The following is a 288358-nucleotide window of genomic DNA, read 5'->3' on the forward strand; positions in this document are numbered from 1 at the left end:
CGGCCTGCGTCGCCAAGCGACGCGACGCCGCAGAGCCTCTCGCACGTTTAAGGCCACGTGATGTCCTCCCAGTTTTCAGAGACTGGGTACCCAGGCCCATTGGCGTCCTTGCCTGATGGAGAAGGCAGGGGAAGTCGCGCAGTTTGGCCCTTTCATTCTGCTGCCTGATGCCCTCCACGCACACCTGTCCCCTACCCGCTCCATCCTGACAGAGCACTGGAATGGGGCCTCCTTATCTAGGGTCCTTGGAGGCAGTCCTAGGGGTACCTATGTGTGAGTAGTTTCAAGGAAACCCTTCGCTTTGTCCCCAGTTATACTCTGAGAAGGTGCCTGTGGACAAGGTTTGGCCTCACGGTGTCCTTATTGTTTACAGAAAAAACCACCCTGGACTCTTGGGGAAACCTGCCGTGGAACCAAGCTAAGAACAGTTGTGAAAACAGGTGGGGGCGTGGAGAGCTAATGGCGCTGATACACGCAAGACACATCCAAGGTGAGTGTTCACAATTCTTTGCTCTTGTGAAAGTTGAAGGAGGCTCTAATGGAGGTGTTGCTGATAGATCATTGAAAATATTTTGAATAGTATTTTACTAAACAAGTTTTGGCATGTAACCAACAAGGACTTAAAGGATTTGAGTGAGATTGTTATAACAAAATTTAAATGCCCATCTACTTTATGTGGGAAAGGTTTCGCAAGGATTAAATCACCTTAAAAAAATAAAAAAAATAACAGAATTGATGGTATACTACGTCATTATAGCAAGAAGTAATATCCTTTCACAAATGCATGGGCTAATTGGGAGGAAAAAACAGCCTCATTTCTTTCATTAAGCAATGTTCAGTAAAAGCAGCAAATTTTTTTTTTAGTGGTTGTCAGAATGTGTTGATTGTGGTGCTTTGATGAAGTGCTCATTAATAATTGTAATGATAACTCAGTCTAGGTTTATATTTTCTTTAACATTCAGAAACTTTTGCTTACAGGAGATTAAAAAGTTTTAATGTAGACAAGAAGTGTGCTAAGAGTGGAGAATAGAACTTCTAAGTACAAAAATATATAGTTACATTAGGACCAAATTTGAGAAGGGGCACAGAACAGAAATAGAAGCTGAATAAGTAAAAGGAATGTTAAAAATTACTCTTAAAGGTAAAGCATATATATGTAATGTTTTATTTTCAAACAATTTTAGATTTACAGAAGAATTGTAAAGATAGAGTTCCTCTATCCTCTTCCATCCAGTTTCCCCTAGTGTTACCATCTTACACAGGGTAGTACAGTTATCAAAACTAAGAAATTAACATTGGTACAATACTACTAACTCTAGTATATACTTTATTCGGGTTTCACCACTTTTTTAACTAACATCTAGACTCAATCCAGGATACCACATTGCGCTTAGAAGTCATGTCTCCTTAGTCTTCTGTGGTCTATGATAGTTTTTCAGTCTTCACTTGTTTTTCATTACTTTGATCCTTTTGAAGAGTACTAATTGCAAATTTTGTAGAATGGTCCTCAGTTAACGTTTGCCTGATGTTTTCTCATAGTTAAACAAGAATTAAGGATATTTGATAAGACTGCTGTGGGAGGTGAAGTGCACATCTTGTGGCATATCAAGGCGTGCATGATACTAACAACTGTTAGTGGTTATGTTAACCTTGATGACTTGGTTAAGGTTGTGTCTGTCAGGTTTCTCCACTATGAAGTTACTATTTTCCCTTTTCTATACTCTGTTAGAAGGAAATCCAGTATACACATGACAGGAGGGAAATAGAGATCCACCTCCTGGAGAGAGGAGTACCACAGAGTTTGTGGACATATGTTAAAACCACCATATTAATAAATATTTTGAGGGAGATAATTTGAGGCTCTGCTAGTATCCTGTTTCACCCTGGAGTTTGACTCACTAATTTTCATTTTGCCTAAAGCAGTTATTACTGTGATATTCTTTTTTTAGATATGTTTTCTCAGTTATATTTCTTCTTTTTTATTAAAATGTAATTGACACATAACATTATGTTAGTTTCAGGGGTAAAACATATGATTTGGTATATGTATATATTGCAGATTGATCATTGATCACCACAACAAGTCTAGTTAACATCACCACATAGTTATAAATGTTTTTTCTTGTGATAAGAACTTTTTAAGATCTACTTTCTTAGCAAATATTGTGCATAACATCCCCAGGACTTATTTATTTTATAACTGGAAGTTTGTACCTTTTGACATCCCCATTCCTTCCTTGCCTCTGGCAACCACTAGTCTGTTCTCTGTATCTATGACTTCATTTTTTAAAAATTTCATATGTAAGAGAGATATACAGTAATTGTATTTCTATCTTATTTCACTTAGCATAATGCCCTCAAGGTTGATCCATGTTATTGCAAATGGCAAGATTTCCTTCTTTCCATGGGTGGATAATATTCAATTGTATATATATCCCACATCTTTATCCATTCTTCCATTGATGGACAGGTAGGTTGTTCCATGTCTTGGCTATTGTAAATAATGCTGCAGTGAACATCAGAGTGCAGGTGTTTTTTCCAGTTAGTGGTTTCATTTCCCTAAGATAAATACCCAGTGATGGAAATGCTGGATCATATGGTAGTTTTATATTTAATTTTTTGTGAAGCCTCCATACCATTTTCAATTGCCACTGAACGAATTTACATTCCCACCAACAATGTATGAGTTCCCTTTTTCTTCACATCCTCACCAACACTTGCTGTTACTTGTCTTTTAGATAATAGCCGTTCTATCAGATGTGAAGTAATATCTCATTGTGGTTTTGATTTGCATTTCCTTGATGATTATGGAGCACCTTTTCATGTACCTGTTGGCCATCTGTATACCTTATTTGGGAAAAATGTGTATTCAAATCTTCTCCCCATTTGTAAAACCAGATTATTTGGGTTTTTGGTATTGGATTTTATGAGCTGTTTATATATTTTGGATATTAACCCCTTATCAGATATACATACAGTTTGCAAATATTTTCTCCATTCCATAGGTTGCTTTTTCATTTTGTTAATGATTTCTTTTCCTATGCAGAAGCTTTGTAGTTTGATATAGTCCGACTTTATTTTTGCTTTTGCTACCTTTGCTCTTGGTGTCAAATTCAAAAAACTATTGACAAGACAAAAGTCAGGGAGCTTATGTTTTCTACTAGGAGTTTTATGGTTTCAGGTCTTCTGTTCAAGTGTTCAATCCATCTTGAGTTTTGTGTGTGTGTGTGTGTGTGTGCGTATGGTGTGAGAGAGTGGTCTAATTTTATTTTTTTTGCATGTGGCTGTCCAGTTTTATTGGAGAGACTAACCATTGTATAATCTTGGCTCCTTTGTTGTAAATTAATTGACCATATATGTGTGGGTTTATTTCTGGGCTCTCTGCTCTATTCCATTGATCTATGTGTCTGTTTTGTGCCAGTACCATACTGTTTTGACTACTGTAGTTTATAGTATAGTTTCAAATCAGGAAGTGTGATGCTTTGTTCTTTCTCAAGATTGCTTTGTCTGTTTGGGATGTTTTGTTATTGCATACAAATTTTAGTATTATTTGCTCTATTTCTTTGAAAAATGCCATTGGACATTTGAGAGGGATTGCACTGAATCTGTAGATTGCTTTGAATAGTTTGGACATATTAACAATATTAATTTTTCCAGTCCATGAGAATGGGATATTTTCCCATTTATTTGTGTCATCTTCAGTTTCTTTCATCAGTGTCTTATAGTTTTCAGTGTACAAGTTTTTCACATTCTTGGATAATTTCTTCCCAGGTATTTTATTCTTTTTTGATGCAATTGTAAATGGAATAGTTTTCTTAATTTCTCTTTCTGATAGTTCTTTATTAGTGTATACAAATGCACAAGACTTTTGTATACTGATTTTGTATTCTGCAACTTTACTGAATGTGTAAATTAGTTTTTATAGTCTTTAGGATTTTCTGTGTGTAATATGTCATTTGCAAATAGAGATAGTTTTAATTCTTTCATTCCAACTTGGATGCCTTTCATTTATTTTCCTTGCCTCTAGCTAGGACTTCCAATACTGTGTTGAATAAAAGTGGTAAGAGTGGGCATCCTTGTCTTAATCTTAGAGGAAAACCATTGAGCTTTTCACCACTGAGTATCATTTATCTGTGGGCTTGTCTTACATGACCTTTATTATCTTGAGGTATGTTCCCTTTATACCCAATTTGTTGAGAGTTTTTATCATTTATGTTGAATTCTGCATCTATTGGGACAATCATATTGACATTTATCCTTCATTTTGTTAATTTAATATATCATGTTGATTGATTTGCAGATGTTGAATCATCCTTGCATCCCTGCAGTAAATCCCACCTAATCATGGTGCGTGATCCATTTTTAATGTAATGTTGAATTTGATTTGCTAATATTTTGTTTAGGGTTTTTACATCTATGTTAATCATGAATATTGGCCTAATATTTTCTTGTGCTGTCCTTGTCTGGTATTGGTGTCAGGGTAGTGCTGGCCTCATAAAATGAGTTTTGGGATTTTGGGGAAGAGTTTGAGAAGGGTTGATATTAATTCTTTTTAAATGTTTGTTAGAATTCCCCAATGGAGCCATCTGGTCCTGGACTTTTGTTTGTTGGGAGGTATTGATTATTTTTTTAAAGCTCTTTATTGGAATATAATTGCTTTACACCTGTGCCCGTTTTTGAGGTACACCAAAGTGAATCAGCTGTATTTATACATATATCCCCATATCCCCTCCCTCCCACAACTCCCTCCCACCCTCCTTATCCTGGCCCTCTAAGTTATCACCCATCATCGAGTTTGTCTCCCTATGTTATGCAGCAACTTCCCACTAGCTATCTGTTTTAATTTGGTAGTGTATATATATCAATGCTACTTTCTCACTTCATCCCAGCTTCCCCTTCCCCCCCCCCACCCCGTGTCCTCAAGTCCATTCTCTACATCTGCATCTTTATTCTTGTCTTATCACTGAGTTGATCAGTACCACTTTTTTAGATTCCATATATATATGAGTTAGCATACAGTGTTTGTTTTTCTCTTTCTGTCTTACTTCGCTCTGTATGACAGTCTCTAGGTCTATCCACCTCATTATAAATAACTCAATTTCATTCTTTTTTATGGCTGAGTAGTATTCCATTGTATATATGTGCCACATCTTCTTTATCCATTCATCTGTTGATGGACATTTAGGTTGCTTCCATGTCCTGGCTACTGTAAATAGTGCTGCAATGAACATTGTGGTAATGTTTCTTTTTGGATTATGGTTTTCTCTGGGTATATGCCCAGGGTTTTTGATTATTGATTCATTCTTCTTACTAGTAATTTATTCATATTTTCTGTTTCTTCCTGATTCAATCTTGGTAGGTATGTTTCTAGGAATTTATTTCTTCTAAGTTGTTCAATTTGTTGGTGTATAACTCTTCATAGTAGTGTCTTAGGACCCTTTATATTTCTGTGGTATCAGTTGTAATGTCTGCTCTTTCATTTATGATTTTATTTGAGTTTTCTCTTTTTCCCTTGTTGACTCTTTTCAGGTTTGTGTATCCTTTCAAAGAACCAGCTTAATTTCATTGATCCTTTCTATTGTCTTTTTTTCCTCTTCCAGTTTTATTGAGATATAATTGTTGTGCAGCACTGCATAAGTTTAAGGTATACAGCATAATGATCTGACTTACATACATCATGAAAGGATTATCCCTATAAGTTTAGTGAACATCCATCATCTCATATAGATATAAAATTAAAGACATAGGAAAAAATATTTTTCTTGTGATGAGAACTCTTAGAATTTACTCTCTTCACAACTTTCATACATAACATATAGCAGTGTTGACTATATTTATCATGTTGTGCATTACATCCCTAGTACTTATTTATTTTGTAACTGGAGGTTTCTACCTTTTGACTGCCTTCATCCAATACCCCCTCCTCCCAGTCCCCACTTCTGGTAGCTGTGAGTCTGGTCTCTTTTTCTACAAGCTTGTTGTTTTTGAAGTATAATTGACCTACAGCACTATGTTAGTTCCTGTTACACAACATAGTGATTTGATATTTCTACACATTTCAAAATGATCCCCACAATAAAATCTATTTATTGTATGTCACCATATAAAGATATTACAGACTTACTGACTATATTCTCACACTATACATTTCATACCTGTAACTCATTTATTTTACAATTGGAAGTTTGTACTTCTTAATCTCTCTCATGTATTTATTTCCACCCTCCAGCCCCCTTCCCTCTGGCAACCAGCTGTTTGTTCTCTGTATCTGTAACTCTAGATTGAGCTGCATCCCACAAGCCTTGTAACTCCCCAGCCTCAAGACTGAAGAAAGAGCCCAGAGACAGCAGTAGAGACATCAGTGGTTTATTGGATAGGGGATCTTACACATCCAAAGCAAGAAGGTCCTGGAGCAACACTCCACCGTGTATGGGAGATGGCAGGCAGGTCACAGCAGCTGTCTTTGCTCCTAGGGGAAGAGGAAGGTTATCAGTTATAGGCGGCATTGACATCAGGTTGGCTCATTGGTTACCAGGGAAACCAGCAAGAGGAGCATATCCCTTAAGAACCCCTTTGATAAACTAGCAGGGTGGAACATTTCTGATCTAAAGATTAGAACAATCACTATCTGAGGCTGCAGGCAAGCCTGTAGGCAGTTACTGATTAGGCTTTATGATTAAGAGAGAAGGTTAGTCACTTGAGTAGCTTTTAGGTAAAGCAGGTACTGGTCGAGCAAGGGATGTATAGAGAGCATGAGAACCGCCATCTTGAGTGGATTGATCATATGTTCTGTTTTTGTTTTTATGTTTATTCATTTGTTTTGTTTCACTTATATATATTCCACATATAAGTGAAATCATATATTATTTTCTTTCTCTACCTGACTTATTTCGCTTAGCATAATACCCTCTTGATCTATTCATGTCACAGATGGCAAGATTTTATTCTTTTTTAAGGCTGAGTAATATTCCAATGTGTGTGTGTGTGTGTGTGTGTGTGTGTGTGTGTGTGTACATATACATACACATATATATGTACCACATCTTTAGCCATTCATGTATTGGTGGACACTTAGGTTTCTTCTGTATCTTAGCTATTGTAAGTAATGCTGCTCTGAACATGTATCTTTTCTAATTAATGTTTTATTTTCTTTGGATAAATACCCAGGAGTGGAATTGCTGGATCATATGGTGGTTCTGTTTTTAATTTTTCGAGGAATCTCCATACTGTTTTGTAGTGGCTATACCAGTTTACATTCCCACCAATAGTGTATGAAGGTTCCCTTTTCCACATTCTTGCCAGTATTTATTTGTTGTCTTTTTCATGATAGCCATTGTGACAAGTATGAGGTGGTATATCATGATTTTGATTTGCATTTCTTTAATGATTAGTGATGTTGAACAGCTTATCATTTGCCTATTGGCCATTTGTATGTCTTGTTTGGAAAAAATGTCTATTCAGATCCTCTGCCCATTTTTAATAGGGTTTTTTTTTTTGATCTTGAATTATATGAGTTCTTTTATATTTTGGATCTTAACCCCATGTCAGATATGCCATTTGCAAATATCTTTCTCCCATTGAGTATGTGGCTGTTCATTTTGTTGATAGTTCCTTGTGCTGTGCAAAAGCTTTTTAGTTTGATGTAGTCCCATTTGTTTATTTTTGCTTCTGTTTCCTTTGCCTGAGACATATCCAAAGGAATATTACTAAGATTGATGTCAGAGAGCTTACTGTGTTTACTTTTAGAAGTTTTATGGTGTCTAATCTTACATTTAAGTCTTTAATCCATTTAAAATTTATTTTTGTGCATGGTGTGAGAGAGTCCAGTTTGATTGTTTGGCATATAGCTGTCTAGTTTTCCCAAGACCATTTGTCGAAGAAGCTGTCTTTTGCCTATTGTATGTTCTTGTCTCCTTTGTGGTAGATTAATTGCCCATAGAAGTGTGGGTTCATTTCTAGGTTCTCTAGTCTGTTCTGTTGATCTATGAGTCTGTCTATGTGCCAATACCAGACTGCTTTTGATGACTATTTGTAGTATAGTTTGAAATGAGGGAGCATGATAGCTCCAGGTTTGTTCTTCTTTCTTAAGATTATTTTGGCTATTCAAGACTTTTTTGTTTCCATACAAATTTTGGAATTATTTGTTCTAGTTCTGTGAAAAATGCCATTGGTATAGGGATTGCCTTGAATCTGTAGATTGGCTTGGGTCTCATGGTCATTTCAGCAATATTAATTCTTCCAATCCATGTACATGGTGTCTCTTTCCATCTGTTTGTGTCTGTTGTGTCTATTAATTTGTTACACTAGAGTCTTATAGTTTTCTGAATATAGGTATTTTACTTTGTTAGATTTATTCATAAATATTTTATTCTTTTTGATGTAGTTGTAAATGGCATTGTTTTCTTAATTTCTCTTCCTGATAGTTCGTTATTAGTGTCTAGTCTCTGTATTAATTTTGTATCATGCAGCTTTATCAAATTCATCGATGTGTTCTAGTTATTTTTTGGTGCCGTCTTGAGGATTTTCTGTGTATAGTATTATACCATCTGCAAACAGTGACTTCTTCCTTTTCAGTTTGAAGTCCTTTTATTTATCTTCCTTGTCTGATTGGGCTAGGACTTCCAGTAAAATGTTGAAAAAAAGTGATGAGAGCTGTCATCTTTGTTTCATTCCTGATCTTAGAGAAAATGCTTTTAACTTTTCACCATTGAGTATAATGTTAGTTGTGGGCTTGTCATATATGGCCTTTATTGTGTTGAGGTATGTTCTCTCTACACCCATTTTGTTGAGAGGTATTTTTTTGTTTTGTTTTTTAATCATAAACAGATGTTGAATTTTGCCAAAACTTTTTTTGCAGGTATTAAGATGATCATATGATTTTTATTCTTCAGTTTATTAATGTGGCATATCACATTGATTGATTTGCAGATATTGAACTATCCTTGCTTCCCTGGTAAAATCCCACTTTATTGTAGTATATGATCCTTTTAATGAATTGTTGAATTAGATCTGCTAATATTCTTTTGAGGATTTTTGCATCTCAGTTCATCAGGCTTGTCTGTAGTTTCTTTTTGTGTGTGTGTGTGATATCTTTGGTTTTGGTATCAGGGGATGCTCACCTCATACAGTGAGTTTGGAAGCATTCCTTCCTCTGCAATTTCTTGAAATAGTTTGAGAAGTATAGATGTTATTTCTTCTCTAAATTTTTGGTAGAATTCACCTGTGAAACCATCTGGTCCTGGACTTATTTTTGTTGGGAGCTTTTAAATTACTGATTCAATTTCACATTACTGGTAATTGGTCTATTCATATTTTCAGCTTCTTCCTGGTTCATTCTTGGGAGATCATACATTTCCAAGTTTTTTGCCCCTTTCTCTTTCTGTTCTCCTTCTGGAACTCCTGTGATGCAAATCTGGTCCACTTGATGTTGTCTTGTAAGTCCCATAAACCATCTTCACTCTTTTTCATTCTTTTTTCTTTCTGCTGCTCTAATTGGGTGAATTCCACTGCTGTTTTATCAAGTACAGTGATTTTTTTTTTCTGCTTCTTCATGTGGTCTGATGAACCCCGCTCTTGTATTTTTCAGTTTGGTTATTATATTTTTAGCTCTGTGATATCTATTTGGTATTTTCTTATGTTTTCTATCTCTGTGTTAAAATTCTCACATTTTTTTTATCCATTCTTCTCCTGAGCTTGGTGATCATATTTATTACTGTTATTTTTATCAGGTACATCACTTATCTTCGTTTTATGAAGGACTTTTTCTGTGGTTTTATTTTGTTCTTTCATTGAAAACATATTACTTTGTTTTTTTCATTTTTATTGATTCTCTGGTTAATTTCTATGCATTAGGTGAAACAGCCACCTCTCCCAGTCTTCCTCTTGGCCTCATGTAGGAGATGAAACTTACTGTTCAACCCTGCCCTAGCTGTTGGTTCTCTCTCACATCTTTGTGGTTGTCAAAGTAGTCTACTTTGTTCTTAGTGCCTCTCTGCAGTTGAGGGTGTGCAGAGATCTTTCAGTGTCCCAAAGGGGAGTCGTTACCTAGATCCAGACTTGCTGAAAGCTGGACCCTCAGGCAGCAGCTTTTCAAGTATGAAGACTTTCAGGGGAAAGGTCAGCAATGGGCTTTTCTGTTTCAGGAGAAGACTCAGCATTGGGCTTTTCTGTTTGCTCCCTCTGCAGTGAGTTCTAGGATGATAGCAAGTTAAGAACTTTTTCTTTGTTTGCTGCCATCCCATTTAACCCATGAACCCAACCCCTACTAGCCACCAGAGCCAGGCTGTGAAGAGCTGTATCCTCTGGGTGGCAGTTACAAAAGCTGGGGTGCCAGACATGTGCACAGACTCCTTTCTCACAAGCTCTCAGAAAGGAGAGCTCCTTTCTCCTTTCACCAGAGGGACACTGTGACCTGGCTTGGGGCCAAGGGAAGGCAAGAAGGTGGCACCCACCAGCCTCTCTGACCTCTGGAGAGGTTTTCAGTGGTCCTTTACATATATGTTTAAGTAGAAGCCTGCCCGTTTCACACAAAGGCTGGGCGTTTCAATCTGCTGATTCTCCAGTATGTCCTGGGGGAATAGCCAGTTAAGAGCTCTGTTCTTACAAGAACTCTGTTTTTTACAGTCTTGTGGGACCTATGAACATGAGCATTTCTGTCCACCAGAGCCAGGCAATCAACGGGTGACCCCTGGGTGGTATGTACAAAAACTAGGGTACCAGACATGTGCACTCACTCCTTTCTGAGAGATACTGCGGCCTGGAGTTAGACAGAGGGAGAGCACAAAGGTGGACTCTGATCTTTGAAGAATATTTCAGTAGGCCCCTAGATGTGTGTTACATTAGATGCCTGCCCCTTAGACCAAAGCTTTAAGATAAGCAAATGGACCTCTTTTACAGAAAGACTGGGTGTTTCAACTCCCTCAGCGCTGGGCCCAAGATGTCCTCAGAACTGTTTCTCAGTTCATTATAGCCTTATGTGTTTTGTGGATGCAAGTCATTTTGGCTTTCATTGCTAGATGTTTTAGAGGCTCATGTCTCAGGTGCAACTGTTAGAGGTTGCCAGACGTGGAGTTCAGACCCTTTGCTTCTCAGGGAGAAGCTTGGAGTTGTGAGTTTCCTACAGATTGTGGGTCACCATGCTAGGGGTGGGGTTTTCAGCAAGATTGTGCCTCAGCCTCTCCTACCTGTTTCGATGTGGGGTTTTTTGGTCGCCCATTGCGTAGGAGTCTCTCAGCTAGTTTTGTGGTTTCTTTCAGAGGAAATTGTTCTATGTGTAGCTGTACATTCGGTGTGTCTGTGGGAGGAGGCGAGTTCAGGATCTTCCTACTTCACCATCTTGAACCAGAACTTCTACTATGGTGTTCTAGTGGTGATTTTCTGTTTCTCTCATTCTTCTTATATTTGTTGTTTGGAATTCTTTTTAAGAAAAATTTGTCCCCTTCCCTTACATACCAGTGTGGAGTCACAATGTTTATTTTATTATTTGGGTATAACCCAATACTGTCATTTTTTTGTTGCTCAAATTATTCCAGCTTTGGGAGCCCTTTCATTGTTGCCTCCTGTGCCCTTTTGACATCTTCCCATTTTTAAAAAAGTATTTCCTTATTTTCTGGAACTGTAAGATGTGCTTGTATTTTCCATGCCCTAGACCTAAGATTGGCCATTTCTACAGGAAACACTGGTTATTTTTACTAGGTAATGGTAATGAGAAACTAAGATCTTGGAGCTAGTTGTACTTGTTGCTTTAGAAGTGTCATTGCTTCCATGCTTGCACAAGAGAACAGAGCTAGTAAATATATTTATGTATGCTAACTCACATATGCATATTTGTATTTTGCTATCTGTACATAAGGATGAGTTTGTACTTACACCTTTGTCTGTAATCCAGTGCCACAACATTCATTCTAGCTTTCCTCCTTCCCCATGTGTCATTTCTTTCTCTGACAGTGAGATGTATGGCTATGCCTACAATTTATCTGTTGAGCATGTAAAGTAGTTGCAGATTTGTTAACCTGTATCACTGTGAGAAACAGATTTACCAACTGAAGCACAGTGCTTCTCCCTTCCTTCCTTCCTTCCTTCCTTCCTTCCTTCCTTCCTTCCTTCCTTCCTTCCTTTCTTTTCTTTCTTTCTTTCTTTCTTTCTTTCTTTCTTTCTTTCTTTCTTTCTTTCTTTCTTTCTTTCTTTCTTTCTTTCTTTCTTTCTTTTTCTTTCTTTCTTTTTCTTTAGTCTTACATTATCTGGTCAAAACACTGTTTTCCAGAGTAATTTAAGTCAGTTATTTGTTTCCCACCCCCTTTGTGAGACTGTCAGAATTTTATAACACAGTTGTGTTCATTTGTCATAGTCTGCAGTTCATTCTGGCATCCCTGTTGGTCTTTTAAATTTGCATACAATTAAGCTTACTTTTGTCAAGTACAGTTCTGTGGGTCTTAACAAATACATAGACCACCTCAGTTCCGCACAGAATGGTTCCATTATCCTAAAATTTCCACATGTGGCTCACCCTGCTTCCTTCCCTTTATTGCTGGCAATCACTGGTCTGTTTTCCATATAGTTTTTTTTTTTTTTTCTTTTCTATAATGTCATACAAATAGAATAATACAATATGTAACCTTTTGGATCTGGCTTCTTGCACTTAGTAAAACACATTTAAGATTTATCCATGTTGTTAGGTAAACAAATAGCTTATTCCTTTTTTGTTGCAGAGTAGTATCCCATTATATGGGTATAACACTATTTATCTGTTCACCTGTTGAAGGACATTTTGGTTGTTTCCAATTTGGGGAAATTATGAATATAGCTACTTATCCTAAGTGGGATCGCAGTAAGCATCCTAGTCTATTTGGGCTGCTATAACAAAAATACCGTAGACTGGGTGGCTTAACTAACAAATATTTCTCATAGTTCTGCAGGGCTGCAAGTCCAGGGTCAAGATGCTGGTAGATTCTGTGTGTGATGAGAGAGCCTGCTTCCTGGTTCATAGATGGCCATCTTCTTGCTGTGTCCTCACATGGCAGAAGGGACAAGAGAGCAGTCTGGAGTCTCTTTTATAAGGGCACTAATCCCATTCATAAGGGTTCATGATCGTGATTAGATCACATTGGGAGTTAGGTGTCAAGATATGAATTTTAGGGAGACACAAACATTCAGTCCATACCAGTAAACATATACTTAAACTTATAAAAAAATGCCAAAATTTTCCAGAGTGACTATAACATTTTTGAAATCCCATGAAAAACAAATAATTCCTATTGCTCTGCATTCTTACCAGCATTTGGTATTGCTAGTTTTTTTAACTTTTATTTTAGCCATTATAATAGGTGTGTAGTGGTATCTAATTGTGGTTTTAATATGCATTCCCCTAATGACTGATGGTGTTGAGTATCTTTTCGTATATCTTTGCCATTCCTTAGTTAAGTGTCTGTTCAACTCTTCTGCCCATTTTCTAATTGGAAATTTTCTCTTCTTATTAAGTTTGAAAAGTATTTGTATATTCTTTATACAGATGCTTCATTGGATATGTGGTTTGCAAATACGTTCTCCCAGTCTGTGGCTTGAGTTTTTGTTCTCTTAACACTGTCTTTGTAGACCGAAAGTTTTCAATTTTGATAAAGTCCAATTTAAGGCATACCTCGGAGATATTATAGGTTCTGTTCCAGACCACTGAAATAAAGTGAGTATCACAGTAAAGCAAGTTACACAAATTTTTTTGTTTACAGTGCATATGAAAGATATGTTTACCCTGTACTGTAGCCTATTAAGTGTGCAATAAAATTATGTCTAGAAAAACAATGTACATACCTTAATTTCAAAATACTTTATTGGTGAAAAATTCTAAACATCATCTGACAATACAGGGTTGCCAAACTTTCATTTTGTAAAAGAAAAATGCAATATCTGTGAAACGCAGTAAAGCAAAGCTCAATAAAATGAGGTATGCCTGTATGAATTTTTTGTGTTATGGGTCATGCTGTTGATATTGTATCTAGAAACTCATCGGCAAACCCAGGGTCACATATTTCCCCTATGTTTACTTATAAGCAATTTTATCATTTTAAGTTAGGTGTATGATATCTTTTTCCATTTTGAGTGAATTTTTTGTATAAGGTGTTAGGATTATGTTGAGCTTCTTCTTTTTTTTTTTTTTTTTTTTTTTTTTTTGCCTATGGACATCTAATTATTCCAGCACCATTTGAGACTGTTTTTTCTCTATTGATTGCACCTTTGTCAAAAAACAGTTTGGCATATTTATGTGAAGACTGCTTTTCCTTAAGACACTGGGTAGAACTTCCAGTATGATGATGTATAGGAGCAGTGAAACATTGCCTTGTTTTGGATTTTAAAGGGAAAGAATTCATTCTCTCACCATTAACTATGCTGTTAGCTCAAGGTTTTTCATAGAAATCCTTTATTAAGCTTAGAAAATTCTCTTATGTTCCTAATTTTTTTAAATTTTATTTATTTATTAATTTTTTGGGGGGTACACCAAGTTCAATCATCTGTTTTTATACACGTATCCCCTTATTCCCTCCCTCCATCGACTCCCCCCCACCCTCCCTGTCCCAGTCCTCTAAGGCATCATCCATCCTCGAGTTGAACTCCCTTTGTTATACAGCAACTTCCCACTGGCTATTTCTTTTACAGTTGGTAGTATATATATGTCTATGCTACTCTCGCACTTCGTCTCAGCTTCCCCTTCACCCCCCGCCCCCCCAAACCTCGAGTTCTCCAGTCCATTCTCTGCATCTGCGTCCTTGTTCTTGTCTTGTCCCTGAGTTCATCAGTACCATTTTTAGATTCCGTATGTGTGAGTTAGCATACAATATTTGTCTTTCTCTTTCTGACTTACTTCACTCTGTATGACAGACTCTAGGTCTATCCACCTCATGACATATATAGCTCCATCTCATCCCTTTTTATAGCTGAGTAATATTCCATTGTATATATATGCCACATCTTCTTTATCTATTCATTTGTTGATGGGCATTTAGGTTGCTTCCATGTCCTGGCTATTGTAAATAGTGCTGCAATAAATATTACGGTACATGTTTCTTTTGGGATTATGGTTTTCTTTGGGTATATGTCAAGTAGTGGGATTACTGGATCATATGGTAGTTCTATTTTTAGCTTTTTAAGGAACCTCCAAACTGTTTTCCATAGTGGCTGTACCAACTTACAGTCCCACCAACAGTGCAGTTCCCTTTTCTCCACACCCTCTCCAAGATTTATTGTTTCTAGATTTTTTGATGATGGCCATTCTGACTGGAGTGAGGTGATACCTCATTGTGGCTTTGACTTGCATTTCTCTGATGATTAGTGATGTTGAGCATCCTTTCATGTGTTTGTTGGCCATCTGTATGTCTTCTTTGAAGAAATGTCTATTTAGGTCTCCTGCCCATTTGTGAATTGGGTTATTTACTTTTTTGGTATTAAGCTGCTTGTATATTTTGGAGGTTAATCCTTTGTCCGTTGTTTCATAGGCAACTATTTTTTCCCATTCTGAGGGTTGCCTTCTAGTCTTGTTTATGGTTTCTTTCGCTGTGCAAAAGCTTTTACGTTTCATGAGGTCCCATTTGTTTATTCTTGATTTTATTTCCATTATTCTAGGAGGTGGGTCAAAAAGGATCTTGCTTTGATGGATATCATAGAGTGTTCTGCCTATGTTTTCCTCTAGGAGTTTTATACTGTCTGGCCTTCCATGTAGGTCTTTAATCCATTTGGAGTTTATTTTTGTGTATGGTGTTAGGAAGTGTTCTAATTTCATTCTTTTACATGTTGCTGTCCAATTTTCCCAGCACCACTTATTGAAGAGGCTGTCTTTTTTTCCATTGTATATTTGTGCCTCCTTTGTCAAGGATAAGGTGCCCATGTGTGTTTGGGCTTACTTCTGAGTTCTCTATTCTGTTCCATTGATCTTTCTTTCTCTTTTCATGCCAGTACCATACTGTCTTGATCACTATGGCCTTGTAGTATAGTTTGAAGTCAGGAAGCCTGATTCCACCAACTCCATTTTTCCTTCTCAAGATTTCTTTGGCTATTCAGGGTCTTTTGCATTTCCATACCAATCATAAGATTTCTTGGTCTAGTTCTGTGAAAAATGCCATTGGTAATTTGATCGGGATTGCATTGAATCTGTAAATTGCTTTGGGTAGTACAGTCATTTTCACTATGTTGATTCTTCCAATCCAGGAACATGGTATGTCCCTCCATCTGTTTGTGTCGTCTTTGATTTCTTTCATCAGTGTCTTAAAGTTTTCTGCATATAGATCTTTTGCCTCCTTAGGCAGGTTTATTCCTAGGTATTTTATTCTTTTTGTTGCAATGGTAAATGGGAGAGTTTCCTTAATTTCTCTTTCTGCTCTTTCGTTGTTAGTGTATAGGAATGCAAGAGATTTCTGTGCATTAATTTTGTATCCTGCTACTTGACTAAACTCATCAATTAGTGCTAGCAGTTTTCTGGTAGAGTCTTTAGGGTTTCCTATACATAATAGCATGTCATCTGCAAAGAGTGACAATTTTGCTTCTTTTCCAATTTGGATTCCTTTTATTTCTTTTTCTTCTCTGATTCCTGTGGCTAAAACTTCCAAAACTATGTTGAATAATAATGGTGAGAGTGGACACCCTTGTCTTGTTCCTGTTCTTAGAGGGAATTCTTTCACTTTTTCCCCATTTAGAATGATGTTGCCTTTTGGTTTCTCATATATGGCTTTTATTATGTTGAAGTAATTTCCTTCTATGCCCATTTTCTGGAGAGCTTTTATCATAAATTGCTGTTGAACTTTGTCAAAAGCTTTTTCTGCATCTATTGAGATTATCATAATATGGTTTTTATCCTTCAATTTGTTGATATGATATATCACGTTGATTGATTTGTGTATATTGAAGAATCCTTGCATCCCAGGGATAAACCCCACTTGATCATGGTGTATGATTTTTTTAATGTGCTATTGGATTCTGTTAGCTAGTATTTTGTTGAGGATTTTTGCATCTATATTCATCAGTGATATTGGTCTGTAATTTTCTTTTTTTGTGACATCTTTGCCTGGTGTTGGTATCAGGATGATGGTGGCCTCGTAGAATGAGTTTGGGGAGTGTTCCTCCTTCTGCAATATTTGGAAGAGTTTGAGAAGGATAGGTGTTAGCTCTTCTTGAAATGTTTGATAGAATTCGCCCGTGAATCCATCTGGCCCTGGGCTTTTGTTTGTTGGGAGATTTTTAATCACTGCCTCAATTTCCATACTTGTGATTGATCTGTTCATAGTTTCTATTTCTTCCTGGTTCAGTCTTGGAAGATTGTATTTTTCTAAGAATGTATCCATGTCTTCCAGGTTATCCAATTGATTGGCATATAGTTGCTTGTAGTAGTCTCTCATGATCTTATGTATTTCTGTGGTGTCCGTTGTTACTTCTCCTTTTCATTTCTGATTCTGTTGATTTGCATCTTCTCCCTTTTTTTCTTGATGAATCTGGCTAATGGTTTATCAATTTTGTTAATCTTCTCAAAGAACCAGCTTTTAGTTTTATTATTTTTTGCTGTTGCTTCCTTCCTTTCTTTTTCATTTATTTTTGCTCTGATCTTTATGATTTCTTTCCTTCTGCTCACTTTGGGGTTTCTTTGTTCTTCTTTTTCTAATTGTTTTAGGTGTAAGATTAGGTTGTTTATTCGATCATTTTCTTGTTTCTTAAGGTAGGACTGTATTGCTATAAACTTCACTCTTAGAACTGCTTTTGCTGCATTCCATGGGTTTTGGGTTATTGTGTTTTCATTGTCATTTGTTTCTAGATATTTTTTGATTTCCTCTTTGATTTCTTTAGTGACTTCTTGGTTGTTTAATAGTGAATGGTTTAGCCTCCATGTGTTTGTATTTTTTTGCAGTTTTTTTCCTGTAATTGATATCTAGTCTCATGGCATTGTGGTCTGAGAAGATGCTTGATATGATTTCAGTTTTCTTGAATTTGCCGAGGTTTGATTTGTGACCCAAGATGTGATCTATCCTGGAAACTGTTCCCTGTGCCCTTGAGAAGAAAGTGTATTCTGTGGTTTTTGGATGGAATGTCCTATAAATATCACTTAACTCAAGATGGTCTAATGTGTCATTTAAAGCTTGTGTGTCTTTATTGATTTTCTGTTTGGATGATCTGTCCATTGATGTAAGTGGGGTGTTCAAGACTCCCACTATTATTGTGTTACTGTCGATGTCCCCTTTTATGGCTGTTAGCATTTGCCTTATGTATTGAGGTGCTCCTATGTTGGGGCATAGATATTTACCATTGTGATATGTTCTTCTTGGATGGATCCCTTGATCATTATGTAGTGTCCTTCCTTGTCTCTTGTAATAGTCTTTAAAGTCTAATTTGTCTGATATGAGTATTGCTACTCCAGCATTCTTTTGAATTCCATTTGCATGGAATATCTTTTTCCCTCCCTTTACTTTCAGACTATATGTATCCCTTGGTCTGAAGTGGGTTTCTTGTAGGCAGCATATGTAAGGGTCTTGTTTTTGTATCCATTCAGCCAGTCTGTGTCTTTTGGTTGGAGCATTTAATCCATCTACATTTAAGGTGGTTATTGACATGTGTGTTTCTATTACCATTTTCTGAATTGTTTTGGGTTTGTATTTATAGGTGTTTTCCTTTTCTTGTGTTTCCTACTTAGAGAAGTTCCTTTAGCAATTGTTGTAAGGCTGGTTTGGTGGTGCTGAATTCTCTTTAACTTTTGCTTGTCTGTAAAGCTTTTGATTTCTCCATCAAATCTGAATGAGATTTTTGCTGGATAGAGTATTCTTGGCTGTAGGTTTCTCTCTTTCAGGACTTTCAGTATATCCTGCCATTCCCTTCTGGCCTGCAGAGTTTCTGTAGAAAGGTCAGCTGTTATCCTTATGGGTTTTCCCTAATATGTTATTTGTTTCTTTTCTCTTGCTGCTTTTAATATTTTTTCTTTGTGTTTAATTGTTGTTAGCTTGATTAATATGTGCCTTGGTGTATTTCTCCTTGGGTTTATTCTGTATGGGACTCTCTGTGCTTCTTGGACTTGGTTAATTATTTCTTTTTCCATGTTGGGGAAGTTTTCCACTATAACCTCTTCAAATATTTTCTCAGACCCTTTCTTTTTTTCTTCTTCTTCTGGGATGCCTATAATTCGAATGTTGGTACACTTAATGTTATCACTGAGATCTCTGAGACTGTCTTCTATTCTTTTTATTCTTTTTTCTTTTTCCTACTCTGTGGCAGTTATTTCCCCCATTCTGTCTTCCAACTCACTTATTCATTCTTCTGCCTCAGTCGTTCTGCTGGTTATAGCATCTAGAGTATTTTTAATTTCAGTTATTTTGTTATCCATTGCTGTTTGTTTTTCTGAGTCCTTATTAACTGTTTCTTGTATTTTCTGTATTTTGTTATCAAGATTTTGGATCATCTTTACTATCATTACTCTGAATTCTTTTTCAGGCATTTTTCCTATTTTCTCCTCATTTATTTGATCTTGTGGGTTTTTTTCCTGCTCCTTTGCCTGCATGGTATTTCTTTGTTTCCTCATGGTTGTCCAAACTTTTGGGGTTGCTTGTCCTGGCGATAGAGGTGTTTATAGAAGACTGTCCAAGCGTAATGTCCGAATGTTGGGTTAAACAAATACTAAGTCTAGGAAACACATACATGTATAAGACACACAATTACTGAATCCATTAGGACATAAGGCTCTGGAAGGACCTGACAGTAGAACCCCAGTATGCTATCAGATATTCAAAGAGAAACCCAACAGAAATTGACACCTGAAACAGAACAAATCATAAACAAAAGCAAAAACAAACAAACAAACAAATAGCACCTTACACATACAAATACTAAACCAGGGAGATTTTGTAAGCTAAGATCAAATATAAAAAAGAGCTAGAGTACCACCAGACAGAATGGAGATTCTCAGAATGAAATTAGACAATTGTACTGAGAACTAAGATAAAGACAAAAACCTAATATTAAATACCAAGGCAGTGTGTCACCTGGAGAATAGAGCAAGGAGTCTGAGAAGATCGATAGTGTTGCTTATAAGTATGTTAAGATAAAATAAACTAAAAATGGATGGAAGACAGGGGAACAGAAGAGCATAGTGTGATTGGAAATATGCAAATAAAAAGAAAGGAATAGAAATGTATAAAAGATAGGGATGAAAGGAAAGTATGAGAGATATATTGTCCGTACTACTGAAAACTTAGCTAGAAATAGAAGTATATAAAAAGGCAAAAAAATAAAAATAGAATAAAAAATAGAATTAGAAAAATGTTATAAAACCTGTAGATCCCTTAGGACTAAGATCATAATTAATAAAGGAAAAAAAAAATCCAGAACTGATCCCAGAATGGACCAGTTCAATAGGAATTGATACTAATATTTCTGTTTCCTTAGAGTCTCAGCTATAAGTGTCCTTCTACTCGCCTTGGGTTTTTTTGTATTACTCTGTGACCAGCAGAGCTTCCTTTATTGTTGGTCTGTAAGCGTTGGTGTGTGGGGATGGAGAGAGTACAATAGTGGCTCCTTTCTCTGGGAGTGAGTGAGCAGTGGCGCACAGTTGTTTCAGTTGGGCTTGGAGGTGCCTGTTGCAGAGGGACGCCGGTTGCTCAGGTGTAAACAGAAAGTCTCAGAATTGGGCCTCTCCTGGGGTTTGTTTTTCTTTTTTCTTGGCAGCCTCCCTGCTGCCGGAGTTCCAAGGGGTTTTAATCTAGCCCCGCCCAAAGGCCTGAGGGTACTTGTTATCCCTGAGTGCCTTAGGTGGCCCACAGGGAGTCCCTCCACTGCCCGCTGCAGGCACCAAAAGAGAGAGAGAGAGGCTATGCCCTTGGCTCCTCCCCCCTGCCCGTGAGCCTGCAGCATCCAGCTGCCATCACGGCCGGGCAGTTCTCAGGGGCAGGCACTCCTCGCAGTGTACCTCTTCCCTCCTGTCCTCTCGGTCCGTCACCTTTCTGGCAACAATTTTTCTCATCCTGGACCAGCTCTCCAGTTCCCACGCTCACGCTCCCAGACCCACTGTTCATCTGTGAATCGACTTCTCAGTCTGGGAACGCTGAGCTGTGGTGCGGACCCTCCGTGTGTTTCTCACTCCCTCCCGTCTGCCACAGCTCTGCTGCTTCACCCTCTTTGAGCCATCATAGATGCCTTCCTACTGGTTATATCGGGATCCTTGCGGTCCTTTCTGGTGTCCGAGGTCGTCTGCTGGTGTTCAGTTGGTTCTCTGTGGGAATTATTGAGTCTTTTGGTGCATTCCCAATGCATCTGTGGAGAGAGATGCATTCCACGTCCCTCTACTTCGCCACCATCTTTTTCTCCCTTGTTCCTAATTTGATGAAGATTTTTTTTTTTTAAATCGTTAATGGATGTTGAATTTTCTTGAATGCTTTTTTGTATCTTTTGAGATTTTATTTTTTCTCTTCAGGAAGCATTTTTGCTCCAAGTTTAAGAATTTTCACTGAGAAAATCAGCTTTTAGAAAATCTCTGCATTGCTCTGTTCAGCTTCTGAATCTTGGTTTTTGCAGTCATTCAAAATATTTCTCTCTAAAATGGACAGTCATTCCACCGATGATTGTCGATCACTTTTAACTTCCAATTTCAATGCTTGGCCTTTACTTAGTAAGCTTTTCAGGACTGTTTTTAATTCAGTAAAAGTGGCTTCATGTAAGGTAGATGCAGCAGTATCTGTGCAAGGTACTTCTCCACAGTGGACACTCATCATGGTAGAAAGGGCAGAAATGGCTCCAGTGGTAATGTTCAAGCAACCATTTTCAGCAAGCAGATCGATCAGTTTGGACATGAGGGGAGGAAACCTCTTTTTTGTTGTCGTGTCATTTAGGCTTTTCGCTTTAATTGAATGCTTTTTTTGCATAGGGAATCATAATAGAAGCATCCATTTTGGGTTCCTTCAAGATTTGTGCTATTCGTTTTCTACTTGTTCCAGTTTATTCTGTTTAGATGCAGGAGAATAAAGACCAGTGGCATAGTGACCTTTGATACCATATATCTGAATAGGTGGCCTCATCACAAGCTTAGCAAATGGCGTTACCACAGATATACTGAAGCTCTCTCCTGCAGGGAGAGCCCAGACACTGCTGGGGTGGCCATCTTGTTCTGTGCAGCTGTAGGTCAGAGATCTTTCTTTTAAAATTTAGTTTGTTAATATAGTGAATTATATTGATTGATTTTTTCAAATGTTGAACCATCCTTGGATTTCTGGGATGAACTTCACTTGGTTGTTATGTATTACCCTTTCAATATATTGGTGTGTTCAATTAGCTACTGTTTTGTTGAGGATTTTTACATCTGTGTTCATGAGGAATATGGGGCTATATGTGTTCCTTTCTTGTAATGTTGTTGGTTTTAGTATTAGGATAATTTGGCCTCATAGAGTCAGTTGGGAAGTGTTCAGTATTATTCTACTTCTGAGAAAGATTTGGTAGAATTGGTATTATTTCTTCCTTGAATGTTTTGTATTTTACTGTAAATTTTTCAGAATTTTCAGAATTTTTTCAGTAAAACCATCTGGGCTGGAGTATTTTTTTGGGTGGGGGAAGGGGGGTTAAACTACAAATTCAATTTCTTTAATCAATATAGAAATATTTATGTTATCTATTTCTTAGGTAAGTTTTGGTATCTTGTACCTCTTAAGGGATTAGCCTGTTACATCTAAGGTTTGCATAAATGTGTCAAATACATGGCTATATAATTTTTTTTATTATTATCTTAATGTCTGTGAAATAAGTAGTGATATCACCTCCTTTATTCCTAATATTGGTATTGGTGTCTTCTTCAGCTAGGCTAGAGGTTGGTCAATTTTATTGATATTTTCAGATGCCGATTTTTGCTTTATTGATTTTTTCCTGTTATTTTTCTGTTTAAATTTTACTAATTTCTGTTCTAATTTTAATTATGCCCTTCCTTCTTCTTGCTTTGGATTTGTTATTCTTCCTCTCTAATTTCTTTAGTTTCAAGCATAGTTTACTAATTTCAGCTCTTTTCTAATATGAATATTTAATTCTGTAAATTTCCCTCTAAGCACTGCTCTAGCCGTATCCCACAAATTTTGATGCATTTTCATTTGCATTTAGCTTAAAATATTTTAAAATTTCCCTTGTGACTTCCTCTCTGACTCATGACTTACTTAGAAGTGTGTTGTTTTATTTCTAAATATTTCAGGATTTTTTCCAGATGTCTAGTTTAATTCTATTGTGGTTTAAGACATACTATCTTTGTATTATTTCTATTTTATATTTGTTAAGGTTTGTCTTAGGGCTGAGTACGGTCTGTTTTGTGAATGTTCTGTTTGAATTTGGGAAGAATCTGTATTCTGCTGTTATTGGGTAGAGTATTTTATAAATACCAATTAAGTCAAGTTGACTTTCAGTGTTGTCCAGGTCATCTATATTATTACTGATTTTCCTTCTGCTTGTTCTATCAGTTACCAAGAGAGGCATTTTTATATCTCTAGCTATAATTGTGGATATGTCTGTCTTTTCATTTCTATCAGTTTTTAGTTTTTGCCTCATGTATTTTGAAGTGTAGATGTATACACATGTAGAATTATTATGTCATCCTGGATAATTGACCACTTTATGTCATATCCCTCTTTGTTCTGATAACATTCCTTGTTGTGAAGTTTATTTTTTATTAAGTTATTATATCTACTCCAGCTTTCTTTTTTAAAAAAACAATATCAGATACTTTCTTTTTTAAAACACTAATTTAATTTAGTTTATTTAATTTTTGGTTGTGTCGGGTCTTTGTTGCAGTATGCAAGATCTTTGTTGAGGCATGCGGGATCTTTCATTGCTGCGAGCAGGCTCTTTGCTGTGGTGTGTGGGCTTCTCTCTGGTTGTAGCGTGTGGGTTTTTTCTCTTCTCTAGTTGTGGCATGTGGGCTCCAGGGCACATGGGCTCTGTAGTTGTGGTGCATGGGTTCCAGAGCACGTGGGCTCTGTAGTTTGTGGCACACGGGCTCTTTAGTTGAGGCGCATGGGCTTAGTTGCCCCACGGCATATGGGATCTTAGTTCCCAGACCAGGGATTGAACCTGTGTCCCTTGCATTGCAGGATAGATTCTTCACCAGGGAAGTCCCTCCAGCTTTCTTTTAATTAGTATTTTCATGATATGTATCCTTTTATTTTAAACCTATCTGTATCTTTATATATAAAGTAAATTTATTGTGAACAGTATATATTTAGGTCTTGTTTTTTAATCCAATCCAATAATCTCTTTTTTTTTCTACTGATATGTTAGGCAGTTCACATTTAAAGTGATTATTATTGTGGTTGGATTAAGATCTTTACTCTTAAGGCTAGGTGTTTTCTGTTTGTTCCATTTTATTTTTCCTGACTTCTCTGGATTTAATTGTACATTTTTTTTTATGATTCCATTTTATCTCCTCTGTTAACTTAATATGTCTTTAAGAACTTTTTTAGTGGTTACTGTGGAATTTACAGTAATATTTTAAAATAGTCTGAGTCAACCATCAAACAATATTATAGCACTCAATGTGTGTATATTAACCTTATAACAGTGTATTCCCAATTCTTCCCTTATATGCTGTAAACACAATATATTGTTAGTTCTTTTGCCTTACATAGTTAATCTTTTACAGCAATTAAAAACAAAGATATTTTTGTTACCCGCATTTACTTTGAACACTTTACGTCTTTATATAGATCCAAGTTTCTGACTCTATCATATTCATTCAGAAGTGTTCCTGCCCCCTTTTGAGATGTAATATTGGGGCTATATGCCTTGGTTTGGGTCTTCTTTGGCCTGAAGGACAAATGTTCTTTCTAATTTCCAATCTAATCAACATAATTTTCTTGGCCATGGCCAGAAACTATCAACTCCTTTCTTTCCCTCAAGCCTTATTCCATAGTTGGCTCTTTTGGTGCTGTCTCCATAACATGCCCTGAATGAGTTTATTTCCTACCACTTCCACTACTGCCACCCCAGTCCAAGCAACTGTTGTTATCTCTTTCTGGGATTTTGTAGTACCTTCTGACAGGTCTTCCTGCTTCCAACTTTTGTCCCTTTAACCCACCAGTAAGCCGTTTGCCATTTTATTTTCAAGAGTCTTTTAAAAATAAAAAATATATTATTTAGACGTGAGAAAAACATGAGTGAAAATAAACATGTATGAGAGAGGCATTGTTAGGTAACGGTTAAGTAATTGGGTTTTTGGAGTTAGCACAGTGTTTTAATTTAGACTTTGCTGATCATTTTTTTTGTCCATTTACTAATGTAGCTAACAAATATGGTGAGTGTCTACCATGTGCCACTGTTTTAGGCCCTGGGGATACAACAGTGAACAAAACAGGAAAAGCAAAGCACAACCCCCCCCCCCCGCCCCACCCCAAACCCTGGCCTTCATGGAGCTCACATCCTAGTGTGAGATACAGACAATGAAAACACACGTAAGTAAAATTATATATACAATGTTAGTGAAAAGTGCTAAAAAGAAATGATAAAGCAGAGAAGGGATACATTTATAGAGAACGGAGTTAAAATTTCAGATAGGATATTTAAGGAATATCTTTTTGAGAGGACTACTGTTAAAAACCTGAAGAAAATTAACCTTAGTCAAGTTACCTGGCCCTCTGAGTCTGTTTCTTCCTTTGCAAAATAAGCAGATCATCCACTTTATACAGTTGTTGGGAGGAATCTATTAATTGATAGATATAAACAGCTTAGCACTATACCTCTTACCCAGTAAATGCTTGGCATTATTTTATTTCATATATGAATAAGTACTGAAGTTTTAAAGGTACTTTTAAATGTTTGTCACAGAATTTAACACACAGAACTTCCATGACAGAAGTTAAACAGGTGGTAGAACCCTCATTTCAGCTGGTCCTAAGGTGGTTAGAATTTATCATTTATTTCTTGTACCACACATTCCATGTCAGTTGCCTCAGTCAGTGTCTCAGGTGATTGCGGCTCCTTATTCAGTGGAATAATCTGTCAAGATCTATGAAGGATTTGAGATTTTACTGTACTTGAAAACTTTAAAGTTAACCTGCCCCAGTTTCATGGATGCTGGCAGAACACATAAGCCTCGTGAGTCAGTGACAAAGAACTTTATTATTCACAGGGTGGGCATCAGCATGTCTGAATGGTTCTACTTGTTCTCAAGTCCCATGGAAGCAGCATGTATAGGTCTGGATAAATGCTGCACACACAGTGGCACTGTGTTACAGGAGAAGAACCTTTGAACTTAAGAGAACTCTAATCTTTTATAATGGGTGGAAGGAAACACTGTATTTTCTAAGGCTGTAGGTTAAATCTACCCTTGGCTCTGGTGGTAGGTACTATCTCTCTTTTCCGGGGTTGTTTGCTGTACAAATATCCTTGAAAATACAGTCCTGAACAAAGGGCGGTTAGAGTCTTGCTTGCAAGATGTTGGAATATAGGAGACCCTTTGAGAATATCTGCCAAAACATCCTAATCTTTGTTTCTGAAAGATCTGATCCCTAATGGACATGCATATGGTTGCTAAACTCTGCCACTCGTTTAGAGGCACTAAGAGACTTCTTCAGGGTTCACCTTGGAGCCATCTTTGTTGCCTCCATTGTAGTAGCAACCCTATTTCCTTGCAATTAATAGAATCAGTCCTTTTATTCGGTACCTTTTACTAGTTCAACCGCTTGGCATCTGGAAACCCAGATAACTAGGTGGCAGCCTCAGATTCTAATTTAATGAGACCATTGTGTGTTCCTAGTGGAAACATTCCTCCTTTGGATACTGAGAGCTCTTTTCAGTGGAATTGGACAAAAGGTATATATTTTGAAGGCACTTGTTAGGTATAATAGTGAAAGAAGATACTTTTATCTTTCAACTCAGTTATTTTGTTTATGAGAGATACATCAGTATGAGATACTGATCACTAGTTGAAAACATCTACTACATTATATAGGGCAGCACCCTAGCTATATATATCTTTCTTAGTTTGAGGAATCACTGAATCTTTAGTAGGCTAGTCTGCCATTATAAGTTCAGCTGCATATGCGTAATGATAAAACTAGTGAAACCCATGGGCATCAACTTTCGCTCAGTGTAAGTTAGGTAAGTTTTTATTCTATTAAACAATGAATAAACCTGTTAACAGGAAACGGTAATAATAAAGTAATAGTAACAATAATACTAGTAAAGTATTTAAGCAGAAAAACTACTGATGTTTGATGCTGAAGCTCAATAAATATTTGCTTCCTCCTGTCCAAAGGTGGGAATTCATTGAGACACATATCAGAGATACGGGTGTTAAAAAAAAAAAAGTCAGCTTTATTGCCTAATGAATCTAAATTGGAAAATGTGCTCAGCCGTCTGGCCAAATGTGGTCGCTGTCACTCTAAATACACAAACTTCCTCATTCTATCAATGCAAGCTGGACAAATCCAGCTGGCCCTTTACGACATGTACAAGGGAAGAAATCAGAATTGCATCCTTGTTGTCTGCAGGCTGGCTTCAAAAGATGAAATGAGAAGAGTAGGGTTGCTCATTTTCTTTTCTCTAGAGCACCAAACGGATTAAGTCACTTCTGGGGAGGAGTGAACAACAGATGGGGAAAGAAACTGGGTTATTATTCTGGTGGAAGGCGCTCATAGTGGAAACATGAAGCCAGGGAAAGGAGCTTATCAAAGAAAATTAGTTTAGCAAATTGTCTATCCTGTACCATTTCACTTGGCAGTTGACTTGACCTGCCCAGTCAACCTGTATTTATTCTGAGAGCTTAAGCTGTGTTGTTACGTCCTAATATCATTCCCCATATCTAGACCACTGGGTATACCCTAACGACCAGGGTCTACTTGCCATCACTCGTGACAGCATTTGCTCTCTTTTCGGCACTTTTTAATAGCATCTTACTCCAGAAACACCTCCCAACATCTTACCAAAAAATGACATAACAAAAATGTCATAACTTAAAAAAAGACATAACATAAAAAAATGACATAACATAAAAAAAAATGACATCTGAGAACTTTCCTAGGGTTTGTCACATATCATTGCCTGAACAAACTGTTTGAACTTGAGTTCAGAGCCTTTCCTGGCCTTCAGTTTCTCAACTCTGACCTACATAGGTAAAGCAGACAAAATTCACAAAACCAGAACTTACCGAGTCTTGCCCAATTGAGGACTGTCTATCCATTTAACACTTCTGGTTAAGGATACTCTATAATTGAGGTCCCAAATGGGAACAACAGCAACAACAGAATTCTCCAGTGACTTTAAAATATATGCTAATGACAAAGGAAGATGGGTAACTAGCTTTCACTGTGTGGAGCGTGCAAGCATTCTGAGTCTGGCTCTACCGGTTGCATAGAAAATGACAATTCCACGCAGGCAATCAGGTTTATTCCATTTAACTTTAGAAGACATTATTCCATAGTGAAAATAGAGAAGGTTCTAGAGCAGTTCTGTTTAGTGTAGTCCATGGACTGAGGCTACTCCATAAATTATTAATGTTCTATAAGAAGTATAGAAATAGAGAGTGGGCATTTAGAAGTTCTTACAGCAACTGACAGAACACAATACTTGAATCTAATAAAATTAAATCTAAATATTAAAAATTTGAGCTTGTATTTTATATGTTCTTGAGTTTTTTTTAAATGTTTTCATTTTGAATAATTGATCTTTACTGTATTTTACAAGTGTTGCTTTGGCAGTTTAGATTGGTACTGCAGATTTATATTTAGTGCTTCAAATAGGTAATTTTTAAAAAGTGATTCTTCATTACAGATAGTTTGTGAATCCCAGGTCTAAAGGGGGCCAGGAATTATCTTTACAGGAGAAAATCCTTTAGATTTTGTTACATCGTTGGAATGTTACAGAAAATCTGGATGTATGATTTACTAGAATAGGATAAGATACATGATACTCAAAATATAATTTTAGCCCACTGCCTGGAAACTGTTATCTACACAGGGCTGTATCTTTTTTCATTCAAGAATAAATAGAGATCATCCTTGTTCTTTTTTTTTTTTTACGCTTTGCATACTATTCCATGGGTCTGTCATATTTCATTTAACCTGTCTTCTATTGATGGACATTTGAATTGTTTCCAACCACTTATTATGAAGAATACTGCAATAAATATCCTTACACAGTTATTTCACACATATGCAGGTATATCCAGTAGTGAGACTTCAATAAGAGATTATATGCCTTTGTAATTTTAACAGCTCTTGCCTAACTGTCCTCCATGGGGGTTGTGCCAGTTTACATTCCTACCAGCAATCCACAAATATAGTTTTCTCAAAGCTTTGTCCAGTAGAGCCACAGAAATTTTGAAGAGTTACAGATTTATTTTAAATTGCCCTTTTCTTTTTATAACGTTACCACAGTAAGTGCCAGAAATAGAGTTTATACTTACGTCATTTTTTTGTAATCTCATATATCAATAATATTGAAAGCCATAGGAAATTTTTAACATTTAGAACTTACTACCAGCACACTATTTCTTTGAAGCAGAAAATTAATACCTGAATTACAACTCAAGGAAGTAATTTTTAAAATTTTTACTTATTTTGTTTTATGAAGTAACTGTCTTAGATACTTCTCTGGTAAGCTTGACCAACAAAAATGTTGTACCTATAGCTCCAGTTGTAAGGCTGCCAAGGGGAAACAGAGGTCAGGCAGATGATGAATAAGATGGTCTAGCAGAATACAAAATTATGACTCTAGAATTAAGGTTTTAGTTTTAGTTGTGCTGCTGAATTGCTGTGTGACCTTAGATAGCAATTCTTTATTCCCCTGCCAACACTTACACAATACATACATATCTAATACATACCTATACACACACACACCCTTGGTTAAGTGTCTTGACTCTTGAGTTTTTAATATGTCAGAGAAAAGAAATGCAGAAGTTTGCACCAGAGGCTTTCTTGAGGTGTTTTCTAGCTCATGGTTCTTCAGTTCCACTGTTTACCCAACCTTTAAACTGTATTGACTTGGCTAGATTTCAAACCTCAGTTGTGATTAACAGTATTATAGCTACCTTTGAATATTATTTAGATTTTGCTATTCTTTAAAATTTATTATACTTACATGTATAATATTATACATATTCATAAATACAAAGGATACATTTAAATATATAAAGAATATAGTATAATAAAACAAATAGCTGTGTACTCATCAGTAGCTTAAGAAATAGAACAATACCTAATATTTCTGAAGCCTCTGCTGTACCTTTCCCTGAGCTAATTTTTATAAGAATTTTCTATGAAAACAGTAACTGACACAGGATGGGCATCTATTAATTATAAAAATAAGCTATAAAAGGAAGAAAAGTCTCAAACAATGACAGACTGAAATGAATTATTGTGACTTTATTACAATAGTTACAAACAATACTTTCATGGTATTCATATCACAATTACTCAAACTATATACAAATAGGTATTTATACAAGTCTATAGTTTAAAAAAAAGAAAAAGCAATTAATGTCCAAAAAAAAAATCACATTATCAACAAGATTTCTTTCTAAAAGTTATGGCCAGTAACAAAGGAAATTCACAGTTATTCTGAAAATATTTTAAAGATGCAGGAATCATATTGCACATAATACGATTACAAACCTTACTGAGCAGATTTATATATTTTAATCTAGTTCTTCAGAAAATTTACATTATCATGCAATACTTCACTGTATACAGAATGCTGGAACTAGAATAAACCAGGTTAACTTACAAACTTTTAATATAATGGCCACAAAATTAGAATTTTTTTTAAGTGATATTTAAAATAATTTTACTATACAAACAAAACAAAACAAAAAAACCCAACACTCCAGTGTAATAAAGTTTAACGGACAGAATCAGTATTTGTTCACAGATCAAGTTACTTTTTTAGTGTTCTTCTTTATCTTTTCCTTTCTTTTCCTTTTCATCCTGTAGTGCAGTGCCGAGTTTTTTAATAAGAACTGACAAAACCTTGTCCAGTGGATCCATGACTCCTCTTTGAAGCCACTTAGGAATAGTAGTCCTGGCATGATGAAAGCCCAGTTTTTGAAGAATATAATCAACGCCTACTGGATCAATTTTTCTTCCAGTCCAAGAAATTAATCTAAAATAATTTAAAATTATTATTATTAAGGAGTACAGTGCCCCAGCACAGTCCTGAAGGTAGGTTCAAGACAAATGCTTTCAGTAGATGCAACTAATTATCTAACCTACAGTTCCTGGATTCACTGTAATAGCACTCAAAAAGTGTGTGAGCCTACAAAGCAGTGGAGTTTAGTGAATTTCATTGTGATTAATTTATTTTAGGCCTCAAGTTACATGATCATCTTAAACCTTTAAAGGACATCTGGCTCATTCTAAAAGATGGTAATTAACTTGATGAGGGGAATCCTTTCATGATGTACACGTATATCAAATCATGATGTTGTACACTTAAAATATCCGTTTTGTCAATTATACTTCAATAAAGCTGGGGTAAAAAGGCTAACATTTACTAAGTGTTTGCTATGTGCTAAACATGTTTGAAGGAAGAACCATTTTCTCCCTATTCCTTCTATTTTCTTCCATATATAAGAATATCAGTAAAACACTCCTGGTCTTTCTCTGCCTCCTTATTGATGATTTGTCTGATTGGCAAATTAACAGAGGAACTGAGTAGTGTGGTTCAGTACCTTTCCTCCCTACCTGCTCTTTAGGAGCCACTCATTTTGAACTGTTCATCCAAGCCATAGGTTTTTCAAGGTCAGGCCCCTAAGTAGTTAGCCCAAGACTGTTCATGGCTGCCTGTAGCTTGGTGAGTACACAGGGCTGCTAACTGCACAACTCTAGCATCCCTCTGCCTGCCACCTCCACTTGAGTTCTGCATCATTGAGACCCTGTAGGTAAGTCCAAATCTGGACTTTGGAATAGAAAGACACTGTTGCCTGACACGAAACCACACTCTCTGTTATCAGCTTTAACAGTATTAAAGCTGTAATTTTGATTTCCAGCTGCCTCTTGCTCTTTCAGTTGATCCTGAACTTAGGCAGAGAAAGGAGGGTATTAAGCATTGGTCTGCTAAAACTCTAACAGTTATAAGTATTTTGCATTAACTCATGTAACCATTGTAACAACCCCAGAAGATAGGTAATACCATGTTCCAGATTTTTCATATGAGGCACCTGAGGCAGTTAGATCCTTTGGCCAAGGGCACTCAGCCACTATGCTATATAGCTGGGCTTAGAACCAGAGCTCTTAACCATGTTCTCCACCTCTATATAGTATTACTTAACTAGTCTCTTGATAGTTTTCTAAAAAAAAAAAAAATTATATATATATACATACACACACGTTTATGGCAAATTTAACTGTTTTTATTCTTATTTTAAATTAAAAGATAGTCAATTTCATTGCATTTATTGAGATTTATATATACTAGTTTTCTGCATTAGAACCTTTGCAGTGTTTTAATATTGCTCCTGAGTATTGACACTGGTAAGATTTCTTATAAGTCTATGTACCAAATATATTAAGTATTAATACCAAAGTGTTTTGTTGATTTGGTTACAACAAATTTTATTAAATACAGATTACTAACACAAAGTCACTACTTTCTGCTTATATAGGAGTTCACTGAATAATGAAGATCTTACTAGTTTGGAATGATTTTGTGGCATAAATATATCTGAATAATAATGTTATCTAAATGAAACATGTATCATTCTGCAGAATGTTGTGCTGGACTTTTTTTTTTTGATACTGGTATTGCATGATTTTGGACAGTTATAATTTGATTAATAAAACAGATGAGAGGAAAGAGGAAAATAATAGGGAGGTTGTGTTAAATCACACACAGGGACATACAAAGTAAGTACCACTAATTATGGCAGGAATTTAATGGAATTAAAACTAGAAAATACTTTAGTAATGTGGTTATGAAAACAGTGTGATGTAGCTGGGATTGTGATTGTAGTAGAACATGACACAGTAAAGGAACCTGAATCTGACAAAATTAAATCTAACATTTCAGGATGGTTTTATATTGCTTAGTATGCAGACAGAAAAACCTTGTTGTAACACTATAGGTTCTATTTCATTGTCATATGTGAGAAATTGTAAGGTTCCTTAATGATGATGTATGATTTCTGCATCATACAAAACAGTTTATTGTAGCTACCTCAAACACCTGAAAATAACATCCTGCTGAGATGGTGAAAAAATAATAGCAACTGTGAAAGTGAACTTACTCTCATTTTTTACTGATTAACTGACAGAGGATAGCTAATCAGCACTGAGCTATTCTCCGTTGCTTGTGCTTCTTTTGCCTTGCTTAGAAGCACTTACAAAAGCAAAAAGGAGCAGCAAAAATATCAGAAGCTGTAGAGGTTATAAGTGACTAACATAAAAATATTTTTTGGTAAACCATATTTAACCTGCTGCGTTATTTATAACCTTTATCTCATAATAATTTCATAGGAAATAGGTAAATACTTACCTAAGAGTGGGTTCTAGATGCCATGTATTGCACATAAAATCTCTCCAGTCCACAGTAGTGTAAGTGATGCTATCTTCTCTGTCTTTGTCAGAGGAATTTTCGTCATGAATAATAATTGGACTTTTCTGTCCTGGTCGAGTAGATAAAATCCGAGGTGGAAAAATGGCTATAAGGAAAATGATATATTAATATTGCAAATACATATCTTATAAATTTATTTTAAATCACTATATGAACAAAGTAATTGGCTCCATTTATTTTTATTTATAAAATGGCCAAAGCCTCAATTACATTTCTTAAAAATATTTTGAAATAAGCCATACATAAGTGCCAATTATTGGTATTTCTTGGAGAAAGACAATATCAAAGTTATTTTATTCTCTTATAAGAATTAGAAATAACATGTCATTTATTTTTGAGTAACAGCACGTTTTACATATATTTGTGTGCCTAAAACTTATGGTAAAGAATGCTGAGATTTATCTGATAGCAGACATAGGGCAGTGAAATGGACAGTTGCAGGGCTCCTAAAAACATGCCTGTAGGTAGATGACTTTTTAACAGCTTTATTGAGATACAGTTCACTCATTTAAAGTATACAACTCAATGGTTTTTTAATGTTAATGGCTATATATATATTAGAACAGTTGTACTAACTTAGTTTTTTAGGTAAGCGGTCTTTTCACTCTTCATAGTTGAGTGAAATAAAATAAATGTTTCATTAAAAATGAAGTATGTAAAATTGGAAATCATAAATGATATATTTAAAATTGAGTCTAAGACAAAAGTAGCTTTCATCTGATCTTTAATAAATACAGCATTTCTATAGGGCACAGGTTTTCAAGACACAAATTAGGCATAAAAGAATGATTAATATGAAATACGGTACTGTATTATGCAGCTCTGGTTGTAACTGTTAATTAGCAGTGGGATAGCATATTGATTGGGAAGGAACGTAGGAATGAAGCTGTACTGTCACACCACATCAGAACACAGGCGTCTTCAGTTACTGCCTGCTCTGTTGCTCTGCTTTATTATTGATGGTGGTTACAGTACTACAGTTTATCTTGATGTTCTAAAAATATGTTGATTCTGCTCTAGTCTTACATGCTGTTAAGAATTTTCTGAGGCATATTTATATTTGTTTTGCCCCAAACTACTTGCTTTCAGTTTTTAAAAACAAAATATACTTAGTTATTAAAGTATTTTTATAATTAAAATCCCCATAGGTAATAATTTTGTTATCGGAAGTCTGATAATCAAGTCCCTATTTCCTGTTTTCCCACTGAAATAATATCTTACAACATTTCTATAAAAAATAATTTTTAAAAGAAATATACACAGTTCATGGCAGACCAACACAGTACTTCATAAAATGACAAAGGTTCCACATAATTCTTGAGGGAAGAAAGCCTGGCTGGCATTCATATCTAGTAGACTAGAAAAGAATTCTGAACTTCACAGCTTTATCTAGAATCTGTGTTTCTCCACGGCAGAGAGGAAAACAAGAGAATTAACAGTGATGGTGTATGTTGTTGCTCTATGTGAAGACTGGATCTATGAATATTATACATAGTATTTCCTATTATATGCTTGCAATCATTTTATTTGCATGTCTCATAGATTTCTCCCAGCCATCATTATTGCTTTCACTCTCACTGAATTTTTGGCACATCTACATTGAATAGTAATGGAAGAGCAATTCAATTTATGTATGCTACTTTTACACTCTTTCTACATGGTCTTTTGATAATCTCTTTGTTTTCTTCAGATATTCATCATGAAGCTATTTTGAAATATCTACGAGATAAATTTTGTATTTCTTTCTTCTTGGAAAAAATGAAGCAGTATTATAGTGTGATCTGAACAAATTTCATCTATTCCAAGCAATTTTCTTTAAAAGCACACCTGTTGTTTTTACCATGGCATATTCATACAGTTGTACAATAAATATTTATTGAGTGAATAAAGACTATATATTCAGAGAGCATTCCACATCATGACATTTTAAATTGTCTCATTCTTTCAAATAGCCACAGAGTATTCATTGTATGGACACACCATAATATATTCAAACAACTCCATATGGATATTAGAGTCACCATATGTTTCTTAGTGGGCCAACATTTGTTTCCAGTGAGTAAACCAATGTTAGCTAGCTCATAAAAACAAGGTACCACTACTGAGGTCTAAAAATTTATTTATAAAGAGAATATTCTGTGCATTCCAAACAGATTTATCTTCTTATTTAATTCAGTTTCCCCAATTATGTACATAACTGTTTCTAACTTTATTATGTAGTTGTTTCTCTAGTCATTTCAGTTTGACTAGCAGTTATTTCCTCAAAAAGGTTTTCTCTTCTGTTTCAACTTTGTGAGAATACCTTACTAGACCTGATAACATACATAACATATATGAAAACATTTCGTAAAGTATAAAACACCATTCAATTTGACATATGGTTAGGAAAAAATGCCACGTACCTAGCAGATGCTCAGAAAGTCTACCACATAGTGTTACTAACATATATTTATTGACACTTGTAACTCATAGAGGAAGGAGACACATTCCACCCGTTTTTTCACTACACCATACAAATCCATATAAATGGTAGTGAGGACTGCCTTTCCTGAAGCTTGAAAGAAAACAAAAACAAAAACGTTACCCACCTTTTTCTTTTTCTTTAAGATAAGCTGACACTAAATCATGGAGAAACATGATGAGCTCAGCATCCATCGTCACACAGATGTGGTCGGTGAACTCTGTCACCACACTGCATTCTACCTTTGGCTTCAGGCTGGCATCTGCAATAGCAAAGTTCTTTTGTAGTAAAAAATTCATTGAAATAAGTCCTTTCCTCTTCCCGTAAGCAAGGGATTTACATGGGTCCGTGTAAATGCCTCCACTTAAATGCAACTATAGAGAAATGAGTAGTTTCTGTATGTGATTTACAGAATGATGATAGTTTACTAAGCACTTTCCAAGTATATGCCATTTATTCCTCATAAAAACCTGATGAAGTCCTATTAGCCCCATTTGAGGAGAAAGAGGCACAAATGGAGTAAATCATTTGCAAGAGGTCATATAGCTAGTAAGAATTTCAATCAATTTGAACCAGAAAATCAATTTCATTAGATTACAAAAATAACCTCCAGGGGAAAAAAGAATTTTGAAGATCATTTAGAATTTTCTTAGTTAACTTTAGAAACCAAAGATTGTTTTTCCACATACCCTGTAATGAAGGTTCTTGTGGTTCCTGAACATGAATGGATTTAAAGTCAAGCTGCATCCTTGGTAATGCAAAGATAGTCTCTGTTTCATGATTGTAGCTAGAACCTCCTCTGAATCCACTCAGCAGACTAGAATTCTTCACTGTAGTGCTATTCTCAGTGTTATTAGCATCAACATTACGAAGCAGGTTTAGCTCTACAAGTGTAATAAGACAATAAGAATCAAATTAAACCAACAGGCATCGATAAGCATACAGCTTTGATACTGATGCACAGAACTTTTATTTCAAAAAGCTGGAAAAGGAAGACATTAAAAAAAAAAGAGCCATGTTTCAGCTTTGATTTTGAGACTAGTTATATACCTACATAGATATAAAAATGGACATATTTATATATACATACATATATAAATACATATCCCGTTTTCAGTATTGAAGCTTATAACATAATTTTGGATAAATCCAGTACATTGTATTTTTTTATTTCTTAAATTTTGAATACTATTCTCAATTGAAATCATAATCTGAATTTATGGAGTTTTATTAAACTCAAAGCTTTTCATAGACTGAATACTTCACTTTCATAGAATATGATTAAGAAGTAGAAGTCCTGATTTTCCCCAGTGTGTGTGCTATGGTCACATTAGAGTTATCTTATAAAAATTAGCATTTTCCTAGGTATACAGCTAACAGCCCCTCCACAGTATCCCAGCCAAAAAGAACTCCCTCCCTCAAAGTTTCTATTTGGAAGGTAGAATAGTCAACACATTACAAAATTTCCTAATTTACTTCCTTATCCTCCTTTGTTATCAGAACATTTTTAACAGTTTCTGATTCCTGGAGTTGCCTATGCATAACAACTATTTTCCATGAGGCCCAAGCCATCTATCTTCTTTTCCATTCTGAAAGGAGGTCATTTTTAAGTAAAACATTCAAGTCGTGACATGTCTCAGTCTCATCAGCTTTTTAATACAGATGAAATGACTGGTAAAAGCAGTACTTTAACAAAAAAACCACAGAATAAGAATTTTCATGACTGAATTACTACAAGGCCAGTGAATCTAATCAAATTTTAAAATTCATCAAAAGCACTCTTTAAACTTAGGACTTCACAGGAATACTAATACTTAGTTTCATTTTATTCCAGCCATCCTGAACCTTCATTTTTGGTATTCTATTACTTAGTTGTGTAATAACTTTCCCAAACCTCCAATGTGAACATTACTATAAAACTATTTTTCAAATTATAATACAGTACACTTAATTTCATGTATTTAAGCCAATTTTATTTTGAATGTTATCAATTACATCTAAAAGAATTGTAGTCCATGAGATGCTGCACTACTAGGGTGGTGAGTCATGTGCTAATATTGCTACTTATGGCAGCTGGAATACAATAAAACTTGTTTAAAGAAATGTAAATTCTCCCTCCACTTAAATTCTAAACACAGTCAACAGAGCCCAGAATAGAGAAAACTAAGCAAAATAAATCTCTCCAAAGAATCAAACTTTTAACCTTCATTCCTTGTGGCTGTAACATAATTGAACCATTCTTTCACACTTGCTACTCCATGGGGTGGGTTTTCATGGCGACGCCTTGTTATCTTGGTTATTGTTGCCATTGGACTTTCCAAAGCACCACATGGTTTGGTAACCATGGTATTATGGCCCAGATGAAAATCCAGTGTTTGTACAATATATGTCGAATGATCACTAGAGCCTGGAGGGGGGAAAAGTTTCTCAATGTAACAAACTACATTTAGATTCAAGAAGAGAGTTGTGGCCCTAGAGCCATAGATTTAGCTAAGGAAGTCATACACAGATAGAGAAGGTTGTAAAACTAAGGAGTACATAAGTGAGAAAAAAAAAATCACAAATACTTTTTGTTTTAGTTATAACTGGATCTATCCCCAACAAGATGAAGAACATCAACCATTTTTTCCTTCATCAAGAAACCAGAGTAGAAAATTAAAGCTAAAAGAAACCGTAAACAGAGTGTAAAAGCACAGCCTGCTCACAGAAGCTGTGTAAAATAGTCTCGACTGGAAGGTAGTTCCCTTGCACTACCACTGTGTGTCTTCTCTTCATGTCTTTATAAGAAATATTTACAGTAGCTATTATTATGACTGTAGCCAGCCACAGCAACAGAAACTTTAATTGCCTAAGTAAGAAACAGAGTAAGACAGTAAGTTCAGAAATAAGTCCTTTAACACATCCCAGACTTCACAGATATTGACTCATTGGCAGTAAACTCCTTGAAATGTCAGATACATGATAATAAACAGAGATGGACTTCAGAAATACCATAAGAAAAACAGATAAAAGATATGAGAAAAGAAAATTACTTTGTCATATATAAGCATATAAGAATATGGGGAAAAGTGAAAGCTGAAAATGTCAGTTTACCATCTTCCCAGATTTTCTGAGCTTCAGTCCAAAACGCAATATTTGGTTCCTCTAAGTGAAAAAGGGCCCATGATTTTGAACGGAAATTTGGACCATGAAAACAAGCTAGTGTCATGTGATTTCCATGTAAGCTCATTGATCCTCCAAACTGCATTCCATCTTCTGGTAATGGAATCTGAAATAAGGATATGTGGCATCCTGATACCACCTTCAGTACTCCAGGCCAATGTCGATGATGAGCAGCATCGAGCACTGCAACAGAACGAAAAACCACTTATCCTGCAGCATGGCATGAACATCCTGACTGCTGGGTAGGAAGGCAGCAGGTGGCTAGTTGCTACAGCTGAAGTGACTCAGATAAGGGATAAAAACAACAGTTCAGTCCCTGCTTAACGTTAAGCAGAAGCTAATAAAGATACAATCTGGGAAAAGATGTTGTGTAAGGATGGATAGAACTAAGGAAAGTAGCAACTTGCTAATAATAATTACAACTAATGCTTCTGTAATGATTAATGATTTACAAAGTGCCTGCATGAAATTTTATCCAGTTCTCCCAGTAACTGTGTAAAGTAGGTATTTCATCTATACTCTTCAAGTGAAATAGAAAAGGGGTTAAGTGAACCAGTGATTAGAAGACCTAGAAATTAAAGGCAGATCCCTGATTTTAAGCACTTTAAAAGAAGTCTTTTTTTATACCCTTGTGACTCCAGAGTGAGGTCTGAGGACCAGCAGCAGCAGCATCACCTGGGAGCTTGTTAGAAATTCACTCTTATGTCCACCCCATATCTGCTGTAGCAGAATCTGCATTTTAATAAGCTCTCCAGGTGTTTCAGGTGCACGTTAAAGTTCAAGAAGAACGAATCAGATACACATCTGACCACTGAACAAGGTGGGGGTTAGGGGCACCGACCCTCCTCTGCATAGTCGAAAATCCACATATAATTTATAGTTGGCCCTCCGAATCCACACTTCCTCAGGATTCAACCAACCATAGATTGTGCAGCACCATAGTATTCATTACGATTGAAAAAAATGTGTGTGTGTGGGCCTGTGCAGTTCAATCGTGTGTTTCTCAAGGGTTAACTGCACATATTTATATTCCCCACTTATTCCAGTAATATCCTTTTGGCTGTTTTTCACAGTTCTCATTCTGGGTCTAACCAAGGATCATGCATCGTGATCAGGCAAGGATCATGCATTAGTTGGCATCTCTTTAGTTTCCTTTAACCTGAGACAATTCCTTAAGGTCGTCTGTTTGTTTCCCATGACGAAGACTTTTTGGAAGAATCCAGGGCATGCCTTTTTGGGAACATCTCTCTATCTCTATATGTCTGATACCAATTCTAGTTTAAAGGAAATGCAGAGACTAGGGGGAACAAGATAATGAAACCACAAGAAAGTAACTGAAAAAGACCCAGAAAGTAGGATATTCTGCAGGACAACTGGCCAAGTCTCTTCAGCAAGTCAGGTCACTGAGAAAATGACTATACTGAATTTAAAAAGAGCAAAGGAATGTAACCAACTTTTTAACCTGATCTTGAATTGGATATACTGGTTTGGACAAACAAATTGTAAAGATAATTTCAGGTCAGTTGTGGACTGTGGTGAGGTGACTAGAGGAGGTAATTAGCACAATGGAAAGTTCGAGACTGTTGACTGAAAAAGGTTACAAAACAATATGAATAATGTTTTAGTGAAAAGTACATATATATGTATGTGTATATATATATGCAGAGAAAAGTCTCTGAAAGTATATACTCTGAAGTGTTCACAGTGATGATTTCTGGGTGGAATGTGGTGTTTTTATTTTTTGCTTGTATATGCTTTCTCATTTGTTTTCCCAGTGCACCCGCACTGCCTCTGTGATAATAAAGCATTAAAAATTACCCTGCTTCTGACTGCTCTGTGCTGTCTCTGCTATCACTCTAGTTAAAGCCACTGTAGTCTGTTGCCTGGAGTCTCAGAAAATCCTCCTCATAATGGTAATGTATGTCTGTAGCAACAGAAATGGTAATCATTATAGTGATTTCCTAGCTTTCATTCTTAACCACCTTGGTCTGTTCCCCTAGACAGCAGCCAGAGTGATGCTTTGAAAAGGATTATTTTTTAAGAAGTTAATCAAATAATATCAAATCTGTTCAAAACTCTCCAGTAGCTACCCATCATGTTAAGGATCTTATCTTTGGCCTCTCTGAATTCACGTCCAGTATTTTCCTGCTTGCTCAGCTCACTCTGATCCACCACAGTGGGCCACCTTAATGATCCTCAGACAAGCAAGTTTCTTCCCGACTGTAGGAGCTTTGCACCTTTCAGTAGCCCACTTTCTTCCCCAGATCTTAGCCTAGCTCTATCCTCACAGACTGTCATTCTCTATATCCTTCCCCTGCTTTGTTCTTTTTCTCAGCATTTCTCTCTACCTGAAATTATCTTACATACTTACTTAGTAAATTTCTTATGGTCTGTCTCTCCCATTAAAATGTAAGCTCCATGAGGTTGGGAACTTTTTCCACTAGTAGATCTCCTAGGCCTAAAACAGTGCTTAACAACACAGTTGATATATAATAAAAATGTGAATTACTGAATGAAAATAATAATCTGCCTAATGTGACACAGCTAATAAATCCAAACTCAGACATTCTGATTCCACAGCCCATGCTCTAAACCAGAACATGGTATTGTCAGAATTAGTATTCAAGAGCATGGAGTATAGTTGTATGTATTAAACAGTCAAATGAATATAAGTAATGTGATAAATACAAGGTAAGCTATTCGGAATAAAAGAAAATATATCTAATCATTAGTTGTAACTTGTAATTACATAATAAAGTAATAATTAACTTGTAATGTAGTGATGTAATTTATAATAATGGTATGATTGTAGATGAGTTGTGGCCGGGGGAGGAGATAATGAATGAATGACTTCCCAAATGATGGCCTCTAATTCCACTGGCGGGTAGGAAATTGGGTATTTTGCTGAGTGAGTAGGATAAAAAGCATATGGACCACTTTGTAAGTATGGTATACGGATACTATTTTAAATTAGATATTATTTTAAATTAACATATATTTAGTGAAAGATAAAGCATATATAAAGTCTTAGTCTTCTGACTCTTACATTGTTCTTGTGAACTTTTCTCTAGGTTATTAGTCATTGTCTTAGGTGGAAGATAAGGAACTGGTCCCCAGGTAGACAGAGCTCGTTTGCTGGTGTCAAACTGTTGAGTGAAAAATTCCTGGAGCTTCATTCCTATTTTTATCAGGTCTGGTGTAGTTGATCTTGATATCATTACTTGGAAAATATCCCACTTCAGATCTCCATGGACAAAAATCTCACTAGAGCATAAAACAGAATCTTTTATCATATGTATTACAGAAGACAGTTTAAAAGCACAAGAAAAAGTCTCTTCCCCACCAGCTTTTCATTCATATTAATTGTACGATATAAAATCACTTTGCAGGAAAAATGGTTTTGTGTTTTCTCACTGGATGATAGGAAATATGTTAAGACCAGTCATGTAAAGTACTGAAAAAGTAATATTTTACTAAATACCTTTTATCGGTCATGCTTGAATCCAGTGTATTATACAGATTTACTTTCCATTCATCCTGAAGCTTGAGATCAGCATTACTGAAGATTCCCATGAGAATACTTGAGCCCATGTAATCAACACGAGCTTCAGTAGAACCCATAGTAACCTGAATTTTGTGACTGGGTTGCTGATTTGGATGTTCAGAAATATGAGCTAAAAGAGAAACAACAGTTACTTTTCACAGAAATGCCTAATGGGAAAAACTCATCGAAAACAATTTTCAAATACTTTTTTTCAATATATTTTTCAGTTGTAAAATTTCAACATACCAACCATCTCCAAAGCATTGACATCTATAGTTCCTCCAACTACTCCTCCTTTAGAATCTAACTGTGATCTTCCCAGACCAACAGACATGCTTATCTCTCGATCTCGATTACTTCCTACTGACAGACGGCCCTGGCTCTTCAAACCACTAGTTGTCCAACTATAAAAAAGAAAAATGTTATTAATTAGACATATGGCTTCCAATGTTATGAATTAAAACACAAGTTAGATGATTTCAAAAAAACTGGACAATGAAACAATACATTTCTTATAAAAACTATGGTAAACGTTTGAATATTAACATTAATGATGAAGCTTTCTTCTTAACTAGAAAATTATGCTGTTTTCCTTATCATTTTCAGTATCTTTTTAGGGCACATTTCGTGCTGTTTTTATGTTACAATATTTTTAGGATTAAACCATTTTCAGAATAAAGCAATGTATAATCTTTTATCTACTGTCTTTACTGTCTCAAACATTTCAGCATTAAAAAAGGTTTTGAATTGCCTTACTACAATTAGAAAAATTACAACTAATGATTAAATGTATTTTCTTTGTATCTGAATAGCTTACGTTGTATTTCCCATTACATTACTCATGTTCATTTGAACGTTTAATTGCTTCAGGTTGATAGCAAACACGACAAGTGTTTCCCATGGGGTCCCTTGTTGGCTTGCTGCTTTGTTTGATTTGTTAAAAGGAGTTGATGTTTTTGAAAGTGAATCTAAAAACAGAAAATCAAATATACATTCATCTACATGGATGCTCAGCCAATTACAAAGCAAAAACTCTTATCACTATAATGCAGAAGGTAAACTTATGATATTCTTGTGTTAAAACCTAACATTTACTAGCTGTCATACTGCCTCTCAAATAATAGTCAGCATTTACTGAATGTTCAGTAACGGTTGCCAGCCTTACTTCTTGAAAGCTCATAAAGTTCTGTATGACCTCCATTTTATATGCATGGGATATAGCAGCACGGAACATTTATCATCCTAGGCTTTTCTTAACAAAGAAGAAAATAGTAAGCTGCTGCTGTCAAAAAGAGAACTCGGAAGGCAGGTACCATTCTGAAATGCAGAGGCCGGTGGGGGTGCCTGTCTTCTGTGTTCTTATGGACTCCGTATATATCTTGAGTCCTGTTGCTCATTATACTCTAATCAGTTTGTGACATGAACTACATCATTTTATATACTTAGGCACAAGTAGAATGTTCAGCAGATAAGAGAGTTAAAAAATATCAGCTGGATAAAAGAATGACTGAATGAATGCAAAGATGAACTTTTTCAATATCAAGTATCTTTTACAACATTGTAGGTCTGTTTTACTTCTAATAATAACTGTACCATATGGAACGTGCTAACAATATACTCATTCCTCTCTCCCCTATCCCTTTTCAAAGCGACTGGCTGTCCAGTTGCCTCTTCTGCTAGCAAATACTGTGAAGTGTTTGTTGTTTGCTTTGGGGTCCCTCCCTCTGCCCACGTCTTCCATAAAAACCTGCAAGAGAACAACTTCCTGCAGTTGGGGCAGAAGTCTGGGAGTAACTAATTAAGATTTTTTATCTTGGGGCACTTGAGGACTACTGATAACAGAGAGCAGTGTTACCTCTTCGGGGAACTGAAGAATCAGACACACTCCTTGACCTTACGGAAGCTGGGGACTTTAGGCTCTGTGCTGCTGTCCCTGGTGACATGGTACTGTTTGTCATATGCTCATTAAACACATTAGGTGACTGAGGCATGTGGGTGAAGGAGGCTGACTGACTAGGCTGCTCCCAGGTCCTGCAGTAAGCTTTTCTTGATGATTCAGGGGAAAGGTGTTGGCTTATACCTTCAATGGAATCAGGTGTCCCTGGGCCAGATGCTAATAGAAAAGTAGATAACAAAAACAAAATTAACAAGATAATATTACCATGTTATAAAATAAGAAATTTCACGACTCCAGCATTTCTAATCACATTTTATATTCCTTCCAGTTCTCTGACAACTGTACAATGTACAGTTTGCAAAGTACATTCCAGCATATTATTTTATTTAATCTCACAGAAACTCCATGAGATGGGTAGGACAGGCACTCTGTCCCATATTACAGATGAGGAAACAGACCCAGACCCAGATTTCTCATATTTTCTACTGTATCATGCTAACTCTGCCTTTCACTTACACAGTGTAATACTACAACAATATCTAAGTCCAAGAGAAAAAATGCAGTATGGTAGCATGTCCCCAATATTTTATATTTTCCATGTTTAACTAACCACGATTAACTTGGTTAAATGTAATTTTGCATTTCCAGATTTTACAAAGATTATAGGGTAGTCATCACAGAATAAAAATTAGCTGAACCTAATCCCTGAGAGAGCAAGTATTTTGTGACCTCCAATGCTAGTGCATCCCCAGTGGTTATTAGCACATTAAAGGGGCTCCATGGACATTTGTTGAACGAGTGAAAGAACTGTAGGGTACAACCTACCAAGTAAGACAGAAGTTTGTGCTATCAATCATGGATCTTGTTACTACTGTAATCAAAATGAAAGGCAGCCTAAGTCTAATTTATAATTTTATAAACAAGCTTACTTGGCAAATTTATAGTTTGGTCTCCGAGGAATAGGCGTCGTGCAATACTCCTCCTATACCAAGCTCTTGGAAATGCCAGAATTTCACTGAGGCGGCGCATATCATATTTAAAGGAAGCAGACCCTATATCACAAACAGCTGATACATAAACAAAGTTTGTTAGAACACACTTCCAAAACCTTTAACATTTTCACATGGTAGGTATAATATGGCATGATATTACACAACGGAATTATAATTCTGTTACAATTCATGAAATACCAAAATAAGTTACCTAGTATGATTAGTAAGTGATAATGTGTTCCTTCCACAAAGGATAAAAATAGCACATCCTGCACTATTAGTTCCATTTCCATTTTTGAGGTGAGGGCAAACTGGAATTCTTTTATCACTTATTATTATGAAATTCTCAGAGAGGATCTAAAGATTGGTCTTATACACAGCTTCCAGCTTTAACACAAAGCTTTTCTAGAGCTCTTCTCCAATATGCGAAATGAATCATCAGGATGAGCTAGAATACAAATTTCCTCAAAAGTAGCTGCAAACCAAATAACTGTATGGCAAAAACTACTATTTTCCTTTCAGACAAAAAGCAGCAACTTGTCAATCTGAAAGCATTCTGATGGCCGTCTCCCAGGGTTCTGCTCTGAGCACACTGCTGCTTCTGCTTCATGTGCTCTTCTATTCCTCCACCATAGCTTCTGTTGCATTTATACGCCAACATCTCCCAAACCTGTTTCAGCTTGAGCCCATATCCACACAGCCCATTAGCCAATTGCCTACCGGACCCTTCCACCTCAATGTTGTAGAGGTGTTTCCTTCTTTATTTTCTATCTAAGTTAATGACCTCACTGTCCCTTCAGTCACCTAAGCTAAAAGTTTGAGGCATCCTTGTCTCCTTTACTGCTCCTCATATACTTGTCCTTAAGCTTGTGGATTCTCATATTTCTCTTGAACATTCCCTCCTCTTTTTTTACTATCACAATTCAGGCCCTCATCCCCTATTGCTTAGTCTATATCAACAGCTTCCTCAAGCATCTCTCCCCTTTACCACCTCTTTTGATTCTACCATCAACTCTCTTCCTAAAACATCGATCTGAAGCATCATTCCTTTTCTTTTTTTAATGTAAACAGATTATTTGATAATACATATATAATATTGGTTGCTTTTGTGGTAAGAACACTTAACATAAAATCTACCCACAACAGTATTGCCATCTTTAGGGACGATGTTGTCATACCATTTCTTAAAAACTGCTAATGGCTTCTCCCTGCCTGAAGGATCAGAACCCTATTTTTTGGCCTGGCATATGAGACCCCTCCACCCCCAATCATGTCCTGGGCTATTTTACCAGCTTTACCTCTAGCCAACTCCTCTCTCCCTCTGGCCCCACCTAGTTTGTACAGCTAACCTAAATGTTCAGTTATACCTATGCTTCAGCCTCAGTGAATCAAAGTATGATACAAAAGCATACTTTTTGATGCTTCTGTACCATTAAATACCATGTTGCTACAGCCAAGAATATTCCTACATAATTTTGAAGACCTGGCCGAAACATCTCCTTTGTGAAGCCTTCTCTGATCTCTGATATAAAACAGAATTTGTTTCCTCCTCTTTAAGTAAACCTCCACTATAGGATTTATCACACTGCACTGTAATTTGTCTACTCATAAGACCTTCCCTTCTTTATGCCTGCACCTTCAAGCATCTAGTAGAGTGCCTGGCACAAGTTCACTGTAAAATAAAGGCTCAATATATGTTTGTTGAATGACCAAATATATATGGTGTTGAGTGGGTTAAGGGTACTTACTATATTTGATTAATAATTTTTAAAATTTTCACTCATGTAGTACTCTGAATGCTTCAAAATGTTCTACATACATTTAATTTTAAATTCTTAAATCACAATGTAAAGAAAATGAACAAGTGATTTGTCCACAGTTATGTAACTAGTTATAAAGCTAGCAACATATATGCATACAACTCAAGATCTAATGACACCAAGTAAAAAATTTTCATCTCATCCCTCCTTAGTGTTTTAAGAATTTATAATTAAAAAATTAAACAAAAAGTCATAAATTTTTACCAATTCATGGTAAAGAAGTGAAGAAGCAGTTTCCAGTGATTTAATTAGGCATATTTTGGCCCTTGGGTGATATTTCTAGCAGTGTTTATCTAGCAATCATATTTATCTAGCAATCATATTTCTAACATTGATTACCTGGACTGAGATAGTGCTTGGCTAGATAGTCTCCTTTAAATCAATTTATCACTAAATGCTTAATATTAAATGTATTTAATATTTAAACACTTAAAAAGGAGGCCCTTATTTAATTCTGGAAGAACAATGTTTTTTTAAAAAAAACTATAAAATTGAATACCAGATATATTTATTAGTGTAGTGTCCATTTTGCTTGCAGACTTGCTTACAGACTGACTTTCAAAAAATGAGGCACCTCCTGAACGCCTTATCCGAGACAAACTCACTTTTACAAACTCGAGATTTATACTGAGTGAGTCTTTTCGACCAGTGACTGAAGTGGGTTCTTCATCCACATTCCCTTAAAAAAAACCCAAAAACAAAAACACATACACATGAACACACACATATATACATATATGTATACACACACAACTATCTAGTTACATGACATTATCCAATAGGCTAGAATATGCCATCAATTAAAATCACTTAAGTGAGGTAAAAATTTAAACAGAATGACCTAATGAGCATTAGGCATTTCTAGCAATAATTTTATAGGTTCGAGTCCATAAACATAATTGATGATTTTTACAGCGTCTCTCCAGCAAAAACTAGAATTGACACAGAGCGAATCTTTATTATTTGTCTAAATAAGTCAAGAGACATTCACTAATATCAACATCCTATGCGTTTTTAGTGGTAAATCTGCATTTTAAAATGCCAACTAAACAACTAGTAATAATAGTCTCATTTTAAATTAACAAATGTAAAAATTTACTATTTATACAATGTAGTTTTTTATACAAATAGTGATTTGATGAAACATTTAAACATTTAACACAAGTAACCTCATATCTGAAGAGACTGCACAATGTATATCACTTGTAAAATATTTTGAATTTTAAAATTCTTATATAATTGATTTACCTACATTTCTTATTTCATATTTCTACTTATTATGTAGAGACAGGATAGATATTATCAAGAAGAAAAATAAAGTTTCTGATCTCATTTTATATCCATTATTAAAGATAATATTTCTAAAAGATCAAAGCTTGAAAAGATGTGATAAATTTGAGAAAGATGCAGACATGCTAAGTATACCTAATCCTCCTGATCCAGATGTCAGGCCAGAAACAGCAGTTTTTTGTTTCCCTGCTCCATATGGATGAAACACATAAAGGGAAAAGTCAGACATGCATGCAGTGAAGCTCAACCCAGATGAACTGCTGCTGGAACTCGTCAGATCTGACTGACTACTACTATGTCGACTTCTGCCAAGAGGACTGCCTAATCCTGACGAACCTACAGGGAACACAAGAAAACCAAAATATTTATAAGCCACAGAAGATTTTAAAAATCTGTCACTAATATAGTCTCAAGAAATGAACATGACTTGAAAATAAAATGAAAATAGTCAAACATTAACTGATCAAGGGTTAAATCCTTGAAATTAAAATGAGGATTTAGATGTATTTTCCAATTAATTTACCCTATAAACCAGGGTTAAGTATTCTGTTCATCTTTGAAATAATTATTTATACATATGACTGGCCAACTCCATGGTTTCCTGTTTTTTTTTCTCCTTTGTCTACTGGAAGTGGGCAGGGAAAGAGGTACAAAATAGCTGGGTTTTAAGCAATGGAGGAGGAGCATGAACTGTAAAAAATCCAAACCATACAGCTAGAGTCCACATTTCCCAGAAACAGTGGAAATAGAGTAAGGTACACAAATGGAGAAAGTTGAAGATCTTCTCTTTTTCAGCTGTGTGTCCTCATTGGCAATATCTACCATGGGTGGACAGGCTAAATTCAATTATGCTTTAAACGTAAAAAATATGAGACAGTCTGAATGGAGCTTTATATGATTTGCCAGTGATTCTAAAATGCATATCTCCAGACCACACTTGCTTTGGATTCACATACTGCAGCTGGTTACTTGACATCCTACTAGAATGGATCACAGATGTTTAAAGCTTACCATGTCCAAAACTGAACCCGATCTTTTCCCCTAATCTGCTTTTCTTCCAGTATTTCCCATCTCCGTAAGTAACACTTCTATGAAAACAGCTCCACCAGGAACCTGGGAGTTATCTGTCATCCTTCCCACTTCCAACTTTCTATCATGCCATTTATCGTCATATCATTTCTATGTCTAACAACATACATCAAGTCTGTCCATTTCCTTCCATCTTACTAATGCTGTTCTAGCCTAAACAGTGATCGATTCTGGGCTGCTGAAGTGGCCCACTGCTCCCCCTGCTTCCTTCCACTCTTCTCCTCCAAGCAACTGCCACACTGCAGCTGGACTGGTGTTCTAGAAGTGGAAATCACGTCCGCTTCCCTGCTTAACCTCTCAGCGGCTTCCCCACGTGCACTGGCTCTTTCCTGTCTATCTAAATCTTGCTCCTGCCAGTATACTCTTTGCTCCCATGCTCCACTTATACTAATTTTATTCTTTTCATTTTTCAAAGTTGTCAGTCTCTTTCCTACTTCGTGGATTTTGTATTTTGTACCTGGAGTGTTTATTCTAACTCTCTGCTTGGCTAACTCATACTTACCTACTTCCTGTTTCCACTTAAAATGTGCTGGTTTGCTTATTATCTGTTTCTCCAAATTCAGTTTAAGTTCCAGAATTAGCAGGCACTGTGTCTGTTAGCTAAGTTCACTACAGTATATCTAACCGCTAGTACTGACCCAAAATTCAGTAAAGTTCAATAAAGATCCTTTAAAAGAATGGGTATTGTCATAACCTACATTTGTTATACATTTATTCATCATTCCTTGCATGTTTTATGATGATAAAATAAGGGGTGCTGTTTCATTTTTTAATTTTCTAAAATAAATGTGGACATTAAAAAATAGCTGCTCATTTTATATTCCTAGACTATATTATATATCTAGCATAGCATATATATACTGCTATAATAATTTGTGTTAATAATTTGTGACATTTTGTCATTAAGAAAAAAGTGAATATCCCAAAAGAGAACTGGGCATGGGCATATTTATCCCCCTTCCTCAAACAGCCAACAGAGTAACAACATAGATTACATAATAAAATCCCATTTTAGTCCATCATATTAACGATGATTGAAAATAAATTTAAAGCAAAGTGTTAAGAAGAATACAGTGAACTTGGTGTCCAAACACATTGTGGTGAAGGTGCAGAAATGTTATAGTCTTACTAGAGAGTAAAATACATCAAACACCTTAAAATGTTCACACTCAGGAATTTGACTTTTAAGAATTAATCCTATGAGTGTTTAAAAATATTTATATACAAAGATATTCATCTCAATATTATTTACAAAATAAAAACAAAAAACCCAGGGAGTTTCAAATATACGATCAAAATGATGGAATATCATGCAGTTGTTAAAGTTACTTTAGAGATAAATATTTAATAATTTGGGAAAACCTATATTTAAAACTTCTGAAAGTTACAAGAGACCATATTTCACTTTTGCCTAGGAAAAAGATTATATCTTCACAAAAATGCTAGAGTAGGTAGGAACTGATAAAAGGATATTATTTTCATTTTTGGTACTTTTCTGTTTTCTGTAGTTTCTATAATGAACAATGAGTTAATTTTATAATAAAAAAAAAGTTCTCAAAAACCAACACTACCACTCCAACATGCTGTTGAAAACAGTACAATTCCAGCAACAATATTTTGGAGCTAAGTGCAAGATAGTGGGTGATGGCATTAGCAAAAATTTTACTTCTAAAATATCAACTTTTTGTTTTCCTATTTTGTTGTGAAAACTTTCAGAGATTTACACAGCAAAGTAAACGTTTTGCTTTAGCCATTTCTCCACATTGTGGAACATGCCCTGGGGGCAGAATCACTGTTTTAACATTAGTTCTCTTATCAGTTCTCTCATCAGTTTTCATTCATTCTAGTCTCTCTTTTAAAAAATGTCTAATAAATCTTTATTTTTTGCATTTGTGATCTCTAAATGAGTTTTAGGGCAAAAATGACACAGTTTTAATACAGTGAAGAGTGACTATCTCATCAGGAAATCATCAGTTCTGCTTTAAAAACTAAACCTTTCATGAAACAAACATTTGAGTTAGGTAACAAAATTCACCATTAAAATTTTTTTTTATACACACACACACACAATGTGATATACTTTTAATTCAGTGTGATAATCCTTGAAGGATAATACATCTCTTATTTACCAGCTGCAACACTGATTACTTGTAATTTTAAAGCTGCAACACTGATTACCTGTAATCTAAAAATATAGCATAAAATAAAACATTCAAAAGTACCTGAATACATTATCATTCATACCTCATAATGCATGCAATATGTATATGAAGCCAACAACAAAACGCTATCCAACTGCCCGTTCCTTTGTAATAAAATACACTCAAAACTTTGACCTACTATAGACTTTTTCCTATAAATACTCATTCTCAAATATTCCCCTTTTCCAAATTTATTTGGAAATACTGTATATATATTAATTACTGTTAAAGTAGTACTTGGCTTTATGCCAATTGAATAAAAGAATGTTTCCATACCTGGTATTCCAGTTTTGCTTGCAGAGGTCTTTGTTCCACCCTGAGAAGCATTACCTCCAGGGGATGAAGTCTCTGCAGGATACGTAGCCCCTAAAGTCTCCAGTTCTCCTCGGTTTGAAGAAAACACCAAGTCCAGGGATGGCAGCTTTAGCATGCATTCTACTCTTGACACTGGTAAACAGCTAAACTTGATCTGTGAGGGCTAAAAAGTGCAGAAAGTCAAAAAAAAATTTTTTTTCTAGGAATTAGATGATTAAAAAATTTCCTACTGGACTCCAAAAATTATATTCAATTTCCATTTCAGTCTACATATACCAAATTTATTATTTGACACTTTAAAGAATTTTGTGTTTAATGTCCTACCTTTTTCAAACAGACACATGATGCATTAACCAAAATATATTAACAAAATGGTATCATTTTTAAAACTCTAAATACTTGAGGAACTATCTCTAAGCAGTAAATATGTAGACACATAATTCAGAACATTAAAGATGTTTATGTTCATATTGTTCATAATCAAGTATTTTAAAGGTAGTAATTTCCTTTATACTAAAATTTTAAAAGACTATGGCATTAATAACTTGAGTTTTATGAATTCTCAAGCCCTCACTCATTACATTTTTTCATCAGCTCTTCAAAAAAGCTAATGCAAAATTCCAGAAGATCAGACTGAAGTTCTTTTGGCCAAATTGCTATTGTAGAAATTAATCTGAACTGATAATCATTAGTGTTTCTTTTATTCTTGAGATCACAAAATTTTAATTGAGAGTAAACTAAACCTTGAAGTTTGGATACAAATCAAGTCCTCTTTAATAAATGGACTTGACTGGATGCTAATATAACAACTTGTTTTATTGTGCTTTGCAGATGTTGAAGGTTCATGGCCACCACAGCTTGAGCAAGTCTAATGGTAACATTTTTCCAACAGTATTATTTTTTAATTAAGGCAGTTACATTTTTTTAGATATAATACTATTGTACACTTAATAAACTACAGTATAGTGTAAACATAACTTTTATATGCACTGGGAGATCAAAAAATTCATGTGACTTGCTTCATTGCAATATTTGCTTTATTGCAATGGTGGTCTGGAATTGAACCCACAATATCTCTGAGATACACCTATACTCCTAAAGGCCTACAGCTAGACTGAATTTTAAAATAAAATATTAAATATATATAACTCTTAGAAAAATCTAACAAAGGTACTACTGCAACTTTATATCTCAATTTCACTTTATATCTTAGCCCAAATGACCATAATGACAAGGAATACAGGTGCCATAATAAAAAAGGCATAGAGTGCTAAAAAAGGGTTTTAACTTACATATTTTTACCTTTGCCACAAAAGTTTGAGATCTCAGTTTTAAAAACTCAAAGATATGAACTTCCTCAGGAGACAAGTAAATACACACATAAAATAGTACATATACTTCCCAGAGGTTCAGGCAACCTCTAAGCCATCATAGACATACTAAAGGTCTATGAAGCTTAAGAAAACATTAAAGGGTAGTAATATTGTAAATGTTCAAATAAACTTAAGAAAAAAATTTTCCTTTAAAACAAAAAAGAATAAATGAAGTATATCACCTGAACTCGTACATAAACCACAACATCTACAGGGAAGGAAGAGTAAGCAGATGTTGAAGACGATACTAGTGATGTTGTTGATTCTTCCATAGGATCTGGTATTTCAAAATGTCCCATATCTTCATCTTGTGAGCTGACAGCTGTTAAAATATTTAATTTTAAGTGTTACTGTTAGGGCAAGGGAAAACTATTTATTAAAAGATCTTTTTCTTTTATGCTAGTACTGAGATCAGGGGTATGAATGAGCAGAAACATTGGCTTCTGTAGCCCATCATTCTATACATCTTCCCTATTCAGACCTCTTACTCATTCCTGCACATTCTGATTCCCTGCTGCTATACCAAACAACATACAAAGAAAACAGTAATTATGTCTTTGCCCTCAAGGAGTTTCCAGTCCAAGAGACACACTAACACAGTACCTGAGAATGTTAATGTTGTCATATCTGTGGCCGTGGAAGAATCATAAAACCCCACCAGGACTAGATGGTCTCTCAAGTTGTTCTTCAGTTCCATAATTCCTTTATATTTATCACTGAATATATAATAGCATTAAGAAATCCTTCTAAGTAACAGAACCCCAAAATACATGTGATGGGCAAATAAGTATATAAAGAGGACACTCACTTGTATAGTTCCTTTCAATTGGTGTAATTGGGATAGTTTCCAGGGCCTTTTCCAGAAAGTCTAATAGGCATGGACTAATAACCATTTCTTCTGGCAGTGACTGAAGTGCTACCCAGGCATATAACTTGGCTGTTTTTACTCCTCCACTTCCTTTTCCTTTGGCTAGAACATTTACAGATGTGAAGAGAATTTAACAAATAGTTTCCATAAAACATACAGTAATTTTGTAAGAAATCAGAATTATATGACAGTTTAATCAGATGAAGCACCTTATACTTAAAACCATACAAGAATGCAATAAAAATAGGTTGAAAGAGATCATAAATTATTGTTATAAGACAGAGATGACCAATGATGTATATAAACACAACAGTTATTCCTATTTGCTCTAGGTCACAAATTTTGGTTCAATTTTTCAAGTTTATACTTTGCTAACTCTCTATTATTTTAGCATTTAATCTCTCATTTAGTATTATTTTGTCCACTTAAGTAGATGTAGAGAATTTTGACTAATGATATTTTGTGGCAAGTTGAGGAAGAACATCATTGTTTTTAGGCTTTCCTATGTTCTTGCTGTTCTTACCCTGTATGTATTTATAATGCCTCCTTTACATGGGCAGCATCTCGCTTTCCTTCTACCTGACTAAATATTTCCACATCAGTAGAATAATTATAATAGCTAACTAATATTTAGCTAACTTTGGCTTAGGTTTCCAGCTCTAGCATGTATTAGTTTGTAAACCTAGGAAAGAAATCCAACTTCTATGAGCTCTGACTTTCTTCATATATAAAATGGAGATAATATTGATGATATCTGCCCTGTACTTAATGGACATACATGTGTCTTGTCAATTTAAAAGTGACCTAAAAATGTTAGGCATTATTATCATGATTACTGGCTACTTCAAAAGATTTATCAAGTTCCATCTCCCAAATAAGCTTTTACAAATAATTCTTGTCCAGCCCAATATTCCCTTTTTCGAAAATTCTCTTCTACACATGTAAGGTATTATTCATGTGGTATAGTAGCCAGATTCCAAAATAACTTCCAATAGTCCTTTCCTCCTGGTATTCACGCCCTTGTGTAGTTCCCACCCACACTGAATAAGGCTCACCTGTATGATAAATAAGATATTGTGGAAGTGATGTTATGTGACTTCTGAGACTAAGCCATAAAATACATTGCAGCTTCAGCCACGTTCCCTCTTGGATCACTCCTTTTGAGGGTACGTCAGTGGCCACGTCCTGAGAACACTCAGGCAGCCCAGTGGAGAGATCCATGTTGGGAGAAACTAAAGCACCAGCTTGCCAGCCATGTGAATGGGATATGATGGAAGCAGATTTCCAGACCTAGTCAGGCATCTAGGTGACTGTAGCCCTAGGCAACATCCTAACTACAGCTTCATAAAAGACTGTGAAGTTAGATTCACCATGACAAACTGCTCCTCAATTTCTGATTCACAGGAACTGTGTTTGAGATTATAAGCCACTAAGTTTGGGATAATTTTTTATGCAATAATAGATAATTAATAAATGTGGTTAAGTCCAGTGTACTCTGTCTTAAATATATGTTTGATGTTTCCATCTAGATCATAAGATCCCAAATTTGAACTACATTAAGACTTTTTCTAAATATACATAGATCTAAAAAATTAAGTAAACTATTAAGTATATTAAGTTTATTTTAACAACTGATATTCTAAGGTGTTATCAGTTTGAGAACTAGGCAAAAGTAGTTGGCCCCACTTCCATATATGAATTTTGTACAGTCATTATTGTTAAGTCTAAGTCCTTTCTTCTTAAACATGTGAATTTGAAACCGTCTCAAAAGAGCAAGTAGGTTATGACTAAAAATTAATTTATGAAAAAAAAATTAAAGTATATTTTCCTTAAATACCTGAGGGAATAGGTGGGGGTTGGGGAGGAAGTAAGGTGTTAGTCTTGCTCTGGACAGTGCAAGGTAAAGGAGGAGAAGGAGGAGATGTTGCACTATCTTTCATACCATACAGCTTGGACTCTTTAGAGAGTGTTCTTGGCAAGGAAGATCCTCTGGAGGCATTAGGTGATTCGGTCTTTAGAGTCTTGGAATTGTAATGCAACTGTATTGAAACAAATAAACTTTCGAAATTAAAATTGTGCAGATGAGGGAAACCAAGAAATGTACAAAAATGTGGTAGAAAGAACACTGGTTCAGGAACCAGAAGATTTTACAAGTTAGCTTTGTGATCCCAGCAGTTCCTTATTAGCGTTTTTTCATTGTTAAAGTTAAAAAGGTCATCATCCCAGATAATATTTTAAGTTCTTTCTAGCTTAACATTCTAGGATGGTATAATTCTAGAATCTAAAAAAGTTGCACTAAGCAAGGTTTAGCAAATACGTGACGAATATCAGTGTTTAAAAAAGAAAATTAACTTTTCTGTCAAAATTTCATGGAAAAAGAGGCAACCTGCAATTTAAAATGTCTCATGTTCAGAATGTGGCTATATTAGAGAAAAACTTTGGACAGTCTCATTTTAGTATAATTGGGGAAGGAAGGATATATATGATAGAAAATAAACATGGCAACTAACAAGCTAATCCCTTATCCCAGGCATTTAAGTTTTTACCTTTACATCAACTCCAGGAATGTAAAATACCGTTGTTTCTAAGTCACTAGGCTTTGTTTGTAGAGATGATGGCACTTTCTTGCCAGTCACTAAATGGGTGGTGGAAGCATAATTAGTTTGAAACTTCTTCTTTTTTGAAGGAGAATCTTGATCTAAACTCCTGGAACTTCTATCATAACTCCTATAAATAGAAAAATGTTTTATCTTTTTGAAAGACATTTATCTCCTTTTATTTTGTTTAAAAGCAAACTTCTATTTATATAGTAAGTGAAATGTAATCCTTCATTAATAAAGTTGAAAAAGTGAAGCTCATCAGCATCTCTGGCTAAACTGGTTAATCCTTGCATGGATGAGGTTTATGTTGTATGTTCCACAACCACACAGGGCAGTTATCCTTTCCTGAGATCAAAACTGTTTCACGTGAACACATAAGGCCGAACCAAATGGAACAGCCCTTTACATAGGTAAATATAGCTGAGTACCAGCAATTTATTTTGGTTTATTGCAGTTCAACCAAAAATAAATTAAGTCATTTTCTTATCATCACTATTACATTTGTAAGAATTTAACTGTTTAGAGTGCCTTTTTATCGTCTCATTTTATAAAAAGCTTCATTAGACAAAGAGACATTTAAAAATCTTTTATTATAGAAAATTTCAAACATACAAAAAGTAAATGGAATCGTAGAATGAACCCCATGGGTCCATCTCCCAGCTTCAACAGTTGTCAGCATTCTGCCTACTCGTTTTATCTACATTTCCACTCACTCCTTACTCATCCACTCAATTATTAATATTTTTATTTTCTTATAATTCTTTTTTAGATTAAGAAGGAAAAGCAAAACAGAAATTCAAAGAAAAAATAATCTAACCTTAAGCCTGTTTATACCATTGTTTCTTCAATGATAGAAACAAATGGTAAAGCTGTACTTACAGCCTGAACAACATTCCAGTTTACTGAAAAGCCTCTTTGTGCAATTGTTTTCCAATCTTTCTTAATTCTTTATGAATTCATCAAACTCTCAATAACAAGATATATTTGAGTATTGCACTGTTCTTTGAAATAGAAATGTGCACAATTAGGACAGAGACTGAAAAAATTCATGCTTATTTAAAGGAGAATTCCAAGGAAATAACTATTTTAATTAACAAATTTGCTAGAATCTAAATCAGACATCCATTTCTAATTAGAAGATCTAACCAGAAAATATTATACACTTATTTAAAGAAACAGTATGTTATACATATAAACACTCATACATTCCAATTATGATTAAATATTTATACTCTTTAAATCTGCATTTTGGGATGTGGCAGGAAATGTTTGTTATGATTAGTGATATATAAACAGTATTTCAAACAAATGAAGTTACATGTATGCCTTTCTGACCAATATCTTACCTTCTCAAGCTTATATCATCATGTTCTTGTAGAAGGGTGGTTGGGTGGAGCACACATTTTCCACTATCAATTTCAACTCGTATATCAAGTTCAAAGTCAATATTTCTCTCTGTAGCTGTGCCACTAAGACTTCTGTTGGCTGGGGCTGTTGGCCAGCGTTCTGTAAACAGCTGATGGACAGCAGCAAAGCCTGTTGCTTTTTTACGAGATGTATGTCTAGAGAAAGAACAACTGGTCATTACACTGTAGTAAAATCTAAGAGTTTTCAACAAACTATTTTCCAACACGTTATATGAGCAATGGTCTGTAAATAAATTTTACTATTTATTTTATAAATTCACACAAATTACCCAACTAGCTCCTACTAATTGAAATTTTCCCTAAATTTAATGGAGTCACATTTTATTCAACAACTATGTACTGAGTAACCATTATGTGCCAGGCAATGTGCTGAATATACACTCGGGACACAGGCACAATCACTGCTATTAAGGGGTCTGAGTAACAGTGTATATAACCTACATTCTACATTTTAGAGGAGATTTCATTTTTGCAAATTGTAAAGTTTAAATGCTACTCTCTAGATTTTACTAAAAGACAAAGGACAGGGAAAGAAAAAAATAATGCCATATGGGCCTAAATTTTATTAGTAAACCATGGAAATGTCTCTCAGTCTCACTCTGGCTAGGCACATTAAGAATTTTTTTTTCTGTAAAAATTAACAGTTATATATAATGCTTTAAGGTCAGTTCTAGATTTTAAAATACTGCCTAAGGATCTTAAAACAAAAAGGCTACTCACGAGGGTTTCCTGTAAATATAAAACCTTTCCCTCTCATGGTCTTCATCCTTTTCATCCTTCTCAGAATCTTCACTGGTAGAAGACAAACTGTCATCCCTTCGGCCCTCTTCAGGTTGGAAAGAAATGCCTGATGAAAAGCCTCCTGGAGTTTTGGGAGAACTGAACATGGAATACGATCCTTCACTATTTGAAGAGTAATGGGATGGACCTTCAATGGTTACTGACAAAAGGTCCAGTTCTGTCTCCTCCGGAAACTGAATGTAAAGAGAAAAAACGGGAATCAAGTTCACATTACAAACCTCTTTTTGGTTAAAAAAAGAAAAAGAAAAAAATACATGCTTAAGCATTTAAAATTTCTCTCAAAATTGAATTTCCTCACTCTGAACTGAAAGATCAGCTTTATGAACATATGAAATGGCACACCAAGCAGAAGTTCATGCCAGAAAGTCATACCACTGACACACTAAAAATCAGAGTGAAATTTTACTTTATATAAGTATATATCATCATGTTAATTAGCACATATTGTAATTCTTTAAAGCATAGGTTAATCATGCTGTGGAGACAAAAGAAACAATGTGATCAACTTTAAATCAGCAGGGCAAGAGAGGAGTTAGTGATGGAAGAGCATGCAAGTGTCAGTAGGGATGTACTTTGTGCTTCTAGAATCCTTTTTGTGGATACACCTTTTTAAAATGGGCCCCTAATGAGCTGAAGAAAGATGTGTAAACAGTTACATAATTAAGCATATCAATCAATCAGACTTAAGAATTCTATATCTTAAGGTGAATAGTTCATATAGATACAATGTCACTCACTGAGGATTGTACCAGGAGGCCACTACATTTAAGTAGGTCAAAAAAACAAACAAAAAAAACAAAAAACAAAAAACAACAAAACTTCTATGACCTAATTTCGATTCCCAGTTTTGAGAGTTGCTTGCATGTCCTTTGAGAATGTGATAAGCCTTTGTAAAATGTAATGTGCAAGATAAATTTATTGATACTACTATTAGTAAATACATAGTGAAATCTGATAATCAAAATTTCAAACATTTGCAGAATCTAGATTTTCTTCACTTTTTATAAAATGACATATCATTTAGTAAAGTATACATTTTATAAAGTAACAATTTATAACATCATAGGTTAAGTCAGATTTTATCAGAAAATCTTCAATTTTTAAAGCTGTGGTAAGAGTTTATGTAGATAAATATCTCTTTGTTTTATATTTATTTTCCATTTAACCATGCCTTAATGATCTATTTTGCAATTTATGATTTTTACACGCTATTTTTTTATAAACAGCATACACTGCTATTTAAAAATAGGACTTGAATCAATTCAAATATTAATGCCTTTAAGACAACTCAATCCTTTCACAGGATATACATATATCAAATAATTATGTTGTACACATGAAAATAATGTTATATGTCAACTATCTCAATATCAAAAATATTGGACAGGAAAAAAATGATTAGTAGAATCCATTCAATTCACTGTAAAGGGTATTTCAAAGTTCATTTTTAGAAAAAAGGACATGTCTGTCAAGCTCACCCTATTAGAATCTAATAGTTCTAAAACAAAATTTGGCTTGACTAAATTCAATGTAACTATGGGATGTATATTGAGACTATCTTAAAAGAGTGGGAGATGGGAAACAAATGTAGAATAAGTTCCAGCTTTTACATGTAACTTGATAGAAAACTTCTAGACAAGGATTTATATACCTACTATACAGATACAATTTTAAAATTAAATTTTACTTTTATAACATATTTAGGGAAAATACGTAGCTTTTAAAGGTGTTAATTCAAGTTATAAGTGATTGTGTAGCACATTTTCCACACTGTTTTGAACGTAATTTTTTAACAGATTGCTTTTATACATACTCTTTTATACCAGTGACTCAAAATAAATAACATTCAATGATTGACATGCTGTTCTGAGAAAGGTTTGATTCTAGTTTGAATTAGGTAACATATTTTTCTGAAAGAAAAAATTCATTTTGCAGTTGAGTGCAGAGAAAAAGAGACTCAGGGATTAGCAAATAACATATTGCAGTTTTTGGTTTATGATTTCGTTAATTTGATGCTGATTTAGTCCTTTAATTTTGGAGATTAATTACTATTAAATTATAAGTAAGTATAGAACTAAAATATATGCATGCAAGAGCTTATGAAATATAGATGATGAAAAAGAATTCAAACAATCTTAAACCTTTATGTAAAATATCTTCAAGGTCTGAGTTTAGTATGAAATGAGAGAAAGACATTTTGAAAGCAGATTTTCAGAGTGGTTAATTAGTTTTAAAGCAAAATTTATGTTGTTCTTAAAAAGTACCTGAAAATACCCTTCCCCTGGACAGCTGGATTGTGGTGTACTTCCCCATACTGTTTTTTTCAACTTAATTAAAATAAGAAAATTTATAAAAATTCACGAAAAATAAAAAAAACAATGCTTTAAAAGTAAACAAAAAACATTTTAACATAAATTTTAACATACTATAAAATAGAATACAACTTTGAAGCTGACCTTTTTACTAGTTTCTGATATTATCTCTATATATATTCTGAACAAAAATAAATAAATAATAAAATACATTAAGTAAAAACATTCCATATTTACATCTGTGTAAAATACCCAGTTTAATGTAGAGTCGAACTTGAAAGAAAAATTATTCAACAAAAGGTTTCTACCTACAAGCAAGGAGTATGGAGTCTTTATTCTACATGCAAAATACCAACACCTGCAGCATGGCTCTCAAATGAGGGCACGGGGCAGTGCCCTGCTATTTGGTCGTGTACAGACACCTCAACCATCAGTCCACACTTCCACTGTTAGGAGGAACTAGAATTGCTAAACTGTGTAACTACTATAATTTTGTATAATTTTGTACTATCTCTAACAAATAATATCTCTCTTACTGTATCTTGGATATTGAAAGTGACTCTGGGTCCAGGAGATGCTGCATCCACACGGATTTCTGGGAGCTCCTCAGTTTCTCCTACTCTAGAACTATAAGAAAAATACAAAGTTATAAAACATTAATCATCTTGTTGAAAAAAATTCCCCGGACTTTATAAAAGTCTGATTAATGACATTAACACTTTATTTCTAAATATTTACCTTATCCAAGGATTGAACTTTTGTTATTCCATTTCTTAACCTTTACCATCCCATAAAAAAGAAATTCATTGCTTTAATACAAGATTTTCTAAAACAAAATCTTATAAAAAAGAATTTATACCTACTTTATAGTGTTCATTTACTAGTAAAACTGTTTTTCTTCAATAATATGTAAAATTTCCCTTATGTCAATGTGTGTGTAATCACACCTCTTCTAAATGTCATATGTCAAATGTGTGTATAATCACACCTTTTCTTTTCCAAAATGCCTTTTCTAAAATGACAAATTTAAAGCTGTAGCTACTAATATGCAAATATTCATTTCTTCGGATAGTCTAAGTTTATGCATAAACTTGTTAAACAGCAATGTACTTCATTACTAAAAAGCACCCAATGACTTATAAAAGTATAGTATAAATGAGATAAAGGAATTCCTCAAACTTCTTAGTTTGACAGTGTCCACTATTACTAGTTTTACTCATAAGGTCCATTTGCTACCTTAATTTTGTAATTTCCCCAATTAGAACACAATAAATAAGCAGTGAACTTTGGCAAAAGAGTCAGCAATTTTATTACTTGTTTTCTTGGTTGAAATATATTACCTTGCCCTTTCCATTCTCTTAAGAGGCGGTCTTCCAGAAGCTGAAATGCTTTTTGATCGGCTGTAACTTGGTTTGTAACCCAAACCCCACTTATCCTTTAGGGAAGCAGCCTAATGAAAGGGGAGAGAAAAAGGGTGACTTTAGGCAGTTGTTGATGGTCATAATATCCGACTTCAGTTAAAATATTCTACTATTAAACAAGTGAGTTTGTCTCCCCCAGGTCAGTAACAAGTTATCTTAAATTGCAACTTTAAATGTCACTTAACAACATAGATGGATCAAAGTACAGCAGGAATCAGCTATTCTTTAGGCCTAAAGTCAACATGAGCCACCAGCTGGCCTGAGAGAAAAGATTGGGAGTGGGGATGAGAGGTACAGAAATAAGGGGAGGAATAAGGAAACAATAAGAAAGGAAAGAAAAGAGAAAGAAAATGAGAATTAAAAGGAAAGATTCTGGGAGAAAGGTGAGTGGATGGGGGAGAAGAGGAGATAAGGGGAGAGGAGGAGGGGGAGGGAGCGAGTGACCACCAAGCATCTCAGGTACCACCCCAAGGGCACCCCCCCCCCAACAACAGAACTCTTTATTACAGAAAAGGAAAGGAACTGGTGACTGGAACACCCGCCTTGTCTCCAAATCCCTCTTCTTCAAATTTGTAGTTTGGGGGGGCTAGATATTAAAAAGATTCTAATACAATGGAAACTTAGAGAACTAAAAGGGAATTGAGGGGGAAATGCCAAATGAGAGAAATGTTAAGAACAAGGATGTAATTTCAATAATTTTCCTAATCCTCTTACCTCGTTTTATTTTTAACAGTTAATTGCCAAGTATTAACTAGCTTATAAACAGTATGCAAGCAATATTTTCAGTATGTTGCATGACTGTGAAGTACATGGCAAAAATGTGAAACAGTTATGCATTACAGATCATCACTGTCCATTTAGTACTGTCAGGTGCCAGTGATGAATAACTAAAACTGCATTTTATTCCTAATGTAAATAATTTAGAACAGTATTCAAATGAGGTTGTCTAGGACTTTGGTGGTGATCAAGCAAAGCAAGTTCAATGAACTCTGGATCCCTGCAAACTGCCCCCCTCCTCTAACCTCAACAGCTCTGATTTAATCAGTTTTTATGTATTAGGGCTGCACCCAAAAATCTTATTCTGGTAAAAAAAAAATGGAGGGTTCTTCTGACTATATTTTAAAAATTAGTTTTTCTACTAACAAGACCACCCTGACCCAAAGCAACCTACCTCCATTTGAATAAGTTTTAGAATTATTTTCTACTATATTTTTCTAGTATATCTATCTATATATTTATAATTGTTCAGCAATTGGACTAAATCCCAGAATGTGGTAGGTAGTAAGGTCAAAGATAAATAACTTGTCCTTTAAGAGACTCAAACACTAGTAAGGACAACTAAATACGCAAATAATAAAGGTAAGAATAAAGTGCTGAGAGTATGTAGCAGCTAAGAGTAAAGTCAGCTGTGGAAAATGGGATGGGGTAGAATGGACATCTCAAAAGTTTTCACATTTAAGTTAGAGACAAAAAAGAAAGCATGACTTCATGAAAGGCAGACAAAACATAGTCACTAAGGGCACGGACTTTAGAATCCCACTGTTTGGGTTTGACTCTTGGCTCCACTGGGATTACTGGCTGTATAAGCTTGGTCAAATTACTTGACCTCTCTGTGCCTCAGTTTCCTCATCTTTAAAATGGGGAAAATAATACAAGCTACTACATAGGGCTGCTGTAAAGATTTAATGGGTTGTTAAATGTAAAGCGCTTTAAAAAGTGCCTGGTATATAGTAGACATGAGATATATAAATGAAGCGTTATCACCAGCAATGGAGGAAGAAAGAGAACAACATAAGTATCATCATAAAATTTCATAAAATAAAAAAAATTTTAAATAGTCTACTTTAATAGAATTCTCCTTAAATGTTTACTCACTCGCATACTGGACCTCCGTAATTTTTTACGAACATCTCTTCTAATATCATTCACAGCAACAGATTCTAATTGTTGATAACGTTGAATTTCCTGGTTTATGGTTCCTTCACTTGCACCTAATTTTCTGGAAGTAAAACAAATATGGCAGTTAGTGTAAAAAGGTAACAAAGTAAGAGTGATTTTTACTTGCTCCTTTTTAATTCTTTAACTTATCAGAATATCAAAGATTATGTATGGACAGGCCAAAATCCTCCATAAAGTTAATACTCATATCTGGCAAACTGTAAAAAAAAAAAAAAAAAAAAAAAAACTAATGTTTTAGGAATGTTTTAGGTTCTTGTCCATTTCTACATCAAGAGTCTCTCTGATAATCTCAGGAAAGCTATGGAACCATTCAGCAGAATAAGATCTGTGTGTAATATTCTACATATAATTTAACCCTCAGGTAAGATTTTAGGGAAGTATATTTTGCTTCAAGTCATTTTTTCCCCCTGATAACAAAACTCAAACTGTAATGTAAGTCAACAGGAAAATGTGAATCACTGTATCATAACTGATTTTACAGACAAGTTTTTAGGCAAATACCTTTCACTGTACAATGCATACATTTCTGTAAAATCCTTGAATGCAAAAAAAAACAAAGATACAGGTGTACGAAGATTAGAAAAGATGAAGTATGATTACCACCTTTGGGGAAAACAAAAATTTCAGTTTGGCAAAAAGAAAATGTAGTCTAAAAGAGCAAGTATTACCTAGTCAGTACTATCTAGCAGGCTACAGATAAAAAAAATATGGCTACCACCTATTCCCTGCTCTTGACTCACCCTATCCTCACCTCAGTTCTAGTGAACAGCTGATACAGGCAAGCAAAAAAGCATGAAGTTTGAATTCAAACAAACACAAGTTCAAATTCCAATTCTTTAATCTCTCAAAGCCAGGTTTCTCATCTATAATGTTTGGATAATGCCATCTAATCTCACAGAAGTGTTGTGAAGATTAAATTGAGACATGTCAGAATCCCAATAGGCACTTAATAAATTCTAAATTTTCTTCCTCAAAAATTTGCATTCCAAAAATACTGTTAGCAAAAAACTCATACATATATTTATATACATATGTGAAGATACATGTATATACACATAGAGATGCATATATGTGACATACAGTCAGTCATAAACTTCTCAGAAATGGGGAGCTGTGATGAGCACTAGAACTAACATTTCTAACTTTATCGCTAATGAATGTATGATCTCAGACAAATCACCAATGCCCAATCCAGTTTCCTTCACATTTAAAATCTATTCTATTATTAAGGAATACTAAACTAAATTAAAAAATAATTATACATACTTAAGATCATCTATTACTTTGGCCTGTTCATTCAGTTCTCTGATATCCACTATACGCTTCATAATTTTTCTTCCTCTAAGTTCTCCTGGCTGGCTACAAGATGCTCCTCCTGGTCTTCGATAATCTACAGCTTCCTGAAAAATCAAAAGCACGTCTGTCAGTAACACCCTCAGGTCACAAAGCAAATCTATCCTATCAAAGAAATAACACCTTAAATCAAAGGAAGCATGCAAGAATCAAAGTCATCTATATTAAGTAAGATGATTGGAATTCTCCACTGATTCAAACCCCTTCATTTTCATAAGGAATCTATTTAGTTGCTACCTACGTTTCCCCATGAGTGAGCTCTGCATGCTTTCAAGTGGGACTGGCTAGACTGGGGGGAGGCCCACATCTCTGGGTCACACAGATACTCTGCAGGAACAGAATAGCGCTGATGTGGGGGCCTCAGGCCTAGGAGGTGATTTACAAGTCGTTGCCCAAAGGTGAGCTTGTGGCCATCTCCACTTACTGAACTTCCATCTGAACTCTAAATGATAAACAGTCACGTTAATTCTTTAAAAATTTCTTTCCAAGAACAAAACTATTTCATGATACAGTAGTTTAAAGATGTTTCAAAATTTTTTAAATTGATAATAGAATGAAAGCAGAGAGAAACTTTCTTTTTAACTAATAAGTATAATAACTAATCAATCTGATACTATAGAATATGTACAGTATAGATGGAAATACACATTTTTTCAATGTATACTTTAATTTGTGTGTATGTACTTTGCTTTTGTCTTTCATTTTTTAACATTATTGAGATATAATTCACATGCCATAAAACTCACCCACTTAAAATGTATAATGCAGTGTTTTTTAGTATGTTCACAAAGTTGTGCAACCATCATCAGAATCTATTTAGAATATTTTCACCGCCTCCCAAACAAAACCTTGTAACATTAGCAGTCTCTTCCCATCCGCTCTCCCAACCCCCTCAACTCTCCCAGCCCTAGGCAACCACTAATCTACTTTCCAACTCTATAGATTTGCTTGCACTTTGCCTTTACTGTGAATATGTTACCTGTAGGTTAAGGCACAAGCTGGTTGACAACCATTATGAAACAAGGAATTCAATTAAAAGACAATATTATGGAATTAAAAAAACAATATTATATAAATGCAGACACGGAGAACCACTACTCCCTTCCTGCTTCCACAATTAGCAACTGCAATAAGCAACACTGACAATAATGTCCCTTTCTCAGAGTAAAAGTCAGGCCTGAAAAAGTCTAACAGTGAGTTTACTTACAGTATGGATAGTGGGAGACATAGTGTCCACTTCATCCTCATCTGACAGGTCAGCTATGTTCACTGAATTTAGATCAGCAATGTCATCTATGTCCTCCTCTCCTGTCAGTGTTGTAAGGGTATTGCCCAGAGCGTTAAGTCTTTTGCCAATGTTAGGATCCATGTGGACATCAATCCCGCACATTTTCCACAATACATTCAGCGTCCAGGTGCCAGCACTGCTACTTTCTGTTTAAATAAAGAAGTGACATTTTTGGTAAGTCTTGAGAATAGAAATTTAAATAATTCTACATTCAAGGAAAAAAGTGGATGACGGCCCTGTGCAGTCTAATGTCTCCCACAGCTAGATCTGTCAGAAACACGGGATGGGAGGGATTTCCCTATTGCATAGTGTGTACCTCCTGTTTCCTCTGTGCAGCACTCCTCCTCCCCAGGTGACCTATGAATTCCTTCCTCCCCAGCCCCCAAGCTGATCTGCCTTCCCACGTCTGTAGTAGGAGCATTGGCACGGCCCTCCCTCATTAGCCAGAATTAATTAGATAATTAGTCTGAGTAAGGGTCAAAGTTGGAAAACCAAGAATCTTTCCCTGGGCTTGAGAAAAGATTGGTCCTTCTCTGCTGACTGAGGGTGGGGAAATGAGGCTCATGAGTTGTTGGCAGCCATGTTTCCTGCCATGTTTCAGGAGGTCAGCAGTAAGAAAAAATGAAGCAGCCAGAGAGAAGCAACGACAAGAGTTGGAAAGACCCCTGGTGACAGTTGGAACCTTGTTTCCAGTAGTTCCTGAGGGCCCCTGAAGTGACCTGGTTCCTCCACTTCACTGAGATAGCCATTCCTAAGTTTAATTGTGATCTGCAAATATTCTTTTAACAAGTTCCTTCTTTTGGTTAAGCCAGTTTGAGTGTGTTGTTGTCACTTCTAAACAAGAGTTCTGACAAAGATGTTTATGTGACCTTCCTCCCAGTATATATGTTTACCTCAGTTATTACTTTTTCCTTTTAACATTACTGCTGGAAATTTCCTAACCTTTTAAGTTCTCTCTCAGTGGGAACTGCAGGCCTTGCTATTTTCTGAGACAATTTACTTAGGATGAGCACTGAGACTAGGTTTGGGAGGATAAGAAGGAATAGTAAAGAGAAATGGAAATCTACTCATCTTAATCAGCTTCTACCCCTCTCAACATTTTAAGAGCTCTTAAATAAATATCTCCCTTTATCTTACCCTAATTTTATACCAGGAAAAATAATAAAAATTTACACTATGCTGTCATCTTAGTCAAGACAGATTATGACTTCTATAGTTCTCTCCTAACCAGTTTCCTAGATTTTTCTCCTCTCTAACCCTTGAAAGTGTCCCTTTGATACTGTCACATCTGCTTTCTTACTCAAAAAAATTCGATGGCTTTCTCACTGTCCATCAAATCAAGTCCAAACTGCTTCATTTGGGATTTAAGATTTTTCTCATCTTATTTTCACATAACTCTATTCCAGCCAATTTGGACAACTCTAACTAGACACTGTTTTGACATCATGATGGTTATTCTTCTCTCTGCCTGAATTTTCTCTATTCATATTTTACAGTTTTTGCTTAAGAAACAATTTTATCCATCTTTTAAGTCCTTGTTTAAATGCTTGTTCCTCCATAAAACTTTCTCATTCTGGTATCCTCCAAAATTTAGAAATTTTATTTCCCTCCTGTAAATTTCAGTAGCAATTGGAATTTTATATTTTATTGAACTTAAACTTATTACAGTTTAGTTATGCCTGCAGAGCCATAAATACATTATTAGAATTTAAACTTACAGAGCGTAGAAAGTATATCTTATTCATCTTTGTCTTTCCCAAAACATTTTGTAGTGTATCTTGTACACTGATGGTGTCTAATTGTTAAATAAATAAAAATATACTAATGTTATTGCAAAATAGTTTTTAAAAATTAGGGAATACCAGAATGAGTTTAGTTAAAAGATCCTCTAATATAACGGCAGGAAAAACAGATAAAAAAGCAGAATTCTACCTAATATATACAGCAAAGGTAACAAATACCAAATGTGAACTTACCAGCTGCTGCTTGTCCTGTAGTCCTGGAACATACTTCATAGGTGCCATCTGGAACTACACCTGCACACAAATCAGCCCCAAAGTAAGTTTCAATAAAATTATGCTTGTGATTAAATATTATACTGCAATTTTTCTCCCAAAGATGATTATCTAAATATAAGTAGGATTACTAGCCTCTCTAGGTTTCATTTTCTAATCTGGAGAATAAAAGGGCTACCTTCGATGACTTGTGGTATCTATTCATATCTCACAATATTTTATTCTTATCGATTTTAAGAACTAAACTGCATATACCTGAAACTAATATATTATAAATCAACCATACTTCAATAAAGAAAAAAAGACTTAACTGCAGTTTTATCTTTATATTCCGCATGTGATTTCCTTATCTGAGTGACAATACTTGGCCCACTCTGAAACTCTAGTTTCCAGATGCTATGACAGTTTGTGCTACCATGAGTGAATGGCACTGTGAGAATGCAAATAATTTAAAAATGATTTTTTGATAACTAACAACTGCCATATTAGGTCACAGACATGATTCATCAGCTTTGTCTTCTGATCATTTTATGAGAAAAAAAAATGATTGCCTACCATGCTGTCAGTCTCATAGGGTCATGGACCTGTCCCCAGAACATATCTAACTTTAACTTTGAAACATTTACTACCACTTAGCTTTAATCAGATAACTTCAGCGTTTTTCTTTTAAGAGGTTAATTAAATCAACAATTTTAAATAGTAAAACAGAATTAAGACCCTTTCTCAGTAATCCTTAATGGAAACCAAATTTCAAACTAAACCTGACAGTATATATACCTTAAATGAAATGTCCTTTTGCAGTTCACTCCAAATTCTAAACTGGTATTCAAATGTTACTCAAATATGAGTTGTAGAAATACTGCAATTTAGGGACTTCCCTGGTGGTCCAGTGGTTAAGACTCCACGCTCCCAATGCAGAAGGCCTGGGTTCAATCCCTGGTCAGAGAACTAGATCCCGCATGATGCAACTAAAGATCCTGCATGCTGCAACTAAGACCCAGTGCAGCCAAATAAATAAATAAATAATAGTATAATTTATTTTGGGAGAAAGGGTCTATTAAATGACAATTTCTATTATGTATTTTTTAAGATTGTGCCAATAACTTTAAAATCTAAATTTATTTTTGAACCATATGGTACTTGTGCCTCACATACAAATTACAAAAATGAATTAGACTTTGGGGGTAAAAGATTGCCTAATATACCTTTAATGTCACAGTTATAAATCAGAGCAAAAAAAAACCTAGACCACCCTTTCAAATCTAAGAATGCTAGAATGAAAAGAAAACCCTTTGAAACTGGAGTAATATAACAGGGCAAGTGAAAGTAAGAAACAGTAAATTTAAAAAGGGTAGAAAACACTGGGGACTTCCAATCCCAAGAAGTGCTAGAGAATTTTTGAAAATTAAGTTAAAAATTATATAAATACATAGAATACAGAGCCATGATGAATTAATAAGGAACATTAAAATTCTTAGGAGTAGATCTGAATCCTGAAAGTGAGGAACAGGAAACCAACTGGGCTCTTTCCCCATTGTACCTGTCATCTATAAGTTGGACCAATCAGAATCCAGGATGGCAGTATTTTTGCTGTGACAACCAAATGCTGCTACCCAGATGTTAGCAGAAAGCTTGGAATTTTTCAAACTTCTAATGGTTTAGTTTTTCTAAATACATGTTAATGAAAAGGGTCTAATCTTCACTATGTAAATGGTCCCTGGAACCCTTCCTACAGATTGTCCTTTCTAATTTTTACTGTTCCCCCCAAAATATTACCACTTAGCAAATTACACTGGGCCATTTTTTTTTTGGGCCATGGCTTGTGGGTCATGGAATTTTAGTTCCCCAGCCAGGGACTGAACCTGAGCCCCAGCAGTGAGTGAAAGCGCCAGAGTCCTAACCGCTGGACCTCCAGGGAATTCCCAACCCTGGGCCATGTTTTTCCTAAGGCATGATTTTTAAATGATCTGTGAAAAAAAAATCCTAAGGCATAATCCTACTTTTGCTTATTTCTCTGCCCTAAACTCTTTTAAAAAAAGAATTGTCAGTTATATCCAAGTATACTTACTACTAATAAAAACTACAAAATAGTAAACTAATCAGTGAATCTGTAATTTGGTATTCTTTTTTGTCAACAAAACAACTACTGTACTCATCTCCGTTGCCACCCCCCAAAACACCAAACAATAAGCATGTTACAAAAATAAGCCATTTGACACCCTCCAAAACGCAAAATAAATTATGATTATCACAATTATCAGCATGTTAGTGTTCTACTTTGTTGGTATATATCCACTGAAGTGCTGAGTTATTGTTTATATTTTTTAATATGCGTTTTTGACTTTGAGTCAGAGGCATATTTCTTATGCATTTTCCTTTGTTTACACTATTAAGGAAATGGTATCCTTACTCCCTTCCAAATATATTCTATCCAATATGACTATAATGGTAGCAAAATGTCATCTTAATAAAAATCAATAGGTTTAAATATATTTTAAGGAAAAAAACCACGCAAACAAAAGACAGTTATGGTGACTTTTTAAAACATATATAACAACCATGTAAAATGATTACTTGTAAAAATTTCTGATGAAGGCTATTTTTGGTCTTTTGGGTATTAGGCATGAGTACTTTGATATCAAGTCTTCTTAGCAACCAGAAGTATTTCAAAGAAATCTTACTATTTTACCTATGAATTATCTAAATTTAAAGCATTCAAAACCAAAAATTTCACCTAAAATTTTAGCCAACATTAAATGCTAAAACTTCAATTTTTTATATAAAAACACTGGAAAGTTTCCCCAATACTCAAAGAAAACCCAGAAGTGGAAATAAGATTTTCTTCCAGTGGAGAGAGGAAAAAATTGCTAAATAATGGCATACCAGCTTATGAAAAGTAATTCAGTATTAATTCTGGTTTACAGATCAGCTGAGGAATTTTAGTTCACAACCTTTAATTCCTCTAATATGATTTTTCTTCATTATTAAGATTAATGACAACACAACATTGTAAAGCAACTATACTCCTATAAAAATTAATTTAAAAGATTAATGATGCTTTTCAGACTCCCTGACTTCAGACTATACTACAAAGCTACAGTAGTCAAGACAGTATGGTACTGGAACAAAAACAGAAATATAGATCAATGGAGCAGGATAGAAAGCCCAGAGATAAACTATGGTCAACTAACCTATGACAAAGGAGGCAAGGATATACAATGGAGAAAAGACAGCCTCTTCAATAAGTGGTGCTGGGAAAACTGGACAGCTACATGGAAAAGAATGAAATTAGAACACTCCTTAACACCATCATGCACAAAAATAAACTCAGAATGGATTAAAGACCTAAATGTAAGGCCAGACACTATAAAACGCCTAGAAGAAAACACAGGAGGAACACTCTTTGACATAAATCACAGCAAGATCTTTTTTGACCCATCTCCTAGAGTAATGGAAATAAAAACAAAAAAAAAACAAGTGGGACCTAATGAAACTTCAAAGTTTCTGCACAGCAAAGGAAACTATAAGCAAGAAGACAACCCTCAGAATGGGAGAAAATATTTGCAAATGAATCAACAGACAAAGGTTTAATCTCCAAAATATATAAACAGTTCATGCAGCTTAATATCAAAAAACAAACAACCCAATCAAAAAATGGGCAGTAGACCTAAACAGGCATTTCTCCAAATAAGACATACGGATGGCCAAGAGGCACATGAAAAGCTGTTCAACATCACTAATTACAAGAGAAATGCAAATCAAAACTACAATGAGGTATCACTTCACACCATTTAGACTGGGCATCATCAGAAAATCTACACATAGTAAATGCTGGAGGAAAGGGAACACTCTTGCATTGCTGGTGGGAATGTCAATCCATACAGCCACTATGGAGAACAGTATGGAGGTTCTTTGCCAAACTAAAAATAGAATTACCATATGACCCAGCAATCCCACTGCTGGGCATATACCCAGAGAACACCATAATTCAAAAAGACACATGCACTCCAATGTTCATTGCAGCACTATTTACAACAGCCAGGACATGGAAGCAACCTAAATGTCCATCAACAGATGAATGGATAAAGAAGATGTGGTACATATATACAATGGAATATTACTCAGCCGTAAAAAGGAACGAAAGTGGGACATTTTTAGAGACATGGATGGACCTAGAGACCCTCATACAGAGTGAAGTGAGTCAGAAAGAGAAAGACAGATTATTGTATATTAACACATATATGTGGAATATAGAAAAATGGTTACAAATCAACCAGTTTGCAAGGCAGAAATAGAGACACAGATGTAGAGAACAAACATATGGGGGAAAAGGGGGGGTGGGGGTGGGGGGTGGAATAAATTGGGAGATTGGGATTGCCATATATACATTACTAATAAGAAAAAAATATCAAATTGTACATGTTAAATATATGCAGTTTATTGTATGTCAATTGTATCTCTAAAAGTTTTTTTAAAAAAGATTAATGATGCTTTATCAAATCTGCTGTAGTACTTATAATAGTAAAATAACCCCTTGTACCTTTAAAACAGCATATAAACACAGCTTTAATTATTCCTAACCTTGAGCATAATGGAATCAGAAGAATTCACACAAATTATACTCTGTGTACTACATATTTGGACATGTGGATCTATTTATGGCTGGAGTTCCTGCTCCTGGTTATCCTGTATTATGTTATAGGATGAATTGGATCTTATACATTTATCACTTTCTTCCAAGATCCCCACAGAACAAAGACACTTTACCTGGTCATTCATGAATCAATTACAGGAAGAATCAGGGAGTGAGCAAACCTTCAAATGTTATACCATCAAAAAGAATACCTAGTTGGTTTATTTACCCAAACTACTGAAAACTGCAGTTTTTCACAAATATGTTCTGATTATTTAATCAGAAAGAATATTTAGTTCACAAAGTCCAAAAATATTCCTATATATGTACATCCTTTAATTTTAGTAATGAAGATACTAAGGTTATTTTTTAATTTTAAAAAATTCTAAACCTCATACAGAAAATAAAAGACACTCACAGGCATTCATCACTAGGTCCCCACGAATTTCTGGTTTCCAGTCATCCCATGATGTCTCAAAGCCATCAGCAAAACGGATACAAAAGTTTTTGAAATGTCCTTTACTAACTAGTGATTCTGAAGAACAAGCAGTGATGAGAGTACTTTCAATGGTCAGTACTAAAGCAGAACCAGTGTCAAGGTCTCCAGTGTGATTAGACTGCAAAATATATTAAAGAAACAAAAGGTAACAACTTCTAAAATTTGGAAATCTCATAGGATTCATAAGATCAAACATCTAGAAAGGATCAACCGTAGAGAGCTTCATTAAAAAGCAGCTTAGAAAGATGCCTACTTTTAAAAATTAAATTGCTTATGTGAAATGCATTTGCCATGTGCATTTTTTTTTAAACTAAACTTGTAAAAGGCTAATTATCTATTCTTTTTTTTAATCTCCTGCCTCTGTTTTAGTTCTGGGGAATATTTTCATTTTGACAACCATCCCCGGTGTGTATGGCCTTCCTGAGCTCTGTCCATCATGCCATTAAAATATTATCATTTTTCAACCCCTGAAACACACGCTGCCAACCCTCACCCAAGTTTTTTGTAACACTGTCTTGACAAATAAAATAGTAAAAGATAAATTCATTCAACAACTGGTTGCAGATCAAGGTAAATTATAGCAGTAAAATACGGACCTCTGTATTTGCTACCACTGTAACTTCTTAGCCTAGCAGGGGCTCATCGCTTTCCACTCACACACGTGCGTACACATATGTATTCCTGAGAACTGGTCCTAAACCACAATGAGTACATTTTTTCTTTATCCAGTACACATAACTTGGAAGTTTTGTTACCATTAAATATTACAGTTTAAAAGAATTTTGAAATTCCCTACCTTGTTTTAGATAGTTGTTAAACATTATTATGTAGTATTCTTAAATATTCTTTGTTTCTATTTTATTAACAAGTAAATGCCAAAGATGTCTTTGCTAAATACAAAACAAAAAATTTTGAAAACTAAGCTGCTTATTTTCTAAGGTAAAAATGAAGATTTATTAGATGGGTGTCACTCTCACTACTATTACGAGGCATACCAGAACGCTTCAGAGAAAAGTCTCATGAGGTTCATACTTCATACTCTGTGGATGAATAATGGCTGAAGCAGTTCAATCTTAACTTGCTATTTACTAAACTCAAGTTATAAACGGTTACCCAGAAAAGCTTACTGTTATACTCTATACCCATAAAAATAGTTAGTACAAATGTCTGGCTCCTAATCTTGGACTATGATTCGATTTTCATACCTGTGCAGTATTTGTGATAGGCAGGCAAATTCCCAGATCATTCACAGTGAGCTGGAGGAAGAGAGTCCCAAACGCCTGGGCTGACGTTTGCTGGATACCAGGCAACATATCTACCACTTCCTTTGTAGCCATATGAATATCTTTATGTAAAGCCATTCGTTGTTCATTCCAATTGTCATAGGCAGCCTTATAATTCAGCCAAAACAGCACAGCTTTTGATAATTAAGACAGGTCAGAAGGAAAATTACAATCAAAACTGTAAAGCTATACGGCAGGTAAACCTCTATAGCTGCAAAATCCTGTTGATTAATAAAAATTACTCCCAGAAAACTGTAGCATTAGAATTAGAAAGAATCTAAGAGTATACAGTCAACTTGACAAATGAAAAAAGCAGAAAGCAGGCAACTGCAAAATGGCAAAAGGAAGGAGAAAATCCAGGTCCATTCATTCATTCAACAAACTACTTGTGAAATGCCAACCATATGCTAGGCATTGGAATGGCATAACAAACGAAAACAGACCTGGTCCCTGACCTTATAGAGCTTTCTGTTACAACTGTTAAAAATTCTTGAAGGAGAGGTACGTAATACTAGGAGTGTACATTAAAAAAGTGTGATTTGGAGAGCGAAGTCAGACATTTGACTTTGTAACAAGAATGAAACTTAAGGTAAACCATCATTTAATGTAGTATACAGAAAGAGGAGTCTAAAGACTGATAAAGATGAAGGGGCCAGAGAAGCAGGAGGAAAAGCAAGTGTTATGTCATGGACACAAAGAGTAGAAAGTACTTTACGGAGTTGTTGAAAGCTGATCAAAGGTTGGAAGATGAGAAATGGAAAAAAAAAAATATGCACCAGATTTAGCAAAATAAAATATTACGGGCGGTTTTCTAACAAACTGATCTTATCACCAGCCTATGCCCACTACCGATTTAAATCTTTTATGGCTTCATCAATGGTTCTTCATTACTTCTAAAATACAATTCCTATTTGCCCAAGACACAATAATTAGATCCTATCTTTTGTTCAGCCTTATTTCCCATTATTTTATGAAAGTGGCTGCTGTATTTTCTAAGACCCCTGTGCTCATATATATTCATTCATGTTCTTTCTCACTTAGCAAATATTTATTTAGTTCTTAACGACATGCCTGGGACTGTTCTAGGCCTTCAGATACAGAGGTAAATAGGACAAGCTTTCATTTCCTATCTCCCTGGTGAACTTCTAACTCCAAGTTGAATCTGAAAAATTAGTTTCTCCTCTGAGAAGCACAGAGAAAGTTAGAGACTCCCTCAGATATTAGGGGGAAAAATATATATATGTATATGTGTGTGTGTGTATATATATCCACTCTGTAGTCTACTCTGCTCTCTTTCCCACTGAACTGAGAGTTCCTTGAGGGCAAAGATCCTGTTTTCCATATTTGTATTCCACTTCTAGACAGTAAACAATGAATGTTTGTAGAATAAATGAATAAAGACAGTGCCAAGACAATCAGATGCAATAGTCATCCAAACCAAAAAACTTAGCATTAAAATAAAATTTTGAGTCAGACACTCCTGCAGATTCCTGTAAAAAGCAAATAACTTTAAAAAGTAAAGTAACTTCAAAAACTGACAGTAAAAAGCAAGAAACTTTTTTTGGATGCTTACATTTCAAATTTAAGAGACATTTCGCTGTCAAGCATTTACACTGGCAAACTACAGATGATTTTTTCTAGCACCACTAAAACATTTCTAAATCCAGCAAGATAGTATTGATAGACTTCATCTTACCTCTATCAAAGGCCACAGGTTGTGCATAAACAATTGGTCTATTCAGGGTAATAAGCACAGCTTCCCTATCTGAAGAACCACTGATCTCTTCTCTCAGGGCATTTCTTAACCCAATTCTAGTTTTAAAATAGGCAACTTGATGAAAATCAGAACCAGCTTCCTCATAAACCTAAAATAAAATTAAAAGCGCAATAAAATCAAGTAATGGAAAATGTTTTAACTTAAAAAATTAAAACTTAACACCATTAATGGTACTGTCCACCAGAAGAACTACAGTACATTTTTCTCTCTTTCATTTGTCGATGATAAATTCCTGGTACTCTGTAGCATAAACACTTGAAATTAATATACAATATGAATGGGTATATAAGAAATAAATAGGAAGTCATACATAAAATTCATACAAAACCTCGATGGCAATGGATTAAATGTTTCAAGATAATTAGATCCTATCTCCTCAAACTGTGTTTCTATTAGAAAAAAGTACTGTTTTTCCAGAGATGATGTGAAATTTTTATTTATTCCCCCAAATAATCTTTAATACAGCCACTCAGTTTTGAAAGTGTGACTGTATATGCAGAGAATGGACTGGAGAACTCGAGATTTGGGGGGGGCGGGGGGTGAAGGGGAAGCTGAGATGAAGCGAGAGAGTAGCACAGACATATATATACTACCAACTGTAAAATAGATAGCCAGTGGGAAGTTGTTATATAACAAAGGGAGTTCAACTAGAGGATGGAAGATGCCTTAGAGGACTAGGACGAGGAGGGTGGGGGGGGACTCGAGGGAGGGTGGGGGGGGAGTCAAGGGAGGGAGGGAATACGGGGATATGTGTATAAAAACAGATGATTGAACTTGGTGTACCCCCCAAAAAATAATAAATAAATAAATAAAATTAAAAATAAAATAAAATAAAATAAAATAAAATAAAATAAAATAAAAAGAAAGTGTGACTGGTATTCTTTTAATCTTCAAATTAAAGAAGGAAAAAGGTTAAATACATAATAATTTTTAGCAGAAAAAAAAATTCCCTGATGAGCTATGAAACTTAATTTTTATAAAACAGAATCTGATTTACTGTTTTATTATATATAATACGTATATATACACATATATACACACACATTTTTCTTTACATGTTTAATATTACAGCATACAAAAATTGCCATTATCAAACAGGAAAGCTAAGGAACTTAGCAATATTTTAAGGACTGACCAATGTTAGTACAGAGTGTTGAGATAAAAAATAATGTTTAACAAAATCAAGAGAAATTATAAACAAATATTTATGAAGATACTAGATTAAGTTTCATATGACTGCATTTGCATTGAACAATATACTGCCAAAATACTCAATGAAATGCCAAGGTAAAATTATAAGGACCTTCTTAAATGATTTTTCATTAGAATGCACAAACAAATTTTAGGAACTTAAACTAAATACTTTTTAAAGTATATTAATACTTAAAGTAGTTTAAATTGATGTGCAAAGTTTAAAAGCCTCAGTTTTAATATCAACATATTCAGCACTCACCTGATGTTTAACAATTTGTCCTAATGCCAGATTTAAATCCACTTGGCATTTACCAAACAGTTTTAGGTAGCTGCTACTTCCTGGTGAAGCTTTGGTTTGCAGTCGGTTCGAAAGTTCCAGTTCAATCAATCCAGTTTCAAATCTCACAGCTCTCATTGACGGAGTTGTGGCTGTTACTTGAATACCCTAGTAGATTATACGTTTGGAGGAAAAAAAAGAATCTTAAATCAACAATGTACACCCACTCAAATGAAATCTTCAATATATGATAAATAAAACAGCCATGTTTTAAAACACATATAGGATGCCTAATGAGCTGATAAAATTAGCAACATCCTTTACTTTCTCATGTTAGTAGGAACTCTTTTAGCTTTTAAATATCATTTCAGTATTCTGTATTTAAAATAGAGACTGTTCACAGGTTAAATACAAGTAAATAACGTATTTAACTGCAAGTAAATAACTATTTGGTAAGAATGATTTTTATTTTTAAGAATACTAATATAAACATTGAAAATAATAAGGTTTTTACTAAGGTATTGTTTTAATTGGACAAGTGTACAAAATATTTATTACAGAGTAATTTATAACAGCAATAATTAGAAACAAATCAAAATGTGCATCAGAAAGTAGTATTTAAATTGTTATAACTGAATAATATATAGCACAACTGTTCAAAAAAGTGGATTTAAATGTTCTGACATGGAAAGGTATTCAAAGTTTTTAAAAATGCAGAAATATATGCATATATAAAAATACAAATAGGAAAACATCCTAAAGGATATTCAATTGTTAAAGTGTCTTCTCTGAGTGGACAGGGTGATACTTCAGTTTTATTTTCTATCTGGCATACTCATGTATCATATGAATTTTCTATAATTATACATTAAGTAGAAAAATACTTCTTAAAGAATCATTATTACATTATTATTTATGTTACCTTAAACTGCAAGTTCAGGGAATAGAGTAGAATTTTAGGCTTATCTCCATCTGCTGTTCCATCATGTTCATTCCAAAGAGGAATAGGTTGTTCCCCACCTGAAAGAGGTTAAATAATTGAAAGTTTAAAGCAGTTTCTTTAAAAGGAAATAACTACTTTGTGTGCTTAAAAACACACTCATACACACAACATTTTCTTTTTACTAATTATTAACACAATCTTTAACAAGGAAATTTAGCCATGTCGCATTTCACTGAGACAGATGTCCTAAGGATAGTACTGCATATATAGATATTAAGAACATTTTATAAGGACGTGGGACTTCCCTGATGGTCCAGTGGTTAAGACTCTGTGCTTCCACTGCAGGGGGCACAGGTTCAATCCCTTGTCTGGGAATTAAGATTCCGCATGCCGCGCAGGGCAGCCAAAAAAAAAATTTTTGTAAGATTAAATCAAAACATTATACATATAATTACACCAAACATGATTATTTGAGGGAAAAAAGTAAAATGAAATAATTTCTTCAGTTATGTGTCATAATAAAAAAAATGAAAGAAAAAATAAAGGTGGAGAAATGAAAAAGTAATAGATTTTAATAATAAAGAGTATGACAATAGAGGTTTGGCCTATACATTTAAAAAAAAAAATGGGGGCAGAGGACCCTGGAGATAAAGTTCCTATGAATAGATCATTTGTTGCCCAGGCCATGTAGTATTCAGGAAATAATGTTCTAATACTTTTAAATCCAACTTCTGCTTCCACTTCTCTTTTCCTTATTGTGAAAACTTTTCTGCATGCTTATTTTTCAAATACTCTATCTTAAAATGATTCATATTTTTCCATGTATACTGAGTTTAGCAAACAGGTGGGATGGGAAGTTTTTTCCTAGTAGGTAATCAATTAATGTAATTCATCATATCAACAAGCTAAAGAAAAAAATCACATTATCATATTACGAGATGCAGAAAAAGCATTTGACAACATCCAACACCTATTGATAATAAAGACTCTCAGTAAACTAGGAGCAGAAGAGAACTTCCTCAACTTGATAGCAAATATCTACTAAAAACCTACAGCTAATATCAAGCTTAATGGTGAAAAGCTCTTAGTTTTCTCACTAAGATAAGGTACAAACCAAGGATGTACCCTCTTACCACTCCTTTTCAACATCATACAAGAAGTCCTAGCTAATCCAATAAGACAAGAAAAGGAAATAAAAGATACAGATTGGGAAGGAAGAAATAAAAATGTCTTTGTTCACAAATGACCTGATCATCTATGCAGAAATTCCTGGAACCAGTACGTGATTATAGCAAGACAGCAGGATACAAGGTTACTAATATACAAAGGTCAGTCACTTTTCTATATAATCAGCAATAAACAGTGGGATGTGAAATTAAAAACACAATACCATTTACATTAGCACCACAAAAAAATGATACTTAAGTATAAATTAACAATGTATGTACAAGATCTACATGAGAAAAACTACAAAAATCTGGTAATAGATGTCAGTTCTTCCCAATTTGCTCTTTAGATTCAATGCAATCCCAATCAAAATCCTACCAAGTTATTTTGTAGATATCGACAAACTCATTCTAAGGTATACGTGAAGAGACAAAATACCCAGGATAGCCAATAAAATATTGAAGGAGAAGAACAAAACTAGAATATTGAAACTACCTGACTTCAAGACTACAAGCTACAGTAATCAAGACAGTTTACTGGTGAAATAACAAACAAAAAGATCAATGGAACAGAAGGGAGAGCCCAAAAAAAGATCCACATAAATAGTCAACTAATCTTTGACAGAGAAGCAAAAGGCAATTCAATGGAGCAAAGATACAGTCTTTTCAGTTTACGCTGCTAGAATAACTGGACATCCACATGCAAAAAAATACATCTAGATATAGACCTTAAACCTATCACAAAAATTAATGCATAATGGATCACAAGCCTAAATGTAAAACACAAAACTGCAAAAATCATAGAAGATAACATAGGAGAAAACCTAAATAACCTTCTGTATGACAATGACTTTTTAGATACAACACCAAAGGCATGATCCATGAAAGAAAGAATTGATAAACTAGACTTTTTAAAAAATTATTGTTATTATTATTATTCTGGCTGTACTGCACAGAATGCAGTATCTTAGTGCCCGGACTAGGGATCAACCCACGCCCCCTGCAGTGGAAGCACGGAGTCTTAACCAGTAGACCACCAGGAAAGTCCCAAGCTAGACTTTATTAAAATTAAAAACTTGTGCTCTGAGAAGACAGTGTTGAGAGAATAACAGGAAGAGCCACAACTGGGAGAAAATATTTCCAAAAGATACATTTGTAAAGAACTATTATCCAAAATATGCAAAGAACTCAAACTCAACAATAAGAAAACAACCTGATTAAAAATGGGCTAAAGATTTTAATAAACACCTCACCAAAGAAGATATACAGATGGCAAATAAGCACATGAAAAGGTGCTTGACCTCATGTCATCAGGGAAATGCAAATTAAAACAACCATAAGATACCACTATACACCCATCAGAATGTCCAAAATCTAGAACAGTGACAAATAACACCAAATGCTGGGGGGGTGTGGAGCAAAAGGAACTCTCATTCATTTCTGGTGGGAATGCAAAGTGGTACAGTCACTTTGCTTCCAAAGACAGTTTGGCAGTTTCCTACAAAACTAAACATACTTTCATATGCTCCATAGGATCTAGCAATCATACTCCTTGGTAGTTACCAAAAGGAGATGAAAACTTATGTCCACACAGAAACCTGCATATGGATGTTTACAGCAGCTTAATTCATAATGGCCAAAACCTGGAAGCAACCAAGGGAGGAATGAAGAGGCACAGCACAGAGGATCTTTACGAACTACTCTGTAGGATACTATAATGATGGATACATGCCATTTGTTCAGACCTACAAAATGTACAATGTCAAGAGTGAATCCTAATGTAAACTATGGGCTTTCTGTGATAATTGTGTGTCAGTGTAGGTTTACCAGTTGTAACAAACGCACCACTTTAATGGGGAATGTTGACAATGGGGGAGGCTATGCATGACTGAAGGCAGAGGGTGTCTGGGAAACCTCTGTACCTTCCCCTCAATTTTGCCATGAACCTAAAAATGCTCTAAAAAATAAAGTCTACTTTTTAAAAAGGCTATTTGTTTTGTTCACCTATCAATATCCTGAATATCTTTTATATAGTTTCATAAAAAAAATTTTAATTTAAAAGACAAGCTCTGCCTCTTACAAAATGTATTACATAATACTTTTAGTTTATAGAAATACCAGAGACACGGTTAGTCACATTAACTCCACAGTTTTTTACCTTGTTATGAATTAAATATAGACCTGGTCCAATTGTAAGAAGGTAACTTCACTATAAATAAAAAATTTCTCATTACATATAAATAAATGGCTGTACAAACTCAAAAAAAGATCTCTTCTCTTTTCTAGGTCAGTGCTTACCTAACACCTTTCTGAAACCCAACCAATCCATGGGCAATAAAATTATAAGACTTGATTCTTCAAAAAAGAATTTTCCTAACACACTTGATATTGGTTGTGAACATGAGTATTCCTGTGCAATAGAAAGTGTCCTAAAGCTAAACGTAACACGAAGGAAAAGCATAAGGAAAAAGTTTAAGAAACAAATAAGGAAAATAATCATGAAGATTTGGGAGAGTAGGAAAGCAATACAGGGATCAGAATACTAAGAAATTTGGCTACATGGATTCAAAGTGTTCCCTCTCAATAATGTTACATTCTCTGGTTTTGAAAAAGATAAGGGACCATCTGTGCTCCATGAGGCCCTGGGCCAGCTGGATGACAGGTGACTTATGTTTCAGCTATTTTCCTAGGGTTCATGCTGTTTCTACAATCAGGAAGGAATGGTTCAGGGAGCAGATCTAGCCACTAAATGATTTTGGCATCATTATCTGATCTCTCTATTCTTCACAGTGATTAGCAAGTCTTCATGGTTACAACATTAATTTCCAGTTTTCTTTTCCAGTTCATTTTTCATAGACCTAGGCATATACTTTACTTATAACTCCTAACTGAATGTAATTCAAAGGTTAAGAAAAGCCTTTCTTTTTTGTCAAAACCACTTTGACAGCTTACAGTACCAGACTAACACTAGGGACTCTATAATCCTAGCTTTTTACCTTAAGAGATATGATTAGTTAATGGAAGAATCTATTTGTTTTTTAATTATACATATTCAGCAATAGCAGTCTTGAATATACTCTATAAAACTCATAAAAATTTACCAACTTGAAATATTCTTCACTTTCACAGACAGTGTTCTAATGTGATGTTAACCAGGTAAATGGGCCCCATCAAAACTTCTATATGGTCCCCAAGTAGAGACACCTTCAGTGGCAGAAGGGGCTTCTGCTATACGTGCATCCCTCCCTTAATGGTTTGTATTCAACCATTTTTAGAAAAATTCCAAGACTACCAATCAATCTGATTTTTATACTTAATTTGTAAAATTCTGTAGCTCTGCTAGGCCTCTTCAATGTGATGACTAAGTAGCTTCCTGACCTCAGATACAACCAGAATCAACCCATGAGAACCAGGAAAATCTCTTGCTCACACAGCTGCTACATAATTTAATTCCCTAAACCATGGCCTGTCCTCCTTCAGGGCCTTATCAAATACTGGTCCATAAGCTCTCCCTGAATCTTCTCCACTTCTCCTTTCTTGCCAAATAAGACTTCACTTGTGAGATTTTGAATATGATTTCCTCTGTGAAGCCTTTTCTGATTCCTTAGACTATGTTAGTTTCTCCTTTGACACAGACACAGCACCCTCTTCTTGTCATTCAGAGAACTCATCACAATTACAACTGACTATCTGGATACTTGATAAATTTGTAAAATGAATGAATTTATCCATCAACACGGAGTCTCCTCTTGATGCCAATTTATAAATGAAGCTTAACTATTATTTTAACATGATTATATTCATACTGGAAATATTCAGCCTCAAGAATTGTTATACAGTCAACTTGTTTTCCACCCTAATTCCTCTTAATATTTTGTCTTGTGAATTAAAAATCAATTAAACACTGTTTAAATCAAATATGTTATTTCCTGTTAAAATGTAAAATAGTGATTAAGAAGCTCACTTGTAATCTGCTATGGAGGAATAGCAAAAACATAGTAAGTGTTGCTGTAGACAATTTGCTGTATAGCCAGCATACAGTCACCATCTGATATAGATTAAAATCGAAATCTTAATACGGATCTAAATTTTGTTCCCAAATAATTAGGATTAGTTTAGTTAACAGACACACACACTAAGCTTTTTTTTTTTTTTTGGAAGGGAAGCATAAGCGACCTTTGTTTAATTCATAAATTGTACATGCATATATTACACATGACAAAAGTAATAAGCAAAAGAATCTGTAGGTGAGAAAGCCATAAAAGGAATGTAGAATTTTTAGGGCGTTACTCAACAATTTTATCTAGTACACTGGTACATGGACCGTCATATAGCCAATGAGAATAAAAACCTGCTGTATGTCCTGTATTATAAGGTACCAAATCATCTTACCAGAAACTTTTTGTATTACTTCATTAACTTCCTTCATGAACACTTTCTGTACAAATACCAAGTGGTTTAGAAGATCAGTTGTAAGATTATGTTCAAAGGAACCAACCTGCCAAACAAAATCAGAATATTAGATTAACATACTGACTATATTAAGTTTTAAATACATCTCACATAAGACATCCCAAACTCTGAGAAAAACAATTATCTACATGCTATTTGAAGTTAATATACTGAAGAAGGGTTAAAAATACTCAGATTCCTCAATACTCTACTGGCCTGACATTGTTATGAGCCATTCCCCCATTTTTTAAAATAACAGTAGCCAATAAGGTATGAGAAATCCTTTGAAAATGAATGAAAATTATACTTTAATCATGTAACCTCCTAGTTTCAAAATTGAAATTTTATGTAGAGTAATATTTATTTTTAATGACCACTGTTGTAGTGTTAAAACTATGGACCAGTATAAGTGAAAGTAAATGTATTTACTCATTCAAATATTTATTGGCCATCTACTCTGTGTACTGCATTAGGTGCTAAGGATACAGCTGTGAATAAAAACAAAATTATGGCTCTTGTGAAGCTTACATTTGAGTGAATTAGCAAATCAGATATACTAAAATCAGCTTTACTATAATACATGTCCCATGATTAGTATAAAGTCTAAATTTTCTGACAAGAATTAGTTAAAAAACAGATTAAATAGGAAGCTGGCCCTAACTGGAGTCGAGTTTTATAGTAACAATGGACTGAAACATCCTTATGAGTAAGGCAAATGCATAAATGTTTGTCACTTTGATAGTGTCCATATTTTGATCTGAAGTTAAGAGCAAAATAGATGTAGCAGTCTTAAGTGAGAAGTCACATAAAATCTAAGCTTCACTGGGCACTTTTATTTTGTATCAAGTAGTATCAAATGGGCAAAGATGATTTTCATATGTGTCTATTTCAGGTCATACCAGAATGGACAACTCTCAGAGAGACCCAACTTCAGATTCTTTCTCATGTTTGTAATTAACTGCATTCTCAGTAAATCTGGGATGGTGTTCTGCCCCAGTTACAAACTTTATACCTTTATAATAACTAATATTAGTAAGGAATTATGCAATATGCTGCATTAGATTTGTTTTATTTCTGTTAAATGAAGCATAAATAATAATATTACTAAATTAGAGCCTGGGACACTTATTTTTCAGTGTAGAAAGCACAAATGAAATATGACTTATAATCTACCTTTTAGTAAATAAATATTTGACTTCTAGCATCTTGTATACAAGAAGTTCTAGGACAAGCAGTGTCTAAAGAAGGTAAACCAGAGTTAAATATATTCTATTTAGCTATAATATTTCTAGAAAGAAGCCAAAGAGCATTCTTATAGATGCTTTGGATTCTAGAGAATAAAATTTATAAAATAAATAGTTGGCAAATTGATTTTTGATAAGATTGCAATTGTTTCTGACAAACTGACAAAGTAAGCTGAGGGACAAGCACACTGTGTGACTCCTGCATCTCTCACTTGACAGTTGCGAGACTTAGGGAAATTTACTTAATCTCTCTAAATTCAATTTTCTACCATAACAAATTAGGATAATAACAATGACCTGCTTACCACAAATCAAATGAAAAACATATCCAAATGCTTTTTAAACTTGTGATAATTGTACAGACATAAAGGAAAAAAATGATAGAATCAGATATGATGGCTTTCAACTTCCCTTAGTAAAGAAATTAGCCTGTGAATCTGCTTGTAATGATTTTATCTCTCTGTATGACCTTTATATTGTTAATAAGTATGTATACCTGGGTGACTCATGTAACCTCTCTAAAGGCTTCAGTTTCTTTACTTATAAAATGAGAATAAAATATCTACCTCAAAGGATTGATTTAAGGACTGTACAAGTCACTGTATATGAAGCACCTGACAAATGTTAAGATGCTATTAGCTTTTTTATAATCAAATGAATCATGAAAATATTGCAGAGATGCATGTGAAACCCAATGTAATAAATATGAATTCAAAGATGACTAAAATAAGAAAAAAAAAGCATGTTTAAATAAAACTCTAAGGAGAGAGAAACACATGCACACGTGTATGTGCACATATACACACACACACACCAGATACAGTGCAAAATTCTGTGGGAATAAATGGTTTGTTGATTTGTCTCAAAAATTTGGATCACTGCATATTTTGGTACACCTAAAGCTTGAAGGCTTCTAAATTACAAAGGGTAAGAAAATTAAAAAGTGAACTTACTTCTGCTACACAACGTAGATAATTTCCCTGTAAATAGTACCCTTGTTTAGAAGGCAGTTCATCTATACTCCACACCTGGTCTGAATAACTATCATGCTCTTCCATTATATATTTCCCTGACATAGTAACAGGAGGAAGGTTAAGACTGGCAGAAGGAGGAATGGTTGACATATCTGTGGCAGAAACTTTTGAAGTAAAACGCAATCTGTGATTTGGCAGCTCAAATGTAAACCTGGTCTGTGCACCTGTAAGAAATAAAAAAAAAGTTATTGTTTGTTGTTCAGGTGCTCATTCACTCATTCATTCCTGACTTTGTTCAATAAATGGTGTCTATAAAAAAATGAATGCATTTCCCAAAACCTATGTTGAAAGATATGAGGATATTTTAAGTTTGCTTATTAAAATATTTCCCATCTTTAAATATATGTATGGTTACTATAAAGTGTCAGCCAGTATTATCAAGCCAGCAAATATCATTTATTAAGCCTACTAGGTACCCAGCATTGTGTTAGGTGCTAGAGAAACACCTACCAATGTTCTCTTTATTTCACATAAGACAGAAAAGAAATTGCCCTTTTTACAAAAAGAGTTAAAATAAGAGAAATTAGAGTGCAAGACAACAACAACAACAGAAAACAATAATCCACACAGTGTTTTATTCACAGAGAACAGTTTGCAGTTGATAACATGCCTCCTGATCCTGACTCAGTATGGAAGGAAGCAGTGAAATGGTCAAATCAACTAATTATACTCAATAAAAACATTCATCAAGTATAAAATTTTACAAACACATGTATCTTTGACCTTAACAATAATTAACAATGGGACCATATCCCAAATAAGAATATGGTATGAGTTTTAGTTTACTGTTGGTTCTAAAGACTTAAATCAACAGTTTGGCATGCAGTTGTTCAAACAGTCATAAATACACAATCTGTACTATTACTCAGGCCATATTTCTCCAACTATTTATGGAGGGCATTAAGGAGTAGCAGAAACCTTATTAGAATCAAGATCTATTATTGCCCATTACATACACTGTCTAATGTATTATGTGCATGTTCCTTTCCAGCCAGTCAAATCTACTGATACTGTTCTGTACATAAGCAATTCTCTCCAAACATCATTAAATAGCCTATTTTGCCTACATTTATAATTTATTATATATTCCTAGTATTCTCGATTGCGCCAGAAATAATTCTTTCTTCAAAATACTAACTAAACATCACCTCCTATATGTCACATTCACTACATTCACTCTCTATACCATAACTTTTATACTTGGAATGAGTTATCCATAAACAGAAACACACTCTCTCACCAACTGGTGCCACTGTGAAAGGCCAGACAGGTCAGGTCACAACTGCTCTGATCTCCGTTCACTCACCACTCCAGCCAAGCAGAGGCACTGACTGTGGCTTGCAGGCTGCAAGGGGGTGGGGCTGCCCTCCACAGTCGCTACCACTACTATTACTACCACTGGCATCATCAAATAAGAACACAAGACTGAAGTAATACCAGGCCTCAGGTCATGCCTTATCACTAGTACACCCACTTTTTTTTTTTTTTTTAAATACTGTTTTTGTCCCTTTGCTTCACTGCAAGAAGAATTATGGGTTGTTATTTGTCTGGATATTTGACAATATGTTTTCTTTGCTCCTAAATATTTATATCTTCCTAGTTCTCAACTGACTATTCGGCTTTTGACTTGCTGCTTCTGTTGACTCTTTTATTTCATGGATGCCCTGAATAAATGGCCAAGAAGATTCTAACTTCTTGTTAGTCCAATACCTGAAGGCCCAACACTTCTGACTCTGCCAAATATGGAAATTCACTTAGTGCTTCTGTTTCTGGTAAAAAAAAAAAGATATTTAGAAAAATCCCTCTCAATAAAGAAAGCCTAAAATGCTAAAGGGCAGAAATAAATGTATGTATGTATTCACATATATGTAAATGTGTTTTTTAATTGTTAATGTAATTTATCATGTTGATAAAGAAGAAAAAATATTTTAATTTTAACAGACGCAGAAAGAAGTATCCAATAATAAGTATTCACCAATGATTCATAGAAACTCTTAGCACATTAGGAATAAAAGTAAATTTTCTTAAGCTGATAAAAATAACCCAGCAAAAACCTATAACAAACATCCTATTTACTGGTGAAATATTAATTTCCTTAAAAAATGAAAGTAAAACAAAGATGTCAACAACACCCCTTTTACTGAACTTGGTAGTAGAGACACAGTAAGATAAGAAAAAGAAATAAAAAGGCGTAAATACTGGAAAAGAAGAAACAAAAGTGTTATTTGCACATGGTATGAATATCTGCTTAGGAAACTCCACAGAATCTTATTAGCAATAATTAAATAGTTTAATATGGTTGCTGAGTATAAGATTAACATAAACAGATCAAGTACATTTGTACATACCACCAATAGTTTAAAATGCCCTTTTATAAAGCATACCCTTTGTAATAGCATAAAGTGACTAGGTATCTAAGTAAATAAACATATCTTGCAACAGATACACAAAAACCTTAAGTTGAAAAAATTTTAAACTTTATAGAAAAACACTGAAAAAGACCTAAAGAAACAAGAGACAGACATGTGCAGGAATAAGAAGGTTAAATACTTATATCAGTTCTCAGTATCAATCAATATTTTTAATTTCCCCCAAGTAAATCTATAGATTCAATTAAATTTCTATAAAAATCCAAACAGGCTTTTCAGGGAACTTGGCAAATTGATTCTAAAATGTACGAGGGTGAGTCAAAAATTATCCACAATCTGGCTGTAGTTTTAACAGAAGTTTTAAGAGTGCAGATAATTTTTGACTCACCCTCGTATATGAAGGAGCATAAACAAAAATAACCAGTACAACTTCTAAAGAAGGAAAAGTCAGGTATCAGTATGACACTGGTGCAAACAGGCCCCTGAGGCACAAAAGAGATCTCTGAAATAGACCCCCTTATACATAAACACTTCATAGATGACAAAGTTGGATTACTATCACTGAAAAAAAGAACACATCAGTCAATAAATGATGCTGAGATAATTGGTTATGCATACTACTCCATACCAAGTTAAAGAAAAAACAGTCAGTTCCTTACAGATTAGAAACTCAAATGTGAAAAGCACAACTTCAAAATGTTTAACAGTAAATATAAGAGAATCTTTTCATGATCCTGGGAACAGAAGGATATAAAAATTTGTATTTTTATGTCTTCTACAAGACACAAAAATACACAATAAAACAAGAAAATATTGGTTCAATTACATTAAAATTAAGAGTGTCTATTGATCAAAAGACCAAAAAGTGAAATAAGCCTCTGACTGGGTGACAGTGTATGTTGAACATATAGCATCAAAGGTTTAACATACAAAACATACAAAGAATTCCTGTAAGCCAAGAAAAATACAAATGACTCAATGGTAAAATGGGCAAAAAACAAACAAGAACCATCAACAGGTGTTTCATACAAGAAAACATATAAGGACCTCTTAATCATATTTAAAAACTCAGCTCCATTAATAATTACAGAAACAAATTACAATGAGATACCATTCCACACTTACCAGACAAGCAATAATTTTGAAGTCAGATAATACCCAAGTGTTGACAAGGATGTGGAACAGTGGGAACTCTCATCTAACACTAGAGGGAGGGTAAGTACTGGTGGACACAAGCACTATGGAAAACAGTTTTGCGTTTCCTAGTAAAACTGAAGATGCATTTACCCTATAATCTAGCTGTATCACTCCTAAGTAAATACCCTTGAGAAACTCTCACACATGTGTACCAGAAGCTGCGTATGAGAACAAAGGTAATAGCACAAAAACCCAAAATGAGCCAAAGGTCCATCAGTAGCAGAACGAATAAATAAATTGTGATATAATCATTTAAAGGACTACTATATTCACTGAAAAATGAATGAACCAAAGATACATAAATGAATATAAATAAATCTTAAACAAAATGTACAACAAAAAAATTCCAAGTTAAAAAATACATTAGTGGGACTTCATATGAATAAAGTTTAAAACAGGCAACAACAAACAAACTCATTTATGAGTATATGTCTATGTAGTCAAAGTATAAAGAAAAGCAAAGGAATGGTAACACAAAATTCATGATAGTGGTTCTCTGTCAAGCAGTCATGGGGAATACTATCTGGTAGCAATAGTATTCCTTGAAGGAGCCTTCAAAGTACTGGTAATGTTTTAATTCTTAGGATGTGTAATGGGTTGGTGAGTTTACAGTTCTTTAAACTGTGTGACTGTAACTGACATTCTTTTGTATACATGCTACCTTTCAGAATAAAAATACAACAGCAAAGTGCTTTTAGAGAAGATATATAAGGATCACAAAACCTCATAAAAGTAGCTATTTTGAAGAAGTCTAATAACCTCTGATTTAAGCTAAATGTACTCAATGTGAAAACAAACCAAGCTATTCAGGCTCTAAGAACTAACAGATGTAGAAATGTATTCAACTTAAGTTTAAGTTGAAAATGGTCTCTAAGTGGTGGATAACTCTAAAATGTTCAAATAAAAGCAGGGTCCATGCTGGTCATTCAAAGAAATATATTGCTATTTTTACCTGACTGAATAACGAATATCGTTAATGACATTTAAAAGTGTTTTGATTAAAATTACTTAAATTCTCATATGAAATCTATAAAACCAAATTTACATCTCACCAAAATATCACTAATTTCTCAAACCAGTCATAAATGTTAAGGATGAATTCAAACTTCAGTGCTACCTGTCATTCCATGGCTTCTCATTCTTCCCATCTTGTATTCTGCTTTCAGAGATGGTAAAAGTGCTGCTCCAATGGCTATACCATCTAACATGGCACTGAATTTAAGGACAATAGGCTTTTTCTCTAAACCTTCTGGTAGCTGAGGAAATTCGTTTGTTTCAATAGGAGTCTGATTAACACTTGTTGGGGTTTTTTCAGAAGGTAGGGGGGTTGCAATATCTTCTTTTACAGGCTGTGGACTATAAAGCAAAAAAAAAAAAAGTTTAAAAAAGATACAGTTAGAACGGCTACTAATAAAATTTAAATTGTATAAAAAATAAAAATTGTATACAATTGGTATTCTCAATGAAAAACAGCAAAAATAAACTGTGAAGAGATGTTTTCTTTCCAATGTTAGATCACATTAAGAATTCCTCAGAACAGCCATTGAAAAATGATCATCTCGAACAGTAAACAAGATGACGTAATAACAATATAAACTAAATGTTACACTGCCAAGGCCATTCATATCATCAATGTGAAACTTGAAGTCTGTCTGATTCCAAATCCCATGACTTAACTTTTAAGCACTCTACTGTTGCTTGTAATACTATTAATACGATTACTGCTATTGCCACTACCATTGCTGACACTGATAATCACACCAGCACTAATAATAACAATAACTGAGTGCTTACTATGCGCCAGGTACTATTCTTAGTGCTTTCTGCGTTTCATATCATTTATTCATCTCACAAAACCCTCTGAGTAGGTACTATTATCTCCATTTTACAAATAGGGAAGTATAGCTAGAAAGTGGTGAAATCGCTTTTGAACTCCGTCAATCTGACTCGAGTCTTTTTTTTTTTTTAACTACTCCACTCTACTGCCAGTACATTCTAATAAGGAAAAATTCCTTAGAGTATTTTATAACTAAGGCTCTTGTACACATTCTGGATTCCATATTCCACTGACAGGAGAAACATATTTAAATTATTACTTCTTAGTCAACTAGACATGAATTAATGTTACATCAGAATTAGAGATCTAGATAGGACAACTGGAAAAATCACTGCTTTAAGACATCGTCAAAACACACACTAATGTTTTTCTACCTTATAGGTTAGGAAAAAGGAAACATAACAAGACAAATTTTTACCTTTTACTTATACGTTTATTAGTTATTCATTAGCTATAGCTTTGGAGACCAGGAGGAAAAGCTCAGCAATGCAGACCCAGGAAATAAAGGTTACTGTGCAAATATTTAAGTGGAGTGACTTCCATGGTGGTGCAGTGGTTAAGAATCTGCCTGCCAATGCAGGGGACACAGGTTCCGTCCCTGGTCCGGGAAGATCCCACATGCTGCAAAGCAACTAAGCTTCTGCGCCACAACTACTGAGCCCATATGCCTAGAGCCTGTGCTCCTCAACAAGAGAAGCCACTGCAATGAGAAGCCTGCACACTGCAATGAAGAGTATCCCCTGCTTGCCGCAACTAGAGAAAGCCCGTACGCAGTGGAGACCCAACACAGCCAATTAATTAATTAATTAAAAAATAATAAAATAAAATACTTAAACTGTATAATCAAATCTGCCTTGAACCATCTCATACAGAAGACAGCACAAAACCACGCATGGGACACAAATGGCCATTGCAACTTTATAAATCTATGCACTCACAAATTTCAACCAGTTCAAAGTAAATAAAGATTGCTACAGTCCTAGAATTTGTCACTTTGCCTCATATTAGTACCACTTTATAATGTCTACTAATCTCTAGAGTCTCTTAAGCTTTACTGATGCAGCGTGAAAGACTGACAACTGCATTTGTGACATAGTACTTTAATAATATCCAGTATGATCCTCCCATAATCATGTTCAGCTACTTTGCACCCGTCCCAGTATCCATAATAGTCACTAGTTAAATGTAACCTTCTGTCCTTCTGTCTTCCTCCAACTATTGTTAACATAGCAAAGAACGACTGAAATACTGTACAGAATCAGAGAACCTGAATAAATAACTTACGCTGCAGAAGGCTGTCTGATGAGATCTGAGATCTGCTTAGATAGCTGGTGAGAACTTCGAACCATCATGCTGTGCAAGGTGGCAGGGTGCTGGGGAATGTTGATGCTGATAGCTCCTACTTTGAACACGGCGGCATTGTTAGTCTTCAGCCCCCGCTGGGCACTGTAGAGGGCCTGGGACTTGGCAATACTACATTTCACTACAGTTCTATTAATAGAGAAGGAGGATCATTAAACGAAGACGAAAGAGAAATTTTGAAAAAGTATTTTGAGAGCAAATGTTTTTAAATTTAAATGTTTTTAAATTATAAGATTTTTCATGTATTTAATCATACTGAAGAAATAATGTTTTCTACAAATACTGACATACATTTTATACTGTTTGTACTGGATATTATTCTATTTCTTTAATAAGGAGTTTACAGAAGAATATATGTATGTGCTTACATGGAAGAGAATACACTGACATATGACACATATATAACATACAAAATTCCATTTTGATTTTTTTTACCCATTCAGAACTCCTTTTTTCTTCGACTTATTTTAGGCACCTGTACAACCACTAAGAAAATATAAACGGTGAAAATTTAAAAAAAAAAACCCTCACTATACTTCTTAAAATTTAATCAGCCAAAGAAATTAATCTAACAATCATCTAATATGTTAAAAGAAATTAATGGGAAGGAAGAAATTTAACTTGCATCTTCCATTGTTTTATTTTTAGTGAGTGGTAAAGAAATGACAGAGCTCCAATTCATAATGAGTAACTACACTTAATTAAAAATTGGTAAGCTTTACTGGTACAGATATAAAATAGAAATACTGTCTTTGATTTCTTGTTCTTCCTTTCCAATGCCTAGAACAGTGCTTTGAACATGGTGGACACTTGCTGAATTTTGTGAAATGAATGAGCAGGAAGAAGTATAGCAGACGAATGCCTAAACACTGCAACTGTGGAATTCCACAGATAGCATGTGACAGATCATGTATGTAAAAGCCATGATGAAGCAGTCTTAACACATACAGTGGAAAGGTTCATATCAATGAACTGCACCACTAAAGGCCCAGTAGTAAAAGGAAAGCTTTTAACATAAATGTTATCTTTCAAATTGGCAAAGGATGCTTAACAACAGCTTTAGCAAAACACAAAAAATGCAAATTTCATATTAACTACATGTCAGTTCACATACATTTATCTCTACTTAGGCTACAGAGGATTCACTGAGAATTTATTTACAGTCTCAAGCATCTAAGTGATCAATTCATTTACATTTAACTTCTATTAAAATAAACCTCGAGAAGCGTTAACAGTGGTTCTATTAGAAGTTTTGATTATTTACAGATAGTGAAATCCAGGTATTATACAAAACTAAAAAATGAGTACTAGAGAACTATATTTGCTTTCTTCTTCAAAGGAAACTATTTCTCAAAGACTATCACTGACTAGAAAAAGAAAAAAGTAATCTCTGAAATTGTTCTAGACAGCATAAGGGTAGATTTGAGGATGATGACTAGTTACCGAATTTTGAATCTTAACTATTTTAATAAATAAAGCTACTATTTATCATCAATGAGATTCCATTTTAAATTCAATTTCAACATGAGCCAGAACACTCAGATGGGGCTAAAATGCAAAGGGTTTTCTAGCTGCGAACAGTATTCACCTTTTGAATGAAACTAAGCATACAGTTACAAAGTCTTCTTATCATGACAGTCAAGAAATTCTACACCTATCTTTATAATCTATAGAAGTCTGCTCGAATATTACTTTCGATTATATAAGCATATAAACAACCCTTGATTTTCAATTATACACCAAATGTCAGAAAAGAAAACTATGGGGCTTGGAGTCATGAGGTATAAAGGAATGCTCTGTACTTTCCACTCATTTTCTGTGAACCTAAACTGTTCTATAAAATAAAGTCTATTTAAAAAAAAACAAAGCACCATTAAAAGAAAGCAAGAAAGCTATAGGGCTGACTGCTCTCCTACTGTAGATCCTGCTGTGGTATTACTAGTGGAAATTCTGATGTTAAGGACTTGAGGGGCTCTGTGTTGCCCAACACCAGAGGCACCATCACACTGCAGGCTGTGTAAATGATGCCATGACTACAGCGTGAGTGATGTTCCTTGGAGCTAGACAACAGGACAGTCCTACACTGAGCCAGACACTGTAGAGGATGTCTGATTAACTCTTGTCCAACTGTACATGTTAAAGATGTAAGAAGACCCAGAATGAGGAATTAAACAATTTGCAAGCTGCCCATATGAATTATCTATTCATAATTTTATTTTAATCCTTAAAAGAGCTGTCGCTTAATCTAGAACATAAAACATGTAGTATACATAAGACTTTTACAAAGGAAAGAAGTGGTTGAAGTCTTTTTAAAGAGAAGACTATAAAAACGTGTAGCATGCCAGACATGCCTCATATATGTAAATAGTTCATGGCAAGTGACCAAGAAGCCTGGCTCAAGAATTCACTGACAGTGGTGGTCTAGTAGATCCACTATGAGCCTGTTATAATGACCACAGTGCTTAATCAGGCAAGGACTCTTCTTTTCCTTCCTGTGCCCAGGCAACAGGGCCTTAAAGGTAAGCCAGCCATCCTTGTACGTGCAGTTTGAGAGTTTGAGGATTTACTTTGCGGCCTCATTATCTCTACTATCTCCACCTCCACACCCCACTTCCTTGATCATGCAGGCTCAATAAAGGCAGGAAAAGAAAGTAAACTAATTCACGTATCCCAACCCATGCTGCCTGCCTCAGTTCAATTTTGCCTGAAAATCTCTACACTGTGGCCAGAGAGTGTTGTGATCACGTTATTTAGTTAACTATTAAAAATCACTGGAACTTTCTTTCCTATTTGGCAACTTACATGTTAACTGTCTCAGAAGGAAGGCCTAAAAAAGGAGGGAGTGGGCCTATAAGTGATATTATGATAGGAACTACCTCTCATTTGCTTACTGTTGCATCTCTGAAACCTAACACAGTGTGCAGGCCATAATATGCAACCTAATAACTTAATTAGTTGAGTGGATGAAGATGTGATCTTCAGCCATTAAAAAGCATCCTCTCTAAAGTCATACAGTACTGATTTTTTTGTTGTTATACATCCAGAGAACTCAGTGATAAAAAAGAGAGAAACAATAAATCTCCTCTAGCTACTATGACTACTAAAGTGGAATAAGCTATTTTTTTCTATACCTATTAAGATGATACTAATATGGAAGGGTGGCTTCCAAAAACAATCAATTTTCTAATTTAGTATTAGTGCATTTATTCTTTTTTTAGTACTTCTAGTTGGCTGATAAAGTGACATAGGTCACAGATAATCCCAATAAAGGGTTACTGACTGATGACATTTTGTCTATGGCCTATTATCAATACACAGTGAAACAAATCTCACCAGGTATTGATAATCGTACCAGCCTGGAACTGGTTAGTCAGCATACTCAAATTTTATAGACAGCATTCAAAGAAATAATCAGTGCTAAGTGACATCCTAAATTGTCATGGTGGTAAGACTCAAGTGACAAATATTTAAATATAACACCTGGAATAGCTCACTACCACAAAATATCACATATACATAGGTCAAATCAAGCCAGTCAAATATAAAAGGATATACAGTAAAAGCCATACATAAATGCTGACAATAGAGCAGTTAGCTCTCTCCATCTTAAAGACAGAATTATTATAAGGTTGAACAATGTAGATATTTTCATATATTAGTGTTTTAATAATTAGTTTTGCAAATTTGTGGAAACTCTTTTCCAAAGTTAAAAATTTTAGCTTCTGTTATCACATCAAACATGAACAAGTGTTTGTAACAGGTCTTAAAAAAGCACAAAGCAACACATAACTACAGTGTTACAGTCTTTCAATAATAAAACAAGGTATGAATTACCAAAAAGGTAGTCCTTACCAGTGTGTTTTCCTTGAAAATCAGTAAGCTTTAATCTATAAAAGGATCTATATTAAAGCTACAAAATAATAACTAACTACATACATTCACAGCCATGCAGATAATCTAAATATTTTATCTCTAAAACTATTCAATTCTCTGTTAATCACAAAGTCTATGAAAAAGAATAATAATGACATACAGAAACTCTTGTTTGGCTGTGCTTGTAGGAGATGTAGGAAAATCCTCCAGTCTACAGATGAAGATTCAAGAGAAAGCAGGAAAACAAAAAGGAAGCAAACATTCGTGCAAAAATTAGTTATAATACAAGCAATTATATGGAAAGCTTTTATTTCCCATTTTAAAAATTTTCACTCAAAGAACCTTTTCAACTATTTTTTAAAAGTTCTGTTTCCTTTTAATTGAAACTGGAAATGAAAAGCCAAAGAATAAATCCAGAAAGTCTTAACACCACTAGAGTTTGGCAGTGTGTAACTAATACCCTTTTTTTTTAATAAAAAAGTTAAGGGATGTTGGCTTGAGATTTTTTTAAAGGCAAGAAATATTACCTAATACTTTTTTTTTTTTTTCTCTTCAATTCTATTTTTTTTTTTTCAGGTTTCCCTTTTTTTGTTGTTGTTTTTCTTTTGTTTTTTTTTATTATTTTTTGGGGGGTACACCAAGTTCAATCATCTGTTTTTATACACATATCCCCGTATTCCCTCCCTTCCTTGACTCCCCCCCCCACCCCGAGTCCCCCCCACCCTCCCCGCCCCAGTCCTCTAAGGCATTTTCCATCCTCGAGTTGGACTCCCTTTGTTATACAACAACTTCCCACTGACTAGCTATTTTACAGTTGGTAGTATATATATGTCTGTGCTACTCTCTCGCTTCGTCTCAGCTTCCCCTTCACCGCCCGCCTCCCCCAAACCTCGAGTTCTCCAGTCATTTCTCTGCATCTCTCTGCTCACCTAATACTTTTTTAAAAATCTATTTTATAAATATGTTTTGCAAATTTAGAGACTATTTGAAGTCCTTTCTTAAGAAATAATAGATAATGGAGATAAAGAGGTTTAAGAAGATAGAGTAAATAAAACACAAGACATCTAAAGAAATGTGTTGTACTTCTGAATAGGTTAAAGGAACCACGATACTTTACATTTAGAGTGAACAGAGGAATCATGAAACCCAAGGTCTGTGGTGACTTTCTGCAGAAGCATCATAGTGAGACAGAAGGTGCAGAGGTTCAAGCATCTCTTCTTACTGACTGCATGACTTTAAGCATTTTAGGAAAACACTGATCTTTCTGAATCTCAATTTATTGTTTTGTACAGTGGGGATAAAACCACCCCAGTTAACAGGATTGTGGTGAGGATTATATAAAATAATGTATATGAGGCTCCTGGTCCACAGTAGGTACTCCTTTAGATTGTAATTATTACATAATAATACCCCTCCTCCCATACTGAATGATCAGAAAAGATCTTGTCTCACAACTACTGGAATTTCCTGGTCTTTAGAAAGACTGCTTAGGAAATGTGATCTGGACCATTCAGGCAGCTATAATGGAATATACTCTTTGGTTCTAGATATACAGGTCCAAACTGGCCCAGCAAGACTTAGACATCCATTTCAGGAAATGTTCCCCAAGACAGTCATCACATTACCCATGTTTGAAATGTTATGAATAGACCTGCAATGAGTCAATTTACAACTAATATTTAATTTTTATAACATTGAACCAGATCCTCTATTTAGTCAGTATTTAGCATGATAGATGATCAAAATCTGATCTAAATTATCAAAATACATTTTATAGTTATAACATAAAACTGCTCCACTGAAGGGAAGTTAGGAGTGAAGGTATATACTCCCAAGTATATGAGCAAAGTAAATGGTTAAATGTATTGACAACCAATTAGTGATCTAAATATCATGTATAAAGGTAATCATTATCAGAACAATATTGGACAGATCCACAAATAGAACCTATAAAGAAAAGGTGAGAGCAGAATCAAAAGAAAAGCAATGTGGAATGGTATACTCACTACAGAAAGCTTACCTATACTATTAGAAGGGTCTCATAGGATTTATTGTTAAATTCTTTAAATGAAAAAATGGCAAGATAAAGTTCTGAAACCCAGCATGAATATGGGTAATGATTAGATAGAATAAAATCAAGACACAGCCTATATTCTCTGACTATAATTTTGTTTTAAATACTTATCTATTTGAATTATGTGAGCTTTTACATCTTATATGTTTAACCGAAATTTGCACTGCAATCATTTTTCCTGTTACACAATCTTAAAATGTACTTGGAGTCAGTTTTTTAGGGTGGCGGGGTGGTAGTAATCCAATTTTAGAAAGGGAATAAATAATCTTTGTGAAAACATTTCATTTGTGGTATTCTTAGTGATAGACTCACAGTATCTGGCAACATTACGTATATAAATCTCAAAACTTAGCAGGTACAGAATTCATCCAATGAATTTTAAGTTTCCTATAAAACTATAACAAGTTTAAGAGAATAATAAAAAAAGCACACTTACTGTATATTTGGTGTAATCCCTTCAAGCAGCACAATATTAACCCCACCAATATGAGCAGTGGCACATGTCTCAGTCATCTTTTGATGTAAAACATCTTACAATGTAAAAAAAAATAAGTATATGAATCCTAGAAATATAGTTGAACTTCATATTAAAATTTCATTTTATTCATAATATGTTCAGTGACAAAAGATCATTTTAAAGATACAGTGAAATTTAAACTATTTTGGAACTACTTTTTAAAAAATTTCCTTGAAGATTTTTACTTCTATGCATTCATATATACATGTGTATTATACGTCAAAACTGGAATAGTGCTAAATATGTAGTATAACATGCCATTCATGCATTAAAGAGCCTAATGACATTAAATAGCCTAATGACATTTTAAATCTCAGAAGTAAAATTTGGTGCAGAATACTTAGAAAACTTTTTAAAATGTTAAGAATAAGAAAAAGAAACTATATACACTAGCACTCGACGCATATAGATGGGAAGTTTCATTTTCTGAAGAACAATTGCAAAGTAGGAATTTGTGAGACATGGCATTGGCTTTCTTCAGCAAAGTGGCGCTCCAGTGTTAGAATGTCATCATACCTTTCATTTTTTCCTTAAGTGTAAAACTACCGTGGATCCTCTTCAGTTCTGATTCCATTGTTAGCCCACCAATGTCTGCCTCCAGGTGTGTACGGTTCACCATGCCAATCCCAAACACTATCAGAGTAACATGCTGAGGTTCAGCAGTCACCAAGCTACGTTTCCTCTGCGTCTTAGTCAAACTGTTATTGTCTTGTTCATTCTCAAATACAACTTTACACGTTGGCTCTGTAGGGCTCCGAACTCCTTTAAGTAAACAGAAATAAATGAGTTTAGATATGAAAACTGCAAAAGGGAAGGACATCATCTTACCTTTGTTTCCTTCACACTCCAAAGTAGCCCTCTTTTCCTCTTCCCCACCAAAATGATTTTTTAACTTTTTCAACATTTTTCCATGGTCATATTTGAAAATAGAGTCAGGTGTCTGAAAGCAGGTCTGTCTGAATTCCTTAAGAGCATACAGTGTAAGCTTAGGAAGGATGGGAAAAGGGGTAGCAGAATATCTGACCACTATCACTATTTTCTCTCCTTGGGTGACTGCCAATTTCTTTTCATTTCAATTATCCAATTATAATATTAAGAAAACATGATGAATAAGCTTGTCCCTTTTTTTTAGTATTATTGCTATTCTACACAGGACATTTTTTAAATATAAAATATCCATTACCTGCTGGTCCAAATGTTTCTGAAGATTTTTCCAATATTCCTGTTGGATCAGAGATAAGTGAATAGAAGTTAAGCAATTTATACATATTCTGCCAGCACTCAGCTGAAGGCTCGCTTTGTTCTGACACTGTAATTGAGTCAGAGTCATCCATATGGATAGTCATATGATCCACCACATCTTTTGAACCTTTCCTAGACACTTTTGAAGTTCTTCTTTCAGATCTTCCTAGTGAATTTTTGTTTCGAGATTCCTTTTTGTTATTCTCATTGTTGGTGCGTTTGTTCTTTGCGTTATTTACTCTATTGCCACCATTAAGACTTCCTCTGGAACTGCGGCTGAAGTCCGATGAGCGAAAATCCCGATGTTTCCTGGTTTTGAAGGTAGGCGTTGGGGAAGCTGATCCAGCTGTATATCTGCTAAGTTTAATGTCAGTCTGAGTCGCTTTGATGTCATCTATCATCGTACTAAATTGATGAATAAGACGAACTAAAGCCATATCTACATGCTGGCTTATCGACTGACAGGAAATCGTAAAGTTGCAGTGAAAGGTATTGTAATAACGCTTGTTGAGATCATGAAACGAAAGAGCACTGGTAGAGTTCTGAGGGGTGCAGACAGACTTTTCCATTACAACAGCGCTAATGCTAAAGGTTTCCAACATCAATGCTGGTTTGAACTCAAGTGGAGGAAGATTCACATGGCCTTGCCTAAAAATGTGGAAAAAAAGAAAATGACAAGGTTTTATTTCTTTCTTTCCCAGAACCACACAATCTTTATTAACTTGTTAGCAAACTAATCTCCAAGGTGAAGTGTGTTATAAGCCATTTAAATAATTTTAAGTAAGAGATAAAGTAGAATACACTTTTTCCTAAGTTGGAAACTGGGACTTAAGTCTTCCTTCTTGATCTCACTCTATGACTAGTCAAAATCAGACTTACAGTAATGATTTCAGTGAAATGATAAAATAATTTTTCTTGCCATCTGATGGCACACCCCAATGTATTAGAATTTAAAGTCAATAATAGGTCAATTAGAACATCTTCCTTAACCATCCTCTACTCTTCTGTTAAATACATGGTTTATATATTTAATTTCATCACATTTAATACAATTTGATTTGCTATTTGAAACGAAACCCTGCTGGCATATTTTGCCAAGCTGGAAGTGCTGAGAAAAGCAACTGAAACAAAAATGAGAAATGCACACAAAAAACTTAAAACCTCTATAAAAGTTATTTTGGCAAATCCCCTGCTTATCTAAAAATTTTCAGATAGAAGTATTATAAATAATTTTAATATTAAAAAGTCAAAATGTCTCAGATTTTCATAAATCAACTACTAATTACAATAAACCTCAAGCAGCAAAATTTTAAAAAGGTATTTTCCCCCTCTTTTTCCATGTAAAATATGAATGTGTAGTCATATAGGTCAAATTAAATATAGGATTTTTTTCTATTGGACAAAAAAAAAGCCCTCAAAGCTTCTTTGATATTTTCAATTTAACTTAAAGAATTTATAATTAGAGACTAATAGTTCCTTAATGAATACCAGTATTTATTTAAGAAAAATTCCACTTTGTAGTATAATTCAAGAAAATATACAAGCCTAGAGTAAGCCTATAATCAATGCTAAGTGTGCAATCAGAGAAGAAAAAGTTAGATTTTGAGAATCAGAACATATAGAAGAGAGACTCAAAAGAGATTAAGATAATCCACAACTGCAAAAATAAGAACTGAAAACATGTAAGGGAGGCAAGAATGTCTTAAAGAGAGGAGATTCAAGTAAAAGGGGGAAGAAATCTAGGTACATAATGAAGCAGTCATTTAAGGCAAAAGCAGTCACACAGGTAAAGTTAAAATTAAAATTAAATATTTATTGTCCTTAATATGTCCAACTATCTTGATTAGAGACAGCAAAGATATAAGGAAACCAATATTTATGAGGACATACTACATGCCAGCACCTACGCTAAATGATTTAATAACTATTCTGACTTTATGGTCTAGGAGAGTTACACATGTTTATATAAGAAACTATAACCCAATAGTAAGGTACAATAATTAGCAGAATGAACAATGTGCTATAATAAAAGCCCAGACAAGACAAAAATTAATGACCAGGAAAAGTGTGCTATGACAAAAGTCCCCTAATAAATAAGATTTAAGGTAAAGTTACAGGGAGATCTGAGAAATAAAAGCTAACCATGGTCTAGTAATAAGAATGTAGAGTACTCAGAGGTGGTGTGATAGTAGAAAAATTAAAAGGAATGTTAGGTTCAGCTAGACCAAAGACAGTAAGTTCAAAGTCATTCAAACAATTTCTCTGGAAACATAAGAAGGGAAGTGTGGTCAGATGAAGGTCTAGTCTGTGGCAGTACTACTGGGTTGCCCAAAAAGTTTGTTTGGGTTTTTCCAAAACATCTTATGGAAAAACCCGAATGAACATTTTGACCAACCCAATATATGGCATTTAGCAGGCCAATAAGTAGGCTGTAAATATAATCTAATATATATAATCATATTATATATAATTATGTATAACCTAATTATATCTATGATGATACATATACTATATATGTGTATATATACCATTTTATGTATTTTTATATATTAATATATACTTATATTCATGTATATATTTACATGAAAGTAGGCTATTGCAAATAGAAATACAAACTTAACTCAGGACTTTAAATTCTCATCAAGGAATGTAAGCAGGTATTAATGTTTTGGTGTCTGGATTTGATAATTCCAATGTGAATGGATGCAGTTACCATAGTTCATAGTTAAATAACACCAGACCCCAACAACATGGTTCAAATTTTAACTAAAATTTACTGCATAAAGTATAAACTTGCTGCTAGCTCTTCAGTCCACAAATCAAGAAAACAACCCCATTTACAATCAAAACAAAAAGAATAAAATACCTTGGAATACATTTAACCTAGGAGGTAAAAGACCTGTGTACCAAAAACCATGAAGACACTGTCTGAAAGAAACTGAAGAAGACACAAACAAACAGAAAGATATTCTGTGCTCATGGACTAGAAGAATTAACATTGTTAAAATGCCCATATTACCTAAAGCAATCTATGGATTGAACGTCATCCTTATCAAAATCACTAGGACATTTTTCATAGAAAGAGAACAAAAAACGTATATGGAACTACAGAAGACCCTGAATAGCCAAAGCAATCCTGAAAAAAAAAGAACAAAGCTGCAGGTATCACACTCCCTAATTCTGAACTATATTATAAGTTATATTAATCAAAACAGCATGGTATTGGCAGAAAAATATACACATAGGTCAATGGAACAGAAGTGAAAGCCCAGAAATAAACCCACATATATGTGAACAATTAATTTATGACAAAGGAGAAAAGAACAAACAATGGAGAAGGATAGTCTTTTCAATAAATGGTGTTGGGAAACTGGACAGTCACATGCAAAAAAAAAGAAAGAAAGAAACTAGACCACTATCTCACACCACACACAAAAATCAACTCAAAATGGATTAAAGATTTGAATGTAAGACCTGAAATCAGAAAACTCCTAAAAGAAAACTTAAGCAGTGTGCTCTCTGACATTGGTCTTTGCAAGATTTTTCTGACATGCCTCCTCAGGCAAGGGAAACAAAAGTTAAACAAATGGAAGTACATCAAAATAAAAAGCTTCTGCCCAGCAAATGAAACCATCAGCAAAATGAAAAGATGATCTACTGAATGGGAGAAGATATTTGCAAATGGTATGTCTGATAAGGGGTTAATATCCAAAAAATACATAAAGAGCTCATACAAGTCAATAATTTAAAAAATGATTAAAAAATGGGCAGAGTAACTAAATAGATATTTTTCTAAAGATGACATATAGTGGCCAACAGGCACATGAAAAGATTTTCAACATCACTAATGATTAGAGAAATACAAATCAAAACCACAATGAGATATCACCTAGCATGTGTTAGAATAGCTACCATCAAAAAGGTGAGAAATAACAAGTGTTGGCGAGGATGTAGAGAAAAGGAATCCTCACACACTGTTGGTGAGAATATAAATTGGTGTATCACTATATAATACAGTATAGAAATTCCTCCAAAAATTAAGATTATAACTACCATATGACCCAGCTTTCCTACTTCTGGGTATTTATCCAAATAATACAAAAACAGAAATTCTAAAAGATATATGCACCCCTATATTCATGATGGCATTATTTACAATAGCCAAGATATGGAAGCAACCTAAGTGCCCATCAATGGATGAATGGATGAAGAAGATATGGTGTGTGTACACACACACACACACACACACACACACACAGAATACTACTCAGCATAAAAAAAAGATGAAATCTTGCCATCTGCAGCAACATGGTTGGAACTTGGGGGCATTATGCTAAGTGAAATAAGTCAAATAGGCATACCGTATGTTTCACTTACATGTGAAATAAAAAAAACAAAAAACAAATAATAAACCAAACCAAACAAAAACAAACACACAGATACAGAGAACAGAGTAGTGGTTACCAGAGGGGAAGGGAATGAGGTAAGGAAGGGGAGAGTAAAATGGGTAAAAGGGCCCAAGTGTATGGTGACTAAAGGAAACTAAACTTTTAGTAGAGAGCACACTAGAAATATAATGTTGTACACATGAAACTTATATAATGTTATAAATCAGTTACCTCAATAAAAAATAAATTTTAAAAAAGTAAATGGAGTTATAGAAGAAAACATCTGAGTATGAAAATGTTGACACTTCTACTGTTCTAGAAACTCGAGATATGCAGCTCGAGGAACTCAGAGAAGGCAAACTTAATGTTTATTGCAGCACTATTTACAATAGCCAGGACATGGAAGCAACCTAAATGCCCATCAACAAATGAATGGATAAAGAATATGTGGCGTATATATACAATGGAATATTACTCAGCTATAAAAAGGGATGAGATGGAGCTATATGTCATGAGGTGGATAGACCTAGAGTCTGTCATACAGAGTGAAGTAAGTCAGAAAGAGAAAGACAAGTATTGTATGCTAACTCACATATACGGAATCTAAAAACGGTACTGATGAACTCAGTGACAAGAATAAGGACACAGATGCAGAGAATAGACTGGAGAACTCGAGGTTTGGGGGGGGCGTGGGGTGAAGGGGAAGCTGAGATGAAGTGCGAGAGTAGCATAGACATATATATATTACCAACTGTAAAACAGATAGCCAGTGGGAAGTTGCTGTATAACAAAGGGAGTTCAACTCAAGGATGGATGATGCCTTAGAGAACTGGGACGGGGAGGGTGGGGGAGAGTCGAGGGAGGGAGGGAATACGGGGATATGTGTATAAAAACAGATGATTGAACTTGGTGTACCCCCCAAAAATAAGAAGTAAATAAATAAAATTAAAAAAAAAAAAAAGAACTAGTGAAGATACTTCATGACACTGAAAGTGCAAAGGTAAAATGTTGGAAACTGCTGCGAATGGAGTATGACATCTGCCAAGGCACAGAAAAGATGCTCATTCTGTGTTGTAAGTAGGATAAGCAGGTAAGGACTATACAAACTACCCTTTGATGAGTTTTTAAGAAAGAAATAAAACACTTTAATTCCCAATGTTTCTAATGTTTTAAATTGTATGTACAAAATATTAGTTTTACTACATTTTTCATTTTCCTATACACTTAAAATAAATAAGAGACTTTTTAATATTTTGATAAACATTTTTCAAGGTCACAAAACAAAGGTAATTCTCCCCGTTAATCTTAACAATCCTTAAGGTCACTTCTGCAGTGTTTCAGTTTGCATGGTCAATGTATGGTACCACACTATTGTGAAAAGCAAGTTTAGACTCTCAGCATGACTTCTACTCTGTTCCTAACAGAAAATACTACCTGCTACAAGTCAAGTCAACTCAGAAAGGAGGTTAGGAATAAATTCTAAGAATAACATATAAAATTTCAGTCTATACGATCATAAAAATTAAACTACTGCAACAGTAAATAAAGTGTATGTATCAACATATGTGTTTTGGCTGACCCTCATACATGTAATAACATCTTACAAAAATATGCCTAAAAAGAGGGCTCATAACCTATTAATGAAATCAACAGGTTATTAAGGAAATGTGGCTACTATTTCTGTTAAATGGAAGCTATCTTGTCACTAGGCTATTAAAATTACTTCTGCACCAGCACTGGAAGAAAGGAAAGTTAAAAAACAGCTATTATAACTTTTGTACAAAATTTTACATAAAAACAATAATAATGCAAGACACCTTCTTGCTCTTTTGCCTTTTCTCTCTTTGGCTGTGTCTGAATCCACAATATCTGCTCGAAGGCAGTCCAACGTCCCTGAAAATGAAAGATGTTCTCCGAAGTACATTCGGTAGCAGAGTGGCATTGCATCCTGTGACTGGATCCCTGTATGACTCAGAAGAGGTTTGAAAACAACCTAAAAGACATAATACATTTATATTACCTCAACTTACAATTCATCATTTACGGTGGCTTTCTTCTTACACTCTGTCTCAGTACATATTATTACTATAGTGTGAAGGGGGGCGGAAAGGCCTTGTATAATAAATACAGCTCTAATTTTACTTAAAACTTAACAGTATTTTTGAGCACCTACTACGTGCCACTAATCTTCAAATTAATCACAAGGACAAAGATTCCTTCATCCTGCTTAAGTGAAAGTACAAGGTAAGTAAAACTGTGAATTAGTTTAAGTCATTCTACTTCCTGCTTTTAAAAAAGGCTTGACTGTGTGCTGTGTTTCCAGAAAAATCTGCTATAAAAGGTTCACAGAAGAGTTTTTCAATTTCCGGTGTTAATATAAAAACATTTTGTATGATATTTTTAATATCGGATCTATTTTTAATTGGTATCACTTGGTGGCAAAAGTCATTTAACATTTTCTGACAGAGAAATTTCTTAACATCTCAAGTATCATATATGCTATGGAAATATTAATACATCATCTGGTTAAATCTCTAGTTACCTGAACTGCATAGTCACTAAGCGCTAACCCAAACAGAAGCAACTGTATGTGTTCAACAGTAGATCTCTATAATCATTCTGACTATTCATTCTCTGCTGCATGTTTCCTTTTCCTCCTTCCACATCCTAAATATAGGTGCTATCTATCCAGTGCTTTCCTTGACCCCCTTCTAACTCTCCACACATGCTCACTAAGTGATCTCTTCCTGAAGCTTAAAAAATCTGTCAAAATGGAAAAGTGCCATTTCTGCAATGAAACTCAAGTCTACATTTTCACTTGTCTCTACGTCATCTCATTTGTTTGTGCTTGGGAAGACAGGCTACTCTTGTGGAGGCCTGAAGGCCTAGAATGAAAGAATTCAAACAATTCACTCTACACTGGAAACTTAGGGAAGATTTTTCTCTCCCTTGTATATTTGTTTGGCATACGCTTTCTTGGGTTTACACTTTCTTAGATTTGCTCTTTCATCCTACTGGAAACACTCTTCCCTCTTCAACGTTCAAACCATCCTCCACCTTTCCTAATCTTTGTTATCTATTTATTCCCCTCAGTTAATCTTGGAAACCCACCAGGCATTTTGGTTCTTTTCTTTTCCACCCAGTTTATCATCCCGAATGGCTGCTTTGGCCATGCAGATAACTCATCCAATGCTTTAGTTCCAAAGATATGTGACTTCCTCCCCCCCCCCCCCCCCCCATAATCCTGCCTTAAATTCCTTTTCAGCAACTTTGAAGACTGTAAATTACATCTCATCACCTCATTTTTCTTGCTACATCTGCTTTGGATCAATCCTCTTCTACTTCTATAACTGAGCTGCTAAGGACATAAGAGGTTCTAAACAATTAGACCCTCAGTACTATCTGGCAATCCTTCTGGGGGTCTGTGATGAGCTCTCTTTGACATTCACTCCAACCTTTACATACATTTAAATCACCTTACACAGTTTTTTATTGTGTTACTTAAAGTCTCTGACAGATTTCAGAGTCATATATAAGATAGTATACGTGTCTCTAAAATTGTGTATTGGATGCTAATAAATACAAGGAATGTATACACAGGCCAAAACAGACATAAAAAAGAAAAATTTCTTCTCTCTCTTTTAAAAAAAGGTGAAAGAATCCCTAAAAACTACTCCAATGTATTAGAGACGTAAACCTCAAGAAAGTTTAACAGTGCCTGACACATTTCTTAACATAAATCACCTCCTACTGTGAGAGAAAATCGAGGCTATCAATTTGCAAACTTTACCTGTACAGTTATGAACTGTCCTTACTGCCTTCCCAAACATTCTCAGAGGAAAAAGTACTTTTCATGTCAAAGTATCTCTCTATAAACGACTCTAAATTCCAACACTTCTCATCCCTCTCTGAATCTTTATCAGTTTCCCCTCCCCCCCCCTTTTTTTTTTCGATCAGTACCTTCCTAATTCCTCCTAAGTAAAAAATATGCCCAAGTCTCTTTCATCCTGAAAAAAATAACACCTCTTAATACCCAAGTCCCACTCTCTCACTTGCCTTCTGGTCACTCAAACTAAAAAGTACATTTCAAAGGATTTTGTTCTCCACTCCCTACACTTAGTCAATTAAATAAGACCTCCACAATATTTCTCCTTTACCTTATCAAAGCCATAACCATCTAAGCTAAGAGCCTCATTACCACTTATACGAACTATTTCATTAACTCATCTTTTCACCTCTCGTTTCTCTACTTCAATCCATTTAACACACTGCTACCCATGTAACATTTCCACACGTACAGTTCCAGGCACTTTATTCCTCTACTCTAAAACCGTCAATGCCTCCCCACTGCTCACTCAGGTCTTCACACAGCACTAAAGACTATAGGAAATGATTAAATTTAAGTTTCTAGTCATGTTACTTAGCCAACCTCTATCTCCAAATAACAAAAATGTTGCTATATGAGACAACTAACTATATGCCACTCTTCAGTTTAATGAATATCCACAGATGCTTAATTTTTATCTATAATTAACCCATGTACTTTTTAAATGCTCCTCCTTTTTTCATGAAGGCTTTAGGCAGACAGGCAAGGAAAAAGATTTGCACTAGACTTCCATGGTGCACATGCTTGATGATTCCAGCTGCTAAGTACTGCCCAATACAAGGTCACTATAATTAGGGAAAAACAGACTGGCTCACCTGAGCATCAGCAAGCTGTACAGCAGGAAACCCTTGGTTGGCCTCTTCTACACCTGCCACATCATCCTGACTAGTGCTATGCTGAGAATGTGTCCCATCCAAAGTATTCTGGTCACTAGACAAGACAGTATTGAAATCTGAGGCTGAGGGTATTGTAGGAAGATTGGGTGCAACACCTAAAAAAGCAAGTGTTCAAAAATAAAATCTGAATTACTGGGAAATGAAAACAACAAAGGGGCACAACAAAGCAAACTTATGAAACCTGTATTATAATCATATTACCAGACCATTTCAATTGAGAAGGGAAAAAATACCATTTTCAGGTTATTTTACAGACATGATTTATTAATAAAAAATGAAATTAAACTATATTTTCAGAATATATCACTCATCCTCATACATGAAGTATGTATTAGAGCCAGTCACTCCAAAATATAAAACTTTAAGGCTGGGAGATCTTTGAATAGCATGTGATATTCCATCAGCTTTACACTGAAGAACAAAATTACAGACAGTAGCATGGCCACAAAAAGCAGCTGCAGCAGGGTAAAAGCCATTGGTGCCACAGAATCCCACATATAAATTTCTTCCCAACTAGGCTTTCCCAAGGCAGAACAAAAATGAAATGGCACTATTTCTTTCTTCTGTTCTCCCTTTATCCTTTAACTTGTCAGGCAAAGGACCTGTGATAGAGAGGAAATGTTCCTGTCTGGTTCTCTTGAAATTTAAACTCTATGCAGTAGTGAGACTAGCTCTAGAAAAGTGCTGAGAGCTGGTCAAAGCATCGTCCTTCTATCTTCTTCAACCAAGGGCTGATACTAAGAATTAGCATGTCTTAGCGCTCTTAGAGTCAGAATTAGGATCAGTTCCAGATTCAAGAGTGGTCCACGCACCAGCAAAAAAAAAAAAAAAAAGGACTAAGCAGTAATATAGCAACTACTTTTCATAATTTTTGTCTGAACAGAATTTACAAGTGATCCAAATAGCTGTTACACAGATTAATTTCAGCTGTCCTCAGTAACTAGGATCAAAGGCTACTTCACATATTCTTTTTGAAAATATATACACATTTTTACAATAAAATAATACATGCATCTAGTAAATCTGGAAAAATTAAAAAAAAAATAGAAAAGGATAGGAAAGAAAGAGTGGCTCCATTTATGTCACTGGAAATAGCCACCAATATTTCTTTGTGAATTTGTTGCCTGTTTTCCTGCTACTTATAAATACTCCTTTAAAATTAATAAATTTTCCTCACTTGTTTCCCTCCTTGAGGGCAAGAATCTTACTTTATTCTTTTTAGTACTCCTTTAGATTTAGTTAAATATTTAAGTAACTATAAAGAGTATATAAATGCTTATTATGCCTCAGAGGACTCTGGAAAAGCTGAAAATATTTTCTGTATTGTAGGTACATGATGTTGTAATTACACTTTGCATTTTTTCATTTACCTCCTTTTGGTGTTTTGAAAATTAAAAGACACAATAAATGGAAGTTTTAAACTCTTTAAATTATATATATTCTCACATTTGACATATTTGTCTTTCCACAAGAACACTGAGCGAATGCTTACAACTCTCTCAACTGCAGTATTATCAAAGGCATTTCATAAATGGGCCAATTTCAACTAAACAGTACTTAAACATTGGAGATTTTTTTAACCATCCTCTGAAAAACAGAATTTTAATGTAACTTTACATGTGCCCCCTTAGATAGTTAACTAAAATAACATGATAGCTCAATACCTGTTGGGAGACTATTGTGTCCTGATTTTGTAACAGGAGATTCTTGTACCACACTTCCTCGATTACCCACAGCATTTGACATCCAATTATAGAAACTCACAGATGATGGCTCAGATAACAAGGGGTGTTCAGATAACATATCCGTGGCCATTGTGTTTCCTGAAAATAAAGTTTTACTGAGTATAGTATTACTTATTTGCTAAGGAGCAGAAAATGTGATTTATGTAATGATTTTTGAAAAGTCAGGTTAAATTACCTGCCTTTTGCACATCTTTAAACTCCCTGCACAATGTTGGTATTTGGACATGAATAAATAATTAATTTATTGGATATTAATAAATAATTTATTGTTATTATAATGGGAACAAATTCACTGCTGGCTGGCCTCGACAGCATGCCACACCATGCCTAGGCTGACAGTAATAGCAAATGCTGCAATTTTAAAATGCAAGCCAAGGGCACGAGATACCAACAAGTTATAAGCAGAACAGTTTCCCAGAATACTTTTAAGGTATAATACAAAAGACTAGGTATGCAACCAGAGTTTACATCTAAATAAACTTAAGTCCTGTTTTTGTTTTTTTTAATCTCAGTGAAATAAACGTGTAATTATCAAAACTAAGGCTATACCTGTTCTCGTTAGGGAGCTACTTTTCACCGCTGTACTACTTCTTTGAGGGGTCCCTTCCAGGAGGTTGTGCAAGCTTGGGAAGCTTCCAGTCAGGTAGCTGAGCAGGCTCTCCTTCCTTGGACTCTCCTTAACTGGCCCTCCTGCACGTCCCACGTGCACTGGAGAATCTGTGGCAGTGTCGCCACTGGTATAGCTCAGAGAATGATACGGATGAATGCCCTGCAGAAGAAACAACACAGGGCTCTTTGTTACGCACATAAAAACGACTGCTGATAACCACAGCTACTCATTGTTTTTATTACTAGTTATTGTTCACATTAAAACCACTGTGTCTATCTGAACAGTTTGTGTCTACTACAATTGTGGTGGATCTCAAATGTATGTAATAATGTTTTGTAACTCTACAGTACAATACAAAGGACAGCATTTATTATCAGTCACTTAATTTTAACAATGATTAACACCCTTGAAAATCTGAAGAGGAAGCCTGTTGGCAAGATGTCTATTCCAAAATTCTTCATGCTATACTACCCTTCTTGGTACTCTGACAATAAATTTCTGTGTTAATACTTGATTCTCTGTAAACCTCTAATATGCCAAAAAGAATTTCCAGCAATTCTCTGAAGAAAAACAAAAAAATCAAAAATTACACAATTGTCCAATCTCTATCTGTTCTGTCACATCTAGGACTAGAATTCCAGATCAGTTCAAAACATTACAAAGAAAGATCATGCAGACAGAAAGATCCTGAAAAGCAGAGATCTGAAACAAAGCACTTTTAATTTCAATTCTTTGGACTTTTGTAATTCATAAACAAAGGAATATTCAAAAAAATTTCTGAGAGAGAACAGCATTAATAGCAAACACCTAAATATGATCAGAGCATCTGGAAAAACTGTAAACCAGGAAAAATTCTGAGACAGATTAAGGGGTTGGGAATTTAAAGTGTCCCAGCCTTATAACTATACTGCAGAAACAGAATAAGCCTTATAGCCCAAACTTAAAAATGTATATCAAAGTAAATGTTTTAATTAAAAGAGCAATACTTACACAAAATAAAACTTTCAAAAGCACAAAAGACTAGTCAATAAAAAGTATCTCCTGAGCTCCAGTCTACTAGATCCCTTCCCTGAGAAGTCCTCTTAACCATTTCTTATCTATCCTTCTATAAATAATTTGACTATATAAACATATATATATATATTTATCCTTTTTAACACAGAGATACATATTGTCCTATACTTTATTTTTACTTGAATCAGTGCACTCTGGTGATCATTCCACATCCACTTCTTTTTATTTATTTATTTACTTATTTATTTATTTATTTGTTTATTTATTTAATTGGCTGTGTTCGGTCTCCTTTTGCTGTGCGCGGGCTTTCTTTAGTTGCAGCGAGTGGGGTCTACTCTTCGTTGTGGTGCACGGGCTTCTCATTGCCGTGGCTTCTCTTGTTGTGGAGCACAGGCTCTAGGTGCATGGGCTTCAGTAGTTGCAGCACATGGGCTCAATAGTTGTGGCTCACGGGCTCTAAAACGCAGGCTCAATAGTTGTGGCACATGGGCTTAGCTGCTCCGCGGCATGTGGGATCTTTCTGGAGCAGGGATCAAACCCGTGTCCCTTGCATTGGCAGGCAGATTCTTAACCATTGCGCCACCTAGGAAGCCCCTCCACAGCCACTTCTGAGGTCTACTTTATCTTTCTGAAGTCTTCATAGTAGGCATCCACATGAGGGTGCACTAACTGACTGTTAGTCCTCAAATAGTCACTGATGTTGTTTCCATTATATTCCTACTATAAATGGTGCTGTAAAGCATGTTCTTGGAAATGCGTCCTTGAGCATTTAATTTCTTTAGAATCAATTCCTGGACATGGGTTAAAAGGCACTACATTTAAAATTTTACACTTAAAAATTGACAACTTGTTCTTCAAAGAGGTTATGCTAATTTACACTCCCACCCAGTGCTGTATGAAAGTGTCTGTTTTCTTACATCTTTACCAACATATACTATTAAACTTTCATATTTTTGAATCTGACAGGTGGAAATGGAATATCATTTTATTTTACATTTACATTTCTTTAATTATAAGAGAACACATTTTCATACTTGTATATGAATTTCTCTGTGAACTGCCTTTAACTATTTTCTGTTTGGTTGTGTCTTTTTAGTGATTAGGAAGAGATCTCTACATATTAGGAAATTAGCCCTTTGTTATATGTCTATTTTATTTACAATACTTTTTTTTCTGTGTAGAAATTTTATATTTTAATATAGTGAAAAATACAATTTACTTAATGGGTCCTTGGTATTAAGATTATACCCAGACTATCAAAGAAAGTTAAAATATTAACTATCTGCTGTTTTCAGTGCTCAGAAAAGGAAACTATCAAAAAAATAACTCACAACAACAACAACAAAGTTATTAAGTGCTTACTATGAGCCAGGTATTGTTCTAAGCATCTTTCATGTATCAACTCAATTATTTCTCACAGCAACCTTCTGAAGGAGGCTACTATTATAATCTCCATCTTTAACATATGAGGAAACTGACACAGTGCAGTTAAAAACATGCAGATGGCTAACAAACACATGAAAAGATGCTCAACATCACTAATCATTAGAGAAATGCAAGTCAAAGCCACAGTGAGGTAACACCTCACACCAGTCAGAATGGCCATCATCAAAAAATCTAGAAACAACAAATGCTGGAGAGGGCATGGAGAAAAGGGAACCCTCCTGCACTGTTGGTGGGAATGTAAATTAGTACAGCCACTACAGAAAACAGTATGGAGGTTCCTTAAAAAACTAAAGATAGAACTACCATATGACCCAGCAATCCCACTGCTGGGCATATACCCTGAGAAAACCATAATCCAAAAAGAAACATGTACCACAATGTTCACTGCAGCACTATTTACAATAGCCAGGACATGGAAGCAACCTAAATGCCCATCAACAGATGAATGGATAAAGATGTGGCACATATATACAATGGACTATTACTCAGGCATAAAAAGGAATGAAATTGAGTTATTTGTAGTGAGGTAGATGGACCTAGAGTCTGTCATACAGAGCAAAGTAAGACAGAAAGAGAAAAACAAATACCGTATGCTAACTCATATGTATGGAATCTAAAAAAATGGTACTGATGAACCCAGTGACAGGGCAAGAATAAAGATGCAGATGTAGAGAATGGACTTGAGGACATGCGGTGGGGGGTGAAGGGGAAACTGGGACAAAGTGAGGGTAGCGCTGACATATATACACTACCAAATGTAAAATAGGTAGCTAGTGGGAAGCTGCTGCATAACACAGGGAGATCAACTTTATGACTGGTGATGACTTAGAGGGCTGGGATAGGGAGAGTGGGAAGGAGTTGCAGGAGGGAGGGGATATGGGGATATATGTATAAATACAGCTGATTCACTTTGTTGTAAGCAGAAACTGGCACAACTGTGTAAAGCAATTATACTCCAATAAAGAGCTTAAAAAAAAAAAACTTATTTAGTCATAAAGCAACTAAGTGACAGGGGCAGGACTGAAACCAAGGCAGTCTAATTCCTGAGGTGGTAGTCAACCACTCTACAATCCATATTATCAAGCATTGGTTAAATTTCTTAAAAAAAATGTAAGTAAAATCATAAACTAGCCTAACTCAAACTGTATATTGATTATGCACTACCTATAAGATGTCTCATTAAAACTAATAACTATAAGCTGATCAACATTTCAACATTTTTTATTGAATAAAATATCCAAGAAATTGAAAAGAGAGCCCTAAGGCTTGGTAGTTAAAGTAGTGCTCGTTCAATCTTACTTACTGTTGATATAATTTTCAAAGAAATGTGTAAACTAAAAGTTACTAATCATGTTAATTTCAACATAAAAACACTACTTGAATATTTAGGGCAAATACCTACTATTTACATTTGAGATAAAAAAGCTTCTGTAAGTCTAAGTAACTCTAACCAAAGACAGCAATAATGTACCTTTATTTTTAATGCAGAGTCACTATGGGTATGAGTCTTAGAAAGTTTCCTCATTATCTCAGCTCCAGTTACAGGTCCAGAGCTACCAGGTGGAGGCCGGTTGGCTGTTCCCTCCAGCAGCATTGTGTGTTCACTGACTGTGGCTGAAACAGTTCAAAAGAATAAGTGGGCTATAGATTACCATATAATCTTAAAACATCAACTCAAATGTTCCTGGTGGTACAACTAAACTCAACTTTTCATATTTCTTGAAAAGTTAATTGTAGACTCTGCTATAATACTCACTCTTCTTTCTTTCATTCTTCAAACCCCAGTCTTCTTTAATGCTTTGAAAAAGCATTAAAGTATGCACGTATTTTTCTGAAATGCATTATCTACTGCCTGTGTTCTGGCACAGTCATTATAATGACAGAATTGTGGGCTGAATACATACCTCTAAATATTTTAGAAATTCAGAATCAAAACAGGCACCAGGTAAAATTCAAATCTTTAAAAGACTGGCATAGGAAGCATGATAAATAGACAAATACAAATATAAATCTCAAAAAGAAATTCACGTCACTCAAAACATTCTAGCCATACAAGGATGTCTATTGATTGTACTGGATAAATCAGGAGAAGAAATCTACTGTATTTCACAAAATTAAACTTAGAAGTCAAGTCTGTATAAAGATTCCAACATTATTACCATTTACTTGGACCAATACAAATCCTACTTGTATAATTAAGCCATGACATTTTCAAATTTGGGACAAAAATTATTAAAATTATCACAAGTATTAGGCTACCAAGTACATAATATCTAGCAAAAATATTTACAAAATTACCTGCATCGAATTCAAACTCTGCTCCATCAGCACTGGTATCACTTTGAAGACCTCCTCCACTGTCCAGCCCAAGCCCATCTTCATGTTCATGGTTCACAGCTGATTGAGGTTTCAGGGGCTGAGCTGGCCGATGTAAACGCACTCCTTTAAAGGCTGGTGTCACCACAATAAACTTCATCCACTGCCTTGCCAATGCAACTAAACCTTTCTTTAAAGTTACCAGAGCAGGAAGGCCATCACTCTGTAACGGCAATGATATGGTTAGGAGTCCTCTTACTATAACAACAATAGTCACTATTTAAGTGTTCTGCACACAATTATTATTCATTTAAATCTCATAACTCCCATTCAGAGATAAGGAAACTAGAATTTATATGTTGAGTAATTTGTCCAAGTTTACCCAAGAGAGTCACTGTTTCAAGCTGACTACAGAATGCAGTCTCGAAACACCATGTTGCATCTTTCTATCATAAACAACACAGCAGTACCAGGTAAATAAGAGACCAATCATGGGGTATAAAAGGGGGGTTCTCCTTAAGAAGCACTCAGTGCACTTTACCTGTTTTGATCAACTGAAGAATTAAATGTATTTTGTGTTACCTGGAATATTCATTAAGCAAAGAGGAAATGAAATTATTTCCTTCAAAGATTAGGTAACACCTCTATTTTAACATTAAAAACATAATAAATTACTATAGTTAAATGACAGACAGAAGGATTTGTAACTGCTTTGAAACAAATATATGATCAGTAACAATTACTAATTTAGAATACATTTTATTCCACATGGTGATGATTTTAAGCAAGAAAATTTGCCTACTGGAGGCTTAGCCTTAGGAGAAAATATCCAATTCCTCTCCCTCCCCTTTCCTGGAATTCCTTGTGTTAGCAGTAATGGCTTTGCCTGAAGAGAGCCATTTACTAGATGGCAGAATCACCGCGTTTACTTTCTGAGGAACATCAGGTCCCTTAGCCTGTCCTTTATCTTGTGTTTCTTCCTCTTACATGGAAACCATACCCTGGCAGAGCATCCATCCATGGGAAATGCCTGCCACTCTCTCTGTTCTAGTTTCTCTGCCTATGACTAGATGGGCAAGTTAAACTTGCACTGTGGACTTCCCAGTCTTCAATTCATGGGTGGGAGTAGAAGGCACTATATCAGCCTCAGGTCTAAGTACCTTTATGAAATCCATAATTTACTCCAGATTCTTTCATTAGAGATTATCAGGAGCTTGACTGGCCATTAATAATACTGATACAATGATTACTAATTTGGCTAAAGATTCCTGTGTATTCTCTATTGACCAGAAGCTTGGAGAGGAGAGGGAGATTCTCAAGCTCTAAGCCTCTAATCATGATGCGTTACCTTTCATAGTGCTTTTCTAATGCAGAGATAAATTGTATTTATTTGCACAGTTACATATTTCCACCTCAAAAATTAATTAGTCCTTATTTTTTTAAACATTTTTGTGAAATTTGACTCTAATGATTACTCTCTTGCTTAAAATTCTTTATAACTTTGGTTTCTAAAACTTTCTTTCCTTTCCTCCTACCTCTCCCTTTCCCTCCTCAGCACTCTGTGTACCTCTCTGCACCCTCTCCATGCACTTTAATTTTGGTATTCATCAGGGATCTATCCCTGGCCAGTTTCTCACTCAACATATCATCCCTAAAAGGCTCATCTATATCCACAGCTTCTAACACCTTCATGCTGGCAACTCCCAAACCATTCACCTGAGCCCAGTTTTGTCTGTAAGGCTGGATTTCTAACCACATTTCTCCTTCGGACTTCCCATACTCATCTCAAACCTTGTGGGTCAATGGCTACTCAACAGAACAGAGGCTTTTTAAACCTAACATATGATTCCAGTAACTTACCATTGTAGCATCATCAATGATGGAGTAATTTGCCTGGTGCAGGTAGTGATGTAGTATATTACACAGTAAACATGAAGGATTTTCTTGGAGAAAGCGGGCAACTTTTGTAAGTCTGTTGTATTTACTTCTTAAGGGAAAATGTACACTTTTATTCTGAAAAAAAGCAAAACAGATTCAGAATGATATAGCAAAGATACAACAAACAAACGATACCTAGAAATTTACAACTTGCAGGTCTGATGTTTTCCAACAATGATAAAAAGGGATCATTTTCAATAATAAACTTTGTATGATACCTCTAATGCTTCTGTCATTATGCATCCCATAACAGCACAAATTCTCAAGGTTCCCTCGGTTTCTAATTTGTTTAAGGATGACTTGAGTTGATCAATAGGAACAAGCCATGCACCAACAGCTGGAGTTGCAGTGCTTAAAAGGTTCAGCTGCCTTTTAAAATTAAAAAAAAAAAATTATAAAAACAAGTGTTAAGATTATAGCACAGGGAAATCAACTCGATGCTTGGTGATGACCTAGAGGGGTGGAATAGGGAGGGTTGGAGGGACGCTCAAGAGGGAGGGGATATGGGAATATATGTATAAATATAGCTGATTTACTTTTTGTGCGCAGAAACTAACACGACATTGTAAAGCAATTATACTCCAAATAAAGATCTGAAGGAAAAAAAAAAAAAAAAGATTTGTATTTCAAACAATCACCCATACCTACTGTACTTAGTGGCTATTTTATTTAGGCAAAATTACTTTTCCTTTTGACCACCAGATAAATTCTGAAATATAAGTAGGAAATGCAAAGAATAGATAATAGAAAAGAAAGAAAAATATAAAAGTCTGTTAGACAGTAAATGCTGGAGAGGGTTGGAGAAAAGGGAACACTCTTGCACTGCTGGTGGGAATGTAAATTGATACAGCCACTATGGAGAACAGGATGGAGGTTCCTTGCAAAACTAAAAATAGAACTACCATATGACCCAGCAATCCCACTGCTGGGCATATACCCAGAGAACACCATAATTCAAAAAGACACATGCACTCCAATGTTCACTGCAGCACTATTTACAACAGCCAGGACAGGGAAGCAACCTAAATGTCCATCAACAGAGGAATGGATAAAGAAGATGTGGTACATATATACAATGGAATATTACTCAGCTGTAAAAAGCAATGAAACTGGGACGTTTGTAGAGACATGGATGGACCCAGAGACTGTCATACAGAGTGAAGTGAGTCAGAAAGAGAAAAACAAATATCGTATATTAACACATATATGTGGACTATAGAAAAATGGTGCAAATCAACTGGTTTGCAAGGCTGAAGATGTAGAGACACAGATGCAGAGAACAAACATATGGACACCAAGTGGGGAAAGTGGGGAGGGTTGGGGGAGAATGAACTGGGAGATTGGGATACCAAATAGTACACTCTAAATATATGCAGTTTATTGTATGTTAACTGTATCTCAATAAAAGTTCTTAAAAAAAAAAGTCTGTTAGAGGTGAAAAGAGTCATGGCAGGGTGACATATAAAAATAAAACTAAAACCCTAGGAAAGGAAAAAGGTCAAACAAGCTGGGAGTAATGTCTACAGAAAGTATGAAGTACGAAAGATAGAAAAAAGTGGCAACTCTAATACTAGATATATCAGAAAAACAATTCAAAAAATACATGAAACAGAACTGTATGTTATTTAAAATAAAGAACCATCAAGAGATAGTAATGTATTTTTAAAACTTTTTACCTAGAAAATGCATGGGCAGGAGATCTCACATTGGTGGGAGCTGCAAAACTAAACCAGATTTCCTTGATGGTCAGCTTCATGCTACATGAATCTGGAGGTGGAGGCATTAGAGGTAGATCTTTTTTCAAATCATCAGATTCAACTCCTTCATCCTATATAAATAGAGTGCCAAAAACTTGTTAATGTATATTCCCTTATAACCACTAGCACAGTGTGTTTTAAGCACAAAACCTTTAAAGTTCTACAGATAACAACACCGTGATATAAAACAGGTAACATAAACCTTGCTCAACCTAACCCTTCTTCTGAGAAATACCTATGGGTCCTTGAAACTCCAAGGAGCATAGTCTGAAAAACACTGCTTTATAACAAACTATAAATCAGAGTTCTTAGAACTAAAGCATTTCTCTCAATCACTTCATTCAATCACATTTGCTTAGGGATACTGTTTTTTTTCCTAGATGAAGAGATTGAGATAAAGTTTTATGACTTGCCAGAGGTCATACAACTATTAAGTTGAAGAATGAGTGACAACATTAAGGTCTTCTGCTTCCTACTGCAATTTATTTTCCATTCTATTTTAACAGAATATTTCAAACTTCCAAATAAAGTGCCATAAGAAATACTGGGTTGGCCAAAAAGTTCATTCGGATTTTTCTGTCCCATCTTACGGAAAACCCAAACAAACTTTTTGCCAATACTATTCTAGCCCATGTTCAAATAAATAACACTCTACAATAAAAAAATTCTCAGTTATTTTGTATGCTAGTAATCTGAATCTGTATTGAGAAATAGGAATAATATTTTTTAAACATGTAATCACCACTCTTCAGAATGCAGGGAGGTAAGAAGCATAATATTAAAGAAAAAAAAAAGTCCATTGCCTGTTACATCTGTTTATAGGATTGTAATTCACTTTTAGATATTATTGGTCAAAAAAAAGAAAAAATTGGCATTTTCTTGTGTGATAATTAAGGAATGAAGAGGATCCACAAAATAGCTTTAAATTCTAAATGTTACAAGACAATGTGAACCACAGACCCTAGCAGTTTTAAAGTCAGCAGGCATTAAATATAAATCCACATTCCCTTATCTGCAATTCCAAAATCCACAACATTCTGAAAATCTAAATCTGTTTTTGTGCCATCAAAATCTGATATGAACTTAAAGGAGACTATCCCACTTGGTGTCTTTATTAATGTCATACTGCAGACATATTCAAATATTTCAAGATGTAGTGCTAGCTCAGATTCCGCTAGGAGTTTATGTAGCTTATGATACACACAACATATTACCTTTCTTTTATTTTTTATATTTTATTTTTTTATTGAAGTATAGTTGATGTATGATATTATACGTTACAGGTGTATAATACAGTGACTCAATTTTTAAAGGTTATATTCCATTTACAGTTATTATAAAATATTGACCATATTCCCTATGTTGTATACTGTATCCTTCTAGCTTATTTTATACATAATAGTTCGTACCTCTTAATCACTTATATGTGGAATCTAAAAAATCTAAAAAATACAACAAACCAGTGAATATAACAAAAATGAAGCAGACAAACAGATACCAGTGGGGAGAGGGGCAATATAAGGCTATGGCATATTACCTTTCTTCTAAAGAAAAAAAATCTGAATTCTCAAATACATCTAGCCCATGGTTTCAGACTGTGTGCTAGGCAGCTGAGTATATACAAATATACAGAAGACAGTCTAGAGGAACTTGAACTTTAAAAAAGGGAATCAGCAAGTAATTATAACATGTGAGGCAGAGTAATAATAACCTTGGTTTTAGACTGACTGAATTTTTGGTGTCTAGGGAACATCTAAATGAAGATATCTAAAAGGCCACTGGATACAGTCCTGAAGCTCAGGTAAAGGGTTGGTGCTGAAGGCATAACCGACGGGAAAGAGCAGTGTCATCAAATTATGGAGCTGGACTAGGAAATGAAACAAGTGAGAGAGTGGACAAACAGCAAGAAGAGTGGCCAAGAAAAGAATGTGGGGAGAACACCCACATTTTATGAAGGACAATGAACTGCATAAGGAAATGGACCAAGAGAAGTCAGAGAACCAAAAGAAAGCAATGTTACAAAATTCAAGGGCTTTCAGCAAGGAGAAAAGGATCAGAGATCAAGGAAGACACCTGAGTTTCTGTCAAGTATTTTAGTAGGTGAAGAAAGAAAGAACAGGTAGGTTCTTCAGAGCTCTTTGTTCAGTGAGCAGCTGCTATATATTTTAATTTCCTTAACTGAAGTGCTAATCCCCATCCACCTCTCAAATACTTCAGAGACCTCACAAGAACACTGAGATTAAAACTCCTTACTACGCATCAAACCAAAATAAATGTTTCAAAAATAAATTCACCCAAAAAACAAAACAAAACAAAAATAAATTCCCAGTAACGTGGGGTTCAGAAGTGATTGTACCAATGCATACTGGATAACCATGACACATTTCTTAGTTAAAAGGTGGTTTCTTTCTTCTTCAAATCAATCTAATTTTCAAATGATCAGAAGTGTATGTGTGTTTAAGAACATTTACCACATTCTTACTATGCTCTAGACACTGAGTTAAGTCTTTCACATGTACTGCCTCCTTCAGTCTTCACAACTCTAGGTCAATATCATTTCAGTACTCCTATTTCAGAAACATAGGAGATGGTAAACAAACAAACAAAAAAACCAACATGCCCAAGGTCACCAACATGGTAGTGATACAACTATTCTGTAGTCTAGAATTTTGAATATTTTCATTATTGCTGTTACTAAGTTCATAACCATGAAATTATACCATAAGAAAAATAATACATGAGTTGCATATAAGGTATTCTTCAGGCTTTCAGATGAAATAGGTAGATATTGACAAAATATTTAAACTTATGTGAAACACTGCCAGTCACAAAACTGTTTAAAGAATGAATTCTGCTAAAATCCTTCAAGTGAGATAAAAAACAAAGCCTGCTTTTCTGAAATTCTGTGACTTCAACAAATATAATTAAGTACTTAACATAAGCAAAGTATTATGCTAGGTACTATGACAGATATAAATATATCCATAATATGGCACCTACATTTCAGCAATTACACTCTAATAGAATATAATCATCAAAATGCCTTGGCTATCACTTAAGCAAAACCCACAACATGGAAAGACAAGCAAATACACTCCACAAATTAAACGTGAATTGGATATGTAGTTTTCTACTTCATTTTCCCAAAGCATTGTTATTATTAGAAATTCACCAACTTGTTCATCAGAAACAGAATTTCCATTTAAGTCTGAAGAAGGGCTTGTTCGGTCACAAGGAAGATTATCATCAGAGACATCAGTATTATAGCCGCTGCCAGTTGGAGAATCAGAAGAATTATTGGATGTCAGCACTCCACCTCTTTCTGTGACATTAGCTTTACCCATAATTCCAAAAGTATTATATAAAACAGCACCAGACTGTCTTCCTCCTATACAAATGAAAAAAATTTATTTATTAAAAACACTGAGTGTCTCAATGCTGTACTCTACAATATCCACAAAGATAAAAATAAAAAATAAAAATCTCATAAAGATTTTTTTTCTCACCAAAACTTGACCCTTATCTATAAAAGTGATATAACAGTAAATTATCAGGTAAGGAATTGTAGGCATATACACTACTATTATATATGATTAAACCTAAAAGTCTTATACACAATTCAGCCTTCCTATTTTAATGTATCAGTCAGTAATGTAAAAAAAAATAAATATATCCGTGTCGCTGAATAAAGGATTTACAGTATTTTCCTCCTATATGGCAAGACTCTACTGATCAAAGATCCAGTTTCCAAAGATGCAAACTTCCAAAAGTTAAGAGGCTTTATATTTTATTCAAGATTTTTTTCTGAGCTATGCACTGCTTTGCTCAGGCATTGAGGTTCTATACATCTAGATGCTCTGCTAGTTTTGAATCACACAATAATTCCATCAAGTTCCACTTATGCAATTAGGATAGGGCATCCACTCCTAATAAATAATCCCAGATGCCACACTTTCTGCTTGAATATGCTGATTCAGGTTATTGAAAGTCATGATTGTTCAAAATATTTCAGCAATATGTGGCCAATCTGTCCCCCATTAAAGCAGAAATCAAAAAAAAAAAAAAAAGGCTTACCTTTTATGGTTAAACTTTCAAGTCCACATTCAAACATTATCCATCCCCATTTCTCTTGGCTGGGACCTATTCGAGTTACATCTGGGACAGCTTGCTGATCAGTTTCATCCACAAAAGCAAACTCATCCAACTCTTCAAGAGTAAATAAAACTTTAGACTTCTCAAAGGGAATAGCAGTGATGGCACAGGTACCAATATCTATTATCAAAAGAGAACAAAACGACCGTTATTAAAGACAGAGGTTTGTATATTTTAAAAAAAACAACAAATAATGTAAACATTTAGCACAGTAGATGTCTTACAGAGGTTTGTGTATTTTTTTTAAAAACAAATAATGTAAGTATTTGGCATGGTGGTTGTCTTTGATATCTTAACATTCTGACAAAAAGAAAAATAAACAATGAACCAACCAATTTCTAAAATAACACTGCCTAATGTTATACTACTTAAAAAGTGCCAGAATCATGTTGCAGTAAGAGGGAGAAAAAAAAGATTCCATAATTAACAGATAATTGCTCAGAAATAGGATAAATTCATTTCTGAAAGATTATAGCGTACTCTAAAAATCTAAACTTAAAAAGTTCCTGAATAATTCAGCTTCATAGAAAACTACTTTTAAATACTTTCTCATCATTTTACAAAACAGAAAATTATTTGAATTACTTAGCCTTAGGAAAAACATTATTTTCCAGGAAATCTACAGCTTTTACTCAAAGATTGCTTTATGCTAACATATTTTATATAACAATTCACCACAGATATTGCCATAATTCCATTTCTTTCAATATGCAGTATGGAAACTAATATCCTGAGTGCCTGGCAGAGGTTTTTAACTTTATCTTACTTTTTTTTAAAGTTTCTTTCTTTAATTACAGTGAATGAATACAGAAAAGCAAAAAGAAGATAAAAAACACATGTAAATTTACCATCCAGAGATAACTTGTCTACATTTGAACTAAGTTTCCTTCTAGCTCTTTAGAGGTCATTTTACAAACTCAGCTTCTGTTCCCACTTTTCATGTAGCAGTCAACCATGATAATCTCCTCAGTTCATTAAAGATTTTTTAAAGACACTATTTTAAGAAGCACAGCCATGTCTATCATTCTTATTGATGCCATATTTTACAGATTTGACTATCTGCTTTTGATACCACAATTAACTCTTTTTAACGAAGCTGTGCCAACAGAATGATTTTAAAAAGAAAGAAAGACTACAAAGCTCACACTCTCTCTGTTCTATAATCAGCAAACAGATGCCAGGAAGAAAACAGATGGGAGATAGAAGCAGTTCCTAATTTGGGGCCATACCACTCACCTCCCTACCAAAGTATACCTTCCATCCTGTGTAGAACGTGCGTAATGAATATTTAAGTACTATGTGTTCAATATATACAGAAATACCTTTCTCTTTCTTATATTGATAAAACATTCAAATTGTAGCAATAGTCAAAGGAAAAAAATTGTTTCCTTTTGCAAAATCCTCTTACATTTGTATGTTTCAAAAAAAAAAAAAAAATATGTTGTAGACTCCTACCGGTTGTATCAAGACCCCTCAGTTGGCCATGAACTCGATGAATGTTTAACTTGGCAGCAATCTCTTTGCCCTTTTCTGCTCCAGCATTTGATCTGAGAGATCCAGATGACTGAGGCTGCATCTTAGTGGCACTGACATACCTATCAAAATTTGACATTCTACCAGGGTCTGCACTGTTTGAAGTCTCTTCAACCACACCTCTTTATGAAAAAAGAAAGAGTATGATGGTAACATTTAAATAATATAGTTCAGTAAAAACATTTAACTAGTGTTTTAAAAAAAATCCACTATTTTAATTAAACCAATATAAACAACAAATTCTTTGGTGTTTACTGAAAGATAGTATGAATAAAAACAGTACAAACTTTTTAAAATCTACTTTGCTAATCTTAAAGTGAGATTTGAAATTCCAATACCAGTTTTGAGTTTTAACATTAGAATTTTCCGAAATGCATTAAAAAAGATGGTTAAGGCTTGCTTTTACATCCAGCAAGATAGTCATGGCTCAAATTAATAAACTCTCTTTTACCTGTTCATTCGAACTTGTGTAGCAATTCTGTCAAAACACAGTGCTACTAAGGAAACATGAGTCACGCTTCTACTAGGAGCTGTACTCGGAGATTCTTCCACTGAGGCTTGTAACAAACATAAGTTCACCTAACACACAAAATGTCACATATTTCAGAGTAGAAAAGTACAAAGTTATCACTTAAACATAAGATATACAGGAAAATGAAAAACTACTGTTAGGAATGGCATATCTATGTGTATGACAGTAATGAAGGCAAAGCTTATAAACTCATAAAATAATAATTAAATTCTTACTGGATAGGTGTGAATTATTTTAATAAATATTCCCAAACATTCTCCTTAAGTAAACTATTTACATTACATTAATTCTTACATTAGATCATCAAGGAAATAAAATACATATTTTTCATATTACAATCTATTCTACCATCATTCAGTTTAGTAAATACAAAGGATAAAAATCACCAAAATATTCTCTTTCAGGGAAATTTTTTTAAATATTAAAGTTTTACCTTTGGTATGCTAACATTAGCCTGAAGACCTTTAATTGTTACATTATCTTGCTTCATGGTAAGATTTGTCTGTGCTTGTCCTTGGTTAGTCATTCCTATGGTAGAGTGTTCAGTCTTTGTTCCTCTAACATCTTGTTTGGAAGATAGCTAAAAACATTGGAAGTAGAATTATTATTTCACAGACTTTTCATCATTTCTACATCATCTACAACAGCAACTTGTTATTCACTGTGCTCCTTTATACGCAGCTATGTACCAACTGCCACCTGGTTTAGCATCCCCAGTCCCAAAGTCCAAACCTTAGAAAGGCTAGGAAATAGACTGGCAACCCCAGGCTGGAGAGAAGTGATACACAGTAAAGTGAAATCAGCCTACACAAAAACAGACAGAAAAAATGATAATAATAGGTATGTTTTAGGATCACTAAATTCTACATACTTGAGAACATATTTGGTTTCTGATAATTAGCTCCTTGTTGGCTGGGAATATTTTCAAATTTCTTTTGATTTGTACTCCTCTTAGCCAAACTACCTATCACATGAAATGCCAATATATTTTGAGTAACTAGATCACTAAAAACAGTCAGCTTTACTTTCACCTTGCCTCTGGTCCCCAGTCCAAATATGACTCAGATAAATTTGAAAGTCAAGGGGCCAATCACTAGATGAGCACCAGGATATGACTGCTAAGACACTGGCTTTGTGACTAGGACCACAGTGTAAGTAAAATATCACACACCAGAAGACAGTAACTTGATTCACCAAGGTAAACAAAAAAAACCTCAAAAATATTAAGATACAAGTTATCTAATCACAGAGGAAAGGCAAAATAATATGCAGATTTGCTTTCTTAGAAAATGAACATACCAGTCCTAAACAATGCTCATTCACTTAGGATCAAAGCTCTTTAGGAAAGGCTTAGAATTAAACTACTTCCAAAATAAAAGAAAAAATAATGCTACATTTTAATAAATATTTACTCCTATTTAATACATAGTATAGTTATATATGCTATTTCTTATGGAGCCAATGACATACAAAGATTATTTTAAAATGTTCACATATTCCAATTTAAATGACTAATAAAATTTTAGTATACGCAAATTTTTTCAAGTTTGGATATTATGTACATGTGAAGAGCACTCAATTCACCACACTCACTGAACAAAAAGTTCTTACATTTTCTGAGAAGGTAGTCTTGCTGTTTTGGACAGCTTCCCTAAGGACTTTGACGTGTAGATCATCCACGATTGCAGCTGGATGCCGAGTACTAGCACAATGAACCATGGCTTCAATATACCTGAGGGAAGAAAAACAGTACATGAAACATTTTAATATCACTTAATACTATGCTCTAGTTTATCTAATATACCCCATTGTGTTCCATTCTAGATTGCATTCATCTTAGTTTTGTCTCCCTGGATAGACTATAATCTCCTTGTATGACAAAGAATAGATTATTTCCTCTTTATCCCTTCATTAACTAGACAGTAGTAAGAATATTAAGCTTAATAATTAGTTCCTGGGTATTTGATCATTTTTATGTTCATGAGCCCAAAAGCAAAAACTAGAAAATACAATGCAATTATTATAATATTGCAATATACAATTATTTATGCTGAAAAAGTAACAAATGATAACTGCAACGTCCTTTTTAAATATATTCTCATTTTCATCCAATCAAAATAGCCATCATCCTTTTTCATGAAAATATTATATCACATATACTAATCATATCAGATATATTTATTATTTTATAAAATAATAGTTGTAGTTTTAGACAAAATTAATACCTGTCTAAAGCTTCAGCCACTAGGGGAGTCAGAACAATATCAACGGTTCCTTTGACTTCAACTATGGCTGTTGTCCTGGTCTGAGAGACTGGCTGATCCAAGGTCCACTCTTCTGTTAATGTTTCATCATCTGTGTTATCAACAGCTTTCTTTTCCAGAGGAGTATATGGTGTACTACACAATTTAACAAGCAAAGTATATATTAAAAAAATAGAAGTTGGAGCTTCCTTAAGATGACTGACCCTTAAACTTATTTCAACTAAAAATTTCATGAAACTGGATGAGATACTATATGTTCCAAATACTCTTCAAGGACAAGACAAATGAGGCACTAAAATACAAATTGATCAAAGATGGTTAATACATCAAATGATAAAAAAAATTTTTGATATATTTATTTGATGGGACTTTTCCAAAATATGAAAACTATAATACTGAATTCTTGTTAGTTTTCAATTTTGATCTGCCACGTTATGGTTTGCATGGTATGTCTAAAAGAAATGCTACTGACTATACATGTAAACAAAGCCATGAAAGACAATAGAGTTGAATTATTTGGGTCAATTTATTCAGAAAATAAAGACTACAGTCAAGTAAAGAGTAGTTATTCCTCAGAATAAACTCTATATATCTCACAATCAACACAGGCTGACTTTAAACTTCAAAAGTATGTAATTTTTACTTACTTTGAAGTTGATCCTGAAAGCTGCATTCCTCTGTCTAGTAAAGAGTTAGCTGTGAGCCCCTGTTTGATAACCTAGAATAATATAATACATTACTTATAGACTAGAATTTTAATATTAATTATTCTCTAATTTTACGCTGTCAACTGATTTTGCATATATCCAAATTACCTTGTTAATGTGATTTTGATATGTATGATATAAACATTTAACAAATTGAAAACATCGCAGAAAATATTCAACTGGCAATTTCATTTGCTGATCATTCAGACAAATGATGGAGTAGGGCTGTGAGAGTTTGGCAATGAGAACAGGCTACACAACTAAAGCTTAAAAGCTAGTGCTTCAAATGTCTTTCTCCATAGTTCCTCTTTAAATTGGGCTTTCCTCAGAAAAAGCTAATTTTAGAGTCTTATAGCACAATCAACTTTTAAGTGGGAAAGAATCCCAACATAACATTAAATTATAGGAAAAGCTAGACTGTATTTTATATCCATGAAACATGACAAATAAAATAACTAATGCACTTGAGCAACCAAATTAAAGCTCTTTAAATGCTAGCCTCTTATTTAGATTTAATGAAGAAAAATAACTTCCTTATGTTCTATTTTTGAAGTTGTCTAATAGTTATGTTCTAGGGACTTCCCTGGTGGTGCAGTGGTTAAGAATCTGCCTGTCAATGCAGGAGATGCGGGTTTGATCCCTGGTCCGGGAAGATCCCACATGCCACAGAGCAACTAAGCCTGTGTGCCATTACTAAGCTTGTGCTCTAGAGCCCGTGAGCCACAACTACTGAGCCCACATGCCACAACTACCGAGCCCATGTGCCACAACTACTGAAGCCCGCACGCATAGAGCCTGTGCTCCACAACGAGAGAAGCCACCGCACTGAGAAGCCTGCCCACTGCAACGAAGAGTAGCACCAGCTCGCTACAACTAAAGAAAACCCACATGCAGCAATGAGGACCCAATGCAGCCAAAAATAAAATATTTTTAAAAAATAGTTATGTTCTATTTTTGACTTCTTTTTCCAGAGATTTGACTGCCTAATCAAACTAGATTTATTGAAACTACTAAAATAATTCTAACCTCTAACAGCAATTCTAACCTCTATTCTTCACAGCAAGTGCCATTCAGTTTTACACTGGAACATTCATTTACCAACATATTTTCACGCAGAATAAAGAGAACATTTTAAAATACTGGCATGGACAACTTACCTTAAGCAAGATAAGAAATAGGCACAACTTTAAAATCAAAATTTTGTGACTGTCACTATGTTTCTTCTTCCTTCAATACATATTACTCAAATGTATATATCTGTAAGGATATTTCCCTCCATTTATCACATTTCCATCACTATTAAAGTCCAAGCCCATCATGTCTTGCACAGGCTGCTGTGACAGCCTCCTAGGTAATCACCCCAATTCCTCCTTGCATGACAATTCAATTCCACTTAGTAACCAAAGTACATGAGATCACATCACATTTCCTTAAAGCTCTCATGAACTTCCCAGTAAAGTTAAACTAAAATTCTAACTACTGATACCCTGGACTATAGGTCCTTAATGATCTGGTCTCTGTTTAGGTCTCTAACCTCACCATGTGCAAGGCTCTCTGGTAATCCGCTATGTCCCATGCACACTGACTTCTTTCCCACTTTAAAACTTCAGTAAGGCTGATGCCTGTGCCGTGAATATAGCACCCCTAAGTCTTCCCTTCCTCAATTCCTCCTCATCCTTTAAGTTTCAGTTTAAATATTACCTCCTGTGATAGACAGTTCATGTCAATACAATCTAGACAGCCCCATCCCCCATTATTCTCTATCTCAGCACCCTTTATGTTCATAAGACTTCTCAATTTATAATCATATACTATACTTATCCATTTATTTACTGCCCGTCTCCTATCCTAAACTATAAGCCCCATGTCTGTTTCCCTCATTACTGACTATCAAATGATCGACACACATAGTATATAATAAGTAACTGAATTAAAAATGAGAATATTAACATTTAGATGCTTTAAATAAGTACCTATGTACATATAAGTATACACCACATAAGATTCTTGAATTGTTGATCAGTTCCATAAGATTTTATATGCTCAATTTTGGTCTTCAAAATCATAAAAAGTTCTCTTATAAATTTATAATTCTATAAAAATGTTTTCATATTGGCTATTATCACTAAATTTATTTTGACCTATTTTTAGCTTTCCTAAAAACAAAACAGTGATTTTCAGAATACATTACAGAAATGGGCAATGATCAATTAATACTAAATTATATAAGACCTCAAATATGAAGTGTGCAGAATTGGATTTGCATAGAAGCAATTATGGATCAACAGAACACCAACTATTAAGAACAATTTCAAGATTTTACTTTTAAGACACAGAAAATATGAATTCACAGAGACCTGATCCTAATCTTAGAATATAATGTAGGCACAAACTATACGTTAATTGTTAATATTTTGACAATCAAGTCTGACACTATTCCTTAATTTTATATGCTTAAATTTATAATATTCATCAATAAACCTGAGGCCTACTGCCATATGTGAAGCCATGACTTCAGCAATTTTATCTTTCAGAAAGGTAGCTAAAAGACTGAGAGAGTAACTTTTTAAACATCTTAAAAATCAATTTTCCTAAATAAATTTATCAGTGGAAATTAATGATTTGGCTTATACCTTAAAAGTTGGAACAGAAAGCTGTTCAAGTGATGACGAACTCTCTTCACTGGTTGGTGTATCCAGATCGAGGGGGCGATGCAATGAGGACTTAGAGGTTCTTTTGTTGGTTGGATGCTTCACTGACCAATTAATTACTTGGAATTGTGTAAGGTAAGTCTGATAGCAATTCATCACAGGTTGTTGAGAAGTAATCTGTTCGCTCTCTACTGTTTTCTCACTTTCTACAACATACAGATGATCTATAACATCATCCTCTCCACCTAATGCAGAAACAAAGGAAGCTTGGGAAGGATGAGTTTTGAATGGGAGAGTCCGGGGATCCTGAATGCTTTCTCCGTGGCCAGTAAGTGGTCCTTCTATACTGTGATAGATGGAACCTCTACTGTAGTCAATCTGCTGGGCTTGCTTTTTCTTCTTTTTTCTACCTGGATAAGTTCCAGGGCCTTCGTCACTGCTAATGGGCTCAAATTCTTCAGCCGCAGAAAAGTAGGCTTCACTATCAGCCATTGACATGCTGGAATCCATTGATCGATACTGATGAAATGAATTAGAGTCTGCTGACGGTGTGTATGGAAATGAACCGAAACTTCTTCTCTGCTTTGGTGAGTCTAGCACATTCTCATCACTTCGGGAGACATCACTACTAAACTGGACACCGACTGTAACAGGCTGCTTGTCCCCATAAAAAGCAGCAGTAAGGCTCTTGGTACTTCCCAGTCGGGTGGAACATACAGAGGCTTGTCGTTTCAAGGGAGATCTCAGAGGAGACTGACCTACTGACTTATCCTGAGTATTAGGAGACACAGGACTATTTCCTGGAATTTCTGTAGGAATGCTAAAACAGAAAGAAAAACTATTAACATTTACTGCACATCATGTAATTTAAGTACAAACAGAAGTACTTATAAAATCCTTTCTGTAATATTAATCACTTATTGTACAAATAAAGATGTAAACTTTTACAATAAAGTATCCATACGAAGTAGCAAAATGGTATAATACATGTTCCTGCCCCCTACAGTTCCAACAAAAAAAAAAAAACTGGGGCAACTTAAACACAATAAAAATGTAAAGAAACCCAGAGTATAATCGTCTATCCATAAGCCATGGACACTAATGCATTTATAAGCTTTTTTTTTCCCCACATACTTTAAAAGTTTATCCAACAAAATATACCAGGGGCTTTTGATTAAATGAGAGGAAATAAAGGAGAAAAAGAAGTCATAGATCACCCCAGTATTTTTTACTTCAGCAACTCATGTACTAGTGCCATTTACTGAGGCAGAACAAGTTGAGCATGATAGGCACAAGCTTATTTTTTAATATGTTGAGTTTGAGCCCTCCATGAAGCATCCAAGTGGAAACATCAAGAAGGTAGCTAGGTTCATAAGGACAAAAGTTTTAGATGGAGTTTTTATATTTAGAAGATGTTAGCTACAGGTCATAATTGAAGCCAAACAGTTAGTAAGATTGCCTAGGGAAACAGTATAGAGCGAGTGGAGAAAAGGGTACGCAACAGAGTCCTACGGGATAGCGACATTTAAAAATGGCTGGCTGTAAGAGGAAGAGCAAGAAGAAGGGAAGGGAAAAAAAAATGGAGGACTTGGAAATAGAGACCGAGAAGGAATAGCCAATGGGAGGAAAATCTGAAATGTGCTATCAAGTTGAGAGGAAAGTGTACTTCAAGAAGCAAGTACTCAAGGAGGGGCCAAAAGGAAGACCAAAAAATATTCACCACACGAGAAGGATAATATCCAAACATTAACTATGGTTCACTCTCAGTGGTGGGATAACAAGAAATATTCATTTTTGTTATACTTTTCTGTATTTTCCTAATATCTGGAACGAATATATATGTATTACTTTTGTAATCAGAAAAACAACAGCAAGTGGACATTTGAAAATAAGTTCAGGAGGAGAAAAAATTTTCTACAACAGGTGCGCTGAGAGGGGAGAAGTTCTTCTTGCCACAGTTTTAAGCACTTATAATCCTACAATCAGGCTTCTAAATCTCATCGAATACTGACCTTACTTGGCCATCATCTCTTTTCGTACCATGCAAGAACTCTTTGTGAGCCAAGTGGTCATCGGCCACAGAAGAGGGACTTTCCTTTTCACCAGCCAGTAGAGGCTGTGCGGCACTAGAACTGCTGTTCTCTTCTGAGGAAGAGGATGAGCTATGCGATCGTAATGGTACTTGAAGACTAAGGTGCTGAGTTTTTCTCTCTACTTCTATTCCCACTGATTTGTTTTCCCATTCTTTCCTCTTCATGCCATTCACATTACCTAAACAAACAAAAAAGTAGGTTACATAAACATAATAATTTCAAAAGCAATTTATGAAAAATGTGATTACAATCCAATTCCCTGTTTTTAAGTATATAATCATTTTTAAAAAGCATAAGTAACTAATTTCACATAGCAATATGCTAAACACTTACAGAAAGATATCAACATACATATGAATCCAGAGTCCATAGACAGTGAATTTTTTCTTCTTTTTTTTAAAACTATTTATATGAAAATTTTCCAACTTAGAAAACTTTCAAGAGTGGTACCAAGCCATCAAAGATATTTTACTCAAAATTACCTATTTTAAACACTTTGCCCCCATTTGCTCTATTTTTATAAATAGACATAATATTTTTGGAACCATCTGAGAGTAATCTGCAGATGTCATGGCCTTTTAGCCTAAATACTTAAAGGTTTATTTCCTAATAATAATACAAAAGCACAGTATAATTATCAACTTGGTATATTTGGCATTTATACCATACTGTTATCTAGTCTAGCATGTGCTTTCCAATATTCTTAAATGACCCAATAATGTCCTTTAAAGCACTTCTGCCCTCTCCAGTGAAGGATCCAATCTAGGGTTGTATATTATTGCATTCAGTTGTCATGTTTTCTTTAATCTGGACCATTTTCTCAGCCTTTTATAAGAGTTCGGTGATGTGTTACATAAACTGGGGTTGGAGAGAGATAAAAGGATAATTCTACAGCTGCTTAGTTCCAAAAAATAACTATTGCTCTACTTCCTCTCTCCTTCAGCCATCCTTGTGCCACTCAAGAAAAAGGAACATACTAGTAGGAGAAAACATCTCCCCAAGCAGAAGGCATTTCCAGATGGAACTTAAGTGGTAAGAAGACTTAAGAACTTACAATATAAGTAACATTATTTGCTTCTACCCCCACAAATGTAAATATCACAACAAAAGTAAAAAAAAAAAAAAAAAATGGGTTTGAGTCACTTCTAAGTGATAGGAAACTAGTGTCCACTGACCTTTCAAAGAAATTCTTTAGTCCTATCAATATGCCCTCCTTGATTCTATCCTGACACTGTACATCTACACGTGGCTCCTGGAAAACACAAATACTCACGTAGGGACTAATTCTAATCTTCCCTGCACAAGAAACTTAGGGCAATTTACCAATTACAACTCATTCCTGAGAAAAATCACTAGGAGACACAGACACTCCCTATTATATATCATAAGAACTAAAATGAGGTTTCTTTTGTTCACTGTTAGAAAAATTGTTATTTTCTCCCTCTTATACTATATGTAAGTTCCCTGTAGATTTTCTTCCTTGAGTTTTCCATGGTTAAATTTTGGTCTGCAGATTAGAAAATCAAGCAAAATCTTTATAAATAGTGCCAGGTGTAGTATGGTGGAAAGAACTACAGTGGTTTCGATGACTCTGATTCTAGTTTCTGCCCAGCCATATACATGACTGTATAACTTCGTGCAACTCAGTCTCAGTGATGAACCTCAGTTACCTCACCATAAACAGGGAAAATAAAGAACTCACATGGTAGCTTTGGGATGAAATAAGAAATGGCCTGTGAAAACCTTTAAAAACAAACATCATTCAAGAGTAAGAAAGTAATATTATAAGACAGCTAAGTAAATTTTATTTCCTATCTTTCTTGTCCTTTAAATGTCAAGAAGTTTTGGTGTTTCCTGATTTTATAAGATAATCTGCTCTTATTCTAGTAAAACTGAAGTCAAATAATTTTAAAATAACATGTACAAATTTATTAATATTCAGTGAAATATCATTTAAATAAGAATTTGGCATAAGTAGTAGTCTAGTTCTTTCCTCTAAGAGCTCCTTATACATGGAAATTCAATAAATTCTTAAAGTTAAAACTACTTTTTTCTATCTTTGCCAACTGACAAAAGGCAGAGCTAAGTTAATGTTTTTGAATGAATCAAGGGAAAAAGGCTAAATACTGGTGAAATATCAAGACTTTACATTTCACTTCTTGACAGCATGGCAACTTAAACAGTAAATATTGTACTTAATTGTAGGAATACACAACTAAGAAACATGAAAGGAAAATGCATTTCTGAAGTCTTTGGAGAAGATATACTAGCTAAATATAAATCCAGTATGCCTAAAGCCACCATTCACTGTTCATATCAAACTCACGTATTTGCAAAGTTATCCTACGAGCTCTGAGACCAAATTTCCCTTCTTGACATGTACAATTTTAGTAAGAAGCATATTTTGCAAAAGCAGTGGATAAAATGAGGGACATTAGTATAAATATTGCTATTTATAAGTTTTTCCTATAAAAGTAAGCTGGTAAAACAATCATTACCTCGAAGCACAGCTATTCCTAAGTGTATTTCTGGAATCTGGGTTGTAGGGAAATAATGATATATAAGGAAATATTTAGAATAAGTTGGGCTAGGAAAAATCACCCACGTTAACAGATCTAAATAGTAGATACTTTTGCCTTGGGCAATTCTGAAAAACTCACTAGTCTTATCTTTCTATAGATAAATCACCTGCAAAACAAAGACAGGTTATACTAAACCCTACCTGTAAGACTGCTCAAAAAACTGAGTTGAAGAAAGTAACACTGAACTTCTCTCAGAACAGCACAGGGATGAAGATAATAAAAGATTAACACAAGTGACAACACATTACCATCTACAATTTTGGGAACTTCTTTAGTAATAATCCATTCTCCAGGCTGCAGCAGAGACTGTCCATAATACATGTCAGACTCTGCACTCGTGCTTGAAAATGCAGAGCTACTGGAGGGTGTCAACTCTTCAAGTTTGAAGAAATCTAGGCCAGTTACTGTGCCACCAAAGAATTTACAGCCACCAAGACAACCACACTTGTTCCTACACCTCTTATTCTTCAGGGTATCATCTGGCCACAAAAACCACAACCTAAGCAGAACCCAAAATGAAACAAACAAAAGAACAACATAATAAAAATTCATTAAGAAGTCAGAAACTTTTGAGCAGATAATAAGTTAACTGTTAATATTTTTAAAAGACAAGTTAAACACAAAGGTTTGTTTTTACTGTGGACTACCTTTTTAATTATTTTGTCTTTCTTTAAAAAAAGGAAAAAACAATAGTCTCATCATAGTAAGATGAAAATAAGTAGGAAAAATAAAGAGAAATAGAGCAGACATTAAAAAAAAAACCAAAGAGATAAAAAAAGAAGCATATATAAAAATTAGACAGAATAGGATTTCATTTTCATTTTACATTCATTCATTTATATTTCTTGAACATATCTACTATGGACCTTGTATCATGCTAGGTAAAACTGACATAGCCTTATCCATATGAGGTGTTCTCAAATTAGCACAAGAAATTACAAAAGGGAAAGGTTAACATATTTGAATACATAAAAATTAAAATCTGTTTAACATAAGAATAAAAAAATAAAAGAAACTGCAAAATATTAGCAACAGGGATCAAAAAGGGGCAATAATCTATAAAGAACTCTTAAAAATTGGTAACAAATATACAAGATCCCAGTATATAAATGTATGCAGAATACTAGCATGCAAGTCACAAATGAGGAAATAAAAATAGCCAATAAACACTTGAAAAAAGTATTAATCTCAAAATAAAGAAATGCAAAATAAAACAGATACCATCTTTCAGTTATTATAAAACATTCAAAGGGTAGCAAAGGTGCAGTAAGACAGAGACTCTCCAAAAAAGCCACTGGGAATATAAACTTAAATAATCTTTCTAGGAAGTAATTTGGGAACCCACGTGAAAAGCTCAGTTTTTAACACAGTCATACACCCTTCTAAGGAAACTATTTAAAGGAAATACCCAGAAATTGTGGGAAAAGCTTTGATGTATAATGAGAAACTTAGAAACAATCTACATATTTAATGTAAGGGCAATGGCTAAGTAAAGCACAAGTATCTTTTTGATGGGTGTATTACCATTTATCACTCTACAGCTTACAGACCCCTGCCTCCTGACCCAGCAAAAACAAGCTGCCCAAGGGCTGCAGCCAATGAAGAACCACCACGGCCCTCCCAATCTCCTCCTTTCCTCTATAAAAGCAAGGCCCCTCCTCTGTTCTCCAGACTTGCCTATGGTTCGCCACAGTTTGCTTGTCTTGAATTGTAATTCTTTGCTATTCCCCAAAAAACTCATTTTGCTGGTAAAAACAAACAAAAACCCGGGGTCATTTGTTTTTTTTTTTAAAAGGGTAACATTAGAGACATGCAGAATTTTAAAATGTAAATACAAGATGATTTCAAGTATGAGAAAAATATGCTAAAAATACTGGAAAGAAATGTAACAAATTCAGTGTATTAGGGTTATGATAATTATTTTCCTTTATTTCTTAATAGTTTTCTCTGTTTTTAAAATAAGCTTTATTAGAAGGGAAGAAATGGGATGGAAAAAGTCAAGACTATCATCTTAAACAGATGTAATTCAGTAAGAAGCTTTGGCAACTTTTTAAAAAGCAGATATAATCATTTCTTAAGGTTTAGGTACTTTGTGCCTTGTCTGCAGTTGTGAAGGCCTACAAAAGAAGTTTTGTAGAATAAATGGTGATTAGTAATGGTGCCTTCTAGGAATGACATAGTGGAAGTGGAGAGCTGTGGTGAGAGAGAATGGAGTATAGTGCTTTAACGAAATGTTATTTGGGGGCCAGTAATTTATATTTGTTTCACTGTTGACATACACTGCTTGGGCTTAGAAACATATCCGAAAATAATGTTTTTCCCCGGAAACCACATCATCATCAGATGATATATACAATGTGATTACTTAAATATCAGATCCTTAATTATTCACTGAGGTGTACCCAGCACCATCACATTCGGTCTTCATTTAAGACATTCTTATTCCATTCCTAACAGTAGAATTTCCTCTATAATTATCGGGTAGTCTTCATCTGAATTTGAGATTATGACCATTCCTAAATTTCACTTACCTCTTAGTTCTGGTATCATGAGTTTCTAAGAAATGTCTCTGCGCCTCATGTTTAGAATGATGGTCAGCAGCTAACGCAATATCCACAGTAACAAGTCCTAAGTTGGCTGACCCAGCTTCAAGCCAATAGGCCCTCCGTAGTATTGCAGGCTGAAGTCCAACTCTGGAACTATTCAATTGTTCAATGTACTGTCTCACTTGAAAATCCTGAATTGCAGCACTTATTCCTTCCCCAACCGACTGATTGTGGAGATTACAGTTTGCAACCCGAACTGCACCCATCTAAAGTTGAAGGAAGAAAATGAAACTGTACTTTCTGTATTTTTAAGCAACTTATAGTAAACTATGCAATAAGCAATTATCTCAAATTGCATGAAAAATGGAAGAAGAAAGGGAAAGGAAAAGAGAGAAAGGGGAAATAGAAAAGATAAATGCAACAGAAGAAAAACAAACATTCAATTTAAAAAAGAGAATAAAACAAAAAGAACATAGTTTCAAAGGAAAATGAGAGGAGGAGGAAAGAAAAGTTAGAAGCATAGTAAGCAACGAAATCACATAATCTTAGCAAGGCTTGATTTTAAACAGTAACCCTTACAGCAGAGGTGACAAACAAATGTGTCCAGGAGCCAGGCAGGAAATACAATTGAGTAAAACCTTAAGGCATTAGAAATTAAATCTTTTAAAAACATTACCAATTTATGTTCCTGCCATATAAGGACCCTACTAGCTTAAATCCCTGCCATAAAGCAAGGTTATAATAATTCAGTTAGAGTTAAAAAGCAGTGGAAGTATGCCTTTAAAAAAAAATTAAGACTGGAAGAGAACACAGGTGAGTAAAAAATAGAAAGCTATCTCCTAAAATTTTGTAGTATTCTAGGAGACGGCAAACTATAAACACTTGTTTTATTTCAAGAAATGGAGGTCTTGTTTGGCAAAAAGGAAGACGAATTACACTGGCCAAGAAATAGATAAATGTGTACCTTTATATTCGTAGCACAGCCATGTTCCACAATATAGATATCAGCCCCATCTACTGCTAAGCGAGTCATAGTATACTTCAAGTCATCTGAAGTCGGACAAGGCCCAGGAATACAACTCAACTAAAATGAAATGGATTGAACACAGTTCTTCACCATCAATTCATTATTTTGATACATAAATCTGCTTATGTAAATAAACAACATTCTGGTTACATGCGTATTTTAAAATATCAATTAAATTTCACTTTTTTATAATGATAAATTATGTATTTATAATTATATATATATATTTACGAATGAAATAATCAGCAAAGTCTTGCTAACTAGAAAACTAATCATTAGTAACCATGTGTCACTTTCATTCAAAAGTGGCGTGTGGCAATACTAAACTGACAGAATACATATAAAACTTATTATTGAAACTCAAAAAGAACAGCCAAAGTAAACTGATAAACAATGTCACAGGTTTATAAGAACTGTATAGGAGTTTAAAGTTCTAAGATTTTCTTAAGAGTATTTCTTATTCCATACACATGCACATTTTTTACACACATCCACAAATATATGAACTGCAAACATTATGATGATATCTAAGAAAACCCACACAAATTTATTTTTGTTTTACTCCTAAAACAAAGATCTGGTCATGATTAGGCTGGCAGATAACATACACATCACCAACTTCAATGAACTTCTTGGGGAAATGGCAGCCCTGGTTAATTACCAGCCCAACAGCATGTGCTCTGCTCATTAGTGGCAGAGCCAGGACTAGAAGGCAGGTGTCTTGCATGATAGTCTGTGCTCTATACTAATATATTTCCTCCACATGAAACAGACCTTAAAAAAATCTGATCTAAAATGACAAAGAATATCAGTGGCTACATGGAACACAAAGGAATTTCCTAAGGTGACAGAAATGTGCTAGATTTTCACTGGTGGTAATGCTTACACCAGTATATATAATATCTCTCAAAACTCAAACTTAGGGTTTCCTACATGGCGCAGTGGTTGAGAATCCGCCTGCCAATGCAGGGGACATGGGTTCAATCCCTGCTCCAGGAAGATCCCACAGGGATCAACTAAGCCCATGCGTCACAACTACTGAGCCTGCGCTTTAGAGCCCGTGAGCCACAACTACTGAGCCCATGTACTGAAACTACTGAAGCCCACGTGCCTAGAGCCCGTGCTCCATAACAAGAGAAGCCACGGCAATGAGGAGCCCGTGCACCACAACGAAGAGTAGCCCCCACTCACCGCAACTAAAAAGAAAGCCCGCGCACAGCAAAAAAGACCCAACACAGCCAATAAAATAAATAAATAAATTTATTTTTAAAAAAACTCAAACTTTAAAAGGATGAATTTATTGTATGTAAATTATGCCTCAATGAAGTTGATTTTTTAAATTACAATACAACCTAAAAGCTTTGAGTATTAAAAAAAAAAAAAAGAGGAAGGAGATACCTACAAACATGTACAAATTATCCATAAGAAACTAATGACTAAGGAAACAATCCCCTAGAGCCTGGCATTCTGTTTATAACCAAAAATAATAATAATTTTATCACCAATTACAGCTGTTTATTGACGGTAAATTAGCAGGGGTTACAGATTTTTTTGGACATAAAATTAAAAGCAGAATTCCAATTCACAGTAATATAATAGCAAACATACAGTTTGTATAATAAAAGAAAAAAGAAAGGAAAGACACAGAAAAGAAACTAGAAAGAAAAACTAAACTGTTAGCAATGGCTATCTCCATATTGTAGAATTAGGGTAAGTTGTTTTTCTTTTTTGAAACTGCAATGTTTTCCAGGTTTTCTCAAATGAGCATACTTAAAAAAAAAATTTTCCCCACCCCAAATTCATAAGGAACAGGGTTTCCTATGAAATAACACTGTGCATCTCTCTGCCACTGTACATGATTTTAGGAATTATCTACTATTTACAACTCTCTTGATGGTACTGTAATGACCCTTAGTTAGGGTAGTGCAATTCAGTAGAAAGAGTGTAAGATTTGGAGTCAAGAAACTTGGCAAATGCCCAACATTGCTAATCACATTACAGAAGAACATGTATGTTCCAGAAGGGTTTGCAAACAATGTCACATGAGGAATTTAACCTCCTTCCTCCAATTTCTAAATCTTCTACATAAACACACAGCCATATCCCAAAGCATTAGTGTAATAATGCAATAAGAGATGAATGTTAACAGTAAAAATGTAAGAGCTAAGACATAATTTTATATCTCCATTTATTTGTGAATGTATGCTTTAATAATTACGTCATATTTTAGATATTTACAACTAAATAACAAGTGGCTATAAATTTGCAAAATAATTTTATTAACTGAAAAAACTGACTTTGGTGTTTATTTGATGCTATTATGTGCATTTGATTTAAAGCTGGTGCCTCTATCTTTCATTTTAAAAAAACCCATAAATGTTTATAAAACTGCTGACATATTTGTTAACATACCTTGGATTCACAGAACCGACGATCAATTCCATGCTGACATACTATTACTGACTTTGGTCTTTCCAGTTCATACTCCCGACATACCACATGAAAAACAAATGTCTGTCCCCACTCCAAGAGACAAGCCAGCTACAAATAAGCCATGACAGGTGGACAACACTGTTAGCATTCCAAACAAGTGTTCAGAGTTCAAAAGCTTATCAAGAATATTAATATAGCTTGAAAGAATCCAAACAGTGCCTTATACCTGCTACATAATCTACTTATTAGCCAATATCATTTTTCTACCTTGACATCATTTATAAGCTTGTGTTACTTTTCATTTGTGAATGACAAAATACACTGCCAAAATGAAAACTCATTTCAACTGAAAAATTCAACTTCAGCAACCTATAAAGCAAGTATTTTTCTTCAAGGTTATATCTTTCTTCTTATATGACTAATGGGAATCCTCTGCACAGAAAAGCACCTACAATTCTCTATCTAATAATAAACCAAGCTTTGAAGTGAAATTCATATCTATTAAGCTACAATTTTGGAAAATCACGTATTCTGAAGATTAAAGAATTTTTATGAATAGAAGTTTAAGTAAGTATATATAAATTTTTCATCAAACCTTGAGTTAAAAAAAAAAACCCTTAATTTTATAATTGATTAGTCTACAATAAACACTGAGGCATGGGTATACATGGTATTATCCACCACCCCCCAAGTACATAATTTAAACTCTCAGAAAATATGAATTTCACTTTTAAAACGTACAAAGAATGGAATAAACACTAAAAAGCACCTATGGATTCATGAACCTTGCAGGAAACAGTGATACCATGATTCTAGTGCAGAAGAAAGAGAAATGTTTCATCTTCCAATAAAGGCAACTTATACGAGAGAGTCTAGCAATCTTTAGATTAAAGGACTTGTGTCCAGTCTTGGAAGCCAGCACAGCTTCACTGCATGCTTGCTACAGGAACAAACTACTTTGTTATATGCTTCAGTTTTTAGTTGTATATTTAGAGACAGAAAATGGCAGATAACAAGAAAATAGTTCTGAGGCTACTGAGCGCTCAATATTTGTTTTCACCCATTATTATATATTTCTTCCCATTCATTTTTATATAAAATACCCCTTTTCAATTCCATTCATTACCCTACTTTTTCTAGAATCTTAATTTTTGCGGCCCTCCAACAACTTCATTCAGCTATACACGTTATCCAGTCTTTATTCACCTGCTTGTTGCCACTACCTACCTCTAAATTACACATATTTCACACTCATTCTGTCACTCTTTATTAAAAATTAAGTATGTACATTTCTACCACATTTCAACTTTTTGAAATGCCAATTATGAAATGCACATTATAAAAATAGGCATACCTCAGAGATACTGCAACTATTTCAATAAAGTGAGCCACAAATTTTTGGGCTTCCCAGTGCATGTAAAAGTTATGTTTACAAGTAACTACCAGTCTATCAAGTACACAGCAGCATTATGTCTAAAAAAACAAGGTACACGCCTTGATTAAAAGACACTTTATTGCTAAGAAATGCTAACCTTGGGCCTTCAATGAGTCATAACCCTTCTGTAATAGTAGCTAACATCACACATCACCATAAAAAATGTAATAATAATGAAAAAGTTTGAAACAGTGCAAGAATTACCAAAATGTGACACAGACATATAAACTGAGAAAATGCTGTTAGAAAAAATGGTGCTGATAGACTTGCTTGATGTAGTATTGCCACAAACCTTCAATTAAAAAAAGAAAAGAAAAAAGCAGAATCTGTGAAGCACAATAAAATAAGGTATGTCTGTACATGGCTCAACAGGTGAAATACTGCAACAATACAGACATTCGACTAAATTTCAATGGTCCATTTCTAGAACTAAATACAGTCAGCCCTCTGTATCCTTAGGCTTCACATCTGCAGTTGGTTGAATCCATGGTTGGTTGAACCCACTGATGCAGAAGCTGTGGATAGGGAGGGCTGACTGTAATCCTTTAGGCCTCTGAGGCTCCTAAAAACTAAGTGGGACAGTGAGGGGGAAGGAGAATTTACCCAAAAGGATCACAACTAGCACTCTATGCAGATTTTCTTACCAATAAATTCATTTTTACTTTTCTAAACCAGTATGCATATCACCAAGTGCAGGTTCAAATGATTTTATCTTGCTTTAGGACATGACAAGAATTATGCTACCTTAATAGTATAAATGCTGTTTTCAAATCCTACTTAAGAAATATATAAGAAGGTAAAATTCTTAGAAAATTATTCTACATACTGGGAAAACAAGATTGTTCCAACAGTGGAGAGCCAAGTAATATAATTTTAATAATATATAACTTGATTTCCAGAAATTTCTCATCCTGAGTTCTTCTCAAAGAAAGTATTAAATTCTTGAAAGTATTACATAGAGATATAAAACATTACACCCATCAATTTTATGTGGCCTGGAAAAGTGAAACTTGTCTCTGATTCATCTACTACTAAGAAAATTCTGAATGGCAAGTGGAAATAAAATGAACATTCAAATGAGCATATAAGTTATTCTTGGGGAGGTGGGTGAGCAAAGGAAAAAAAAATAAGTCAGGAGACAGCGCTCTGAGAACTAAGAACATACCTGTGGTGCTGTGACCTTAGCTGTGAGGCTTCCAGCCTGCACATCAATTAGCCACGCATATTCTAAGGAATCACTTCCTAAAGGAAGACCTTCTGCTGAGAACATAGCATGTGCTCTCAGTTGGAGACCTGACAAATTGATGTGACCTTCTCTGAGCACTTCATCCACAGGGGGTCGCTGCTGAGAACAATAATAAAACTGTAAGAAGCAGAAGAAAAATCAGCATTATAATTGCTAATTGCTTTTCTTCCCCAGAGACAAATGGTAAAAACATGCTATTTGGAAAATAAGACTTTGGGATCCACAAGCTCCTAACACAACCTTGTACCCATAAAAGTAGTCTGAGTTAAGCTTCTTTAGTGAGATTGTCCATAAGAGCCCAACAGCAAAGCGAGACAGCAAAGTCCTAAAAAAATGCAGGTCTCTGACTGGTAACTGCCTCAATGAGTAAAAAGAAACAAGTACTGTGTCTGACAGGGAATGTAAGAGGCCAATCTTTTGTGACAGGACAGGAATCATGAGATTAAAGTATTAAAAAGAAGAAAACAATATGGAAGAACAAAGACCATTAAGACCATAAAATGAGGAACTAGCAAAGAAAGCCATCTTCCATAAAAATTTTGAGAATTACGTAAATATTAAAAAGATAGATTCATCTTAAAGAGAATAATTATATACTCACAACTAAAAAGCAGCAACATTTCAAAGAGAAAATTTCTAAGACTTACTCAGAAAGCTGAAAGATATGTCCTAAAGCAAGGTATTCCGTGGAACACTGGTCTCACAGATTGTTATTAGGAACACAGAATCAAGTATGTTTGGTAATGCCCTACCCGTCAGTCACCAATTTCTATAGAATCTATCTCCCAATCTCTCACAAATGCACTGAGTTTCTTCTAGCTTCATGGCTATCATCCTGGTCCAAATAATACAACCTCTTGCCAGGATCTCCCAGCATTAACTTTTACATATCTCTGCTCCATACTCTACAAAATCACCACAGAGATCTTTTATAAAGGCAAGTTTTATCATGTTCTTATCTCAAGACCATTACATGCTACCAAAGTACCTCATTCCTCTCCTTGCAGCACTTTTTTACACTTGAAATTATTTATCTTAATTTTACCATGAGAGTCTTTTGTGTGTGTGTGTGCAGGCCATCTTACAGGGTTAATGTTCCTTCTTTCAACACAAATTTTGGGAACTGCATTCATAAAAAAGTGTTTTTAAGGATAGGGCTAAAGCTAATTCATACGGAATTCTTAAAAGGTCATTTCAAATTGTGACTATAATAATAGCTCTAGAAACTCTGATAACATTTTTTTATTTTATTTCGTCTGAGCTGTGTGACAGTACATAAAATCACCTAACTTCTCCAGGCATCAGTTCCCTTCTGTTTTATCTGAGGTAGCTGGGGAGGATGGTCAATAAAGGTCACTTTTGGCACTGAGATTAATAAGCCTCCGTATAAAGTTTTTGATAGCTTTTTTTGAGCTCAAAAATACATGTGGGTCTTGGCTTGGAAGAATCAATATTGTTAAAATGTCCACACTACCCAAAGCAATCTATGGATTCAATGCAATACCTATCAAAATTCTAATGGCATCTTTCAAAAAATAGAACAAATAATCCTAAAATTTGTATAGAATCACAAAAAATCCCAAATACCCAAAGTAATCTTGAAAAAGAACAAAGCTGGAGGCATCATGTTTCCATATCTCAAACTCTACCACAAAGCTGTAATAATCAAAACAGTATGGTATTAGCATAAAAACAGACACATAAATCAATGGAACAGAATAGAGAGCCCAGGAATAAACACACATATATATGGTCAATTAATTACGACAAAGGATCCTAGAATATACAATGAGGAAATGAGAGTCTCTTCAATAAATAGTGCTGGGAAAACTGGGTACCACATACTAAAAGAATGAAATTCAATCACTATCTTATACCATATACAAAAAGCAGCTCAAAATGAATTAGAGACATGAATGTAAGATCTAAAACCATAAAACTCCTAGAAAAAAAATATTGGCAGTAGACTCTCTGACATGGGCTTGGCGATTATTTTTTTAATCTAACACCAAAGGCAAAGCAACAAAAGCAAAAATAAACAAGTGGGACTACATAAAACTAAAAAGTTTCTTCAGCAAAGGAAACTATCAGCAAAATGAAAAGGCAACCTGCAGAAGAAAAGAAAATACCAAACAATCCAATTTTTAAAAATGGGCAGAGGATCTGAATAGACATTTTTTCCAAAGAAGACATGCAGACAGTCAACAGACACATGAAAAGATGCTCAAAATCACTAAGCATCAGGGAAATGTAAATCAAAATCACAGTGAGATATCACTTCACACCTGTCAGAATGGCTCTCATCAAAAAGGACACAAATAACAAATGTGGAGAAAAGAGAACCCTTGTGCACTGTTGGTGGGAATTTAAATTGGTGCATCCACAATGGAAAATAATGGTGGTTCCTCAAAAAATTAAAAACAAAACTGCCATATGATTCAGCAATTCCACTTCTGGGTAGTTACCCAAAGGAAATGAAAACACTAATTCAAAGAGATACATGCATCCCCATGTTCACTGCAGTATTATTTACAATAGCCAAGATATGGAAACAACATAAATGTCTATCAATGGATGAATCAATAAAGAAACTATAGTGAATATATATATATGTATATATATACAGAGGGATATCAGTCATAAAAAAAGAAGGAAATCTTGCCATTTGCAACAACATGGCTGAACCTTGAGGGCAACATGCTAAGTGAAATAAGTCAGACAGATAAAGACAAATACTGTATAATCCCTCTTATGTGTATAATCTTAAAAAAAGCTCGTAGGATACAGAAAACAGATTGGTGGTTGCCAAAGGTGAAGAGTAGGGGGTGGGAGAAATGGGTGAAAGGGGTCACAAGGCAAAAGAAAATGAAATGCATTTGGCCTTAAAACTAATGGGATGCAGGGAGAAAGATGGGACGGGGGGTGTTGAGGGCATGATGCCTTTATCCATCACTGCCACCCAGCTCGTCTATTTTTATTATTTTTAGCCACATAGATTATCACAGGGACCATCCAAAAGTATTTTGCAAGAATGTTGAGGGCCCACACATGCATCTGTTGTTAGTATATTAGAGTATCGTCAGAAAGTCAACTATTTATGACTTTTGAATGCCACTGTACCTACACAGACACTTAGGTGAGTTTATCTCAGTTATTTCACAAAGACAATGCAGTTCATTCTTTGGAAAATACTAGAAAATGAATGTTGATCTCCTGGTACTTCAAATTCAACATGCCCAGGAACACATAATCCTCCGCTGTAAACCAGTTCCTCCTCCCATATTCTTTATCTCCCCCTGGCTCGGTTAATTGCCCAACCTGAAAACCAGGCATCATCCTGGATTCTATCCTCTCTCTCACCATCCCCTGACAAAAAAAACAAAAACATAAACAAACATGTGGGTCTTGGCTTGTCCTAAAGGTAAAGCCTACCTGGTACACCAATAAAGATTATATTCTAAATTTTATTATGGCTTGCATCATTTTGTGGGTTGAATTGCATCCCCAAAAAGACATGTTCAATTCCTAAGCTCAGGTACCTGTGAATGTGATCTTATTTGGAAATAGGGTCTTGGCAAATGCAATCAAGTTAGAATGGGGTTACACTGGCTTACAGTGGGCCCTAATCCAATGAACAGTGTCCTTGTAAGGGGAAACCTTAGACACACAGATTCCTGGAGAGACTGCCATGTGAAGATGGAGGCAGAGATTTGAGTGATACAACTACAAAACAAGAAATTCCAAGGATTGTTAGCAACCACCAAAAGCTAGGAAAAGACAAGGAAGGATCCTCTCCTACAGCCTTGAAAGAGAGTACCGCCCAGCCAAACACACTGGTTTCAGACCATTAGGCTCCAGAACCGTGAAAGAATAAGCTTCTGTTGTTTTAAGCCACCCACTGTGGGGCACTTTGCTTTGGCCGCCCTAGAAAACTAATATACATCATAAGATGATCAAGTAAAAAGTGTGTGGTTTCATAAGTCAGACACAATAATCAACCCATCACATTAAATTCTTAACCTTGAAGCTCAGCACTAAGACTAATGCTACCAGAAATGAGCAGCTACAGGTGAGTGACCCAGAACTGAGTCTTGAGGGTAGTCACAGTGCGAAGCTTCCCACCGTGAAAGAGCATTAGATAGCATAGAGACAAAAGAAGAAAATATTTCTTAGGAATGCCAGCACTACAAAATGTAAGCAAATTAAGTAGATAAGCAAATTCTAAGAGAATATGTATAGACTATGCTTGTCTTCGGGGTGAAGTATGAAGTGTTAACCATCCAGGAAACAAAACATGACTAGTACTTCTACTACTGCCTTGATATCGCCACTCCATGAATTCCTTTTCTTATCACCAAATAAATCACACTTTTCAGTTTCAGTACAAGTTTGCCAGTAATTCTATAATTAGGGTTAACATGAACTCTCATGATAAAGTCAATAAAATATTTTTTATATCTACTAAAGTCTTTTGAGAATGCAATGATTAAAACAGAACTTAGGGGTTTCCTAGGTGGCGCAGTGGTTAAGAATCCGCCTGCCAATGCAGAGGTCATGGGTTCGATCCCAGCTCCAGGAAGATCCCACATGCCACGGAGCAACTAAGCCCGTGTGCCAAAAAAAAAAACAGAACTTGAAGTATCACCAGGTACTCATTAGAAACCAGAGATACTCACCTAAGATTCTCAGAATTCAGCCATAAGAAGATATTTCCCTTTTACCTTAATTTCCTCAACAGATTGAAAAAAGGAGACAGCCTTCCTCTCTATACACTTGCCTCTCAAAATAAAAAAAACAACTAATTCTAATGACCCACTAATTAGAGAGAAGACAAGAGTTATTTTTAAGATTTCACATGACAAGTTAAAATAAAAGTGTTACACAAGTGAGATCTTTGTGATGATAGAATAGTTCTGTATTTTGATTTTGGTGGCAGTTACACAAACGTACATGTGATAAAGTGACACAGAACTATGCACACACACTGTACCAATGTCAATCTCCTGGTTTTGATACTATACCATAATTATGTAACAAATCAACATGGAGGAACCACAGAAACTCTCCGTACTACCTTTGTAACCTCCTGTAAATCCATAATTCTTTTGAAATAAAAGTTTAAAAATAAAATGTGGCAAAAACTAGCATACATGAAGTGTTAAGTTTTAGCTACTACAATAGAAAAATATAGTCAGTATGGTAAAAGAGTGAAAAGGGATATGCTCTTTAAAATAAGATGATCAGTTACTATATAGAATCCATAGTGAATTACCATTCATTGATTATTCACTGTCAGAGTCATCCTCCTGTTTATAATTTTACTTTGCCTTGTATTAAAATCCATCATAGTTCTAAAGCACTCAACTTGAATAAAAGTAGGAAAGAGCCTTAAAGTAGTGGTAGATGCCAAGAGGAGCCACTGGCATTAAAAAATAATAATAATATAAAGAGTAATAATCTACCCAGGAATGTAAAATATTCCCATTTGATGAATGTCACTGGTTCTCTTCCAAAAGAGCCTCAGGGATATCTTGAAGGAATTAACAAAATATCCTGTAGGTATGTTAGAGGAAAAGAATAAATCATTGACCATGCAGGTATGCATGTTTTCAAAATTTACAGTACTGGTTAATATTAACACTTAGGTTGCAATTTTCAACACAATCTACCAACATTTTATACAATTAGTTTTTCCCTTTCATAAACATATGAGAAAGTTAGAAAGTATTTCTTTCCATTTCTAAAAACAACATATAAAATATAATTGTTTGGGATCACATAAATAAGGAAGAGCAGGGGAAAACAAAAAGGAAAACTAAGATTCTTGAAACAATTCTCATATACATATATACACACAATACAAAACTGCTTAGCATAGTTAAACTAAAGGTCCCTAATTTTAAAGAGCTATATATTCCACACAGAGACGTTAACACATTGTTTTGACCCCATAAATAGTAATAATAAATCTCTAAGTCTCTACCATAACTTAGTTTCACATTACCTGATAGTTATCACTGACAAACACATTCAGGGGTGACAGGACAAGCTGCAGCATGGTCTCCCTAAATCCTTTTTTCATTTCAAAACACAGTCTTTCCAAAAAAGCTGTAGGACACTCAGGACCATCTGTAGTTCCATGCTTAAATCAAGCAAAATATCATAATCAAGATATAGAAAAAAAAAAAGACCAAGGAAGCACAGAAGAATAAAAATTACATTTATACAATTAAAAGACTTTGATATTTTAAAAGGAGAAACAGTGCTTACTGACAAAAATAACTATTCTGTACCCCAGCAAAAGACCACTAAGCACCAGCTGTGATTTCTGTGCAACCCTAGGAACATGCATGGACCCAGTATGCAGCACAATGCTCTAGGGCCACCCCCTCCCTGTCTGGCCTGGCTGCAATGGCCATGGGTTCTTTGGGCAATATAATCTCTTTTCAAGTCAGCCCCAAGAGACCCAAGGGTCATCCTTTAGAGTAAACCAGCATAATGTGCTGAATCCAAACCTCTGACACAACTCAACCTCCAGGGTCAAGCCTGACTTTGTAATAGGTCTACCATAAGGTCCCAAACTGGTCTGGAGTTAGAGGTAAAAGCTAAAAACATGTGAAGCCCTAGGATATCCATCAGGCTAACTATAAACCTAGCAACTCAACAGTATGGCAAAATGTTCTAAATTTATATAGAACAGCAAAGGAGTTAAAGTGAAAGAAGAAAAACAGAAAATTATCAATGATCAAGTAATATTACAAAGAAAACTAGCTTTATAAAAAAAAAAGGACAAATTTAGAAGTCCTTTTGAATCTGAATTTTTTTATATAAAAGTGTGTGCACACACATACATAGTTTCCTATGCTGGGTGGATTTCATAATAAACTCCAGACTATTTTGATATGTAAACACTTACAACAGGAAGACGCCCATGGACTTTATACAAATTAACAAGTACAGTAATATCCCAAGGACGCAAGGTAAGTGGATGAATTGACTTGGCTGAACTTTCGTTTTCCTTTTTGTCATTTTCCATCCCAACAGCAGTCCACCCAGAGCTGGATGATGTTGACAGTGACAGAACAGGACTTGAAATAACCTCTTCAAAATCCATATACATGTCATCTTCCCCAAAGTAATTTTCCTACAAATATTAAGAATAAATTGCCATCAAAAGATGTAACAATAACTTTTCATCTTAGAGCCCAAAATTTGTGAACTAAGCATTTCCTCAATCGATTTTAAAACATCAGTCTATTTCCCTAAAATGAAAACAATACACATATATTTAAGGCATACACTTACTTGGCTGCTTAGCAAATAAATATTCTGTAGCAAAAAAAGACATAAAAAGTTACAGAAGTTTTTATTAAAAACTTCATAACACCACCTCCAACTATAGCAAAAACTTGCAATTCAGGTTCTAAAAAAAACCTATGAAGATTTGTAAGGTTCAGTGGTTTTCAACATGTTCTTCTCAGAGTTCTGAGGCAATAATACTCAGAGATATCCCCTGAGGGAAGCAAATCAATTCACTAAAAAATAAATTTGGCTAAATCCAATTAGCTAAATCTGTAATTAACACATTCCAGTTGGAATATTTATCAGGCATGTTTTAACAGCTTTAATAATTGGTTACTCATGGCAAAAACATGTTATAAACAGTTACCAAAACTTCCTTTCACATAGTTCATCCTGGTTTCTTAAGCATCAGAATTTCAGAAGTGTTTCAACTATTAACATTCTAGTTTCTTTTGCATCAGAATTTACATTTCTTTTTAACTGAAATTCTTTTTACTTCCTACTGATTCTGAATTTAAATTCTGCATATTTCATGGGTCAGTAGTAGTCAAAAGTTGTTAAAATATTCCAATTAACAGTGTTAACTATATTTGCTCAATAAAAACCAAGTCAGTATTTTGGTAAATTCTGCATTTTGGTCATTGACATATTTATTTTCTGGCTAGGGTTCCAGACATCAGGCAAATTAATATCCTTTCATAGGAAAGGATATTGAAGGGCTTAAGGTCATTCAGTAATTAGCAGCAGGGCAAATAAAATCCTAAATCTACTGGCTTGTAGAACTGGGGCTTTTCCCTCTATTCTCTATTGTTATCTGCCTTTAAATAATACAGGTCCTACTTAGAACCTGCTTGATTTAATTGTGCTCATATAACTCTGAAGCATGGACAAATTCAAGCACAAACAGAAAGGTAAAGAAATATTAGTTTTTATCCTGAATTCCAACATTAAATTTTTAAAACTAAAAATAAATATCTAACTGATTTCAACCAACATTAAAAAACCTAGAGGTATTTGGAGCAGCAGTTCTCCCTCAGATCTGAGAAGCCTTTTCAAAACATATATGCTGTCCTAGTCCTGGAGATGGGTTCATTAGGCTTGCAGTGGCTATGGAGTCCAGTGACAGGTGGAAAACGGAAGTTCCTTTGGTGATTTTACCCGCAAATGACCTCCAGACCTAATGATCTCTGCCCCACCTTCCACACAACTTATCTAAGGAGTCAATGTATACCATTCTTGTTTATTAGCTTTCAACATACTAAGAGTTACCAACAAATCATTAGAAATAAGTTATACTTATTTTAGCTAATTTTTATTAATACTAGCCTAATAACTTTTATTTTTAAAAGATTCTCTTGTAGTCTCTTACAATTTTTAATCTTAAAAAAAAATTCCTATAGATTACTACAATCAAAAGAAAGATTCTCTTTGGCATAATGTTGAGTTTGCTACTAAACCAATCTCCACTTAATTATCTGAAACAGAAATAACTCATATCAGATTCTTCAGGGAACACTGAATCACCAACGTAACAGAAGACATTTGCTAAGTTTTATTAAATGTGTCAATAACTGCTTTTGAAGAGTTATAAAATGCTAGGGGTCTTTTATGAGTTAACACATTTGTACCTATTGAATATCATCAACAAAATGTACTTCTTAAATTGTAACAATTTAAAAGTTAGCCTAATGTTAAATGTTTAATGTTGGTGTCTGACTTAAGTTTTGTGTGGTTTTTTTAATATGCGAGTTCCATCTGTAAAAGTTAATTTCTTAAGGATTCACTAAAAAAATTACCAAAAGGTTGCCGGAAGTATCTGGCAAGCAGTAATATATTATGGCAAACTTTTATGATATTTTAACATTAGTAAATGTACACAAATATTTACAAATACAAATTATGAATACAAATAAAAATTTGATTTCCTTTTTAAACAACCCTAGAAAAAAATCATTGGCTTACAGAATTGGGACGATGTGTTCTTTTATGAAGTTTGCAGCATATATGACTTTAAGAATGATAAAATAAGCTACATTTTCAATTTACTTAAGAGTCCTCTGAAATTTTATTTTCACAGAGATATTTTATCACGAGTATCAAATAACCTACTTCAAGTAAGAGGAGACTGCCATTGTTTTCCCCAGCTAAAAATTCATACTTATCTAATGATACTCATTCCAAAAAAAAAAAAGAATTATCAACAATAGTTAAAAGACAGCTAATAAAACCATTTAACCTACAAGTACTGTGTTTCTAATATCGTTTTTTTAAATTTTTTTTTATGTGGACCATTTTTAAAATCTTTATTGAATTTGCTACAATATTACTTCTGTTTTATGTTTTGTTTTGGTTTGGTCTGGTTTGGTTTTTTGTCCCTAAGGCATGTGAGATCCTAGCTCCCTGACCAGGGATCAAACCCACAAGCCCTGCAATGGAAGGTGAGGTCTTAACCACTGGACTGCCAGGGAAGTCCCCAATACTGTTTTCTTAAATGGAAACTTGATAGCTAGTCTTCTTTTTTTTTTTTTTTAAACTTTTATCATTTTCTTCACACTTTTTTTTGAAATTTATTTATTTATTTATTTTATTGGCTGTGTTGGGTCTTCTTCGCTGTGCACGGGCTTTCTTTAGTTGCAGTGAGTGGGGGCTGCTCTCCCTTGTAGTGCGCGGGCTCCTCATTGCTGTGGCTTTTCTTGTTGCAGAGCACGGGCTCTAGGCGTGTGGGCTTCAGTAGTTGCAGCACATGGGCTCAATACTTGTGGCTCACGGGCCCTAAAGTGCAGGCTCAACAGTTGTGGCGCACGGGCTTAGTTGCTCCGTGGCATGTGGGATCTTCCTAGAGCAGGGACTGAACCTGTGTCTCCTGCATTGACAGGCGGATTCTTAACCACTGTGCCACCTAGGAAGCCCAATAGTCAGTCTTCTGTTCAAGACCATTAAAATTATTTTTTAATACTCTTTATTTTTTATACAATTTTTAAAGGTTATACTCCATTTGTAGCTATTGCAAACTAATGGCTATACTCTCTGGGGAAATTATTTTTTAATAAGGAAAACATATATGCCATATATACCCTTAATCCATGGTTACTATTTGCCACCACTGATATGCTATCACTATTTAGATTCAGATTTCCTTCTTCCATTAAGAAAAAATGTAATAAGACTAAGAGAAGTCACTTCATAAAAGTAATATAAGTGGTACTGTTATTCAACCCTAAGCCCACAACATGAGAAATGACATGAAGTTTTTAATATTATTGAAACAACTTTGGGCTGATACTTAGAGTTCCTATGTAGTCTACATCTTCAGAAGACCTCTCATTTCCATAAAACATCCTCATAAATTATAATGCCCATTCACTATATACTCTTCTTAGAATTCTTTGTAATAACAATGCCAGGCCTATTTCTATTGTGGATTTTGTGGAAGTCAGTTTTACATGGCAATTTTCTTTTTTTCTAGTAACATATGCTTTAGAATTTCTTGATGTTTAATTTTGATAAGAAAAAATATAGTCTCAGTTACATGAGTTTTCATAGTCTTTCACATTCTCTTTGCTTTCTTTTATATATACTTATATTACACACGTGTCAAACTTAATTTCCATAAAGTTTTAAAGTTCTAACACTGATACTAAGCAGGACAGAAGTTATACATTAAAACTAATGGGAAAAAAAAAAGAGACATTTAAGATAGGGTAACATCTCCAGGTCAGCATGACACTATGCCAAAAACAAACAAACTTAGAGTTACACATTACATATATTCCTAATAAAAGGAAGAAGAGAGTTCATTGGGTTAGAAATTATTTTATAAAATGTCAAAACTTTAAAATTTTAAATTTGTTTCAGTAGACTTCATACAAGTTCTGAATTAACTTGAGTACAAATATTAATATCTACTGCAACAAACTTTTGACACTACTAAAAAGTTGTTATAAAATCTGTAATGCACAGTCTGCATCAAAACGTAATAAACTACCAACATGGGGAACATATGTGGAATAGAGTTTATAAAGAAGTCTAAAATAAAGGTATATCTTTCTTTCTCTGTGTTCTTTGTTTTATTTTCGTTTACATATTACTATGGAATTTTTTTAGTTAATATCTAAATTCAGTGTACATGTAATGCAAAAACAGAGTTAATACTTTTCTAGTAGTATTCAAAACTGGGACATCTGTAGATATGGATGGACCTAGAGACTGTAATACAGAGTGAAGTAAGTCAGAAAGAGAAAAACAAATATCGTATATAAACACATATGTGGAATCTAGAAAAATGGTACAGATCAACCAGTTTGCAAGGCAGAAACAGAGACACAGATGTAGAGAACAAACATATGGACACCAAGAGGGGAAAGCAGGGGGTGTTGGGGGGGGGGTGATGTATTGGGAGACGGGGATTGCCATATATACATTACTATAAGGAAAAAAAATCAAATTGTATACTTTATATATATGCAGTTTATTGTACGTCAATTATATCTCAATAAAAGTCCTTAAAAAAAACTTTTTTTATATTATATCAATATAACCACCTACATCTGATAAGTAAATCATTGCTTATATTTAAACTAAAATATAATTCAGCCTCTCCAGGGAGACTATAGCTTGAAAATTCAATTTTAAATTCTTTACAGTTACTCACTTGCAATCCAAAGAAAATAAGATATTGGGAGAAATATCTGAAGAATATTTTAGGCCATGTCATGAGAGAACAAAATGCGGGTGTGTGTGTGTGTGTGTGTGTGTGTGTGTTTCCTCCCTTTGAATCTCTTTAGTTTACTCCTTCAAGAATCTCTAAAACCCTAGGGGAAGAAAAGGTAAAAGCAAACAGAAACTATAGGCTTCCACAAATACTAAACACATTTTCCCTTGCATGTTTTACCTTAAATTAGATCATCTGATGCCATATGGTAGTTTTTAGTAAATATAATACAGTAACTCAAATATTGAGATTTTACAAAACTTCACAATTTATTCAGCTAGCACTTCTCCCAGAGAGCCTTTGCTAACAAACCTTGATCATCCTAGACTATTTCCAGAATTAATTATTCCACTTACTGTACATTAAGGGATTCCTTGTTAGCTAAGCATTAAATATCCAAACCTCTGCAATTGTGAAATTACAAAAGGAAGCAAATAAGTAAGCACTGATAAAATTAGATTCACACAAACATCCACACCACAACTAACTCTAATGCTCATGATTGGTAATGCTTGGACAATTAGTCTCTCTTTATCAGATGTAGTAAATATCCAACAGTACAATGAAAATCTAAAGCAAAGTGAATTTTCAAAATCCTGGAAAAATGCAAATTTTCATAAAGTAGCGGAACGTGATGTTGGATAACTGCTCAAATCACAGGTAAAACTATCAGTGATAAGTGAAAATCTGGAAGGCTTAGAGAAGTTACCTATAAGAAAAGAGTAAATCAACAAGAATTAGTAATGACTTGCTGGGGACTTGTTAAAAGCATGATTTGAGCATCAAAAGAATAAAAGCAGTATCTAGAAAACTGAAAGTGTTCAAATCTTTTCCTTAAAATTGCCTCTCTTCATAATCATGCTACAGACAGCAACCTTACAGTGCTATCATACTATGCAATCACACAATTTGAGTGGAAAAATTAAACCAAAATGAATCAACACGTGATTTGGTCTTTGCTCACAGAAGTAGTGCATATTTCTTCAGAGTCTAAATTTGTCATACTCTGAAATGAATTCACTTTCACATATTTGCTCCAATTTTCAAGACAGCACTCTAAACAAATCTTTGCTTATTATTTACCATGAAATAAAGTTGTCAGTTTTTAATGGACTCACTTGAAGTAGCCTTTTCCTGGTACAATTTTTCTCAGATAACAAAGTTCTTTTATACTTCTACTGCCACATTAATTACGTGTTAAAATTGTCCATATATATGTCTATCCTGCTATATCTCTCTAGCTTATCTTAAGGACAGATGCTATATTATCTCTATCTCTAGCAACTAGGACAACTTCTAGAACACACTAACTGCTCAAAAGAAAAGAAATGGTAAACTGAGGAGTACACTATTTTTAATAAATAATTTTATAATTGAATCTAACACCACAAGTCCAGTCAACATATAAAATATATCCTAAATACTTTAAATCATATAATTGGCCATTTCAAATGGTCTCAATTTCAACTACATGTTAACTGTTTTTCCTATATTTAAAAATATGGAGGTTCTTTTAAAATTCTTACCTTTATACATAGAAAGGCATTTAATAGAGGTCCATAGAGAGTTATCTGAGAATCTGGAGAAAGTTCCATTTCTACATGAAGTTTATCGGGTGGAAGTTCTGAGGGATCAATAGGTGGACGTGAAGAAGTAGAGGGAGAAGAAACAGCTCTGTCTGTTTTCTGGGACGGCCTTAATACAGATAGCATTGTTTCTTCCATTTCTGACACTGGAATAAATTGAGGGAAAAGAAAAGAATGTTTGAGGGGTAAGAGGGGAAAGCACCTTTTAAAAGTTCTTCAAGGAACTAGTCACTAAGAAATTCTACTTTGCAAATATGACAGCAACTAATACTGATAAAGTATCTGTAGTATATAATGAAAACAAACCTGAAAGTCTAATAATTAAGAGTATAATAGAGAATAGACTTCATTGAAATATGTATAAAAATACACAAATCAAACTACAAAGAACCAATGAAAAGTTCCCATTCTCATCAAGCTCTGGCAATATACTGTAAATCTGGGTCACAATTAGGCTTTAACTATACTAAGGCATTAAACTATAAAGTTATTTTCACATCAACAGCAATTCAAATGCAGTGTGACCTTATCAAGATCTATATATAAGAAAGTTATGAAAACTATTCTTTAAAACTTAACTCACTGGAAAAATACAAAGAAAATATCACTTGACTCTAATTCCACTTTGGATCCAAATAAAGGCGGCACTTAAGCCTCAGGGAAACTATAAATGATATGACAGTTGCCAAAATGCATTAAAGAAACTAACATTTCACAAAATCAAGCCCTTTAAATATATAGATTTACATATACCTAATTTCATACTCCAGCTCTGCTGCTTCTAGCTCAGCAGACCTTTAGAAAATTATTTACTTTCTCTGAGCATATTTCCTCAACTCTACAATGACAATAATAATTATAACATCTATCTCACTGAGTTGCTTTAAGGATTAAATAAGATAAAGTAAACCAGGAAACAGCTTGGCCTAGTATTTGATATATAGTAAATGCTCAATGAAAGTAAGCTATAATTATACCAAAATCCTTAAAAGATTTTAAATATATAAAATTGTCAAAAAGAATAGATGCATTTCCAAAAATTTTTGATTTCTCCTTGTATCTTTTATGTTTATTGAGTATAACACTAGATATTTCAAGGTACAAATTATATAAAAACACTTACATGACTGTTTTAGCTGTTCATCTGCTTTTTGTGGATAAATTGGATGCCAGGTATAATCAATTGTAAGCATGACGCTTGGGACAGTCCAGCATTCAACCCAACCAGCCCTTTGAAGCGTAAAAAATAGTTTCTAGTCACGTACTTATTCCTTTAATTGTATATAGGCACCAGTTACAGATAATCAAATTTTACTGTTATTCTTTGAAAGAATTAGAAGAGTAATTTCTCTCCACATAAACACAAAATACTTGGATCGCTAACATCATGTACTTACTTTTCTTGAGTAACGTTCCGCCATTTTGGTTTAACTGTTTTCTGGCTACTTTGGCATTCAGCAGGAATACCAGTCTCATGAGTCATTTTATTTGGGTGGCAATTCTTTACCAGCATAAATAATGAATATTTACTAGGGTGGCAATCTGGTAGAAACAAATGAAGATCAACATCTTCTCCCTAAAAAATAATTTACAATAACCCAAAGTAATAAAATAGGTACATAAATTTGTTAGGTTACTTTTTACAGGCAAGCTTATCTATAATATTCTTGAGAATAAATTCAACAGAAAAGAAACAAATTTGAAATGGCAGAGTTTACACTGAAGAGTCAGGTAAGTAAGGTTTACACTGACTGAAATAAGATTTTACATTGACTGAAACTAAATTTTGCTTAGAAAGTCAAGAAAAAAAAATCAGAGAAATAAACAGCATAGTTTCTAGAAAACAGTAAAAAAAAGGATTACTTTCCATGGGTTTCCTTGAATATTTCACATGTAACTCAGTTTTAAAAAAAATTTTAAATCATCTAATATAAGCTCATGTGGACTATGTTCCATATTTTTATTAATTTTTAAAATATGATTGTCTAATTTGATTCTAGTAAGTCTTGGTTCCTCAACTGGCTTTTAAGAATTACATCAAAGGATCTTCACTTGGGTTTCACTTTTTTCCTTATAGGTCCCCTAATCATCTTGATGTCTGGTTTCTTAACAGACAGCACAATGGAGTGGTTAAAAGAGTGGAGCCCTAAGCTATCTTGCCTGGGTTCGAATTCCAACTTGGCCACTCACTAGCTACGTGAAAGTTACATAAACTTGCCTCCTCAGCTTCACAGTAACAACAGCTACTTCAAGATGGTTGTTCTGAGAATTAAATGAGTTACTACACATAAAGCACTTGGAGTAGTGTCTGGCGCAAAGAAGATGGTAACAGGTGCTGGCTGCTCTTGTTGCTATTTTTTACCATCATAACCTCCATTAATACTACAACTACTAATGACTATATATACCTTAAAATTAGGTGTACCATGAATTTTGAACTCCTAAGAACTGGCTTTTGTCTTAAAGGAAGAAAGGTACTTGTGGTTTCGTCCTTGAATTCATGGTTACAATTAGGAATGAAATACAGCTGACCCTTGAACAACTCGGGTTTGAACTGCACAGGTCCACTTACACACAGATTTTTTTTCAACAGTGAATGCTACAGTCCTGTACAATCTGTGGTTGGTTGAATCTTCAGATGCTGAACCTCAGATACAGAGGAACCAAGGATATGGAGGACATAAGGAGAACTGACTCTAAGTTGCACAGGAATTTTTTTTTAAATAAATTTATTTGTTTGTTTGTTTGTTTGTTTATTTTATTGGCTGTGTTGGGTCTTTGTTGCTGCACATGAGCTTTCCCTAGTTGTGGCGAGCAGGGGCTACTCTTCATCATGGTGTGTGGGCTCCTCATTGCGGTGGCCTCTCTTGTTGCAGAGCAGGGGCTCTAGGCGCGTGGGCTTCACTAGTTGTGGCACATGGGCTCAACAGTTGTGGCTCACGGGCTCTAGAGCGCAGGCTCAGTAGTTGTGGCGCACGGGCTTAGTTGCTCTGCGGCATGTGGCACCTTCCTGGGGCAGGGATCAAACCCGCGTCCCCTGCATTGGCAGGCGGATTCTTACACACTGCGCCACCTAGGAAGTCCCTGCACAGGAATTTTTGACGGCAGGGAGGGTCAGCGTCCCTAACCCCCACATTGTTCAAGCGTCAACTGTACAGAGAGATATAAAATCTAGTTCACAGACGTAATAAACATTAGAGCTACAGTAAGTTCTTGACTGAACATATAGATTAGTCACAGAGGTTAGAAAGGAGCTCTAACAAAATAATCGACTCAAGGAATTTTTTTTTATTGCCCAGCTCTTTTTTAACTGACATACAGTTGACTTACAATATTACATTCATTTCAGTTGCATAACACAGTGATTCAATGTTTTTATGGATCACACATTATAATATCAATACAAAGTTATTATAAAATATTGACTATATTCCCTGTGCTGTACATTCTATCCCTGTGACTTATTTATTTTATAACTGATAGTTTATACCGCCTAATCTCCTTCACCTATTTCACCCCTCCCTCTCCCCCCTCCTCTCTAGTAACTACTGGTTTGTTTTCTGTTTTTTGAAGTCTATTTCTGTTTTATTTGTTCATTTGTTTTGTTTTTTAGATTCCAAATATAAGTGAAAACATAGTATTTGTCTTTCTCAGTTTGACTTATTTCACTAAGCATAATGGCAGGTCATTATGTCACAAATGGAAACATCCCATTCTTTTTATGGCTGAGTAATACTCCAGTCAGTGTGTGTGTGTGTGTATATATATATATATATATATATATAAAATTCTTCTCTATCCATTCATCTGTCAATGGGCACTGACCTTGCTTCCATATCTTGGCTAATGTAAATAATGCTGCTATGAACACTGGAGTACACATATCTTTTCAAATTATTGCCCCGCTTCTCAGGGGAACTTGTGGGAATGGTAAAACATTACAGTTAACAACAAAAAAAAAAAAAAAAAAAACAGGAGCAATTCTGTGACACCGAAGTTAGTGAACAATGGAGGAAAGCCAAAATACTTCAGGTGGCAACAGGATGACCAGGAGAGAATAAAGATAAGCACTGGGAAATCAAACTTACTAACAAGGCTTGTGGAATAAACAATGCATCCAACTATACGTACTCTTAAAGAGAACTTGGTATTACACGTAGCCGGTACAAAGTCCGTAAAAGGCAAAGAGAAATCAATGTTTAGTGTTTCCCCACAGGCTGCCAGGTACACTGTAAAAAAAAAAGGAAAAGAAATTTACTTTTAATTTCAAAAAAAATTTAAATAAAAACTGCCTTAAATACACACCTAAACAAAATTACATTTAATATAATATGCTTAGTCTAACACAAATTCTGAAATAGTTTTCTGAGAGTCTCACAAGACAATGGAAAAAAAGCTCAATTCTAGTATCTATTAAAACTACAAAATCAATACCAGTTTTTTTTGGTGGTATTTGTCTTAATGAACAGAATACTTCACCTAATTTTTAAAAAGTACTTACCATTTTCCTGTTGTTTAGTGGAACAGTCAATCCAATTGTGCTGATTAGCTGCCCAAATCATTTCAAATTGATGAAACATGATTTTAAAATTCCATGTATACGGAACAAATGAAAAAATGTCCGGAGCACTATCGCTTGACCAGTCTTGAATTAAATCTAAAATTATTGGGGTAGGTGACAGAATGTAAGACTAACTGAAATTCAGAAAACAAAGTAAAAATATTCAAACACCAAAAATGAAATTTCCTATTGTAACTAGAAAGAAGTTTTATACAAAATATTAAAAAGTGATTAAAATGTAGCTAAATGATTTAACAGTAAAAAATGCTTACTAATCACAATTTCAAATAAGAAAAATTTTATGCATTTCATATACCTACTATGTTTTTAAAGAAACTTTAGAAGATAAAAGAGAAAAAAAATCACCTGATATTCTGCTACCAAAATAACTAACGTGGATATATCTCACACTAGCTTTTTTTTTTCCTATGTAGATTTTTACACTATCCTAGATGCACATTATACTCCTTTTTTTCATTGAACTCAAAATTTTTCCATGTTATTTCATACACATTAACAAAAATTTTAATAATAGTTCATTAAAAAGATTTACAAAGATATACTTAATCATTTAGACTTTCTTCAAATTTTTGTTATATATGTTATCATGTATATTTTCATGCAAGTTATTTTATACACTCAGGGTTATTTTGTCAGGATAGATTTAAAAACTGGATTTGCTAGATCAAAGTTCATGAATTTTTTTAAGGCTATTATAAATTACAAAACTACTTTCCAAGAGTAGTGGATCCATTTATGCTCCTATTAGAAATGTATGGTCAACTATCTATTTCACTGTACCTGCTCCTGTATTATATTTCTTTCTGCCTCTCTCCCTTTCTCTATTTTTTTTTGGGGGGGGGGAGGGTGGGAGTGAAGGTGATGCGGCTTGATAACAGGTAACTGAAAAGTGATATCTCACTTGAATTGAATTTCTTAATTACAAGTAGGGTTGAACATTATTCATGCTGTTTTATTCACAAAACAAATACCTACAGAATGTCCACTGTGTGCCAGACTCTGTTCCAGACTCTGGGAATACAATGTGAACAAAACAAAGACTTGGCCTTAGAATTATAGTCAGTCATCTTTGTTGACTGCTGATTTACTGTATTGCTGATTTGTATGGTTTAAGTGTTGTTTTTTAAAATTGCATTCATATACTTAGTCTGTCATACCTTAATTTTTTTTCTTTTTCTAACCTCAACAGGCAAAAGCTCTTTATATAAAGATGTTAGCCCTGTTCTATCACAGTGCTTTCCTCTACTTTTCCTTCTGGCAGTCACATTATCACATGCATTGTATATTCCCAGCAATGATGTCCTTCAGTAAATGGTCTCCTCCTAAAGGTGTCAAGCTCATCTTTGTATACTCACAGTACAGAACACAGCACTATAAAATCAGAACTTCGTGTATTTGAGAGAGAGAAACAATTTCAAGTATCATTGTTATGGCACAAACTCTGACAACCAGACAGTCCTGAATTTAAATTATGGCTTTTCATTTTACTAGTTATGTAATCTTGAACAAATGACTGAAATGCTATCGGTTTTCTCTTTTACAAAATGGGGACAACTTCACAGACTTATTGTAAGAATTTAGATGATATATGTGAACTTTTAGCACAGGAACTGCCACAAGATAAGTGCTCCACGAACGGTACCACTTATTGTTAAAGATATTCTGAGGAAAATAATAGGCAAAATGCTTATTTTTATGTAGTAATATTTATGTTATTCAGAGACTAAGACCACACGTTCCCATAATCATAAAATAGTGAGTAACTATCAAAATATGCTACAAGAAATAAAAGAATTTTTTCCAACTAACGATAGCATCAACTCAATTACACATGCCAAAAGAAAGAAGTTAAGTAGGGGTCCAAATACAAAAATAACACATTTGACTGTTTGAATAGTCTGTCTGTAAATTACAATAATTAAAACAAAATAATAAAGCCACAATGATGCCTAATTCAGGAAGAGAAAGAAAGTGATTCATCTTCCCCATCTTTTCCCCACTAGACTGACACAAAAACGAGTTCTTGCACTTTCTTCTAAGCTCAAGTTTGGGTTCATATTTTCCTTGTTTGGGTTAGAAGACAGCACATAACATACATATTTAAATTTTTCCTTTGATAGTCTTGGCCACAAAAGAAGTGTAAAAGTAAGGAAGCGTGAACTGTGTCAAGTCCCTATGCTGAACATTAAGTAAAACTTATTGACTATAAACAAGTTCACTGTGATATATCTCATTGTATTTATACTCATTAGAAGATTACCTGTGAAGAAATTCTTCTGTGCAAAGATGAAGTGGTAGGTGGCTTTATAAACCTCTAATTCACACTGCCATGTCTGTGGCATGTTCCATATTCGGGGGTAGCTGGCATTGATGTGAAACTGCAAACCAAATGTTAAGTAAAAATGTAAGAGGTTAAAATATGACATTGTGTGAACAGTATTAGAAATGAACTCACACAAATTGGTGAATAATTAAAACTTATTTTCCTACTGAGCTGAACAGAAGGTCCCTTAGAGATTTTAATATTGGCTGTGGCTAAAGGTCAGTATCCATGGTTACATCTAGTTCCTTGAAATACTAAGCCATGATGTGGTCAAAAAACTTTAAGAACAAATCAGGCTACAGTTTTGACACTGTAGCTAAACAAACAGAATAACGGCCAACTTCATTAATTCTTCTTTAAACCTATCTGTTAAGTGAGAGGCTCAAGGTCAGGGAAGGTAGAGTGCAACGCATAATGTCCACAGAAGTCTGGCCACCAGTGCCTCCTGGGTTCTCATTTGACAGCACAGTAGTTATAAATCTGACATGGTGTTTTGTGATATATTCCACCTGCCAAAGCCTGGCAATTCTGCAAAGGCAGGAGCTGCCTTGCCAGGAATAGCATTATTGCACAGCACTATTTATCAGCAATAGCTTGTGAACTCATTAAAATGCTGAATATGCCCATTTAATACATATTTACAGTATTCAATATAGTCTTGGTAACTGAAAAATTTTCCTCTTAATTTACATATATCATGTGTAAATATGCTTGTTTAGACAAGTAATTAAGAACCTAATGATACCATCTATTATAAAAGAATCCTCTCTGAATATCAGCCATTCTACAGTGACTTTTGTTATTATTGTTGTTATTGTTGTTGTCCCTGAGAAAAAATAACAATCTGCTTGATTAATGAGTTCCCAACCTGCAGTTTTCAATCACGAGCATTTCCATATTTATTCTGTTTCTCATATGGAGCAATTCAGGGTATCAATAAGATTTTCTCCCTTTTACCTTACTCATCCAGTAAAAAGGACAATGAATTATTAAGCCCTGAGAAAGAATCTGACGGGGCCAGAAAACATATGGTGAAAAATTATCTTACTTACAGCATAGGAGAGAGTCTAGCCATACAGTGAAGTTTAAAAACAATTTACTAAATTTACTAACAACTTTTCACATTTTTAAAGGCCAAAAACCCATGTATTGTTGCCTTATATTCATTTCCCCCAAAAGAAGAGCAACAGAGAGATGCCAAAGGGAGTCCACAGCATCGGGAATCTACTCCTCTTCCCAAAAATACAGTCAAGAGCAGCTGGTGGTTCTTGAATGAGAAGACGAATCACTTGATGACTTCCTGGCCATCAAAATTTTATATAAAAAATTTAAAACAAAATTTGTATTTTATGAGTGTATGCATATCATCATATACTCTAGACTTACTGCTAACATTTCTGCTTCTAGAAGAGTCCTGTATTGCATGCTGGTAGTGGCATCAACATGTAAAAGTTGTCCTTTAATTGCAGGGGTGTAACCTAAAATAAATGAAAATATAAAAATTAAGAACCTAAAGAAATATATATATATATATATATATATATATATATATAATTAAAAATTTTAGACTGCAAACAAATTCCCCCACCACCTAAAGAAGGAATTCCTGAAAAATGGTGATCAGTCACTACTTAAATACATCCCCAATAACATGGCATAGACTATCTAAGAGGTAATCTTTCTCATTTTGGACAGCTCTGATGGAAAAGAGTTCCATCTTCATATAACATCTATTCTGATTTTGCTTTCCAGTGCAAAACTACAAGTCTGTTTTCTAAATGATAGGTGCAAATATTTAAGGCTGCTCCCATGTCTTTTTTTTCACTGACTCAAGGGTACATATCTTCAACTACTCCTTTTGTAATAACAGTTTCTTTCTTTTTTTTTTTTGAGATTAAAATACCAGCTTTATTATAGAAGTACTGAAAACATGGCTTTGAATATTCTAATAAGAAAATGTTGAGTTAGTCATAGCTACAGATAGGCAATGCTAGAAATCCAAATCTACTCCACCACCTGGGAAAGACCCTTTCACTAAATGACTCTGAAGAGTCCGAAATCTGTCTGTAGAAAAGACAGTACAGAAGAAGAAAGAGGGTTCATCAGTACCATTTTTTTAGATTCCGTATATATGAGTTAGCATACAGTATTTGTTTTTCTCTTTCTGGCTTACTTCGCTCTGTAAAATAGATAGCTAGTGGGAAGCTGCTGTATAACAAAGGGAGATCAACTCGATGATGGGAGATGCCTTAGAGGGCCAGCACAGGGAGGGTGGGAGGGAGTCACAGGAGGGAGGGGATATGGGGATATATGTATAAATACAGCTGGTTTACTTTGGTGTACCTCAAAAACTGGTACAAGACTGTAAAGCAATTATATTCCAATAAAGAGCTTTAAAAAAAAAAGAGGAAAGGGGAAACTTCCCTGGTGGCACAATGGTTAAGAATCCGCCTACCAATGCAGAAGACATGGGTTCAATCCCTGGTCCAGGAAGATCCCACATGCTGCGGCGCAACTAAGCCCATGCAACACAACCACTAAGCCTGCACTCTAGAGCAGGCGAGCCACAACTACGAAAGCCCGTGTGCCTAGAGCCTGTGCTCCACAACAAGAGAAGCCACTGCAATGAGAAGCCCATGCACCACAATGAAGAGTAGCACCCACTTGCCACAACTAGAGAAAGCCCACACACAGCAATGAAGACCCAACACAGCCATAAATACATACATACATACATAAATCTAAAAAAAAAAAAGAGGACAGGGAATAGGGTGGATCTAACATATCACATCCTTGTTCAAAATCCACCCATTGGGGCAAGGATAGGTAGGAGAGAAGTCAGGAGATTGCACAAATAAATTATTGAAAAAAAGTGTAATGAAAGTTTCTAAACAACAACTATCCCTTACATAATGACAGTTCCCAAACAACACAGCCCCATTCTAAATAAAAGCAGAAAAGTTCAGAGTGTTTCACCTCTTTTTTTTTTTTTAATTTTATTTATTTATTTATTATTTTTGGGGGGGTACACCAAGTTCAATCAACTGTTTTTATACACATATCCCCATATTCCCTCCCTTCCTTCACCTCTTTTCTTGATGGACTGCCCTCCTACGAACACTAACACTATGGTCATTATTATGTGGCTAATCCAAGGTGCATCCTGCTCTGGGCTTTTTTTTTTCCCCAAACACCTGAATCTCTGGGATAAGGTTTAAATGTTTCTGAGTTATATTTTGTTATTGTTTAAGACCTAAGTCTATTTTTCATTTTGAAGACAGTCATCTTAAACGTCACCTAACCGTTACCAAGAACCTGACTGGGTTTTCCTTAGACCCTTCATTCATTCAGTTCCACAATCAGTGTTCTGTGGCAAGTCCCATGAACTCATAATAGGTATATGCTCAAGGTGCTGATGCCTCAGCCCTCAGATGGCCCGTTTACCCAGTGCACCAATAAAGGTACCCCCCCAAAAAACTGTACAGATATTCTTTCCTACATGCATCATCCGTTTAAAAAAGGCAGAAGCACTCCCTTAATTGAACCATTCTCAGTTTTATGCAACCCCCAGTTGCTTTTTCCCCTACAGAATTACAGATCCTATGTATCATTAATTAAGGCTATCCTAAAAGATGCTTCTTTCCAACTGACTACTCTGAATCCTAGAGAACCGCAAGCATCTGCTTCAATACTTAGTAAGGTTACTCTTTTAAAAGTAACTAAAATAAAGTTTAGTTCTTCACTGTAATAGCCCTACGTTACAGGGAAAAGATATACTATCTCATTCTCAGTCACTTTTTCAATTCATTATCTAAGCAGGCAGACTCAACTGCTACCTTTTCATGCAAGTTGATAAATCTAGTCAACCCCTTTGCCTGTTTTCTTCTTATGGTAACAACAAAATGAGTGACAGAAACAAGAAAAGAGAGCTAAGAATTACATAAAATGATTCTAATTATACTTAGTAACATTGCTATTTAGTAATTTTAAAATATTGGTAAATTGCTACTCTCCATATTCTCAAGAAAGTGAACAAATAAAAGCAGAATTTCACTTCAACTGCTCTCAATTACAAATGTAATAAGAGGATGGAAAGAACAAGGAGAAATGAGGGAGACTATATATTTTGATAAAGTTAACAAAAAAAGCATTGAAACATGTTACTGATTAACCTGTATCAGAGCCCAAATTTCAAATTCATAATGAACTTAGATAATCTTAGCTCAGATGAAACTACAGCTATCAGGGCATGATTTGATATTTTAAATATGAAATATTCTGCTTTCTTAAAGTTATGCTATTCAAAGTACCCAGCTTACTGCCTGACAAAAATCTACTAACGATATAACCTATTAATCATTCAATCGATTTCTGCCAACGGGCCATGTGCCAGGTATTGGGTTTGGCACAGGTATACAACAGTGAAAAGAAATACGTAGCACCTGCTTTCACAGAGCAATAGACTAATAGGAAAAACATATGCTAAGCAAATTATGCACAATCTTACAACAGAAGTATAAGGTATAAAGAAAGCAGAGAATAATAAGACCTAGCTTGATTGAAACACTTTTCCCTTCTAAGTGCATGAATAACTATACAGTATTTACTAACTACAGGCACATCAAAATATAGTAAAAAGCTGAAAAAGAAAACCACTAATTTCAGTCTAACTGGATTAACAATTATTTATATATTAATTATTCCCCTACTAATCACTTAAAACAGAAAAACACTCATCGTAGCTTACCGTTTTCCTCAACTGTCATTGGAATATTAATTTCTAAATAGGAGCCAGCTCCTACATTTACATGTACAGCATTTGTTTCCTACCAAAAGCAAAAAATAATTCGTATGAGACATTTATTATAATTACACTCCCATCTTTACTTTTCAGTTATTACCAAAGATGAAATTTAATAATCAATATTAAATAGGTATTAGAAGTTCCTAAGAGCAAAAGTTCAAATTTATACCAAAAATATACTAAAACAATTTGACCAGATTTAAAGGAGAAAATGAATCAGACTATAGTATGAAGGTCTATTATTATTAACTTCTTTCTACTATTTGCCACTTAATGAAAGTGACATTCATACAATTATTGGGGGTGGGGTTTGGGGAAGCTCATAGAAATGAATCTAAGTATAGGACTAGCCACCAGAAAAATACTCTGGAAAATAATGTTTAAATTTTAAACACTATTTTCTACTATATTATTTCAATAATTACCCTATTTTTGGTAAACAACAAGTCAATTGTAGCATCTGCAATAATATTCATCCGTAGTTCAAAAGCAAGGATCTGTCTTGGTCCCCCAGGCTGTGCAATTTCAGAAACTTTCAGAACTTGATAATCAGGAGGGAAGAAGAACTTCCATAAACAATCTCTAAATAAGGAGAAAGAAAGAATAATGACAAGTTATTCAAATAAAATTACCTCTGATAAGAGACCAAACTCACTATAACTTTCTATTATCACTGCTATCTTATTTAACAATTAGACATAAAATTGAAAAAAAACTAAGTCACAAAATAACACCTACTATGATTTCCTTTCAGTTCAATGAAAGACTGTTCTCTTCAATGTTTTATTCTTCCAGAGATCAATGAGCTTTGAGCACTTAATACACTACTACCGAATAAGACATAGGTAAGACCAAATTTGCACTATTCAACCATACTGTAAAAAATTAAAGACTTTCTACAGGTATATCAACTGTCCAAAAGGCAAAGAAAGAGCTGAATGAGGATGGTTTAATTAGAATCATTATTCTATTCTGGACAATTACTACTTAACCTTTCTGAGGATACTCACCTGCTGCCTCACCTGTAAGAAAGGATTATCATAACCAGCCTCAGAGAACAGATCCAAGAATTAAATGATGACATATATGAAAAAGACTTGGCAGTACATGGCACATGGAAACAATGTTATTTCTATTATTTTCATAATCACTGGTAATCAATGTTATAACAATAAGAGTCTAAAGAGCAATAGATTTCTAAAAAGAAGCACATGTTTGGAAGCTAGGGCTCTAATATACTCGCCTCCCATTATCATCTGACAGAGATGAAACCAAGAAATTTTCAATTCATAGTCTTCTATGTAATTAAAAAATTACCATGTTACTCATACATTCAGAAAAAGTATCAGTTTCTGAATTTTAAATAGGAAGAGTTGAGGAAAGAGTCATCAGTAACAGGAAATGCTGCTTGGAATAAACTGACTGGGAAAAATTAGATGAACAGAACAAAATTTGCAAACTGATCTATCGTAGACTTTAACTTGCATCATTAAATTAATGTACATGAAAAGAAAATTAAGTCTGTAAATGTTTCGGCTAAGACACACAAATATATAAAACTAAGCTATTAAAGACAAAGAAGCCATCTGATCATTAAACGATCATGGACTATAAAAGCGGGTAGCAGGATATAATGAGAAGAGCAGCGGACTTGAAGGGTTGGTTTGAATCTTGGCTCTAGATGCTATAGCTTTACTCCCTCGTCCAAATCACTGAACCTCTGCATCTCCATTTTCTCACAGGTATAATCAGTTCACCATACCTGTCCTTGTGTCTCTGAGTTATGATGATCAAGTGTGAAAATATAAATGAAAGCACTTAAGTGAAAGCAATAAAAGGCCAGACAATGTCAGGAATATTTGCATTATTATAGTTATCATTAAGGAGTAAGTACAAATTTATAAAGTTTATACTTCAACTGTCATGAAAACTCTTGAAAAGTTGAATACCTCAAAGATTCAGAAAATCATGTAAAGCTAATAGAACTGACATTAAAATCTACAAGCTAAATAAGGTCATGCTACATCAGAGATCAAAAACTCACAGTGCTGAGTGAGCTATCCAATAATAAAACAGTTGAGATTTCTTCCTATATTTCTTACACTAAAAATTTTTTAGATACTAAAAAAAAAATGACCTAATTAACATTGCTGGTAACAGTTCACAATTGTTCAGAAACTCAGTATGGGGAAGGAGAAAAGGAAATGGCTACAAAAGAGGAAATACACAATTTACATATGTAGGGGATGAGATAAATACTATTTACCCACACAAGGAAACTAAACCCATGTGATAAATTTCTTTCTTCCTTCCTTCTTTCTTTTTAATAAATCTGAACGGTTTTGTTAAGTCCAGGTTAAGAAATGTGTTGCTATTCTCTCTTAGCAGTGGCAGGACCCACTAAAGGGAGTTGATAAAGCCAATTTTTCTTTCATGTTCTCTTCAGTATCATTTCTCTGTATCAGACAAAGATCACCCAGAAGTGAATATAACTATATATTAAAAGAATTTTAGCTAGGATTTTCACATAAATATAGCCTAATACTTTTTCTTAATGCAATAAAATTAGTTTAAGAATCACACTATTGAAATATTAAAATGCAAAAATATTTCATGTGTCTGTGTTAAAGTACTGCTTCAATTTTTTCCTTTCAAATATAACAAGTGTAACCATTACTTAATGGAATGTAAAACCCCTCATTTTCAACTATTCCACAGTAAATACAGCATGGTTTAATGTAAGAAAAAGTTTATCATAAAAGGAAAATTTTAATCCAGTAATTTGAAAAATATTTTTCTAACCTGACATTTTAAGCTCTGTTTACCTTCAAGTCTAATAATCTAACCCAGAACTTAATGAAGTACTGTATTAGCATATTGCAAGTTTTCAAAAAACCCACTTACTTATACATTTACCATACAACTATTATTCAAATTGCTACTTAATGGAGCAGGTATTCCTATATGCTAACGATACCAAGGTTAACAGAATGTAGTAGTTGACGAAGTACATTCTCCTAACAATGCTAGGTAGAAAGCACTTTTTAAACAAGTGAGTATGAAAAGAGTCAGTGTATCAAGTCAGCATCAGCACTCTTATATGTGCCTCAGTGATTGATTAAGCTTGTGTTCCTCCACTCAAGCTAGTTTATGAAAAACTAAACTGGCTTTAAACAATGTATATTTACATAAAAATTTAGATGTTCCCTCATAAATAGTGAAAAATGTCCCCTCCTCAGTTTAAAATTCTTCAATAAGAAGGTAGATGTTCATAATATATTAAAAACAAGAAAATTACTTCAAAATTAATAGAATAACTAAGAAATAAAAAACTCTTTTCTACCTTTCAGGCACTCCCCATTACCTCCAGTATAAAATCTATGTATTTCTTAACTACCTACAAACCTCTTTAACAACCTACAGAACTTATTAAGACAATTCTCCACTGCTGTCATGCATTTGCAAAACTCTTCCCTTGCCTTAATTATTTATCTTTCCTTTCCTTCCCTGGCTAACTCTTACTTATGTTTCAAAACTCAACTCACATATTACCTCAACCGAAAAGCATTCCCCAATTCTCTCCTCTTCAATATGAGTTATGAACCTGTTACGGGCTAAATTGTGTCCCCCTAAAATTCATGTCCTATTCTCAGTACCTCATAATTTGGCCACAGTTAGAGGCAGGGTCTTTAGAGAAGTAATTAAGATAAAATAAGATAAGGTTGATAGGGTGGGCCCTAATCCAATATGACTGGTATTCTTCTAAGAAGAGGAAATTTGGACACAGAGACCTACAAAACACACAAGAGGGAAGACCATGTGAAGATACAGGGAGAAGATCACCATCTACGAGCCAAGGAGGGAGGCCTTGAACACATCATTCCCTCACAGCCCTCAGAAAGAACCAATCCTGCCAACACCTTGATCTCAGAATTCTAACCTCCAGAACTGTGAGAAATGTCTGCTGTTTAAGCCACACAGTTTGTGGTACTTCGTTGTGGCGGCCTTAGCAAACTAGTAAAGTACCTTTCTAAATTCTTCACCAAGACTTCTTCCTTACCTCTAACACAGCCTTAATAAAACACTTTTGTTTCTTTTTTCCTTAACTGAACTAAGTGTATCTTTTAGCTCTGAGTCTCCACAGTCCCAACAATCCCTGGCATATCCGTTGATTAAATACAAACGAAAAAATTAAGGAACCAATAAATATGCTGCTCAGTCACCATTTTTCTAATGAATTAGCTTCTCCTTTACGGCAAACTTGATTACGCCAATTTCCTTACAAATCATCTGGACTAAAATGTTTAGTGATCTTACCCTGCCATAATAAAATAGCTTATAAAAATACTAAGCTAGTTTTTAATAAAAATTATAGTATTATCCCAATATATTTGACTTTGCAGAAATACAACTAAATCAAGTACCTCTGCCTATCAGCCCATGGCCCATAGTTGAAATCTGTTCCTTTACCACAAACTATATCCAGTCCCCAACATGGAGGCAAATCTTGTAATTTGCAATCCTCACTGGTCATTTCTCCTTCAATATTTTCTTCTGTTTCTTCTGGAACAAGTCCTATATTGCAGAATATACAATATAAAGATAGTTACTTAAAAGAACCACTAAAAGTTTTCCTTAGATCAACAGCTCTAAAATTTTTTTGATCTCAGGAACCCTTTACACTCAAAAAATTATTGAGTACCCCAAAATGGGAATTTTTTTTTGTATTTTATCTATCAAAATTTGCTGTATTCAAAATCTGAATTGAGCAATATTTTTCAATTTTATTTTTAAAATAAACTCATTACATGTTGACATAACAATGTCTAATAAGATTTAATGAAAATATGTGAAAATAACTACATTTTCATGAAAACAAATAAAATTTTCATTTCATTTTTAATGAAAATATTTAGTAAAATAACCATATTTTCTAAAACAAATTAATTTAATGAGAAGTGTTGGCACTTTTTATTTTGGCAAATTTCTTCAATACACAGCTGAATAGAAAACAAGTGAATTCTCACAGCTGTTTCTGTATTTAATCTGTTGACGAAAACTTAGCCTCATACAAATAGGTAGACAGAAACGGGAGGAGTATTTTAATAGTTTTTTCAGATAATTCTGGATATTCTTTGACACCACCAAAATTCAACAAGTGATAATTTCTTAAAGATTACCTGCAATGTGGAATCTACTGATCTCTCTTGCACTTTGAATAAATCTTTTACAGACAGCATGAATTGGTCACTTGGAAAATACTGGTTCACTGAGACATGCATATTTTTCCCAGATAGACAAATTTCATTATTAAACATTTAAAAAGTCATATTGTTAATATCACTAGCAGTCTCATCAGAAAGACATCAAACTCACAGTGGCAGACCCAAATTTTCCAAAATTCTAATTTTCACATGAAAGCTCAAAACCATAGTTTGTCTCTAGTTGTTCTTTCAAGCAAAACTGGCAGTCCATGAAAAGAGCAAACAGTTCAGCTTGGAACTCAATCACACAGTGCTTTTCCTCAAAACATCAGTGTACTTTGGTATGGGGCAGAAGTGCATTATGTGTACTTATTTTATTAAATGAATATTAAAAAGTTTACTGAAAGGTCAAGATTTGATAAAAGTAATATTTATTGCTTAATCAAAGACTGTAAAATGCAATGACATTTGTTGTTTTATTGTGAATGTCTGGCAGTGAAAAAGACAGGGATTACTAGAATAGTTTGGAATTACTACCTTCATTCCTGCCAAAGTACCAGCAGTTTTGCCCCCCCATAACTTTTGCGCTATCAGTACAACATAGTAAAAAAAAAAAAAAAAAAAAAAAAAGGCAAATATCCTAATTTTGAAAATACTTTGACCTCATAAACCTCCTGAAAGGTATGAAAAACGAGAATTAGGAAGAAATGACTAAAAATCCCATAGCTAGCTGCTTTATAAAACTGAGGCCACCTGTGAAGCACTGTAACTAGCTAGACTTCAATTCTTAAACTTTAAGCCTCAAATCCAACTTACTGTGACTTTTTTCCCTAAACTAGCATGAACTACCTTAACTATCACCACATTCTCTGATGGCTCTCACTCATGGTCATTTGTATTCACAATTTTAGAGATACACTTGCAAAAATGGAATTTGAAGGAAAGATTACTATGCTGTTCTCTTTTGATCTGAAATACTAAAGTAATATTCAACTTCTGAGAAATGACACAGATATTTTTTAGGTAGGCATTCTCACATTCACATTTACCGTTATTAATGCTTACTTATAGCCTAAGTAAGGATACTTAAAATATTATTAGATATCAGCATTTCATAGAAGAAACAGAAGTGTAGCTATGAAACATATTTTCAAAAAATAATACCTGGCTCATCCATGTAATAATAGATGTCAACATCATTTGACTGCATCACCACAAAACCTTCTCCCATTAATCTTGGTGGTCTACACAAAGGAAGGTGGAAGGCAAACTAAGTACATCTCCAGAATATAAAATGTTCAGTATTCTAATTAGCAATGGTAATAGGTAAAAACAAACAAAAAAACTAAAAGGCAATCAACTGTAGCATTTTGAAAAGGGAAAACATCTTTCACATACATAATAAATTGTTCCATAATTGTTTTCTATATTAGACTATATAAAAAATTGGCACTGAAAAATTTTTGACCAGGAAATCAGTTAAAGAAAAAAATTCTTTTTGCATTTTTCATTTTAAGTTTTGAATGAGAGAAATCAATTTAAAACAAAGTTTAATTAAATACAATGGAAGAGCAGTGTTCATTGGAATATAACAATCATATTCTACATTTGCAGCAATAAATTTCAGACTTCAAATTCAACCATTTTATATTAATAACACTATAAAACTGATTAATATCTTACATATGTAAAATAAAGTATAACCATTCAGAAACATTAAATAAGAAAAAATGTTAAGCCATTTTAACTTTATATTACCTATTTCCAAGAATATTTAGTTGATCAATTTGAAATAAAGAGAAATAAATTTAAAGAAAACATCTTGAACTCAAGTTCTGGAATGAATGTTTCTGTACTATCAATTAATTCCCCACTTTACTTGCTTTAACAACTTTTGTCTTTGTAACACACCACAATATCTTCCTTCCATATCAAAATTAACCTCTCAATCATCAGATAATATAACACATACAAATTCAACAATCTTCTTCTAAATATGTATTAAATCACAAAGGTTAGTGTTTAACCTCATCATTTAATCTCCACACTTACTTTTGAAGAGTGAAAAATACAACTTTAAATCTTTTTACACAAATAGCAGGACGCTTTTTCATTTTACTCTCAAGTAATTTTCACAAAAACCCAGATTTACTTTTTCAATATTACAACTTGTATCCATAAATACAGAATTGTGTGCACAGCCTACATTCCAAGATACTTAGCAAATTCAGTGATCCTAAAGAGTGAAACCAGGTAGACCCATAGCCTCCCTGGTACTCAAGTAAGGAAAATGACTGTATCATTCTAGCCAATCTCTAGAGAACCTAAGAGCAAGCTAGCCAGAAGTTGGAACTAAAAAGAAACAACCATGCTTCTCATAACCTCCAACTTTATACTGCCTATATGCAAAGACAAAAGCTGAGACACAGTGGAAACTCATCATATGATACTTAAATTACACAAATTTAACCATAGAGACTCCTTCACAAAAAAAGAACACACACTGAGAATAACAAAGATTACAAGAGCCCTCATCCCACTCATGAACATGTGGCCTGGAGTCAGATAGGAGTCGTGTCTGCTGTTACCTGAGAGTCCCAGTCCTCTGCAACGGAAGCAGCCCACCACAATGAGGGTGACTAGTATGCGTCATTATTACAATGTGTCTCCTAAATGCAAGCAGCTACTTCACTGAAGGAAAGCAAATCTGGAAAGCTAGCTGGAAAACTGACTGGGACTTAAATGTCAACTGAATTCCAAAACTGTCTTAACGTCATCAGTTTTCCAAGAGTGATTTTGATTCAATTTTCAACTTTTCATTAACTCAAACGATACTCCACTCTAATGAATTTGCTGAATTTACTACTTATGTATCCCTTCTGAAAATAAAAATATACCTGTAATGTGTGTTTTCTAACATACGAACATCAGCGCTTAATTGCTCAAAATAAATTTCCCAAATACACTGAGAAAAGGATAGAAAACTCATAAGCTTATACAAAAATATTTAAAATAGGAGTTTACCAATGGATAAACTCCATTTATCTTATAAAGCAGGAATACTATCAATTGATTTAATAGAGAAATATACCTAATTATTGCCCAGCTTACAGTAATTAAAAGGATACTAAAGATTCTAAATGATAGCTACATTAGATATAAAGAAGTCATTTGTTATTTTTATGACTTTCTTACTCATCATTTTGAAGACCAACATATCTTGGACTAGGAACAAGCATGACTCGAACATTTTCAAGCTTTCCTTTCACAATATGCATGAATTGGTCAAGATGACTGGAAGGTGGTTTTGTAGTATAAGTTAAGAAAGCATCATCAAAGTTAATGCACAGAGTTTGAGGTTGGTAATGATTTCCAAAGGCCAAACGTCCCTAAAAAAACAGATAAGAGATATTATGCCATACTATTTAGGCCATATTTTTTTTTCTCAGCTCACCTAATAAGAAGCATTTTCAAGCAACTACTAAATGATTCCACTTTAGTACTATATACTATTTAAATTGTTCCACTGGTCAATTTAGACCAATGTTTAAAGAAATTTAAGCACATGTGAATAAACAGCCTTTAAGGTCTATACATTTGTGCTAAAATGATATTGGTGTTGAAATAATTCACTTTATGAAAACTGGAACCCAAAAAACTCTACAAAATTACTTTCTTTTAAGTGAAAATTATATTTACAAAAATAAAAGGTTCTGTTATATTAACCCACGAAACATTAATTGTAGTAGAATTTACTTACTGTGCTCACATTGACCTTTATGACTGGAATAAGGGATCTCCATGAAGATGTGGGGTCTTGAGATTCTGTTTTTACTTTAACTCTGAGAAGAAAAAGCAAAAACTGACATATATCAGGAAAACTTTAAGTACCTGAGAACACCACTGAGTTCCTCACAATACACATTTATTAATACCAGCTGTACCTTTCCAAATATATCTAATGATTGCTCAGTAAACAAAACAATGACCATCTAATGGAACACTAATATCCCTAAAATGTCTCCTAGAATGTACTCTATCATGCATCAATTTATATATAAGAAGCTATAACAAAAAGTATATTTTTAGAATGACAAACTTTAATGACAAAGAATAAATTATGATGTGCTGTCATTACATCTATCATTATGCCCATCACATGACAATGTAACATTTTACAAGACAGCAAAAATTATAATTAAAACAAAAATGGCCAAGGTATGTCATTTTGATGTTTTAAGGTTTTAAGCACTTCTGACAGTTCAGCTGATCCTTTTCCTTCCCTACCCCCACCACTTTGTGCCAAAATAATTCCTCTCAATAAAATGAAAAGGATACGCCAAGAGTAAGAAAAAAGAAATTGACCATACACAAAGTACACAAAATTTAAAAAATGAAAAATTCACTAAAGATTTCATATGAAAACTTGAAGCATCTCTCTTCAATAACCCGATAACTCCTGAATCACACTTCTGGAGCCATATTGGTAACATGGCCTTCAGTGCTTAAAACTAAATTCAAGGACTTCCTAGGTGGTGCAGTGGTTAAGAATTCAGCTGCCAATGAAGGGGACACGGGTTTGATCCCTGCTCCCGGAAGATCCCACATGCTGAGGAGCAACTAAGCCCATGTGCCACAATTATTGAGCCTGCACTCTAGAGCCCGTGAGCCACAACTACTGAGCCCATGTGCCGCAACTACTGACGCCCATGCGCCTAGAGCCTGTGCTGTGCAATAAGAGAAGCCAAGGCAATGAGAAGCCCGTGCACCACAATGAAGAGTAAGTAGCCCCCACTTGCTGCAACTAGAGAAAGCCTGTGTGCAGCAACAAAGACCCAATCCAGCCAATAAATAAATAAACAAATAAATAAATTTATTTAAAAAAAAGAGAGTAACTTTAAAAAATAAAAATTAAAAATAAAAAAAAAAACTAAATTCAAAACTAACCTCACTACCACTCCCTATGACCACTGCTTAAATTAGAAATTTGGATTCACTGCTGACTCATCCTTCTTATTTGTTCTCCACATCTAATTCATCAGTCTCTTAAGTATTCGTTTGCCTAAGTGTATCTGGAATCCATCCACTTCTCTCCCTTCCCCTTGCTAACAACCCAGTTGATGATCACCTCTTCCCTGAACTGTTACTACATCCTTCTATGTGGTCTCCCTGCCCCCAGTCCTATCTCCCTCCAATCACAACACAGCACTGCTGACCTGGGGTAAGGCCACATTTCTAACACCTGGATCCCGCTAACCATTTTAGTCTAATTTATTCCCACCTCAAATAATCCACTCCAGCCTCAGTAACAACTTCTCTATTGCATATGATGTTTCTTCTCCATGGAAGACATTTCATCTCCTTCTCCACTTAATTCGTTCGCCCTTAAGGTTCCATACTTCCCTGATCCTTCTACGTGTGCCCAGAGAATTCTGTTCTTGTCCCTGTTATATTTCTTGTACTAAAATTGCCTATTAAGTGTTCTAACTCCTATAGTAGACTGTACCTTCCCTCAAGACAGAACAGCTGTCATATTCTCAGTATCCCCAGTACCTCAGCTCAGTGCTTGGAACATAATATGCATTAAATATTTAATTGAGGACTTCCTAGATGGTGCCGTGGTAAAGAATCCGCCTGCCAATGCAGGGGACACGGGTTCGAGCCCTGCTCTGGGAAGATTCCACATGCCACAGAGCAACTAAGTCCATGCGTCACAACTATTGAGCCTGTGCTCTAGAGCCCATGAGCCACAACTACTGAGCCCATGTGCCACAACTACTGAAGCCCACACGCCTAGGGCCCATGCTCCACAACAAGAGAAGCCACAATGAGGAGCCTGCGCACCACAATGAAGAGTAGCCCCTGCTCTCAGCAACTAGAGAAAGCCCGTGTGCAGCAACAAAGACCCAGCACAGCCAAAAAATAAATACAATAAATAATTTATTTAAAAAAATTTAATTGAAAAAAAAATTTAATTGAGAATAAACATCCTCATCATCTACTTAAAAAAAAAAATTATGTATACAAGGCTGGTTCAACATTCAAAAATCAATGAACAGGCTAAAAATGAAAAATCAAATGATCATACCAACAGATACAGAAAAAGCATTTAACAAAATCCAATACCCATTCATAATTAAAACCTCTAGTTTACTAACTAGGAATAGAGAGGAACTTCCTCAACCTGATAAAGAATATCTACCGAAAAAAAAACAAAAACCAAAAAACCCTATGGTTAACATTATACTTAGTAGTGAGAAACTAGAAGCTTTCCCACTAAGACCAGGTACAAAGCAAGGATGTCCCCTCTCACGATTCTTTTCCAAATCCCTACTACAAGTTCTAGCTATTGCAGTAAGACAAAAAAAAGGAAGTAAAATGTATACAAATTGGGAAGGAAGAAATAAGACTTGTTTGCAGCTGACATAATTACCTATATTGAAAAACTGGAAAGTACTGATCAAAAATACTCTTAGAACTAATTTGACTATAGCAAGGTTGCAGTACACAAGGTTAGTAACATACAAGAGTCAATCACTTTCCTATATATGAGCAATGAACAAGTGGAATTTGAAATCCAAAACATAATACCATACGTTAGCACCACAGAAAATGAAATACTTGGGTATAAATTTAACAATTTTTGTACAAAATCTACAAGAGGAAAATTATAAAACTGATGAAGGATATCAAAGAGAACTAAATAACTAAAGAGACATTCGACGTTTATGGATAGGAAGACTCAGTACTGCCAAGGTGTCAATTCTTCCCAACTTGATTTATAAATTCAGTGCAATCCCTATCGAAATCCCTGGATATTGGCAAACTGATTCTAAAGTTTATATGGAGAGGCAAAAGACCCTGAATAGCCAAGACAATATTGAAGAAAAGCAAAGTTGGAGGACTGACACTACCCAATTTCAAGACTTAACTGTAAAGCTACAGTAATCAACATACTGTGGTATTCATGAAAGAAAACAAATAGGTCAATGAAACAGAACAGAGAGCCCAGAAACAGATAAAATAAAATCATATAATTGTATATACACCTTAACTATGTATATGTATGTATAGACTTATATATATGCATTCAAAAGAATAATAAACAAATTGATAGCAGTAGCTATCAACAGAGAAGGAAGTAGAACTGGTGAGAAGAGGAGACGAGGACTGCCTTTTTACACTACATAATTCTGTAGTATTTGAAATTTTTGAAAAATTATATACTTATTTGTAAGAATAAAAGTTTTAGTTAATCTACAAAGAAAGATTAGGCTGTGTTTAGGTAAATACTGTTAATAATAGGTAAACAGTACTAATAATATTCTAATAAAAGCAGATGTTTAAATGTTGGAGATTAATAAAATTCAAGTGTGACAACCAACCTTTCAATTTTGGACTGGGTTCTTGTTCTTCCATTTTCTCGTGTTTTATCATCTTCTTTCTTGGGTGGAATTATTGTTGGCTCCAAACCAAACAATTCTTGAAGACGTCCATAAAGATCCGAACGATTATAGACATGAAATTCAAAGTCATTGACTGTGATGTATAATCGAGTTTCTGCCTTTGGATCTAAAGACATCGATTACCAAAAAAAAAAAAAGTTTTTAGTCAACTTTTTAAAAACTTTAGCCAAAGTTTTAAGTCAAATCTTTTTCCACAGCTAAAGTAACTCAAATAATTTCTTTTAAAACAGAATTCTATGATAAAAGGGAATAATATTTTAAAAGCCATAAATCATTGGCAAAAGAAAGAAAAAAGCTGACGTTACTACAGTACTTCAATTTAGCACTCTAAAAACTATCTGAATTTCTACATTCTGGTTGCATAACAACAAAACAAAGATTTTATGCTAAGAACAGCACAGTGCCATTTACAGAGTAAAACTTTACCCGAATATAGCCATAAGTGTATACTAAAATATAAATTGTAAAATGTTCAAAGTAGCATGTGTTTAAACATCACCCTAGTATTTGAATTTCTGCATCATAGAAACTAGGACTTTTCATAAATATGAGTTTGTTTTTAAAAACTACACAATGCTAAAACAAAGATTCTATGAACTGTAGACTCAAATAATAATCTCAAATAAAAGACATAATTATATTAAATATAAGTAACAATAGTAATAAATCCATCTATAAAGTGATAGGTGGGGCACTTGTTTCTATTAAAGAAATAATCCAAGACAGTGCATTTCATGCCAACCAAAAAGGGTCAGAAGAAAGGTACCACAGTCAGTGCTTTATTTTGTTATGAATGATACGTGTTTTGTTTTTTGTTTTGTTTTTTTAGAAATGCTAGCTCTATAGTTTATTATACATTACATATTTATTTATTATAAATTATATAGACACGTGTTTAAGACTCCTTTTTCAACCTTCATCTGTCTTTATCCCTGTCAAACAAATTCAACTGAAAGGCAATTAAAATTAGATATGACCAGTTAGAATAATTTAATTTTTTAAAATGGGTAAAGAGAATTATTATTAACTTTCATTACAGTAACTTAAGCTGTGGTTTAAATATGAGGTGTATACCTTTAGTAAGGTAACATATTTCACCAAAATTAATTTCTTCTCAAGTTATTAGCAAAAAAAGCATATGAAATGTCAAACACCCTAAATAAAGGTAAATTTTAAATTAACAAATGAAAAATACACTGCCACTCATACTTCAAAAATCAGCTGAGGAAAATGAATCAACAACATTCAGTTTTATACAGTAATACTTTTAGTTCTACTCCAATCAAGGTTTTTTCCCTCATTACTTCCAGAGACAACAGAGGGAAAAAAGACAAACCCAATCTTTCAAAAAACTAATGTTTAAGACTGTAATTTTTCTGATATTTTTTAGATAGCTCTTGATCTATGTTTTCTCTCCTATTTCTTCAGATTTATCAAATGGCTAAAAGCTAAGACTATCCCCTAAGCTATTATATAGTTTGTTGCCCCTTTTCTTGCTGCAGGTCAAATTCTTAAAATTAAAATGAAAATAAGAAACACACTTTTTTATATACATATGAAGTATTCTAAGACTTAATAGTAATAAATATGATCCATTTTAAAATAAGTAAATCAAACTTTATCACTCATTAGGTTTAAACCTTTCTTCAGTAATCATTCATTCTTCTCAAAATGTCAGGGTCAAATATCCAGCAGCCTACTCAACTATCTCTAACTTGATGTCTAACAAGCATATCACACTTGACATAACCAAACAAACACCTAATTTTCCCACCCAAACCTACTCCACAATACCCCCCACCTTATCAACGGCAAGTCAATCTTTTCAATTGCTCAGGCCAAAAAAATTGACTGCTCTCTTTCTTTCTTGTCCCAGATATTATCGGCAAATCCTTTCAGCTTTTATTTCAACATATATCCAGAATCCAACCACTTCTCACCACTCTGGCCCAAATCACCATCAACTTGCACCTGTTTTAACACAATAGCCTCCTAACTAGTCTCCCTGCTTCTGCCCTTATTTCCCTTATGCGTGTGCTTTACTCATTGGCCAGATCTTTCAAAAACCCTAACTAAAATCATGTCACTCTCCTGTTCCCTAATTTTCTGATGGCTTCGTCTCTCACCCACATTGATACCAAGGTCCTTTAAGTGACCTATAAAATTCTATAGGATATGGACTCTTCTTCCCTTCTAGTCCTCCTCCAGTAAACTGGCCTCCATTTTGGTTATGAAACAGGACCAGAACAACCAGGAAATGTCCTTCCCCTGGATATTCACAAGAATTCATTTCCTTACTTGTTTCATGTTTATGTTTAACCATTCCCTATCAATGAAGCCTCTCCTGACTTCCCTATGTACACATACCCTCCCTGCAAACCAGTTCTCCCTATTCTACTGATTCTGCTCTGATTTTCCCCAATGCCATATTTTCCTCACTCATTCCTCGATGTTACATATATCTACTTGCAAATTATCTGAGTCCTTCTCAACTTGAATAAAGCAAGCTCTATAAGAGAAAAAACTTGTTTTATTCACTGTTGTATCTCTGGTGTCTAGAACAATTCTTAGTACACAGAAGGGCTCATTTGTATGAAAGAGTAACAGAGCATCTAACCACAAATCATAATCCTAAGTAAAACAAAAAAATCCTCAAATAAATCCAAGACTTTTTGGAAACCCAACATGTGGAAGCATAATAAATGCTGAGTAGATTATTTTTCTATTCCCACTTTGATCTATACAAGTAGGAATTAATCATTATACAATTCTTCAAGGTCATAAACAACTCAATCAAAATTTACCTCAAAACTCATTTAAGTCATTTGTTTTCAAATTTGCTTTCAGAACACTTGATCGTGACCTCTGAATACAAATGCCTTGATCACTAGGAATATGCTATAAAGGCCAGTGGATGAGCTACGGAAGGAGCAAGGGGGAGAATCAAGAGTCTGGACTAGCTTCTAATTGGATCAGCAGTGATGAAGAAACGAATGATGACTGTATAAAAATGGGAACAGGATTACTCTCAATTTGATCTTCAACTTGCTGGACATGCACAACTGATTCTCTTCTTTCAATATAACTGATACGAAAGAATACGGCTCCATTAACTTAATAAAGACAAAAAGGTACAAAGATCAAGGTATTAATCTCTGAAAGCATTTTGAAAACAATGATAAACATTAAATACTTAATACTAAAGCACTGCAAGATCCCCTAAACAATCCCCACCCAATTTCCCAACTTTTTTTTTTTTTTGCGTTATTTATTATTGTCACCTCCCTCAACTAGAATGGAAACTCCATTAGAGAAGAATTTTTCCTGTTGTATTCACTCTTCTATCCCTGGTGCCTAAAACAGTGCCTGGTACATAGAACGGGCTCAATAAATATGTTAACTCATTAAACAGAAATAATAAATGGGCTTTTACATTTTAAGTAAGATTAAACAAAATTCCTAGACCACTCTTTTCCTTCCAAAAATCACTAGAAAAATACTGAACAATGAATCTATAAGCATTTTAAAAGCAGTTTTTGGTTTCATATTTTTAAAGAGAGAGATTTAGCTGAGTTCACACCCAACTTCTTAAATTTGTTCTATTGTTTCTATTTGTTTCACCTGTATCACTAATATTCCAGCCAGCAAGCTATGTGATTAAACAGTAAATCAGATCTCCAAGCCTGGTTGATCTCCAAGCTTACACGGCCTTATTTTCTTCAGAATCTTTGCCCAGGATCTTTTCTGTCAATAATCTCGGCTTTCTGCCATCCCAGGAATATTCCCTACGGCAATTCCCTCTCCATCCCTCAACCCCATCCCAAACACACACAGATTCAAAGAGACAGGTGGCCCAAGAGCACACCCACAGAGACAAGAAACACAGGGAAAAGCACATACACAGAGGTGAGCACACATACAACAGAGGAAGACATGGCATGCAACTCACAGGTGCACTTAAGCACTCAAACACAGAACCATTCACAAAGACAAGAATATACATGCAGATACATGCATACAAGTATTATACTAGCGTATTCAGTACTCATAGTATCACCCTCACAGAGGTAAGTATGTACATACAGAGCCCACGTGCAGAGGAACCCCACACATAGACAGGGATACCTTCCCAGATCAACAGGGCACATCCTCATAAACAAACACCTCCCCTAACAGATAGATGAGTACTTTACCAAAAGACAAGCAGGTTCCAAAGGCGTGTATCTCCCATATATAGACAAGTGAGTACATGCACACAAACACACACACACATAACCGAGAAGGACCCTATGAGACCTTCTCAGAATACAGCCCCAACCATGTCCAACGCTGCCTTTTGCCTGTAGAAAAACTGTAGTCAAAGAATAAATTTAATCAGAGAAATAAGAAAATGCAGAAAAAGGAAAATAGTCAAGCAAGACAAAATAATATTTTAGCAAAAATAATAATAATAATAATAATAATATTTTAGCCATTAAACAAAGTCAAGGACCTTTAGTTCTTCCTCAAGGACTATAGATAATATTCTGAGCCAAGTCCTTTGAGCTGTTTTGCAGATACTGAAACCCCGACCAGATGGAAGAAATTATCTGCATGCTGCCCACAAGCACACAGACCTCAGACTGGTTGGAACCAGAAGGTTGATGATGCTGACTCCCCATTACCTCACCACCAACCAATCAGAAGAATGTCCACAAGCTAATGATGCCCTGCTCCTTGAACACTATAAGATTCCTCACTACCCTCTCCAGGGCAAGACACACAGTCTTAAGGGCATTAGCCCGCTGTGGTCCCCTTTGCCTGACAAAGCACTAAATCTGTTTCTTTCTACTTCACCCAAAACTCTGTCTCTGAGATTTAATCTGGCACCAGTGTACAGAGGCTGAATTACAGAAACACACATATACAGCTTCTTTGGGGGAAAAAAAAAAACTTCGGGAATCCTACACTAGATTCTCTAGGAATTAGAAAAAGGCAGTAAATAAACCATAGAAAGGATATACAGTTGGATTCCTGTAAGATTATTTACAAATGTTGTGACCTAAGGCACGTACCTTAACCACCCTGAGCCTCGTTTTTCTCATCTTTAAAATTGAATACCTCTACCTACCTGTAGGATTGTTGTACACCATAAATACTGGCTAGTTCCCTTGTCTTTGCAGGCCATATTCTTACCAGTTATATGAATTATGTAATTCACTTTTGACTTGCACTGAATTCTCTTCTTTTTATATAATCTTTCATTTCATAATGTGATATAATGTTCATCATAATACTAAAAGCAGCTCACCTCTACTGAACAGTTGCTATGTTCCAGGTCCTGTTCTAGGCACTTTACTCCTATCATTTCATTTAATCCTCATAACAACGCTGGCAGTCAGCGCCCAAGATTATAGAACTAGGAAGTAGACTAGAATCCAGGTCTCTAAATACTGGTTCTTAACCACAAAATAAAATTACTTAACTTATCAATTACATTAGTAAATGTAATGACTATTTCAAAAGCAAAAAAGTTATTAATTCCTGAAAACAGAAATGTATCAAAAGGGTTCAGTTATCTCTTTGTATTTTATTAAAAAATCTGATCAATAGTCATAAATGTAGTATTTACTTGTTAAATTCTGGTAACACTAGATTTCTCACTGACATTTATCTCTCCTGGAAATTTTAAAAGCAGTTTTTAGGTTTCATTCACTCTGATAATACTTGGAGTCAAAGAGAAAACTTTAACTTATACATAATTTAAGAAAGATATAATCAACTGGCTCTTTTAAATCTCCTCTCTACATTAACACTGCTCTATCCTTGAAGGTAGAAATTTTCTTTCTCTTTGTTATCTAACATTCATATAATGGGCTTCCCAAATTCATTTGCTAATAAAATACCCAATAGATATAAGTATAGACATAAAAGACTCAACAAGCAGTTAATTTATGGAGGAAAAAAGTAAATGAACGTTGTAGAACAGCTTAAGTCTCCTGAGCAAACAGATAATTGAGAGTTCTTGTTTTCCAAACGGAAATCAGGAAAAAGGTACTTATTTAATTATGTAATTGTGACACATGCTATTTGTAGTAAAAAATCTAAAGTGCAGAAGTGCTGTCAAGACTTTGTAATGCTTAGAATTAATACTTAGTACACAAACAAAATAGTCTACTGACCTTTTAAAAATTGTTCCGGGATTTTTGTATCCTTTATGTATTTAACAAACAAGATTTAGATGCTACAAATTTAAAAGTACTAGATTATATTAGGCTAAAACTTCTAAGTGACAAAAGAACAGAAAGGGACATACTTTACCATCATCCTTTCACTTCTTAATAATCTAAGAATTTCCTCTGGATAAGAAGGATGCATGCCTAGTTAGACTATTATGAATTTAAACACTATATCACCACATATTAAGAGGTCTATTCACTTTCCAAAAGAATCCCTTAAAATTAAGTATCTTAAAAATAAAGATTTTTTTACTGATATCCTCATTAAGTGGCTTCAGCCAACAACCATCTATAACAGATCACTAATTCATTACCTAGGGAATATTTTACAACAAATTCTATAGTAAACTAATTAGATGTGTTCTGTTTTCTCTTTTCTAAAGGGTTAAATTGGACAAGTAACAACTTTAAATCTGCTCCTGGCTTAAATTACTTCAACCAAGCTCTATGGCATAGTAGTTTCAGCACTTAACATACCTCTTTTCTCCTAAAACTTCCTAATGAAAATCTTGGTCCTACCCACAAAAGGGGCCTAATCTCCTTGGAAGGCTAGTGGCCACGTACCTTCTCAGGCACATGCCTCAGTGAGGCTTCTAAATTTTCCACCAAGAAACATCAATCATCTCTACTTCCTGCTTGGTTAACTGCCAAAGCACATGGATCTTCCCTTAATCAGCAACAAATAATATTCAGACTGTAAGGTCTTCCTATTGAATATAGCCCACTATTTTAACTTATATTCCATAATATTGTCCAACTTTTTATCAAAAGCTTAGTTTGCAGCCTATTCTTTCCTCTACACTGTATTCTAAATTCTGTCCCTTAAACATGATAGACTAATAATGTACCTAGACCAAACTGCTTATTCCTGCACTGCAATTTGGCATTGTGTCTTTACCTTTGAAGGGTGTGACTCTGAGCCTACGGTTAAGAAAGTCATCTGTTACAACAGAGAATATCTTTTAAAAGCATATAGAAGAGAAACTTCTTTGACCATTCACCAAAGCTGTGCTCTTCATGAGCACATACATTTAAATTTATAAATGTAGGTAAAACTATGAACAAATAATTAGAATTATAAAAGTGATAAATGATAAAGTCTACCAACTTTTAACATCACTGTAAAATGGAGGTATGAAATCTTTTTTCTACTATAAATTGCTTACATTAAAAAAAAATGAGAAGGAACAATTTCGACAAAATAATTTAAATGTTCTTGAATATTAAGAAGAACATAAAATATCCAAAAATAATGATAATATTTCTGTTCTACATTATGGACAATTACAGAGAGAGATCAGAGACACAGACTTATGTTAACACTAAGTGACAAAAGGAATTCAAGACACAAAGAAATGACAGAGGAGAGCCAGTCAAGGAAGGGCCAATACTCAAGCTATGTATATTAGTCTTAGGTTATGCATCTCAAGTAGTGATTACATTTTACTATATTCTTTGAAATGAGCTAAGTTCATATCACTCCCCTGCCCAAAAACCTTTAATAGCAGTTGCTGCCAGCTGTTCAATATCCTCCATAACATGGCTTCCAAATTATCCTCTATTATTCCTTTACCTTATATTTATCACCAAATGGAGTTGTTAATTCCTAAACACAGCCTGTTTTCCAAGTCACTGCCATCGGTCAAACCAGTTATTCCATCCGAGCCACCCTCCCTTCCACTCCACCTCTGCCTGACACAAGCCTACTCACTGTCATCATCAACCATGCTGCTTAAGAGATGGAACTTTCACAACAGCCCTCCATCTACCATTCTGCATCCTGACACATAGGCAGAACTTTCAAACTCATCAAACCATGAACCAGCTGGGACCACACCAAGTGGTCCATACAAAAGCTGGTAATTCTGAGGATGGGTCTCAGTATTTTTCCTCAACACACACTCATTGCTCCTTTTTTTCTTTAATTATAATTGTTTGTATTCATGTATTCCCTCAAATAGATTTGGATAGCATTTTTTTTTTATCCCCCATTCCAGCTTAACACAATGATCAGTAAAGTGATCAACAATCCACTTTAAGGAGATGTTACATTTCATGATAAAATGAATTATTTACTTCAAAAAAAAAAAAAGACTATAAACAACTTAGGATGGTATTCCCCATATCAGAGAAAATTCTGAAATGGGCAATCCCAATAGGCTTAGTTTAAAACATGCAGTGGCCTCCAGATACTGCACATGTCTTCATTTCTTCCATAAGCTGATAGGTGTTTGCATATAAGAATCACCAAATACTTTCTTGGGCCACATTTGACAAGGCTGTTTTATAAATACAAGAAGCACTAGACTGGAAGTTAGCAGACCTGGGTTTTTGTCCAATTTTACCAGCTATAATCACAGTAATTTCTGATTTTCCATCTGTAAAATGAAGGTTTTGAGAACATTAATTGTTTCCAAATTGATAATGGATTTTGAGAAAAATCAGTTGTTTCCTGTGCTCCTTGGAATCCTGGGGTAAAGAGCACAGAGTGGAGGTGGTATAAGGTCAAATGGGCCTCCTTAACCCACCATCCCCCTACAGCTCCATCAGTTCACGTGAACATTTTAAAACACACACACACACACAAATTGGAATAAAATTTCTAATATAAATATACAAATAGGTTTTTTTTATCACAAACAAGCTATATAAATGAAGAGAACTTCTGTTTCAGCTCCACTGTAACCTTGTTAACAATAAAGCTTATGTTAACTAAACATGTAAAAAGAAAAAAACAAGTCAAAGCAGCAAGTCACCTAACACTGTAAGATTAACAGAAGCATGACATGCTGAGAAGAAATATTCTCCTGAAGTAATCTATCTCTAAGGGACAAACTAGATGGACTTTTCAAACTAAATCAGAAGAAGAAATACTGGGCCTGCCCAAAGTTAAGTAAATGTGTTAGAAGCTGGGACTGAACTCAAAAGAACTTGGCTCTCAGGAATGAGTTTTAACATCTCTAAAGTGTAAGATATCTTTACTTAAGTGCCACCTTTAAGACTTACAAATAAAAAAATCAAGCATATCCTCTCCACAACATTTAACATGGTTAACAGTACAGGAAAGTGACTCCAAATTCTGACTTTATTCAGATTTCATACAAGGTAAAAACTTAAAAGAGTCCCAATGCACTAACATAATATCTAAAGAACATTTATTTTTTCCTGTGAGAATGCTTATAGTAACTGCTAAGAAAAGAGGTAAAAAGGTTGGTTTAACAACTGATGTTCTACAATCACAGACTAAAGACTGGTAATAACACACAGCCATTCTCAATCACAGATGAGAGGTTGTAAAAAGCCTATTCCAAAGTCCCACAGAACACTTTTATCACATGAAATCATTCAGTGTCTGTTCAAAGCTATCAACATACAACTCTAATTTTTAGAAAACTTTTTCCAGATATGAAATTTGCCACTATTCTTTCTAATCATTCTGATTTCATTAACTCTGCAGATGTCAAATTCTAACCCATTCATACTAACCTTTCCAAGGTAGAGCACATTATCATGTATTACACAGGAGGGACAAAAGATACATGGGAGCCAGGAAATGACAGTTTAAAAACAGACTAAACAATGGTGAAACAAGAGTGAAATCTAAAAATAATTTAGGATAGCTCAGAGTTTTTGATAAGTGTTAAAACTTTTGGAACTTTAAATCTATTTTCCCACAGAAACAAGTTATATAACTGGAAAGTTCCGAAGTTATACAGAACCAACCACCATTTCAGAATCTCAATGGGGTTCCAGAAATACAGGTCCTCATAGCTACAAAAAGGTGGTGGGGTTTAATCCTTTTCTGACCCTACACCCCCAGGCCTCACTTAAAATCTCCTGGAAGAGTAGTTATCAAAGTATCCTCCAGGGACCTTGGGGATGGCGGGGCGGGGATACTGAGATCCTTTCTGGAGGACCACAAAGTCAAAATTATTTTGATAGTATTATATTAAGATGTTTGACTTTTTCTTATTCTCCTATGAATGGACAATGGAGTTTTTTAAAGGCTACATGAAGTATATGGTATAACAGACTGAATATAAAAGCAGAGGTGAGAATTCAATTATCTTCCATTAGGACTTTTAAAACATTTGCAAAATATAAAACAATGTCACTCTTCTCACTAATTTTTTTGCTTTGGAAAGGTTATTATTCTTCATAAAGTTTGTTATTTAATATGTAATGGATTTATGGTAGGTATTTTTAATGGAATAAAAATGTTTCTATAATGATCAGGCTTAATTTTGAATGCAGTAAATATAAACAGAAATAACTTACATAAATAAAAGCTCTTTGGAATCCTCAATAATTCAGAACAATGTAATAGGTTCCTGAGATTAAAAATGTTTGAGAATCACTATTCTAAAAGGTAAAGACAAGGTCTACTCTCCTCGAGGCCACTAGTGTGGTTAATGTGGAGAAGGAAAGCACAGTCACAGACAGGAGCACCTACAGTTGTGAAACGAAGATGTGAGGAGAATATTCTGAAATAAAACTCTGATGATAAAAAGCAGAACCAGAAGAGAGTCAAAGTCTGCATTTCCTCTTTTCTGCTCATCCTTACCACAGTTGAGAGTTAGTATTAATGTCATGTAAAAGTATGAACAGAGGCATAGAAGCTGGAAAGTAAGAGAAGTGTCTTAGTAAAATGATTAAAGAGTGCTAAGAAGGCCACTTTAACCACAGTATGGGATTAAGTCCATAGATGTAGTAGGAGGTAAGGCTAGGAATGTGGGTAAGGGTCACACAGAGAATAACCCTAAATAAATAACAGGCTAAAGAAATTATTAACCATGCAAGAAGTTAACAGCAAGAGGAAAGCTGGTGAAGAATTTTCAGTCAAGGGGTGTTAAAATCAGTTCTATAAACTCCAAAGCTTTTAAAAAATATTTTTATCTATTATAAAATGTGAAACATTTCAATATCTACAAATGAAAATTCTGATTCTATGACTGAAGATCCTAATCACATGAAAAAATGAAAACTCACCATGTTGCTTCTGCTTTGGGTTATACATTTTCCACCACCGAAAAATTATAAATCCATCTTGAATTCTAAGCAAGATAAATTACAAAAATGAAAGCTTAAGTAACAATGCATTTCTTAATTAGTTATTATAAAAGGCAGGCAATTGATAATAAGGAAATACAGAAAATTTTCAACAGAACACTGGCATACCTAGATGTTTCATAATCTTCCAGTTAAGAAAGGGAAAAAAGATTTGCAAAGCTCTTAGATTCTTCTATTTAGGTAAACTGTAATACCAGATTACATTTAAAAGGAAAATAAAGTGTTAAACAGAAAAAACAACTTTTTAAAATATTTTTAAAATGGCATTAAAATTATATAAACTGAAAGCCACATCTTGAAAGAGGGATATTAGCACACTAAGGGAAACTTTTAAAGATTTTCTTTCATTTCTATACTGATATATCACTTCATATTTCAAAAGGATGGAACTATAGGCTAACTTTTACTTTTAACTTGGAAATAACTTCAGACTCACAAAGTTACCTCTACCATTATAAGTGAGGTATGAGGGTTGCTAAACCCTAGCACCTCTCAACTAATTCCACGTCTTCAAGTTTTACCTAAGTAACAAATTTTAAGAAAATCACAAAAGTAGAGTAAGCTTTTCTTTCAAGGCTTACAGAAGACAGAATATATCAAACATATGAACATTTCTTATTATATTCAGATTTCATTTCCTTCTTAAGGTAAAATTAGAAACGCTAATAAATGCTAAATAATTCTAAACTGACTACCTACAATAAGGAGCTAGTGGATAAGAGTATCAACATTCCTGATCCTGCTTAAAGAACAAATGACCACAATGAATTCTACAACAAAAATGGTCAGATAATCTAGTGGCACAATTGTTAAAACTAGGGATGATGTGAGACTATTCATTTCTACGAGCTGCTATTCAATAATATTTTTGCCAGTCTAAACCTTAGCTAAATTAATCCACTGATAGAAACATTTAAAAAAAATCAATTCACCAGGTATGAATCACTGAAAAAAGTGATTTTTGATTTATGATTTTATTTGAAAAAGCCAATATTTTTAACATGAAAGCAAGTCATATTCAACACAATATCATAATAAAAAAAATCTGTAATATTTCAAATTTGTTTAAGATGGGTTCTTATTAATTAATTTATTTTTACCTAATAGACATGTCTTCTGTAATGTAATAGATTTCACGAACCATGACTTTTCCAGAAAGAACAGAGAAAGAAAAGGAGCCTGTTGTAGGACAAAAACAACAGCAATTAATGTAATTGTTTTGAAAGACAGCAGAGTCCCAAAAGCTTTAAATACTCTTAGCATTCAATGTATTCAATAATTAAATGTTCTCTCCCTACTCCTTTCCTGATATCCTTACAGCTTTACTAAGCTTCTATCATTTTTCCCTCAAATATAACAGAAAGTGCCATCCATATCATTACTACAGACTGAGCTACTAAATAACTTTGAGAACATTAGTTTAAACAGCTGCTTCCTATGGATAATTCCCTTAATTTGGCATAGCCATTAAATAAACCCACAGCAGTGACTAATTCACCATTTTTCTCCATTAATTTGGGTGACTCCAGGAACCAGTCATTGCCTCAAATTAATGAAAGACTACTTATGTTTGAGAGAAGTTTTACTTATGACCACTGAGAGGTGTTCAACTCTAAGGAAGATCAGAAACATTCTATTAGCTTATCCCGCACCCCTTTTTCCCAGTGGTTTAGGACTTTCTAAAGCATATGACTTCCTAATACACCCTCCTATCTATTCGCAAACTTCCCATTTATAAATAGTCAAGCTAAATTAATAAATAAGGCTTACAAAATGAAAAACACAAGATGATTCCACCTTCAGTTAGATTTTTTAGGTATCAGTTTAAAAAAAAAACAGTAAAACTTCATGAAGCATTAGAAATTTTCTTTGGATGGTAAAATCTTGAGAAATTTCTAGTTCCATTATTTTATATGTGTCTAGATTTTTTAAATTATTTTAATGAGTATCTCTTACAAGCCAAAAAAGTCAAAAAGTTACTAAAGAAACACTTTAAGAAATAAGAATGAGGTAAAGGACATAACTGAATGGTAGCTCAACTCTAGTCAGATTAATTTAACTTTCAGGAAACAAAGGTAAATTTCTAAAGCTACTATCTGTTTATAAAATATAAATTTACAGTACACACCTCAAGATTGCACAGAAAAAAATTACTCAAACTTACCAATATGTATATAGCCATGTTTGTATAATCTGTTAAGAACCAGTGTTAAAATAAGACCAACATTCCGAGAATTATAATACGTGAGATAAATAATCCATCCACAGGACAAAATGGTAGCTGTTAGGAGAAAAAAATGCAAAAAAAAAAAAGGATCTCACTATCTGTTTCCTTTCGATCACCTTAATATCTTAACAAAAATTTGTTAGTAAAAGATCATTTATCATGTTCAGAAATGATAGGATTTACTTCCATATAGTAATATGTCCTCTTACAGTTTAATACTTGAATTTTTAAAACCAAAAGTTGATTCTACTTTATCCAACTTTCTTCATTCTCTTTAGTTATTAGCCAAAAAAACACAGGTTTCAATCAGATCAAGTAAAGCAATGTTTCAAGTGAAACTGCTTTCCTTTTTTTTTTTCTGTTTCCTTTTTCACTACTTTGTACTGTTTTAGTTAGTAAACATACGCAAAGATGTTCTAGGAAAAGAAAGCCCATGTTTCTGAATATTGCGGCGGGGGGCGGGGACTACCTTTAATAGGCTAAAAAGCTCATTCCTAAGCTATTTCCTAAAGGCTACAGTTACTTAAAAATAAAGTGATGATTTTTTTTACATCAGAGAAAGATCACTTTTTAAAAAAATCAAGTCTCTGCTTTTAAAATACTATTGGAAAGAAGTGAGAATTTTAACCTACTTGAAGACATATCTATATTAAATAGGCCACCAAATACTATTTTGCTGCAATCAATAAGACTATAACTTACTTTTAAAGAACACCATTAAATATGCTACAGTAAATGATATTTTAAATTTGACCATTTTTCATGAAAAGTTTATAGTCACTTATAAAATTTATATTCCCTAATAAACCTAGTTCATGAATATACAAAAGGCAAAACACAAGAAAGCACTTTTTGATAAATTTCCTTTTACTTATCCACTTAAATAGTATAACTATTTTCTAGATTAAGACAAGGTAATGTAAAGCAATTTAATATGTATAACCTTTTAGCAACATCATATTAAGTTCACAAAATTTTTAAAAAATTATTTAACACAGATAAAGCAGTCACTGAGAGTCAAAATATAACATTCCTCAAAGTAGTTTAGATTGATGGTAAAAGCTTTGAGTTAGCAAGTGCTATGATTTGCCCATAAAAGTTATTTCTAGAACAATTCTTCTGAACAGTTATTTTGATGATACAACATTGTTTTAAGCTTAAAGTCATTTTGTATTAATTTTTACTGTAAATCACTGTATGAAGAGCAGGTTGTTCTGGGCCCTTCAGAAAGGCAAAAGGTATTTGCTGAGAAAGAACGCTTCTTTCTCAGAAAGTAACCACCTGCGAACTATGGCCTTTTCATTGTATCATGTCCCCTCATCCCCTTCAACAGCATAAGGCCATTAGTAAAACAAAGGGATTAAAAAATCCCTCAATGCTTTTCTGGTTGCTGCTATTATTTTCACCTTAAAGAAAGGAGCTGTATACAATGCGAAAAAGGGAAATTCAAGGTGATAGGAGAGGTGGCACAAAGGAAATAAGAAAGAATTCTGCCGGGACTTTCCTGGTGGCCCAGTGCGTAAGACTCAGAGCTCCAAATGCAGGGGGTCCGGGTTTGATCCCTAGTCGGGGAACTATATCCCATACACATGTTGCAACTAAGAGTTCGCATGCCACAACTAAGATCCCATGTGCTGCAACTAAGACCCAGCACAGCCAAAATAAACACACAAATATTAAAAAAAAAGAATTCTGCCTTTAATTAAACTAAAAGGTAATTTTCAATGCTGCTTTTATGAAGTTAAATTTCACAGTATTGTTTTGCATCTCATTTTACTTTTAAGTTTTCATCAATGATAATTTACAATAGTTCATGTTCGTGAATTAGGGGAAAAAAACAAAGTTTAAATGGTAATCCAATCCTAGCTACAAATCACGAATCATTATAATTCCCTTTATATACACTTCACCTCTGCCATAACTCTACCACACATCCTGTGGGGTCATGAAAGAAGCACAAGCCTGCACTCAGGAAAAAACAGCTGTGTAGCCTGTGTAAGTTATTTAATCTTCATGGGCCTCAATTCCCCAACATGTTAACAGGAAAATAACACCTACCTTCATAAGTCTGCTGTGATCACTGAGACAACATAAGCAAAATGCCTGTGCCATGTGGCACACGGAAGATGCTCAATAAGTACTATCTCAGTAAATACTACCATTACCCTCCTTTTCCTCTCTCACCTCATCTTACCCTTCCTGTTTTCCGCTCTGTACCTTTCTAATTCCTATGCTAAAATTCAAAGCAAACACCGTTCTTCCACAAAACATCCTGCGCAATAACAGCCTACAATAATCTCTCCCTTCCTTGGTATTTTATTTGTATTTCTCCTTCTTATTTGTTCATATTCATTCATTCACTCATATTTCTTCCCCCATCTGCAATTTAATTATACACTGTTTTGTATTATTTCTAGGTGTTATTACACCTAGAAAAGTTCTGGAATATAAGACAAAAAAATTTATTCTGGAAAGCCCACTGCAAAGTGCATAAAGAGTGAGGAAAGAGATGAGAATAATTAGGAAAAAACATATTTACCACGAGGATTTATCAGTTTTATAAAAAAACAAAAATATTTGCGTGTATGTTGGGATGGGGAATGGAAGAGCTGATCTGAAACAGGAAAAATAAGCTATGTCTTTCTCCTCATCCCACTCCTCCTACGTCGGACAAGGAGGCAGTCTAAGGAAAACAGCTTTCCAGAGCAGTTTCCAAAGCAAATATTCATAGAAATAGAGATTAAAATCTTCTCTCCAAAAAATAAACAAATTGTATTGAAGGCAGTCTAACTTCAGTCAACCACTGCTTAAAATTTGCCAGTTGTTAACCCATACACAAAAAACAATAAAGTATAAGGAAATATATTCTTACCAACAAGGAGCCAAACAACATTGGAATTGTGTTCTGTAAGAAAATCTTCTAATTGAGTGATACTAGGGACAATACTCTCATTCTTCCTTTGATCCATTACTGAAGTTTTTCCAGAATAGCATCTAAAGGCCTGAAAGAGTTCAAAGGTTACATTTAGAACATAACCTATGTAAGGGGGAAAAATGGTGAATTTAACACATGTGAAATCATATTCTGCTTTCTTCAATGACAAGAATGCAAAAATATAACAACAAACATTCTACATAAAATATAAAACAATGTATCACATTTTTAATGTCCTGATTTCACAATTCTAAGTGTGAATAGAGACTCAGGTTCAGTTACTATACTCTAGCTCAAAATAAGAGAGACATAATTATTCTTAAATCTAATCAAAGATATTTATCCCAACAATAAGGGAGTATTAATCATCTACATTAGACAAATTCATCTAGACTTGTCCCCAAAACTGCCACTTGATAATAATATATTTATATATTAAGTTGTAGCAATCCTTCTTAACCTCTATCAGCTGTGTATTCCCATTATTCCATGGCTAGTTTAGATTCACTCTTGATAGAGTTTGTACAGTAAGCAGATCTCCTGCTACCAGATGCTCAGGATAAACTTCAACATACTGTCATATTGTGACCAGACATGAAAAATGTATGTATGTGTATGTAAATGTGTATGTGTATGTAAGTATGTGTATGTGTGTACACATACTGAGAATGAGGAAAAAGTGAGGAATGAAAATTCTGATTTTATGATCTAAGAAACAAGAAAATTACCCCTCTGATAATACAGTATTAACATGACTAACCCAACCCACCTATAACAAAATTATCTTATGATAAATCAGAAAAGGGGGGAAAAAACTAGGCAAAGGAAGCTACGCAGTTAATAATCCTTTAAGACCAAACATCTTAAAAAGAGGAAGAATATGTAAGGACAACTTTCTAGTTGAAATTCAGTACAGTTAGCTGGTCAGCTTCTTAAAAATGTTTTCTGTTTACTCACCACAAATCCTATCTTCACAAATCACAAAACAAGTTTAAAAATTGGGTGAGGCAACACTGCAAGATACTATCTACAAGAGATTACAATATTTCATATTTCTACATTGCTGAAATTTCAGTACAATTTAGAGGTAAATTAAACATCCATTTTTTAAAAATAAGCTCAGTAATAAAAGGTTTATTATTAAAAGAGATATGAAAACCTAAGGGCAAGATTACTAGAGAAATTTTTTTAATGTTTTCATTTTTCAGTAAACCTTTTTTCCTAAGGTTTATAAAGTGACTAAAAAATGTCCACATAATGAAAATGCTGGTAGTGGTCAAAGGTGTGGGGTGACAGAAACGACTGAAGATGTTCAAAGGGTACAAACTTCCAGTTATAAGATAAGTAAGTTCTGGGAGTATAAGAAACAAGATGATGACTACAGTTAACAATATTGTATTGCATAATTGAAAACTGCTAAGAGAATACATCTTAAAGGTTCACATCACAAGAGCAAACAAAGTGTATGGATGTGAGGTGATGGATGTTATCTAAACTTACTGTGGCAATCATTTTGCAATATATACATATATCAAATCATTATGTTGTATACCTTAAACTAACACAATGTTATATGTCATATTTCAATAAAACCTAGAAAAATATTATATTTTTCAAGGTTTTCAAAAATCTATCAACTAGCAACTTAAATTTGGAGGCTAACTTTTCCAACATGAGCTTTCTCTTTCTTTCTTTTTTAGTTTTGTAGACTAAAAAAAGTAACAATTTTAAAAGAGAGAAAACATTTTGGAAAGACCTATAATCTAAAACCAAATAGTCACACATTATATAACGGTTTACATATTATAAAATAACATCGGTACCTATTTCATACTTATTTTTACCATTTTACAGATGTATCACCAGCACACTACTGAGCATGAAAAGAGCACCTGGTAACTCGCAGGGGATGCTCCATGAGGGATGTACCCTGGCATTCAGATCTCCACATAAAAGGGGAAGTGATCTATCCACCAAAAGGACCTACAGTCCTCATGCAAAATCACCTGGACCACACACCACTGTAACAACCCACAGCCAAAGAGAATGCAGAAAGAGGCTATTCAAGTTGCCAAGACAGAAGACTGCCATATCACACAGTTTTAACCAACATTTATCCAATTACTAGTTAGTTAAACCTTTAAAAGAAATCAACAGATAAAGGCTCAATAGTTAAAAGAACCTATTTTGAGCAAGTACAGAAGTAAAGGCTAAGATTTAAAAGCCCTAAAGTAAGAAGTAGACATTCTGGCATAAAGGAAGTGAGTAAAAACAACACTGGACACAGAAAATCCAGACTGAACTGGGGCTCCATGCTTTGCCACATTTGTTAAGTGGCACACCACCAATCCCTTAAGGAAGAGGAAATGGAGACTGATAGGAGAACCTACTGCATAACCTTCACGGAGCAAATAATGGAATAAAAAACAAATTGGTTGTTTCTTCTTTCTCTTTCCTTCCTGAACAGTTCAGTCCAAAAGCCATAAAGTGAAGCAGAGTAAGCCAGGCATCTGCACATAAGGAAGAGAGGGACAGGAGTCTCAGAGGCCTACAGTGGAATGTCAGAGCCAGATAATACCTCTAAATACCCTAAACTAAGTATCCATTTGTGTGATGAAGAGGCTAGTGGAAAAGTGGCGGTATTTCAGGGTAACACAGCCACAGCAGGATGCGGTGACACTTGCAGGGAAGAGGTCAGGCAGGGGGTGCTGGAGCCTGAGTGGAAAGACGAGGGCATCCAAGGCAGGGGGAAGGGGCAGGAGAAGCAGTCCAGCTCAAGGTGTCAGAGCCTGGGTGAGGCAGAAGGTCATCCGCGCACAGGGAGGTTGCCTGGTGCAGGGTGTCAGAGCCCAAGTGGAAGGCATCAGACCCCAAAGAGATGAGCAGAGCTTCCACGCAGGAGGGCGGTCTGGGGTACCGCACTGCTGCAGGAGCAGGATAAGGAGGGCGCACATCTGGGAGTTAGCCCATGCAGGGGAGGGGGAAGGGGATAATCAGGTAAGTAAACACATCAAGAATAACGGGAGCCAAGTTTCTCACTGTTAGAGGATATATAAAGCAGGAAAACAGAATTAACCTGTGGTGTTGGACAAGAACTAGAGGTATGGTTTTCGATGCAAATGTATATAGAAACAAATACAGCTGTAAATTACATATGTATACGTATGCATATGTTCATTAACAGGCCCTGAGAGCAGCAACACCCCAGGATAAATAAGCAGAGAACTTTTCTTCTGAAAACTATTTTCTTTTAAGAGGGCTCCTTGAAGAAATGGCTGATTCCACAACTAGGGCAGGGAAAGTCAAGATGAGCCTTGTTTTCCAGAAGGAAAGAAGCGTTCAAAGAATGATGGGAACATGTCAAAAAGGACACAAAAACCAGAGACTCCCATTGGCAAAATCTGGGACAATTTAAGCATTAAAATAAATAACAGTAATAAACTAAAACCTATTTAATAAATACAAATCTATGAGCCCATACCAATATAAATAATTAAATTTCGATGAGCAACAGGATACTCATATCATCTCAAGATAACTGCCCCACAAAGTAAGTATTAATGACAAAGGGAAAAAGAGGAACTCTGAGAAAGCTGACAATTAATTAAGTGATCAAAGTAAACACCATCAATATAGGGACAAATCAAAATTGTGCACTTCTTAATAGAAGAAAACAGCCTTGAGGATTAAGATGGCGGAGTAGGAGGACGTGCGCTCACTCCCTCTTGCAAGAGCACCGGAATTACAACTAAATGCTGAACAATCATCGACAGAAAGACACTGGAACTCACCAAAGAAGACACCCCACATCCAGGGACAAAGCAGAAGCCTCAATGAGACGGCAGGAGGGGTGCAATCACGTTAAAATCAAATCCCATAAATGCTGGATGGGTGACTCACAAACTGGAGAACAGTTATACTGCAGAAGTCCACCCATTACAGTGAGGGTTCTGAGCCCCACGTCAGGCTTCCCAACCTGGGAGTCCAGCAATGGGAGGAGGAATCCCCAGAGAATCAGACTTTGAAAGCCAGCAAGATTTGATTGCAGGACCTCCACAGGACTGGGGGAAACAGAGACTACACTCTTGGAGGGCACACAAAACAGTGTGCTCACCAGGACCCAGGGAAAAGAAGCAGTGACCCCAAAGGAGACTGAACCAGACCTATCTACTGGGGTTGGAGGGTTGCCTGCAGAGGTGGGGGGCAGCTGTGGCTCACCAAGGAGGCAGGGGCACTGGCAGCAGGGGTTCTGGGAAGTGCTCATTGGCGTGAACCCTCCCAGAGTCCACCATTAGCCCCACCAAAGAGCCTGTAAACTCCAGTTCTAAGTAGCCTCAGGCCAAACAACCAACAAGTGTGAACACAGCCCCACCCATTAGCAGACAAGCAGATTACAGCTTTACTGAGCTCTGGCCACCAAATCAGATTAAAGTCTTACTGAGCTCCACCCACCCAGCCCTACCCACCACCAGTCCCTCCCATCAGGAAGCATGCACGAGCCTCCTAGTAGCTTCCTCCACAAGAGGGTAGACAGCAGTATCAAGCAGTGTCAGCAGTATTTTGTCTTCTGGAACTGAAAACCACAGCCACAGAAAGATACAGAAAATGAAAAAGCAGAGGAAGGGACAGGATAAAACACCAGAAAAACAACTAAATGAAGAGGAGATAGGCACCCTTCCAGAAAAAGAATTCAGAATAATGATGGTGACGATGATCCAGGACTTTGTAAAAAAAAAAAATGGAGGCAAAGATCAAAAAGTTTACCAAAGACCTAGAAGAATTAAAGAGCAAACAAACAGAGATATGCAACACAATAACTGAAATGAAAAATACACTAGAAGGAACCAACAGCAGATTAACTGAGGCAGAAGGACGAATAAGTCACCTGGAAGACAGAATGGGGATAATCACTGATGTGGAAAAGAATAAGGAAAAAAGAATGAAAAGAACTGAAGACAGCCTAAGAGACCTCTGGGACAATGTTAAACACACCAACATTCCCATTATAGGGGTCCCAGAAGGAGAAGAGAGAGAGAAAAGACCTGAGAAAATATTGGAAGAGATTATAGTTGAAAACTTCCCTAACATGGGAAAGGAAATAGCTCCCCACGTCCAGGAAGCGCAGAGAGTCGCAGGATGGATAAACCCAAGGAGAAACACACCAAGACATATAGTAGTCAAATTGACAAAAATTAAAGACAGAGAAAAGTTATTAAAAGTAACAAGGGAGGGCTTCCTAGGTGGCGCAGTGGTTAAGAATCCGCCTGCCAATGCAGAGGTCACGGGTTCGATCCCAGCTCCAGGAAGATCCCACATGCTGCGGAGCAACTAAGCCCGTGTGCCCAAAAAAAAAAAAAAAAGTAACAAGGGAAAAACAACAAATAACATACAAGGGAACTCCCATAAGGGTAACAGCTGATTTCTCAGCAGAAACTCTGCAAGCCAGAAGGGAATGGCACAATATATTTCAAGTGATGAAAGGGAAGAACCTACAACCAAGAGTACTCTACCCAGCAAGGATCTCATTCAAATTCGAGGGAGAAATCAACATCTTTACAGGCAAGCAACAGCTAAGAGAATTCAGCACCATCAAACCAGCCCTACAACAAATGCTAAAGGAACTTCTCTAAGCGGGAAACATAAAGAGAAGAAAAGGACCTACAAAAACAACAAAACAATTAAGAAAATGGTAATAGGAACATACATATCAATAATTACCTTGAATGTAAATGGACTAAATGCCCCAACCAAAAGACACAGACTGGCTGAATGGATACAAAAACCAGACCCATATATATGCTGTCTACAAGAGACCACTTCAGACCTAGGGACACATACAGATGGAAAGTGAGAGGATGGAAAAAGATATTCCATGCAAATGAAAATCAAAAGAAAGCTGGAGTAGCAATAGTCACATCAGATAAAATAGACTTTAAGATAAAAAATGTTACAAGAGACAAGAAAGGATATTACATAAAGATCAAGGGATCCATCCAAGAAGAGGAGATAATTTTAAATATATACGCACCCTATATAGGAGCACCTCCATACACAAGGCAAATGCTAACAACTATGAAAGAAGAAATGCAAGGCAGAGATAGAGACACAGATGTAGAGAACAAACACACGGACACTAAGTGAGGAAAGTTGGGACAGTTGTGGGGGGAATGAATTGGGAGATTGGGATACCAAATTGTATACTCTAAATATATGCTGTTTATTGTCTGTTAACTGTATCTCAATAAAAGTTCTTAAAAAAAAAAAGAAAACAGCCTCACTTCCTTGATATTCCTGCCAGAGATGCATAACCTGAATCTACTCTATCTTGCCTCTCTCTTCTGAATCATAATGACCAATAGAGATTGTTTTATTCATCTTTGTATCCACAATACCAGTGACAGTGCCTTGAACACAGCCACTGTTTTCATGTATCATATCATTTTAAATGGTATTTTTATCTATTACATAAGAAAGTAACACTGATCTACACGGTTTAAGAGATGTTCTCTCAATATTTTCATGATTCACCTATATTCTTCCCTTCACTCTTCTTGAAATCTACAGTACTCATTTTAAAACTGCTGTCCACATTAGAAAAGAAATTGTGGCAATTAATATTTTAGTGACATACAAAGAAAAGCATGAAAATGTTAAACAGTTAAACACAGCAACAACCAGAGATTTATTAAAGTTCCTACTACTACCATTCTTAGAAACAGCTTTCAAAAAAAGATTACTTTTAAAAATGAATTATCTGTAAAATCTTTTCAAATATTGCATTCAACCTGTTTTCTCTCCCACTAGCATGAAGGAACAAAACTAACATCTAATACATCTAAAAGTCATCACACTTTTAGAGACAGAACTCCAAATTTTTATTTGGTCCTACAAGAACAGAGGTCATCCTACAGATCAATATAAAAAATACAAATAATCCAATAGAAAAATGAGAAAATACATAAACAGGCAATTCACAGAGAAAGATAATATCACTAGCAACTGAGGACAATCACAATTTATCACCCATTAGTCATATAAGCGAAAATTAGAAAGATTGCAAACAACTATATTGGCAAAAGTATGGGGAAATGGGCACTCACAGAGTTGATGGGAGTAAGCTGCCTTTCAAAAGAACAATTTATCAGATACTATAAAAATGTATGTGCTTTGACTTAAACATTTCAGTTCTAGGGCTCTATTTTTCAGAAATAGACACAGATTTTTTTCAAGGACAATCACTGAAGCATTATATATCATACTGAGAAAATTGAAAAGAAATGTCAATTAATAGGAAAACAGTTAAATAAATTATGGTACACTCTTACCATATAAAATACTCTTACCATGTGAAATAATATGCAGCCTTTTTAAAAGAATAAAATAGTTCTATAGAGGATAATACAGAGAAATGTCCAGGATATACATAATGTTTGCAGGAGAAAAGCAAGTTGAGCAAAAAGATGCATACTATTCCACTAACGTTTTTTAAAAAAAGACTCTCCATTATGTGTATTACATACATACACCATATAGATACACCACATATGTATACATGTACATATATGGTACGTGTACATATATATACTTTTACTAATCTACAAAAACATCAGCAAAGCCACTACCTCTGAGAGCAGTGGAAAGAAATGTGGGGGAAGGAGAAGAATCAGTAAAGCAGGACTTTTACTCTTGATAACTAAGTATTATTTACATGTTTTACAACTGGCTTGTAATTCTTCCATAATTTAAACAGAAAAAGGGAGGGTTGTGGCTGGGAGACAGGACATTACAGGCGAGAAAGGGGCTTTCCTTGCACAAGCACACACCCCTTGGCCTCTCCTTTTAACTATGAACAAGGAATAGGTGTCTCCCAACCCAAAAATAGCAATTTGATCATCTGTCATTCTACCATCATGTCTTTCTTTCTACAGTTCTTAACTCCTTGTCTTTTTTAAAAATTAAAATGTAAATACCAAGCAATATCAAACTCAAAGCCTTCATCAAAACATCAGAAAGATCAGTTAACACCTTAGCAGGAAGTATTTGATTTGATAGCCTTGAGTGTAAAAATGGAAGCTGAACAGCTGTACTGCTCTAGAGAGGGGAGAGGGGTAAGCTACAAACAAGGAAGGAAGTAAAGAACATTAACAGGAAAGAGATTGGAGGAAGGGAAAAAGAAGAAGCAGTTATCAAGGGAAAACAGAAGAGTCTAAAGGTCCTGCTTCAGACTGCATGATTCCAAAAGCAGACCATTTTGTGGATTGAGAGAATGGACTTTGTACTAGATCACCTGGGTTCAAAAACCAGTTCTGACATTATGTGACCACAGGCAAATTACCTAACCTCTCTGTGCTCTCTTTCTTCATCTGTTAAATGAGGGCACTAACAATACCTACCTCACAAACTTCTATAGTGAGAATTGATGAGTTCAGGTATGTAAAGCATTTAGAACAATGCATGGCACACAGTAGATAATATACTGTGTAAACACCTGACACTGGCAACTAATGCCATTGGTATCTTGCCCATGTACTGTTGACATTCACCTCTGAACCAGAAGAGTATTCATTCTCCACACCTGTAACACCCTACTGTAGGCTGCTTTCTGACTGCAGGAATATGCTCAGTTTGTACTCAGGGCAAGCCAGAAATGCCAGAGTTAATGTCAATGATAGGTAGAAAGTTGGTGGATAAACACCTGCAGCTTCCCTGCTCTTGGCTTGGGATATCTCTGAGGCATATTTTATTTGGTCTCCAAGAGTTCCCCAGTGGTAGTGAGCTCCAGATGCCCCCAGTGGTAACAGTATCTTAGCACTCATCACACTGCATTGTAATTATCAGTTTAGAAGTCTGTCTCCCCTCCTAGACAGCTAAATGCCCTTTAAGAACGTGTTTGCCCTGTTCATTTGAGTTTGCAATATCCAACAAAGTTCCTTGTATGCAGTAGTCTCTCAATAAATACTTGTTTCATAAATGAATGAAGTAAATGCATCTTTATAGAAAGTACATAATTATGAGCTATTGCCAAAGGTAAGCAATTATTTCCACTGTATTCAAGGCCAGAAGAGTCCTAAAAGATTTCTCACATTCAAGAAAATTTGGTTCTCATTCACTTGCATTTAAGAGGATATTCAACATTTTGATAACTTAATTCCAAATATAACAAAAATAAAGGGAAAAATTAATCATACTCAAATCCCTCATGCAACAATAAAGTCACAAGTATTTGTATGAAAGGCATTCACATATCATCAGACCATTATATTAAAGTTCTCTGAATTTAATCACAGTTCCTTTTCCATAAAGGAAACTGCATGGGTTTACTTTTTTTTAATTTTTTTTTTTAACTGAAGTATAGTTGATTTACAGTGTTGTGCCAATCTCTGCTACACAGCAAAATGACTCAATTATACACATATAGACATTCTTTTTTTTTTTATATTCTTTCCCATTATGGTTTATCACAAGATATTGAATACAGTTCCCTGTGCTACACGGGTTTTAAGAGCTGGAAAATAAATCAACTTTATAGCTCTCCTTTAAGCTTCATCAGCATTGACATTCTCTTCAACATCAAGCTATTGATGTTAAATACCTATTAACACACAGCAGCATTCTGTATACTAGCAAATGTGTGAAGCATGCACTTTGTACACATTTCTGCATTGTTTACCGGTAAACCAAACTTGACTGATTTACATTAACTGTTACAGAATATATACTTACTTGAAAACTTTTCAAGTACGATTTGGTTTCTGCACATGTGTAAGAAATTATCTTGAGATACCTTTGTAGGGGTCCCAATTTCAAAGTCACTTATGTCCTCCTTAATTAAGAAGCCAGGTAATTGACCCAAAGAGCTCAGTAAATACCAATACAAAGGAACTGCCTAGACAGACTGCTTACCTTTCCTATGGCAAAATGACATCCCAAAATAAAACACAAATCAGATCACATTTTTATCCAAAATGAATCTTCAAGAGTGTTTAATTCATTTGAACTGTTTCTACAATGGCTCAAGTAATCTGAACACTCAGCAACCTAAACACAGTGGACCTGAAACAAATGACTTTGTGATAGTCCTTCCAATTCTATGACACTACACAAATAAAATATACAAAACAGGAAAGTACCTGCAGTTGAACACCTCAAGTAAAAGAACTATGTAAACACTTACATTTAAGATAGTATTGGAATGAATAAAAAGGTTGGTATTACCAACTGAGCTTATAATGATCTAAAGAGCCCTCTATGCCTAAAAAATTTGCCCATCAGGATACAAGGCCTAAAATCCCACCATCCATTTCTTCAAATAGAGTATCAACCAGTATTCTGTCTTAAAATGCAAAGATATCTTTAGAGTATCTCAATAATAGCTACCATTAATTATTATCATGTGTTATCAGTATAAATGAATTCAATAGATTACTTTTCTCATTAACAAGCAAGATCCAGGAATATCACAAAAGGCCCCAGATTCCTGGAGATGGGAAAAAAAAGTTAAAAAGGAGATGGTGGGCAAAAAAGCAAATTTAGTTTCCTTAACAAATTTTGGCCAGGGTCGGCAGCATTGTGTACATAAAGCAAATTATATAATGTCCTTTTCTGTTCATTTAAACCAACAAAATAGACAATTATCCTCTTAGGTCAAACAAATTGTGAATAGTCCCTTTCAGCCCCAGGATTCTATATGCAATAAGCACAATCTCACCTATTAACTAATTCTAAAGCCCAAAAGAATTAAGTGGTAAAGCAACCCTCAATCAGAAATCGTCTGTTATCCTGGAAACAGAATAGACTTCAAAGCAGATGTGACATGCAAAGCTCCCTCTATCCCTTCTAGCCCTTCCTTAGCTGTGAGATAACTTGAGCAAGTTACTGAATCTCTTTGAGCCTGTTTCCAAGTTGTAAAATGGCCATCTGTTCCTTGAAGAACAAACATAAAATTCACAGCAAAGTGACAAGAAACACATTTTAACAGTGGTAGCTAAGCTACCATTAAGGTTCTTTTTTAAAAAAACCAGTTCAGCACAAGATGAAAGCTAAAAAAACAATTAAATGCATACCAGTAAACAATGACTAAAATGTATTTCATTCCTTATAACAGAGAAAAATATATATTTTTAATTAAACAGAAATTTATAACTAAAAGAAATTAGTTGATAAAAATGACAATCAAAAATGTATTAAGTTAATATGAATATCATACTTCTACAAATACCACTGAGATTTTTAAAAGTAGATCAAATACCAAAGTACAATGCTCACCAGGCAACTATTGCTGAAGTATTGATATTATTCAGATATGGGGACCAACGATTCAAACAGTATAAATCAGCAAACTAAACAAATGTAGAGTACCTTTTAATATCATAATCTGTGCTACAAAAAATGGTTTTCCATGTTACGTATGGAAGAGTTTTTAACATCTAAGAAGTCATATCATCCAATAAAAATATTGCACTTTAGCAAACCTCACTTCCATAGCCAGAAATTTATGCTGGTTCACATAAATACTCAAATAAGGCACAAAACAAGCCAACGAAAAAACTCTTTAAAAGCTGTAGAAAGCATATCTACTAATAATGGGGTACAAAGAGCTAACTTCAACTTCTTCAAACCTATAAGAAACCATGATTTATAAATATTACCCATCCCCCATACAGTACACCAGAAGAAATTACTACCTTCAGCCATACAAAGACATCAACAGAAACTGCCATGAGTGAAAAGTTTAACCCTTCCACTTCTGCATCCCATAAATTAATCAGTTGTGGGGTTTTGTTCTCACTTTTTATACTGGCTGATGAACACAATCTACAAGTCTCTTTTAATTTTTTAAATCAACAATTCTATATATCCCTTCCATCTTGATACACCAGAAGGCAAAAAACTTAAAAAGCTAGCATCAGCAAAGTAAAATTCTAAAGGTTTCTTATAATAAAACCAGTATTTCCGTTTTCTTATCTGGCCCTTAATCTTCTGTTATCTTCTGCCTTAAGTCACTTACATCAGAAAACTCCACGTAATGAATATTCAAACTACTCACCCAATAAAATAGGGTCTTTGGATATGGGAGAGAGGGAGGAAGAAACTGGCCGTGTGTGTTTACCAACACTCTTATATCAAGTTCAACAAAATTATTTTTTATTAGCATGTTGCTATGCAGAGAGCCCATTTAATAGCCAATTCCTATGAACTGAGAAGACGGCTGCAACTGCATTAAATCAAAGGTCAGCCATCGCTTTTTTAAAATTAACTACAAGAGGCAACACATCAAGTTATTGAGCCCATTAGCGGCAAAGGAGGCCAAATGGTAAAGTGAGCTAAATCTAACTGAACCACCTCCCCACTTTTCTGCACTTCTCTCTCACCTGGACATAAAGGATGTATCTACACACTTTTAAAGAGCTTATTTGCTCCCTAAAGATAGAAAGTGTGTGGTAGTTTTTAAATATGTACAAAAAGTATTTGATATTCCTCCCTTCAAAAGGTGGAGCTGAATTCATTCCCCTCCCAAGTGTGGGCTGGACTCAGTGATTCAGTTCTACAATAACAGGGCAAAGCAATGGTGTGTGTGACTGGGTCAAAAATGGCACCACAGCTTCCTCCTTGCTCTTTCTCTCTCTCTCAGATCATCTGCTCCAGGCGACAAAGCTGCCTTATTAGGACACTTAAGAAGCCCTAGAGGATAGCTTCCTTCACAAGAGGGCAGAGAGCAGTATCAAGCAGTGTCAGCAGTATCAAGCAGTGTCAGCAGTATTTCATCTTGTGGACTGAAAACCACAGCCACAGAAAGATACAGAAAATGAAAAAGCAGAGGACTTTGTACCAGATGAAGGGACAGGATAAAAACCCAGAAAAACAACTAAATGAAGAGGAGATAGGCACCCTTCCAGAAAAAGAATTCAGAATAATGATGGTGAAGATGATCCAGGACTTTGTAAAAAAAAATGGAGGCAAAGATCAAAAAGTTTACCAAAGACCTAGAAGAATTAAAGAGCAAACAAACAGAGATATGCAACACAATAACTGAAATGAAAAATACACTAGAAGGAACCAACAGCAGATTAACTGAGGCAGAAGGGCGAATAAGTCACCTGGAAGACAGAATGGGGATAATCACTGATGCAGAAAAGAATAAGGAAAAAAGAATGAAAAGAACTGAAGACAGCCTAAGAGACCTCTGGGACAATGTTAAACACACCAACATTCCCATTATAGGGGTCCCAGAAGGAGAAGAGAGAGAGAAAAGACCTGAGAAAATATTGGAAGAGATTATAGTTGAAAACTTCCCTAACATGGGAAAGGAAATAGCTACCCACGTCCAGGAAGCGCAGAGAGTCCCAGGCAGGATAAATCCAAGGAGAAACATGCCAAGACATATAGTAGTCAAATTGACAAAAATTACAGACAGAGAAAAGTTATTAAAAGTAACAAGGGAAAAACAACAAATAACATACAAGGGAACTCCCATAAGGGTAACAGCTGATTTCTCAGCAGAAACTCTGTAAGCCAGAAGGGAGTGGCATTATATATTTCAAGTGATGAAAGGGAAGGACCTACAACCAAGAGTACTCTACCCAGCAAGGATCTCATTCAGATTCGAGGGAGAAATTAAAAGCTTTCCAGACAAGCAACAGCTAAGAGAATTCAGCATCACCAAACCAGCCCTACAACAAATGCTAAAGGAACTTCTCTAAGCGGGAAACATAAGAGAAGAAAAGGACCTACAAAAACAACAACAAAACAATTAAGAAAATGGTAATAGGAACATACATATCAATAATTACCTTGAATGTAAATGGACTAAATGCCCCAACCAAAAGACACAGACTGGCTGAATAGATACAAAAACAAGACTCATATATATGCTGTCTACAAGAGACCACTTCAGACCTAGGGACACATACAGATGGAAAGTGAGAGGATGGAAAAAGATATTCCATGCAAATGAAAATCAAAAGAAAGCTGGAGTAGCAATAGTCACATCAGATAAAATAGACTTTAAGATAAAAAATGTTACAAGAGACAAGAAAGGATATTACATAAAGATCAAGGGATCCATCCAAGAAGAGGAGATAACAATTATAAATATATATGCACCCAATATAGGAGCACCTCCATACACAAGGCAAATGCTAACAACTATGAAAGAAGAAATGCAAGGCAGAGATAGAGACACAGATGTAGAGAACAAACACACAGACACCAAGTGGGGAAAGCGGGGATGGTTGGGGGGGAATGAACTGGGAGATTGGTATACCAAATTGTATACTCTAAATATATGCTGTTTATTGTCTGTTAACTGTATCTCAATAAAAGTTCTTAAAAAAAAAAAAAAAAGACTCAACCAGGAAGAAATAGAAAACATAAACAGACCATCACAAGTACGGAAATTGAGACTGTGATAAAAAAAAAAAAAAAAAGAAGAAGCCCTAGAGAAGTTCATGTGATGAGGATTTGAGGCCTCCAGCCAACACCATGTGAATGAACCATCATGGAAGCAAATCCTCCAGCCCCAGCTGAGCACTCGGTTGACTGAAGTCCCAGGCAATCAACTACAACCTCATGAGAGACCTGAAGCCAGAAGCAACCAGTTCAGTCACTCCCAAATTTCCAACCCAGAGAAACTCTGAGATAATAAATATTTTAAGCGACTAAGTTTTGGGATAATTTCTTATTCTGCAATAGATAACTAATACAAAGTATAAGAAAGGTAGTTTTGTGAGATCTCTCCAAGCTATCTCTGCCCTGATGGTTCAAACCTGCCATCTTAAGCTAAACTACCCTCACTCCACTCCACCTCACCAAATGATCAGGAGTCAGCAACACCACACCAATCACATGAGTGAATCATATCCTCTTTCTATCATAAGTGGAAGTCTCTGCAAGGACTCTGTGGAGCAACCTCTACTTTGCCTCCTACAAATTTATCTGTATCCATAATCATCACCACCTCCCTCCCTCCTGACCCAGGAGAGGTCTTCTATCCCTTCCAACTTGGTAAATGACTTTGCTCCACCAATTCTTCTCCCTCATTCCTCTATCTTCAAATTCTCTTTTTGATAGCTTCTCATCCTCAGCATATAAATACTGTAAATATATTCATATCATTAACACCTTTAAAAAACAAAAACCTCTCTCAAACTCTTATCTCTATCGCCTGTTTAAAACCAAACTTTCTGAAAGAGCAAATGATATTAGCCATTTCAATTCTCTCTCTTACCCAGTGTAAACTGGATCCACCTATGTAATTGCTGTTGCTGAGGTCAACTTAATTGGTATGTCCAATGGATATTTTTGTTATCCCCATTTTATGTGATGTCTCAGAGATGCCTAACACTGATTCCTTTTCTCCAAACTCCGTTCTTCCACTTCCTTGTGACTCTGCTGATTTTCTCCTACCTCCCTGCAACTACCTCATCTCCTTTGAGGTATGTATTCCTTCCACCTTACCCTTAAACATCCTTAAATATTAGTGCTCTCCATCCTCATTTCTCTCCTTTTACTCTACACTCTTCTCCTTGACTGATCTCATCCATTTCCATTGCTTTTAACTATCATCTATAAACTTGAGACTCAAATTTATATCTCAAGCTGAGTCTTCTTCTGAACTCAGATCCACATATACAACTGCCTAATGACATTTCCTGGATGGCACAGATGCCTCAAATATAATAGTTTCAAACTGCACTCATCTCCTCCAACCATGTTTCTCAGTCTATTTCTCTTCCTATATATTCCCTCAGTGAATGGGCCCAGAATCCACTCAGTCTCCTAAGCTAGGTATCAGATAATTCAGTTCATTTATCCGGAAAATATTTATTAACCATTAATTACAAAACTGAACATAATGGCTAGAAATCACCCTGATTCCAATTCCCCTACTAAACCTTATTCATTCCTTCTTCTTTATATCTATCTAATCCATCTCCACCCCTTAATTTCCATTTGCACTGCTTTGCTTCTCTCATTTGCCACCTGGATTACTACTATAGGCTCTAACTGACTGCCATGCTTGCAAGCTCATCTCTCTCCAATTCATCAACCAGACTGCTGCATCTGACCACGTCACTTCTATTTGTCATATATAAGTTTCCTGAAATTTTCTCAAATTAGTTAATTTTCTTAATCTCCCATGAACTTTTGAAATTCTATCACTATCTTTTTTTATTTTTTGAGGTAACATTGGTTTATAACATTATCTAAGTTTCATGTGTACATTATATTTGTACTTCTGTATAAACTACAGTGTGCTCACCACCAAAAATTTAGTTTCCATCCGTTACCATACAGTTGATCCCCTTTTCCCATTTCACCCTACTCCTCCAATCCCTTCCCGTCTAGTAACCACTATTCTGTCCTCAGTGTCTATGTTTTTGTTTGGTTTGTTCATTTATTTTGTTTTTTATATTCCACATATGAGTGAAATCATGTTATTTGTCCTTCTCCATCTTATTTCAGTTAGCATAATACCCTCAAGGTCCATCCATGTTATCACAAATGGCAAAGTTATATCTTTTTATGGCTTCTTATATATATATATATATATAGCAACATTATTTACAATAGCCAAGATATGGAAACAACCACCCAAGTCCCCATCAACAGATGAATGGATAAAGATGTGCGGTCTAACACTATCTCTAAAACAGTACACTAAAGTGAAATCTGTAAGAATCCTAGTTTCCCACGGTACCTTAAAATAGCACTAGTAGAGTGCCTTCCGTTATTAACTAAAATAATATGAAAGAATTATTATAAATACAAACATTTACTCTATGAGTAGTGCTGTTTTCCTAGTCTTTTACATAAACCAAAAACATCATTACATATAAAGCTTTTTAAAAAGATATGAGTTCACAAAAATATCACCTTCTAGAAAAAAGATCACTACTCTAGTATTCTCCAGGGCCATGATGACCACTACTCTTACCAGAAGACTGAAAAAACTGCCTGACGTATGGTACTCAATAAATATTTATGAAATTAAGATTCTCGCAATCGTGTTTAACCATGTCTTCTACTATTTTCCATAGAACTCATAGTGAAAAATATACTTAAGTTCAACCATACAAAGTATTCTATGAAGAACAAACCAAAAGTCAACTAATTTTCTTCCTTTCTTTTTAAAACCCTTTATAACATGGGCAGGTTAATGAGGAAGTAAAAGAGAGAAAAGAAAGTTGACACCTCATAGAGAATCAAGCCAACGCTTCCCTTGGCTTTCTCCTGCCAATATACAAGCTAAGCACATGACTCAATTGTCGGTCACACAGCAACCGATCAAAAGTCTGGTAAAATGAATGGCAGGTCACGTTATACACTACTGCCACCCCACCCCCATTCCTAGACCATTTAAGCAGGTTAAATTACAATTAAAGCAAAAAATCAGATTTCCTCTGAGATTTAATTGAAAACCCAAAATATTTACCAAGTTTTTTTTTCCAGAGTCTGTAATGTTCTGTTTTTCCTTTTCTTGATCTTCAGAAGACCTGTCTGCAGTGTTTCATCTTAACACACCTGAAAAGAACACCCATTTCAACCAATTACACAAGACATCTTGGCTTTCTCAGCAGTTTCGCCATTTTGGATTAAATGATTTGATTACACATGCACTTACGTGTGCACACACACAAGGAAAGTCTTTAATGGTAATCCAATATTACATTTCCTGCTTTAAAATTTCTGGACAAAATAAAAAAATAAAAAAGAAGAAAAAAAAGAAAAAAAAATTTCTGAACAATACTCCTAAAACTAGAATAAGGCCACAGTTTCCAAACCACAGTCTTCCAAAGGCTTCAAAACCACTGCACTTATGGAAAAAAAAGCATGATTTTGGTAATCAGAAGGTTCTACAGGTCAAATGCTACCCTTAAAACATATTGCTTGAAAAACTTGTCCTCTCAAACTCTTGGATCCTTGCTGGCAAGAATGGCGCCTCAGTTTCCTTCCTATTCCCAGCACCTGGCACACTTTTTATCAAATGACAATCACCTTGCAAATTCTCAAATGCTTGAGAGAGGTAAAGATATTAAGGAACTCTAAATTGGAGTCCAATTACCTGATCTAAATCACAGCTCTGACGTTCAACAAGTAGTTTTTTAGGGCTGTGGAATTTAGTTCTCTCATCTATAAAATGAGAGTAATAATAGGCTTTACATGATAGGATTGTTGTGATGATTGAGATACTATATGCACATAAAGCATAAACCACTCAATACTTAGATAAATATTCCGGTTAATTCATCTATTTTTATACTTCATGTATCTAGTGAACTGAAAATAAATCAGCTTCATTGCTAGTCACAAAGTTGAAAGCAGCAACATGAAACCACTTAAAACTCAGACGCTTGAACAGTCATGAAAAACAATGATTTCCTTACATAGGAAAGTTACAAGAACTCTCTCCCTTTAACAAGCGTCCCTAACTCGCTACTGTCAAAACGAAGGCCAAGAGGAGCGGGAGGGGGACAGCTCTGCAAAGGGAAAATCAACTTCCCTTCACCTTCCTTTGGTCAAAAGATGTTTCCGCTGAAATGTACTCTTCCATTGTGTAGACTCAGCGAGAACCAATCAGAATACAGACACACCACGCCTGGGGGAGTAAAGAGGATTCCTAAGGCTCCACCGCCCTTGGTCCAAAATCGACCCCGCGTTAGGCAGTACGGGGTCTCCTGCAGCCCGGTGCAGCTAACAAGGCTGAAGCCAAGAGCCTGCAGGGTGCACGGTCCCTCCCACACACCGGCAGGTGGGCGTCGCCCGCCCGCCTTACCACCGTCCACGGGTCCAGTTCCTACATTCGAGCCCCCGATCACCTGACTGTCATGGCCCTTTCAGGCCTTCTCATTGACCTCCCACACCCGGTGGACGTGTCCCCGTGCTTCAGGTAAGGATGGCAAACGAGTAAGAGATGAGTCGACGCCACAGCAGGCAGCCGCGACGAAGCCATACCTCCCTGATTCCGAACAGGCTGAGGTCCAGAGATGCTGGGAAGCGCGCTGCCCACCCAAACCCTGCTCAGCCCGACCCATCCCCTCCCTCACCTGAGCGAGCGCCGGGGCGGCCCGGAACCGCTCTGGTCTCTCTCCGCGGGACGCCAAGGGCCTCGGGAGACGGCGGCCGCCGCAGCTGCAGCGCCCAGCCGGACACGGCCTGCTGAGCGCTGCGCGGGTCCACACCCTCTAGCCCCGCCAGCCGGGCCCGCGGCCCGAAGTCCTGCCCAGGGCCCCAGCCTCTGACACCGAGAGGGGCGGAGGAGGATGGGAGGGGTCCGAGTTGGGGCCGGGCGGCACTGCGGCTGCGTCAACCGGTAGCGTCACACGCCACGGCGCCGGCGCCTCGAGGCACGCCACCCAAGCCCCGCCCAGGAATGGGACGCCCCGCTCCTTTCCCACCTCCCCAGGCTGGGGGCGGGTCCTGGGCCAGGAGGCGGAGGTGAGGGGCGGGTTTGAAAAATCATTGTGCTACCCACCCCAAGGAAATGTTAATAAGTTGCCTTCTTGAGGCCAGGAGATAGATGAGCACAGGTAGGGAAAGATCGCTAACAAAAAGGAGACGCGGACCGGTGTTCTGATTTGAAGTGAATCCGCTCACAATAGAGAGCAGTACTTTTATGACCCTATCAATAAAGGGAGCTTGATTGTGTGAAATGCTGCTACTGTGACTCACTCAACTAAGTCTTATTGTTATACTAATAAAAAGTGGTTTGATACTCATTATTTTTAAAGAGAAAGGCTCTTCATGTTATTGGCTGGTGAACCAAAGCAAACGACTTCCTGGAGTTAGAGGCTTATTATAGATACTCTGCGCACTTCTTAGGTACAAATTGTAATGGGAAGAAGAAAGTGGGAAACAGCCTTAGCTCTGCAGAAGTTTTCTGATTGCTTGGGGCAGATGTGGAACAGGCAGCATAGAAGACAACTAGAAATGCAAACAGTGGTATGCTAGTAATAGCTAACAGTGTCCAGCATGAGCGAGGCACTGTCCTAAGCACTTTTTATTTACTGACTCATTTAATCCTCCCAAAACCCTGCGAGGTAAATACTGGTGTTATCCCCACTTATTTCCACTTCACAAATTAAAAACTAAGGTATAGAGAGAGGTTTAATAACTTGCCAAGTTGGAGAGCTAGGGTTCCCAAGTAGTATGGCTACAAAGTTCATGCTCCTTCTGTAGGTAGAATTTCAAAATCATGCAGGTTCCCTTAAACTCCTTGGGACTAGCTTTAATTAGAATTTTAATGAGCGTCTGTTACTAGCAAAGTGGATTTATTTTTCTTATTTTCTTATTTTTCGTAGCAGTGGATTTATTTTTTCTTAACCTGATATTTTTCTTATCAGGGTCATGAATTAAAAATATGTTTGCTTCTAATGTTTCCTGTTATATACCTGTTTTCTCATTTTTCATATCACACCCTTGGATGAATAATATTTACTTAGTTGATTATTAACTTCCAAAAAAAATCATGCTTTTAAACATTACCTTATACTGCCTCTTAAATTCTAAATGTCTGAATGTCTAGTCTGACTTCCTTGAGCTAAAGTACCACTCTCCTAACATTTTTACCTCAAAACAACAGCTATGAAGGCAAATTTAAAATAAAGCCAGAAAAGGTTAATCCCATAAGGTACTGTATTAACCTTTATTGCATATAAGGAAATGGAAGCTCAAGCAGGAGCCGTTTATGAAAGCACTGGATGAAAGCCAAGATGAGAAAAGCATACACCTATCTTAGTTACTTCTACCTACTACCAAGACACACCTACCTCCCTTATTTGAATTAACTCTTTAGAGTTTATTTCTGCACTTCTACAAAGAAATTAATTTCAATAGTCTTTTTCAGAATCTGGAGAATCTCAATCATTCTTAATCCTTATTCCCTAGTAAAGCTCCAGGACCCCCACAAGGATTCAGGTTTGCTATGGTCAAACATTCAACTTTGCCTTAGAGGGAAATTGTCCCAGCACAAGTTCCCTGGACTAGGAATACCAAGATGTGGTTCAACTTCCTCAAATCAAAAACTAAACTGAAACTAAATTGCCCTGGAACAAAGGGAAAGAGTTAAGAGGAAAGAGGGAAGACTGAGGTGAAATTGAACATGGGCATTCAATTAACCATTGAGTGGACAGTTGGAATCTGAAAGTTTCTGACTCTACTTCCTTTCATCCCTAAGATCAAGAGGCACCCTGTAACTACAGATATGCATTAGACAGCATCATAAAAATGAATTATTTATTTTAAAAGCTTTCTATTCTAAAGGTGTTTAATGTTGTAAAGATCATTAAACTCTCTGACATTTCATTTGACTCAATAATTTTCATGACAAGGCTTATTCCCTTCACTTGTCTACCACCTACTTTCACCTGTCACCAGTCAAATAAGAATACAAAAGCAACTGTCTCCATCCCAAGACTTCAATAAGAATTGCTCTAATGATGGAAGCCCTCTAATAATTTTTGGGTTTTTTTTTTTTAACCTTTGAAATAATTATAGATACACAGAAGTGGCAAAGGTAGTACAGAGTGGTTTTGTGTACCCTTCACCCAGTTTTCCCCAATGGTTATTTGGTGCATAATTATAACTCAACATGAAAATCAGGAATTAGACATTGGTATAATGTGTATATATAGCTTTATATCATTTCATCACATATAAAGTCATATAACCATCACTTCAAACAAGGTAAGAGCTATTCTATTACCACAAAGGTATCCCCTCATGCTATCCCTACTCTTTTATGGTCACACTTACTCCTCGTATCATTCCTAGCCTCTGGCAACCACTAATCTGTCTTCCATCTGTATAAATTTAACCATTTCAAGAATATTATGTAAATGAAACCATACAGTATGTGACCTTTAGAGACTGGCTTTTTTCACTTGGCACAGTGCCCTTGAGATCTATGCAAGTTGTTGCACATATCTAGAGTTTCTTCTTTTTATTGCTGAGTATTCCACAGTCTGTTTAACCATTCATCTACTGAAGAACATTTTGGTTTTTTCCCATTTGGGGCTATTAGAAATAAAGTTATTATGAATAATTGTGTATAGGTTTTTTTTGTGGTCTAGTGGTTAAAAAAGAAAAAAGATATGAGATTTTCTTTGTCTTCATTTCTTTTGGTCCACTGAAGACGACTCTTTTTTTAAGGCGAGACCAAGGTGAAATTTACCTCTTTCAACTTTGTCTCTTCCCTTTGTTACCCTCATTTGCCACTCACTAGCTCACATACAAAGGGCAGCCTCAAGTCTGATTAAATCAGGCTCTCATGGTCCCCTGAAATCATCCTCCTCATCTTCTTTTGGGAGATATTTCATTTTTATATAAAAACATTGAAGGCAATAAAAATCTTTAAGTTTAAATATATCAAATGGAATAAATCTCTAATGGTATAATTTTGGCAACAGTGAAAGGATTACTTAAGGATAGAAGGGATTACTTTCAAAATAATCCACAGAGATAGCCACCAAACTAACCAAATTTAGCTGCTTTCTATTTAAACTGATATTTTCATCATGAAAATGTTTTACCCTAGAGTAAAATAAAATGTGCTTCAAAACCTAAATGGAATATATACTAAGAAAAAATTTTAAATTATATATATATATATATGAAGTGCCAGCCATTTGGCTCATATCTGTTATGGACTATTTCATTTAATTCATACAAATCCATAATGTATATATATCACCTGTGAATGAGGAATTTAGAAAAGTTAAATAACTTGCCCAAAATCACACAAGCTAGAAAGTGGAACCAGAACTTGAAGTCAAGAGAGTCTAACTCCAATACCTATTATTTTTCACTACTCTATACTAGATCAAAGTAAAAAAAAAAAAAAAAAAAAAAAATCTCAAATTGTAATACTACAATAGATAATAATTTAAAACCACAACTGTAACCAAGCAGGACCCTATGGGGCCTTCCTAGAACATCCCCCCCCAAAACCATGACCTCTGCCTGCCTTTTGTTTGTAGAGAAACTTTAGTCTCCTAGAGCTTCCCAAGCTCCAAAGAATAAATTTAGTCAGAGAAGTGAGAAAATGCAGAAGCAAAGGAAAACAGTTAAGCAGGATAAAATAATAATAGTTTAGCCAAAGGACAAAGTCAAGGACCTTTAGTTCCTCCTCAAGGGCTATAGATAATATTCTGAGCCATATTCTTTGAGCTGTTTTGCAGATACTGAAACCCCTACCAGGTGGAAGAAGTTAACTCTATGCTGACCACAAGCACACAAACGCCAGACAGGTTGGAACCAGAAGGTTGAGAATGTTGATTCCCAATTACCACACTACCAACCAACAAAAACAATGTCCATAAACACACACCCTGCCACCCTCTCCCTCACTCTGGCATTAAAAATCTTCCCCTGAAAGCCATCGGGGAGTTTGGGCCTTTTGAGTATTAGCTGCCTGGACTCCTTGCTTGGCACCTGCAATAAACGCTGTCTTTCCTTCACCATAATCCAGTGTCAGTAGATTGGCTGTTCTATGCTTGGGCAAGCAGACCCAGGTTTGGTTCAGTAATACAACTACTTTACAGATACTTAAAAAAAATGATGATAAAGCAGCATATTGTCTGTATTTTAATGCATGAAAGAATTTAATGGCACCAAGTCCAATATCTTAAAGTTGTTGCAAATGATTCAGATTTTTATTTCACTACCCTTTAATAATTTCTTAAAACCACAATTCCTTTATGCATAAACTTGAGTGTCCCTCAAGTTATTACACACTTTTTATAACACTATACCAAGTCTGAAGTTAGTTCTCAAACCAAAAAGAAGAAAAAAGTAACATCAATAAGTCTATAAAAACACACACAAAATAATTAATAGTTTCCTGTATTATTTCCCAATATATCTGCCAACTGAACTTATTTCTTTCATCTCACTTATCCCCAGACAATGCGGGCCACAATTCAAGCTTCTGTGATGCCACACTGTTCTTGGATCCACCAATGCTAAAATAAACAAACCAATGCTATTTAAGTCAAATATATTTTAAGAAAATCACAGTTACACACTTTAAGGCTGATGAAAAAGTGAAAGGACCTGAACATGTGTGTTGAAGGAGGAAGTTTGTACATCTTTTGTTATAGTAGAAAAATCCAGTTTTCTAATGATTTGAACTTTAATGACATATCCTACAAATCAACAAGCAAAACCAACAACCTGATGAGCAAAAGAAATGAACATACAGTTCACATAAAAAGAAATACAACTGGGACTAAAACATTAGAAAAGATGGCCCTCGCTCTCATAAAAATATAAAGGCCAATTAAAGCTAAAGTTGAGGTACTATTTCTTTTCAGCTGACAAAGCTGAAAACATTTTTTTGATAACTCAATATTAGAAAGGGTTTGAAGAAACATACATCCTCCTACCTTGCTGGTGGGCATGAATTGATTTAGCCTCAATGGAGAGCAATACAGAAATATCTTTTTAAAACCTTAAGTGCTCATATCTTTTGACCCAGCAATTCCATTTCTAGAAATAAGTTGTACAGAAATCTTCTCATATGACCAAAATGTACAAGCTATCCATTGTGACATTGTTTATAAAGGAAAAAGATTGTTAGCCACCTAAACATGTTCAGTTCTAGAAGACTAGCTAAAATATATAACATTTGTAGAGCAGTGAGAAATTGTGATAGCTATATATGCACTGATATGAGATAATCTACAATGTATATTATAAAGAAGGTGAAGAGCAAAAAATGTATGTGTATGTGTGAAAAATAATAAGTAAATAGGCCAAAACCTACCAGTGACTTTAAAAACATATTGGTCAAAAACTAAACTGGACAAAAGTTATAATATCCAGTCAATGGCATATAATGAAAAATAACATGTATATGCATTGGTGAGAGGGCCACCTTCTCACTGTGTCCTCACATGGTCCTTTCTCTGTGCAAGCTTGACCCTGGTGTCTCCCCTTTTGTTTTAATTCCTCTTCTTGCAAAGACACCAGTCAGATTAAACACACTAATGGTCTCATTTTAACCTCATTACTTCTCTAAAGGCTCTATCTTCAAATATAGTCACATTCTGAGGTGCTGGGGGGTTAAGGCTTCAACATATGAATTTTTTTTCAACATATGAATTTTTAAGGGATACAATTCAGCCCATAACATTTGACAAATATGATCTTTTCCTAGAACTAGTCTCATTTTCACTCTTGCACAATTCTTTGAAATACAGACTCCACATACCTTATTCTAAAACTCTTGCTGTTTCTCCCACTGCCTAGAGTAATGGAAATAAAAACAAAAATAAATAAGTGGGACCTAATGAAACTTCAAAGCTTCTGCACAGCAAAGGAAACTATAAGCAAGACGAAAAGACAACCCTCAGAATAGGAGAAAATATTTGCAAACGAATCAACAGACAAAGGATTAATCTCCAAAATATATAAACAGTTCATCCAGCTCAATATCAAAAAAACAAACAACCCAATCAAAAAATGGGCAGAAGACCTAAATAGGCATTTCTCTAAAGAAGACATACAGATGGCCAAGAGGCACATGAAAAGCTGCTCAACATCACTAATTATTAGAGAAATGCAAATCAAAACTACAATGAGGTATCACCTCACGCTGGTTAGAATGGGCGTCATCAGAAAATCTACACATAGTAAATGCTGGAGAGGGTGTGGAGGAAAGGGAACACTCTTGCATTGCTGGTGGGAATGTCAATCCATACAGCCACTATGGAGAACAGTATGGAGGTTCTTTGCCAAACTAAAAATAGAATTACCATATGACCCAGCAATCCCACTGCTGGGCATATACCCAGAGAACACCATAATTCAAAAAGACACATGCACTCCAATGTTCATTGCAGCACTATTTACAACAGCCAGGACATGGAAGCAACCTAAATGTTCATCAACAGATGAATGGATAAAAAAGATGTGGTACATAGATACAATGGAATATTACTCAGCTGTAAAAAGCAATGAAACTGGAACATTTGTAGAGACACGGATGGACCCAGAGACTGTCATACAGAGTGAAGTGAGTCAGAAAGAGAAAAACAAATACCGTATATTAACACATATATGCGGACCATAGAAAAATGGTACAAATCAACTGGTTGCAAGGTGGAAACAGAGACACAGATGTAGAGAACAAACATGGACACCAAGTGGGGAAAGTGGGGAGGGTTGGGGGGGAATGAGTTGGGAGATTGGGATACCAAATTGTATGCTCTAAATATAGGCAGTTTATTGTTTGTTAACTGTATCTCAATAAAAGTTCTTTAAAAAGAAAAGAAAAAAAAAACTCTTGCTATTTCTTAATATGTATTAATTTACCAGTCTATCATCCACCTCTCCATACTAGATTGAATGCTCCCAAAGGTAGGGACCAAGCCCCATTTGTTCAACACAATGTATCCAGTGCCCAGCTGAGCACAGCACATGGTAGATGCCCAATAAACCTTTGTTCAACAAAAACAAAACAAAACAACTCTTGCTACACTTATTTTGTATTTTGTTATCTTGTTCATTTATCTTATTATCCTTTTTTAAAAAATATAAAATTAAAAAAAATTTTTATAAGTTATCATTTGATCTTGTGTGTGTTCCAGAAAAGGCCAAAGCGTAGGGATTTTTTTCCCTTCTCCCTTAGAATTGGTCATGTCTGCTCTTGGCATGTGTGCTAGCCTAAGTGACAGCATCTTATCTCTCTAATAATCTCTTTCAATTGCCTTTGTTGCTAGAGTCTCTTTTAATTCATTAATCATCTATCACTGTATCTCCATTCCTCAGGTCACAATGTGAAAAATGATTTCAAAGTCTTCTTTATTTTCATTTTTCATCTCTATTTTCCTGCTTCACATCAGTCAATAAGTATTTCATATTTTGTATGCCAGACAATGGACTAAGTCCTAGATATGAAGAAATAATCAAGGTAGACATGGCTTCTGCCCTTGAGGAGATTTATAGTCAGTGGTACAGACAGAATAAACCAAAAGTTAAATTCTAATCTCTCAGTTCAGTCTAATGATTCCTGTTAATGGTATTTTTTTTTCCCAACCCACATTAAGTTTAAATTATTTTGACTGTATGTGATAGAAAACTAACACAAGTTGGCCTAAGTAAAGGTAATATACTGGCCCTTACAAGCTTTAAACTCCAGCAGTGGATTGGCTTCAGGCCAGGCTGAGGCTCCATGCCATACATGTCTTCAGGACCAGGCTTGGCCATGTCTCTCAACAAAACCATTCATATTGATGTTGGCGTCAATCTCATGTTTCCCATTGTAGCAAGACAGTGGTCGAGCTCCTACACCCTTCCCACTTTTTGGTCTAGCAAGAAAGAGCAAGAGTCTTTTCTCCAGAAATTTCAGTCAAAGTCTTCTTGTGTCTCACTGACTACTCTTAGGTCCCACGCTTATCCCTAATGGCAATGGGAACTGCAGTAGTGTTGACTAGTGTAGACCTTAGTCATGCACACCACCCCCAGAATCAGAGCTGGTATCAACTTTGTGCTGCCATTATGTCATCAATAGGATGTATCACTGTTTTCCATTTTTTCTGTTTCTAAATATCTTTTGCCCTAATAGATTGTGAATTCTCTGAGGAAGGAACTGTCTTACAGAGTTTTGTTTTCAGGCCTAGCATCGTGTCTGGCATAAGGTAAATATTCAATAAATGATTGCTAAATAAAATGAAGGAAGGAACAAATTAGCTCCAGATAACAGAAATCTATATGAAAACAAACATGTAAAGAGTGTTTAAAATCAATAAATGTCACCCCCTTCATGTGAGTGTAAAATACTGCACACTTTATAGAGTAAGTCCCCTACATACGAACGAGTTCCATTCTGAGAGCGTGTTCATAAGTCCAATTTGTTCATAACTCCAACAAAGTTAGCCTAGGTACCCGACAAACACAACCAGCTATATAGTACTGTACTGTAATAGGTTTATAATACTTTTCACACAAATAATACATAAAAAACAAACAGAAAAATAAAACATTTTTAATCTTACAGTACCGTACCTTGAAAAGTACTAAACAACAGCTGGTGTACAGGGACTGGCATCGAGTGAACAGGCAAGAAGAGTTACTGACGGGAGGAGAGAGAGGAAGTGGGAGACGGTAGAGCTGAAGGATCATCAGGAATAGGAGACGGAGGGCAAGCTGCAATTTCACTCACGCCTGACACTGATGGCACAGGTTCTGGTTCCCTACTGGATTCAATTCTTTCTACCCTCTTGAAAAAACAATCCAGTGATGTCTGGGTAGTAGCTCTTTTTTTCTTGTCATAGATGACTTGGTAGCACCGGATTGTATTGTGAACAGCTGCTGCAACCTTCGTGTACCATTCTACTTTGGGGTTCTGTGCCTCAAAAACTAACAGTGCCTCCTCAAATAAAGAAAATCCCCTTGTCGGTTCCTGCATTGTGAACCTCTTCAGTTCTTCAGTTACTTCTTCCTTTTGTCTCTCGTCATCCTTTCTCTGGGCCACTGCCCTTTTTCTCATCACCGCTGCTTTTACTCTTGCTTCCAAACATCCTGAGCTTGAAATAAAGATACTGTACTATTTGTACGCTATACAGTATTGTAAAGTACACAGAAGCACAACCACTTGTAGAGGATGCACACGTGACAGCATACGCTAGATATGTGAATGCACGTTTGAATCTTTGAAAGTTTGCAACTTGAAGGTTCGTATGTAGGGGAGTTACCGTATTGGAATTTCCATTTACTGAGAAATACTTTAAAAATAAAGTTATCATTATATAATGCTTTTGGTCATTTTTCTACACTTCTCAATTTGAAATATGATGCAATAATCCAGTACCTATTACTTTAAAGGACCTTATCTGTTCATATTCATACTACATATTCAAATTTGCTGAGTGACATCCTCATAATAATTTGCTATAGTTAAGACTGTTAACCAAGAACAATAAAACAGGCAGTTATTTTACCAGCAAAATGGGTTTATTCAGGAGCAGCAAAGAATTGCAGCTTGGGACAATGCAATGATGGTGAACCACATGCGAGTTCAGTAATGCAAAGGCGAGGAAACTGTTTTATAGAGAAGAAAGGAAAGCTGTGAGCAGCTGTTATAAACAAAAAGTCCACTGGAGGAAACTGGAAATTCAAAGGATATTGGCTTTTCGTTGGGTGAGTTGTGACAGTCTTTCATTGGCTGAGCTGTTGCCAGACAAGGAGAAAAATTTTTTTCCTCTTGCTGGTGGTAGTAATATCACCTCCTCCTCGAGATACAAGGTATGTCTCTTCCTGTTGCGATGTGTATTGATGTCAAGTGGTAGTCAACCATTTCAGTGTTTCCCTTTATTAATTTTCATATTTTTCCTGTTTGATCAAGATCTTTCTCTGAAAGTGTCACTGATCAAGAGTTAGGTTTAATTTAATTTAATTCTGTTCTTGCCAGCATTCAGTGGCCTTTGGTCCCTCAGTGCCAGGAAGGATCTTTCCTGTGTGTCATGTCCCATGTGCACAGACTGGGAACCTATTGTGGTCACATTTGAGTAACAAGGACGGGTAGGAGGGGGATATCTCAGGCATTTCCCACCTAAAATCTGTATCTTAGAATAGTGCATCTAGCAAGGGCTCACTCAAAACTGAAAGAATTAAGTGCTTTGGGAAGACAGTGCAGGAACAAACATAGAGCAATTAAACAATATTGTTATCTCAAAAGAAACTGGAACCAAATGTTTTATCAGTAATACAGATTATCGTTTGCAAATTCAGAGAGCATGAACTTGGAAAAGAATCCAGAGTCAGTTTATAGTCCAAATGAAAGACAGACTTCTGTGAATTCTAAACCTTCTGACAGGCCTGGTCTGGACATTTTGGAAAAGCTGTCTCATAAGGTGTCACCTGCTTCAATTCTGGGAAATTTTTACCTTTGGGTCACCAGACGATGTGCAGATCCAATCAGGACTTGGTGCTTTCTTTAGATGTGTCATTTGCAGCCAGGAGTCTATGCTCTGGAGGTGGATGGCACACGGGTTGGTTATCAGTATCTGACAGGGGCCTTTCCAGCGAAGTTGAGGAGAATCCTTCGGGAGTTGTCTATTCCGATAGATAAAATCTCCAGTTAGCAGTACGTGATGCTTAAGGTCTTCATCTCCCAAGATCACACTGTGAAAAGATTGTTCTACCAGAGCATGGTTATCTTTAATGGAAGAAGTTAGGCCTTTACAATGTTGACGTGTATCTCCTTTTATCAGATGTAGATTAAAAGAGGCAAGGGTCAGGTGCATTGGCTGTCTAGTGACTATCTCAAAGGGTTAGAATTTATGAGTTCTGAAAGGGGTAGATCTGAGATTTAGAAGGACCAACAAAGGACCAAAGGCAGTGCTTTTGGCCAAGGTGTCTTAAGGGTCTCCACAAATTTTTGCCAGTTGGGTCTTAAGAGTGACGTTAGTACATTAGATTAACCCTAAGGATTGGGGATGGCAAGCACAGTGAAAATGCTGTAAAACCAGCCAAACAGTGCAGACTTGTCAAAGTGAAATGGGTTCCTTAACCACCATGAAGTTTGGAAGGTGTTCCCCAGGTAGGCATAGTCTTTTTTAACTAAATTTTAGCCATGGAAGAAGCAGTGACCTGCCTGTGAGGGAAAGCTTTGGCCCAGTAAGAAAACATACAGACCATGACTTAAACATTTCTTTCTGTCCATGAGACAGGGCAGTTGTATGAAATCCATTGGCCAAACCTCAAGTCACCCACTAGGCAGTTTAAAACATCAGGGAGTGGTACGAACAGGCTTCCCTGAGTTATGTTTTGGACAGGTGGGGCGAGCGAGGTGGGCACTTTTTGCAGCCTTCTTAATATTTTCCCACCGATATTGGTTCATCAATGTTATCATTCTGTCAGTGGACCAACGGTTCAATGCAAGTACAGTGGTAAGGAATGGAAATCTTAGAATTTCTGGTCGGACAAGTTTGTTATTTGGCCTGACCCAGAGTTCTTTCTTTTTATTGAGCCAACAGTTACTAGATCGCCAATGTTGTTTTTCCTTTTCTGGAGCCAACTGTTGGGCATTTCTAGTCATTTTTTCTAGATTTTTGTCTGAGGGAGCATCCCTTTGGACCCTGAGAGAGGTTTCGCCATTGGTTCCTTTGAGAGCAGCATTTTTGGCAGAAATATCCACAAGGTGGTTTCCTTTAGTCTCTAGGGATTCGAGCTCGGCTTGTCCATGGGTGTTAATAACAACCAAGACAGCTGGTAAGCGTATGGCACCTAATATGTTCTGGATGTGAGTTATTTTCAATCTTTTCCCCACTAGAGGTAAGGAAACCTCATCGCTTTCATAGCATCCCAAAGTCACGGGCTACTCCAAAGGCACACTGACTATCAGTATAAATGTTTGCAGTCTTGACCTTAGCTAAAATACAAGTCCAAGTAAAAGGGTATAATTCAACCTGCTAGGCCACAGTAGCCATAGGTAAATGTGCTGCCTCAATGATATCAAAAGGAATTGCAGTAGCACACCCATCACCATCTTTACCATTTTCTCCCTTTAAATAAGAACCATCAGTAAATCATGAAAAATCTGCATTGGTTATAGGAGTCACCTATAAACGAATGATTACAGGGAGTCTACAGGTGATATGTCAGTGTTAGGCAGTCATGAGGGGTTTCATCAGTGAAGGAAAAGAGTAGCAGGGTTGAGGTTATTACAATGTAAAAGAGTTACGTGAGGAGCAGTTAGCAAAAGGACTTCATCAGAGGTGAGGTGACACTCAAAAGTGTTGAGTGTGACAAAAATTTAGAAGGGCTTCTACTGCATGGAGTACAAAGATGTTTAAAGGGGATCCCATGATTATATTCTCAGTGGCCTTAACCAGAAGGCCCATGGTAGGAATGGCTCTGAGGAAAGGGGGATATCCCCGTACCACGGGGTCCAGCTATTGGCCCTGCGGATCAGTGATGGTCCCATGTTTTTGGGTGAGTATGCCAAGGGCATTCCTTCCTCCTCAATTACAAAGAGGAAAAAGGGAAGCTGATAATTAGGGTATCCATGGGCAGGTGGTCTCATTAAGCTTTTCTTCAAGGCTTCAAAAGCTGCATCGTCTTGATCTCCCCAATTAACGGGGTCAGGATTGCTGATTTTTAATAAGGCACATAGGGACTGAGCCATAGAGAAAAATTTGGAATCCAATTTCAACAGTGTCCAGTTAGCCCAAGAAAACCTCATAGGTGGCACTTAGTTTTAGGTTTTGGGAAGTTCAAGGTGCCACAAAGCCTATCTGAATCCAAATATAATCCTTGTTTTGAGACCAGATGCCCTAAATAGTGTACCTGAGTTTGAGCAAACTGCCAGTTTTCTTTGGAGACTTTAGGTTCTTTTAAAGTCATAAGTATTAGCAAGTGGATGCTGTCTTCCTATGAGGAGGGTTGAGAAGAAGGGCATAGAGGCAAATCATCTATATATTGTAATCAAGTAGAACCTGCAGAAAATGTCTTATCATCCAAATCAGCTTTTAAGATTCTGTGAAACCCTGGGGCATTACTGTCCACATATATTGTTTTCCTTCCCAGCTGAAGGCAAAAGACACTGGCTAGCCTTATCAACTGAAAAATGCACCTCATAGATCAATTACAGTGAAAAATTTGCTTTCAGTAGTAATGGATGTCAATAACAAGTGGAGGTTAGGAACAACAGGGTGTTGAGGGATAATAATGTTTTTTATTGCCTGGAGGTCCTGGACAAAGCTCCATCCTCAGACCCTGGGTTTTCTCACAGGTAAAACAGGAGTATTATAGGGACTAGTAGAGACAATGATGCCCTGAGCCTTGAAATCTTCTATTATGGGCTTTATACCTTGAACTTCTTTAGTTATTGGTATTGATTAATTCTGGAAAGAGATTTTGAGGGATCTGTTTGAATCTTAATGGGAGGTGTGCTATGAATTTTGCCATCAGTTTGAGATTTTGCCCATAAGTAGGATGTCCATAATCAAAGGATCAGTGTTTCCAGAATCAGCTCCAGTACCATCAAAGACAGAGAAGATAAAAGGTGTCAGAGTGTTGTTTAATTCACATGGTTGGTTACTTTGATGGTACCATCAAATTCTAGAATTATTTCACTCTTTGGGGAGAAATTCCAGCATGATTCTTTTCCAAGATGTCTCCACCAAGTAAATGAATAGGAGAGGAGGAACTAAGGAGAAAGGGTGTGTATCTCTCAAAGCACCTAAACAAAAGGGAATAGGTTCAGAGACAAGAACCTGTTGAAGCTTATTAGAGATCCCCAGTATTTGAACTCTTTTAAAACTCTAAGGCAGGAGCTATCTTATAGCACTGTGGGTGAGCACCAAGAGTGTGGCTCTGGTGTCAATAAGGACACAGAGAGATTCATTCTCAATCTGGAAACTTATTTCTCTGAGCTGATTAAGAGGGAGTGTTGGGAAGAGTCTTTGTAGTTCCTTAGAGCGCTCTCACTGGGAATTAAGAGGACATTGCAAAGGCTGATTAGAGGGCTGAAGATGCTTGAAACACTTATATTTGTAATAATCTTTTTTCCAAGCTCTTTGCAGTAATAGCAGAAACTAGAAGGTTTTTGGTTTTGCTTAGGGCCCTTCATTTGCTGAGCTGATGATTAAAAATTTTAGTTGTTTTTCTTTTTGGTGATTTATCTAGGGTGTGAGTATGCTGACTTGCCAAATTAAAGCAGAAGTGGACATAGCTTCCCATTGCATCCTTTTAACTAAAAGAGAAAGATCCCACTTCACCCTGTCAATATACATAGCATTAAAGGCTACCCTAGTGGAATCAATACCTGAAGGAAGACCAGAATTTTCTTTAAAGATCATCTGAAGTTGATTACAATAGATATGGACAGTTTCATCAGATTTTTGTGTGCGAGCCTGAATTTTGTTCCCATTAACAGGCTTAGGAAAGGCAGCTGTAATTGCTCGAAGGAGGTTTCTAGTGAGTGCTCTAGCTTCTTGCCAAGTTAGGCGTTTGATTTTCTAATCCACACCAGGATGTTCCCATAGGGCTAGTTTTAATCCAATGTTTGACTTGACCCTCACCAACAGGATGTGGACTAATGGATATAAATCTGAGAAACCAGGTTAGTAGGTTTAAATACCTATATTAAAAATTTTCAGCAAACCTATAGAGGTTCTCTGTTAAATAGGAAACTCTGTTTTAACTATGGGTCACATTTTGGCCGTAGTCCAGGGGACATGAGAAATTTGAGCTTTATTTCTCAGAAGATTTAACATTAAAGGGGAGGAGACACATAGTTTTTCGAGGCAGAAGCGCGGTGTGTCTCCTTTTGCCTGGCAAAGCAATAAAACTGTCCTTTTCTACTTCACCCAAAACTCTGTCTCTGGGATTTGATTCGTCACTGGTGTACAGAGAGGCCGAGCTTTCAGTAACACTAGTTTATAGAAACACAACTTATTTTTGCATTTTGACCTTGTGTCCTACAGCTTTGCTGAGTTCATTTATTAACTCAAAGTTTCTTTATAAATTCTTTAGGATTTTCTATATATAAGATAATGTCATCTGTAAATGTAGTTTTACTTTCCTTCTTTCTCACTTTTTTCCCAAATAAAATATGTCTTTAATATTGTCTAACATACCTGGTTAAAACTTCCAGTACAATGCTAAATAGAAGTGGTGAGAGCTGACATCCTGTCTTGTTCCTAGGGGAACAAGTTTTCAGTCATTCCTATTAAGTGGACTTTAGTAGATACTCTTTACCAGATTGAGGAAATTCCTTCCTAATCTTTGTTTGTTGGATGTTTTTATTATGAAAGAGAGTCAGATACTGTTAAATGCTTTTTCTCCATCAATTGAGATGATCGTGTGTGGTTTTTTTTCCTTTTATTCTATCAATATGGTAGATTAATTGATTTTCCTATGTTAAACCATCTTTGTGTTCCTAGAATAAGTCTCTCTTGGTCATGGTGTATAATCTTTTAATAAGCTGCTGGATTCGACTTGCTAGTATTTTGTTGAAATTTTTTTACTATGTGCATAAAGCATATTAGTCTGTAGTTTTCTTTTCTTGTAATGTCTTTGTCTTGGTGTTAGGATAATGCTGACCTCATAGAACGAGGAACATTTAAGTAATATTCTCTCCTCTTCTATTTTCCTTTTATCAGCACCCTTCAAATAGGCCTTTACCACCAGGGCCGAGAAAGTTTCAAAACAAGTCAAAGTAACTAATTTTTATCCCATCAGCTTTGTGCACTAGAAGGGTGGACAAATTGATTCTTCGAGAATTTGGATGGTAAACAGATTTTACTAATTTCTCATCAGCAATTAGAATAAAGGGATTTTAAGCGCGCGCGCGCGTGTGTGTGTGTGCGCGCGCACGCACATACTAGCACACACATATGTGCACGTGTCAATCAGACCAGCAAAAATTAAAAAGAGATTACTAACTCAATGCATTATCAAGGGTGGATGGAGTCACAGGCAATCACCAATATGTTGGTAATGAAAACTGGTTCATCCTTTTTCAAACATAATTTAGCAATATTTATTATTTGCAAAATACAATGGCCACCTTTCCACGGCTTTGCCTACAGATCCATGTCAATCCTTTTATAGGCTGTAGAGGGTAGGATGCCTCATAATTTACTTCTCCAATCTCCTGTAGTTATTTGACAACCCCCCCTTTTTTTTGTGCTATTATAAATAGTGGTTCAGGGACTTGCCTGTGGTCCAGTGGGTAAGACTCCAAACTCCCAATGCAGGGGGTCTGGGTTTGATCCCTGGTTGGGGAACTAGGTCCCACATGCATGCCACAACTAAGAAGTTTGCATGCTGCAACTAAGAGTCTGTGTGCCTCAACCAAGAAGCCCACATGCTGCAACTAAGAGACCAAGTGCCACAACGAAGATCCTGCATGCTGCAACTAAGACCTGGTGCAGCCAAAATCAATCAATCAATCAATCAATTAATTAATTAAATAGTGATTCAACTAAAAAAAAATTAAAGGGGTAAGTTCTGATAGGATCAGAGGCAGAGGAAGACAGCACTGGAGATGGAGTCTGAGACAAAGAAGGGGTGGATGGGAGAACAAGGCTTTGGAAGCCATTTTGTTTTTAACTATTTGTTTGCCGCAGGTAATTTAACTACTGTATTTTGTGGAAAGGCAATTTTAGACCTGATAATGTTTGGAAGCATCAAACAACAATCAAAATAGGTATCAAATTAAGTTTTGAGGATTTCAGAACCATGGGTGCCTAATACAGTTTTACGAAAGGTAAGTTTGAGGAGTTCAAACATTCCCCATAATGGCTATTGATGATCTAAATTACTTTTGGCTAAGTCAGTACATTTAGTTAGAAATGCACATGAGGAGGGACCACAGTTTTTAAACACAAAATTGACTTGGGTCCCTGAAGTAGGCAGGAAGTGCACCCTCAAAACCTTTAGATAACTGGGTTCCCATTTTTCAGAGATTTTTCTCTAGAGCAAAAGAATAGTTCTTAAACAGCCTGTAGGCCAAATGCCAGCACAGTTCAGATAGGAGCGGCCTGGTCTCAACAGTCAGGTAAAGACTGAACAGCACAGTTCTAATAGGAACAGCCTGATTCCAAAAGGAGTCAGACTGAAGGTTAGCACAGTTTCAGTAGGAACAGCCTCATTTCAAGAGTGGGTGGGTGGGAGCAGTTTCCTGCCCTTAGTTTTAGTGCAATGGTGCAAGGGTTCTTTTCAGGGGGAAAGGCAGGCCACAAGGACAAAAAGGTCTGCAGCTCTGCCTGAATGAACTGACTTTATTTGGAACAGAGAGTGGAGAGCACCACAACTACTGAAAACAACTGAGATATTGGTGGAGAACAATTAAGAAAAGGCTGTTTGCTTTCACATAAGCAAAATAACACAACAGCCAGGAATTTAATGGAAAGAGCCAGGGAGAGAGGCGGAAAACTTTCTTGAGATCACAGACAACTCTGGGATCAGGAAGGTATGTACATATGCTAGGCTGTACCTACTCAGGAGCAATCAGAGCAAGACATGAGGCAGACTTGAAAGCATTCGCCAAGATGCATACAGGCCCATCAACACAGGGTTGACACAGATGTCAGAATTATCAGATAGGGAATTTTAAATAACTATGATTAATATATTAAGGGTTCTAATGGAAAAAAGTAGGCAACGTGAAAGAGCATATTATACTACAATATGGGTACTATAAGCAGAGAGATAAGAACTTTAAGAAAAAAAAATTTAAGTTCTAGAAACCCAAAACACTGTAACAGAAATAAGAATGCCTTTGGTGGACTCATCTGTTAAATGGAGGTAGTCAAGGAAAGAATCAGTGAACTTGAAAATATGTAAATAAAAATTTCCCAAACTGAAATGCAATGAAAAACAGAATGGAAACAAATAGGACAAAACAACCAAGAACTGAAAAATAATTTTAAAAGGTACAAAATAGACACATTTTGAATATAAGAAGAAAAAGAAAAAGAAACAGAAGAAATACTTGAAAGTAATGATGGCTGAGAATTTCCGCAAATTATCATAGACACCAAACCACAGGTCTAGGGAGTTGAAACAACACCAACACCAACAAGCAGGATGAATACCAAAAACAAACAAACAGACAAGCAAAAACCAGAAAGGAAAAAAAAAAACAGAAAAACAACACATAGGCATATCATCTTCAAACTACAGAAAAGCTAAAGAGAAAATCTTAAAGTCAAAGGAAAAAAACCCACCTTGTCTTTAAAGGAAAAAGGATAAGAATTACAACAGACTTTTTTTTTTAATGCAAAGTTAACATTTTTATTGAACTGAAATTAGTGTAGAACAACAGGGGCCACCACAGCTGCTGAGCTCAGTTAACAACTGAAAAGTCCCTGTGACATTTTACCTTCCTAACATGGTTTGGGTGGAACAACTGAGAAACAGCATAAATATATATGTATATGTTTTTAACACTTCAAAATATTTTGAAATGAGCCTCATAGCCTTGTTCAGTTTTCAGGTTACAAAGAACATTGATAACATCTTCTGTTGCCTTCATTTAGTCATGTCAGTTAATATCTTTTCCCAAAAGTTTCCTCTCAGAGCTGGCTATAATTTTTCCCCATCCAGTACACAGAAAAAGGATTTATTAACACTTAGACAAGTAATAAACTGTAAGAACTTTAAAAGTAGTAAAGGCAAAAACCACGCATATGTGACAACACTTGCACAGCCAGAAAGACAATTAACTGGCTGAAGAGTTTCAGCCAAGTTCCAGAAGCAAAGGATACACTAGTGGAAGGGATAAGGCAACAAGCAGAGTGTTGGAACTGATGGACCATTTGTTTCTAAACCTCATTTCAACTCCTTGCTTCAAACATGAAAATGTGCATTTGTTTTATAGAATAGGTGAAATATTTTAAGGGAAAAACTTCTTTAAAAGATTAGGTTAAAAGATCAATCAGAGATGAAGGAAAATTAATACTGGATTTTTATAATCAATGCATGGAGCAATGACATCAACTGACCACACAAATTACTTTTGTGAGAGCAAGTACTGAATATCTATCTGTCTACAACAGACTTCTTGTCAGAAACTATGTAAACAAGAAAAGAGTGGAGTGAGAGATTTTGAATACTCAAAGAAAAACTCCAGCAACCTAGAATTCTATATACAAGGGAAATTAAACTTCAACAGTGAAAGAAAAAAAATTCTACAGACAAACAAAAACAGGGAATTCATTGCTAGCAGAACTGCTCTACAAGAAATATTAACAGAAGTTCTTCAGGGAGAAGGAACATTATATAGGCCAGAAACTTAGATTTACAGAAAGAAAGAAAGGAAGAGCATTGGAGAAGGAATAAATTAAGGTTAAATAAATCATTATATTTTTCTTTTTCTTAATTGATCTGAAAGATGCCTTTGTTTGAAGCAACAATAGTAACAATATGTTGGGTGGTCATAATGGATGGAGAGATTAGAAATACTTTTATAAAGTACCCGCACTATGCATGAAGTGATGTAGTATTAGTTGAAGATGGATTTAAAAGAGTTTAAAAAGTATACTGGAAACTCTAGGGTAACCACTAAAATATTTTAAAGTATAATTGATATGATAGGAGAGGAGACAAAATGGAAATATATAAAGTACTCGAAAACAGAGAAAGCACAAAAAATGGGGAAAATAAAGAGCAAATGCAATGAATATAAAATGTTACTAACATGATAGTTATTAGTCCAACTATATCAATAATCATTTTAAATGTGAATGGTCTTAACACACCAATGAAAATACAGAAAAAAAAAATACAGTGTCAGAGTAGATTAAAAACAAAAGAAAACAGAACCCAACTTTTTTTTTTAAAAACCTTTTATTGAGATACAGTTAACAGACAATAAACAGCATATATTTGGAGTGTACAATTTGGTATCCCAATCTCCCAATTCATTCCCCCCCAACCCTCCCCACTTTCCCCATTTGGTGTCTATATGTTTGTTCTCTACATCTGTGTCTCTATTTCTGCCTTGCATTTCCTCTTTCATAGTTGTTAGCATTTGCCTTATGTATGGAGGTGCTCCTATATTGGGTGCATATGTATTTATAATTGTTATCTCCTCTTCTTGGATTGATCCCTTGATCTTTATGTAATGTCCTTTCTTGTCTCTTGTAACATTTTTTATTTTAAAGTCTATTTTATCTGATATGAGTATAGCTACTCCAGCTTTCTTTTGATTTCCATTTGCATGGACTATCTTTTTCCATCCCTTCACTTTGTCTGTGTGTGTCCCTTTGTCTGAAGTGGGTCTCTTGTAGACAGCATATATATGGGTCTGGTTTTTGTATCCATTCAGCCAGTCTGTGTCTTTTGGTTGGGGCATTTAGTCTATTTACATTCAAGGTAATTATCGATATGTATGTTCCTATTACCATTTTCTTAATTGTTTTGTTGTTGTTTCTGTAGGTCCTTTTCTTCTCTTATGTTTTCCACTTAGAGAAGTTCCTTTAGCATTTGTTGTAGGGCTGGTTTGATGGTGCTGAATTCTCTTAGCTGTTGCTTGCCTATAAAGCTTTTGATTTCTCCCTCGAATCTGAATGAGATCCTTGCTGGGTAGAGTACTCTTGGTTGTAGGCCCTTCCCTTTCATCACTTGAAATATATCATGCCACTCCCTTCTGGCTTGCAGAGTTTCTGCTGAGAAATCAGCTGTTACCCTTATGGGAGTTCCTTTGTATGTTATTTGTCATTTTTCCCTTGTTGCTTTTAATAACTTTTCTCTGTCTTTAATTTTTGTCAATTTGACTACTATATGTCTTGGCATGTTTCTCCTTGGATTTATCCTGCCTGGGACTCTCTGCGCTTCCTGGATGTGTGTAGCTATTTCCTTTCCCATGTTAGGGAAGTTTTCAACTATAATCTCTTCCAATATTTTCTCGGGTCCCTTCTCCATCTCATCTCCTTCTGGGACCCCTATAATGGGAATGTTGGTGTGTTTAACATTGTCCCAAAGGTCTCTTAGGCTGTCTCCAGTTCTTTTCATTCTTTTTTTCTTAATTCTTTTCTGCATCAGTGATTATCACCATTCTGTCTTCCAGGTCACTTATTCGCTCTTCTGCCTCTGTTAATCTGTTATTTGTTCCTTCTAGTGTATTTTTCATTTCAGTTATTGTGTTGCATATCTCTGTTTGTTTGCTCTTTAATTCTTCTAGGTCTTTGGTAAACTTTTCGATCTTTGTATCCAGTCTTTTTTTGAAGTCCTGGATCATCGTCACCATCATTATTCTGAATTCTTTTTCTGGAAGGGTGCCTAACTCCTCTTCATTTAGTTGTTTTTCTGGGTTTTTATCCTGTCCCTTCATCTGGTACAAAGTCCTCTGCTTTTTCATTTTCTGTATCTTTCTGTGGCTGTGGTTTTCGGTCCACAAGACAAAATACTGCTGATACTGCTTGATACTGCTGTCTGCCCTCTTGTGGAGGAAGCTATCTCCCAACTTCTTACCTATAAGAAATTCACTTTAAATGTGAAGACTTGGAATCAAAGAGATGGGGAAAGATATACTACACTAACACAAATCAAGAGAAAGCTAGAGTAGATACATACTCTACTTTCAGATAAATCAGTCTTTAGAATGAGAAAAGTTATCAGGGATTAGAGGGGCATTACAAAATGACAAAGTGGCCAGTTCTCCAAGAAGACATAATTTTAACTTTGCATAAACCCCCCAAAAGAGCAAGAGAATATGTTGAGGCACAAACTCATAGAACTGAAGGGAAACTTTAAGAACCCTCTTCCATTAATTGATAGATCAAGCAGGCAAAAAATCAGTAAGGATATAATTGACCAAACAGCTGATCAATAAGCTTAATCTTATTGACATTTATAGAATACTCCATCCAACAACAGGATACACATTCTTCTCAAGCTTACATGAAATATTCACCAAGATAGACCCCATCCTGGGCACAAATTTAAAAGAATAGAAATCATACAATGTATGCTCTCAAACCACAATCAAACTAGAAATCAATAAGATAGCTGGAAATTTCCCCAAGTATTTGAAAAGTAAGCAATACACTTGCCTGGGTCAAAAAAGAAGCTTTAAGAAAATTTTTAAAATATTTTGAACTTAATAAAAATAAAAATACAATTTATCAAATTGGTGAGATGCAGTGAAAGTGGTGATTAGACAGAATCTTACAGCATTAAAACATTATTAGGAAAACAGGAATATCTAGAATCAGTAACCTAAGCTCCTACCTTATGATATTAGAAAAAGAAGGGCAATTTAATCTGGAAGCAAGCAGAAAGAAATAAGTAAATACTAAAATTAGAGCAGAACTCAATAAAATTGAAAACAGAGAAACATTAGAGAAAATTAACAAAACCAAAAATCAGGTCTTTGATAAGATCAATAAATTTCATGAAACTCTAGCCAGACTAGGAAAAAAAGAGATAAGACATATTTACCAATATCAGAAACAAAAGAGGGGTCATCACTACTGATCCCATGGACATTAAATGGATCAAAAAAAAAGTATTACAAACAGTTCTATGCCCACAGAGTTGATAATTTATATGAACTGGGCCAAAATACCAAAACTCACATTAGGAAAAATAGAAACCTGAAGAGCCCTGTATCTATTAAAGAAATTGAATTCACTGTACTACCCAAAGCAATTTACAGATTCAATGCAATCCCGATCAAATTACCAATGGCATTTTTCACAGAACTAGGGCAAGAAATCTTACGATTTGTATGGAAACGCAAAAGACGCCGAATAGTCAAAGCAATCTTGAGAAGGAAAAATGGAGTTGGTGGAATCAGGCTTCCTGACTTCAAACTATACTACAAGGCCATAGTGATCAAGACAGTATGGTACTGGCACAAAAATAAAAGGAAGACCAATGGAATAGAATAGAGAACTCAGAAGTAAGCCCAAACACATATGGGCACCTTATCTTTGACAAAGGAGGCACGAATATACAATGGAAAAAAGACAGCCTCTTCAATAAGTGGTGCTGGGAAAATTGGACAGCTACATGTAAAAGAATGAAATTAGAACACTTCCTAACACCATACACAAAAATAAACTCCAAATGGATTAAAGACCTACATGTAAGGCCAGACACTATAAAACTCCTAGAGGAACACATAGGCAGAACACTCTATGACATCCATCAAAGCAAGATCCTTTTGGACCCACCTCCTAGAATCATGGAAATAAAATCAAGAATAAACAAATGGGACCTCAGGAAACGTAAAAGCTTTTGCACAGTGAAAGAAACCATAAACAAGACTAAAAGGCAACCCTCAGAATGGGAAAAAATAGTTGCCTATGAAACAACGGACAAAGGATTAACCTCCAAGATATACAAGCAGCTCATGCAGCTTAATACCAAAAAAGCAAATAACCCAATCCACAAATGGGCAGAAGACCTAAATAGACATTTCTTCAAAGAAGACATACAGATGGCCAACACACACATGAAAAGATGCTCAACATCACTCATCATCAGAGAAATGCAAGTCAAAGCCACAATGAGGTATCACCTCACACCAATCAGAATGGCCATCATCACAAAATCTGGAAACAACAAATGTTGGAGAGGGTGTGGAGAAAAGGGAACTCTCCTGCACTGTTGGTGGGACTGTAAGTTGGTACAGCCACTATGGAAAACAATTTGGAGGTTCCTTAAAAAACTACAAATAGAACTACCATATGATCCAGTAATCCCACTCCTGGGCATATACCCAAAGAAAACCATAATCCCAAAAGAAACTTGTACCATCATGTTTATTGCAGCACTATTTACAATAGCCAGGACATGGAAGCAAGCTAAATGCCCATCAACAAATGAATGGATAAAGAAGATGTGGCATATATACACAATGGAGTATTACTCAGCTATAAAAAGGGATGAGATGGAGCTATATGTAATGAGGTGGATAGACCTACTGTCTGTCATACAGAGTGAAGTAAGTCCGAAAGAGAAAGACAAATATTGTATGCTAACTCACATATACGGAATCTAAAAATGGTACTGATGAACTCAGTGACAAGAACAAGGATGCAGATACAGAGAATGGACTGGAGAACTCGAGGTTTGGGAGGGGGTGGGGGGGTGAAGGGGAAGCTGAGACGAAGTGAGAGAGTAGCACAGACATATATATACTACCAACTGTAAAATAGATAGCCAGTGGGAAGTTGTTGTATAACAAAGGGAGTCCAACTCGAGGATGGAAGATGCCTTAGAGGACTGGGACAGGGAGGGTGGGGGGGACTCGAGGGAGGGTGGGGGGGAGTCAAGGGAGGGAGGGAATATGGGGATATGTGTATAAAAACAGATGATTGAACTTAGTGTACCCCCAAAAAATAATAAATAAATAAAATTAAAAAAAAAAAGAAATTGAATTCAATAATCAATAACCTTCAAAAAAAGAAAGTACCATGCTCAGATAGTTTCACTGGGAAATTCTCCCAAACACTTAAGGAAGGAATGATAAACATTATCCCCAATATCCTTCAGAAAATAGAAGCAGCGGGAACCTTTCCTAACTCATTTTATAAGGCCATCATTACCCTAATACAAAAACCAGATAAAACATTACAAGAAAGGAAAACTACAGACCAATATCTCTCATGAATATAGATGTAAATTTCCTCAACAAAACATCAGCTAATTGAATCAAAAATGTATGAAAAAGAATTATACACTTTGGCTGAGACTTATTCCAGTATGCATGTCTCGTTCAACATTCAAAAATGAAGCAATGTAATTCACATATCAACAAGCTAAGGAAGAAGAATCATATTATTATGTCAATTGATACAGAAAAAACATTGACAAAATGCAACATTCATTCATGATAAAAGTTTTCAGCAAACTAAGAAATTTCCTTAACTTGATAAAGAATATCTACAAAAAGCCCACAGTTAACATTATTATTAATGGTGAACAACTAGAAATGTTTCCTTAAAAAAGAGAACATGACAAGAACGTCCTTTCTAACCACTCCTATTCAACACTGTACTGGAAACCCTAGCTAGTGCAATAAGACAAGAAAATGAAATGAAAGTGTACATATTAAATGGAACAAATAAAATTGTCATTATTCAAAGATGACATGATTATTTATATAGAGAATCCCTTAGAACTAATAAGAAAACTCTTGCAACTACTAAATGAGTACAGCAAGTTTACAGAATACCAAATTAGTTACAAAAGCCAATTACTTTCCTATATACCAATACCAAATAATTAAAATTTGGAATTAAAAACACACCATTTGCAGTAGCACCAAAAAAAAAAAAAAAAAAACACTTAAAAAACTAAAAATAGAGCTACCCTATGACCCAGCAATCGCACTACTGGGCATATACCCTGAGAAAACCATAATCCAAAAAGAAACATGTACCACAATGTTCATTGCAGCACTATTTACAATAGCCAGGACATGGAAGCAACCTAAATGCCCATCGACAGATGAATGGATAAAGAAGATATGGCACATGTATACAATGGAATACTACTCAGCCATAAAAAGGAATGAAATTTGTAGTGAGGTGGACGGACCTAGAGTCTGTCATACAGAGCGAAGTAAGCCAGAAAGAGAAAAACAAATACCGTATGCTAACTTATATATATGGAATCTAAAAACATGGTACTGATGAACCCAGTGACAGGGCAAGAATAAAGATGCAGATGTAAAGAACGGACTTGAGGACATGGGGTGGGGGGCGAAGGGAAAGCTGGGATAAAGTAAGAGAGTAGCACTGACGTTTATACACAACCAAATGTAAAATACTTGCTAGTGGGAAGCTGAGCTGCTGCATAATACAGAGAGATCAACTCGATGATGGGTGATGACTTAGAGGGGTGGGATAGGGAGGGTGGGAAGGAGTCACAGGAGGGAGGGGATATGGGAATATACATATAAATATAGCCGATTCACTTTGTTGTACAGCAGCAACTGGCACAACAGTGTAAAGTAATTATACTCCAATGAAGAGCTTAAAAAAAAAGAGAAAACAAAAACAAAAAAACACCATTTGCAATACCAAAAAAAAAAAAAAAGAAGGAAGGAAAGAAAGAAAGAAAGAAAGAAAGAAAGAAAGAAAGAAAGAAAGAAAAAGAAAATGATATACTTAGGTATAAATCTGATAAAATATGTATAGGATCTATCTTTACACTATAAAATACTGATGAAAGAAATCAAAGATGATCTAAATAAATTGGGAGATATTCTTCATTTATGAATCAGAAAACTCCACATAGTTGTCAGTTCTTTCCAACTTCATCTATAGATTGTCAAAGCAATACCAGGAAGCTATTTTGTAGACATCAAAACAAAACAAAACAAAAAACAAAAACAAACAAACAAAAAACCCCGAAACAAACCTTATTCTAAAGTTTATATGAAAAGACAAAAGAACTTGAATAGCCAACATATGTTGAAGAAGAACAAAGTTGTGGGACCCACACTACCCAATTTTAGGACTTACTATAAAGCTACAGTAATCAAGACAATGTGGTATTAGTGAAGGAATAGGCACATATTCCTCTATTGAACAGATCAATAAGAACAGAAAAGAGATCCTCAAGATAGGCCCACACAAGTATAGCAACTGAGCTCTGACAAAGGAGCAAAGGCAATTCAATGCAGAATGCACATTTATATAGAATGCAAAATACAAATTTATAAAATGTTAGAAGAAAACACAGGGGTAAGTCTTCAGTTAGGCAATGTTTTCTTAGATATGACACCAAAAGCACAAGAAACAAAAGAAAATATAAATTGGAGTGCATCAAAATTAAAAAGCTTTGTTCTAGAAATGGTATCATCAATAAGTAAAAAGAAAATCCACACAATGGGAGAAGAATTTTGTCATCATATATCTGATAAGGAATTTGTATCCAAAATATATAAAGAGCTACTGTGACTCGACAACAAAAATATAAATTACCCCATTTTTAAATGGACAAACTATTTGAATATATATTCCCCCCAAAAGGTATATAAATGGCTAATAAGCATACAAGATGCTCAACATCTTTACTCATTAGGAAAATGCAAATCAAAGCCACAATGACATGCCTTTTCACAGTAACTAGGATGGCCATAATCAAAACAACAGATGTGTGGAAGGGGATATGGAGAAATTGGAGCCCTCCTATTTTGCTGATGGGAACGCAAAATAACACAGCCACTTTGCACAACGGTTCGGTAGTTCCTCAAAATGTTAAACATAAAGTTACCATATGACTCATCAATTCCACTTCTAGGTATGTAGCTAGGAAAATTGAAAATATATGTTCACATAAAAATTTATACATGGATGTTCAGAGCAGCATCATTTATAAAACCCAAAAGGGGAAACTCAAATATTATGAACATGATGGATGGATAAACAAATGTGCTATATTGATAAAATGAAATATTATTCAGCAATAAAAAGAATGAAGTACTGATACTTGCTCTGGCATGTATTAAATTTGAAAACACTATGCTAAGTGAAAGAAGCCAGTCACAAAAGACCATATATTATATAATTCCATTTATATGGAATATCCAGAAGAGGCAAATTCACAGATATAGAAAGTAGATTCATGGTTGCTTAAGCTGGAGGAGGGGGATGGGGATTCCCTGCTGATGTGTATAGAGTTTCTTTTGGGCCGCACTAGTATGTTTTAAAACTAGACTTTGATGATGATTGCACAACCCTGTGAGTATATCAAAAAACACTGAATTGTACATTTTGAATGGGCAAATGGTATAGATTTCATCTTAATAAAACAGCTTAAAAAATAAATTTAAAAAATTGACCGGTTTCTCTTTGTCCCAGCAGAGTTCTGGCTATAGAAGACTTGCTCCTCCACCCTCCTGTGCCTCAAGACTCAGCAAATGTCTCCCAGGATGGAAGCAGCCCCAGGTTCCTGCTCATTCATAAGGGCTTGTCCCTCTGTCCCTCTCTGAATTTAGTTCATTCATAGTTCTTTGTGTCTTTAAATTAAAATATGACTTTTCAGTTTATCTGATGTGTTTTCATTTTTAAGGTGACCTTCTACACCTAACCAGGGATGTACAATTGGTAATGGCCCACTACCATATAGTTAGTAATTAAAGACAAGAAAATGCACTAGATCGCCCAGGAAGGAAGTAGAGCATGAGATGATTAAAGGGTAGCTCAGGATTGAGCTGTACCAATCTCTAGCATTTATCAAGGGGATAGAGAAAGAAGAGTCAGACAAAATGGGATAAGGTGGCCAATAATTGGGAAGGAAACCACAAAAGGACTGTGGCAAGGAAGCCAAGAGAAGTTAATGTTTCAAAACGGAGACTTGTTCCATAGACTGAAAATATGCAACTGCAACAGAAAGATGAACTTTCTCATCTGTAACAAAATGAGGGAGGGGAAATATAAGTATAATTTATTGGCGGGAAAGTGTAACTTGTTTGGAGGATAGACATTTTATAGACAAAGAACTTAGGAGAGAGCTTATGTAGACAGAAAACCCATAGCACTGATTCTATCTTTGATGAGTTAATAAATATGCAAACTAAAATTATAAATTTCCTAAATTTGACTTAAGTTTTCTATAGTTTCTCCTTAGCAGAATTAAAGTTCTGAGTAACAGCAAAGGTGAATAACGGCAAAAGTTGCCCTCTTCACTTTATTAATGGTACAGTAAACATCTATTTCAGTTAGTGCACATATGCCCAATTTTATTACTCTGGAATTAAAATTTTGTTTGTCCCAACCAAGTTTAAATGTTGGACACACTATCATTGAATTATTACCCTAAAATTACTAAATCTTTTCAGCAGTAGCTATAATTCTCAATAGAAATTTTTATGGGACAATACTATGTAATGTCAAGGTCACAAATCAGTGTCAGCATTTTCATTAGAAGAAAATATGGTAGTTTGTTTACTTGCTACTATACATCAAAGATGTAATTCTCTAATGTACACTTTTATTGAACTCTAATCATATTTTCTTTTCCATAAACTCCCACTTCAATAACATGTAATTGCGTTATTGCCCCATTCATACAGCTATCATAAGCAATCCCTTGCCATTTTTTCCTAAACTATCAATATGATGGTAATTCTTACAAAACCCAACAATTTATAACATGAATCATCTCAGTTTACAGAAACTATCTCTCTAGCAGCTGACACAAATGTTGGTAGATGGTAAAATCAGATTGCGTGATTTTGGTTCCGAGAACACCTTGAAAGTCCCCGTCTTTTGAGTTAAGAAATGAGTCAGACTTGAGAAGAATCTAAATAAAACTTAAAAAGTATATAAATATAGAGATTATACAAGACTTCAGATCACCTTAGTTTATTTAAAGGGCGTGTTTTTAATCCTGTGGGAAAGCAAGCTGGTAGGGGGATCCTGAGCAGAGCAGAAATGAAGATTAGAATTGGGTGTGGGGTTTCCCATGGATGGAGACAATTAAACACACACAGTAGTTTAAAAGACTCTTCACTTTACAAACACAAACTCACTACAAAAATTTAGTTTCCTTTCAAAACTAATACCAAGTGGTATTGATTTTTTCAGTACATAAATACTATAATATACCTTCATTAAGCAATTCCAACTAGAAATATAGAAAATGGGACACCATTAAGAAAATCATTAACAGACAGAACTAGGCATTAATGAAAGAATATATAAACATTTATGAACAAAATTTTAAAGGATATAAAAGATCTGAGTAAGTAAACAGATAGCTATGCTCCTAATGCTTTAATTTAGCATAGTATGAATCATATTTAATACATAAATTCAATGCAACTCCCCCTCACCCAATAAATGCAGCTGACAGTATGAGGAACTCAACAAACACATTATAAATTGAATATTGATGAATAGAAGCCAACAAATACTTAAGTCAATTTTAATAAACAAGAGGAAAGAGCAGGGGCATATCTTAGTAGGTACTGACTAAATCAAAGCTTTATTAGTAAAAACAATATGATATTGGAACAAGCACAAATAAATAGGCCAGCAAAGCAGAACAGATTCTGTGTGTGTGTGTGTGTGTGTGTGTGTGTGTGTGTGTGTGGAAATTGATGAATGAAATTCCTACCCCAGGACAGTGGAAAAATGGAAGTGCCTATTTTCAGGAGTGTGGGGATAAATAGTTCATTATATAAAATATATATACACGTATAACTGTATTCTTACCTTATTCGTATAAATAAGTGGACTAAAGGTAAACAACAGAGCTAATGGAAGAAAATATAGGAGGATATAGTTGTGCTATGTGGTTGGGGACAGGTTTCCTAAACAAGACTCTGAAGGCAAACAGCAAGATGAAAAATTGATGACGACTACATAGAAATTAAACAGTTTCTATTCAGGGTAAGATACAACAGGTAACGTTAGTAGACAGGTGACTAAGAAAGGATATTTGCAGTATTTTAAAAATCAACAAATCATTAAGATAAAACCCAAAACAACGGGATGTAAAAACCAAGTGAAGTTATAATTTGTAGTCCAGATGTAGTGGGAAAATAGGCATAGGACATGAAAAAGCATTCACAGAAAAGGAAGCCCAATGTCCAACAAGCATACCAAAAGAGTCCCAGATTCACTAGTAACCAGAGACATGGAAATTTTTAATAATATGCTATGTTAACCTATCATGTTATTTAAATATAAAGATGAATGTTACTGAGGTTTGGTGAGTAATGGTGCATTGCTAGTGAGAATCATTCTGGAAAACGATCAGAGCATGGTCAAGGAATGAGGTATGTGTACACCCTGTGACCCAGTGATCCTATTCTGGTGTATTCCAGAGAAATCTTTTTACAAGCCCTTGATGGACTATTTTTGAAGATATTCATAGTGGCATTGCTAGTGATTGTTGGGAGCTGAAAGCTGGAAGAATGGATGTGTAAAATATGATAGATGCATACCATGGACTAATATACATCAGATATAAGTTATGTAAAGCAAATTCACAGGTATCAAAAATAATAAAAAGAGTTAAGGAAAGAAAGATTTATAGCACAATGGTATACGTATTGAAAAAGCGCTGCATCTAGTACCACATACTTTACAAGGATAAATATACAGTTACAAACACGTATCCTTGTAATTGTGTGTAATTAGAATGGGGGCCTAAGGTGAGAGAAGAATATGAGGATATGGGCAGATACTGATAATTTGCTTAAAACTGAGGAGTAAGATTAGCTCAACTCTCTGCCCTCTAGGCACCTGAAAAATAAATAAAGGTAAATACTCCAAGTGCACAGACACAGGAATATTTCATTCCTATGTATAAGAGCTGCATTGCTCATATAATAAAAACACTTCATGGCTGTTTTGTGTGGTCTAGCAAGTCTATTACACTAACGAAACAGGAAAATAATTTTGTTTAAAAAAGGAATTTGGTTTCCTAGCTGTTTTTGTTAATGCTATACCAGATGACTTTTTTCGGACTCAGTTTCATAGTTTTCAAAAGAAAATTGCAAGTTTCTTGCTCAAGATCTCTGAAAAATAAGTAGCTCTAGTACCACCTTTGTTGGATGAATTTTCAGTTCCGTTCTTGACCTCATTGAGGACATTGTGCACAGGTTTCATGAACCAGATAAGGATTGTGCTGAATGACCTCCAAGGCACCTTGTAACATCCTATGATCTTGCTATTCCTCTTCTGAGTTTCAGCCTCCATGTTACTGTTCCATGCTCTGGTGAGAAAAATCAATTTAAAAAGAATAACTCAGCTGGATGTTTTTTTCTGAATGGAATCAAAACATATTTTTTAAAAGTCAGACATCCTCTAGATGGCAACAAAACATTTTGCTAAAACAGTAATTAGTGTATGTAAATGTGAGACATAAGTGGTGAATTCTTTTTTTTTCAATCCTGAGAACCACTGTTGGAAACCTTAATTACAAAATCTTTTCCTGCCTTATTGTGGCTTACTCTTGTTGAAGAGAAAATATGAATTTTATCACTTGTCTTATTTTTAACACCTTCACTAGCATTTCAAGCTATGATTCCATTTAGAACTAAACATTTCAAGAACAATTGCATCTAGAACCATAGTATACAGTTTGGAAAAGCTTGCCTTACAAAGCTCTAACATCTCTCCGGAGAAGTGAAGTAATGAAGTGGTAAAGGAGAGGAAGTAAAAAGAAATGTAAAAGAGGAAGATGAAAAAGAGGAAGAGCATGTGATGTTACAACCCTTCAAACAGCATGTAAAAGACCTGTGGATCTATTTTCTCATTTCAGTGAGAAGTCCAGCATCCTTTATGATCCCAGGTTTGAAGAGAAACGTACGGGGAAGTATCTCAAGACATGGGCCCAGCTAAAACTTGAGACGAAACTCATTAAGGACAAGGAACACTGAGCTATTGGTATTTGCCACGTGTATCCCAAAGACCTGACCAATGATGCTCTTTTTCTCTGCAGTGGTGGAGAAATGTTATACACAACATTAAAGGAACACAGTTGCAATTTCCAGAGCCAGTGTGTAAAGATGTAAAAATATTCACAAGGAAAAGCACAGAAAACTGAGATGGTTGCTGGGTTAAAAATTTTTTTTCATTTTCTTAAAAAAGAGTTAGTCTCCTCACTATGGAAGACCAATAGTGGAGTACATGACTGTCCCCAGAGCCGGCAAACACAGAAGTTGCTAACTTCACCTTGATTTGTTGAGAATGAAATGTTAATAATGAGGAAATGTTTATGCAACAGGAAGAAAGTTACATATATGTTAAATGTATCATATTTTCTCTCCTGTCTGGAGAAAGCTCTACATGTTTCCAAAACTTAATTCCATAGTTACAACAGCTTAGGAAATGCTGGCTTTTCAATAATTTATCTCCGACCTCCAATTCACACACTGCTTACATCTCAGAGCTTATCTTCAGGGCTCATGGAAGAAGGACCTTGGTAAAACTTTAAGAAAAATGGATGATTCTAGATCTGCTGGTGGCAATATGGTTGGAACAATGAGTTATTTAGAAAAAGCCAAGACAACTGAGGTCCCAAGGTAACCTCAGGATCTAGCCCCTTTCTCAGGGATGTACAAAAGGTTTGGATAGTTGAGTGGGTCCGTGTATCATCACAGACTTCCTGCAATCACATGAACTAGTAGGAAGAGCAGAGAATGTTGGCAGTGATGGTGACATAAAACTTCTTCACTCTGCCTTTTCCTTCCTTTTACCATCCATTACCCATACCCTCTTTCCCTAAACTTCACCCTCTGTCTGGGAAAACAGTTTAATTTTTAGAGGGAGTCCTGGTCAAATCATTATTGCGCAGCACTTTCCTTCTAGCTGCAGAAAATGCTACTGTACCACATACATAGCTTCTCCTGCCGACCTCTGTCTTTCTCTCCTGCATTCACTGGGACAGATGGAAGCTTTTCCTGCTTGTCAGTCATTTGTTTTTCAGCCTTGTCTCCACTGTGCAAAGCTGTTCTCATTACTTTTTATCTTTCAAAATTGCTTTATTGTGTATCAATAGCACAAAATCAGTTCTGCAAAGTGTTTTGAATACATCATATTATTTTTGAAAACTTTGTGCCCTCCCCAATTGCTTATTTTGAAGAAATTCTGAACCAATAAAAAGTTGAAAAAATAGTAAAAATAACACTTTGTCTTTCAACCTAACTTACCCATTGTTAATATTTTGCCACACTCCCTTTATTCCTCAGGACACTGCATCTCTAAATACTTCAGGAAGTATCTCCTATAAATAAGTACATTCTCCTACATAACCACAATACCATCATTATACCTAAGAAATTTAACACCAACACAATATTTTAACCTAATATACTGTCCAATACTCAGTTTTCCCCAACTGTCCCCAAAATGTGCCTTCTAGTTGTTTTTTTGTGTTGTTTTTGTTTTTGATCCAGTATCCAATCAAAGGTCACCCATTGCATTTCTTTAACATGGAAGAGTTTAATCTTCTTTAATATAGAAGAGAGACTCTACCTTTCATTTTGCTTTTAATGATTGACACTTTGGAAAGCTTGTTTTATTGTAAGTTGTCTCATAATCTGGATTTACCTGATTGTTTCCTCATGGTTATATTCAGGTTAAACATCCTGGCAAGAGCATAGCATAGGTGATGTTGCCTCTTTCTCAGTGCATCACAACAAGAGGCAAAAAATATCATCTACTCCGTTACTGACAGGGCAAGTTTCATTACTTGGTTACGTGGGTGTCCACCAGATCTCTCCATTATAAAATTACATCTTTTATTCCCTTTTTTTTATTACTTATAATGAATAAGTAATCTGTGGCATGATGTTTGAAAACTGTGTGAATATCCTGTTCCCCAATAACCTTTTACTTATGAATTTTAGCAGCCATTAATGATTCCCACCTGTATCAATCAGGGGTCGCAAAATGGTGATTTTTCTACTTAGCATTTCTACTACACCTATTGGCTTGTATTCTTTTATAGATAAAAGCTTTCTCTTTTTTCTTTCCCCTCCCTCTCGTTTTTAGAAAAGAACACTATGGACTTATGATTGTCTTTTTATTCTGTGTTATAATTCATTAGCATCATTATTCAATTTGCTGTTCAAATTGTCCCAAGTTTGGTCAGTGGGAACTTCTTCACGCCGGCTCCTGTGATCTTCTGAGTACTTTTTTTTGCCTTTTTGGTACGAAAAAATGTTCCAGGCTCACCTTGTACTTTTTCTGTCCCGGATTTGGAGTCGACCATTTCTCCAAGGATTCCTGCTTCCTTTTCAATGGCTATTGGTATTTTAAAAATCAAGATCTGAGAACTAGATGTACTTATTGCTGCTGGAATATTATTGCTTCTAGGTCATTTCAGCGGTGAGTGATAGGAAATCAACATGTCATGCTGATACTCGCGCTTATTGTACCAGTGCTTGGGTGGGCACTGACTGGCCAAATCGTTTCGTCTGCTTGGTTGTCTCTCATAATGGAAGCTCTCTGGTGGGCATTAAGATGTGATACAAAAGCCTTCCTTCCACAAATATACACCTTGTGTACACTTCCAAATGTCCACCCACACGCTTCTATCCCAGACCTCTTTGTCACTGATCGTCCTGGCCAAGCCATTGCTCATGAGGCCTCTTCCCACAGAGGCCATTTACCCTCATCACTGCCAAGGCCACCTCTGAATGAAGCTATAGTGCAGCTCTCTTCCACCTCAGCTTGCATCCACACGTAGAGCTGACCCATCCGTAAACCAAGATCAGATTTTTTTCCCTCCACTTTCATCAGAGAGACGGGCACTGGTGTAACAGTGGTGGGTGTCACGGAAGTCCGGGTTACCTGCATATGCAGCTTCCTTCGTGCCCTTTGGCCCCGACTGTGCTCAACGGTGCTGAAAGTTCCACTTCCATCTTATGAGAGATTGTTGCTGGCCTGTTCAATTTTATGAATTTGTGAGTCCTCATGAGAGGAAATTCCTAATATATGGTCACTTGGTTTCCCATATTCAGGCATTCCACCTCTATAAGACCCAAGTAGTATGCAAGGTACATAATTTTCTGCTACAGATGGCATTGATCTCAGGTGGCCTCAGCCTGCGGCAGCTTGAAGCAAGATTTCAGTTCCTTGGCCAGAGACTGAAGTCAGGCTGTGGCAGCGAGAGCGCTGAATATTAGCCACCAGACCACCAGGGACAGTGGCTTCGCAGAAATAAATTTCCACAAAGAGACAAAAAGGAGTGAAACAAAGTGTTTATTAGGAGGAAAAAGACTCACACGGGCAGGCACAGAGAGAGTCGACTCGTGGTAGCTTAAATCACTTATATGGGGCATTTCTTCTGGGTTTCCTTTGGCCAGTCATCTTGCTTTGCCTGGTTCTGAGTCCATATTTGCTCTATCTCAGGGTCCTCCCCTGTGTGCACACTCATCTCTTAGCCAAGACGGATTCTAGAAAAGAGGCCTATGGGTAGCTTGACATTGCTCACTATGGGTGGTGTCTCCTCCCTTTTGACCTCAAGGAATCTTTCTGTGCATGTGTAGTCAGGAAGGTCTTCTTGACTTCAAGAATTAGGAATATGTGGTCTCTTTATCTTTTACCTGGGCTGGGCTCAGCTCCTCCTATTATCCTCCTGCTATTATCTTCATCTTGGAGTATCTGTCCACAGGGGACAAACTCCAGCTGCTCAGCCTGGGGCCCATTATCTCTTGCCTCAGCATGGCCTTGCTCTAGAACCCCAGGGGCCCTGCTTTATGATTTTCTTGCTGGGGCTTGCTACAAACTCCACACAGCATCCTTTCCTACCACTGATATTCTCACACCATATGCACTGCAGATCATATGGCCACAGTGGTGGAACTGCTTACACAGCAACTTGGGTCTGCTGCAGATTCTTTTTTTTTTAAAATTAATTAATTAGTTAATTAATTAATTTTATTGGCTGTGTTGGGTCTTTTTCCACTGTGTGCAGGCTTTCTTTAGTTGCGGTGAGTGGGGGCTACTCTTTGTTGTGGTGCACGGGCTCCTCATTGCCGTGGCTTCTCTTGTTGTGGAGCACAGGCTCTAGGCACGTGGGCTTCAGTAGTTGCAGCACATGGGCTTGATAGCTGTGGCTCACGGGCTCTAAAGCACAGGCTCAATAGTTGTGGCGCACGGGCTTAGTTGCTCTGCGGCATGTGGGATCTTCCTGGAGTAGGGATCGAACCCATGTCCCCTGCATTGGCAGGTGGATTCTTAACCACCACGCAACCTAGGAAGCCTTGCTGCAGATTCTTGCTCTGAGCCTCATTCAAAGCTGGCAGCCATTCATCACTCAGTATATGAGGCAGAGAAATGTTGCTTCTCTGAACCCAAACCTACTAGCATTTCTTTTTTTTTTTTCATGGATGGAGATACAAGAGGCAATACTTTGACTTTTATTTTAGAGGGGATATCTCAACACAACCCTAACCACTGACACTTTAAACATTTTCCAGATGTAGTATGCCCCTGAAACTCCACGCAGTTTATCACCCACTGTATGGAACACATGAGTCTTACTAAGGCCGCCAGCATGCCAGCCACTTCTTGTTTATGCAGTTTTACCGACATAATGCCATCAATGTAATGGATTAATGTAAGGTTCTGCAGAATGTCTGGATGGTCCAAATCTCTTTAGTCTAAATTATGATAGAGGATAAGAGAGATAACACAGGTCTGGGGTAAAACTGTTTCATGTGATCCTCTTTCCTGATTGGGATAGAAAAGTCAATGGTTGGTACTATATGCATGAGGTCATATTAGTTTTCTCTAGCAAAGATACCACATCTGGCATGGTGGCTGTGATTGGGGTACCAGTTGGTTGAGCTTGTGGTAGTTTATAATTATCCTCCAGCAACAACCTAATTTCTGCAGGGGCCAGACTGGTGAATTAAATGGATGGGGACCACCACTGTTGCATTATTCAGAGTCTTAAAGGTAGCGCTAAGTTCCACTGCCCTTGGGAAGCAATACTGTGTTTTATGTCTGTTATCTTGGCAGGGGGTGGTAGTTTAGAGGCTGCCATTTGGTCTTCTTCACTCTTACTCCACAGACCAAGAAGTCAATGTGAGTGTTATACCAGCTGCCAAGTATATCAATTTCAATTCAGGGACTGGGGAAATGACCAAAGAGTGTGAACCATTGGGACCAGTGGGACTCAGAGAATGAAATGTAAGTCTAATCTTGACGAGGACTCCGTTAACTGGCCCTAATATTTTTCCATGTTAACAGGGGACCATGAAAATGCCTCAGCACTCCAGATTACAATGTCACCTAGACACTGGGTCCATCAGTCTTTGATGTCTGGACATTTCCTTTTCCTTAGTGCACAGTTACCTATACAAATGGCCACAAGTTTCTTCAGGGAAGGACTGGGGAATCATCACCATGTTTATTTGCCGTGGTGTAACTGGGCCCTTCCTCCCAGAGGCCCTGCCACCTCTTAGTCAATGGGTTTTCATCTGAATCCTGGTCCAGGTGCAGAACTGGGCAAGGACTCATATTGCTTACCCCTTGGTCATCTATTCTTCATTGCTTCTGCTAGTATAAGCTAAATAGTTCCCATGCTAGCTGCCCATCCACTTGACCCCTGGGGATGCTGTATACTGTTAATAATCTCTGTAACTTTTTTGAATCGGATCACTTGGCTTCCAATCTGACCTTGCTCGTCATTACAGTAATTGCTGTCCTCTGGCTTCTGGCTCTTCATTGCCACCCCCTGCCTTCTGTTATTTTGAGATTCTATCATCCTCATTTCTCTCAGTGAGCCAAGTTCTATGACGGCCTCTCCTCCCAGCAGCCTGACCCATAGAGGAGGATCCCACGTGAAAATTTCTGTTGATGCTGGTGCCCCTCTCACCAGTTCATTCTCACACCCTTAGCAAATTGTACATCCTCTGGGCCTTCTTGTGGAACATAATCACCCACCAAGCCTTCTCATCATCATACTATATCCACCCAAGCATGCTCACTTCCTTGATCTTTTAAATCTCTTCCTCTCCTGTCTACCATAGCAACTCCATCATTTCAACTCTGCTCAGTGTGGGCCATGATGTGGGCGTCACATGGGCAGGCTTTTTCCATGCCTCTAGGAGCCATTCTAGGAGCAAGTTCATCTCCTGAGGCTTTTGCAAGGCTGTTAAATACTCTATCTTAGAAGAATGCTCTCTGGTCAATAAATTCTTTCTTTGATCAGCATCCTCAGAATCCAATCAATACATATTGTCCCAGCTCCCAATACCTTCTACCATGGTCTTGCAGCTCCTGTAGGGACTAATTTCTATCCTTTAGACCCAGCTCTTTCCCAGATGTGGTATTTTGTGATTTAACCTTAATAGGCCAGAGGGAAGATGGGGCAGACCTTGGGGCAGAGGGAGGGGCGCTTGCTGCCTTGTGGGAAAGAGGCCTCTGTGATTTCTTCTAGTGTGGTTGCAGTACTAGTTGTTTTTTTTTTTTAATTCATTTTTATTGGAGTATAGTTGCTTTACAATGTCGTGCTAGTTTCTACTGTACGGCAAAGTGAATCAGCCATACATATACATATATCCTCTCCCTTTTGGACTTTCTTCCCATGGACCTAGAGACTGTCACACAGGGTGGAGTAAGTCAGAAAAAGAAAGGCAAATATCACATACTAATGCATATATATGGAATTCAGGAAAATGGTATAGATGATCCTATTTGCAGTGCTAGCTTTTAACAGGGAGGGGTGGGACTCCTCCTTTACAGGCTCAGAAGGTTCAGGGGAGCATGGGGAGTCAAAATCTTCAGAAGCATTGGCCCAGATGTCTCCATCCCAGAGTCCGTTGCCCAAGTTTTCCCCATCAGAGCTGTGACCTTAGTGTAACAGACCACCACTGCAGGATATTAAATTTCTTTGAAATTCAGCCACTCAGACCGTAAAACTTGAACTTGATCTTCAACTTTCTCTGTTCTTCTGCTATAGAAGTTGAGCTTATTTGTATGTAGACAAAGAGGCCTTTCAGCTTCCAGAGTCCTTTTTAATTGTCTGTTACTGGCCCTCAGCTCTTCAGTCTTTCTGTAGGGCATCCGTGGAGCTTGGCAACACCCCCCAATACTGCAGTCCTCATAGCTATTTCCCTTACACGTCTCAGAGAGGAGACACGGAGCACCCGTTTGTTCGCGTGTTTCCTTTCACTGGTACACAAGTGAACAACTGGACCACCAGTGAACAATTGGATCATCTTATTACCAGTGAACCATTGGACCACTGCCTTGTGCCAGGGGCCGCTGTGCTCCACCTGCCACCAGCGAAGGGTCCTCATGGCCAGCCAGGTGGTGAGTAATTCAGCTCTTGGCTACAACTACGGCAGGCCAGGTTCCTGGGAAACAGACGCTGAGATGGAGTTTGGGGTGCAAGGTGTTTATTAGAGATCAATACTTGTGAAGAGAAGGGAGAGGAAACAGGATTTAGGAAAAGGGAGAAGACAAACTGTGATGTGAGCTAGACAAAGCCTCAGCCAACCTGGTGAGGAGCTCTGGGCCTTTAAGCCCCTGCCTGGCTCAGTGACAGGATGTGGTTGCCCCAGGAAGGGTGTGGCTCTGCAGGAGGCTGTGCATCTGCAGCTGAGGCAAACCCTGAAGGAGCGGACAGCTGGAGGCTGTCTGCTATCTGCCTTCCCCCCGCTGGGCAGCCCTGCTTCCTTGAAAGAGGATCTGAGTGGCACATTTTAGTATTTACCACATTGTTTTAATTTTATGTTTGGGATTATTTTAAATATTTACATAATTTAAAAGTCAAAACTATGTAAAAATTTTTACTTAAGGAAGTCTTATTCCTATCTCTGTCTCTTTGACTCCATAAAAAACATTTTCTTAGTTTTTGGGTTTTTTTCGGCCTGAATTTTTGTTTTGCAAAAATAAGCAAACGTACACACACACACACACACACACACACACACACACACACGCACGCACTCACTCTCTCTTATTTCCCCTTCCTTCTTAGCGTTCTATCAATATTCATTTGCCCCTTGCTTTTCTTAACAAAATAACCTAGAAATCATTCCATATCAGTATATAGAAATTTTTTTTTTTAAAAGCTTCATAGAACTCTACTATGTGCAGATACTAGTTTATTAACCGATCTCCTATGGATAGACATTTAAGTTGCTTCCAATATTTTGCTATTACAAATAATGCTGCAAATAATTTATGTTTTTCATATTTATGGAGGTACAACTTCAGAGTAAATTCCCTCAGCTGGCAGTGCTTGATGAAGTGATAAATGCATATACAGTTTTGTTAGATTTTCTCAAATTCCCCTCCATAGGAGTTATGGCCTTTCCCCTCACACCTGAGATATTTGAGGGTGCTCCTGTTCACACAACAAAGCGAGTTGTCAATTTTTAGAATATTTACAAATCTGATAAGCAAGAAACCTAATTTAGTTTTCAGACCTATAAAAATTTGCTTTCTTTCCTCACTTAACCTGTTATTCAGCATCTCTTCTGTGGATTCCTGTTTCATAGAATCTACAAGGCCTGAGATAACCTGGCCACTCCCTACCTCTCTGTCCTCATCGCATATCACTTTCCCACCAAGCCAACCTCCCCACCACTTTCATTGTGCTCCAGTAATAATGGCCTTCTTTCTGTTCCTCAAACCAGAGCTCTGTATCAGTCAGCGTTCTCCAGAGAAACAGAATCAACATGATATACTCTATCTTGGCAGCAATGCTCACAGGCTGGGTTCTTCAGAAGCAGACAGAATGTGTGTGTGTATGTATATGTAAATCTCTCTCTCTCTCTCTCTCTCTCTCTGAATCTCTCAGTCTGTATATTTTAAGGACTTGGTTCATACAGTTGTAGAGCTAACAGGTCCAAAATCCATAGGGCAGGCTGGACACCTAAGCAGAAGTTAATACTGTAGTCTTGAGGCAAAATTTCTTCTTTCCTGAGAAACCCGTTTTTTGTTCTTAAGCCCTTAAAATTGATTGGATGAGACCCACCCCTCTTTTCCAGGATAATCTCCTTCACTTAAAGTCAACTGACTGTAGATGCTGATCGTGTCTGCTAAATACCGTTACAGCAACATTTAGACTAGTGTCAGGCACCATAGCCTAGCCAAGCTGGTACATAAAACGAACCATCATACATCCCAAATCTGTTCTTGCACTCCTTGTTTCCTCAGCCTAAAACCTCTGCTCTCTGATCCTAGAGTGAATGTCTTCTTATCATTCAGGTCTGTGTTTTAAAAATACGTGTCAAATGAATGAAGCAGTAAAAACCCCAACTCAAGCATTTTTAGTGCTCTGGAAAATGACGAACCCTAGTGCCAGTTCTGACCTCTGCAGAGGACCTATGGTGGCAAGTAGGAGCTAAACTCATGAAGTCTTTTCTTGGACTTATTAGACCTGCCTACTCAAACGTTCAGTCACCTTTTAAAGGGAAATCCCTTCCTCTGTGCTGAACACTACTTCTGGGAGTTGGGGACAAGATTTGGAGTCTGATTGTGTCTCATTATATCAGGATCTTCTTTCCTGGAAAGCCAGTTTTTTCCATAAAGCTATTTCTTTTTCCGTGTTTGCTTGCTGCTGGTTGAGTTGGGGGCTGGTGTGAAACGAGAGCAGGGACTTGGTTTTGTTTCCTTGCCACAGTCCCAGAACCTAGAACAGTAGCTGTTGTATCATAGGAGATGCATATTCACTGCCTGACTCTTAGGCTAATTTTTTATTCATTTCATTAGATATTAGAGGAGAGAGATTCTGTCATCCTGCATAATCAGAAAATGTAATTTTTAAGTCTCAGTAATAACTTGAATCATTTTCGATACTAATGTTAATAATATCTTTAAACTCTTGTTTCACACCGGATGTCAACCCTATCTTAATGCATAAAACAATGGTTTGCACACAATTCTCACAATATCCAGAAGATGTGCTATAGTGTGGTGATTAAGGCATGGGCTTTGGAGTCAGACTGACTGATCTTGACTTTGCTGCCTTTTGGCTGTGTATTTTGACTTCATTCCGGTCTCTTGAAGTGTTGGTGTCATGATCTGTACTGTGGTGAATGATAATATCTAACTCACAGGGTTATTGTAATGATTCAATAGTTATGTAAAGTGTTTTGCATGGGGCAGGGAAGCCTCCCTTTTGGTGTGTCTGTGCCATGAACTCTTTGACAGTCCAAACTTATAAACTGCCTCTCAGATTATGTTTTGAAAAATGTAAAATAGAAGACACAGAATTTCAAAGGAAATAAATGATATTAAACATAGTTATCAAAACATATTTAAAAGACAAACTTGTAATACATATACTTTCCTATTTACACATCAAATAGCAAGATGTAGTAGCAGGTCTAATAACTACTGAAATTTTTAAATTATGGTAAAATATGCATTCTGCTGAAATTTTGAGCATAAACATTATTTTGAGCTATCTGTAACTGTAATATGATTTGAAGGTATCTATGACAAAGTCACACGTATAGCTGATCCTTCTGTGGCTTGTTGCCTACATTAATGATTGGAGAAATTAGTAAATTTCAGTTAGAGATAGTAAAAAAAAATGTAATTCCCTCCCCCCCGCAAGTTTATGAATCCTTGATTAAGAATCCCACTTTGCGGAAGTGATTATTGTTATGATTTTATGCTTCAGATTTCAGTGTCCCTAACCATTATTTTTAAAAAAACCTATGAAGTGTGTAATTGTACCTAGTGTTTGCATGACTATTTAATATGACAGTTACATAGACTCACTTCCCTAGGATTTAGAATCTAAGACAGTTGGATGTGGACATAGAGCAGAATAAAAGCATTAAAGCAATACGTGACTCAGTAAGTTGTCAATCCAAGGACAACTACATCTGAAGAGGATGGAATGCGAGAAGTGCATGCTAGGGTGGTAGGGGAGAGGTTCTTGTTCAGACTGGGCAGAACTGGGGAAGCAGTTGAGGATGAGAAAAAGGCAATCAGGCTTATCTAAGCGCAGAGCCATTTCCTTTCTCTGTCAAAAACCTGACTGTTGTTGGCAGATAGGCCTGAGAAGAATGCAAAGGCATTGTTCAGCCACTGCCCTTTTCTTAACACACCTGGCTACCTAAGATTCTGTTTTACTTGCATAGTCTTGCCATTGGAGGAGAGAGCAGGGACCTCAGGGTGCCATCCTCTAGACAGGATTTCCACACATGGAATGCCCTCCCTCAGATAGTATCAGAATTCCAGTGATCGCCCTTCAGATTTCCCCTGACATCATTTCTCTGCATAAGATACCTTTCCTCGTTCCTAGAAGCCACAGGGAATCATTCACTGAGCGCCGCCTACCTGCCAGGCACCATTCTAGGCAATGGGGATCCAGCAGTGAAAAGTCAGACACCTGGTATTAACAGGTGGAAGGCAGGCTTTAAGGAGATAGTAGAATGGAGAAAGACGGCAAACTGGTGAAAACCAAAAAGGTACTGTGCCGTTTAACAAACCAGGGTATATCAGGGGTGTGCTGTTAAGCCAAGGGAGCTCCTTGTCCTTATGCCCCAAGGCTAAGTTGTGGTGAAAATGTTAAAATCCATGGTGCTGGTCTCAAGCAGATCCAAACGTGAGGTGATTCAGACCTGCACTAAATATGGCCATTGCACCTGGGCCAGCTGCCCAGTGCTGAGACTCTTGAGACAGGGCTGATGTTTGGCTGGTTTGTATGAATACAGTGGAGGACTGTTAAAAGTGGTGAAATACGCTGGTAAAAGTTGGTGAATGGCTAACGTCCTGAGCCTCCTGCATGCCCCCTACACTTGCCCTGGCCTCCCCTGGAATCCTTAGGATCTCCACACAATCCAATGACCAAATGATTAATGTCTGGTCTGGCAGGCAGCCTAGAGGCCCCTGCTTCCACATTATGACTCAGGTCCTTTCCGACTGATTACGACATGTCCCATGTCAATTATTAAATACTTTTAATATCACCTCAAACTAAAAGTATCTGCCAGTGGAGGCCACAAGCAAAAGAACAGGCTAACGTCCAAAGATGTGTTGAAAGAATGGCAGGTTCACCATGAACTTCCAGTCGGGAGAAGAGGCATCCAGAAGGCTCCAGGAATCGTTAGCGGCTCTCATCTTTTCCAAGCTAGACATTTCAGTAATATGTAGTTGGCTGGTATGAGATAGGAGGTATTGGCATACCAAGGGCATATGTGTAATGACCTAACTGCTTTGCTTGTTAACTTTAACGGACACCTTGGGTAGCGGCTGGGAACCTCGCCTGTGGGCTGAGTCTAGCTCCTGGCCTGATTTCATCCTTGCCCTTGACTCCTGTCAGGAGTCCTCATCATTCAACCCAGAGAGGATTCTCCAGTGGTGCACAGCAAGGTATAACTTTTTCAGACTAGTCCTTCTGCTTTCTTTTTCTCTCTTTTAAAAAGTTACTTTATATGAATTTTAATAATTTAATTTCTAAAGATGTACAGACACACGGCTTTAAAAGTCAAGTTGTTCCACAAGGCTGGAAAGGGAAGATAGCAGCCTCACCCCCCTCATCCTCGATGCCTTCTCCGCGGGGCACTGGACTTCATCTCTTAGCTATACCATCTGACGTTTATGTCCATATTTCTAAGCAACATGCACATTCAACCACTGCCTGAGTTTTTAGTTTTAGACACTATCCATGGGCTTCTTACTACGGAAAACGAGGATTAGCTCTCTTACATTCCTGCCCCAACCCCTCCTTCTCCCCGTATCCTTCCAATATAGTTACAGCATTTTAAAAAGCTTTTTATTATGCGGAATTTTGGACATACCCACAAAAAGGATACTATATAATGAACCCTTAGGTACCCATTACCCAACCCCAACAGCCATTAACCTGTAGCTAGTCCTGCCCCATCCACACGCCACCCACTTCCGCCACCATCTCACACTATTGTGAAGCAAATCTCAGTCTAGTTTTATCATACTTTCTTGTTAGATCACTATTCAGTGTTTGCATTGTTATAACTATATTATTTACATTGAACTATGTAGTACACTAGGATTATATTTCATTCCTTACAGAATTATATATCTTACTTGATGTTAGTAACTAACTCATTTTTCACTTACTTTGTTTTTTATGTGTCTATCACTAATGTGTCCCCAGATATCTCCATATGTACATACCTGTCCCACTCCTTGGAGTCCTTGCTCCTGGAGTCTTCCATCCTCCTAGTCCACTATGAGCTGGTGGCTGCCTAGGTCTGTTCCTCAACTGTGACCTGGGATCTTCTTTCACCCACATTCTTCACACTGCTCTTTTACCTTGGATACATTGTTTCCTGCTTCCTATTCCTTTCTCTTACTTGGTTTATTTCTTTGTTTGGTGTAGTACATGGCCTAGAAGCTTCTTGAAGAGGGCATAAAAAATGAAATATTTTGAGATCTTGCATGCCTGAACATTTCCACTTTAATTTTGTACTTAATTTGTTTTATTGGTGAGTATCTCTCAGTTTAAAATTTCTCTCCCCCATGCTGGCTGGCTGCTTCTCCACTCCCTCATCCCAACATCCTGTATAACTAAGTGAAGTGACCCTATTCCTCTGTAGCATCCATCCAGCTTCTATAGTGGATATTTGTTGTTTTGGCTGACCAGCTTCCTAACATTCTTATTTTGGAGGAATCCAAAGGCAGGTGGGACACACCCTGATTTCTTTGTTACAAAAACAGATGGAGGGGCAGATATTTCTCTCTTTATTGCCCTGGCGGTCAGAGCACAGAAATCTGATCTAAAAGTAGTCAATCAGGGACTTTTGCAGTGGCGCAGTGGTTAAGAATCCCCTTGCCAGTGCAGGGGACACGGGTTCGAGCCCTGGTCCAGGAAGATCCCACATGCCACGGAGCAACTAAGCCCATGTGCCACAACCACTGAGCCTGCACTCTAGAGCCCATGTGCCGCAACTACTGGAGCTCGTGCACCTAGAGCCCATGCTCCACAAGAAAAGCCACCACAATAAGAAACCTGCACGCCACAACAAGAGTAGCCCCACTGCTCACCAGGACTAGAGAAAGCCTGAATGCAGCAACGAAGACCCAACACAGCCAAAAATAAAGAAAGAAAGAAATTAAAAAAAAAAAAAAAAAAGAGTAGTCAATCAGATGCTTCTGTTTAGAACTTCGGCTCTTAAAGAACTGACTTGAAGGCACAGGGTCAGTAAGAGAGTTTCAGTGGCTGCTGCAGAGCTTAGAAGCCAACGACATGGAGAGAAAGCATCCAGAGGCAACAACAGCAGAGGCGGGCATCTCAAGCAGCTATAACTGGGGCTGATCCTGCCTTTGCCTTATCACTTCTGGGACCTGCCCAGTCCTTGTTTTCCAGCTTTCTCATCAATTCTATGACCACCTCTTACCTCTTTCAATAATCCCCTTTTAATGTTTAAATTAACTGAAGTTGATTTTTTAAAAACTGGAGTTGATTTCTGATGCAATGAAAAATCACGACAAGTGCATCCTAATTTCAGAGCTCCTCTCAAACCCTAAGAGACATACTGTGGTTCCCTATTCTAGGAAAGCTAAGTGAGTGCAAGAACAGATTCTGACAATATGATCTTTGACAAGTGTTTTATCACGCTGGTTTAACGTAACAAAACTCTACTCCAAAGTGGGCTACAAGCTCTGTTACTCACAACCACACCTATTAACTGATATAGTTATCCATCTTTCATTTATGAGCTTCACAACTAAATTCTGATTGGTCTCAATGAATCATTGGCTTACAATTGCCTTGGCAGTGATTGGTTTCATAGTTGTCATGGGACCCAGTTCTTGAAAAACCAATGCAGGAGACTCCTGGAAAATGTTTCCTTCTCTAAGATAGAGATACATGGGAAGAGATGGTCACCTCATCCATCAGACTTTGACATATCTGCACATGATGCCTGGGACTTCACTTACCCATGAAAGGAGCTGGCCTCTAAGCAAAAGCTGACATTCTGAGGATAGTATAATGGAAAGAACTTGCGTCTCTGATAAGATGATTGAGACACGTGATAACTTCCCTTAACTCTGGACTACTTGTTATGTAAGATAACACATATCTCTGGACTTCCTAGGTAGTGCAGAGGTTAAGAATCCGCCTGCCAATGCAGGGGACACAGGTTCAATCCCTGCTCCAGGAAGATCCCACATGCCACAGAGCAACTAAGTCCATGCACCACAACCACTGAGCCTGTGTGCTGCAACTACTGAAGGCTGCGCACCTAGAGTCCGTGCTCCGCAACAAGAGAAGCCACAGCAATGAGTAGCCTGCGCACCGCAATGAAGAGTAGCCCCCGCTTACTGCAACTAAAGAAAGCCCGCGCACAGCAACAAAGACCCAACACAGCCAACAAATAAATAAATTTTAAAAAAATACATATCTCTAATGCTTGAGTAGGTTAAGATGTGTTTTCTACTAATTCCGGCTGAAAGCATCCTAAGTGGTACAAAAATTCTTTGCTTATTTAATACTGTACCAGCTAGGGACAGTCGTTAAATCACCGAACAAAATATGCAAGCATTGCCCTCCAGGACTTTACAATCTAGAGATAATTATTATGATTACAAAACAGACTGAGTGTAATAAACTTCTCATTATTTACCCAATTAGGAAGTTATTCCTTCAATATCAAAAGGGAACTTGGGGTCATTATCAGATTTGTCTAAGTGTGACTTTTAAAAAAATTTTTTCCCCAGAGGAATATGATCCTTAATTAAAATAATCCCTTTTTGGCATACATAATATTAAAGGATGATGATAGGTTTATACTTTTATTTTCATCCTTCATTCAATTCAGAGTATCCTGTCTTGAGATGCCAGAGTAGGTTTACATTTGAGAAGTAATATTGTGATGATGTAATATTTTACCAATCACCCATACGCATAGCAAGTCACAAGTTGGAGCTTTCCTAAAACACTAGTGTAGAAATAAATGCCTTGGGACTTCCCTGGTGGTGTAGTGGTTAAGAATCCACGTGCCAGTACAGGTGACATGGGTTCGATCCCTGGTCCAGGAAGATCCCACATGCCACAGAGCAACTAAGGATATGTGCCACAACTACTGAGCCCATGTGCTGCAACTACTGAAGCCCACATGCCTAGAGCCCATTGTCCGTAACAAGAGAAGCCTCGGCAATGAGAACCCCGTGCACTGCAATGAAGAGCAGCCCCTGCTTGCCACAACTAGAGAAAGCCTGCGTGCAGCAACGAAGACCCAATGCAGCCAAAAAAAAAAGGAAAAAAGAAACAAAGAAATGCCTTATTTTAGATTAATGACTGAATCTGGATTATTCATCTTCTCTATCCAGTTTTACATAATTAAGTTGGAATGGACATGGTACCTCCGCCATGTAGCTTGGGGATTGACAGAAGCAGGAAGAACGTTGGTTTCACTTAGAGGGATTTGTGGGCACCAGGAGATGGGCAAGGTCTGGCAAAACTTACTTTGGGATTCAAACTTTAAACATATGCCACAGATTCTTTCTCTTGACCCCAAAGACTTCTCTGTGGTAGTTACACTCTCTGCACGTGAGGCATTTAGCTCTCTGTGGGTCTTTTTTTTAAAGCTGTTTTTCATAGATACACGTTTTCCTCCAGTGTTTTTTATAGTTGCTCACATGCTGTGTCCATCGTGTACATCCCAACAGGGACTGTTGCTTCAACTCCTCACAGTTTGAAGCATTTTTATGTTGTTAGTTCCCTGCAGTGATTTGTTTCTAATTCTCACGAATATCCATTTTCAGGCTCGTCTTTTGAAGTGCTCCTTGTATTCCACAAAAGATAGACTGAGACACCGGGGCAAGTGAGGCCTCGGACCCACACATATAACCCAGGAACAGCATCGCCAACCAACGTGGGCAGCTTTCACTCATGACACAAATTCACAGAATCAAGCCATTTCAGTGCTCGACGGGGGCTTTCAGGCCAAGTTTGATTCTGTGCATGCCACAGACTAAGTGGGACCTAACACCCAATGCGATCAGCAAAAAGATTAATAGCATATCACTATGACAACTTAATGCGGAGCACATGCTAAACACTAGACCCTGATAATGTGGTAGGACAGGATTTTCTCTTCCCTTGTCCTTGAGTCCTTATTCCCTACCACCCACTCCTGCACTGGGAGAGTGATCTGGGTAAAGCAGTACAAAGAGACAGAGACTCTATCCTCTTCTGTTACCAGAGGATAACAATGTTGGGAAAACAAAGGTCTGTTTGCCTTGACGTTGCTTCACTCTGAAGAATCTGAAGGGTCTAAGTGTCTCTGCAGTGATTCATAGTTGGAATTTCCTTGGCCTCACTGGGCTGAATCCACAAATGACTCCAAGATGAAGCTAAATTCCCAGGGAGAGGGTGAAAACAAAAAGCGATTCCACTATTTAACACGGAGGTTGGCTCTGGCTCTCTAATTTCACTTGCCTTCAGATGGTTCCGTGTCAGGTCTGGTGTAGGATGTATCCTGAGGAGAGGGTAGGATTATCCGAGGGAGGAAGGGGGAGAGGGTACAGCTTGGTGTTCTCATGTGTTTGTTTACAGCATATGCAAAGCTCAGTCTATGTGTGCCCAAGTGAATGGCTTTATACATTATATCATCTAGTCTTCAGTCTTCATAAAATGGACAGGTGGCCTCAATAATATTCCTGCAAAGAAGCCTCAGATCAAAGATAGAAGCAATACAGCAAGCACAAGTAAATGAAAACAAAATGTCAGAGATAAATCTTTTACTCATAGCACTGCCATCATTGGCCATTTTAAGAAGTGAAAATAACTACATCTAATTATACCTGACTATAGCATTTACTGAAAAATTTAAAAATCTATCTGTGCCAAAGAAAAAAAGGTGACGTTTGAAAAAATATTCTGTGGAGAACTCAGACTAAAATAGCAACTTTCCAAGTAGAGACCTTTAAGTACTATCTACAGTAAAAGCAACAGGACACTTAGATATACATTAGAGGTGATAAATTAATAAAGATGACCTGATGACCTCCTTTAGTCAGGATAGGCAGGAGAAAAAAGTTTTGACTTCCTGGTTTTCTTGTTTGTCCTCCAAAATGACCTTTGATGTCTCATAAAATCTCCATGAACCTGCTTTCATTCATTCAACAAGTACTTATGTTGTTGGACTTACTATGTTCCAGGCAAAGTTCTAGGCACTGGTACGTATCTTGGCCAAACTGTTCAAGAGCACGTAAGTACGAAAATTTTTTTGAGGTTAATCCTAAGTAAGTATGAGCAAAGGCTAGATGGAAGAACAAAAGGGGAGGGAGTGATGAAGGCTATGACCAATATCCTAGACTACCTCCCCCCGGTTCTTCTGCATAGCCCTTACTAATTCTTAACTTTTGTCAAGATTCCTATGATATTTTGTGTCATTAAAAATTCAATTTATCTAACTTTAGCTGGGTCAGGAATGTTGAAGCCAATCTTTTTATTCACCTATCAGGAAGTGGCTTCTCTTATTAACACAGAGCACACAGCCCTCCAAAGTTTGAGGAAAACACGAAAAGTGGGATCCTCGTTCCTCCCCCCAAGTTTTTGCATCCTCAGTGTGTTTTCCTTTAATGCCTGTCGCGTTCACATGAGACGGCCCAGCATCAGAAACAGAAAGAAACAATTACAAAATTGAAACAGGGCTGAGGGAAGTGAGTCACTCCCCTCAAGTACCATATTTAAGGGGGTGTCAAAACCTCAGCAATCAAGATAAATATTTTAAAGAAATACTGTAAAAAAAAAAAAAGAAATGTGCAAAGAATCCATGATGATAAAAGTATCAAAATGTTCAATAATGACAGGACCCAATCCTACACTTACGTAATCCTTCCTCACTCACCTCACCCTAATCTCAGTCCTATCGGAAACCCTAGAAATGGCTTTGCAAGGGACAGGCTTTTAATCTTAAGCTTTTCAGGGAATCAGCAAACACTTTTACTACATCCCAAATCTTCTCATCCAAATGTGACACCACTTATATTAAGTTAGCACAACTTTTCAGGCATATTTGCATGGCTTTCTTCCTTCCTGACTTTATGCCTATTCAAGTTTGGTGATGAAAGGTCTTCAGAGTTGCTATAAGGTGATGTTGTCCAGGTTCTACTGATCTCTCTCTGATCCAGCAGTTCAAAACTAAAGGCCCCTGAGTCCATCCACTTAGATTCAATTTCTAACCCTGTGTCATAACAAAGTAGAGATGGACAAGTCCTCCCAGGCTAAGGTTTTCAACTCAGCCCATTTTTGGAACTTTTGCTGGCAACTCTTTCAGGTGATTTTCCCCCAGGCAATTGGTCTTGCAAAAATATATATTCATCACATGCTCACTTGGCAGCCATGGAAATAGAGCACTCAAGCTCCCTGCTGCAGAGCAAAACTGAGATGCCTTTTCTCTGGATTGACCCCCAGGTCCACTCCATGCTTTCTGAAGTCTGCTTGCAGCCAAAGACTGACCATGGCAAGGGTACTAAAGCCTGCCCATTCTTGCAAGATAGGAAACTCCCTTAACAGGGACTTTGGCTCCAGGATTTCCTACTGGCTTGGCCAAACTTCTTAGAACTGCATTTAAGTCTGAGACTCTTCCTACCTAATCTTCCCCTCTTTCCCCTTCCCCTTCATAGAGATCAGACCTGCATCATAGTCAGAGGCTCTCCCCACCTTCTGGGACCCTCCCCCTTCTCTCCTTCATCGACATTTCCTCCCCCAAATCTCTTGCATATTTAATCCTGACTTGACACCTGCTTTCTGAAGGAGCCTAACACACTCACAATATACCCATTCATTTATGTTTCTCTATTCTGATCTGTAAAGAATTTGAGGTGTTAATGTGCTCAGCCATCATTAACATGGTTAATACACAATCAGATTTTCATATATAGAATAATGCCGCCTCATCATACTTAGGCATATTTCATTCCTCACGACCATTGTTCAAAATCATCTCTGCTCCTCAAAAACCTGTGAATCCATTCTCTCTCCATCACTTTGATTACACTTAGAAAATCAGGTTTTTTAACTTGAACATGTGCCCCTCAACAGCCTTCCTCTCCACATCGAGACCTCTATTCTTCATGCATTATTCTCCCCTATATTCCAGGTAGGATAAACTTTCTGCTTCCCCAAGATAAACCCTTGCATTCTTGCTCTTTAGACTAAAGCAATAGTTAGGTCTTCCATCCTAAGAAAAATCCTCTTGCTCCTGCTTCATTCAACGCACTCTCCATCTTCCTCTCACTGCCAGATAGTCTAAAATTATAGATGATATTTACTTTTGTAGTTCCTTACCTCACCCTACTTACCTGTAAATTGGTTTCTATCCACACTGATCTAGTTGAGATAGTTCTCTTAAAGAAGACACTGATTGGGGCTTCCCTGGTACCACAGTGATTAAGAATTCACCTGCCAATGCAGGGGACACAGGTTCAATCTTCGGTCCGGGAAGATCCCACATGCCGCAGACCAAAAAAGCCTGTGCAATCACAGCTACTGAGCCTGCAGTCTAGAGCCCAAGAGCCACAACTAATGTTGAGCCCATGCTCTGCAACTACTGAAGCCCATGTGCCTAGAGCCTGGGCTCTGCAACAAGAGAAGCCACTGCAATGAGAAGCCCGAGCACGGCAAGGAACAGTAGCCCCCGCTCACTGCAACAACAGAAAACCTGTGCGCAGCAAAGAAGACCCAACACAGCCAACGAATAAAAATAAGTAAATAAATTTATTTTTAAAAAAAGGCACTGATTTCCTGATTGTCCAGTTTAGGGCATCATCTCATCCTTCACTCTATTCAACCTCAGAATTTGGCTCCATTTACTACTCCTTCCTTTTTGAAACTGTCTTTTATTTAGGTTTTGGTAACATACCAAAAAGTTCTCTTTGATAGTCTTACTTTGTGTAATGTCTTTCGCTTACTCCACCACTGACATTTTAATTAATAGGCATTCCCTAAAATTGGCCCTCTTCACTTCTATTTTGGATTTACCTTCCTGCCAAATGAGCTCATTTACTTCCAAAGCCTCAGTCTTTGACAATTCCCAAGTCTACTCCTTTACCATTATTTTTCTTCTGAGTCCTAGGCCTCTGTTTTCAAGTGCTGGGCATTTTCACATGGATGTATCCTTGGAGACTTTAGCTCAACAAGTTAAAACAAAATTTGTCTTCATTTGCAACCCCTCTGCTTCTATATCCTCTACTTCTGCCTGCGGCACTGCTGCCTTCCTAGTTATCCAGATCCAAACCTCTTCTTCCTTTACCTCTACACCCAGTTTCCAAGTCCTATTGCTTTGCCTCCTCAGAGACACTAAAAATCCATTCTGTCCTTTCCATACCCAATGCTCTCATCACTCATGGTTTTCCCAACTCCCACATTTCTGAAGCACCCTGTACAGTGCTGCCAGAATTACAACACAATTCTGATGACCTTACTGCTCACCTCAAAAATCTGCAGTAAGGCTCTCACTAGCTAAAACTGGAACAATTTATGCACCAAAATAATGATAATAATGGTTTATAACTAATCGAGTAAAATGAGTTCGTGTTTATTCTAAGGTAAGTAGATAAATTTGCAAGGAGGGAAAAGCTCTTCCATACATTAATAAATGCAGAAGGAATGATGAAATTAGAAAAATCACCATTTGCCAATCTCCATAGTAATAATTATTTCAGGCAAGAAATTACTGGTTGAAAGTTCAATGAGACAGAAGACATGACATAGTCTCAGTGTAACTCCACACAAGACAAAGAAAATGTAGAAAATTTACAGTGGAAAAAACCAGTGGATACTACCTTACTAACAGTTCAAGGTTAATATCATCTATAATTGGACAAATAGATATCCCATATCTCCTGATATAATGCACTGAGAAAGGGCCAGTGTCACTCTGTGGTATTCCTGTCCCCGCAAAACAGTGTGGATCTAATCATGAGTAAATATCAGAATCTACAAATGGATCTTCTTCAAAATAAATGGCCTGGACTCTCCAAAAATGTCAAGGTCATTAGACTGGAGATTTCAGATTAAAGGAGACGAGAGAGAGAAAAAAGGCAAACAGCAATTTGTGCTCCTAGATTGAATCTTAAACTAGATTCCCACCCCCCACCCCTTTTCCTGTAAAGGATATTTGTGAGACAACTGGTAAAACTTGAATGAGATCTGTAAATCAAAGTTAATTTCCCAATTTAACTGTATCAAAGTTAATTTCCTGATTTTGATAACTGTCCTGTGATTATTCAGAGAATGTTCTTGGTTTTAGGAAATACACACTGGATCACTTAGTGATAAAGGAGCATCATGTCTATAACTTACTCTCACGTGGTACAAAAACCATAATTACACCCATCTATCTCTATTTATATAAAAGATGATAAGGCAAATGCAAAATGTTGACTTCTGAGGAATCTGGGTGAAGGGTATATGGAAATGTTTGTCTTGGCAATATTTTTGCAACTTTTCTCTAAATCTTAAAAATCATTTCGAAACAGAAACTTAAAACCTGCAGTGGTAGATAAATCACAAAATGGTTTGTATATATTAGGAAGGCTTCATGACCTGCAAATTTTAACTAAGGCAGGTAAATAAGCTTTGCCATAGTCCTCTCTATTACTGTTAATTATTACCTTGGCAGAAATTCCCCAACTTTGTAGAAAATCAAGCTCAATGTATTTCCAATAAGTTTTTATTATTAATGATGATATAATGATGATGAAATAAACTGCCTTACAGCTGCATCTCTTAGATATTTTTACTGTAGAGTATGTGTATTTTTCCTTTTTTTCTTGACAAATTCATTAATAATATACATGAGAAATTATAGCACATGAAAGCCTAATGGATAATTGGTCTCACTACCCTACGTAATATTTGAGAAAGAAATTATATACCATGTTTTCTAACGCTAAAGTAGATCAATTCTTGGCTATCGGCACCAACACAAGGAGGGTAGAAAGGGCCTTATTTCAAAACTTAGGATGTTCCAAAAATTAAGTGGGTTTTTGAATATTATATATATTTATGTTTCATATGAATGTCATTAATTTTCTGATAATTCATACAGAAAAATAATGGATACCATGGCCTAACACAGTAATTTGGGAAACTGCCCAAACTGACCATCTTACACTTGTTTAAATTCTCTGGACACCTTACTTCCTGTTGAGAACACCTGGCTGTCTTCCAGGTTATTATAAGCTTACCACTAAAACCTGTTTTGAAGCAGAAAAGGTAGGTTTGGGGTTTCTAAAGCATTCTCCGCATGTATGGTAAGCAGAGCAGATACTATGAGTAAACATTAAAAGAAAAAAAATTTTTAAAGGAGAAGCCAGTATTAAAGTATGATATGGTGATATTTCTTTTCTCCATCTGGTAGTATGTTATTTTGATTTTCCTTAGTCACAAGAGCACCAAGGGGTGTAATACTCGGTAAGTATCACGGCTGGGCTCAGGCTAGGAATAAGTCTCATCGTGGTGCTTTTGGAAGCGATAAGCATCCTGCAGGTGACACTTCAGCCCTGAGGATCCCTTGGGGCAAAGGAGGGGACTGTCTGATTAGAGGTGAGGGGGAGGAGCCCGTGTCAGCTGCACTCTGCGGATCATGCTTCCATAACTGAAGCATTTTACAGTTGAAGTTAAGAAGCCTGGCTTCTTTTTTTGTCTAAAAATCAAGGAGACATCTAGTCAGTGAGCCTGTTCTCTGAGATAGTCAAGGATCTGGATTCAAGTCGTAAAGTGTCACCATACATGCTATGTAATTGGGGCAAGTCATTTGACCTCTTAGAGCATGGGTCAGCAAACTTTTTCTGTAAAGGGCCAGTTGGTAAATATTTTCTGTTTTGCAGGACATAGAGTCTCTGTTGCAGCTACTCAACTGTGCTGTTGTAGTGTGAAAGTAGCCATGGATAATATTTAATAAAGGAGCAGAGTTGCCTTCCAATAAAACTTTACTAATGAACACCAAAACTTGCATTTCATGTAATTCTCATGTAACAAAATTAAAAAAAATTTTTTTTCCCCAACCATTTAAAACTGTGAAAACCTTTCTTAGCTCTCAGGCTGCACAAAAGAAGGAGGTGGACTCAAGTTGCTACCACTGTCTTAGAACTTCGATGTCCTCACCTGTAAATAAAATTTACAGTGTGTTTTTCCTCTTAGTTCATGTGATGATCAAATGAGAAAGTGTATGTGTTTAAAACACATAAGCACTATATGTTAATAGGATGCTGTATTTCCATCAGGGATATTTTTCTTACCCTCAAGTCACATTTTTACTTTTGCTTACTGGGTCCAGGATATCTATGGCCCTAGGTAATACACAAATATCTATAGAACTGAGGTCAAAGATTCAATAACATTGCTTTCAAACATATGGGGAAATTATTTTTAATATATAAATGAATTAAGATTTGATTAGTCAAAGTGATGAAACAAAAATTGTTCTGTAAGAGAAAATGTCAATGCTCATGCCATGAGAGTTAATATTCCTTGGATGAAAGGCCAGAAGATGATTAAAATAAATGCATTAAATAAATTAAGACAATCTCCCTGGAGGACAGTACATAAGAACTTTACCCCGGAGCCACCTTTCCAATCCTAAAGTGGAATCCCCTATTAGATGGTGATGATAATGGTGATGGTGATGGCGGCCAACATTAAGTGCTTATTATATGCGCCAGGTAAGGTTCTTGAAAGTGCCGGTTCATTTAACACAATAACCCTGTGAAGAAGGGACTGTTAATACTCCATTTTCAGATGACAAAACCAAAGTACAGAGAAACTGAGTAACTGTGTCAAGGTCTAATCTGGGAAATGGGAGAAGCATTTATTGAACAAAAAAACACTTTCTATGTGCACACACAAGAGTATGTATATATACACATAAAAATACACATACAATTCACACATACACACAGGTATGTGTATTTATGAATGGGTATATATGTGTATGCACATACATACAATATGCACCTAAGTAATTGGTTAAAGTTGCTCCCTTTTCTTTCACCCAAATAAAGCTGCTATAGAAGGCAAGTATGTATCTATCTATAACCTACACCCATAAGATATACGTACCATGTGTTGATTATATGTATATACCAAGGCCTAGAAGTTCGTACCATACTGGCACAAACACTTCAAGTGTATGGACACACCATCAAGCCCACACTGATCTGCCCGTTGGCTACTGCTGGGCTGGCTCCACATCTCTGCTGGCCTGAGTCCAATTCAGTGATATGGACCGAGACTGAGAGGACAGCCAAGCTTTTCAAGAGCACCCCACTGATAAGTAATGGATCGGAAGTTTAAATCCTTGTCTACTGATGTTCAGACACAGTGTCATTTCTACATGAACTCTTATAAAAGGTTTCAAGTTGAAGATAGCACTTTGGCTGAATTTAGAAAGAAGTGTTTTATTGTATAAGGAACAGAATGAAAACAGAAGAGAGAGAGAGAGACAATTCCAGAGGGGGGAAAAGTATAGAGGTAGAAAATCAAACAGTGTGATCATAATAAAAAGCAAGCAGGTTCATTCAGCCGACATGCTGGACCCCACTCCTCTCCATGACAAGGGACATGTTAAAGGATAGAGGAAAACTACCCTCATATGTTCATATTTGGTGGCCTGCAAATTAAACTGACAAAAGACAGATTAGTGAGAGAAAAGACAGAATTTAATCACCTATGAGAGTTCACAGAAAAAATGTGAATCAAGGAGGTGGTTAGAATTTGGGGCTTATATATCATCTTAACAGAGAAAAGGGAGGGGAGAAGAGAAAACAAATAACTTTTAGGAAAGATAAATGGGCCCTTAGGACAATAGATGGGAGATAGTGATTGTTTTAAGATAATGTTTGTTTACCTATAGCACTGTGGTTGTGTGACTTTTCTCCAGTGATAAGATCTTCCTTGGTTGGTAAACTGCCAGGGAGAGGATTTAAGACAATGAAGTCCCTTTGGTAGGCTCTACTTTTAGGCAGATATGAAAGTTCAGAAGAAACCTATTCTCAAATGCTTTCAGCACAATAGTTCTTATGCCATGGTGGCTTTTTCTGGATGCCTTCACCTGCATTTTATTGTGATAGAAAATACTGAAAAGAACTCCGGACAATGATAAAAAGGGAGAGGAGACGGAAGGGCTTTAGCATTTTCAACAGTTATTATGGGGAATTAACTAGTTACTAGATGATCTAGAGCTATTGTGACATTACAAGTGGTTAAGTGAACATGACTGACCATGATTCTACCTTTATCCTAAGAAATTTTCCATAGCTGAAAAGAGCCAGTAATAGGTAGAGAAGACCTGATCAAGACAACAGGGAGATATGAGATATTAAATATCTGAGAGAAAGGGACTTGGGCCCCAGAGAGCTAAAGCCTTGGCTGGAAAGATCCTAATAAGCAAAGCCAAACTCAGAAAGCAGTGTGTCGTGAGGAGAAAGGAAACTGAAACGAAGGAGCTAGCACACCTCTCTTAAGAGAAGGAGAAAGAATGGAAAGTTTTTTCAAGGCAACATTTAAAATATTCTTTTTAACTCTTCTTTATTGCTGCTAAATTTTTATTTCAAGGCTTATAGCATGTATACTGAAATAAAATGTAGAGGTCTCATTTGAACTGTCATTATCTTCCACAGGGTGTGAAACCGTGCAACTCAGATGGGACTTGAACCCAGTGCTGGCACTCAACCTGGCCAGATCCCAGATTGGAACTTGAACCCACAGTCTTTTGATTGAGAACACACACCTGGTCTCAGGACTTAATGAAGCTCAGCTTCTTGATGTCTCATCACAGAAAGAATTCAGCAAGAGACAAAGTGACAGGTAAGAAGTGGATATTTTTAGAAAGAAACACACTCCACAGACAGAGCATGGGCCATCTCAGAAGGTGAGAGGCCCTGAAACATGGGGTGGTTAGTTTTTATGGGCTGGGTAATTTCACAGGCTAATGAGTAGGAAGATTGTTCCAACTATTTCGGGAAAGGGGGGAGATTTCCAGGAATTGGGCCACCGCCCATTCTTTGGCTTTTTATGGTTAGCCTCTGATCTGTGATGGTATTGGTGGGTGTGTCATCTAGCATGCTAATATATTACAATGAGCATATAATGAGGCTCAAGGTCCGCTGGAAGTCACATCTTCCACCATTTTGGACCTATTGGTTATAGCCAGTTTTTGTCATGTCCTATGGCTATGTCATTCTTTTAAAGGTTGTGCCTTGCCCCCTTCCCTCCTGTTTCAGTTCTGCCTTCTCAGCCAGCTAACATCTCACCCAGTTTCCTGAGCTTTCGGTCATGGGAACTATGTTTGTACAATAATCCAGCTAGATACCATGCCTCTTCCACTTTGCCTTATGTCTACATCCTGGCTGTTCTGATTGTTGATTTCCTTTACCCATCTCATGCTTTCCATGCTCTTGTGCTCTTGCAGGACACTTCTCAGACACTGACCTCTCCTATTTCCTTCCTTCTCCTCACATTATTTTCTTGTTCTGCCTCCTACAGAGCAGAGCTGCTGCTGCCTCACTTTCTCTTTGTCAAATCCCTATTCTTATGACGGCAGTTGTCTAAAAATTCCTTACCATCTGCCAGTTTACCTATATATTTGACTGTGAGCGAGCTAAGCAAAGAATTAACTCTACAAGAGCTGTGGTCACAGCTGTAAACAAAGGCAGCTTGAGAAGAAGAAGAAATTTAATTGAAGTCTTTGAGTTTAAGGCCATCTAGTAAATAATACTTAGAATGTCACAATTCATGTCCTGTAAAGCTGACAGAGGTGGAAGTTTGAGTGCAATATTCCTGCCACAGTCAACATCCTTGGACACTGAAGAGATGTATTAAGCTTAGTCCTTTTCCCCAACTTTGTTGACCTTGGACAAGAGGCTGTTTCTCCACGGGCTACAGGCTTCCTAATCCAGTGATGAGAAGTGGACTCTTGAGAAAAGGAACCAAACACATTCATGATGTCACTGATCTCAGCATGAGCCTTTTCCCTTGGGTGTAACTTTCTAAGCAGTTCACATTTTTCTCATGGTTTTAGGAAACAGACTCAATCGTGTTTATTTCCTGGGTAATATTCCAGCATCATGGGAAATGGAAAGTAGGAAATGTATGATTTCACTCAACTTGGCAGTAACGTTCAGGATAGGAAAAAAAGAATGAGCTCTTCCCAAGATTATATTCTACTTTGGTAAGACAGTCAAGTGATCTTAAACTGACCCAAGAGGTATTATTTGCATACTATATATTGTTATGCATGTTCTGTGAATAATTTACTTTCCATTTAACAAATATTTTACATAAAAATTTAAAATTCCTCAGTCCTCTGGGGAAAAAAATGAATCCTCTAATAGTTGATATCTGAAAACCTGTTCCCTGTTTTCCTCTCTCATTATTTCTAATTACCCATCAAGGTCAACTGCTGATGTAATATTAGTTTCACATGGTGGGGGAAAATAAAATTAGAGATTAATTAACTTATGCTTTATGGTATTAGTCAATGCATTTTAGACAGCCAATCTCAATTCATTCAAATAAGAGACCACTTTGAAAAGCTCATGACACGAGTCAATATCGAGAACGTAGATGATTGTATGAATAGAAGATTAAGTGGAAAATGAGTTAGCAAGAGAAGAGACAGAGAATGCAGGGGTGAGGCATGCAGATCATTTGAGTCAGTTTTTCACGCTGTTACAACTTAGTCCAAGACAGAAATGCTTTTTGTTGTTATTGTTTTTCTAATCCTTATTCCTTAGAAATGTTCATTTGTTTTAGATGTAAAACTCAAAGAACATATTTTCTTTCTACTTCATCTCATTTGTATGAGAATGGTGCTTTTCAAAGCAGTATTTTAAGTTTGTTTATTTTTAAGTACATCTTCTCTATAATACGAAAAGCATGAATTGAGGAGTGCAAATCAGGTGTGTTTGGGGCCAAAGGCAGCCACTGTATTTTCCCTCTTCCCAGCTGGATTGTATAAAGAGTGGGTTAAATGAAGACAAGAAGCGTATGTACTTATTCATGCATCCATCCATCCATCCATCCAAACATCCATCCATCCACCCATCCATTCTTCAATAAGTACAGTGGCTGGGACATTGGAATATTTGCAGCTGCAGAATCACTGAGACCAGAACTCCATTTGCGTGAAGATACCCCACCCCTGCATATAATTGCCAGTCACACAGTCCCATCCTGCTGAGCTTCACTTTGGTTATAGTTTAACCCCAAGTTTGAAGAATTATAAACCCAGCTCAGAAGCTATTTTCTAATATAGAAAATACAGGACTTTCAAACATAGTGAAATCGAGTAGAATATCCAAAGTCCTCACTCTTTAGAACCAAGTAACACACAGATTTAAGTGTTGAGGCTTTTTAATACTTGAAGTGATGCATGTAATTACATATCCATATCTCCTCATTGATGGAAATAGGGCATTTCAGAGATGGACTTGGTTTTCTCTTGAGGTGATCTGATCTAATCTCATTTACAAGTTAAGAAGTCAGGGTTCAGACTTCAATCCCCCCAATCCAGCTCTACTCTCCCCCAGAATTCTCTCTAGGAGAGGATTCACGATGAGAAAGACGGTGAGGAGAACCTGGCAAATGTAACCTCAGAAAGGCTACCCACTGCCCTTCCATCATAGCAGTGTGCAAGACGGGTGAGTTTCCAAAGTAAGCCTTAGATAATGGGGATTCTGACTTTTCCACCATATCTACCAGAAAGCAACTGTATTAGCTTCCTATTGTTGCTATAACTAATTACCACAAACGTACTGGCTTAAAAAGAACACCAATTGATTATCTTACAGTTCTGGAGGCCAGAAGTCTGAAATGCATGTCACTGGGCTAAAACTGAGGTTTTGGCAAGGCTGCGTTCCTTCCGGAGGCTCGAGGAGAGAATCCACTTCCTTGCCTTTTCTAGCATCCAGAGGCTCCCTGCTTCCCTTGGCTTGTGGCCCCTTTCCATCTTCAATGCCAGCAACTTCAGGCTGAATCCTCACGCTGCCATCTTACTGGTTTTTCACTCTTCTGCCTCCCCTCCCCCCCTTCCCCTTTTAAGGGCCTTGTAGTTTCATTGGGCCCACCTGGATAATCTATGACAATTTCCCTATTTTCAAATCCACTTTCATTTTGGAAAGTTTCACTTCCTCTGGATCCTCTAAGTTATATGACGGGCTTCCTGGGAATTTTTTACTGTTGTATAACAGGGAAGATACTGAAATGAGTAGCAGTTCTTGATTATAATTCAAATGATGCTCGTTTGCCTTTTAGTAGATATCAGAGATTTCAGACATTCCTATGAGGAAATATGATGTTATTCCTACACTTTTGTCAATGACAAAATGGCAACAAAGACATTTCCAGGGTGTGCTAAATAAATCTCTGTGGGGGAATAAAACACTGAATTCAACCAGGGTCTATAAACTTCAGCATGTGGTGTATGTATGTTTGATAAAATAGTGAGTTGTCTATGATGTGTCTTTTGTGACAAATTCAAAAGCAGCATTAAAAAGTTAAAATATGAAATATAAAATTAACTAGTGAACACAACAAAAAGGCAACAGACTCACAGATGTAAAGAACAAACAGGCGGTTAGCAGCAGGGAGAGGGAAGGGGCGGGGGGGAGACAGCAGTAGGGGACTGAGGGGTACAAAGCACTGCATGTGAAAGACATAAGCTATAGGATATACGGAATGAGACGGGGACATGGCCCACATGTTATAGCTATAAATGGAGTATAATCTTCAAAAACTGTGAATCACTATGTTGTACATCTGGAACATATAATATTGCACATCAACTATACCTCAATAAAAAATAATAAAAAGTTTAAAATGACTTTCGTTGTCTTGTATTATCACTAAGGGTGAAACGAAGCAGGACCCTATGGTCCGTGCCCCCCACGTCCTCCACCTGTCTTTTGTCTGTGGGAAAACTTCGCCCAAAGAATATGTTTAATCAGAGAAGCGAGAAAACGAAGCCAAAAGAAGCAGTCAAACAGGACAAAACAATAATAGTTTAGTCAGTAAGCAAAGTCAAGGACCTTTAGTTCCTCTTCAAGGACTGTGGATGATATTCTGAGCCATATCCTGTGAGCTGTCTTGTAGAGGCTGAAACCCCCACCAGGTGGAAGAAGTTCGCTACACGATGAGCAGGCTGTAGCCATGACATAAGCTGCCACAATTCCGAGAATTGGTCTCATGGAAATGGCAACAAACTAAAGACTAACCCTGGAACTAAAGACTAACTGTACTTAGAACAATCAACATGAAGCTCATCAGACCACCGCATGACCAATTTCAAAATGACCATCAGAGCTGCCTGTGCTGTTTCTGCATGTAGCCCCTCCCTCCGTCTATAAAAGCTCTTGCCCACTGACTGTCAGTGGCGGGGAGTTGCCCTTCGGACAGGAGTCTGCTCCCTGTTCCCCCTGCCCACTGTGCCGGCATCCAAAATAAAGCAAACGTTCCTTTCCATCAATCTTGCCTCTTTATTGGCTTTTGAGGAGTGAGCAGCTGGACCCCACTTCTGGTTACAAGGGTCTGCAAATGGCTTACTTCCATTTTTTTGTTATACTCTAATACTTTTTATGGGGAAATTATATGCTTCGTTTTTACAATGCAAGGACTTTCAAAAGTGTCACGTAAACTCTGTGGGTGTATTTTGTATGAATTCCAGAGGGCACATAAGATAATCAACCAGGTCATGGGAAAAAAAAATACAATTTCTATTAATATATATTTTTACCTTATCTAAAATAAGAAAAAATAAGTTTGATTAATTTATCTATATAGATTAACAGTCGGTATATCAAACTGTCATGTATACTATATGTGCATGGGGTGCCTTTATATGATTGGTGTATAGAATTGAGAAATAAAAAATATTAATGTTTAGTAAGACACCTACTCAAGCACCTTCTCCATTCTGATGTACCCATTCTTGTGTGATATCTTTTCCAAATATGGTCCTTAAAACCAGGTATCTAAATAAATAAATGGAGTTTAGAGGTTGCCAAAAAAAAAAAAAAAAGAATTCAAGCTCCTTGCATTTTTTTCCCTTATCAGCCTTTCTTTCCTTCTCAGCATCCACTGTCTGATACAAAACGACAACGGATTCTTCCTCAAGGTAAACATGACTCAAACAGCAAGCACTGCTGTCTTAATACAGCAACCTCTTCAGACCGGGCCATTAGTACTAATGTCTTGGCAGGGAGCGTTAGGTCAGCACATTTAAACTCCAGGAGCTTTAAGAACTTTCTGGGATAAAAGAGGGGGTAGGTAGGAGAGGAGAGACTCTAAGAGACACTCAAAGGGTGAGCAAATCATCTGGGTTAATTCAGGCCAAATCAGAAGACTTGGAGGCTTTGTGAAAACTTAATTCATGGTCTTTGACGGTTGGAAAGCTTTGATTCTATGCATTTTATTTTATTTTATTTATTTTTTGTCTTTATTGGAGTATAATTGCTTTACAATCTTGTGTTAGTTTCTGCTGTACATCCAAGTGAATCAGCTATATGTATACATATATCCCCATATCCCCTCCCTCTGGCGACTGCCTCCCACCCTCCCCATCCCAGCCCTCTAAGGCATCACCCATCATCAAGTTGATCTCCCTGTGCTATGCAGCAGCTTCCCACTAGCTATCCATTTTACATTTGGTAGTGTGTATACGTCAATGCTACTCTTTCACTTCGTCCCAGCTTCCCCTTCCCTGCCCCCACCATGTCCTCAAGTCCACTCTGTATGTCTGCATCTCTATTCCTGCCCTGCCACCACTAGGTTCATCAGTACCATTTTTCTAGATTCCATATATATGCGTTAGCATATGGTATTTGTTTTTCTCTTTCTGACTTACTTCACTCTGTATGACAGACTTTTTTTTTTTTGGTATGACAGATTTTAAAACATATTTTACACAGTCAAAATTATATTTTTTTTCCATAAATTTATTTATTTATTTTATTTATTTATTGACTGCATTGGGTCTTCGTTGCTGCTCACGGGCTTTCTCTAGTTGCTGCCAGCGGGGGCTACTCTTCATTGTGGTGCGCAGGCTCCTCACTGTAGTGGCTTCTCTTGTTGTGGAGCATGGGCCCTAGGCACGTGGGCTTCCATAGTTGCAGCACATGGACTCAATAGTTGTGGCTCACGGGCTCTAGAGCACAGGTTCAATAGTTGTGGCGCACGGGCTTAGTTGCTCTGTGGCATGCGGCATCTTCCCAGAGTAGGGCTCGAACCCATGTCCCCTGCATTGGCAGGCGGATTCTTACCCACTGTGTCACCCAGGAAGTCCACTGGCAGGCAGATTCTTAACTACTGCGCCACCTAGGAAGTCCTGAAGTTATATTTTAAACAAATTTTTTTTAATTAATTTTGCTCTTTTTGCCCAAGTCTGGAACAGGAAAGGAGAGGGGAGTTTTGTTTCAAGGAGAAGTTTTGTCTAAAGACATTAATCTGCCCTGCTCTGCCAGCCGAGTCCCCCAGTTGCTGCAAAGCCCCTTGGCCCCCACCTGCAAGTCTGCCTGTGGTCCGTCTTGGGTGGGGAGCGAAGCAGGGAGAAAAGGAGGGGGGGGAAGAAGGGGAATTCAGCAGCCCAGGCATTTAAGCACCGAGTTGGCTTTGCAGCAGCTAAAGCACTAAAGCATCCCTGTGCTGAAGGGGCCCTGCTTCCCAGCATCAGGCCCTGCTATGTTCTTAGTTTACGTCTCCATCCAAAGTCCTCTGCAAACAAGGTCTCTGTCTTATTCTCCTGTATCTTAGAGTTTTTCTTGCTTAGCCTGCCCAGCACCACTCCTTTTTCCTTTTTAAACAAACATTCCTTGTAAATGACAGTCTTGCCTTTCACATTTGTTCTAAACCAGGCCTTGCCCACTCCATCCCCCACCCCACAGGGCACCAGGGTCCTATTCCTGAAACTCTGCCCTATGAGCGGACCAAATTGACCTCTTCCCCATAGCTGCCCGCCACCAACATCCCTGTCAGGAGCCCTCCCCATCCCATCACCACTGTGACATTTTAAAACAACACATAGAAAAGAACAGAGAATATGCCATTGCATTGATTCTTAAACTTTAACGATCACCAGAATCACCTGAGGGCTTTGCTAAACTATAGGTTGTTGGGTTCCATCCCCAGAGTTTCTGATTCAGTAGGTCTGCGGTGGAGGTGGAGAATTCGAATTTCTAACAAGTCTCCAAGTGATGTTGATGGT

At 35.8% G+C, this 288358-nt stretch overlaps 1 protein-coding gene and 1 pseudogene across 13 annotated transcripts; both read right to left on the reverse strand.

Annotated features, from left to right (window-relative positions):
- Positions 1-21466: 21466 nt before the first annotated feature.
- LOC130834473 (ATP synthase subunit O, mitochondrial-like) lies at positions 21467-22108 on the reverse strand (annotated as a pseudogene).
- An 8213-nt stretch (positions 22109-30321) lies between these two features.
- On the reverse strand, positions 30322-221586 carry BLTP1 (bridge-like lipid transfer protein family member 1). Of its 13 annotated transcripts, none has more exons than XM_057704330.1 (88): positions 221361-221586; positions 219749-219837; positions 202252-202381; positions 199317-199433; positions 198253-198331; positions 197072-197136; positions 185784-185970; positions 182159-182240; positions 181594-181787; positions 179563-179642; positions 177619-177769; positions 173620-173776; positions 173138-173216; positions 169777-169868; positions 168328-168445; positions 165987-166142; positions 165617-165714; positions 162883-163061; positions 162609-162715; positions 161426-161631; positions 154803-155030; positions 153891-154028; positions 147806-147985; positions 145185-145313; positions 142710-142829; positions 141731-142011; positions 139448-139698; positions 136537-136795; positions 134507-135344; positions 131814-131884; positions 131128-131301; positions 130514-130634; positions 129336-129482; positions 128822-128949; positions 128293-128492; positions 126760-126957; positions 125862-126073; positions 122605-122756; positions 121147-121297; positions 120851-121003; positions 118973-119213; positions 118146-118288; positions 114154-114373; positions 113524-113682; positions 111779-111954; positions 108895-109070; positions 102631-103337; positions 101964-102209; positions 101367-101460; positions 99017-99067; positions 94906-95112; positions 92902-93140; positions 88138-88382; positions 85881-85986; positions 80302-80399; positions 79362-79547; positions 77828-77996; positions 76054-76265; positions 74768-74966; positions 69678-69737; positions 67621-67847; positions 66655-66855; positions 66327-66460; positions 64977-65100; positions 63021-63130; positions 62217-62307; positions 61633-61695; positions 59288-59541; positions 58487-58702; positions 57087-57267; positions 56378-56579; positions 54481-54642; positions 53855-53994; positions 52261-52462; positions 48830-49030; positions 47904-48083; positions 45522-45659; positions 44551-44808; positions 43513-43663; positions 42942-43099; positions 42633-42825; positions 42198-42415; positions 39083-39334; positions 38193-38396; positions 36679-36873; positions 36117-36251; positions 33448-33613; positions 30322-31077 (listed from the first exon to the last, which is right to left on the reverse strand). In XM_057704330.1, the coding sequence occupies exons 3-88, from the start codon at positions 202346-202348 to the stop codon at positions 30861-30863; spliced, it is 15282 nt and encodes a 5093-aa protein (XP_057560313.1). In that variant the 5' UTR covers positions 202349-202381; positions 219749-219837; positions 221361-221586; the 3' UTR covers positions 30322-30860. The 13 variants fall into 13 exon arrangements, with proteins under 13 accessions (XP_057560313.1, XP_057560316.1, XP_057560311.1 ...); XM_057704333.1 differs by having other exon boundaries at positions 56483-56579; positions 147806-148003; XM_057704328.1 differs by having other exon boundaries at positions 147806-148003.
- Positions 221587-288358: the final 66772 nt, after the last annotated feature.

This window comes from Hippopotamus amphibius, chromosome 13 (genome assembly GCF_030028045.1).
Source record: "Hippopotamus amphibius kiboko isolate mHipAmp2 chromosome 13, mHipAmp2.hap2, whole genome shotgun sequence".
NCBI classification, from domain to species: Eukaryota; Metazoa; Chordata; class Mammalia; order Artiodactyla; family Hippopotamidae; genus Hippopotamus; species Hippopotamus amphibius.

Coding starts and splice junctions, on each gene's coding strand:
- BLTP1 (XM_057704329.1), bottom strand. CDS start 202,348: ATGGATCAAAGGAAGAATGAGAGTATTGTCCCTAGTATCACTCAATTA. Junction 162,716..162,882: donor CGGAACGTTACTCAAGAAAA/GTAAGTACATGA, acceptor TACGCTTCAAAG/GGCTGGTTGGGTTGAATGCT. Junction 45,660..47,903: donor TACACTAATAAATATATCTG/GTATTCAATTTT, acceptor TTTATGTATCAG/CTGTTTGTGATATAGGGTCT.